Source organism: Calypte anna, chromosome 2, assembly GCF_003957555.1.
Source record: "Calypte anna isolate BGI_N300 chromosome 2, bCalAnn1_v1.p, whole genome shotgun sequence".
NCBI classification, from domain to species: domain Eukaryota; kingdom Metazoa; phylum Chordata; class Aves; order Apodiformes; family Trochilidae; genus Calypte; species Calypte anna.
In genome coordinates this window covers 25854862-26143219 of record NC_044245.1, presented here as the reverse complement: position 1 = coordinate 26143219, position 288358 = coordinate 25854862, and the positions used below count along the sequence as shown (strand labels likewise).

General features: G+C 39.6%; 7 protein-coding genes across 26 annotated transcripts; 3 read left to right on the top strand and 4 right to left on the bottom strand.

The window, feature by feature from the left end:
- Positions 1–6504: 6504 nt before the first annotated feature.
- UMAD1 (UBAP1-MVB12-associated (UMA) domain containing 1) lies at positions 6505–84128 on the bottom strand. Its single transcript, XM_030444215.1, has 4 exons — positions 83937–84128; positions 77114–77231; positions 26385–26470; positions 6505–9651 (listed from the first exon to the last, which is right to left on the bottom strand). The coding sequence occupies exons 2-4, from the start codon at positions 77193–77195 to the stop codon at positions 9394–9396; spliced, it is 426 nt and encodes a 141-aa protein (XP_030300075.1). The 5' UTR covers positions 77196–77231; positions 83937–84128; the 3' UTR covers positions 6505–9393.
- An 85-nt stretch (positions 84129–84213) lies between these two features.
- Positions 84214–88037, top strand: RPA3 (replication protein A3). Its single transcript, XM_008494165.2, has 4 exons — positions 84214–84464; positions 84854–84928; positions 86917–87025; positions 87497–88037. Exons 1-4 carry the CDS (start codon positions 84366–84368, stop codon positions 87577–87579), a joined length of 366 nt encoding a protein of 121 aa, XP_008492387.1. The 5' UTR covers positions 84214–84365; the 3' UTR covers positions 87580–88037.
- Positions 88038–91674: 3637 nt separating this feature from the next.
- On the bottom strand, positions 91675–104049 carry MIOS (meiosis regulator for oocyte development). Of its 5 annotated transcripts, none has more exons than XM_030444210.1 (11): positions 103777–104049; positions 101815–103182; positions 101493–101591; positions 100293–100550; positions 98825–98994; positions 96511–96576; positions 95781–95939; positions 94900–95052; positions 93329–93533; positions 92133–92262; positions 91675–91888 (listed from the first exon to the last, which is right to left on the bottom strand). In XM_030444210.1, exons 2-11 carry the CDS (start codon positions 103109–103111, stop codon positions 91792–91794), a joined length of 2634 nt encoding a protein of 877 aa, XP_030300070.1. In that variant the 5' UTR covers positions 103112–103182; positions 103777–104049; the 3' UTR covers positions 91675–91791. The 5 variants fall into 5 exon arrangements, with proteins under 5 accessions (XP_030300070.1, XP_030300073.1, XP_030300074.1 ...); XM_030444213.1 differs by having other exon boundaries at positions 103928–104045; XM_030444214.1 differs by having other exon boundaries at positions 101815–103185; positions 103928–103949.
- Positions 104050–120900: 16851 nt separating this feature from the next.
- On the top strand, positions 120901–175812 carry COL28A1 (collagen type XXVIII alpha 1 chain). Its single transcript, XM_030445640.1, has 33 exons — positions 120901–121021; positions 121570–122129; positions 123632–123652; positions 124265–124321; positions 125338–125391; positions 125883–125924; positions 126438–126464; positions 127545–127589; positions 130464–130508; positions 132632–132685; positions 139373–139441; positions 140268–140336; positions 141549–141617; positions 142539–142607; positions 144150–144218; positions 144917–144985; positions 145726–145794; positions 146750–146821; positions 150034–150105; positions 150733–150801; positions 154343–154411; positions 157604–157672; positions 159085–159153; positions 165404–165472; positions 166723–166791; positions 168251–168319; positions 170794–170874; positions 170965–171000; positions 171188–171224; positions 171526–172080; positions 172976–173160; positions 174972–175185; positions 175640–175812. The coding sequence occupies exons 1-33, from the start codon at positions 120901–120903 to the stop codon at positions 175810–175812; spliced, it is 3417 nt and encodes a 1138-aa protein (XP_030301500.1).
- A 14013-nt stretch (positions 175813–189825) lies between these two features.
- Positions 189826–206427, bottom strand: C1GALT1 (core 1 synthase, glycoprotein-N-acetylgalactosamine 3-beta-galactosyltransferase 1). Of its 4 annotated transcripts, none has more exons than XM_030444317.1 (4): positions 206277–206427; positions 198882–199130; positions 196588–197255; positions 189826–194329 (listed from the first exon to the last, which is right to left on the bottom strand). In XM_030444317.1, exons 2-4 carry the CDS (start codon positions 199111–199113, stop codon positions 194120–194122), a joined length of 1110 nt encoding a protein of 369 aa, XP_030300177.1. In that variant the 5' UTR covers positions 199114–199130; positions 206277–206427; the 3' UTR covers positions 189826–194119. The 4 variants fall into 4 exon arrangements, with proteins under 4 accessions (XP_030300177.1, XP_030300176.1, XP_030300179.1 ...); XM_030444316.1 differs by lacking the exon at positions 206277–206427 and adding an exon at positions 205540–205606; XM_030444319.1 differs by lacking the exon at positions 206277–206427 and adding an exon at positions 205360–205446.
- Positions 205096–239098, top strand: ASNS (asparagine synthetase (glutamine-hydrolyzing)). 12 transcript variants are annotated; one of them, XM_030444309.1, is made up of 12 exons: positions 205096–205347; positions 226117–226384; positions 228542–228779; positions 230116–230301; positions 230606–230707; positions 232540–232667; positions 233627–233753; positions 235003–235109; positions 235443–235543; positions 237007–237088; positions 237341–237496; positions 238818–239098. In XM_030444309.1, exons 2-12 carry the CDS (start codon positions 226136–226138, stop codon positions 239025–239027), a joined length of 1686 nt encoding a protein of 561 aa, XP_030300169.1. In that variant the 5' UTR covers positions 205096–205347; positions 226117–226135; the 3' UTR covers positions 239028–239098. The 12 variants fall into 12 exon arrangements, with proteins under 12 accessions (XP_030300169.1, XP_030300172.1, XP_030300167.1 ...); XM_030444312.1 differs by lacking the exon at positions 205096–205347 and adding an exon at positions 205921–206201; XM_030444307.1 differs by lacking the exon at positions 205096–205347 and adding an exon at positions 205922–206201 and having other exon boundaries at positions 226102–226384.
- Positions 239099–258968: 19870 nt separating this feature from the next.
- On the bottom strand, positions 258969–264435 carry TAC1 (tachykinin precursor 1). Of its 2 annotated transcripts, XM_008494160.1 has the most exons (5): positions 264313–264435; positions 264113–264209; positions 263490–263513; positions 261833–261886; positions 258969–259197 (listed from the first exon to the last, which is right to left on the bottom strand). In XM_008494160.1, exons 1-5 carry the CDS (start codon positions 264433–264435, stop codon positions 259148–259150), a joined length of 348 nt encoding a protein of 115 aa, XP_008492382.1. In that variant the 3' UTR covers positions 258969–259147. The 2 variants fall into 2 exon arrangements, with proteins under 2 accessions (XP_008492382.1, XP_008492383.1); XM_008494161.1 differs by lacking the exon at positions 261833–261886 and having other exon boundaries at positions 259148–259197.
- Between the last annotated feature and the right edge of the window lie 23923 nt (positions 264436–288358).

Genomic DNA, 288358 nt, shown 5'->3' with positions numbered 1-288358 from the left:
CCAAAGAGCTCCTCTTTCCTTCCTTTCCTGTGAAAAGATGGAATCTAGGATGACTGGGATTATAATTAAGGACATAAGCATGGAGGAAGCAGAGGCCATTAGACACTTAGGAAAGGCACCTTCAAGTCCATGTTGGATGTGTGGGGGTCAAAAGGTTCAAGGGAGGAAATTCTCAGACAAGAATGATCCCTCTTCTCTACTTTCCTCAAATTTTATCATCTTAATAATATAATAAACACCCTAGAAAAGACTTTGTTTGGATCACAGGAACTTAAGATCAACAGATACATACAGAGGCAAAAATAAACAGAAAGCCAAGTGTTGCTGAGTCACTGGGTCCTCAACACCATTTCTGACTGATATTACAAAGTAGATTTGCAGTATTTTTAAGAATATAAGCAAAGGATTTTCTCACTTCTGATGCCACCATTGGACAGAGGCGTTCTCTCAGCTTCTAATGCTCTGGCAATGCCCACGCTATCCCATTTGCTGAGGTGGTTTTGTGTGTTTTATGCATGGAAAAAGCCCTACACAAGAAAGCTGGGATGGGGCTTTTTACACGAGTGTGTGGTGAAAAGGCAAGGGGAAATGGTTTAAAACTTGAAAAGGGGAGATTTAGGTTAGATATTAGGAAGAAATTCTTTGATTTGAGGGTGGTGAAACACTGGAACAGATTGCCCAAGGAAGTTGTGGCTGTCCCCTCCCTGGAAGTGTTCAAGGCCAGGTTGGATGGGGCCTTGAGCAACCTGGTCTGGTGGGAGGTGTCCCTGCCCATGCAGAAGGTTGGAAATGGATGATCTTTAAGGTCCCTTCCAACCCAAACCATTCTATGATCTGTTTTAAACCCATTTGTAGAGTACATCTGAACGTTCTCTGGGAGGCTGACAAATTACTGGGTCACGATTTCCAGGCTAAAGGGATGTATCAGAAGGAAATGGTGTTTCAAAGGAGAACTTTTTCAGCATAATCTTCATAGTTTGTTTCTTTGGGAAAGCAGAATATTAGTTTGTGTATGAGCCAAAACATTTCTTTGAAGCAAGATGAGGCAGCAGGTGCCAGAAAGGCCTTGTTCAGTTAATTGCAATTTATCTAAAACCACAATAATCTACTAGCAAATTTCCAAGTGAGATTTTATCCTTCACTTAAATTATCTCATCTGCTTAAGATGGGTGTACTACTTGGCTTTTATTCCTCCTAGCTAACAATTATTTTTGTTTTGGTGCAAATAATCTTCGTGTATGTTGTTGTTGCAGTGGACATTCTAGCAACACTTTTTCTTCTCTGTGCTACAAACACAAGAATATGCAAACCACTTTAGTACCATAAAGTGATTTTATTTTTATTCACTGAGCACGTATTCTTATAAATATTTGGAGACTTGCATTGCACCAGCAGATGCTTGCAGAGCAAGCCTTACCTGACTTCTTCTTGATGTCTGTGGTGAACAGATCAGTCTTGTGCACTGCCTTGATGCTCTGAGCAATTGTGTCAGGTCTCTGTCATTGCATGGCTTTTCATTCAGGAGATAGGAAGTTGATCATGTCTGCATTGCTTTTATTCACAACATATCCATGAGCATCATCCTTTTATTTAAGGACTATCATCCTTGAGGTAGGTAGGATATGTTGTGTATCTACCTGTCTATCAGGATAGTGTGCCCAGGTAGCCAAGAAGGCCAATGGCATCCTGGCCTGTATCAGGAACAGCGTCACCAGCAGGTCCAAGGAAGTGATTCTGCCCCTGTACTCAGCCCTGGTGAAGCCACACCTCGAGTCCTGTGTCCAGTTCTGGGCCCCTCTATTCAGGAAGGATATCAAGGTCCTGGAGCAGGTCCAAAGGAGGGCAACTAAGCTGGTGAAGGGACTTAAGCAAATATCCTATGAAGAGAGGCTGAGGGAGCTGGGGCTGTTCAGCCTGGAAAAGAGGAGGCTCTGAGGAGACCTCATCACTTTCTACAGCTACCTGAAAGGAGGTTGGAGCCAGGTGGGGGTTGGTCTCTTTTCCCAGGCAACTCTCAGCAAGACAAGAAGGCACGGTCTTAAGTTGTGCCGGGGGAGGTTTAGGTTGGATATTAGAAAGAATTTCTTTACCGAAAGGGTGGTCAGGCATTGGAATGGGCTGCCCAGAGAAGTAGTGGATTCTCCATCCCTGGAGAGAGACTGGATGTGGCACTCAGTGCCATGGTCTGGTAACTGCAGCAGTAGTGGATCAAGGGTTGGACTTGATGATCTCTGAGGTCCCTTCCAACCCAGCTGATTCTATGATTCTATGATATACTCCATCCCAGAAGCGAAGCATCTGTTGAGAGCCAACTGCACGGAGCTGAGTATCCCCCAGGAGAGATCAGACTGATGTTTCTATATTCACAGGCTCAGCTGCCTTCTGAAGCAGCAACACCCACTGGAGGTGGTGAAGAGGGTTAGTTTGAGAAGACTTAGAGGTCTCAAATATGAAGGTGAACAGTTTTGGACAAAAGCTCTTATCTTGGAAAATGGCTTTATTGGTAGCAATTCTCTTAGACTTGTAAAAACCAACAGCCAGAACAATTCCCTGGCACACAAAATTGTATGGAAATAACTGCCAGAGTTATTTTGAGTGATTTTGCTAGCTAGCCTCTAAGTGAACAAAAATACACCAGCCTGTTTTGACCATTCACTCTTTTTTAGTGCTGTGCTAACATTTAAAATTTGTCTTCAATTTCATATGACATTAAGATTTAGGATAAAACTTAACACTGATTTCTACTGTAAAGGATTCTAAAGAGATGTGCAGGACAGCACTACATTTCCATTTCTCAATCAACAGCCTCTCATTTAATGCCATTTAAAAACCTGATGGCAACTTCCAGGTCTGAAGCAGTTATTTGAACTTGATCACTGAGTGTGTGCATATACTGCACGCTACATACAGTAAAGATAAAAAAGAAGTAAATTTAAGCCCCCCTATTAATCCAGTATCAATTGCCTACTCCCAAAACATGAGGTAGATTACAACATGAGTTGAACTACATCAAAGGACAGAGACTATGTTAGCCCCATATGTCCAATTTTTGCCATAATTATTCTAAGACTGATACCTAATATCTGCAAGTACTCTAATACTACTTGAAATTAAATTTGGCAGTCCTCTCTGGGATAAATTTAATGCATATGTTCTATTTTACCCTATCAGGTAGAGGGAGAAGTGTAAATATTTTTTTAGCTGAGAGACAACTGAAGAAGCATTCAAACTGCAAAAGATATAAAATTCAAATAACAACAAAAAGATCCTTTTGGTAAGATAAATACTAAGCCTTTGACAAAAGCCCTATCTAAACATGTAACAGACAAAACTGGAGTTACAGGAATCTAAAAATGTCTTTAAGAGTAGAATAAGCCAAGCAGATGCACTGGGAGTTTCTAAAAACAGCTGAAAAAGGAAATTACTGTACAGTTTCCAAAATATCACACATAGCTTAATTTATTTAAGGGAAACAGAAAAAGAGCAGATCTCTTTATACAAAGGGTGACACAGTGGTCAAACTGAAGTTTTAAAGTCTTTTTAAGTTCTAGCATGTATCAGTTGCTTTAAATAAGTAATTCCCCTCTCACCTTAAGGGTCCTTCACCTGACCCTTTGTTTTCTGAGCCCATCTGCTTCAGACTTCTTTTCCAGTGAGATTTAGATGGATGCCCACAGCTGACCTCCCAGAACAGTTACAGGAACGTTTGGACATGAGTGGCTCCTCTGCCCATAATGCTGATGATACCCACAAACAGTTGTATGAGGGATGTTTATAATTGAGGCTCATCTTCTTTTTGTTGCTTGTGAGCAGTTGCTTTTATGTTCTGTTATTGAAGTGCACATGTTGACTGACTTAAGAGGACAGCCTTGTAAATGAGATCTTTGATCTCAAGAGTTTATTTTATCTTTGCAGCAAGGAAAAGTGAATTGAATTGGCTGGCAGAACTAAGCCCTCTCTGTTCTACAGCTGCTGCATCCTTCTGTGGTCATCATAATTTCCACTTCCACCCCTAGGTACTTTCTTTTGCCACAGGATTAAAAAAAGGCTTCTCCAACATCTCATCATCACCTGTAGTACAATGCTGAAAGCTTTGCAGCTCTTAGTTTATGACACAAACAACGGAGAATGCTCAGAAGGTTTTGCTTCTGTAGAAGGGATGTATCTGACAAACCATGGAGCTGTGATACAGCAAAGCTTCTCTAGCTACCGCAATACCTCATCAGAACATAAACTTCAATAGATTATTCACAGATTTTTTTGAAGTTAAACAGTCCAGAAAGACTGCTGCAATGGATGGCTGCAGACTGAAAAAAAGTATCTGCTCTGAGATTATGAAAAATGTATGTGGTCCATAATTACTCTCCCATTATTTATGTTAATATACAGAACTGTTAGTATGAGGGAATGTTGTGCTGTCCACTACATCTACACAAAAAAAAGACACTATGGTGCCCAGTACTGATTTACTTCTGATTTGAATCACTAATGTGATAGTCACCATCTTCTTACCACCTGCACTTCATTTAGTTCCCACATATTCATTAAAGCCAGTGTTAGCCACTGCAGAAATAATGCTCAATGAAAACTGTTTTACATGTGCATCTACTCCTCCTTTAGATAAGATAGTTTTATTATGGATTTTTTCGTCTATACAACTAAAAGAAATAATGAACGTATAAAGACTCCGCCATTTCATAGTGGGCAGATGTCTGATGATTTTTAATGGCCTCAGAGTCACTGCATGTAGAAAAGCCAGGCTTAGTCAAGATCTATCCCATTCATCTTAAGGCAGAGTAGCTTACCATTAATATGTTTCAGAAAATGAAGTTTAAAACTTATTTTTTTTTTAGGAATTTCTATTGAAAGCTTAAATACATTTATAAATGGAGGAAAAGAAATCCTGCATGGAGTTGTCTTACTAGGAACTGCATGCACAGAGGTCAAAGCAGTGCATTGGATCTTACTATTTTTTAGATCATTCAGCCAGCCCAGCAGCATGTGCAAGAGAATTTGGCCTTATTTATGCATATAATGCAAAAAGAAACACCACATACCTGTACATAGAACTTGAAATTTGTGCTCCAGAACTAGACAGACAGTGAGGTGCCATGCCTAGAATATCAAATTTACCTCTTACACTCCTGGCATCTGAAAAGGATGAAATTCTGAACTGACAAAAACCTTAGTTTTGTTCTATGCTTCCAAGCTAACTGACTTTTAACTTGGAACAAGGTAGTGGTTTTTCACCCCTTCCAGTAAGCATGAATACATTTTTTTCTTTTGGATGATCGTGATTCAGACAGAAGGATGGCTAAGAAAGTATCTATGGGAACAGATCTATTTTGCAGAATGAAGCCCAGATCTCTTTTCAGAAAACAGTCTCATTTCTGTGAAAGATGTTGAAAAGAAAGAGAGACTTCTCCAGGAGACTCAAAGGACATAAATATCTAACAAAAGAACACAGTCTCAATGGAGGATACTGGGAGATCAAGGGATTTGAAAAACTTCTGGAAAGAAATCAGTCCTAATGGAATTATTTCTAACTTTGTGAGCTTGTTACAGAATGCCAAGCTTAATGCTGGTGAACTGCAACACCTGAATGAGGTGGTTTTGGGCTGAATGAGCCCAACTTAGCTGATTAAACATTCTTCCTAGAGCACTGAACAGGAGCCTACCTTTGGAATTTAAGGAAGATTTTCTGCTTCTTTGTGGCTGTAACAGACACTCTCTGGCTTCGGAAGGAAATTTGCTTAATCTGGAATTGTCCTGTGTGGAAAGGTTGCAGCTGTCTAAGAAGGGAAGGACTAACCCCTAAGAATTGCACTTCTGGTTCCTTCCTATACTCAGTAGGCTGAGCAGGGAAAACTCAAAGCAAGATGAATGCTCTTGTCACAATGAGAGTGGTGCTGGGGAGGAGAGCAGTTTCTCAAGCACAAGTTTTGTGCTATTGTTCAGAACAACCCACTCATCCTGCCCAGGAGGCTGCTCTAGTGCTTTTGTGAACATGACATATTCTCCAGCTAAAAACCCAGTGAGCTGTGTGTTATTTTGAGATTTTCTGTAATTACCACAGTGAATATATTCTTTGCCTTCTTCCTTTATTTGATCTAGGGTCAAAACCTCTCATATGGGACCACACAAGTGTATATCTGCCAGCTGCAGTACTGAAGTATCAGGGTTTGGATCATGCTTCATGGAAAATATCAGAAACTGGATCTGTAACCATCTCCTTGACTGACCTGCTGGACACAAGCACTGTCTGCTTCCACTTCTACTTTTGTCACCAGGGAATTGTCTGTAGGGACCAGCTCTCAGTCAGCATTCTGTTGGGCTGCTCTGGATACAATTATTCTTTGAGTTACCTTTAAACATGTGGGCTTTGCTCCCTTTTTTCTATGTTTAAAATTAGACTTTTTTCCAGAGCCGGTATTTACAACTTTTCCAGAGGAAATAAGAAACGTCTTGTTATGTTTGATTTATTAAGGAGTTCCACAAGGAAGCTAGCACACAGCACAGGGTATATCTCCTCCAAGGAAAATGGAGAGAGCTGCAAACAAAACTCAGAATCTCTCATGAACTGAATTGACTCTAAATAAACCATTTAATAAAGGAAAGCAGGCCTCCTAGTATGGCCACTGATGGCAGTGACAAAGCTCTTAATTTTGACATTCATAATATGGCATTTCAGTTCTGTTATCCAATTTACATTCACGTGCATAACACAGGGCAAACAGTTCTATCAAAATTCTCCTTTTTACATATAGAACACATAAAAAGAGCGGATTCCCATTTTGATATCAACATTGGTTATATTTTAATAGTATGTACATAAAAAGAAAAAACAACTAAATCCCTTAACAGGTGCTCAAATGTTTGAATGATGGTATACAGAAACACCCAGTATTTGCTGACTGTGGCAGATACACAGATATTGACACATATCCTATGCAATAATCACTTAGCAAGTGATGTTAAATGTATCTTACACAAGGAATTCACATTTTTATATGAGCTCAGACTCTTTGAAATCTCTATTTTACTGGACATTTTGTGCCATTTTCATGTTATTAGTAGGCAAATCGTAATGTCTATAAATCTTACTGATTTATAGCAGTTTAAGGGTGTTTTTTTTTCTTACCCCAGTGGGAAGAATTCACTTTTGTTGTCTGGATACCATTAGGCTTCAATCCACTTTTTATTGATGATGTCAAGCAAGGAAGAGCTTTCAGCTCCAGCCCTTGCTAAAGAGAGGGCAGTCAGAAGACACATTTTCAGTGTTCATTAATAGTACTCTTGCCAGGTGTAAATTTTACCCTTCACAGAATCTGGTTAAGGATACAGCCAAATGTTTAACCTACTATCTGTATTTGTCATCATAAGTGAATACAACCTCCTCACATCCTCCTTTGTCTCTTCTTTTCTTTTGAAAGGACAGTGTGATTTTGACAAGATGTGATTTTAGCTAAATACTCTATCTCTGAACAACAACTGAATAAAAAAAAATATTTGCCATGTTAGCTAGGAAGAAAAGAACAAGTATAGTGAGTCTGTTGGCTCTACAAGAGGGTTTTGCAGTTCTGCTTCAAGCTGAGCTGCAGAAACACTTCAGATTTTAAATGGACAATCTGAATGAAAGCAAGCTATTTACAAAATGGGTAATTCTTTAATGATTAAGCATAAAGCAATCACAATCATGAAAACTAAATTTAGTGGTTCAGTTACATGTTAACTGGAAAACTCAGCACACAAACCAGTTCTAGACAACTTGGTAAAATTAATTCTTCCTTCCAAGAGGTTTGAGTACTTCCCAGCTCACAGCTTACTTTTCTCAGTCATGGATGTCACCTAAACCATCACAAGACACCAACGCAGCACACGGAATACATCAGATGAAAGAGGGGTATATTTCCTTAGAAGAACCCCAATTTTTAAACGATACTAAAATGACTTTGAATTTCCAAGTTCAGGCTCCCATAAACTCTGAGAAGTCAAAGCTAGAGTAAATATAAGTCATGTCAAGCAATTGCTCTCACACATTGAAAATAACTCACTATTACTTAGCATTTTGTAATAGAGTGTAACACTTTCCCTGAAACAATAAGTTCAAAGCACTTACGAACACAGTTGTCAAAATATTAAATACATACATTTTTTAAAAACCTAAACCATGAATATTTAACAACCTGAGACATATTCACAATGTAATTTCTCCATTATCTACAGTATTAACCTCAAATGCTGTAAGAGGATGCAAGTCAGAAAACATACGTATTTTAAGCTATCACTGGGCATAGAAAATATATGAAAATATCCACTAACACCTAGCACAATATAAATATTCCACCCCAAGAGAAAACAAGTGTAGTTTTCTGTGTGACACAGATCATTATTCATGACAAATCATGAAGTTCCATCAAAGAGCTGTTGCTCACGCAAGAGCAGCTCTGGTTTTAGTCGGGAAAGTCACGGGCAAAGTTTGTGAGGAGGGAACACAGTGGTCTGTGAGAATGCATGTTTAGGTACTTAGCCATTTAATTTAGCTGGATAAGGAACAATGTAATGTTTTCCTGTTGTTAAACATTGCCATCTGTATCTCTGGCACACAAATTAAAAAAAGAAGGGTGTGACCATTAAAAGTAGGTGTCCTGAGATTTGCTTCTTCAGGGGGCAAAGAGGTTAAAGTGGAAAAGCTGATCTGTGTGTAAATCAGGAACACATGTGGTAATGAGAACAAACAGCAGCCAGCAGGCAGGCAGGGAGGACCTCTCAAGGCACACAATGAGATGGACAAAAATCCCATCTACTGGAAAGGGAGCAAAGCAACAGATTTTCACCTTGAAATTGGTAACTTAAGAAAATTCTATTAAGTCTTCATAATTAATTAAGTATTCACTTTTAACTCTGAGTTTTAAAGCTTGGTTTAGCTGGAAACTTGTCTGTCCAGTCATGGGAAGCAGTGTTGCTTTAGTGTTAATACTGGTTTCTATCTGTAGAAAATCAGAGGTGATCTGAAAAAAATGTGTAACAGGATCTATGTGTTTAGTATCTGAGTGAAATAATGAAACAGCACAGATGTGTAAACTTCACCTTAAAGTTATGAAATGTTTGTGTATGCAGCTTAACTACTGGAAGTAGATAGCAACAGCCAGTCTCCTACTAGGGCTGAAGCACTTTTGCTTAATTTCTTTGGGGATAAACAGAATGTTTACATTGTAAGTTAGAGTTCACTTAAAGCTAAAAATACACCACCATTGTGAATAATAATGTTCCTGACCCAATCCATCTGATACATCAGTGGCAGACCCCCAAAATTCTAAGTGGAGTAAAGTAAGTCTTGATCTTCACCTCAAGACTTGCTCCTTGACACACAGAGTAACAATAAAGAAAACATTAAGGATCACAAAGCACTGAATTTTCAAGTGTAAAGTCATACCAAAATCTTGATAAATTATCATTGATGTCGTAGGTGAGCAATCGGTCAGGAACATCACTGTGGATGCCCTGGACTGCTAACACATGTGGTGCTAGGGCAAAGGGGACATCACTCAGAAGGTCTGACATGAAAGGGCTGCTCTCCAAATTTTGGCTCCTCTCATTTGCCTCCTCTGCACTTGACCCAGTTGACTGCGATCGGTGCCCTGTATTTATCTGAAGAGAAGAGAGGAACAGAAATTAAGTAAAAAAAGTAAAGAAGAACATTACGTATCAGGCAGCTTTTTATTTAGAAACATCATGACCTACTCATATTTCAAAACAAAAAATAACTTTCAGACTTTGGTTCAGGTATATCTAAAATAGCAATTCTTAACACACACTGATATAATTCTTTGGGTCAGACTAACTTGAGCTAAGGCTAAAACAGAATAGATTCCTCTACATCATTAGTGGCATTTATCCATGTATTGTTTCTTTGCATTTTTAGAACTGATAGGGCTGGCAGGACTTTTTGCCATTAGGTCCAGGGAAAATTACTTCATAAACTCCTTTCCTAAACTCATGAAACTTCATCTTTTGTTCTCCTTGTGCCTTTTCAGAAGTTGTCCAACAAATACATGACTTTGATGATTAAAACCCCTCCTATCTCAGTTATTTCAAAGTATTACTGATGCTTTCCAATGGGAAATGGAATTGCATGGCTGGCTGGTGAGGTCTATTGGATACGGCAATATATGCATTGCCAAATAAGTGCTTTACAGAAAACCACAGTTAAAAAACTTTGAAAACCCAGCGAAATCCCCGGAAACAAAACCAACAATGAAATAAAAAAATCCTGCCATCCAGAAACAATCAATACTATTTACAGAAAATGCCAGCAGATAGGATGTTAGACCCAAGAGATTTGCAAGCTTTGATATTTGCCTACCAATACAACCTCATTAAGAGTCTATCCTTAAACTTCTAAATTATTTCTTTTGTTTAAAAAAGAAAAAGAAAAAAACATTGTTTACTCTGCCTCCAAAAATAAAATCTTACTTGTTTTACTATTAATAGCAATAAAATGCTATGCAAACTGATAGCTCTCATGTCATCTCTGTAAGATGTTTTTTATACGGACTTCTATTTTGTATAAGTACACATACAGAAAAATTCGGTAATTTTTCAGAAGTGCTTAACAAGTCAGGTCAGAGCCAAGAACTGAGGCTGTGGCTCTGTGACAGAAGGGCAGCTTGGGTGGTGGATGTGGTTTGTTTTCTAGCCTGGCTGTAAGTAACCCAGCTAAGCATTTTGCCAGGTCATAGGGGCTCCATCTCCTCAAAACACAGACTAGATTTGACTTCTTTGACTCAAACACAACCTGAGCAGTAGTGATTCCTTACACAACCCAAAATTTCATCTAATAGGACAGATAAACAAACATTAAACCTTCTTTTAAAGTGTTAACAATGAAACAGATAATCTTGCCAATCCAAGCCATATTTTTGGGTCCATATTTTTTTTTTTAGGTTAGGGAAGAAGCTTTCACATCCCCAACATACTGGGACTGAAGTGGTGTTGCATGCTCTGAAATGGGCCCTCATTTGGAAGCTTTTGTTTAGACTCAGGATGACTGAAAACCTAAAACTTAAGATAAACTTCCCAAGATCCATTACTACTGTGTTACAGGATAATGTAAAGTTTCCTAGGGTTAAGAAGTTTTATTAAAAATAATGATTGCTAGATATAACTACTGACTAGTTATGATCCAACACAAAAGGGGAACAAATGAGCTCAGAAGGATGCAAGTCAGGAAAGCACCTTCCTACTGAGCTGCTGGGGTTCACTTCCCAGTACAAATGCTATTTGATTTCCCTCCCCTTTCAGACCTTCTAGCTAATTGTTATAAACTATTTTTACAGATACCTAAACCAGTAGTCCCATCTTTGACTGTTCTTCTGGGCCACTTCAGAGCTTTCTGGAGATAGGATATGGCACTGAGTTTCTTCTCCTCTAACAATATTCTCTAAGCTATTGTAATACTGACATGTCATTTCTACATAATTCCTACACATACAGTTTACAGATCTTTTCTTCTTGTTTTTTCTTTTTCCTATCTTTCCTTTTCTCACTTCTCTATTCCTCTCAGTAGCTATCAGCTCTTCAGAAATCTACATGCAACAGCAGAGGCAAGTGTTGATAAAGAAGATTTCCTTTGTTTTTCCTTACTGATTCTGGTATCTCTAGAGGGCAAGGAAAATACGAAAGCAAGCAGAAAAAATAGGAAGATAGCTTGCATAGTTCTCATACTGCAGCTTTCCAAGCTATAAGCAAAAAACCTAACAGCACTGTTAGTTCAGGAAAAACACTAAAACCTCTTCTACTTGTCTGTTCTAATCAGCACAAAGTTGAAGATCAGCAGCTCTCACTTTATAAGGAATCTGAGCCCCTACAGCTGCTGATGGATAACACTTCAGAGGGAACTCTTCCTTCTTCTCATGGCCAAACAGGTTCAAGGTGCACATCATAACAAAATTCATAAACACCTTCTGCTACAGACATATTTCCTTGCTAAAAACATTGCCAAACAGAGCATTTATGTTCATGATATTTATCTGAAACACCCCCCCCATACTTCAAATAAATACTTACATTTTTAGCTGCTGTAAACTTGTAAACTTCCCTTAATTTCTACTTTGCACATATGTGTTACATTCCCTCTTGAAAGAACTATCCTGTGGAGCATTTATTGAGGTGCTGGTATTTGCTTGTATTACATCAGTCCCATATTGTGAAGGGGAGAGTGGAGCCACAAAGCCCCAAATCAAAATCAGCAATAATTTACATCTAAGAATCAATTAAAAAAGATCTTGAAAGACCCTTGTGCCTCCCTACATTCCCACATTCAAGGGAAAAATGATCCCTTGCTTGCTGTCCTATTCCCATAGCTCAGATGATAATAAGAAATTATAAGAAATGATGATAAGAAGAGGAATAAGAAATCCCTAGAATCTAGTGTTTATTTTGTTTGGCAAATTATACTTTTATGAACACCTGTTTATATCTTAATTGTCCCAAAAGCTGGATGAACTCATTTTACAATGCAAATTAAGACTATTGTATGGTAAAACTAACTCCAAAGAGAACAAAAAAACAAACAACCCTAAAACCAAAAAAACCCCCCAAACCAAACCAAACAAAAAACAACCTCCCCTCCCTACCCTCCCTCACAAAAAAAAAAAAACAAAAAAAAAACCAGAGAGAGCACAAAGGATCTTGGATTTTTTCCTTCCTCCAGAAACCTTACATTTGTTAGAAGGGTGCCAAATGGGCAGCCCTGGAAATTAAAACCCTTCTGCACAACAATAGAGAATGAACCAGTTTTTCTTATTTTTAAATCCCACCCCATGTTTCAAAGCAAGACTGCACTAAGAATGGATGAATTCCTTTAGAATTCCCTGCTAAACAGCATTTTGCCATATTTGATCTCTGCATCCCATCAGTGAGGTTTTTAATAGTCTATAGATTCTGATACTATTTGAATAGTCATACCAGTATCAAAAATGAAGCCCAAAAGGGCTGAGAGCAACATAGTACAGGTAAGTCTGGAACAAAGAAGAGTGTTAGGTCAGTATAACAAATGCCATAAAGTGATCTCAAATCTGGTGGTCACTGGGTCACACTCTACCCAGTCCCTCATGAGGTTTTTCAGTCACTTATGACAGCAACAATAAGAACTCACACATAACCCACTACTGCTTTTCCCAGAAAAAATTGTTATTTCCCCCTATTTTATAATATTCACATTCACTTTTTTCATTTTCAGCAAGTCACATTTTGTGTGACTGTTATTGGATTGGCTTTTGCAATGGCAAAAATACAAACCCTGGCCAATTCTTTAATGCAGTAATGCCCAAACACAGCAAAAAAACACTGGCTAAAGTTAACCTGGAAAGTTAACTGAAGAGAGGCTGCTGGAAAATTCTGTCATCTTTGCAGCTTAACTCCTTGAATATTGTGAAGCCCATCCTTTTATCTAGTACATAGTGTGTTAAATGTATATCACATAATCTACTCGGTAACAATATACAAATAGAAAAGCTCCTGAGCAATTCAGGTTGCAAAAAGTAATTTTACAATTCTGTAGTGAAATGAGGCAACCAGGTGCCACTAATTTCCAGGGAGTGGCATGAGCTTGAGGGTGAGGCTTGAGTGGAGCATGCTGAGATTTTGAGTTCCAGTGTGAGCTGAGTTTGTGTCTCAGGCCTCACCTTTTATTGGCCCCCTAATCCTGCTCATGCGCAGTGGGGGCCCACCCTAATCAGGCACAGGTGGGCTTAACACAAGCTCATGGCCACTACCTGGCAATTAGTGGCACCTGGTTGCCTCATTTCACTACACAATTCTGCCTGGCACAGTCCTTAGAGACAACCACTGCCCTTTGCTATGCAGATTTTTTTCCAAGTACCCCTGCAGTGATGTCAAATACTGACCTCATGTGCAACATCTTACCAAGCTGGACATATTTTTGTGCTTCCAAATAATGAAGATATCGTTTAAGACAGCCAAGACATAGTTCACTCATGAGCAGGAGAACACACATCAGTGAAAAGACCTTGATGAATCCAACCTGAGCACCAGTGGTGTTTATGGTGACTGTGGTGACACAATGCAGAACTGGAGACTCCCAAAGAGAGCATCAATCACCCACCCACCCACCAGAGCTGAGATCCCCCAAGCTGGTGACAGTGCAAACCCTCACACCAAGCTGGGTGATGCAATCAAAGTCAAGGTTATGAAATGTCTTCTGTTTCTGTGCATGCATTCCTCAAGCATATGTAGAACTACAAGGCCTAGAGAATTTGATACCCCCTATTAGTCACACTGGTTTCTATTTAAATGCCTAACTTATTTATCCAGAATACACAGAGCATATTCTCCAAGCATTAGCCAAACAAAGCCCTGCCAAATGCTATGACACACAATCCTGCTATGAGAAATATTAATTGAATAAACATAGAAGATCAGAAAACAATTTACATTTCACAAAACACCGGTGAGTCAAAAAAAAAAAATTAAAAAATTTAATTCAAATAAGAAAGGTGTTTTCCTCATTCTTGGTTAGCAATCTAAATGAACATGGATAGAAGACACAGTATTTAATCATAAATGATACCTGGCCACCAGATACTAATTGCACTTTGATGGCAAGGGTGTTATGTGTTATTTCAAAACTAACAGAGTATAAAATTATCCTCTGAAGTAAGTTCTTCCTTTTTTCTATATTTTTTGACTGTTTCTCAGCTGCCTTTAAAACCATCTAATTTGCTACATCTCTGTGTGCTAACAATAAAGTCTGCCAAGAGTATTATACAGAAAAACAAAAGCTTAGTATACAATGTAGTGTTAAGTTGGATTTACAGTGCTCTGTAGGAGAATCAAAGATCAATGTTAGCATTATTATAATCCAAACTATTGAAAAAGGTTTACTAAAGAAGTGATTCATTTGAAGAAATTTGTACTTTGATAATTTTTTTCTCAGAAGCAGATCCATTTTCCTTACAAAGACAGCCTTAAGAAACAAACAGGACATTCAGTCATCCAGAATATTTACTAAATATTCACCAATATCATAATTATGGCAGAGACCTAGAACACTACTGGTGATACAGAAATATTGTATTTATTTCAGTCAATTTTGTGGTATTACAGCAAAGAGTGTATCATAAGTATCATCCCAGATTTTATTTAGCATTATGTAGTTATTTCTGATATATCTAGAAATGGAAATTGTCTTAAGGGACTGCTCTTCCAATTGCATTTCAGCTGATGTTTTTAGGGTATTCACTGGGCCTTTTTATGAAATTTGTAGGAATTCTAGAGTGAGCATCTCCATTGATGACAATTTATTCCCTTTTCAAATAAGAAGAGCAGTGGCAAAGAGGAACAGAAAAGACAATTTCTGATATGAAAACAGGCTGAGAGAATTGGGGATATTCATCCTGGAGAAGAGAAGATTCCAGGGAGATCTCATAGCAGCATTCCCTACATGAAGGCCTACAGGAAAGCTGGGGTGGGGATTTTCACCAGAGAGGGTACTGAAAGGACAAGGGGTCACGGTTTTAACCTGAAAGAGGGTAGATTTAGATTATATATCAGGAAAAAATTCTTCACCATGAGGGTAGTAAGATACTGGAATAGGTTGCCTAGGGAGGTTGTTTATGCTCCTTCCCTGGAAGTGTTCAGGGCCAGGTTGGATGAGTCCTTGTGCATCCTGGTCTAGTGGGAGGTGTCCCTGCCCATGCAGGGGTTTGGATCTTGATGATCTTTAAGGTCCCTTCCAGCTCTAACAATCCTATGATTCTATGAAAAGAAGAATTACTCACAAGGTGCTCTGAATGTTTAGCATTTTATATTAAAAATTTTTAGACTAGGAGAAAAGGAGCTGTAAAACCTTGCTAGAGTGGGGGAAAGTGTACATGACATGATAGCTTTTAAAATTACAAATAAACAAACTCAAAACATCAACAACAGAACATCCTCACTCCCAACACACCAGTAAGAATGTGACCTATATCCTTACAGAACTGTAAGGAGGGAAGAGAAACTGATCCAGTCAAGGATAATACAGATGCCCCTGAGATGGTTCAGAAAAACCTCACGTGAGTCTTGAGAGCTGCTACTCTTTTGAGGCCCTCTCACAAGCTTAGGCAACATCTCCTCCAAGGACTGAATAAAAAAAGATACTTCTACTTGGGAGAACAGAAGTAGATAGAAGAAGCAGTGCTGCAGACCTTGCAGTATCTTATTGCAGAATCCAAATGGTTTCCAGTTGTTTGCTTGCTTTTTTTTTTTTTTTTTTCCCCAGTCATTTGTTTGCTTGGTTTTGCTTGCTTTTGTTAGCAGAAATGCAGTGAACAGGACTGTAATACCAGTTTAGGATTGGTGTTGCCAGTGGTCACAATAGGGCAGCCTTCCATGCTAAAGCTTCAGGCTTAGATCAAGCCCTGGGAGAGGCTTTTAGAAGCAAGAATGGCTGTCAATGGAATTCAGCCTTCCCTCTTGCTTTGGGCTTTTGTTTCCCAGCTTCTTATGGCTCTTACTCTGGAATACAGCAGTGATTTGTCTTTCTTAAAGAGCTCCTGCTACCTGTACAAATTCTGTGTGATTAGTAGACAGCATGGTTTTTCTCCATTTATCAATATTGTTGCTCAGAGTAAAACAGAACCAGATTTTAAAACAAGCATTTAAGAACAGCTTTACTGATTTGTGACATGCATTTTAGATATTCTTCTTTTTCATTTTCCTCTTTCAAGCACGTTTTTCAGCTGTTTCTTAAACTAGAACAGAATCAAGGCCAGGTTAATGTTGCTGAAATCTAAAAAGAAAAAATTCTAAGGAAAATGGTGAAAAGTACCTCTGACATTCTACAGTTTTTCATTACCATAGCAAAGCTCCCCCCATAGTATCCTGGCTTGTAAAGAACAGAAGGGCCATCCTATGTGATGTACTCTAGGTGGCCCTGCTCTGGCAGGGGGGGTTGGACTAGATGATCTTTCGAGGTCCCTTCCAACCCCTAGGATTCTGTGATTCTGTGATTCTTTGCTAATCACACATTCAGTATCAATAATGATGCACATTTGTGCATCCTTACTGGCATGAAAGCAATTAGAAAAGTGTAATCATTCAGAACCAGCTTTTTCTCTAATGTAGGAACAATTGGATATTTTAAATGCAGAATGAACTTTCTGCATTTAGTACGTGCTCCTTGCCCTATCAAAAGCTCAAACTGTTAATCTCTGCAGAGGGGAGGAATTGTGAGGTTGACATTTGAACTCTGGATATTCCAAATACTCTACAGTTGAAACATGTTAGTTTAATTATCCTAGCAAATACAAGAGATTCCTAATGAGTTTTATTTATGAAACACTTAAGGAATGTAATTCCACCATGAAAAGTACTCTCATGTACCACAAAAGACTGCATATCTGGTGCCTAGACCAACTATCTCATTTGTTCATTCTAGAGGAAAAAAAAAATGGTTTTTTTAAGTTAAAATTGTGCAGACTCAAAGCAGAGCAAGACTAAAGTCATTTAGTTTACTCAATTTTACTCAATTCCCTAGAATAACAATTGGGCACAGGAAATATTTGGTGGGGAGTTGTTGATAAATTTAGCAACTACATTGAATTTAATAAAACTAACATTGTATAATAATATTTTTATTCCCAGTTCTGGCTTTTATTTCTTTAATCCCAATTCTTACTGATTATTTCATTCAATAATTGTTTTAAGACAGACAACTATAGTTTTAAACATGGGCACCTATAATGAGAAGCTATACAACTGTGAATAAACAGCGTAAGATGCAACATGAAGACTTCAGGAAGAGAAGAAAGCAGAAATAAGAAGAAAGCAGAAAAAGATTCTAAATCTCTACTAAAAATTATGTCTTAGTTTTCCATCATAACTAAAATAATTCTACTCTTTCCTTCTATCCCAATCAATTTTAGTACTTCTGAATGTGATCACTGAAGAGCTCTACCAGCATTTATGTCCCCTCAGTAGCAGGGTTCCTTTTCTTGCTGCCTCCCTGTGCCACTCTGGAGTTCAAGGCACTGTTTTAACAGGTGAATTTTGGACATTAATTCATTTATCATTAATATTGTGATACAAATTATTTTAGAAGAGAGAGAGAGAGAGGTATGGGTCAGTAAGAAACAGTTTCTCTAGCTAGCTCCTGTTCATTCTATGCAAACCATTAATAGCAAAGATCTCATACATTATAATGGGCAACATAAACATTCAGCACGTTGTGCTTCTGACAATGCCAGGTAATGTTAACAACAATGGCAGATTATGTTTTTTTTCCTTTTTTTCTGTAGCATGTAATCTGGAAGATGAAGAAGTTCATAAAAATTAATATAGGAAGTACAAATGTGAGCCAGAAGGACTGTAATTGAAAATACACACAGCTCTAGACATCCAGCAATGCATTCTGCAGCCACAAATCAGAAGTGAAGGACAAGTCAATATACTGCAAAATGAAAAGAGAAGTCTGATAAAGGACAATAATGGATTTGCTCTGCAACTTCAACGTCATCCAAAAGCACAAGGTACTCACATTTATTTTGCAGCTACCATCATTCCTGAAGAAAATATAAAACTCAGATAACCCTGGTGTAGCCAAAGAATATAGGAAGAAATGAATTTTCTATAAAACTTTACCTTTATTGAAATAAACAATATTTAAATAATCCCTTTTTAATTTAGCAGTTCCATTTAGTTGATGCAGTTAGTAACAAGATTTGAGTTTCTTTCGAATGCTCCAAGCAAAAAACAGCCTGAATAATTTTTTTGAACCTTATGTCCTGAAAATAAGAGGAGCTTAGAAAAACTAGGTCTCTGCCTCTACGTCTACCTTTTGTTCCCAAGCCCTACTATTGTAAAAGTCTCAAGGTGGTAACCTCCTACAGCAGGAAAAAGATGACAGTTTCTCAGAGATGGAAAATGTCTGTGGAGCAGAATCTTTGAGCGAGAGGGATAATAAATACCACATTTTCTCCTTACACTACTAAGTGTATGAAAATCCAAGGACTTGAATGGGAAATGAAGCTATTGCCTCAAGAACTCAGACAAATAAATGTAAAAGATTTTTAGCAAATGTGATTTCACCAAAAAAAAAAGAAAAAAAAAAAAAAAAAAAAAAAAAAAAAAAAAGAGAGAGAAAGAAAGAAAAGACTGTCAGTAAATTTTTCAGCTAACTGGAACAACTGGGAAGAGTGGCGTAAATGACAAGTCACTGTTTGGAGAAGAAAAGGAAATTGCTCCTTGAGTAATTAAGGTAGTCAGCAACATCCATGAAATGCCTCCTGAAACATTATCATCAATGAGAGAAAAAAGGGGGATAACAATTTCCATCTAAAATAAGGGGAAAGGAAACCAAAATAATATTGGATTTAGTTTTCAGAAAAAAGCTGTTTAAGCAGAGTGAACAGAAAAGAACTAATACTGGGAACCCCAGGTGAAGCTTCCTCCAGTGATGCCTGCATGCCATGTTCTCAGAGGTGTTTCAGGAGTTTTGTTAGAAATCAAAACCCCTGGATCTTCCTAATGGTCTTTTCTCCTTAGTCTTGAAGAACATAAATGGATTCTTAGGCAGATGAGTGAATTAAAATTGCTGTACTAAGTGTTTTGTTCTGAGGTTTTTATCATGCAGCTTAAAAACCAACAACCTGGGCAAGAAAAGCATTATGTCCTGTCTATGAATTTCAAATTTTAAATTTATGAATTTTAAATTTACAGACTGAGTTGACCTCAGCATCTACTGCTCAGGCTTCTGAGATGCAGGAATAACAACACGATGACTCAAAGCAGTAAAGGACCAAATAATTAATCAATTAAACAAAAAGAAACAAATATGGGTCATCGTGTTCAGTCAAAGTGGCCTCTTTCAGCCTCCTGGTTCTCTATGGAAGGACAGTAATTGGACCTTGACAAAAAGGAAGAAGGGCACATTTTAGGTTTTAAGGTAGATTTTTTATTTTATCAAGCAGGTCTACTAATTGCATTACTACACTGGAAAAGTAATCTGAACATTTGCAATACTGTGGAAGCTAAGAAGTTTGCAAACTAATAATTTCCATTTTATAGCTGGATTTTTAAGAAGTGCTTTAGAACAAAATTTGACTATGTGCTACCCAGTGCACAGCCTTTCACAAGTCTGACACAGCTGGAGAGTAGCAAAGTTTTGGGGATTTTTTTTAAGGCAAAGGCAGAAATGACTGCAGCAGCACATTATGGTGAAAGGATCAAACCACAATGATGCAAAGGACAGAAAAACGTATTCCTGTCTTATCAATATTAGCACTTGGAACTGAAATGGGACAGCTTTTATGCTGTGCTTCCTTTCCATTACAATGAACTGCCCACTGCTATCTGTGGGTTTTGTTTGGGGTTTGTTTATTTGTTTGTTTGCTTTCCCCTAAAAGTGTCAATGAAATTAACCCAAAGACATTGTTTTCTTTACTTGGTGTATGGAATCATTATTATAAGCTGCCCTACACCAGTCTTTCAGCCACAATTTTACACTAATGCATCACATTGTAAATATCACTGCACCATCAGGCTGTATTAGCACTCAGTCTCACAAGAGATGTATGATCTACATTGCATTTTAGATCAATTTTAACATTTTATTGAAAAGCCCAGAAGGGTTGCTCCCAGAGGCAGGATGACTGCCCAATCAATTTGTTGACAGCAGTGAAGTGAACCAGCATTACTGGCTTTTAGTCCAACTCCATGTGTTTGGGCAAGAGACAGAGGATACTCAGTAGTTTTATCTGGGGATTAAGCTAGGCAGAAAATCCCAAAATTAAGAGAAAGGCTAAAAAATTTGCTCAGAATGTCTGGGCACCCAATTTGAGCATCTCTTGCTACAAACAACCATATTGAACTAAATAACTGAACGTAATTAACTGAATAAGCACACAATTAAGTCAAGAATACAGAGGCTCTGCACAAAGTAAATAGGGAATTATGAAATCTGTGCTTCTGGATACGTGTGTCTGGGTCACTATTTGGGGTCTATGTTCCTTTGCTAAAGTCCAGCTCTCAAAATGAACAGGCTGCCAATCAGGCCAGTTTTACTGTTTTCTGAACTTCTTACACTTGAGTACCTCCAACACTATTTATAGGTGCTAAACATTGAAAATCTACTATGCTTCTGTGTCCTTCTTTCCCTGCAGAAGGTGATTTTGTTTCCTGTTGCTCAAATCTCATCAATCCTGCAGCCTGACCACAGCACTGACTCTGGATTCCACAGGCAGAGCTGATGGAGGGAAGGATGCTTCAGTCCACTTGTTGTGTTTAAGTGTATTAGCTGGCCAGAGAGAGCATTCAAGTCCCACCTCAAAGGACTATAAGGCTTCCTCAGTTCTTGTAATGAAATCTCAACTGAAGTTAAAGGGTTTAAAGAGTATTTCACACTTGCAAAGTGCTACAGAAAAGTGCTTTGTAAGAGATCACTGAATTTTTGAAGATTTTTGAAAATGTATTGTTTTCTAAGTTAAGAGAGCAAGTTTGGTGACAACCACATTAATTCACATCTCTCAATTCCCACTCCCATTCCTATCTAAAAACATACTTCCCTTTAAGAAAAAAGACAATAGGTTTCTGGATATTAAGCACCCGAAATAATCCCAGCTATGTATCATGTTACACAGGTATCAAGTCTAACTATTGATTTTAGAACTGAAAAGAAAAACCTACAAGATTTTTAAATTTTACCTGTTTATGTACCTAAACCTAATATATTTACACATAGTATGTACATACACCCTTTTCTCTCCTCTGAAGCTGTCTAACTGGTGAGGGCAGACAGATGCTCATGGGTCCATCTATTCTGGAGATCTTCCTACTATGAAAAAACCTCTTAAATATTTTTGTCAATTAGCAAACAGGGGACAATAGGAACATTACAATAAAATCAAGCTTTATGAAGGAAAAATATGCTACTGCACAGTAACAGCTGCAAAATGGAACAGCTGATATTTTCTAGCTGACTGGGCTACTTACCTTCATTCTCAGTAAGAACACAACCATATACTGTGCTTTTCTTACCACATGGCAGCTCTGCTTCATAAGCAGATCTGTGGCTGCACAAGGATACCCCGAAGAACTGCCACCTATTTACTGGAGGAAGCTAAGAAAAATTATGTCTTTTGAAACCAGGAATGCTGAAAACTAAAACCCCTTCTTTAATAGAAACATTGAAACTTCACTTTTCCTGTAGCTTATGATCAGACACAATAGCTAAGTAAAACATAAGATCTTTCTTCTGATGATGCCAGTATCCAGAGAAAAGCACATGCTTGACGACCTGCTGCAGATTTATTCCAGTCCTTTCTAAGGGTGGGTCAATTTATTAAGTGATTATTGCTTACACACCCAATTAAGAAGAGAGAAAATAGGGACCAACATGATTTAAGGAGTTTATAGGTGAAAAAGAAGATCTTGGGAGCTAATATGACATATGACAAGCAATTAATCTAACCAGGTCATGACTAGAATTCTAGCTTATGAGAGCTTAAAAAAAAAAAAAAAAAGGCCAATCTAACTACCATTTTCTATAGACAGTATAGTTTGTCAAAATGGAGCAAGCTATTCACAAACATAGCCAATAATTTTGAAATATGAACCACCCTCTATAAGGCAAATTTAGTATATTTAAAATGATGCAGTAAATCTAATCCAGAACACCCTTCTCAAGTTTTTAAATATGGGACCCACTGAACCGTGAACTAAGAGTTGGCTGACTGAACAGAGACACGTTCAGTACTATTTCCTTTTCCAGTACCTTGTAAAAATTCTCCAGGCAGCCAAGTTTCAGTAACAACTGGGCAATAACAGAGCTAAAAGAACAAAATAATTTGGTTTTTTTTTTTTAAAAAAGGAGATGAAGGTAATATTATATTATTATTCATGGCCTATAATTATATCAGGTGATCTGCCTAAAAGGGTATCTTAAAACCCTATCAACTTTAGTAACACTTGCTACATACTCTGAAAGAGTAAGAAGAAAATCAAGTTCAGTTTTAATCCCACTCTTAAGATGTGCACTCACAACTTCTATTAGCTCATCCTTCATATTTTATACCTTGTAGTATTTCAAAATGACTAATATGACCCCTAGCCAGATGCCTAGGAAACTGTTTACAACTATATATTTAGAATCCTTGAATAGCAGCTTTACAGATGATCAGTTTAATGAGGATATTACCTACCAATTCAGATTAAAAGAAAAAAAAAATTAATTTATTTGGATACTCACTCAAAATGGTGCAGACCAGCACCCATATGCAGAAGAACAGATATTTGTAAATTTACTTGAGGAAATGTGATCTTGCTATCTCATCTGTTCTCAGTTTATAGCAAGTTATGCAAAGGGTACAAGAACTATAACAGAACTGTTGCAATTCATAAAGAAAACTATGTCCTGTAATGATAAGTATCACAGAAAGGTATATAATTAAGAGTGGCTATAACAACAACATATAAATTAGATAATTATGGATTAAGCAATCCTTTTGGGGATTCACTCTTGACCTAGAAAACGTATAACAAGCTCCTTAGATAAAAGGCAATAACTATGGAGTATCTCGGACTAGAAAGAAAAACAAACAAAAAAGAGAATTAAGTAAGACAAAAATCTTAATTTACAATCCAAAGACAGCCCTCATTTTTGGTATTTTATTTTTAATATATTTACTGGTAGTTTTCACATATTAAATCTGCTTTTTTCTGTTGGCTAAAGAGTGCATGCCAGATTATCAAAAAGTGTAATTTCAAATAAATGCAAGCCAATTTTTAAGGTGACAACAGGGAGATAAAAAACACCACAGCTATTACCAGAAATGTAATCTTTGTTGTTGTTTCTTACATCAATTTAATAATCCCAGGTGCCCTGGGTACCAGACATATAATAATCTTCATAAATCCTAATTCACAGCCATGCCATCTATCAAAAATATTTTTTATGTCTCCTAACAGATATACTACATAATTGCTCACAGTAGGACAAAGATACAGGGTTGCACTAATTTGTTTCATCAGTGGAATAGCTCATTATGAAAAATAATCCCGTCGCATTACAAGGGTTTCTAGCACTCTTCATATATCAAGACCAACCTTTCCATTCTGTGATTTTCTATAACCTTAAATTCCCAGTGAAATTCAGTGTAAAAACTGAATGATCTGGAAATTGTATTTTAATAACAGAAAAATCACAAATATTAAAAAAACCACACCAAACAAAACCCTGTAATATCTATTATGAAGGCGTTACAGTTAAAATTAGAAGCTTTGTATTTCAGCATCACGAAGAGCCTAATTTAAGTTCTCAGCCCTGCAGAGCACTAAGCACTTTGGCCTCAATCCAGACAAGCACTTAGATCTGCATCTGACTTTTAGTTCATGAGCCTGAAGCAACTTCATTGGGATCATCCATGCTTGATGAGGCCCAGAGCACTCATTTCATTACCCTGCTGGACAGGGCATCTCCCTAGGACTGAACTGGCATCAGGAGAGGAACCTCCCAAACCTCCACCTCTATTTGTGGAGATGGAGAGGATATCTACATTCTGTTTCCACCCTCTGCAGCAGAAGGTTAAATGAGTGGACTGAAGCTGGCCTTCTACACCCCTTCCTCCAATGAGTTTCCAAGTACCTGCAGCTCCTCTAACATCCATGCAATATCAGAACTTCTTAAAATAATGCAGACTGCAGGTACAAGAGGTTCTGTTCCATGAGGCTGGTTGCAGCAAGGTGATCTGGGGTGTAAGCTTTTATTTATGCATTTGTTTAAATAATTTCTGTGAGATTATACAAAAATCTGTAATTGAGACCTCGGTAATTGCACAGCAAACAAATTCAACAGTATGTAAGTAAATGGGAAATTCCAAACATAATAACAGCTACCAAAAAATACTCAAGAAGAAACTCTCTTCAAAACCACCAAACTCAACCTCATTTCCCTTTTGAATAAGGAAGTGATCTGTGAACAAAGTATTACTTCATTGTTCTTTAAATCACATTTCTAAAAGCACTTTCCACATTCCACAAAGTCTACACTTCTTAAACTGTAAAATACATTCTATTTAAAAATGAAGGAAGTTTCCAGCAACTGAAAGATGCATCTGAAGAATAAAAACTCTTCTGTTCAGCTCTGCATTACAAATATCTGATATTACTTTGCAGACCAACAGGTATCTTTTTAACAGACCAGCCCATATTTACAAAGTATTCTTCTTTCAATTCTAACAGCTTTATTATTTCAATTACTGTTATTATTTCAATGACATATTGAATATATAATACAACACTTCTCAATTTTTCCTAAATTGGTAGATTTCTCCCACAAATTTTAAAAATCAGACTCACTTATGCAAATAGGAATAAAATTACCCATTTCATTTCCATGACCCTCAGTTAGTCTATTTAATTTGAGAAATGGAGAACTCCTTTGAATATATGTGAAACCCAAACACACAAATCCAGACACTGGAATTAATATGCTGCATCTGCTGTACTTTAATGTTATTACAAGCCAATTCATAAAAATATTTTTTAACATAAGTCTTTTAATATAAATATTAAAATTACACTTTTATTTTCACTGTAATGTGGCTTTTTTAAAAAAACAAAACACAAAAACTTTGCTTCTTTCCTTTTACTGAAAACCTCCTCAAATCTCTACCAGTTCCTATTTTCCTGAAATTCCACAGAACAGGAAAAACCACTGATGCTACAACAACTGGCAGTTTATAATACACAGCAAGACCATTGTCTCATAGGGGAACTATGGCTGCACAGTAGGTAACCACAGCACCAGTGCATTATAGATTAAGCAAAAAAAACCCCACTATGAAAGCACTAGAAGTCCATCACTTTCTTTTTCAAATCAGTATCAGTGGCCTTGAAAATACTGCCATCTAACTACTAGGAACTCTTATTTTATGGTGTATGGCAAGGAAGGGTAAGTAGGCACTCAGCCTATGGAACACGTCCTTCTCCAGCAGGACATTCATGTGGCCTTTCAATACTTGAGAGAGACCTATAGGGAAGATGGGGACAAACTTTCTAGCATGGCCTTTTGTGACAGGACAGGGGGTAATGGTTTTAAACTAAAGGAGGGTAGATTTAGATTAGATACAAAGAAGAAATTTTTACAATGAGGGTGGTGAAACACCGGAAAAAAATTGTACAGAGGTGGTAGAAGCCCCATCCCTGGAAACAGTCAAGGTCATTGGGGCTCTGAGCAACCTGATTTAGCTGAAGATGCCCTTACTTACTGCAGAGGGGTTGGACTAGAGGACCTTTCAAGGCCTCTTCCAAGCCAAACTATTCTGTGACTCTTAAGTGAGCTGCTATGGAAGTTTTATCATATGTACAAGGAAACAGTCTCCTACCTGTGGAGGTTGGTTGTACATCGGCCTGGTCTCTGGAAATGAAGTTTTATCCTTTGACTCTCTTCTTTGATCATCAATTGTGTCACCTAGTAAAGTAAAAAAATACCTATTGAATCACCAAAATCCTTAATATTGTCTATGGAATAAGAAAAACTCTTGAGTCTTCCTAAAAATCAAATTACACAGTTCTCTGGGAAACCATGTTGCTAGATTTATCTTTTACAGATTTGAACATGAGGAAGCACAGTAACACTGAGAAGGAATAAATGTGTCAATTCACTAGAAGAGGAAATTCAGAGGAAAAAAAGAGATAAAGAAAAAAAGCAGGGCCCCTATTTTTTGCACACTCTGGAACCATTAAGCTTTAATATTGGCAAAGCATCAAACAAAGGAGAGACAGCAGTTCAAGTATCTGGTGGGAAAGCGATACGAGGTGCACTCATCCATCACATCCCAATCCCACACCAGGCTGGGAGGACACAAGCACTGCTTCCTCATTTCCCCATAACCTCATTTCCCCACAAAGGATATCTGTGCATGAGTGCTAAAAGAGGGATGCAGCCTACTGAGAGAAATTGCCTGGTATTGATTGTAGCAGGACAATGACTGCTTGGCAGGAGGCTGGGCATTAACTTCCTTCCATTCTGCAGATGTGGCTATCACTGCCCAGGATTTTACTGAGGAGACATCAGACAGTGTAGCCCAAAACCTGCAGCTGGGACATCTAAGACTGGCAGATCACAGCAATGTGCTAGAGACAGACACTCACAAAGGATGCAAGAGGAAAGATTTCACAGGATACCCCTCCCTAAAATCAGGATTTTTCACACATGCTGACTGCATGGGGGATTGTGAAGATCTAAAGAGAATGCAGTAAGATGGATGAAGATGCATCAGGCATGTAAGGGAAGAGTGCAGTCAGTCACTAGTAAAGGAACAGCTAACTGGAGTCAGTGGGATGGATCACATTGGGTGAAGTTGGGTGGATGCATAAATAGACTGCAAGCGTGACTTAAGAAACACAGGAACCGACTTTTTACTCCCTGTCTTTACATGCTGTTCCAGAGAAAGCATTCACAAGCTTTTATATGCAAAAAACAGATGACCAAATTCATGCATGATAATGCTATCCAGAATATATTTTTCTCCCGTGATTAGTTTTCCTTAAGGTGAAAAGAAATCTTTCTTTGAAATTAGGATGGAAAGATAAAAAATATAAACATATTCCAAGGAAAGGAAGAATAAGAACCATTCATTTGGAGAGAAATTAAGCTTTTTGAATTAGAACTTTGACATCCAACTCCCAGAGGTCATAAGTTCTTAAGGTCAAAATGTGGAAATACCTATATACCTAAATACCTATAGTGTTTCACAAATCAGCTTTGTAAACTGAACTTTAAGGCAGATATTATTTTGCTAACTACAACACAAGAAAAATAAATGGGAAAACCCCAACATCTTGCAGAATTTTCAGACATGCAGTCCTGCAAGGTTAAGCCATGAAACTTTGCATAGACTATTATTTAAGTTAATGAAGTTAAAACAGTCATAGGCAGTTGTACATCAAGCAGCCCAAGAAGTCCCAGCTCCACCACTTCCCAACCTTATCAAGCTTGCTATAGGTGAATCATCTTGTTTGGCCATTCTCAAATATTAATACTTTTTTCAGCTTGCCCTGGTTTCTCATTGAACTTAGTACTGACCTCTTCCCTTAACTAGAAGTCACTGTTTTTCTCCCCACTTCAGGCTGAACCTTTCAAATCCTTCTCTCTGATCTGGTTTTTCCTCTTCTCCACTGCAACCAGGCAATTTCCTCTTCTTGTCTAGCTACATGCTAGGAAGGTGGTTGAAAGTAAACACCAAATATACAGACATCCCATGACAGCACAGACTTTTGAGAGCAGGAACTAGAGCAGGAACCGATGTCTTTTTTAGCACTTCACACATTCTGGTTGATAGTTTTTAACTGGAAAAAAAAAATTAACAAAACCAACCAAAAAAAACCAATCACCCCTGCCCCTGCAAAGGACTCCAGAAAAAATCCCAAACCCAAATGTTTCCCCTTAAAAATCCTGATGTAATTAGGTATATAATAACAACTTTGCAAAACTAAGAAACTAAAGTCTGGCTCTGAAAAGGATCACAAACACATGAGCTTGGGCTACCAACTCACCACCACCACTGAACATTCACTAGAACTGAACTGCAAGTATGTTCACAGATAGGGCCAGAGGGACCATTGCAGTCGTCTAGACTAACCTCCTGTATAAACACAAGCCATGAGATTCCTTGAATTCATTTGTTTGAACCAGAGCAAGTCTAAAGTTTTATTTTAATTAAGAGATAATAGACAAAATTATTCCTTTTATTAAAAAAAAATAGATTCTGGCTTATCTATTCCTTGGTTTAAAAGCATTATGCAAAATTTTAGAAATAAAAGTCCTATATAAAAAAACCAAACCTAACATTGAAGTAATGTAACTAAAATGTCACATACTATTTAGAGACTATAAGAACTAGAAAAAAGGCCGTGCCATACAGTGTGATATAGCTTAAATATCAGCATCTTAATCTGTGATATGCAGGAAATCACTGGGAAAATTTATCAGGAAAAAAATTAATCCTGATTATTGCTGTAAAATATTCTCTGACTTTTCAATGGAAAAATATTTTCAAGTTTGAAAAGAAAGTAGACATATTTATCCTACTGTCCAGATGAACCCATGCTTCAAGTCCTGAGTCTTGGATGGCTGTTTTTAAATTATATTAAGACCCTCCCAGGCTCAAATGAGTGGTGATGCACTTAAAGATCAGACACACATTTCTCCTTTCATCCAAGTTGGTGCTGGATTTGCACCAAAATTCTCCAAGTTTCACTGGTATCTCCTTTTTCTTAGAAAAGCAGCCAGGTGTTGCACAGGAAATAAATACCCAGTACAGTTTTCACTATGTACTATGTACGTCTCTCCTCAGACCTCAGAATTTTTTATTTCTTCTGAAATCAGCAGGACCTAAGTGAACTCTCATATAGAAAAGTTCAACCACAAGTTTGGCTGCTACTCAACGAGGAAGTGGGGTTTCTATTTATACTCTTTCCTCTTCCAGCATTTTGTTATCCTCAAGCTGTGCAGCCTCTTGATTAAGAGACAATATTCAGAAGTCTATCCCACCTTCAGCTGAAAAAATTAAAACCAATTGTAAATATATTTTAAAGTCTTCTGCAGCTTAGACTGTTGTTTGTCCTGATCTGTGCAAGAATCCTGTGAGATGGTGAAGCATGTGCAAGTAGTACCCAGCTACCAAATACACACATTTTCAATTGCCACCTTCAGCTCCAAAAGACAGAAAGAATAATTTCCATAATATTTTAGGTAGTTGCTTAACTCCTTGTTGCATGTCTCATTATCTTCTTTGTCCTGTATATAAATGGCAAGAACAAAGAGTATTCTGGCTTCTACTTGGAAGCAAAAAGACAAGAAGTTTTAAGAGAGGAAAAGCAGCATCTCAAAACAGGACAGCCTGACTCTGTGGAAGCATCAAGGTTTTAATGTGGTTTCTTGCCCCTCTTTGTTGTTCATAATTTTTCCCCTCTCTCCCTGAGATAAAGAAAGGCCAGATGCACCAATTTTAAGTCACCTTGCTGTAGAACAAATTAACAGAAATTCAGGCTTCAGTCCATGGATTTTTGCAGTGTTTTGAATCTAGGCAGATACTGAAAAAGCACTGTAATTCCCTCTTCCCTCTAAATATGTGACTCCCTACAGGCTTACTCTGTGTAAAGGGCAGTATCATGGTTTTGAGCCCTCTTCTTCTCTTGGCCCCATTTAAACAAGCTCCATCAGGGCTGAAGGGTGTTTCTGCTCTGTCCTTCCTCAGCTCTGCTCATTCCTCCAGCACCCACGTCCAAGGTCTCACAGCTTCCACTTGCTTCCAGCACCACTGCAAGCTTATTGGTAAAAAAGTTCTTTTCTTTGTGCATACAGCAGACAAGCAATCAGCAACGGATGTCAGGTGGCTGTTGTTCTTCCCACTGCTACTTCCATCCTCAAGCCCCATCTATCTCAGTCACCCTGTAGCTATGGACTCTTCTTGAAAGGAAACATCTGGTACCAAAGAAGAGTGTAGAGCTGCCAGTCCAGAATATCATTCCAGCCATATCAGTCCCTTCCTGCCCAAGGACTGACCTAAGGACTGCAGTGGGGGACTCCAGTACCAGGGGACACTGATGGCAGTATTCAGAACACAAAATTGTGATGGTTTTATGAGATTAGGACAAGTAACAGAAGACAGAGGGAAAACCTTTAGAAATCTTTGCAATGAGCATGGAAGAGTTTGAGTTGGTAAGGACCTCTGAAGACTATCTGAGACCAATGTCCCCACCCCCAAATGTACTGCATACAATAATAAAAAAATATAATACATTGTAAACAATTTGACACTTCCTATTGCTGACTAACAGACTACTCAATGACCCATCTGAGTCAAATAAATCACTGCCCAGGTACTGTCTTCATTATGAGATGGGACATGAAGTGGTTCTTCTCCTTTCTTAAAGTGGGACTACCATTCTGTCTAGCTTCAGTGCTATGAAATCTCCAAGTCAGTCCTCACTAGCTCCCATGTGCACATGACCAAGACATAAGTGCCTTACAAGAGTATGTAAAGTTGGCAAAACAATGAAGTCATCGCAGTTTCAGGCCACCTCACCCTGGTTTCATATTCAAGTTTTTTTGTATCAACAGCAGTTTCATTTCAACAAGCTAATAATATCCCCTAAAAATCCAACAGATCAGCAAAAAGATTCTTCACAGCTGCAGCTTCCAGCAAAACAAGAGTTTAAGAGTTTATGCTGCATAAGGGTGAATGAGAAGGAAGTCTGTGTGTGCCCATGCTAAGGCAGAGGGCTGCATCAGGCTCAGCAGGCATAGGGTGACTCTTTGGCACCCATATATTGAGTTTCAACAGTGGTTTTGTAGCTGGGTCTTAAGGCATCCTGCAAATAAATCAGGAGCAAAACTTCCTAATACCTTCTCTAATTATCCTGATGAACCATGAGAAAAAAATTACAGAAAACTTACAGAATGAAAACCCTGAAATACTGATTTCTTTAAACTTGTAATGGGAGGGGAGTGGGGAGGAGGGAACTATAACACAGTAAATATTATTCTGAGCACTTCTGCATTTACAGAGATGAAGGAACAAGGTTCAGTCCTTTCCCAATTAAGAGAAAGGGCACATCCAACTACAGCACATGTCACTGAAGATTATGGCAGTGGCACTCCATGTTACCTTCCATTTTCATTCTGGTACCCCATCCTGCTGCAGATGATTTTAATGTAGAGTCTCCATTTTCCTAAAGAATTCTGTCAGAGTATTCTCAACCCACATCCCACTATCAAGATCACAGCAAGACCACAGACTCCCATACAGAAAAATTTTTCCTAAAATGAAAACTTTTAGAAACATGGCAATAGAGAACCAATGAGAGGATGAGACTCCTGTAGAGTTTCGGTATCTCAAACCTACATACTACTACATACATAAAGTTTGCAAAAAACTTTATATTTCTGTGCTTTCTTGCATTTCGTTCAAAGCTCTCTTGGATCCTAACAGAGAAACCTTAGAGTTTAAATCCAGCTCTACCACCAACCACTCTACTGAGGCTAAATAATTTCCACTCCTGCAACCCCCTTTTTTTTAAGAGGTGGCCAACTCTTTAAGAAAGCTGATGAATCAAAAGCTAAAGATTCATAGCAAAATGTTGATTGGAAAGAATCCCTGGAGGTCATTCTAGTCCAACCTCCAGCTTACAGTAGTGCTAACTTCAAAGTTAAACTATGCTCATCAGGTGCTTGTTCAGATAAATTCTAGAAGTCTCCAAAGATGGATATTCCAAAGCCTCTCTTGGCTCTTAGTTACATCTGTCCCTCTAGTACTTGTTACCTCCAGGTCCACAGTCACATTCAGAGAAAGCTGTAGAATTAATTCATCCATAAGCATGGATCCCCTGTGATTAAATTTTATTTTACTTTGGTTCCAACTTAGAATACTTCCACATCAAATATAATGAAACGCTGAGGATCAATCTCATTTTGTTCTTGTGGTGTGATACATCCATGCAAGTACTTTCCCTTCCATTATCCATACATACCAGACTCTTAAAGTAGCCCACAAAAACAGTGAACCCCCTCACCACAGCCTATCTTTTAGCAGATCTCACTTTTCCATTCTGCTGTTTGGAAATCCCATTCTAGAGTTCATTACCCTAGATTCTGCTGCACCTTTCTTATCTTGTTTTGCTATCAGAATGAGCAGGCAACAACACTTATCAGCTACTCAACACATCCTGAGTACTGAAGCAACAAGCAGACTACACGTAAGGGCTTATGACATGTTCAACCATTTTATAAGAAAGAAGTTGAAAAAAAAAAGAATATACACTTGTCTTGTGTGCCTTAAGTCTTCTAACTTATGTTTCTGACTTCTGAGATCATGCTTCTCTGGATGTGTGTGCCTATGCCTCATGAGAACCTCAAAACTATTCACTGCTCTTCCTTTGTTCAATTGAGACTGCTCTGTGGATCAGCCCCCAGCATCCTTAGTGTGTGTTAGCATTTTTCATGAACGTTGTCCCATTAAAAAAAAAAAAATTAAATTTGCACAACTGCCTGGAAGGCATAGATTAGATGCCACAGGCCAGTCTCTACATGCATTAAGTCGTAGTTCTTGACATTCCTAGAGAACCTTTAAATCTTCCTGTCATTCACTTAATGTGTCAGTTAAGCCACTCCTCTTCATATCAAAACAAATGCAGCCTTCCAAGCCCAAGTGAATCATACTTTTCTGGGGAAGTAAACCATTTAATCTACTTTTTGGAAAAGTTTCATAAAATGATTATCTTTCTTTTTTTAGATTCATTGTTATACATAATCATGGAGTTTTAGATTACTGTCGTGGTCATCTAGACCAGCTCAACTGTCCCACAGAGTAAGTACATTGTTTTAAAGTTGGAATAAAACATTAAGTCTTAGACATTTGGAGTAACCCTACATTAATGCAAACTATGTTAGAAAACAAATAATGCAAACTGAAGCTGATTTCCTAACGAATTAGATTTACATGACCGACCTACCATTGAGAATGAAGATTGCAATGAAGAAAAAACATTGTCAAATGTGGTTAAAACTGGCCCAAAGACAGAAGAATTGAAGATGTTTACAGACTATAACCATCTGCAGCTAGGCAGCAAAAATACCCACTGAAGGAAAAACCCATTGCTCTCTGTTCTTCTCAGCCTACTAGCAGGCCAGCTGGCAAACATTGCTGTGCTTGGTCACTTCAGGCATGTTTAAACAAGAAATAAATTTTTAATAATAAAGAAGAGAGGAAAATCCCACAGAAAAAATGTTAAGTCAATCACTCAGTTTACCTGTATTAGGGTCATGTAGATCTTTGTCCCACTAACTGCAATGGTATGTACCATGATGAGCAGATGTTTGTATACAACCTCATCCCAACAACTGACCTTCATGACTGGGCATCTGCCTACAACATTCACGTTGGCTATAAGAACTCTTTTTGTCACATCTTCTAGAAGCATCCAGAAACACCAGTTAATACTATGTGGGAAAATAATTAATGTAGAGGACAGAACACTCACTTTAAAGTTAGTTTTATGCAACATAATTACAAGACATCTTCTTGAAAGTAATCATCGTTTCCTACTTAAAATGCTGTCATCCTCTCATAGTCACGGAACACTCAATTCTGAAACAAAGTTAAACGGAATTGCTTTAAACATAAACACCACACACAGTTAAATAAATACACTGACAAAGCTTATATGTGTCTGTGTGACCTATAAGGACCAACACACATAATGCAGAATGTTAAATCACAGTATCTAAACCCCCATCAGACACGTTCTAGGTGAAGCTTACAAATAGTCTGGCTCAAAATGCTCCCTTCCCCACATTTTGTTAAAAGGTTTTCTAGACAGAAGCCTGGCAACCTTATGTCACTGTGATAATCTATATAAAGTCAATTCTGAGTGCAAAACCTCATGTTAGAAATGCAAAAGCAGCAGTGGATATACCAAATGCTTTCAGAGCCTTTCTGAGCACATCATATTTTGTTTTCCTCTAACATTTTGTGCATTTTGTGCATAACAATTACAAGTTTATAAACATATCTAAAACTGCTACACAAAGGTTCTGAATATGTATTTTTTTAAAAAGGGAAAGCTTACATCCAAAAGCAATCTTAATGAATTATTGAATAAAACAAAGTATCTTTCCCTCCAGAACACTGCAAATCCCATTGTACTGGATATAAAGGGGATAAAAAAACAACAAATAAAACAAGGTAAGTAGGCAGAACTTAACAAAAGTGAAGTACTCCCTGAAGTAAAACATAAATCCATTTAACCTGTTCTTAGAAATGGCAAAAAAAAAGTACAGTGGCTAATCTTTGGTTCAGGCCTCTCTCATGAATAACCAGCTCCACACAGATTATTAAGGGCCTACATAATTTTATTTATTTATTTAGAATACATAGGTCAATAATGTGGATTAACTAGGATTAAAGTGTTATTTTCCCATTATTTTTGTGCTTTAAGCTGGTTTAGTATTTCTAGGAACTTTATTTTAAAGCCAGCTTTGTAAAGGAAACTACACTATGGAACTCCTTGTTTACTTTTGATCTGTGTGTAATCAATATGTAAATCTTAATTTCAACATGTTATCACTAGATTGCTTGATTTTAAAGGCAAGGAGTTAAAGAGCATTAAATATTTAGACAGTTTTAGTATTTCTGGCCTTCATACATGAAAACTAAGAGGGGAGGGGGGAAAGGACAAATGAAAATTTCTGATTAGAGAAATGTAGCTCAAAAAAGTCTAAAAAACCTCCATTGTGTTAAACTATCCATTTACAAAGATACAAGGGCAACAGGTCAAAAAGCCTGGCTGGTATGGTTTTGATTGCAACTTTCAATGAAATCTCCAAACACTTGCATGTACACCAAGAAGTGATATTGACTACAAAGCAAAGACAAAAAAATTGTGCAATACTTGAAAAACAAACAACAAAATATATATATATGTATATATGCCAGGACTTATTACCATAGTCTTATAATAAAAAATGAAGAAAGGTCACAATTGGTTGTAGCTTTCAGCATCAGCTGATGATGCTGTGGAACTGTCTGAGGGTTATGGCACTTTATGCCAAGTTGTGCCTACAGCCCCTTCTGAAACCCCACACAGAAATGGTATTTCCTGAATCAAAAGCTGAAATGAAAACATTTCAGCTTGCCAAAAAAACCCTAAACAACCAACAACAAACCACCCAGGTAGGATCCCATCAGCCTCAAGAACACAAAGGCAGGTAGATAGTTTTCAGAAAAGAGCATTTCTGATTTCTTGAGATGCCAGCCACCCAATTCCCCAGAGGCCTTGGGGTGAGCTCTGGAGGGTTTCAGACTCTGCAGCCCGGGTGTCCCAGGTGAACTTCAGGACTGTGGGCACTCAAATCCATCTGCAATCACAGGGGCTACCAGATAGTTCCTGATGTTAAAGATGAAGGACCACTCTCTGTTTCAGGTTTTCAAGCTTACAAAATTCAGCAGACCTGAAGTGCAGAAGTTTCTGAATTCTCCAAAATCCAGCAGATTTTCCCAGAGGCAAAAGTAAAAAAATTTCCAGGTTCTGTGGGTCCTTACCTGTGTGCTCAACATCAAGTTCTCAGGCAGGTCCGCCCTGCACATGTAATTCTTCTGCAGAATGTTTTCATGCAATAACAGGATTAGAATAGAATAAGTATCTGTTTCAAAACACAACACACTGAAAACAGATAAGGCGACCCTACAAAAACAAACCATGCACATCTGGTAACTCCCTTCTGGCTACTGTTTGAAGAACTGTCAGTCAACCTGTAGTATGAACACTGTTACCTAAGGGTGAGTTTTCACAACAGGGCTGAGTCAGGATAAACATCTCGGGTGCTGCCAAAAGGAGCAGTCCTGCCTCTCCCCCTAGGCCTGGTGCTCCTACTGTTCCCTTTGAGGTGGCTCCCTGAAGTCTTGCAAGCCACCTGAGCTCACTAAACTGGTTAGAAGAGATAAATGCATACTCCCTTTCTTGCTGGGTTAGTTTTCTGCAAATTTAGTGAGCTGAATCCGATGTCAAATGGGCTTGCAGAGCTGGCACAAGGAGGATGGAAAGTAATCCTGCTTCCAGAAGCAAGAAGCAGGATGATCCATTCTTCAGTTAGGTGGCCCAGCTGCCCTGTGAAAACATACTTTGTCATAGCACCGCTCTTGCTTTCCATCATGAAAAAAGCAGAAGGTGGTATTTTGGATTTAAATGTGGTATCCACACTAGACATTATACAAATCAACATGCAAAGTTGTGCTAGCACTCATGTATCCAAAACATGATGAAATTCTTAAACTTGTCAAAAAAACTAAACCATTTTTTTGTATTAGGAAACACTCTTTTTTGTTATCATCAGTAGGCAGAAAGAACCTACATGTTAATATGTATTTTTACTTTTCCTCATTTCCTTACTAAGGGGTCAATAGTGCAACGAGTTTTCTGTCTTTTGCTTTCTCCTCATGAGAAACTTGTTCTCACTTTTATTTTGGCAGCCTCAGAGAATCAGTCAAGTGAACACCTGCTACACAAAGCTGAATTGCCATCTCTGGAAGCAAACACTGTAAGTCTGGATGACAGCTCTTTCATAACTTCCATGAACTAGTTTTAAGAGTTACTGTGGACTAAGTAATTTATGAAAAACCAGAAATTAAGTTAATGCAAAGAACCCAACCACGTATTTAATTTCTTGTGGGTATAGGTACAAAAAAATAGGTAAGGTCATGCAACTTTTATACATTCTGTTTAAGATGCACTTACATGAACCCTGAACATGAAGAATTTTGTGAAGATTATATTCTTTCCCATTACCAGCTATACTCCTTACCACCTCTTTTTTGAACTCAGTACTTGGAAAAAAGCAGAGAAGAACAATGTCACCCTGCTGTCTTCCTATAAAGGAAGCCAATGAATCAACCCACTCCATGCACAAAGGGCTGTGTTACCAGATACTTATTCAACTGGTTGAAAACTGGCAGATGAATTTCTAGGTCACAAAGACCTGAACTCCTGTATCTGATAGGCAGCTGCTATAGCAGATTAATGATTTTCACAAAACAAGAGAGAATTCTGTTTCCATGATGCAGTTACTGCTTTACATGTGCTCTACTTGGGAAGGTGTCCTATATTCAGAACCTGAAATCCTCACGCTGTGATCTACCCACAGTCATTATGCAGCCTAATACTCAGAAAAAACTAGAACAAAAAAACCAGCTCTAAAGGTCATGGACACAAAATGAAACTCCTTTCTTTCTCCAAAGATACTGCCTCTGAATGGAAAACAATTGATTTCCTATCTCCTTTGAGAGGAGATGAGGACCACAGGCTTAATGCCTAGAGGTTTTCAGACAAGCACTGAAGTGGGACAGGTATCACACATGGTTTCCATCAGACCAACTCAATGCTGCTGAAAAGGGTGGACCTGTCTTTCCTCTCTGCTCTGACCTGTTTGCACCTCAGCAATTGAGGCTGGCCTGGCTCCTTGGTGTCCACTCAGCTCCCTAATCTGGATGAACTGTTCCAGAGGGCTGAATTTGCTCTAAGCAGATGTGGGTCCCTAACAGGTGTCTGATTTGTATGGAGTGATGAGAACTTAAGAGGCAATCACACAGCTCACTGAATTAACGGATGTGTTTCCATCCACAGCTCCTATTTCTGTATTCTCTCTTACCTTATCTGGATCCATTATCCCTTTGAACCAACAGACCTTACTAGAACAGCACAAAATGGACCCAAAGAAAATTCACAAGATTGCAGAAAATTAAATGGCAAGAGTATAGAGTCTGAAGCAGAAGGCAGGAACTGGTCCTCCCTCAAGAGGTTCAAAAGATGAGTACAGCTACATATGGAGCTAGCCTAAGACATGGTGATTTTCTCAACTGAGTAACTATTTCTGTGTGCAGTATGATGAATTATCTTTGATCACTGTCTGGATCAAGGTGACACTGTGTGAGGCCATGCCAGCTGATAGCATCTCTCACCGCCACTAAGGAGGGGAATTCCTCTTTGAAGGTCCCTGCCTTTGCACAGACTCTGCCAAAGATCCGACTTCCTGCTTACTAACTCATCTTTTTTCTGGGAATGCAGCAAACACCAGAGCTGGAGCAAAGCAAGAGTCACTGAAGTGCAGGAAATTAGCACCTTTGCTTTTGAGTGGCAGCAAGCTGATGAAATCAGATGATCCTCTCTCACAAAACTTCTACTGGCCAAGCAACTCTTAGATGAGTAAGATCAGACACAGAAGACAATACAGAGTATTCTGCCTTTGAGGTATCCCACACTGCTTAATTTTGAAGCTTTTGTGGTTTGGTTTGCTTTTCTGCCCTGTCCCAAAGGGATTAATTAGGAATGACGACCTCAAATCCAGACAGTCTTTAACTGTCTAAACAACTTGGAGGTTGTGAGACTGTGTCTGTTGTGAGTTTTTTAAAATGTAGGTGTGGTGTACAAACACAGAATGTTTTGGGGCTAATTTACTGGGAAAGGGGAACAGCTGCAACATAGTCCCCTAAGTTAAGAAGGAGATCAGGCTGCCCATGTAGCCACTGGCTAGAAGGCTTCCCCAAAAAGTGACCAGGACGCACTGATGTTCATCACCTGCTCCATGTGCAAGGAAGCATCTTTCCATCCACTGACTAAATTGGAAGAATTGCTCCCAAATGAAGACATCTGAATTTAAACACTCCTGTAAGTGACTTGACCCATGATTTCTACACTGTCGTCCAACACAAAGAGCAGATCAAACCTGGGCTGCTGTTCTGAAAGGCTGCAATTAGAAGAAAAGCTCTGTTACACTAATAAGAGCTTCAGATAGGGAACATGAGCACGGCTCTAAGAGCATCCCAGCAACTGAAGAGATTTGGGGAGGAAGAAAATGCTCTGGGCAAAAGAGACAGTCTAACCCCCTTCTAGTTACCTGAGGTTCATCCCAAATTGTAGTCACCTTTCACATGTTTTCTTTTAGGCATTCAAACTGGTGGAACAATGTCTGCAGTGAAAGAATGAGGTGAGAACAGGGGGCTCCATCTTAATCATGGGAAGATTCAAGCTAGAAGCATAGGAGGACAGGAGCCAAAGCTCCACCTAGATTTCAGTGTATATGCTGAATGAAGGTGTAAGAAGAATTCTGAGCTTGCCCTGTTTGAGTTTGTTTGTAAATTAATAAAAAACTTCATAAAAAGTAACTGGATTACCAGGGTGTTCTGAAGCATGATTTCTGTCTGCTCATCTGCTGCTTTAATAAGTTTACAGCAAGAGTTGCTGTAAATGATGAAAATAGTGAAATGATAAAAAAATGATGAAAATATTTCTTAGAATTAGTATCTCTTTATAATTATCCCAGAATCCCAAAATAAAAGCTGAGGACAAGACACAGGAACATTGCTGTTATATCAATACCCAATCAAACCTTTTCATAACTGTCATAAGAGGACTTGAATTCAAGAAAGGGGCTCTCAGCTGCAAAGAATGCAAATAACAACATCCTTTCACCATCTTACTTCTCCTTCATGGGCGTCAGGTGAGTGTATCCAAAGCTCAAATCCCCAGCAGCACATCAGAGAACGAAGTTCTGGAAAACAACCTGCCAACCTTCTCAGTGTTCCCAGGGGTCTAGTAGGAAAACAGGATTATTTTCTTATCTCAAGCCACATGGCTAGGATTTATTTACCTGTATTAATGTGAGACCAGGCTGTTCTCATCCGAGATCCGCATTACCTACTGTCCTCCCAGCTTGCTTCCCACAAAACCAAGTGTCATTTGTGCTAATCAGTGCTAAGTGAACCAGAAAGGAGAGAATGGCAGGGATCCAGCTGACTCATTAATAGCAGTGTAACGGATTAACCCTTTTACATTGTCTCCCCACCCCCCTCAATTAGTCAGCATCAAAGGGGCTTGAGACTGCACACATCGGAAACATAAAATGGGACAAAGTGTTTGAAAACAAAGGGGAACATCTAGGAGCAACATCATATTCTGCCACAAAGACTGTTATCTTGGTATTACTTGTGAAGAGGTTGGGGTTTTTACAGAAGTTAAGCTAAACTTTAGGTAAACGGCAGCAGAAGAATAGAATATACTGTCAGAAGAGAGTGAAACTATGATTAATCCTAACAAACTTGTCATTTATAGGAAGAATATTTAGATCTGAAGCATGAAACACAACTAGCCACTGTGAGTTCAAAATTGTTATTAATTGTGACTATAAAATTACTACAAATATTAAAACTCAACTTCCCCCCCCCTTTTTTTTTTAAACATATGGGCAGAGCCCTTTCTGATTTGTGATGTGAAACTAGGTATTTTTGGTTTAGACAAACATTACTAATCAGAAAAATCCCTTCTAAAACAAACTGTCAGTTTGATGTTTTACATTATAAGAGACAGAACACTTATTTCCCCAATACTAACCTGCTTTAAAAAGTTCTCCTAAATGTGTAAGTACCATAACTCCCACCAAGGATTTATTTCTCAGTGCCTCCGGTAGCCTTGTATTCCATTTCATAAAATACAAACATCTTTAACTCTTAGATGCATTCATGAACATGTGATGTATATGCCCACAAACAGACAACCAGAAATTTAAGCAAGAGACCTGAACTCTATTTGTAAAAACTTATTTGGAACAGTGGGGCATTCATTTCTCATTATGCAGCTATGTCCACGCTTCATCAAAACTTGGGATTATTGCACTGTACTACCTGAATGTTAATGATGAAAATTTAAATCTTGTTTCATGCAATACATATAAGAACATCTCTATACACAAAATGTTTCATTGTGTAGTAAACTCTTGCTTGTATAAATGCTTTCCATCCTTTTAAAACCTCAGTTACAGTTAAGTGAACATTTTGCTTTTAAGACACCCATCCAGCATTTATATTTGCTTCACATAGTCTGTCTCAATTATACTACAGCTGTCTCACAGGGCATAGCTGGCCATCTCCATCATGAACAACCACCACAGAATCTGAAGTTCTTGATTAAAAAGCAAATGGTTTTGTGAGCCAAGCTGAAACTACTGCAGCTGCTCCATTTCACAAACCAAGAGCCATTCAGCTGCGAAGAATGGCACCGACTCGGAATTGTTCTTCCTGAGAGTTTTCACAATAAAAACAAACCACACTACTTCCAAATTTCCAAAGACTTTGGGGAAAAGAAAGAATGAAAAAAAAAAACCTAAAAGTCTTCACTATTCTGGAAAGAAGTGTTTTCTTTTTAGTCTGAGCTTTTGATTTCTACGTCAGTGTTCCTCTATGAATAAAAAAACAAAAGCAAAACCAACCCCTCCCCCCAAACATATACACACTACATGGGTTCCTGTAGATACTTTTAATGATTATCTACAGCAAGTTTGCAGAGATATTAAATAGGAACTGCAATGCTTAACTTTAAAGAAAAACAACAAAGCAAGATACTGCTAATCACTACTGTAGCGATTCAATATAATATTCAGTGACAGGGTAAAATATGAAAAATAATTAATGAATATCATTATAGCTATTATTTGTAGTATTAATATAAATTAACCTAATGATAAAAACTATAATTTCCTTAATCAGGATAAAGTATTAATCCTGATCACTTGCTCTTCAAAAGCACACATTTCTCTACAACATACAAAATAAACCATCCTCATCAGAGTGAAGCTGCACAAATTAAGCCATAATATGTACTATGGATGAAGTCCTGTTTAGTACAACTTGCAAAACACAACTTTATACCTGTCACCTTTTTTTTCTTTTTTTTTTAGGTAACCACAACAAACCTTAAGTGTCCACAATATTAAAAAAAGTAAGACAACTAAAAGGCACCCACAAAAATGCTGAAAGAGAATGTTTCTCTACTTCACTGAAACTGATTTCATTAAAATATCAGAACCAAAGCTATTACACATTTCCTACGATGTCCTAATAACAAATTTTTTTGGTGCCCAGGCTAGCATGTCTTACATCTCAGTTTACAGCTACATTTCTCACTGCAGTTTTTTAGAATTATTACAAGTAAATTTTACATATTTCTTTGATTAATGTAGTCTGAAAGTAACAATTCAGGAGAAAAAAACCTAAAACCACTGAATATCCGTTGAGTATTTCTTAAAAAAACCTCTCTATTTTAAGTAGTTGGTGGATTTGGCTTTACATGTCAAAGCACTCCATATGAATATGTTAACAAATTTGTACATTGCTTTTAAAGTTGGTTTTTTTTCAGTCTGTTCTGCAAAAAAACCCAAAAAAACCCAAAACAACAAAAACCCAAGACTCTGTGAAAGATGAAGAGAAAGTGAAAGTTTATGGACAAACGATAATTTAGAATTTCAATGGAAATCCTACTTTCACTTTGAAAACCTTGTATTTCACAGTGCAGAATTGATTTGTTTGTGGCTTTTTTTGTTTGTGGCTTGTTTGTTGTTTTGTTTGGTTTTTTTCTATAGGCAAGTTCTGACCCTAATCAAAACAAAGGTTTATGGCCTTCCCACAGATACTGTCTCAAAGTTACTGTGCCACTTCCAGGATGTTTTTTTTGGGGTATTTTGTGTGTTATTAGTAAGATAAATCAGGGGACAGTCATTAAGGGCTCAAAAGAAGCCAATAAAGAGTATATGAACTAAGGTAAAAAATCTAAGTGAGACCTCAATAGTTTTTTAAAGCAACATTTTCAAATATATTTTCTTCATACATAGGTGCTCCAAAAGGAAACTAAACTTAGACATTTAGATACCTAAAATAAAATCTAACCACAACCAATATTCATTTGTGAACCCCAAAATGCACTATGCATATACAGCAGTCATTTAGCAAGTCTGAAACTTTGTACTGGGCATCATAAAGCCACAAAGCACCTTTTCTGAAACCCCAATTATTTAAGATTGACAGGGATGCTGTGACAAAGTGCCAGGCACAACCTACAAAGTCTAGATCAAAAATAAGATCAGAATTGGAAACGAGCAGACCTAACAGTATTACAAGGTTGAGAGGAAGTGTTTGTAATCAATCCCCACTTTGTCAAAATACCCTGGCAGTAATGGAATCAACTGGATTCTTATAACCTTTGTTAGGGAGTAGATCTTGATAAATGTTTTAAACAAGCCAGATACACTGTCATTGACTCGGAAAAGCAGTAAACCCTCAAGCATTTCCATCCCACTTAGCATTATTATATTTTAAGGTTGAGTTCTGACTGAAATAATCCAGGATTTAAATGATTTAAATCACATAAACCCTTTGTTCTCAATCATCTGCACTTCCATTAATTTGAAAGTGGCATTGATGATACTGATATTTCAAAGAGTTTAATAACACCAGGTTCAAAAGCTACAACATGTTTTCCATTACAAATGCCCCCTCTAAAAGTCCTTTTCAGTGTAAACAACTGAAAGAAGGATAATTTTAAGAGGCAATAGATTTGCTTCAGTACCTCCACACTAATATTATCATTAAGTGGATATATATGGCAAAGCAACACAGTTTCTTTTCACTGGAACATTTTCCATATTGCATAATGTTGATCCTCTCATTCCCTTTTAATTGATCTCCAAGTAGGGATTGCAAAACTGAAAACTTAAGTCTAGAAATAGGCACTGTGAGTGGCCAGCTAAAGAGCTGGAAAACAAGACTGAGTGGCTGAGTCTACTGATGCACGGGGTAACAGAGCCTTGTCTGCTAGATGTGAGCCACCACCCCAGACAGGTTTCCACTTTCAGATTTCACAGACACTCACCACTGCTTGCAGTGACCTCCTTTTTCTAGCACTAGATTGGTGGCCAAGTGGCTTCTGCACTTTCGTTCATTCTTCTCACTAAATTTGCAGCATTTCAGAGAACTGGCAAGGGCTGATTTTATGACATGAACATTGTAGAGATAAGAGAAGTAAAGTAACTAGGACACAGAATCAGCAAAATACTGCCTACAAGCTCCCATTTAACTGATAAAACACTTGTTCAGTGATCAGTTTACCTTTTCAGTCTCCTCAGTCCAATGAAGCAATGCACACATGAAGCTACTGAATCTGGAAGGGCTAAATGTTTTTTAAAAATATTTATGATACAGCAGAATAACATAATACTATTGCTGCTTGGGCCTAAATAAAAGTTAAGGCAAATGGGTATCAACAGCTGGGAAAACCATGTTCCTTTCGCCTACCAGACACAGCTTAAATCAGCTTCTCATAATGGCAATATTTGTCTTTGAGGGCTGTTGTTAGTAGAATAAAAAAAGCCAGCCCTTTGATCAATACTTTCTGCCTTCTTTTGCTCTTAAATAAGATTTTCTGTGCATTTTTATCTCCCATTTCTGCCACTTCCTTTCTATGCCCTCATTACTACTTTCCATCTTTGCTCAAATACTTGCTCAACAGCAGCAGAACATCACATTTTTTTCTGCAAGTCAAAACACAGGACCCTCTGAATGGTATCTCAAACCAATTTTACAGAGTATTTACCTAAAGTAAAATGATTTTGTTTCTTACAAATGATGTAAGAAACATTTATGTCCTTGCCTGTGGTTTTAAGATGGCCATACCAAGCTAAGACCTCACTAAAGGAGCTGATCCTTCAAACTGTCTCTGTTGTAGACCTGACACTTTGGTGTGACAATTCACCTTAGGAAACAGGCAGGAAACCCCAAAGCATGCGTGCAAGTGTGGGGGACTTGTTTTCCACCAGTTTAGTGAAATGAATCAAATCACCAAGAAATCAGACAGCTGGCCAGACTGACTACAGGGAAGAAGCAGCCAACCCCTCCCTGTGACACTGAGCTGCTAAATGAACCCATCAGCCCTATCTGCACCTTATGTGGAAACCACTTGGGCAAAGCTTCACAAGATTATTCTCCCAGTATTCCAACTTACATCTCCTCTATTTCTTTTATTTTTTAAACAGAAGGATGTTATTAAGAATGACACTTGCAGCTAGCACTGGGCTGTGCCTCAGAATGGGGGTGTGTTTGAACACTGTCAGACATTTATTGTAGATAACTACAAATCAGCAATTCACTGACCTGTAAAATTCATCACTTATCACACATAATGCAACACTGTTTATTGCACTAAGTTTTTATATGCTAATATACCAATCAAAAACCACCACATATTTGGCCAGCAATTTTATATGAAATATTTGTGATGGGTATTTCCAGGATCATATATAACAGGCTGTTTTCAAATTCTTTGTCTTGCTTTGAAATTATCTGTAAGTACAATGTTTAAAATTGTTTGCAGCAGAATCTGGTGGTATTTTAAAGTTGCAATGGCTAAGTAGTAACCCCACAGAGAAAAAAAGTTGAGAGTTCTGCTGAAAATTAAGTAGGGTAATTAAAAAAAAAAAAAAAAGATCATTTTATGCACGTCAAATAGAATCCAAGCTACTTTAAAAAAAACTTCATCCTGGCATTTAGTAGAAAGTGTCACATTGTGTATACCCTAAATTTGATTTGTACCTCAAGATGCCAGCACATTTTCATTTTCAGCCTCTTACTACCAAATGTATTGGGTAATTCAGGTTCCAAAATGTTGCCACTGCTCCTCAGTATTTTATTTAATGTCCTTCTCCAGTGGGCAGAGTTCTTAAAACATTGCAGCAGGGAAAAAAAAAGAACCAAAACCAAACAAACAACCCCTGTAAACAAGCAAGCCAAAGGTAAGCCAGTAAAATTAAACATGAAATGCTGGACCTTTGCATGCTCGTATCTGACTAAAGTACCAATAGATCAAGCACATTTCTCTGTGTATGGCTGCTGGACTACACTGCTGTGCCTAATGGATACTGTGCTGCTGCACTGGCCCAGAAGCAGCCCTAAAAAAATGTCAAAAACCCCAGCAACTCAGGCATATTTATTTTACTTTTTTTGTACTCTGAGAAAGATCATTTTACTCAATTTCCAGCAAGTCCATATTCTTATTGGCAACACTCCTCTGTGGAGGCGATGCAGAGCCAAGGCGTGTGGCCCCCCCTCCTTTTTTATTCCTTTCCTCCTGTTTCTGGAATTGATTTTCATTAGCCTTCATCTCTATTTTAAATGAAGCTAGGTTTTGTTTTGTTTTGTTTTTTGGTAGGATCAGGAAGGAGAAGAGGGAAGGATTTGTTGTTTTTTTTTCCAAGTAACCAAAGGAATAATAATACCAAGTTACATTTACTTTGTAACAGGACTTTCAAAATACTAAGTAAACAAGTAAAAGGCAGCCCCATCAAACTCCACAGTATCACCAGCCAACTTAGCACAGCTAATAAAAATTTACTATCTATTTGGAACCAGCCTTTCTCAATTTCTATTCAATTCAGAACATTGCCAGGCAGATCTCCACACGCTCTGGGAAACTAAATGCTAAGTTGTACCTTCCAACAGCCCTGACATGAGATGTTTGGAAAAGCTGAGGAAAAATAAGCCAGAAATTCCAGATAATGGAACATTTCCAGATAACGTTATTTCTTCCCTTAATTGTGTTACCCTTAAAATATCCTCTCATGGGGTTTGATGCTGGTCCTATGAAAAGTAATTAACTTCAGTGATGCAAGATCAAATAACAGGAGAAAGGTTCTACTGTCCATGGACTGAAAATAAACTTGTCACAGACACACACATGATCTGATGTAAAGAATTCAACAGAGGTACACAAATTGGAGACTACTGAATTCATGTGGTCACTGAAGCTTTCCAGGGGAAATTCAAGATATTTACATAGAAGTTTTAAATATTTTATCACGCGATTTGGCTTCATGACACAAGAGTCTGCACTCCTGGATTTGTTTATAGCTACTTTCTCTCTGCATCTAATACAATGCTGCTTTGCCTCTCTGTTTATCCAACTTAGATCATTTCCATTATGCTGGTACTGAGGAAAAGGAAGGGAAGAAACATTAATCATATCCTTGCTAGCTAACTTTGAACTGCTAAATTGTGTTTTTAGCAGTTAGTCTGAATAATGATGGTTATGCCTAAGTTATCAAGCCTACAATAACATTTTATATGTTATGCACCACAACATACACACACTGTTGTGCTTTGTGTATGTGGCTGTTCTATAGAAAACAGCACAATTATATCCTGTCTTTCAAAATTCTATCAATTATTAAATCAATTATTAAAATGTAGAGATAGATTTATCTGCAAATAAATACAAAGTCAGTCTCTTCTGGGTTTTTTTTTTTTGTTTGTTTTGTTTTGTTTTTTTAATTCATGACTTATGATCTATTAATTGTCTCAGTTTTGTGACTCTTTGTATAGTTTTTATGCTGTAGAGACAGATGCTGCTGCTTTGTTAAATGCTTTGCTGTTTCCCGTTGTGAGAAATTAATTGACTGTTACTATTACAGTCCTAACAAACAGCATTTCTTCTGTGCTTTGCTAATTATGCCATGCCTGTGTTTTACATAGTATTTCACACTACATTTGGTTTCCTGCTATTTATTTTAGGGCAGCTTATTTGTAAGAATGTGCATTTATGTTCATATTATCTTGACCTAACAGACCAGATCTGATTGCTTTTTAAACCTATGTGAATAATTGGCTTGGAAACAACACACAAATACAAGTGCTGCATTTAGTGTGAATGCAAGAAAAGCTAAATTGGGGTGGCACTTTAAATAAGATCAACTTGCCAGTTGAAGTGCATGTTCTGCTTTGGGCCCAGTAACAATACAATTGACCTATCTTTTGGATAATAACAATTATTCCTACTTATCTCACTGACAAACAAGCCCAAACTGCTGAGAACCCACATAGTAGATTGGGTTAAATTTAAAATGGTGGTCAAAGAAGAGTGAAGGGGAAAACATGCAAAGCAACCTCTTAATATTCCCACACATGGTCTCAGACAGCCACCAGAATAAAATAAATCTTTCAGATCACAGAAAAATAACAAAAGACTGCAGTGGTGGTTTGCTGTAGTTGTAAAGGTCTAAGAACTCAGGCCAGGACAGAGTCTACAAGTAAATGTAATTATTAGATCAACTAGAGTAGAGAGAAATATTAAGCTTTGGGCCACGCAAGTCCTTTAAGCCCAGAACCAGAAGCAATTAAGCTTTGAAAATGGGATATGAGTGCAAAAGTCTTGTGACAAGTGCAAGTCTTATGAGGAGCAGCTGAGGGAAGTGGGGATGTTTGGTTTGAGGAAAAGAAGGTTCAGGGGAGACCTCTTATGTCCAACTCCCTGAAAGAAGGTTGTAGTGAGGTGTGGGTCAGTCTTTTCTCCCAAGTATCCAGTGACAGGATGAGAGGAAATGGCCTCAAATTGCACCTGGGGAGGTATAGATTGGATATTAGGAAAAAATTCTTCACCAAAAGGATTGTCAGGCACTGGACCAGGATGCCCAGGGAAGTGGTGGAGTTGCCATGCCCAGAAGTATTTATAATACACACAGATGTGGTACTTAGAGACATGGTTTAGTGGTGGACTTGGCAGTGCTAGATTAATGGTTGGACTTGATGGTCTTAAAGGCCTTTTCCAACTGCAATGATTCTGTGATTCTAAAATAACTTTGGAGTTGGCTACAGGCTGGCACACAGTTTGTAAGTTGTATCTGTTATCTTCTGTGACAGCCATCAAAGAAAGATCTTTGTTTTCATCTCCATCCTCCAACCCAACTCTACCTCTCATAAAAATCTGGATCCCTATCACCCCTCTTCCCACTTTTTCTTCCCAGGATGGCTTAATTTACCTACATTTTGAGCAAAAGGCTGATTCCTCCAACAAGCTAGCCCAGTTTAATGATACCCATGGTTAACAGGAGATATTACCTCTGCCTACAAAAGCCATCCCATCTAAAAGGCATTTTATCAAACAAATTATACAAAATATGTAAAATAAAGCCGAAATGAATAAAAAAAAGAAATTCTGAAAGTCAAACTGAATCACAGTTACTGAGAGATCAGGTTATCTCAGAAGCTTTTAATGTAACATTTAAGTATCTTCTCTTATACTGTGGTTTAGCAAGAGTGTCTGAACTAAAAAACAAAACAAAAAACACCCCTAGTTTTGAAACAAGAAGCAAATCCAAATAAATTTTTGCAATTTTAAGTTCAAAGACACTGAAGCAAAGAATCCACAGCATAGAGCAAAGACAATTTTTAAGCACAGAAGGCAAACCACAGTCACATCTTAAACATTCCTATCTTAAAATAGCCTGTTGTCATTAATTAGAGCTGCTAATTAGATGTGTATGGATAAACAGTTAACACAGTATAATCAAGCCTTAACTTCTGTATTTCCTGAGTTTGATTCTCAGTTCCATAACTGACACCACCTTGCCAAAATCTTGCACGTGGCATCAGCTGGAGCAGCTTAAGCAGTTCCCATCCCCATAGCTGCTGCTGACCAACCCTACAAGAACAGCCAGCAGAAGATGCTCCTCAGCTCTTTTCAAAGCAAAAAAATCTTGGGCTTATTTGACCCAGAAAATACTACACGACTTGAAGAAAAATTAATAATAATTAGTGTAACTAATTGAGTTTCCTGTACTTTGAAAAGTAGTAATGGCCTTAATATTATATTAAGGCTGATGAGAAAAAACCTTCACAGGTAACAATTCAGTCTGAAAAGGCAGTATTGTATATTTGCTAGTCTGGGGTGTGATAACTGAAAGCCCATGCAATGCACAGACCTCAAACCTTCTGCTGAGATGACTCTCAGGTTGACAAAATTGGTTTTCAACCGTGATGGCTGGCAACTGACTGCATCAGTTAATACAATAACTCCATAATTAAAACATCTCTATGCAACCCACAAAAATCTGTACTCATTACTAGTCTCTACAAGGCGTCCCTACGCATGGCACAGGCATCGATTTAGCTACAACTGTGAAGCTTTGCTCCAGATAACTTAATTACTGAATTATTGCTGATGCCAAAATCATTCTGAGCATTTTTGCCTATCCCTCATTGCTACCCTTTCCACATCAGCTCCTTGCTGACAAGACCCTGTTACTTCTATAGCTATTATTTTTCTTTTCTCATGTTCCTATGATGATACCATCAGCAGGTTTCTCTGATGAACTCCCAGGTGCCATCAGCCATGCATGAGGAAAAAAAAAATAAATCACAAAACAAAATTTGTAAGATTTTTAAAGACAATTACCAAAGTTCTGCTCCCTGGGCTGCATACACCAGTTTGCCATTTAGCAATAACCACCCTATTTAAAAAAAAAATCCTCCATAATATTTCATATTTTTTTCTTGATTTGTTCAACTTTTACCTATCTTTCATGTGACAAATTCTTGGGATAGGGACGCTTTCATAACACTGCATCATAAAAGTTGGCTACTAGACAAAACAAAGTTATTACCAAACAGGAATTACTACTATGCAATGATTCTGTTTAAATCAGAGGTGAAATATAGCTTTTATTACAAGGACTAAAGGGATGGGATGAAAAAGAGAATAAATAACTGTATCTGCAATTTTCTGAAAGCTATGTACAACGTTTTTTATCTCATTTCTAAAGTGAAAAGTGTCCTACTTTGGCCTTTAACATGTCCCTGTCCAAAGAAGAAAGTAACCCAGTTTATTACCTTCTATTTTCCTCTAATGGACTCTCTTCTTTTCAAGCTGTAGTCCTGGTACTTACACAATACAATCCTTCCCCCTTAAAACACTCAAAAAAAAAAAAACAAAACCAAACCAAAATAATGAAGTGTTTTGCTTCAGCAAGGACTTCAGAGCTAGAAAATAAGCTCAGAAAATAACCCAATGTCTCTTACTCTAATGAGTAGCCAGCAGGAGTGTTCAGGCACAGTGTAATCACTCCTCCACTATACCCAGCACTATTGCATTCAACTATAATTTAGTTTATCTACTTCTGGGAGTAATTTATTACATTCTGAGTGCTGTGGATAGGGATAGTGCCATAAATGAAGCTAAAAAAACCAAACTCTTATCAGCTGGACATCAATTTCTATTAATGAAAGTTTGGTAAATATGAAGATTTATTACTTGAGCAATGCTCCATTAGAACACTGTTTATCCAGTAAAGTGAAGGTGATTTTTCTTTCATTCTGTAGTTTCCTTCATTTGCAACTTGGACACAGTTTGAAAGTTGAACTCGTTGAAGGTTTTTTATATACATGTATTTTCAAAGTGAGGTTTAATTTTTGGCAAAATAATATGCTCTTTTATTGTGTGTCTGATCAAGAATGAAACAAAGGTGTCAGTATCTGCATAGTTTCTTTGGGTTAGTGAGCAGTGACACTAGGTGAGGAATTCTATCTGCCATGCATCTAGTCCCATGGTCTGTGAACAGAGCTTTGTGAGTGCTGGAATTCCATATTCAGGACTAGATCAAAGCCCAAAGCTTTATATTGGTCAATTAAAACTGCATATTCTGTAGGTGTTAAATAGATGTGAAGAAAAAAATCTACTTCCTCAGTTTTAAGGAGTGAATTATTTTTGCTCTGTGTTTATCAGAACCTGTGGTATAAAGAGATTTTGAATCTTCAGTTACCAGGATGTTGTAATCAACTAAATAGACAAATCAGACAATCTCTCAAAATATTACTTCTATATTTTTCAAAATAACCCTACTATCACTATAAACAGAGGTGTAACACCACGTGTAAGAATAGGGTATGAATAGACTATTGACATTAAAGAATCTGCCACATTTGTGGGATTTTAAGCAAAGATGCAAAGTACAAATACATAATTTAAAACTGCTTTGAAGAAACATGCACAAAGCTGATCCCCCACAGTAAGTTTTTTAAGTAGAAGATTAAAATGGTAATGAAAAAACTTCACTAGTAACATAGAGAAGGAATTTTCTTACACTTGAGATGGGGAGGACCCTCCCAAATAAGCACATACATACATAAATCTTACATGTGAACCAACTTTGGTTACCTTGAAATAGATTGCACAGCACTGAAGCACAGTGTAAAGACACAGTTTTCCTACATACAAGCTCCCTAATTTTTCAAGACTTGCTATGAAGCACTATGTCCTGCTTTTAAACTATTAAGGGTAGCTGCTTGAAATCTGTACAGTTACCCATCTTAGGAAAAAAAAGGTTCTGAAAGTTCAGAGTGTACTAAATCTTTACCCAGTTAGGTGATACTCTATTTCAACAATAAAATAAGAATTAAAAAATAAAAATAAAAAAAGATACTGCATGAAAACCACCATTACTAGGCCATACACAAACTGAGAATGTGAACCATAAATTAATGACTTGGGACTTTTCCATTGGTATGATTGATTTATGGGAGAAAAGTTTCTGGTTTCAGACCAATCTTTCAGCTGCTTAAAATATACTCCTTACTAAGAAACCAAGATTCATATTTGCTTTAAACTCTACCAGGAAAGAAATTTGCATCTACAGAAAATTCTGACCAAGCCTCTGATCACCTAAAAAACCCCTTAGAGACACAGAGATGTGTCATGGTCTCTACCTCCTCACAACCTGATAGATCTGAGTAACAGAAAGAAGAAATTCATTAAGAGCAGCAAGCCACAACATTAAGAGAGCCAGCTGCTGAATAACTATGTTAGTGGAATCAATGCAGTCAAGTGTTTTTTCATTTATGTTAAACATATTGTCTACCTAATTCTGAACTACAATTCTTATAACTTTTTTCTATGTTGAATCTTAAAAGTGGCCAGTTCTCAGAAAAAGAACCACTGCTGAAGACAAGACACCCTTAAGCAATATCGACTGTGAAAATGCAGACGACTGTAGTAACAATTGTATAATTACTGATTTTCTTCATTGCATGTTCATTCACAAAAAATGTAGCAAGTACACATATGCTCCATAGGTTTACCTGGAGGGTTTCTTTCACAATCAATTTAACCAACATGAAGTGCAAGCTGCAGCTGTAATCCCCTCCCTCTCTCCACCTGCATCCCCAGCCCAGCCAGCCTGCATCATCACCCTCAGGGCAGACTCTCAGCCTGTACCCTGTACCTGATCACTTCTCTGCTCCAACTTGCGTGCAGCCACACCAGTGGTGCTGGCACAGGGAATGGATGTGCCTGCCACGTTTTAGGGGATACACATACAGGCTTGCAAAAAGCAAGCGTGGGAACCACAGACTTAAAAAAAGCCACCTGCCAGCTTAGCTCAAAATACCATGCAGCACTGCAAATGTTATGGATAATAGTAAATATAAGTAAGTATAGTAAATAGCTATATATAAATTTACATAAATTGCCATATATTGTTATTTCACAAATGATGTATTGATTTTCTTTATGGACCCTCTCTACCAACCCTACAGTCCTTTTATAAAAATTTTACCATCTCATGCACAAAAGATCTTACTTAAAAAAACCACATAGCATGTCTGTCTTGTTTGCTTCATTTGAAATTAATCAGCTGAATTACTGGTTCTGCACATCGTCTTCTTGTAAAGTACCAAAAGTGTCCTTAACTGGCACACTTCAATGACAATCCCAGAACCTGTACTGGGCCACTGAAAATATTTATGTTACTGCCTACCTAAATGTTGAGCCTTTACTGCAAAAAAAACCAACCAACTAAACAAACCAAACACAAAAAGCCACCCCACATCTACAAAAAACAGCCCACTGTGGATGCATTCTGGTATATCCAGACAACAGACAGATAAGTTTAATATCATACAGAGATTGAGATTTTAATGAACTGATAAGACAGAAATCAGAATTCTCAACATTCAGTTACTTGTTTTCAAGACTACACCACAGGGATGTATATTTAAAAGCCAAAATAGATCTTAATCATATATCAGCAGACTACAATGACTCATTGAATACAAATGTCAACAAGCAATCTCAGAAAAATTTGTTTATTTTTAGAATGTTACTCAGGGTAGATGAACACAAAAGTGATAGAAAAAGATCAAGCATGAAGTTCTAAGATAGCTAAACATGTTTATCATAGGATGTAGTGAAAAACTAATGTGGTTTACCATATGAATTTACAATAAAGAAAAACCCCAAACATAAAACTCACTTATCAGGATAGACGTTTAAGAGGGAAACAATGAGTGGTAAAAGCCTAGGTTCCCCTATACCTTCCAAGTTGATAAATGTGGTCCTTCATATCAAACAAACAATAAATAATGAGACAAGATCTTTAGTGAACACACATTTAACTATTACAGATAAACTGGACAACCATTCACTAGAGCAGATTTGTGCTGCTTGTGAAAGAACATATTTCTTGAAAATGAAAAGAAAAAAAATTCAAACCTAAGAAAGAGTCTTTCAAAATATTTCACACCTGCAATTTTAGTAGCTCTCCTAAAATCAGCATCTGGACAGAAATACCATGGCAAAACTCAAATGTAAATATATCTGACAACTATTTATGGCCTATTGTATACAACTTTAACTATTTTACCTTTAAAGTTGACATCTACAGGACTTTCCAGTTAATGGAAAACTTATCACTAGGCTTCTACATTAAGTCCTGCCAAACTGGCTGATTTTTCTACACTATATTAAACAAAATGGTGAAGGAATACACAGTCCTACCTCCAACTTTGATTTTTTTGTTGTTGTTGTTAGCTACTAATATGAAACACTTTTAGACCAAGATAAAATGGAAATCACTGTAGTCTTAATGTTAACAGTGTTAATAAATCTTTAAAGAACATGACAGCACTTATGGTAAAATATTCCTAAGTATCTCCAGTCAGCTTCTATTTTGAGCACCACAGACACATCTGTAAAAATCAAGCACAGTTGTACCCTGGTATCAGATTCACACAAAAGGAGGAGACAAGTCTTTTCAATTTCTCTCACTCAAGAAAATTTCCATATTTATTACATTCAGCTATAAAATTTGTGACTTTTTTCTTTAAGGAAGTACTAAACATAACTTGAGGCAAAGTCAAAAATTTACATTATTGGCAAGTCTGAGCATCATCAGATGTTAATTTCCATTCTATTTTGGACAATTTGTTTATCTGAAGTGTGGGCCAGAACTGTTGATATAATTCCTACAGAACCAGCAGATTTCAGGTAAGCAGTTATGAAGAACAGAAGAGACAAACTGATACACTGCTGTGTAAGATACTATAGTATGCATGAGTGATATGCAGGGTATGCCACTAAAAATACTGAAAAATGAGGTGGAATTCACATAGAGGTATTTTTCGCCAATTCTTTTCTTTATTAATATATAGGAAAAGAAATGGCACATGCTAAAAATCAAATTACCTGTTCTGATCACTTGATCAGTGACAAAATGCAATATAAATAAAACCACAAAAAGTACAACCATGCTCTTTCAGTTTTGGAAGATGAAACACATAACTGAAGGAAGAAAGTTTATCATGACATTTAGGAATGACAAACTCTTAAAATTGTTTGAGCTAAATAATAAGCTTCAAGGAAAGCTCCCAACTTCAACTCAAATGCTTGTCTAAAAGTAATGGCTCCTGGGAAAACTGTATTGGTTGACAACAGATTTAAGTGAAACTATTATTAAACTAACAGGCTTAGAATGAGACTGATGCCTCAACAAGTCATTTAATAGGTCTTTCCTTGAAGATGCTCAAAAGATTCTAAGACTATAATACTATAAACAAAATTATAATTTCTCTAGCAGGCACCAGTCACAAGTTTTTAAGTTCTATTGGTCTCTTGAACCTAAAGAACCACCTCTTGTCAATATTCCTATCTGTTTCCAGAAAAAAATTAATAAGACAGTTGTCTTTGAGACCAAAGATGTGCTTATATAGTTATATGCTGAGAGACAAACTCCTTCACCAGCCCTTCTACACTGACAGGAGTCAAGGCAGGTCCAGCCCAGACAATGTAGCTCAATTACACTTCCTTTACCATCACTTTAATCAAAACTTTCAGCCATGTCATCAGCTCAGGCACAGTAAACACTGTTGCATTTTAAGAAGTATAGACCTCCCAATTCCAGAAAACCTGCTGAGTTTGGGCAAAATGAGCTGTTTGGGCTCATCCATACAGACAAACCGAGACACACTGAAGATACAACTTCAACCATTCACAAAGCCAGAGGCCATCCAGGGAGAAGGTTTAACAAATTACATGGCACGATCACAACCATCCTCTTGCCCATGGGGTTTTACTAGGGTAGAAGTAAAGCACTAAAAAATTAATAATAAAGCAGTGGCCTTGCTCTCTGTTTAAGAAACCACCTGCCCCTTGACATCTTGATTCTTACACAGAGGGCTGGCAACAAGGTTTTATACTCTCAGATGGCAAAAGGCTGACCCAGACAAACAAACCTTCTGCTGGTGTGCTCCTCTTCTTGTAAAGTCTGGTGTTCACCTCCCCCTGCTGGACTATGTACAGAGAGAGGGAACTGCTCAGCCTAGAACAGCTCCACCTAGAAATTCCCCCTATGGAAAAAACATAACTCCATCTGCCTTCCAGTTACTGGGAAACCCTCACTTCACATGCACCAAGAGGCAGAACCAGCAAGACCAACTCATGAGGGGGTTCCAAGACAGGAGTATGGCCAGGATTTGGCCAAATGGGCAGGTGTGGCTTTCTTGCTCAGGAATTCACTGAACTGAACACTACAGACTTCTCTGTGCTTACCTCCTATGGCACTGGAAAACAGACCTAGAGCTCAGGTTGTCCTTGGACAAGGTGGAATATAGCAAGGTATGGAAGAATATCCATCATTATTATAGACATATCAAATCCGGATCGATAACACACATGACAATTCCTAACAGACTTGCTTAAACTCCTCAAAAGATGCCAAAATCCCACGCTGCTCCTATTGTCCAAACGCAACAGAACACTCCATCAGTGGGAACACCTAATGACAGGGACAGAAAAGCCAACTAACCTTTCTTGGCTGATGCTAACATTAAGCTTTGGTCAGCAGAACCAACAGAAGCTCTCTGTGCCAGAACAACATCCAACCGTCAGACCAACTCAACACAATATATCAATTGTAGCAGCTCCCCCCTTTTTATACTGAGCATCCCTTTATATTACTTTGCCTCAAAACTCTATCCAAAGACTTCAGGAAATTGTTAGGCATTTTTTCTATCCTTTACTCAGCTATTTAAAAGATCTACTTTCAAAGTGTGGGTGGCACACAACAGAAATAGCAAGATACTTCTATTCTGCACCTTCTAGGCCTCCCAAATTTAGCAATGTTTCCCACAGTAGGACATGCAGCAATGCAGGCACTGTAGATGGATGACCTCCTTCAGTATCAAACCAGATCTACCTATTACACTGTTTCATGTTCACAAGTCACAGTGGTGATCAGATCAGTCTGAGGAAAAACTAAAGCTTGCCACTGTAAACATCCAGGGTGACAGCTCTCTGTTCAGCACTTGGGAATTCTTAAATACTCACATTTTACTCAAAATTAACTTCAGGGTAGTATCTGTAGGCCATATTAAATATCTTATCTCAGTGTGTCAAATATACAAAGCTGTTTAACATCCTAAAAACTTCACTTTATCATGAAGACTCTGCAAATCTTAGTGAAAGCTATCTTGGTTAACATGGAGTAAGGAGAAAAAAGATGAGTCTGCACTGAGACCAAAAACACAGATGATGATTTTTTTTTTTTTTTTTTTGAGATTTAAAAGACATTTTTGCAGCCTTATAAAGTATTCTAATTTTACCTGAGTCTGCTGATAATCAGCCGTCTTTTGTACTAGCACTTGAAGAAGGTTGAAGAACTTATTCCACCTTAATTCACTGTGGAACACAGCACATGTCCTCAATTCACTGTTGAAAAAACACCTTTCACTGCACTTGTGAAAAAGTTCTGATTTAAAAAACATACCACTAAAACTACCTAAACTACAGTTGAAAACAATCTGGAATCTATCAGCTTAAGCAAAAAATTCGGAATGCCTATATGCAGATGCATATGCACACATGCAGGCATTGTGTCAGTATTTTCTCTAACAACGTCAATTGATTTAGGGATGATGCTTGGTTTTATCAGTTAGGTTGTTCTGAGTCTATCAAGCAACACCTCTGTAGACTTGACTTCTTTCTTCTGCTATGTAGCACACTTCATCCATCTGTTCTCAGTAACCTTCAGTACAATTCCAGGTGTCAACTTGTGTGCTCAGGAATAAAGCAGTGGCATCCTATCCTCGTTTTATGGGACTTCTAAAAACTCATTTCATTTTTTTTCCTCCTTCCTTTCTTCCATTTTAAAACATGCAATCTGAAATACCAAACCATCCAGATATCTACCTAGAACAGAGATTTGCAAAAGCAAGCAACTTTCTTTTATGAAAAGATGCATCTGTGACACATCATTGGCTTATCATAGGCTTAAGTCAGCTTCTGGGATACGGTTGCTCTCAGTCAGGTTGCCTATAGCTGATTCTACTCAAATGAGTGAGTTCACCAGCAATAGGCTTTTAACTCACCTAATAAGATACTTTTAGGGACAGCAAAGTTCACAGCTTTATTTCTGCAGAGAGTCATGGTGATCAACATACATTCCATCACATTTATGTTTTTTATATCCTCCCCTGTTCCACTGTTCTTGATGTCTTGCACATAGTCTCATCTACTTTGAATCTGGGGATTCTGTAACAGGGAGGCACAGCCCTTAACATCCAGCTTTCCTATGGCTAGATGGCTTGTCATCTTCCCTTGGCATGGGCACAAATGATGGAAAACTTACTTGCCATGCAGAACAGTGAGAAACAAGTCTCTGGGAACAACCAGTGGCAATGTTTTTCCTCAGCTGGAACATGACTTCTTTGCAGCTCTTCTGAAAGTTACTTTCTCAGTCATGTAAGCCAAGTATAGACTTGACTATTTTATTTTTAAAAAGCCAAATACAGCCAAACCCCAATAAACTAAGTTTGGGGTAAAACCAGATCTTAGGAAATGATGTGAATTCCAAACAAAGGATAAAAGTAGTACCAGTCAAAAATAAAACAAACAGAAGAGTCAGTATTAGACCAGTATCACAATACTTCAGTTGTGTTTGTGGAACAAACTAAGCTACAGCTACTCCAGTATTTGCAAACGTAAACCTAATACTGTTACACCAACTACCCAACCTTGAAAGCAAAATTAGCAGTAATTTAACATGAAATTCTAAGGCCATTTCCCACTTAATAAGTCTTACAGAACAGTTACAGCAAAGGAAAATATTTTAAAGGTTGAAAAATACTTCTAAAATAAAAAGTTAGTTTTGAATGCCTTTTCAACAAGTAAGTGGTACAAGGAAAAAAAAAAAAGCTAGAGGTTTTTAATGCCTCAAGCTGTACAGAGAAAACTTCTTTAAAAAACAAAAACAAAACCAAACTTTTTCAGTTGGATGGCCTGTGTGTTTTCTTTGATATTCATTAATAACCTTTATGACCAGTGGCCTGTGTCAATTCAGCTTCAACCAAGTCCCTAAAACAGAGCTGCTAAACCAGATCAGTGCAACCAAGACTTATATTTCTATGAGCAGCCTCAGGTGTCAGCTGTTGCCCACCAGCAGCTCCAAGCCAAGTGCTCCACTGGGCTTATCACAGGGTGGCCACCATCCCACCTGCTGGCTATGTCACTTCGGACCAGCACATCCGTCCCATTCCTTGCCAAACCATTAAAGGAGAGATGTGTAGGAGAAAGGATGGGGCTGAAGGAGGATAAGGGAGGATGGCTAAGGCTAGAGTGCAGTAAAGCCAGAGGAGAGCAGGCTGTAGGGTATACGATCCTAATGGCACAACAAATTCTTGTGGTGCTTTTCCTTTTAGATGCATTATGTATTGCATGTCCTTGCAGCTTGCAAAATGCATGTTTTTCATGGCTAGTTGGAAGTGGGCAAGTCACACTAGTTTAGCAGATACTTAAAGGGAAGCTACCCTAATTGGCACTTCAGCCTTTTCTCTCCAAAATCAATATTAAGTTGGGAAGATTGGAAAATAATTTTTATCGAACTAGCTTCCAGTAGAAGGAAAAAGAAGAGGATAAAGTCTATATTTTTTCCTATTAATGCAAAAATGTACCATTTAGTTCCCAAAATAACTTTATTGTTTTAGTACAATAATATATTGCATTCTTACATCCTTCATTATTATCTTCAGTAAGTAAATTCTTTGCCTCCCTAAAAAAACAAAGAGCAAGACAATCTCACAAATTTTGGATAAGATGAGCTCTATTTTATCATTATTTTTTCAAGTATGGTAACCAGTCACCTCATAACATCAATTTTTTAAAGTATAAATATAAGTCAATTTTGATTAAATCATACAGATTTTTAAAGAGTCAGTAAGACACATGACAAAAACAAATGTGTAGAGGAAATTAAGGTATTTTCTAGAACTTTTTATAATAATCCAGTCATGCTGAACTGATTGTATTTCCTCCTATATTGAAAATGCACAGACAGCTGCATATAAAAGAAATGTCATCAACTTTCATCTCATGTACAATTAAAAAAAAAAATGCTCAGAAATTGACTAACACTAATTTCAGTTTACTAAGGGAAAGAAAACTTTACTGTGGCCAAATCTTGAAAGCAATGATTCGTATAGATAGCACATATCTCTGGGAAGCATCAATACAAGAACTCCTAAAGGTAAGGCTCATTTTCTCAAGAAGTTAATTTTCACATTGGCACTATATTTATACTAACAAAAGCACTTAGACATGAGTAAATTGTTGGTAACATGAAGTTGGTTTTTATTTCTTTAATCAAAAGAAACTATGAAGAGTAATTATAATTTTAATTTTCCCTTAAGTGTCTGGAAACTGGCCAAGAGATATCAGTTTCTGGGAGTTTTAAGAACAATTTAAGAAGCTGAATTCTGAACAGAGATAGCTAATACTTTGTATCTTGCCTTTGGTAAGTTATACTTTTTTTTCTCTCTCTCTCTATATATACTTCTACTTCATTTTGAAATTTGTTAGCTTTGAGGTCAAAAGGGCACTCTAATTTACACAGACAAATGAACCTACTAGACAGGCCACCTGAAATCAGTTAGTTCAAAGGTAAATTAAAGACATATTTGGTTGCTCTCCCATTTTCTCTCCTGTTCTAAGGCATTAACAGAAGGTTTAGTTCCAGTGTTTCCATCGTATGCAATTGCTGTTTAACATCCTAAAATTCCCCTGTGTCAAGAGAGCATGATCCTGGTATTGGAAGAATACCAGGACACAAGAATTATATGGTATTGAGTCTGGACAAGATATTCAATCTTTTTTCAGCCTTTTGCTACTATGCCTACTTGGTATTTGACTGCCTGAGGATCTACCCTGGAAGATCTTGCAGGAAAAAGCCAGGAATTGTGGAGCTCTGCTTCAGTTGATTGACTCCACATTTAGCTTTGAATCTTTCCAACTTTAATACTATACTGAATTTATCTCCAGTGCACACACTTATTTGAATTGAGGCTGTTCAGAAAATAATTCCTTGGCAATAGAAAAGCAAATGTATTATGGGTGGCTAGAAAGATTTGCAGAAAAGTTGTCAGAATGCAGAAAAGTGTCAGTAGTGTTCCATATAGATGAGTTCCATAGTCTTGTATTTCCACTGCATTCTGTAAACAGGGGGGGAAAGGAAACAACTGACCCTCCCGTGCTAAAATAGAGAATTCAAGAGGGGAGAAAGGTGACCAGACACTCAGTTTATCATAGACTCAATATAACAAAGCCTTCCCCATCCACAGTGGTGCTTATTCAAACTGAATTTATTTGATCCATCTACAAAGTTTACATCAAGATCTAAAATATTCAAACACTTCAACCATGATTATAGCACAAATTATGCTCACTGGCAAAATAATTTCAGTTTTACAAAAAAAAAAAAAAAAACAAAAACAACCCAAAACAAACCCAAACAAACCAAAACACCAAGGAACAGTATAAAATCTACCTTGAGCAAGTAGGAAAGCCATGGACATGGCCCCAAACAAAACACATCCCTACGGTTTCAAGGGAATCTACAAACTGTTCCTGAGCTGCTTCACCACATCACTTACATCATGCTTACCTTCAGTGTGTGTATCAGTATGTACAAATAAGATGCTTCCATTTTAGAAGAAAAATTACTTCATATTAGTTTGTGCCATACTAGACTGTGGGAAGTCAGAATATAGAATATAAAAAGAATATAGAAAGCTCTTCCTTTGGATATTTTTTTTATCTATCAAGTGCATATGCTGAAATTCTTCTATCTGTCTTCTGTTAATAAATACATCAGAAGCCAGGAATGCCTAAAAGGAGACAGGGTTTTAACAACCAGCAAACATAAATGCCCTTCAGGATATTCCTGCCCCTGCCTGCCTAGGATTTCGACATGTTTCTAAAGCAGTGAAGGTCTTGTTACTTACCCTGATTACCTGCAGAGTCTACTTCACAACAAGGTTTCATACACACCATCCAATTTATAATTCAGAATTCGAAATTCCAGCTAGAAACTGTTGTTTGGAAGGAAGAAAGAAGGACAAGGACCGTGCTACATTATGTTCTGACCTTCAGATGATATCTGGAGGCAATTTATATAATATTTATCTATTTGGTTATCTTAAAGACTGCACTCAGTAGCCTGATCTCTCAAAATCCATTTGTTTTTTTTTCATTTCAGCACCAGTTGTGTTGTTCTGGGTGGTTTAACAGTACTAAAAAACATCCCAGGCATACTTACAAAGTAAAATTAAAAGCTTAAGTCAAGCAGTATCCCCACAGCATACCACCTATCATCATCTCCTTGCAGCACTTCAGCCCAGCACATGTCTCAATCCTTTTAAAATGGGCAGAATACACTGGATTCCAAAAACTACCTCAACAGCCTGGTCAGACACATCAGAGCACCTTTGCTACTTTAAGTCACACAGACAACAAAATTAATTGTTGGCTGCTCTCCAGATGGCAAAGTTAATGGAGGGTATATACGAGGAAAGTCATCAATAGTAGAGTGTAAATTCAAGTTTTAAAGCAAAAGCCTCTGAGAGTGTATTTTCATTAGCACCCCATGCTAAGCCTTATCTCCAGAGTCAAGATCAAAAGTGCCTACACAGGCCCTCACCAGAAATGTCTTAGCTTCATAATTCATTCTCTGCACAAGAAGTTCCTTGACTTTAGCTACAGAATGTATGCAAACAGATGGCTTATGCTGCCAGGAATGTGCTGAAGACTTGAAGAAATGTAAACCCAGAGGATCCAGAAGTTTCACTGGGTCCAAGGGAGAGGATAGAAGAGAGAAGGGTACACAAGGTCACTCACATATCACACCTTCTGAAATAAGAACACAAGAAAGCAACACAGATTTCCTTAGCATTACCTCTGATTCATGAAATAGAGGCTAGAAAAGAAAGTGTTTCTTGCTCAGAAGTAACTATCATGAAGGTCAGTGTGTAAGACTTGCAGGTGGAAGATACCCACCAACATTAAGCAGGTTATGAACCTGTATTGCTTAACCAGTAAAAGATGATATGAGAAACTGGTGAGGGTTGGGCTTTAAACGAGAAGAAAAAAACAAAACTAAAGCAGATAGCTTTGCCTTTTTGTTTTAAAACAGGAGACTGGGAAAAAAAAGGAAAAAAAAACCCAACAAACAAAAAACAACAAAACAACCAAACACTGCAAGATAAATTAACTCAGGAGTAAGGGAGAAAGGGAGAAAGGGCACAGCAACCCTATGGCCCTACAGCTCTCATCAGCTGTAAACCCACTTCCACAGCAGAACTCTGTGCTCCAGGTTTAAAAAAAGCAATATGCAGGCAAACAGAATTTGGAAAACATTTTCTCATCTGAAGCTCTTGGTAACTTCTGGAATCTGAATGTGCTGGACGATATTTAGAATTATTTTACATAGGAGAAAATCTCATTTTTTTCACCAGCCAGTGTTGGCAGCCTTAGGCCCGTGCCCACTGGATTGCTAAGGGAGCAGAAGCTCCCAGAAGCACAGGGCATCCTCTTCCACCCAACAGCTGCACCTGCAGCACACCTCCCACCAACAAATAGGGCTTTTTAAAATAAAATTTTGACAGATGATGAATGCATTCTTGGTTGTGACAAGCTGAATATCACCCGAAAGTGCAATCCTCCATTATTTTCATTAGAGTTTCCCTCCTGCTTGCTTCTAATAGTTCCTTAACACTCCTAAAAAGGTTATTTAGTCTAATGGCAAAGACTCACAAGCACAGAATTTGACTGCTGCTTAATGCTATTTAAAATGACAAGCATATTATAGCAGACCACAACTCATTATCTTCACACAGTACGTGTATTTTGCCATCAACAAGATTAGAATGAGTACAATGCCTGGAAAGGCATACTCAAAACAATAATCTAAAAAAGCAGCTGTCTCAGAGGCCACAAAATGCATTAGGGATCTAAATTCATTAGCTCTCACTTCTGCACATGAACACGAGCATCCTGACTGGATCTGACTGGGAAGCAGCTTTCCTCCTGCCTCCTCCTGCCTCCCCCCACAACATGTTCCAGGCACAAGGGGCACCTCTTCCCTGGAAATTAAAACAGGAAAAGAGAAGACCCCACTCTTCTCCTCATCCTCTAACTGGTCTACTTAACAGGTAATGGACCCAAGGCCCTGCTCCCCATAGACTAAAGGTATTCAAGCTCCTGCCTCATACAGGGAGCCCTCCTGATCAGTTAACATTTGAATTTGCTTGGGGCATTTTTCTCTCCTTCCTTTTGAAGCCAGTTCTGGTTCACCCAAAAATGAATGTTTGCCCGGGACAGAGGTAAAACAAATCAGAAAGTCTGAGCCTGATGCCTAAGAGTTGGCAACAAGTTCTTGTCTCTTTATGTTGTTTTTTGGGGTGTTGCATTATCTTTTTTTAACCTTAAAGTCATTTTAGTTTAAGAAAAAAAACAAAAAGTACAAGCTAGGGAGTAGAGACCAATATTCCAGTCTCCCTACTCCCAGGTCACTGCAGTTCAATGATTGATGCAGTACCAGAGAAGCTCCTACATCCTGCATTATTGAAGTAAAACCACTGTGCAGCCAATATAAACACTGGAGGTCCTCCTAGCTGGACTATGTCAGATTTTGATGCTAGAAGATGTGCATCTAACTGTGCTAAACTTATGCAGAACTAGATTTGAGGTCTCCCAGTTCTTGGATGAATGCTTGAATAAGCACAAGTATATACCAAACATACTTGAAGAAGAACATGCTGTAACTTCAGCTTTTGGTTTTGAATCAATCAAGTGGACAGATGTGCTTGATGTACAGTGCCTTGATTCAGACACTTCAGCTCCAGAGCAAACCATGAATTCAAGCTGCTCCCTGCTTTTGCCAGTGGGTCATTTTAGGCAAATATACTCAAAACACATTTTGTAAACTGAATTTCAGTGATGCTTAATCCTACTTCTTGATTCACATTTTCCTAACTTTAAAACAATGTACAAGTTGGAAACTACTACTGTTTTTTTCCTGGGTCTTACCTCTGGTTCACTCCATGGCAAAGTAGGGCTAAATTGTTGTAAGAGTTGGTAAACCCAACTAAAGTCCATATTCGATTCAAGTTAGTGTATTAAATTTCAGTTTAAGCTAAGGAAAGCTCTTTGTGAATCTTTATAACAGCCTTGACATAACTTGTGGGTTTGTAAATGAAAAGACTCCCAGGGAAAAAAAAAATCTCCCACCCTAATTCTCTTTCCTAATGAAGGATGGATTGGTACGTGTACTTAATATCAATATTTTAAGGATAATATTGGCTGCCTTATGCTTAATAGCTTTGCTGATGCTTTTGTAAATCAATTATTCCTTAATCATAGCCCTCCCTTTCCTCCTGCAGGACCTAGGGATGAAATCATGCAGAATAAATTATGTAGGCAAGTCCTCACTGAAAAAATAAAATGGCAAAGAAAAAACCATAAAGTCTCATTCCCACCCCTCTCAAAAAAACCTGAAGTTTCAGACAAACAGAAAGTATAAAATTTAATCTTGTGGGTTTTAAGTTATTTCTCTTATTCACCCTGGAGAAGGAAAAGTATGACTTTAAACTCTTGAAAAACCTGCAGTATATTTCAATACAGACCTCGGAAGACAGAGATTTAGAGTGATAGAGACTAACAGCAAAAATCTTTTTTGTTGTAGCTGTTTTGTTCCAGGAAAGGTCTGGGACCTTGGATCAGCTGAAAGTTGCCCATTCAAAAGGAAAAAAATTAATATACTCTACATGTTTAATGGCAGTCATGTGCTCAAACACATCATTACTCTGCAAGAACTGAAAGACAAACAAAATGACACAACCCCCCCACCAAAACAAATAAACCTCACTATTGACAACTTAATACTACCCACTGTGAGAGCTCTATCTATAGACTGTACTTGTATTCTTATGCACAAAATACATAATCCATATTCCCTAACTACTCCTAAACACCCTGATGAAAACAAGAAAGAAATGAAGAGGCTGTACACATCTGCTGAGTGTATTTGAAATCCCACATTTATCTCAACTGCTGTGAGGGGGAAAGAAAGAGAAACACTCACACTGTAGCAATATTTCCAATTTCAGGTTTTGAATTATTTGCTGTCTATTATTATTTTTGCCCCATACAGCTTTTGTAGCAAATAATCATGTGTAAATTGAGGAAACAATATCCAGAATTAAGACTGATTATGTCCTGTGATGTACATGGTTAACTGTAATAACAGCAAAGTGCACACTAATTGGTAAAGAAACTGCACAAATGAAGCAGCCCACTTACTTCTAGGAGGTCTCTGTATTCCTTTTTATTTTTTACTATCACGTAGACAGACATCTCCATGACAATGGAAATAGCACTAGAATCATTGACTAAAATATATAAAAAGCAGAGAGTGAAGTGATCGTGGTCACAAAAAACGATTACTGTGTAATTTCTACAGCAACACGTGGTCAATGCTGTGAGCAAATACTTATTTTCAAGTGATTAAAGTGAGAATAATTTCCCCCCTTACTTGTGGGGGGAAAAAAAACATGAAAAAAATGGAGATCATTCAGTTGTGTGAGCAGAGATCAGAAAGCACATTACATTTTTAGCAACCACCTAAGATGTGTTATGGCAAAAGCAGATGAAATAGCACTGAAGTGCAAAACAATTGACTGAATAAATCATCTACAGCCTTTAACTTCTTTGGCCCTTACTGAAACATACTTAACCTAGTATATCAAGAAAGAGCAGCTAAAGAAAAACACCTTTATGCACAAGGTGACAACTCATTTTTCACTTTATAAAGAAAAGCCTTACACTTGGGTTATTATTTGACATTGAGGCTTATGACATCACTGAACTGAAAGCCTTCTGAAACACAGAGCACAACCTTCCTGTATTTCTTTATACTACCTAATTAAAAATAAACAAGATAACAAATTTTGGCAAAATAGTTTTCTTTCTTCAGCTGAAAATGTACAAAAGCATTTATTTGCCAGAGATGCAGAGGGGTGTGTGTACCAACAGCTCAGCATAACGTTTCCTTCAAAGAAAATTAGCATTGATTAACATCAGGAGAAGTCTGAATTATTCCAAGCAGACAGGCAGTGATTGCACGGGCTAATGGCTGGGGCTCTCTTTGCAAAGAATGATTTCTAAATATGCTGTAAATTGCTAAAAGAGGGACTTCAACCTGAATTTATCACTTGCCAGAATAGCAGCTCGCACTCCTGCAACACATTTTTCAACTCTTGTTTTTCAGTGAGCTGTAGCTGTAAGATCACCTGATATAGGAAAATCAGACTTGGACTAAAAATATATTGTCATTACCTTGCATAAAGCAAAGAAGTTTTAATTCTGAAAGAGGTGGCCAGCATATTCTAGCAAACAACATTTACAACCAGCACTTGAAAATCCCTTGTTTTACACATTGTTACAAAAACCAATTTGCAGTTGGATTATGAGAAAAGAAAATATTGATTGCTTAAAGAATACTACGTGGACCAATAGACTCAGGCTTTACTACTAGAGAGTCAGAACCTAGAAACTGTCAGAACCCAGGCAGCAAAAGCAAACACCCTATAATCAAAGGTTAAAAAATACTATGTTGACTATGTAAATGCACCATCAGAATGGTCATGCCCAAGAAATGCATTCATCTTTCCTGAGGATAAAGTTCTAGAGAAAAAACAAAACAAAACAAAACAAGATTTTACTATTTTCTTGTTTCATCATGTTATACTTTCATCACTATTTGCAAGAGTTAAAATCAGTAGAATCAAAACCTCTCAGGAGCAGTTTGGAGACCTGGACATGTAGAAAGTGAACATTATATATCAAGTCAGAAAGCAGTTAATATGAAAAACAGGAACACAACTCCAACCAATATTTTCTTAGAGGGCTGGCAGCAAACTGTCAGATGCATGTGTGACCTCAAAACAACCTTTTGCCAGATGCCTCTTTAGCCTCTTACAATTACATCAACTTCTAAAAAGTCTGGTAAATTTTACCATTTTCCTCCTTTGGTTATGCAAACTAAGAAGATGTGCTTTAAAAAGCAGATTGCAAATTTTTGGTTCTGTGCATTTTATCTGCTTTAAAGCCCTCAAATAAAGCTCTCTAATACAGCATCACATACTAATTTTTTCACCCTAAAACCAACACTGCTGTACAAGTTAAACAAAAAGTCTTCAGCTTCTTTCTTTTATCCTCCCTGAAGCCAGTATTCAAAACCAGGTAACTGTCTGAGACAGCTGAGAGTCACAAGGCCAAGACAATATTTAGCCAAATACTATTTTAATACTATTTTATATATATAATACTATTTAATACTATTTACCATTGTTAAGTAAATAACCTTTTCTTTTTCATAAAATGTATGTTACACATCTTATATTGCAATCAACAGAAGCCAGCACAGTTGTTCATATTATTCAGATTAAAAATAGCCTGTATGCTAACTTTTTGAGAGGCATTTCTGCAAATTTAAAAATAATCAAATTCATAGCACAAAATCTCTGTGAATGTATTTCAGGGGCTCAAGCCTTAAAAAGATTTAAAAAAAAAATGTTACCAAATTAAAAGTAAGTAGGTCATGTACACTAAAGTGCCAAAAGTACTAACATCTGATTTGTGGCCAAGAGAACTATTTCAAAAAGCTAGAAGTGTACAAGTAAATGAAGAATTGCACAGTCCTTTGTCAACAAAAACATGCTTTGATGAGGCACTAAAAAGAAAGATTGCCTGTGCTGTAGAGGATCTGAGAAAAAAAAAATTCCTTTAAGAAATATATCTCCTTATAGAGCAAAACAATGAATTTCAGTTGTTCTGTAACCCAGTTCCTTTAATCTGCATAAGAGATGCTGACTGAGTTCACTCAACCAAATCACTACTGGCTTTCAGAATACAATCAACACATGCTTTTCAACAGTATTAATATAGCATGAAGCTTGTGCTCCTAATTATTCATGTTTTTGCATTCTGTTTTTTCCCCCTGCTGTAAAATATGCAAATTTACTTCTTTGTGTTATTTAGGTCCCACATGGGCCTCAACAGATCTGTTCGGAAGGATTTACAAGCCAACATCTAGATACATGCTGTCAACATTTCAAGCTTCATTATTTTTATTAGGTTGGAATGCCGGTCTAGGTTTGATATTAGGCTTTAAAAAGCTTTTTATAAATCTCTTGAAAAACCAGAGACTAGTAAAATAGTGTACTGATAATTACTACTACTCCACTTCGTGTGTGTTTGTGTCTGCCTGAAGGGGAGAGAGAGAAAGCCCTGAACTCTGGAATAGCAGAGAAATCCCCATCTAGTGGTACTATTGAAAAACGCAGTTTGTTTTCCTGCAACATCAGTACCCAGGAGGATTTAGTTTGACTTCATCACTGAATGAAGTGAGAGCCATTACCTCCTGATGCGACCAAGGATCGGTAACAGGAGAGGGCTGTTTCTTCTTTCCCCTTCCTTTTCAGTCAGCTCTGTAGAATTCAGCGCCCAAATGAGCTACTAACAATTTGTAAGTATAAAAACCATAAAGCAGCACCTCAAGAAACAGGTTACTTAACCCTGTAACTTCTTGTGCATTGAAAGTGTTTCCTTACAGTGCCACTGGCATGGATCGGGTATTCTTTAGATAAAAAGATTTACCCGAATCTCAGATTATTACAAAGTTAGTGTTAAATATTTTTAGACTTTAACAACATAATGAAATAGCAGCTTGGCTATTTAAAAACTGCCAAGATTGGCAATACCTACACAAGCACTTTCTGCTGTATAAAAAATATGTAACACAAGCCCATTGATGCAGAAAGGACATTGAGACGCTGCTTTTTTCCAACTGGCACAAAGCCTTGTGCATTTCTTTAATGTAATAGTAGATTTTAAAACACTGCAGCAGCCTAACCTTCCTTACTAACACCACTAAAAGCTCCTTAAATATTAATGAAAAAACAATGTAGAGATTCACAGGAATCCACTACACATTACTACTGACTCCTAGAAAACAAACAGCAGCAATAACACAAGATTCTACAGATCTCTTGACACTTTTAGTCTCTGAGACTAAAACATTGCCTCATACCACAGAGAGGAAAAACAAAAAAAGGATTTGAGTTGCAGTAATAAACTAGTATGGGTGTAGTCCTTTGATCTGGGGGGGGATTAGTATATTAAATTTCCCATTCATAACATACTCAATCCTGAAGATTTTAAATTTGCAGCTTTCTCTCACAAGCAAACATTTTGAAAGAGTTCTTCAAAATACATGCAGAGGTCTGTATTACTGAGATTAATATGGAAACAATAAGGATAATGTTGTAAAACCCTTTTATATTGTGGGTAAAGTGAGGGTGTCCTCTTAATTCAAATATGCAGTTTGTCCAATTCTTCCTTCCACCATAAAAAGTACCCCAAAACCAATCTGCAACCAGAAGTTCATGGCAAAACAGAAACGGGGAAGGAACAATTTTAGGTAAAATTGTTCTTCAGAAAACCAGAAGATTTCCACAACTGAAGACTGACTTATATTGATAATTTTATTTTTCTACCTCTTCTGTACAGAATACTTCCTGATTTGTTAAGGAGGTTATTTTGCAATGTAACTGCAGGTAACAAAGAGAAACATGCAACTGGCTGTAAATCATACTTTTCCAGTCTCATAGCTGAGGATGTTCCTGCCTACAGATAAGGATGATCCATACAAAGGAATTATAGCACTGAATGAACTCAGTAATATATATACTGAACACATCAGAGGAAGGTTCAAGTATCTCATTTAAGATGAAGACAAAGTTTGAATGCCTTGCAGAGATTAGCTTAAAATAGTCATACCTGACCAAAGTTCTGATATATGAATATGTGCTATTAATTTCATCTAATACCAGTTCTACTTTCTTAATAAGAAAGAAATGTTTGCCTTATACAGTATTTCAATTAACAGGATGAAAGACACCTCATTGTCTGTGAGGTTTAAGATGCTGTTACAAGCCTGACACCTATTAATTCTGTGGATCTACTTCTTTTCAGACATCAGCATTGAAACAGAAGGTACATGTTGGTTAATTTAGCAGATCCAAGACTCAGTTAAATACTGAAAATCCTTCTCTTTATTGGGAAAGAAGTTCAAAACACTTAAAGTCTGATATCTAAGGCTATTTATGTTTTCTCCAGAGGAAAAAACCAGCCAAACCATGCTTGCTTCAGTTGTGAGAAGTGAAAAAATAGGTGTTAATCCAAATTTTACTTGCTAGTTCTAAATGGCATCCAAGGATCCAGTAAAAAGACAGCAGGGAAAAGGGAGGTTTACAGAGCAGGAGTACATCTTAAAATTCCTTCCAACCCTACTCACCTTGGCCAAAACCTCCCAGTTGTCTCTGACAGTGACTTCAGTCTGACAAGAACTGAGTGCCTGTCCTTGAAAATCTGAAAAACTACAGCAAAATCCCTGAATTTCAGAAAACAGTCTTTGGGAGACAGATGAATGTTTCCCATACATTAACAGAAATGCTCCCTACCACCTTTTAGAGATCTGCACCTGAGGCTGAGAGTAGAGCTCTGAAATAATAGCCATTGGTGAGTATTGAAAACCCATGTTAATTTTCATCTAAATAAATCAAACAGGAAGCTGTACTAAAGTCAAGGAAGAGACATAAGTTAAATATGTATACTAACCAAGTTTACCAGCACCAGCAATACAGCTGCTTCTCCAAGCCATTTACTCCATTCAAGTTTATGACACACAAAGATCCCTGAGAGAAAACAATCAAAAACTTACTCCTAAATCCATGAAACAGACTGGTCTTTGTAACACGAGTTAGAAGTACATAAAGTAGACTTCATCTGGGGTATGGTCAAAATCTCAGATCAAGTGCTCCTCAGAGGATTGTGTGGCCAACTGTGTGGATGCTGAGAGACATCCCAAGCATCCTGGCTGTCCAGCCCCAGGCACTGCCACCAGGCTCAGCAGCCCCTACCCCAGCCCCAGGGCTTTGGTTGTGCCCATGGGACATGGTGCACCCTGAGTATCTGCATAAGTGTCTGGGCAAAGAGCTACAGAAGACTCACCTCAGCTTCTCAGCTTTTGCCCAAACCACCCTGCAGGGATGCCTGTACCTGCCCTTTACCCTGATCACCCCAACCTCCTAATGTGGGGGGTCTTGGCCTCAAATCTGCTTTGTCCCTGCAGACTCATCTGGCAGTCACTGGGCTCTCAGCTTACCCTGGTCACCATCACCAGACCTGCTCTGTGTTCATTGTTCAGAAAGTGTGGGACCACATCCCTCATCAGTGAGGTCTCTGCCTGAGCCCCTGGCCTCCTGGCACCCTCCCTTGGCTGCAGGCTCACCAGTCTGGTGGAGACACCAGCACTGACTTGAGACTCCAAATTTTTCTGTTAAAGTAACTAGGACACTGCACATTAGCATCCAAAAATAAACCTGAAAACAAACTTAACATTTAGTAGTATTGTAAAGAGGGCACAGAGAACAATAATATGTGATAAATTATTTTTATTTTTTTCCAAATATGAGGGTGACGACACAGGAGCACAGGAGGCACAGGCTGCCCAGAGAAACTGTGTTCAAAGTCAGGTTGGACAGGGCTTCAAATGACATGATACACGGTCCCTGCCCATGGAAGGCAGGTTGGACTAGATCTTGGTCCCTTAAAACCCAAACCATTCTATGATCCAATGACATGTCAGTTGACTTCAAGCAAAAAACATTCACCATCCACCCAGTGAAATCATCAGCACCACGTAGATGCTTGTAGAGTTTCTGACCTTGCCAAACACACATGGGAAACAGCATTGCTGTCTTGGTTCTGTTTCAGTTCCTGAGCTTAGACTGAGATTAGGACTACCAGTGCATGCATCTTTGAGATCTGATGGGAGATTTTTAGCTGTAGGCCAAACTGAAATGCTAGAACTAACTTGTCATCTCTGTGGCTAGCAACAGTAAGAATAGATGGTAGGCTGGGTTTGATTTTATAACACAAAGGTCACAAAACATGAGAAAATCCTTAAGAACTCTTCAAAATCCCCAAACTAACTGAAAACATACTTGTTTTCTGAATCCTGCTATCCAAAATGTTAACTTTAAAAACAATTTGTGATGATCGGGCAACCCTCTGAAACATTTTTCCATATTTCTACAATTGACTCACTCATCAAAACCAATTTCATGTGTTACGTGTTTCATAAGCCTCTTTTCCCTTTTCAGAATAATAGTTCTGCTTTTTACAGAAAAAACACCACTGTTACAGCTCCCGCTACAGAGAGGATCACCAGTATCTGGAAAATAAGTGAACTGGTAGATAGATGTAAAAATGCTTTAGTCCTCAGTAGAAAATTACATTTTCTTACTATTTTCTTACTATTTATTTTGTAGAGACTGAATTACACCCCTGCACTCAGCGCTGGTGAGGCCACACCTCGAGTCCTGTATCCAGTTCTGGGCCCCTCAGTTCAGGAAGGATATCGAGGTCCTGGAGCGGGTCCAAAGGAGGGCAACCAGGCTGGTGAAGGGACTCCAGCACAAGTCCTATGAGGAAAGGCTGAGGGAGCTGGGGCTGTTCAGTCTGGAGAAGAGGCAGCTCAGGGGAGACCTCAATACTCTCTACAACTCCCTGAAAGGAGGTTGGAGCCAGGTGGGGGTTGGTCTCTTTTGCCAGACGACTTTCAACAAGACAAGAGGGCATGGTCTTAAGTTGTGCCAGGGGAGGTTTAGGTTAGATATTAGAAAGAATTTCTTTACAGAGAGGGTGATCAGGCATTGGAATGGGCTGCCCAGGGAAGTAGTGGATTCTCCATCCCTGGAGATATTTAGGAAGAGACTGGATGTGGCACTCAGTGCCATGGTCTGGTAACTGCAGCGGTAGTGGGGCAAGGGTTGGACTTGATGATCTCTGAGGTCCCTTCCAACCCAGCCAATTCTATGATTCTATGATTATTTTTTTCTTGACTTCCACACATGCAGTATTTTTCCCAAAAGCTGAAGTAGAGAATTTCTTTGAGCTACTAGCAGAATTGTATTTGTAGAATTGTATTTGTTCCTGACTGTGTTTTCATGAGTCTTCTTTCTACAAAATTATAATAGACATTCAGATAATACATAGCTATTCAGATACAAATGCACTGATATTTTATAAGCAAAAGTAGATTTTACATGTTGCAATATATAACAGAACATGGAAGGTTATTAAAAAATAGAAAACAAAAACATTATCCTCAAGATTTCACAGGGTTGATAGCTGTGGTGGAGCTTCCTCAATAATGTGATGAACCTTCTTCCCCTTTTTTCACATTCAGATGATACAAGGATATAGAAAGAAATTAAAATAATTAAACGTTGTTTGGCAGCTCACAATTAGCTACATTTTCATTAAGATGCCAGCTACTCTCACTACATTAGTGAATAGATTTCTTCCATAGTTTAATGGATGTGGCACTTGACTCTTTCTTGCTAAGTAGCAGTCAGGCTCCCAGTAATACTCCTGTCTGCCCTTAACAGTGGTGCACAGTATGAACAGTCTTGAAAGGGATTTGTGACAGACAGACTCTACTGACCACAACAGTGGAAACCAGAAACAAGAAGACCCTGAGGATATATTTTTGTCCTTCTTTCTCCAGGAAAGAAAAGCAGAGGACTCACTCCTCTATTCAGAGAGTAACAGCAAACTAGGTTTTTGTTCTTACATGCTTTCAATGAAAGACTAGGTTTAGGAACCAACTTAAAACATAAGAAATTAAATTCTCACTCCCTTCAAGAGTGTTCCCTGCCTACAGCAGGACTCACACTAATGGTCCTATAATCCTACTGAGATTTGGTAAAAGCATTTAGTTCTGGTATTCTGGAATATCTTAAAGCTAAGTTTAAAAAAGCTTAAGTAATAAAAAAGCAGATAGCAAAATAGCTAGGTGTTGTTTTTATGGGTTTTATGGGGTTTTTTGCCACTGTTCCTAGAAAACAAAAACTTCTAGATAAGTATCTACTTCAGTGCTGACCTGTAATTGTGCAACTGCATCTGTCTAGCAAGACAGGAATCTGCTCTGCTCCACTGACAAGGTTGGCAGCAATTCTTTTGCCCAGTGAAAGTCAGTTAAGATGACCTTAGTCCATTTCATTGCAGTTCACTAAATTAACTTCTGTCTGAGCAAAAAATAAAAATAAATAGAAATAAAATAATATTAATGCAAAATTTATAGTCCTTAAGTTTGTATTTAACTGATTAATTTAATATGAATTCAAATGAACAAAGCCACTAACAGCATTTCAGGAAAAAAAGAATGAAGCTAAAAGGAATACTTAATGGGGGCCTATAAGTAAGACAGGGACAAACTTTTTAGCAGGGCCTGTTGCCAAAGGACAAAGGGGTAATGGTTTTGAACAAGGAGAGGGCAGGAATTTTTTACAAGGAGGGTGGTCTCATTGAAGATCTCCCTGCTCATTGCAGGGTAATTGGATCAGATGACCTTTAAAGGTCCTTTCCAACCTAAACCATTCTATGATTCCATAAATGCAGAAGTAGAACCAGCATTGTGGGACATGAGCAATGTCTGGGCACAGAACTCTCTGCCTATTATTCCCTGCCTAATTTGTAACTCTGAATGATCTCCGGACATTTTTAGGATGACGGTGTCTCCTTTGACTCTTCCACAATGCCAGCCCTGGACTGATTTGCAGTAGCCATCAAAACCAGTGCAAATGATCAAAATCTAGTGGAAGACAACCTCTAAACATGACAGCAGAGACACAGAGGTGAAACCAGATCTAACAACTGGGGATATTTGTTTTAATGGAGAACTATTACAAAGAAAAAAAGTAAGGTCTCCTCAGAGTTCATTCTAATAGTTCATACTGTTAGCTTTTTATAATCTGAAGGCTTTCATGACTTGAAAATGCTCAATAAGAAGTCACAGTTAACTAGAGGAACACCATAATATTCCTGACAATAAGTCAGTAAATCAGAGCAGCAGAATCTGAATAATGATGATGAATGTACAAGGAGTACATTGTACTCTCTTGTACAAGGAGAAAAACATAAATTTTCAAAAGAGGAAAAAGGATCAGCTACAGACAAATTCTTTATCTACTGAATGCTTGAGCCAGCCTACAAGGCTGTGAAAGAACTTGATTAAAGCTGTGAATTTAGCCAGTTTGCAGGAAAATCTTCCTTCACAAAAATTAAGAACTCTGAACATTTTTTATCATGGCCTTTCCTTACGTTTCATTTGGTCTAAGCATCTTGAAGAAATGTTTACATTTCAAAGATGATAAGAATCACTTTATACAAAAGCACCACTTACCCACAATAACAAATCCATCTGCTTCTCTCTCTGGCACTGTAACCTTCTTTGAATCTTGATTTTTTCGGAAAAAGCTGAACATTGCCTCTTTTTTTTTTTTTTTTTGTCTTCTAAGTTGCTATCTAAAATGCAGATAAAACACAATAAATAAATATAAGAGAATAGAATTTAGTGCAAGAAGTTCACACCATGTCAAAGGCCACATATGTGGTATTACACCTTAATGTTAATTACCAGGTTGGAAATATAATGGATTTCTATGACAGAGAACCTTGCTGAGGTAGCAGTTGACTTCAATAAGAAAGGATAGAAGGCTTTTCTATAGTTATGGAGGAGAACCATTAAAAAAACAGCTTCAACCTTTCTGAAATACAGTGAAAGAAGGAAATTCCCTTCAGCATTTATCTAGCACGTTTCCATATTTTTCTGATACTTCAAATTGTTGTTTCACAAACCTTCTCATCAGAGTTAATTCTAAAGCACCTAAACTTTGAAGCCCAAGCCACAATCCCATAGAACAGGCAGCTCTATAATGCAGAAAAATACTTGAATGAAGCAAACTGTACTGATTTTCAATCTTGAGTATCTGTGCATCAATTAAAAAGACCAACCCACCCCCCCCTATAATATTAGCATAGTAGCTCTTTTCATTTTTCAAGTTTGCAGTCTCAGAGACAGCTTAACACTTGGGAGTATTTGATTAACAGTTACCACTGATTCCCTTAGAAGAAACTGTAACAAAATCATTTGTTGCAATTTTTTTCATAACAATAATTCATTAAAAAAAACAATCTTCTGAAATAGCTACAAGCTCAGAGTTCTGGACAGCCTGAAATGAACAAGGACACCAGCAGGAAAGGATTATGCTCAGTATCTCTTCTCTCTCAAGATGGAAAGATTACATAGATGGAATTCTGACAGCTTAAAAAGGACTAAATGATATTAAAAAAACCCATGAGCATCAGCCAAGATAGGCAGATAGAAACCACCATGGATACATCATGATGCATTCTTCTAAGCAAGTTCTCTATTCTAAACTTGAAGATATAGACTCAAGGAAGTTTCTCCCAAGAAAAGCTATAAGAAGAAGTCTATAAGGAAGCATCCCTCTTTTGAGGAGCAACCAACAGAACTACACAAACCATTTATTCATAAATTCAGCTTATTAAGAGGACTATACCACCACCTCCTTCCTATAAATGGCATCACTGAACTCGGCAAGTGAGAGCCTCTCCAGCCTCCTCCCTCAACAGCAGCTCTGTCAGCAGCACTGAACAGTGAGAAGAGGAAAGGGCCACCACAGCAGCAGTCACCTCCTGGAAGTGTGGTCACCTTCAGTCCCCAAGGGCTGAATTCAAACCACTGGAAAACACCAACCTATGGAGCAGCTGTTGGCCTGGCTGAAACACGCTGCGTGCTGAAGGCAGAGAGGAAGGTTTAAAGAAAGGTACATGAAGCTCTTTGCCACAAAAATACCAATATAAAAGTTGGGAAAAGTGGAACAATGTAGTTTCAAGTTTGAAGTAGAGTTTGAGGAGCAGAATCCTGATTGACTTTGTAGACACCAACATTTAAAGAAGGGACTGACAGACTGATAGCAATGTCTGATATACATCTCCAAAAGAGGAGTCCAAGCCTAGAGAAAAGACACGTACAGTGCCAAGTTTTCATAACATTATTTTACACTAATTGAACAAAGAAGCAACTTTAGAAAGTGGGAAAGCAAGGAGAGTGCTACCATGTAGTGTTTGGATTTAAAATATAAATAAAAATCCTTCACATCACAGACATTCATGGTACCATAAGCAAAGACTTCTTTTTCCCTAGCTACTAACCTGTAGCAATTAACTGCACAACCAGCACTGACTCCTCACCAGATCACCAGAACTGCCTTACCTTCTGCTGTTACAAGCAACAGAAAACCCTTCCATACTTCAGATGACAGAAAATCCTATATGAAGTTTAAACACTGGCTTTCAGGAAGAGTATATAGAAAGAACATGGCAAAAGCAGCAATGATTCAAACCGTGGGCTGGCACATCAGGCTTAAAAGACTGAGTCCTCTTGTAGGCTGGTCAGCTACTGCCAGCTTATGCTGTGGCAATGCAGTTTCTAGCAGCCACACATACTACACTAGAGTACACAAGCACAGAACAAACCATCCAGTCCTAGGTATGCAGTATCTTTTTTTTTAAAAAAAAAAAAAAGGTTACTTATCTGTTCATTATTCCTTTTTGCTTGTTCTCCTACCAGACCATGTAAAATACATCTAATTCCAGTTCTGAGAAGGTTATACAGTAGAAACTCCTAATTACCTCATTTATTTGTTACCTTCCCCCACACCCAGGCTCAACACATGGCGCCAGCAGCATATTCCTTTTTCAGCCCTTAGGGAATAAGTGTTCTCCTGCTACCAATTAAGGTTGTCAGTCCCATAGCTCAAGAGGTAAAAACCTGTGCTGTAATGCTCAAGAGTCAGGTTTCTGCTCCGATGATGTATGAAGGAGAGGCAGTTGTGGAACAGTTTAAAATGCAATTTTACCTTTATCCGAAGTACACACCAAGAAGAAGGAAAATCAACTTGATGTATAAAATCTTACAGCTAGTTTTGGTAAAGGGCCAGATTCCAGTCAGCCACTTCAGGTGCTAGAGCTACAGTTGCTCCAGTCACTGTTTTTATCTTTGAGATCTCCATTACTGTAGTGTTCAGCTCTGTCACATAGCATTCCCCTTCCCCTCTTTCTTGAACAAAATCAGTATATATATATATATATATATATATGCCAAAAAAGAGCTGTATAGGAAACCATGCATTTGTTGTCTTATAAATCCTGAATATTTAACACACCTAAATGTCACTGCTTAAAGAACAACAAAATTCATCTTTCTTACAGCCACGAGGCTTGATCTTTACTTTGTAGCTTTCAAGTTTCTGAAGTAGCTTTAACTTAATTCCACCACCACTGGTATTTCTCAAACAGAAAACAAAACAAAATCCCACCCAGCCTTTAGCTTGAAGTAGAAAACAAGCAAAGAAAATGAAAGAAAACTAAAGTTTGTATGCTGCTAAAACCACTGGTCTGACAATAAGAGAATATTATCATTAGTGATTGTGAATGTTGGGGAGGTAGTAAGGAATCCATGCTAAGAAATCACACAAATGTGGTTAGTGAAGCTGTTTCTCTCTGGGTCTTCACCCCTTAGTAAACGAAATTTGTGCTTGTGTACCTCAGGTCTGCGTAACCAATGTGGGGGAAGGAGCTCACCAACTACTACTCGTAGTATTTAGTACCTTCACCAAACACGATATTAAGCTCTACATATTGAAGAATGACTAAAAAGATATAGGAGGGGCATAGAAACAGAAAGTAGAGCTGAATATAGCAGAGCACAGGTAAAGGAAAAGCTGTAGACAGGGCTGGGACATTTGTGATATTTGGTCTCTGAAGAATTTTATCAACTGTAGTACTTCAAAAGTAAACATAAATCTCTCCAGCAATGGGAAAAGCAACCACTAAATTTTGGAATTACGTGTTAAAAACAGAACAAAGCCCCTGTCCAACAAAAAACCACAGAGTTGAATGGAAACACTCGTGTTCTTAAAGATAAGAACACAGCTGAAGCACTTGCAGAATCAAGCTGGAGTTTTACTACTTGCCGATAAGATGAGATTCCAGTTAATGAAAACTGAGAACAGTTTCTGCACCATTTTCATTTCAGAGTGAAAAATGAAATCTGAAGTCTGTGGACCAGGATGCATGGTCACACAAACTAGAGAAAAAAGCACTTAGTTGTGTTTGGGTTTTTTTTAAAGCTGTCAGCACAAATCACAGAAAATACACCCACCATTCAGAGATAGTACCACGTTCCTGCAGTAATTTCTCCTATATAGCACAGTGCTTTTCCCTTCCAGATGGGATTAATTTTATTTCTATAGGAGACCTGAAATTGAATTCACTGCCTAAAGATAAAAATCTCCCTTGGTTGCAATTCCCTTCTCCTCATGTTTCCCTCTCACCAAAAAGTGAACACAATTTTTTTCTTTCTCCAGTCTCAATTGCTGGTAGTTAAAAATAATGCTTTTGGCACCACTTCAGTCATTAGCAAAGAATAAACAGCAAACTAAAGCAATTTTGCGAGGCTGAAAAAAATAATTTGTTTTTCTGTGAGGCTCTGAGAGCATAGGTGGGTTTGGACAAAGATGAGTTACAGAGCTGCACAAAGGGGTTAATTTATTCCTTCTGCATTTTGTCAGTCTCCTTTGAGAAGAACTATGGGTGACCTTTGAGCCAAACCAATACATTACATACAATACAATTTTTCTATACATTGAAGGTCCTAGCATGTTTAGCATTACTTTTCAGCTTTTTCTTGCATGGTCACAAGTGGCAAAGGGAGAAAGGTAATTTAATATTAAAACCACCGAAGATGTAGACTAAGATAAAGAGAGGCTACCCAGGAATACAGCAAAGCACTGCCAGTAATTAGATAAAGGATGAAATTAGGTCAAAACAAGATACAACACTGACCTTAAAAAAAGAACCAGAGTAATTTCACTTCTAGCAGTTTAAGCTATGTCATCTATGAAAGGAGAAAACAGAGAGCATCAGAGCAATTCTCTCTCCCTTTTTAGCATCTGCTATGATTCACCAATAAAGCAGCAATCAGAGAAAGAACAAGATGTTTACAGCCCTGTACAACCCTGCTTATGACATGAAAACAACCAAGAATTAGAATATGCATGTCAAAAAGATTTCCCCGCGACACCAAAAGGAACAGTTTAAAAGCTTTTGGCCTAGTCTAAGTTACCATTTGAAGAATAAAGAGAAAATATGACAAATAATTTCTTTTATCTGACTTAACATTAGTTGTATTCCTTTAGTTTGTGCTTCTTGAAAGCAGAAGGAATTAAGTGTCAAGAGAAACACGAATACAAAGAAAGGATATACACATAAGACTAGCAAAGCCTTTTTTACTTACATAGGATGTGAATATTGATTTTTAAAGTTTTCATAAATGTAAGTGAATCAGAAAAGCCAAGAACCATGCAACCCAAATTACAACAGTGTAAAAACACTCAAAGATGCAGGATCACAAAAAAGCAACCACAATCGAGTCTGACAATGGAAGTATAGATGACAAAGATGAAGCCAGGGGTTCAGTAACAGTACTCAAAGCAATGCCAGCATTCAAAATCCTGAAGATAAAAAATTCTGAAATAATAATATATGTGCTTATTAGATGCAGCACTCAATAGGTTGAAACCTACTTCTTTTCCTGCAAGCAGTTGTGGTTTTGACTGCAAACCTTAGACACCAGCTAAGCATAATGCAGACATATATTTGTAACAACATAATACCAAGTGTGTTCATAACAACTGGCTCTTAAGGTGTCAGACAAATAACCCTAGAGAAGCAGGCTTGCTGCATCTTGCTCCAATCGTTACCTTTAGGAGATCTCTCCTTTAAAAATCTTGGGAGATATCCTAAGGAGATGAGTACATTCTCTAGCAAATAAACCACTGAAAAGGTGAATGACACAGTGACACTTAAGAGATGACAAGCAGCTACACTGCATCGAAGATACAACCCCACAGCATTCTTCTTCCTGACAAGATGCTGGTTCTGCAGAGCTGCAGAGATTTGCTTCCATGCCCAGCCATCACAACACCAACCCAGCCAACTAGCAAAACCTGCTTTGTGCTGGTTAGCAAGCTGAACTAACCCACAGCTAGTTAGAAGAGACAGGCAGCACACAGGGAGTGTTGGGATCACTCTTTTAGCCTGGAGTAGATATTCTTCTAAAACACAAGTCCTGGAAATGGAAAGGAAATCATGGAATGGCTGCAATTCAGAGACTATCTTGTCCAATCCCCTGCTTAAACGTGGTACTCTAGATCTGACTGCCCAGGTACTAGGTCCAGACAGCTTTTGAATATCTCCAAGAATGGAGACCCCACAACCTCCCTAGGAAACCTGTGCCACTACTCGCTCACTCTCACAGTGAACAAAGTGTTTCCTGATGTCCAGGGGGAACCTCCTGTGTTTCAGTTTGTGCCTGTTGTCTCTGGTCCTGTCACTGAGTAACACTGTCTCTGTCACTCCAGTACACCCACATCTCTCTTGCACTCAGAACTTGGACCCAACACTCCAGATGCAGCCTCAGGGGTGCTGAGCTAAGGGAAAGGATCACCTGCCTCATCCTGCTGGCAACACTCCATCTAATGCTGGCCAGGATACCATCAGCGGCCACCTTCACTGTAAGGGCAATGGGAATGAACCTCTGCACCCAAGGGACACTTGGGAAGAACACATGGAAAAAGGCAAAGCACGTAGCAAGAGCACCATATCCAGACAGGACCCCTGTCTCACATCCATCAGTAGCTCTCTCCCTGAGGACAGAGTGTAAGCTCTTCAATGGTGACATGAAACTAAACTAACAGAAAACAACACAACAGAACAAATAAATAGTTCAGTTTCAAGCTGATCACCTAGTCCAATTGCCAGGAGGCAGAAGTAACTAAAGGTCCTCCAGGGCCACCTAAAATTTAAAACATGTTGGCCAAATAAACACTTTAGGAAGTGTTTTAACGCCCAGGAAGCTCATTTCAGTGTCTGACCCCCCCCTCACAGCAAACAAATGTCCTCATGTCCACTCTAAACCCCTCCCTGGAGCAGCTTCGAACCATTCCTCTGCTGTACAGGTAGCAGGGAGATCAGCACCTCCTCTCCGCTTCCCCTCCTCAGAAATCTGTGTTGTAGATGTAACACTGAAAGCTCTACCGCCGCTCAGCCGCCTCCTCCCCAAACCAAGCAGCCCGAACCTAACCACGGTGGGTAAAACAAGAGAGGGGCAAGGCACGGGTAACGGGAGTGCTCGGCTTGGGCAGCGGTGACCTGAGGGGAGGAAAACGCCAGGGGAGGGGGGAAAATGAGGCGATTTAAGAGAAAAGGACTAAGCGACAGGGTTGGAAGGGCTCGGCTGAGCCGCGGCGCAGGCACCCACCCCGCTGTCACCCACCGCCCCATCCCGACGCCAACTCCGCCACTCACCGGCCTCCGCCTCCGCTTCCGGGTCGCGTCAGGAGAAGGGGAAGTCCCGCCCCGCATGTCCCGTTCCTCTTCCCCCCCGTTCTTCCTCCCTCCCTCCCCAAAAGGAAAATAAAAAAATTAAAAAATAAATAAATAAGTCCCTTCGTTGCCAAGGGTAACGGCGCTCCTCCCCTCTGCAAAGGGCGGGAAATCGCGCCGCCATGGGGGACATCCATGAGGTGCCGCGGCAGCGCATCGCCACCGCCCACCTGGCGCAGAACATCGGGCAGCCCGTCTGCTTCGTGGGCCGCATCGAGAAGGTCCGTGAGCTGTTGGCTGCTGCCCTTTGGGTCGAGCCTCTCGGGAGGGGAGCGGTGGGGATGGGTATGGGGAAGGAGCCGTCCTTCTGGCCCTGGATAAGGCCTTGCCCGAGCAGGGTGTGCTCCTGGCTGGGGGGACTTCGGGCGGGAGGGAGCGGGGGGAATGTCGCCTGGCATGGGTCGGCATGGAGGAGGATGGCCGGCGGGTCCGGTCGGGCCGGGGCTGGGTGGGGAGACGGCCCTAAGGGCCGGGTCTGTCGGGAGAAATCCCGCTGCGCAGTTGTGGTGGGTCTGTCGGGAGAAAATCGCTGCGCAGTAGTGGTTGAGGCACCTAAAGCTGTGGTGGCAGCAGCTGCCCTCCGAGCAGCCTGACCTGCTCTCCTCTGCAGATCCATCCTAGCGGGAAGCTCTTCGTGCTCTCGGATGGAGAAGGGAAACACACAACGGTGGAGCTGAACGAACCTGTAAGTTAAGGAATACTTTGGAAAATTTTGGCGTTACCCCTTGTAGAGCACGGGGTTTTTGTACGTTCTGCAACCTGTGCATGCCTTGCAGGGATTGTTCTCAGTCAGGAAAAAAAAAAAAGAAACCTGGTTTCTCCCATATCCACGTGTTTGGATATACTAATATCTTCCAGCTAACTTGCAGTCTTTTGATAAATGAACCGTTTTGGTCTTCAACAGTTTTCAGCTGGTGATAAGAGAAAGAATTATTTCCTTGTCAGATATCCCCGTTCGACTGTTTTGTCTTAACTCTTTTTCACAGTGTAACTTTCCTGTATTCGTTCTGTTTCCTTTCAGTTTTTCCTCCCTTACGTTACTGCCCTTATATGCCTAACAATGTTTTGTGAAGATAGTCCAAAAAATATTATATTCTGGAGTCTTTTGGGTTGACGTTTCTCTAAACTATTTAGAACACTTAGCATTTCAATAGATGCCATAGTTAGCTTGAAGCATTTTTTTTCCAAATAATGTAGTAATTTGAGCAGTTAATGCAGTGGGTCTGAGACATTCTGATAAATACATTCGAGTAAATAATGCACAGAAATACTGCTTTCTTACCATGTGCCACTATGGAATTACACACTGGCTTTTTTTTTTTTTTTTTTTTTAATAAAAAAATTTGTCATCAAAGGATTATTTTCACTGTGATGGCAAATGCTCTTGCTTAACTAACCATGTGTGTAGTCTTTCCATCTTTTTGTCTGAATGAGTTGCTAAATGCTGAGAAATTATTCCAGGAGAAATAATTGGACAGGAGGATACTCCCTGAATTTCAAGTCAGGAGTCTCACCTTACTGGTGAAAAATGCAATTTAATCTTGTAAAGAATTTTGTCTTGTGAAGCTTGCTGACTTCACAACTGTGAGAAAATGTCGTTCCTGCAAGTTCTGCCCCTACCTCTTTATTAAGCTCATTAAAAGGCTTCCTGTCTTGAGTTGTTACATCTTCAGATGTCAGCATATGACCAACAATTCCACAACTTTCCAGAACTGAGTAAACAGTCAAATTTCATAAAAACATAGCTGCAGTGTTAGGCAGTGTGCAACATGTAGTGTTACATAAGGGAGGAGAAACTGGTGCGTACAGAAAGAAACCAGGCTAGGTTCACTTCTCTGGTTTGTCTGATTAAACTCAGGAACTTCTAGATTTCCCAACCAAAATGCTTTCTAACCTTTTCCCTCCTTCATTTGCTTGTGTGTAGTTCATCCTTTCAACAGAGAAAGCCAGAATTGTGGGGAGGAGATGGAACCTATTGCTGTGTTCCAAGAAACTTGCTCTATAGTTAAGTGAGTTAGATAAAGAAAAACATTACTGAAGTAGTACTGCACTCTTAAAATTAGTATCTTAAAGAAAGAAAACATGTTCAAGGCATATGATTTGGGAGTAAAATAAAATTTTAACCATTTTTTCCCCCATTGCTCAACCAAAGGCCTGTTATTAGCAGTGTCTTTGTCTCTGAACAATTACTTACATATAACTTAAGAAATAATTTCTGATTATACCTCTTGAATCCGGAATAGTGGAACTGCTTTCTGGCATGTGTGATCCCTCCTTAGCTCTTACAGAGTTCTGTTCATTTTATCAGGTATGAATGCACTATATTAAAAATATGGATCCTTCTGCTCATTTTATTCTAGATGACTTGCTGTTCAGTAGTTAAATTACATCATTTTATACACTTAGAAACTGGTATGTTCTTTCCATTGCTTTGTGTGTGTGTATTTTAGTACTGAACTGGCTGTTAGAAATCCAAGTGTCTCAATGTTTTTGTGGGGTTTTTTGTTAGGGGGAGAGGGACAGGGATGTTCAGTAGTACTGTTTTGTGTGACATGGAGTAAAATCTGTTGTCATGAAGTGACTGTCAGTTATGAAGAGTTCCTGGCTTAAGTACTCTGCAGTTGAAACAGCAGCTAATTTAGTGATACTGCTTTCATATTTGATGTTTTCTAGCTAGATGAAGAGCTCTCAGGAGTTGTTGAAGTAGTGGGAAGAGTAACAAATCAGGCAACCATCATGTGCATGTCATATGTCCAGTTCAGAGAAGACAAAAGTCCATTTGGTAAGTAAGAATAGACATTATGACAAATCCGTTTTGTATTCTTAAGTCTTCTTCAAAAAAGGAGAGCTGCCCCATTGATTATTTTTTCTTGCAGACAAGGTCTTTCCTCAAGCTTCCAGATATTGAATAGAATGTAGAAATGGAGAGTTTCATGGGAAAAATTCAGTACAAAATATACTTTATTACTGCCAAACTGTAGGGACTGACTCAAAGCTGGAGACAGTCTAGATCATGGTCTGATTCTCCCATTCCCAGCCATGTGGTTCTTGCCTTGCACTGGATGATTGTGCACCTAGCAAGCCTAAAAAAACCCCTCCAGAATGCAAGGAGTGACAGCGTGCCTGCCCTAGGAAAACTGGATAGGATACGGGGCACTGGGAATGCTTTAAATTAAGCAGTGTTTTAATGTTCTCATTTGCTTGTGAGTGATTTAGCTTCTGCATCATAACCATTTTCTTTGTTGCCTTTCAGATCTGGAACTCTACAATGAAGCACTGAAAATTATTCATGAATTCCCTGAATACTTCCCATTCGGCACTGGGAGGAACAATTGATTTTTCTTAGTATATATTTAGAGCTCCATAGGGGACAGCAGTACCATGGCTTTCTTGCCTGACAGCATGGTAACAGTTGCATTTATTTCCAACAAATGTACTGTTATTTGTTTCAACAAATATGCTGTTTTATGTGCCACATATGGCCGGTGAAGAGTGCTATCTTTGACAATTTATGCAGCAAGAAGGAGAACACTTCTGTGGGTATCTCACTGTCTGTATAATGAGGAATATTCTTTTGCAAGACTGAACTTGCTAGAAAGTGAAATTTTTTTTTGGCATCTTGGTGGTAGAGGTTCTAGGAGACTTTATAGAAACCTTGTATGGTAAACATTTGGTGGGGTTTTAATGTAAAGACTTTTTTAAAAAATTTCATTTGCTATGATACAAATTTATGGAACATGGGGAGGTTATTTTGCATCTTGTAAATGATCTCTTCTCCAATTAAAAAGATCATACTAAATTTAACTATTTGTGTCATTATTACATATTAGAGTGTTCTTTTCAGTGATACAAGGTGACTCATGGGACTCTTAACTACAAGTACCAGGATTCAGCCAAAATGTCATAATGATTTTAACTACATAGACTTCCACACCATTCCCAGTTTTGCTATTATCCAGTATATTTGAAGCATGTAGCAAAATGCTTCCATCACTTAATGTAGCAGAATCAAAGTAAAATAAAACTTTGAAAATATTCTCTGTGAATTAATAACTAAATTTTTTCTAAGTATTTTTTGAAAAACTTGTTTATAGCAATGTTCAATAACCTTTCATACTAAGAAGTTTTAGGTTTAATTGTTAAGAGTTAGTGCTGTGTTAAGATTGCTGGCTTTATGCTATTTATAGCCACCTCCATTTTATGTCAAGGAGTTTCTTTGTTTTAAAGACTAATTTATCAAAGTTACTACTAACTGGGTGGATAATCAGATTTGCAGGTGCTCTATTTTTCTCCTGTATTTAGAAGACAGTGACAGAGTTATTGTCACTGTGAAGAACTGCTGAAGTATGAGTCAGTTTCATACAGCAAACAGGAACACAAGGTCAACATGACATATCCAGCTTTGTCCTGCTGTGCTTTTATTGCTGTATTGCTGCCTAACTGTACTCAGTAAAGTAAAAAGGCATTGTTAATAACTGCATGATTGTTTTCCTACAATGTAAGTATTCTGTACTGTGCACTTTACAAAACTGGTATTTTGTGCACATATATTGTTACAGGAAATAACATGTGCAAATAGTTCTTGGTTATCAAGAGTATCCTGGCCTAAAAGAATTCTCTGCTACCAGATGGCTATAGGTAGCACTTCACCCCCAGAGAACACCTTGGTTCTCCTCTCTTGTGTGGAAGTATTTGAGCACATCTGAGAGACAATTATTAATTTCCCCTTGTCTCAAGACTCTCCTTGTCTATTCACTCCCTTAATGATGATACCTGGCGAGGCAAGAAATATGCAACTAAATGTTGTCACTGCGTTCTTTCCATTCATCTGCTCCTCCAGACTGCATCAAGGTTTGTGACTCCTGGGCTGCACAGCTGCACTAACAAGACAGCAATGCCAGGAACTATAAAATATTCTTGATATTCAGGAAAAGTAATGCTGAGGTCATATATGCACTTACTAGGATAGCAATGTGGGACTGTACTCACAAGATGAAAGTGTTAAGAATCAGCCCTTGCAGATAATAGTAAGGGAAATAGCAGCTCTTTGGGTCACTGACCAAAGGGAGTCACCAGGGCAAACATATCATAAATACCAGAGGGATGTCACCATAACCTGGAGCTGTAATGGAAGGTGTGAATAGGAGCTGGTGGCTTCAGGAGGAGGACATGAAGGTGGGAATGGCTGGGAACCTGGGTGCTAAAAGGGGAAGTATGAATAAAACAACATAATCACAGCTGACTGAAGAAGTTCCTGTCATTGGGAGCAGGACAACCTTCTGCTCCCTCTACACGTGACTGACATCTGGGACCTATTTTCCAAACAGAAAACAGTAAATGTAAAAGTAAGCACTGCTAATGAAATGTCTGCAGCTATGTTTCTTGTTAGAAGACAAAAAAATCACCCCCCGAATCACAGCTTTATTAATTTAAATGGAAAACGGGAAAAAAAGTCAGATCCTTAAAAAAAAAAAAAAATAACACCTCTGTAAATTTTACAAACAGTGTAATTACTGGTCTGAAAGGCTGATTACTAATTACAACAGCCAAAACTGGTAATTATACTGTGCCAGAATATGCATATTCCAAAACACTTCAAAGACATGCTGATTATCAAAGTGAGTATCTAATTTAATGAAATGATAGAATCTGACATAAACAAGCATAGCCAAGTTGAAAATGTTACAAATGAGTTTTCTTTACATAAGAAAATGAGGTGTTAAGGTAGTAGTTGCATTCACCTGGACATGAAATTTATCAGGAAAATTTATTAATTGTTACTACAGAGGAATAAAAACATATCCTTGACACTTACAAAACTTGTTTTATGGAAATTAGGATTTATTGCCTGAATTTTTATAAATAGGGTATTGTAAACTAAACCCGTTTACATCTGTAATTGGGGGACATTTTGAAGACCTCTTCAACAGCAACATAAAGTGTGCAAAAACACTGGAAAGAAAAATAAATATTCCAACAAGAAAAAAAAAGTAACCCCTCCCCCATGCCTAAAAATATCAAGTACCTCTTGGATTTTAACTTAAAAATAGGATCATTGTCAATTAGGCAAAAAAAAAAAAATCAGAATAAATGTAGCAGATGTATTGCATTAATGCTAAATCTGAATATATAACCAGAGGTCCAGACTGTAATCGTGTATATCTACAGAAAACACTTCCACATTTTATCTTGTTGCAACTACACTAGAGTACTTAGAACTAATGGTATATTACAATATATTCTCTTAATACACCAATTTTCACTGTACTGGCAATATAGTACCAGTTTATTGCTATCATTCTGTTTAATACTTCATAGCACATGTTTGTTATGTAACTTATACACTGTTTCTACCAGGAAATAAGCACACACCAAGTAAACTGATGTTATTATTACACACCTTAAAACAGGTTTGGTTTTCTTCCTCTTTTTTTTTAAATTTTGTTGCCTACAAAATGAAGAACAACAATACCAGTTAGTTCCTAGCACAGCTGAACCAAGTTAATAAATAATAGTTCCAGCTGATAATATATCTAGAACTAATTGCCAATGACCTAAAATTGTGTAGCATTCTGGGAGCTGACTGGCATCCACTGATGACCAGAAGCAGGACTTCCATAGGTTGATTTCACATATCCCAGCATATTTCAGAAGTATGGGGAAATGCTGATTATCCAAAAGTCTTCAAATATTTTTATGCTCAAAACTCTGCATGTAGTTTAAAACTTAAATATTTACAAATCTCCAGACCTTGAGATTTCAGATCGTCACAGTACTGCCTTTAAAATTACTCAATCAAATGAAACCTCCTATAGTTTACCTGCACTCTGCACTGAAACAGACCCATGACTTTCCTGAGAACTCTTCTCTAAGATACAGACTTTGCTAGGAGGAAGAAACTCCAAATTCTCTAGTATTAAAATTCACATGGGCTAAGTATGTAGGTAAATTAAACAGCAATTCAAATTGCAAAGAGACTGCATGACTATTAACCAAATGTGGGAAGAAAAATAAATGGTTTTTCATGTAAAATAAAAATCTTTGGAATACAATTAACAGTGGCACTTTGAATGAACTTAAAACAAAATGATTGTTTGCATAAAAGAAAATGTGATCAAACAAGAAACGCAGGAATCCACAGCACCATTCTGCAGTCTTCTGAAGAACACTTTTCATGTATTTATTTTGATGCCCCACTTTCACTAAACAGAGCATATAAACACAGCTTTCTTTGGAAAACAAGAAAAAGGGCTGATCAGCATTATCCTGAAAACTTTATTTGAAGTTTTAGCAAACCCAAGGTGTCCACAATTCTGGGATCACTTTTCTACTGAATTGCTTCAGCCCTCTGAACAAGGACCACACACTGTATACCCAGAGGCTCGTTTCAGGAATACCCAGTTTCTACCAAGCACAGTCACACACACATCATTTTACTAATCTGACAGCAATTTATTTTTTCACAGTAAGTCACAAACGACCTTTGTCTGAAATATATGCTTGGATTAGGATGGACATCCACTAGAGAGCCCCACATTTTCACTTTATTCATGCCTGGACAGTCTCTGCTGGAATGAGATTCCCTGTTGTGTCCAGTTGCATACACTTACAAGAGCAGGCAGAAACCGGGCACTCAGTGTGATCCCTAGATAGCAATAGCAGAGAAAAGAAAGAAAGAAAAAAGGTAAGATAAAACTAACAAGAATTTTGTAATCTATACACTTTATAAAGTATGAGTAGGGACACAATATATCAGGAAAACTAAGCAGCATAGTTAAGTTTTGCATACATTCTAAACAAAACCTTATAATGATAGATACATCAAAACAGGCATGTCCTACTCAGGGCAGCATGCAGGTGAAATAAGGAAGATTTTAACATCAACTTACCTGAACCAGCTCAGCATATGCCCAGCATGTCCACCATGTCTACAGTTGTGACACCAAGTAAACCAGTTGTTGAACTGGGCTAACTTCTTGTCTTTGCTAAGATCCACTTTTTCATCTGACTTGGATCCTCCTGTGCAGAGGCAAACCCACCCCCAGAAATATGCCTGTAGCACATTATGCTTAATTTGTATTTCAGTCCCAGAAACACTACTAAAATAAATTTTAAATTAGGAACATTATGTCAATAAATGGCCTGATTTTAAAAGAGAAGTCAGTAAAATTATTACACAGATAAGAACTGGTAGAAAGCCAAAACAAGAGTTATATTGCTGAGCTGTTGTTTCACATCTTACAGACACACTAAACTTGCCTAGTAAAAAAATTTTACAGACAAAATCTTTTTCAACACTGATTTATGTGCCAGTGATTGATCTGCATTCCAGAGAATTACAGGCTTGTTTTGCAAGTGAAATGCAAAAATTTCATTTGCAAATGAAATGTTCTACTTTAGGAAAAAAATAACATACATGCATTTATTTTTTAAAAAAAAGAACAAAATCTAAGTTGTGAATTGGAGCATTTACAATATACACAGATCAGTGAAAGAATGACAAGAAATATATAAAAAGGACTGCACAGCTGCTCCTGGCTCTATACCAAGACTGACCTAAAAATATATATAAAATCAGTTTCATTTGGACCACGTACAATGCTGAGCCCAAGCCACTTAGAACCATTTTCTATTCTGTGACAGCATAACCCACACATTCTTTCATACTACCACATGCAATTCTCTTTCAGCTAAAAATCAATTCCAAGACTTCTGCAGTGTCCCTAAAATTTGTCTCAAGAAACTCATTTCCCATTTTAATGTCTTATGGCTCACCATACTGACCACCAAAACACCCGAATCTTTGAATCTTTTAATCTGCCTCACTATGGAATTTCACTGTCAGAGCCAAGCAATCATGCATACTGTCTGACACCAAAGAACTGAGACACAGGTTTCTTCATAAAATCAGATGGGATGTATACAAGTTTTCAGTTATGGTATTCCTCCCTCAGGAAGACAAGTACGAAGGTTTACAGTATGAGTATAAATATAAAGCAAAAGGTGTAACAGATGATGTTCCAACAGGAACTGCTTAATTAGGCCTAGTACTCTAGCTGGATAACTAAAATCCACTGTGTCATACCTGGACAACTGGAAACTGGTGTTCCCATATTTATCAAGCAAAGTGCACAGCGAGGAAGAGGTTTACGGCAGCCAGGACAACTGGTAACTTTTGACTTGGTTGGTGAGCCACTAACTCCATATTGGCTGAAACCTCGTCCCTGATGAGGAATAGCTGAACAGCTGTAAGAGATTGATTTCCCACAGAAGTTGCAACTCACAAACACCTAAAAAGAACAAAAGCCCATTCATTTTTTGGTTTGGTTCCACTTCGGCTACAACCATGAGTGAATCTGTTCAAGCTTGCAAACACTTCCTTACCAGATATTCTAGAGAATGCCCTGGGAAGTCAAGACTACTTGTGAAGGAATAATGTCTTAACATCTTGCCTCACAGATGAGGCACACAAACCCAAGAAGTAGACCTTAGTGATGTCCACTTACTTTGAAAGTACATAAAACATGCACAGCTGCTAAAACTTGGAAAGGTACTACTGAAGGTGATAAAAAGCTTTACCTGCAGTAATGAAGTTAAATTTACTCTGCTTCAGGAACGAGTAAATCTGGTCTCTCCCTCCTTATAGTAAATTGACCCAGTCTAGAGTGCCCAACATGAGAATTTTCCTAATAATCTTTATCTGCATATCACAGGTTGTGACTGGATAGCAAGCAGCACATATTCTTAGCTCTTCAGGGGCTATTTATGTCCATCACATAAGGAAGGAGCTGTTATTTTTAGATGATGATGCTAATGATTTTGTATATGACATTGTCATATATAGATATTACTATTGTTACTGCTTCCCACTTGGAGCAGTAGGGATGCAGTGCTCCTTAAGCTGCTGTAAGTTACGTGAATTCAAAACCAGAGTTCATTAGAAACCTTTGGGATCTCAGACTTGCAGTGCACTTCATGAGCAGATGAGAGAGCAGAAGGTGTTGCACTAAGATCAAGTGGCTAAAAATGCCACCAGTTAAGCAGACAGCATTTGGACAGGGCGTTAGTTTTTGGTTTAGCTTATGTTCAGAACTGATAACCAAAATTGCTGCTGCTCATTTGGGTTCAAGGGATTAAAAACAGGTTGGCATTTGACATTTGCTTCCATTAAAACAGAGACAACTTGAACTGGTTCTTGGTTCAATTCCTTGGTTTCTGCATCTTCACCATGAAGCAATATTCAGCTGGATGATACATCTTTACTTTTGTTTTTCAAGATGGGAGGAAAAAAAGTTCCTCCAGAAAAAGCGTTGAAAAGGTACAGTTTCTGAAACACAGCTTTAAAAAAGGTTTTAAGAAAAAAACCCCAAACACTTGAATAAAAATAATAGGAAACTGATTTCCTAGGTTAGACATGAAGTTCAGCTTAGTTTACTTTAACTCCGTACTCTCTATCAAAACAGTTAAGTCCTTTCTCAAAAATTACTTAAAACAAACAAAAATACCCCAACATGGCTACTTTTTGGGGGCAGCATTAGTTGAAATCTTTCTTTTGCACATAAATTCTCATGAAAGCCAGGGTGTGTCTTTCTAAAGAAGTACCAGGCCACTTTTCTTCTCTGGACTAAGCATACTTCATGCAAGAATGACATTTACCTGTGCCAAAGGTTTTGAACTGGGGTCCAGTTTACTCCTATGGATATCGAATTCTGCACGTTTATGCCAAAACCTCCAAGCATCTAGAAGATTCCTGTAATTCTCAATCCAGTATTGAACCCTCTCATCCTTAAGTACATCTGATGGAGAACCCTAAAGCAAGCACAAAAATATGTCAGACACACTCTAAAGATACACAATACATATTACTAACTTTTTAGAGGACCTATACAAAATACTACAAGATATGAGAAGTAATACAGTGTGATTTGTCTAGAAAGAGATTTCTAATAAACTGTACTGCAAGTTTGATGGCAGTTTGCTTCAGTGTGCCTCTCCAGCTGAAAATACCTATCCTGCCATGTCCTACTAAAAACTTGAGTCTATTAGCTGAAGGATTATAAAATTCTGTCACATACCAGAGCCTGTATCATTGTTATGATTACAAACAGAATTACACACAGTGCTGGCAAAAGCTGTAACTAAGGGCTATGACAAGTCCATCATTAAAAAAACCCCAAAAAACAATACCTACAAACAAAAAAACTGTTATCAAAATCCTGAAGCAAAAAGTGTTTTAAGCCTATTAATATACACATCAGCAGTAAGCATGGGAACAGATAATCCCAGTTCAGCTAGAGAGGATGACTTTTTTTCTTTTTTCCTCTTTTACCTACTGTCTCCTCTAGCAATCTCACACAGAAAGAGTGAAGATACATGCCTGTCACTGAATACTTCAGGTGATTCCATAAAACAGGTACAATATGGTCACAAATTCCTATGCATAATATTTTTTAGCCCATAAGATTCAATACCCCACTGCTAAAGAAACCATGCTTAGTTGTCTTCTATAAAGATTTATTTTAGAATGAAACACTAACCTGTAGCATACAATAGCTTGCTGTCTGGACATCTCCAGTCCTGTCAACATAACTCTCCATCAAGTCCACTCCATCCTTTGTCAACCCTGTTAACAGTATTCCCTCTAAATTCCCAGCATCCTTCATTTCATTTGTCAGCTTCTCAATAAACCTGTTCAGCTATATAAAAAAAAAATAATTACTTTTGCCATCTGGTATCTGTTCCTAACTCATTTATGTTGGTTTATGTCAAAATGTTCAACAGTTGCAGAACTTTAAGAGTTTTTTTGCTAACAGAATATTGTTTGCTGCATCTAACAAAGGAAAAGGTATATAGGTAGTTCCACTGTATTGACAGAATTAAAATATTACATATTCCTTGAATACTTCAGTGGATTTAAAACAATACATTCTTGCTGTAAAACCAAGCCTTAATTCAAAAGGAGGTAAATATCTGGAATTATATACTAAGAACAAGTACTCTCCAGTAAGACAATTAATGCAACAACATTTAACAAACAGGAAGGTAATCAATATTATATAATTAATATAATATAATAAGAGACAAAAATCAAGTTGAAGGTACAAACTGAAGATCAGATTATACCATACTTTATAACCGATTGACAAGAAAAAACTCAATCACTCACTGACTCTTTTCTTTCACTATTTACCCCTCCAGCCCAGTTTTTCCCACCTCTAATGAAAACCCAGCCTTACATTTTGCTTAAACATGCAAGCTCCAACTTACTTGAGCATCATTGAGGAACTTGCAAGCAAATGCCACTCTGTCTCGCACGGCAACGTTATTTTCATACTTTGGAGAGAAAAATGGGAACGTTACCATCACATGCAAGCTTCCACTTTTTCAATACATTGTTTGTAGAAGTCAGAAATTTGCAGTATTGTATACTCTGATCATGGATAAAGAAAGCATTGCAGCTTGTGGTATACACGTGGAATTAAAAACATAAAATATGTCTCTTGAATCAGCTTTTTTTTCTCTTTCCTTCATCCGCCTTGCAATTACCATGTTTACCTCAATGTATGCCTGACAGACACCTAAAAGATTACTTATCAGGTCGCCCAAAACTAGCAGGACACCAGAAAACAAAAGATAAGGATGACTCATCCCAGGAAGCCTGGAGATTTGTATGTATCAGGGCCTTATTCAATGAAGAGACCCCTCTTTCTTTTGGGGTATAAAAAACCCTAAGAAAAAAGGAAAATGCGGCTTCTTCGTCCAGACGCCCCCTCCTCTCGGCACCTCGGCTTCCAGCTACGAAAAGACACAGCAGAGGCTCGAACGACAGAGAACCAGGAGCAACTCCAGCCCCAGGCCAGGCCCCGGCGGATGGTGATAACTTCTCCTTGTTCTCTCTTCTTTTACTCTAACGACCCTCGCGTTAAGGTGATTAATTTATGCAAAGGCCTTTTTGCCAGTAAACCGGCTTTCCCTGTTTTTAAAATAAACCCTTGTAACTAATTTTAAATCCAACAGTCTTGTTATTTTTGTAAAATCACTCATCTTCTATAGGTAGTGGCTGATTAATCCTCATAATCAATATATAAAACAATACGACATGGCTGAAGAACGCCAATGTTTATTACCAGATCAGTTGTTTATACTCAGGTACAGGTATCACTTCAGAATGTGACTCTTGGAACAATGTATCCAAGCGGCAGAAAGTCTGCTACAACAGAGCTTACATTGGTGTCATTCCAGATGCAGAAACTGCAAGAGAGCTAGGGCTGGGCTACAGCTCTTCTAGCACATATAGCCAGGAGTCTTACCAAGTCATGGGGCCAAAAAAATCCAAATAAACCTTTGTTTACACTAAATCTAACTACTGTAACCACTGGATTCCTTCCTAAAAATCACAACTAAACCTTAAAAACAAATATCCAGTACATGGATTTATCACAATTACGTTGACACTCAAGGTGCAGCAATGCCATAGTACTTACTTGCTGCTTTCTAATCCTTTTTTTTGGGGTCTAACACTCAAGAAAAAAATTCTTGACTCGATTCATTCTGGTACTTAGCTGTGCCCACAGGTATTCCTCCTTGTATTTACAGAATAGAAATTGTGACTGACATCACTAAAACAAGGAGATGTGCATGGCAAAATCTTTATCATATATATTTCAACAGGTGTCCTTTAAGTGAAAATTAAAAAAACCTAAAAAATGTATAGTCTGTTTCCAACAGATCAATAAAAACAACTATAAAAATTATTATACAACATACATAGAACATGAGCAATCTCTCCGGTGTAAAAACCAAACCAAACCAAAAAACCCTCTGGTTTCTCTCCTCATGGATTCTTTCTTTATTTAATACCCTAAAAGCATCATATAATGACACCTGTGTCTTCAACAAATTTAGGACAATTACCCTGTTGCATTACAGGAGTCCTCTATTGAGCTAATAATTCCAGTTGAATCAAGTGTTCTATGATCCTGTGTGGTTCTTTAACCAAGGATGAAGTATGTTACCTCTGTAAAGGCTCAAAATCTCTCATAATTAAAGATCTTGTTTACTCTTTACATAGCAAGTTTAAAGCGATTTCAGATGTAAAACTATTGCTTACTATTACTATTGCTTACTGTTTCACCACACTGAAATTATTTTAACAAGTAGTCAAGGAAAAATAAAATGCAATTCAATGCAAATAATGCTTGATGAAAGTTTTGTGAACTGCCCTGCACTTACTCTGTTCTGTGCATTTCCATTATTAACCTCCTTATCCTTTTTTCTTCCTGCTGAAATTGTCTGGATAATGTATTTCTAGTGGCTTAATAAGTGAACCAGAATTCCTTTGTGTCAACTTCATTGGATATTTTGGTTCCTTATGCATGTTTTTATAGACTCTAACACAATGTTCAGTAATATCAGGTGTCTGTTTAGGAGGAAAAAATGGTATCTGCCAGCATCAGCAGAAAACAATACATTTTAATCTGATTAATTAATGGAGTATACAGCACTCCACCTACATGTGTGCATGTGTACAAATACGCACCTCTTACCTAAAGGAATTTTAATGTAGGAGAAATTTACTCACCAAAACACCATCGTATGAGCCAGACTCACTTGTCAGGAAAGCAAACATAGCACACAAGTAGGGATTGTTCAATTGCAGCCTTAGGGTACTGCACATTTCTCTCCAAAGTGAGTTCTTCTCATCTGTATAGCCTGACAGAGCCATTGCTACTACATTGAGGTTCAGGTCACCTGATCGATTGACAACAATCAATGAAATACTATTCAAGTTAAGGACATAATGGAATAAAGTTTAAATTGTAATTGAAAACACCAATTTGAAACACAACATTTTATCAGAATGTAAGACAAAATGCAGTAGAATTAGTGCTAGCTAAAATAAATGGGGGTACAATAGCATGTTCTAGTTTCTCAAATGCCTCTCTTCAGGTAAGCGAACAGCTCTAAAAGTCACAAGCCCACATGCACAACAGCCTGGTTCTGTTCTTTTCAGATAGTTTTGAACTTCTAAATTGCTATTGCTATTATAAAGGATTGTCATAACCATAATTTATATCCACAAAAGATTAAGAAATATGATTGTATATATAAGCCATCACTTAACAGATCTAGCCAGAGGATGACAATTGCATTTAGCAGTTACAAGTTAACAAGTTAACAAATTTTAATGATTTGGCTGAAATCATTAAAATCTTTTTAATCTAAGTATTCACTCTTTCAGAAAGTTCAATTTCATTTTTTAATTGGAACATACTGTGTCTCCACTCCTAGCCTTCCCTATGGAAAGCACACACATACTTTCCCCACACTAAATAGGGGCAGTATTAAAAATAAAATAACCTTGACAGCTCCCTTGATGTCTGACATACTCATTTTAGTGGCAAGATAGTCTTCTAAATACAGTAAGAGAACACTGATGCAAATCAGAGCTGTGGGAGCAAGAAAACGGAAGAAAAAATCCCTTCATCTCCAGGCTCCCATATCTTACCTTTTCCCTCATGCATTGCAACTGTTACCAAATATTACTTCAAAGCAAATGTTTTCTGCACACCCTGAGTATTATCCCGAGCAATCTGATCGTCCTGGCTCATTGCAGGAGGGTTTGGACTAGATGACCTTTAAAGGTCCCTTCCAATCCAAACTATTCTCCAATTCTATGATTATACATTTCAGCTATTCCCAGCTGTCACATTGGTGGAGAGTTGCATGTAGCCCAAGAGTAGCAGATCCATGAAACAACTAGCCAAGACAATAGCATTAAAATAAGTGTAACATTTTTCTGATGTATGTATCAACAGGAAATCCTGAAACATGCTATCTATTTTAACTAGACAGTAAGGTACAGATAGTCTGAGAAGCGAAAAATCAGTATTTGTCACATTGTCAGGCCTCAATGCAACCACTTCCAACAACTATTTTCTAAGACAGCAAAAATCTTTTCCATATCATGTTCCATAATTCTGTTTACAGAAAGAAATCCACCAAGGTGATCCGATGCCAAAATGAAAGATACTGAACACAATACTCACCTTTTCCTGAGGAAGCCCCTTTATTTAGAATTTGTATTGCTCGCCGTATGTCCAAGTTGAAAAGTGCTACAGCAGCAGCTCTCTCCCAGTCTCCCTCCTGCTCCAATGAATTTAAAAAAGGCTCCACATCTAAGTCTGTTCCCTTTTTTATCCATCCACAGAGCTGCAAAGCCAAGGATCTCTCCTCACTCAGATACTGGATAATATCTGCCTGTCTATCAGCTCCACTTCTGCTCTGCCTGAGGTTCTCTGTTGTTCCTAGAAATAAGAAAGAAATTAAATTATGCTTAGATTACTTTTTCAGTTGCAATCACATCACTTGGATTTCAATCATATAGTACAAAAGCTGAGTACCATATTTTAGTACTTCAAATTAACACAGATAAAAATTCTGTGGTGAGGGGCAGATACAGAAAATTATTTTGACCTCCTAAAAGTCATGCATCTGAACCTGTCAGATATGCCCCACTAAGTCTTTTTTGTTTCCTCTGCCTCCTCAGATTTTGGAGGTTCTTGTTACAGCTGACAGGAGTGATCAGTATGTTTGATCAATTTGAAAATACATAACACACAGTCAAGCACCTGCTCTACCAGTTCTCTCCTCCACATTCTAGCTTTCCCACTGCTGAAGAGCTGGTTGGGTTTTTTTGGCTCTAAGGAGCACAACTATTAATTAGATACACAGTGAACACAGAAGGAAAGATTCAAATAAGAGGTTATATAATAAAAGCTTCACAGAGCATGAGAAGCACAATGTGATGCATCAGGGGTCACTACCACTTCAGGTTACTTAAACATCATTATGTAAATGTATTTAGTACATCAGCAATGACTACAGTAAAGTGAGTTTCCTGGAAAAACACCCCTATGGGGAACTTGGAAACAACACAACAGTTAATTGGGGAGCAAGAATTTTCAGTGCCATAGTCAAAACTGTCACAGTGTTTAAAAGAGTTGAGCTGAAAATTTACCTCTGAGGATATTTTGGTTTTGTGATTACTGACTTTCCAAGAACAGTGCAAATTCTGGAGATTACTGTAATGTAAACTGTTAACTTACACCTATTAGAACACACAGACATACTTTGTTCTTGTATTTTCAAAATAGCCTCTGCCAATAATTTTTAAAGACAAGCCCATGAATGCATCACTCTGTAAACAAACTATATTGGAACTTTGATCAAAGTTGGAGCAGTCTTACCCAAAGATGACTTCACAATTGATTTAATTCCAGCATAAACTAAGGGACCTTTGTTTCCTGTAAGTTTTTGATCCATATCTTCAGTATACTGCTTCATAAGTATTTTCATGTATAGGAAGCTTAATTTTTCCCAAGTGGTCAAAATTATTATTTTTTTTAAATTTTAAAGTCACATTCTATTAACATAGGCAAAGTATTTACAGCAGTGTATATTTAAAGTGTAGTGTTATATTTAAAGACTTCCATGCATTTCATATAACTGGTTTACATAAAAAGGCATAGAGCTTCTTTAGGGTATGAACTACAGTAAAATAAAGGATATAATGCAGAGTGTACCAAAGCGATTTCAGCTGGAGATCTTCATTTCCAGCTAGGAGGTGATTTCTCCAGACTTGTTCAGTATCCAGACCATACCTTGACAGAGCTCTGAGCCGCATTTTGGTGGCTATGTCTTTTTCCAAGGAACTTGCCTTTCCTTCTTCTGTACACTCATAGAGATGTCGTCCACAAGCCCACATTAAGGATGTCACTGGACTCCAGGCCAGGGAAATTCTTTCAAAAACAGTGAAGTCAGACATAGTCCTGTTGGGAGTCACCACCACCATTCGGTTTTGGCTCGTGGGATGCCAAGCAAATGAAGCAATGTAGTTCTCACATGGCTGGACACTTCTTTCAATTATTGTGGGCTCAGTTTCATCTCCAATGGGGGTGGGAGTGTGCTGCATGTCGTACAGCCTAATGATGTTACTATCCCTTGTTAAAGTAGCTAACAGTCCAGTTCTTGTTGGGCACCAGGCGACTTTTGTTAAGGGTTTTGGTTGCTCTGTCAAGGTCAAAACTGGCTTTTCAAACTTTCTTAAATCCCATATGGCCACCTGACCTTCATAGAAGGAAGCTACACGGTCGTGGAAATAGGGATCAACCGTCACCCCTTGGACAGCCTTGGTGTTCACAAATATTTTTTGGCTGGTGTTCCTCAGATCAAAGATGGCCAGATTTCGATGCATTCCAGCTAAAAGCAGCTTCTGATCCCGTGGCAGCCAGCAAAGAGAGAGACAAGCATCGTTCTGCCCTAATTCATACAGGGGCTTGGTCACCACCAGCCCAGCTTCCTGCTCTCCTGCTGAAAGCCTCACTTTCTCCGTGGCAACCGCCGTCTCCGGGGCATATTTGGTGCTGATATCCCAGATCAACACTGAGAAATCAGCTCGGTGTTTATCCAGCCCTGCAGCGAGCCAGTTGCTATCCAGGGGGTTCCAGGCCAGGGTGTTGCACTGCCGCGCGTGCTTGGGAACGAACTCCTTGCCTATCAGATCCTTGCATTTGGAGTTGTGGTCCTGACCCAGGCTCGTCAGCACCACTCTCCCGTTGGCCTGCCCGACGGCCAGGAGGCACTCGGGATCATACTTGGGATACCAAGCCACGCATTTCATGTAGGGAGTGTCCGAGTTGATTGAGAGGAGGGTGGCTGTGGTCTCTTCAGACAGGCGCAAGGAGCCCGCCTTGGGCTCGGAGCTGACAGCAGAGTCAATGTGATACAGGCTCAGCTCCGAATCGCACACGACAAACCTGTCCACGTGGTGTGGGGCCCAGAGGATGTCAGGCTTGGAGCCACTCATGTTTGGAGGTTAATTTAGGTGGAATTTAAGCTCCCATGAGAAGATCCGGCTGATGTCCATCCGTATGGCAGCTGCTGAGAAAATTATTTGTTGAACGTTATCGAGCCCCAAACTTTCCCGTCATCCAAAATCATCTTTAAACAAACGGGAAAATAATTCCCAACAACTTTTACCACAGACACGTTCCAGGCCAAACCCTGAATCCTCTCCACAGCAGCAGGCTTTGTTGTTGCTGGGATATCCCCACTGAGGCAGAACTACCATAACCACCCACAAAATGACAGCAGGATTGCTGCGTTTGCAGCACCACACCAGTGCCACTCCGGAATCATGAGAGAAGGAGTTAAAATGAAATACGATGTGGCATGATCCGTGGGTGTGCTGCTGGTAAAGAGCCACTCCCTAAAACATGCAGAAGAAATCTTCCCTGCCTAATTGACAGGAACTAATTGACAGGAATTAGAGTCTGTCTGTTGCTTCTGAAGTCTGTTCCACGGCCTACACCGCCTCGCCTCCTGAAACGCTTGCTGCACAAATTCCATCTCTCAGTCCTCACGTTGCTCTCCTGCTCCTGACCCCACCTTCTAACCCAGCACTACCTGGTCTCTACTTACATTCGGCCCTGCCGGCGAACCCACACCCCTCTCCCCCTTCTCGGCTCCTACCTGCCCCGGGGGGCTCGGGGGCCCGGCCCGTTTCACCGCTCCCCACCCAGGGGCAGAGCCGCGGAACGAGGACGGCGCTGGGAAATAACCGGAGGGAGAGCAGGCAGGCTGGCAGGTACCTCCCCCCCCCGCCTCCGCCTCCGCCGCTCACCCGCCCCGCGGCACCTTCCGCCGCCGCCGCCACCACCGCGGCCGCCGGGAAGGCGGCGCCCGAACGGCCCCGCCGCCCCAGGAGGAAGAACGGGCGGCGCCCGAGCTCTTCCGGTTGCGGGGGCAGCGGGGAAGGAAAAGCTGCGGCACTTCCGGCGCGGGGGGGGAAAGGAATGGCGGTGGCGCTTCCGGGGCGCGGGGCCGCAGCGGCAGAGGGAGAGCGTCACAGCTTAGCACGGAGCTGTGACATCACTTCCGGCCCCGGGCCGCCGTGGGAGAGAGAGCTGTGACATCACGCCTGGCCTGTGCGGGCTACAGGGTGACGTCAGCCCTGGGGGGCTGTGACGTGTGCAGCGTGTGCCGGGCCCGGGAGGGGCTGGGGCTGGGGAAGGGCCCTGTGGGTCCTGGTGCTGGCTCCTGACTGGGCCTCAGTGGTTGCTGTGGCGTCGCTTGGTGTGGCCGGGCCCCAGGAAATGGCTGGAGGCTGCGCCAGGGGAGGGTGAGGCGGGGTTCTAGGAGATGTTTTTTCCACGGAAAGGGTTGTCGGGCATTAGGAATGGTCTGCCCAGCGCAGTGGTGGAATCGCCATCCCTGGGGGTATTCAGACAGCGTATGGAGCCGGTCTGTAAGGATGTGGGTCGGTCTTACGGGGCTGGCCAAAGGTTGGACTCGATGATCTGGAGGGTCTCCCAACCAAAGATGTTGTGTGTCATCTGTGGAAGGAAGGCTGGTGTAAAAAGTGCCAGGGGCTGGCAGTGGGGAGGATACCGTGTTTTTACACTTAGGTAAAAGTAACCACAGCTGTGAGCAACTCAGTACTGTTGTTTTGTCCTGGTTTGGGCCAGGATAAAGGTAATTTTTCTGTCTTGTACTTTTGCTTTCGGGTAAGTCTTGTAAGTAGCTGCACTTGCTGAAATTAACAGCAAGTTTCTCAGACAGTGTCTGCTCCTAGGACTGACAACACTCGATGTTTATAGTTACTGCTAGAGACTGGTGTGCAGAGCCAAGGACACTGCTCAGTTCTGAGGAACATTTTGCCCTCCAGAAGGAGTAAAAAGGTCGCACCCGCAGCCCTCCTTTGGGGAGGAACGAACAAGATAAATGGCCAAAATTGACCAAACAGAGTATTCCATCCCATACACATCATATTCAGTACAAATTTGAGGGATCACAAGGGCCAAACCCCTTCCTGCTTCTCCTTCTCCCGTCCCCGTTTGCTTCAGCATCCTGGAAGGATCCTGTCCATTCCTCTGCCTGTGGTCCTGATCCGTGCCAGCCCATATCTGTGTGTTCCTGCCTCCAGCTCCCGACTGCTGCCAACTCCAGGAGTCCAGCCTGGACTTTTCCAGGGCTGCCCTGCAGCCTCGTTGGTGATGTGAGAGTTACTGGGGAAAAGGGGGGAGGAATGTGGTTTCCATTTTCCTGTATATTTGTATATATTTAGTGATTTTTGCCTATTTATCATTACTGTTTTATTAAAGTTGTGTAGTTTAGTTTCCAACCCCTAAGTCTCTCTCCCTTATTCTCTCTCCTTTCTTTATTCGGGGGAGGGGGGAGGAGGATTAGTAGAGAATAATCTACTATTCAGTTTAATTGCTGGGCCAATGTTAAACCCTGACAGATTTACACTGAAAAATGGGACGGTTGTGAACTGAGGTGACAAAACTTCAGAAAAACCTCGTTCAGCTTGGAGTCTGCTTCTGCTTTCTTGCCATCCAAATGGCTCCCCAGAGCCCTCCCCACGCAGGAGTGGCTGCAACACCAGCAGTTCCTGGTAGCTGTAGCTCCCCAAGCTTCTGTTTTTCCTGACTGTCTCATTATCAGCAACACAGCAAGTGCACACGCTCTTGTAGATATGCAGTAACTCCAGCACTTCTGCAAGCATTAAAAGACCTGGCTATGACTGATAAGTGTGGCAAATAGGAAACTGTGTTAAATATTTTCTGGTGGGAATCTTGGGCATCTTCCTAATAAAAACCCCATGCAGCGCTACAGACTGGGGACAGAGTGGTTGGAGAGCAGCCAGGCAGAAAGGGACCTGGGAGTCTGGATTGACAGGAAGCTGAACATGAGCCAGCAGTGTGCCCAGGTGGCCAAGAAGGCCAATGGCATCCTGACCTTTATCCAGAACAGCGTGGCCAGCAGGTCCAAGGAGGTGATTCTGCCCCTATCCTCAGCCCTGGTAAGGCCACACCTCAAGTACTGTGTATAGTTCTGGGCCCCTCAGTTCAAGAAGGAGATTGAGGTCCTGGAGCAGGTCCAAAGGAGGGCAACCAGGCTGGTGAAGGGACTCGAACACAGATCCTATGAGGAGAGGCTGAGAGAGCTGGGGCTGTTCAGCCTGGAGAAGAGGAGGCTCAGGGGAGACCTCATTGCTCTCTACAACTACCTGAAAGGAGGATGGAGCCAGGTGGGGGTTGGTCTCTTTTGCCAGGCAACTCTCAGCAAGACAAGAGGGCAGGGTCTTAAATTGTGCCGGGGGAAGTTCAGATTGGATATTAGAAAGAATTTTTTCACGGAAAGGGTGATCAGACTTTGGAATGGGCTGCCTGGGGAGGTGGTGGACTCTTCGTCCCTGGAGACATTTAAAAAGCGACTCGATATGGCACTCAGTGCCATAGTCTAGTGACTGTGGCGGTAGTTGATCAAGGGTTGGACTCGATGATCTCTGAGGTCCCTTCCAACCCAGCCTATTCTATGATTCTATGAAAATTTTAATTCTTTATGGGGTAGTTTTACTTTATCTGAAAGTAACTCTGTGGCATACTGGTGCCACTGAGCTAATAGGTGTTTGCAGCCATGACACAGTTGGGATGTGTCACCTGCAAAGCCAAATGTTACAAGAACTTTTCTCTCACCAGTGTGGAATGAGAGAGTGCTGAAGGTGTGTGAACTGACTGGGAATCACAGAAATCACAGAAAATTAGGGGTTGGAAGGGACCTCAGAAGATCACTCACTCCAACCCCCCTGCCAGAGCTGGGACACCTACAGCACCTCACACAGGAGTGTGTCCAGGGGGGCTTTGAATGTTTCCAGGGAAAGAGACTCCACAACCTCCCTGGGCAGCCTGTGCCAGGAAGTTACAATTCTTCTGCAAACAAGTAAAACAAACCTAAAAACCCATGTATGTTCTGTGTGGAAAAAACCCACTTTCCAGCTGTTACCTATGAATGGAGGAAATACCTGGTGCTGGGGGGAGTTAAGTCTTGCAGATAAAGACATTATAAGGGCCTGTGACTGGGAAAACAAGGACCCAAACCAGGACAGACTGGAAATGGAAACTCAGCAATTTCTGACAGAATATCAAGTGCACATTTTCAAAAGGCAGTAATGACTGTGACAGATAACAGAGATACAGTAATCTTCTCCAGCACTCAAACTCTTTAAGCCAACTAAAATATTGTATTTGGAACTTTTATTGATACAGCGTGGGAACCACTTGCTGAAATTCTGTCAAGTAATCCAAGAGATATTCTCTCCCTCCAAGTCTTAGCAATAAATCTTCTTCAGAAGAAAAAAGTTTGTGTTTGAGAAGGAATTGAGAAGGAATTGCTAGTATTAGAGCTATACTCACCACTGAGAACACTTCATTAAGATCTGTTTTACTTTTAAGTAAGGCTTTAAATCTTCCATGCAGACATTACCACTGAACTAATGCAGTCAAAAAGAGCAAGACAAGGTTGCTACCATTTATGTGTATTATCCCAAGGGAGGGATGGGAAAGGTTGTGAGGAATGTCTGATCCCAAGGCCTGTGTTCCACCCAGGAGGGGCTCCAGCAGTTCCCTTCATGTTCAGCTCTGTTTCCAGTTAGTCCCTCACTTTGCTAAGTTCCTTTCCCTGTTCCAATCCATGTGCTTCATGACTGGGTGCTGATTACAAAGGCTTAATGTTGAGCCAAAAATCTGTAGATTTTTGTCAGGACTACAGCAAATCCATTTGTCTTTTACCTTCTTTCTCCTCCCCTAAGCTCTGTACTCTCCAAAGTATAACCTTATTCCTCCAAAACATTAAGGACACAGAGTATAATATTTAACAAAAGAAAAACACCTGGTTTTCTTTAGCCTCATTCTTGGAAATGACTGGATTGCTTTGACTAGAAATGTAGAGAGAAAGACATCTGGCATGAATACCTTGAGATTACATCTTTAAAGTTACATGAAACTATAAACAACAGAAACCAGAGTAGCAAATAGGATTGCCCAATATTTCCTAACAAAAAGGTGTGGTTCCCAGCCTGGCAGTAATCACTCAGATGTGCTCTGTACCTGCTCTCTAGATGTGTCCTTTGCTTCATCTCTGGCTGTATGTGGAGTCACATCCAAGCCTTGCAGATGCCAAACAGGAGTCTTTTTCTTTAAATTTGGGTACTCAGAAACGTGCTCAGGGGGAGAACAATTGAGGCCTTCTTACATGGTCATGTTGGATAAACTCATAATTGTAGTGAAATGAGACAACCAGGTGCCACTAATTGCCAGGGAGTGAGCATGAGCTTGTGTTAAGCCCACCTGGGCCTGATTAGGGCAGGCCCCCTGGTCCTGCTCATGCGCAGTTGGGGCCCACCCTAATTAGGCACAGGTGGGCTTGACACAAGCTCATGCTCACTCCCTGGCAGTTAGTGGCACCTGGTTGCCTCATTTCACTACACATAATTGTCTCACGTGTATCTAAGTAGAAACCAACTGAAAAATAGGTATTGTCTTCAACACTCAGATTTGTCATATGGGTCATAACTAAATCCTGTCAATGGTAATTCTGAGATTTTTTTCCTTATGTTCTATCTACTGTATCAACAACAAAATGGAAATATTTGTAAATTCCTGGAGATCAGTTGCTAAGCATGGTATTTCAATAGAAGCTCAAAGGAAAGCAAGAAGGTTTTTTTGAAAGAAAAAGTAGTCTGTGGTAACTAAGTGTGGTAACTTTCTAAAGGCACAGGAAAATCTGTGTTTGTCCTGGTGTTTTTAGCATCTCTTCAAGTATAAGGTAATTATAGGGGGAAAAAGAGTTGAAACATCAATATGGAGAGGAAACATGTAACATCTCATATGAGAAAGGCAAAATATGTCCAGCTTTTAACAAGCTTTAGGAAGACAAGGAAAATGCTCTGTAAGATAATAGGCAAGGAAAATGCTCTGTAAGATAATAGGAAATTGTTCAGGGCATGTTTTCAAGGCCACCTGACTATAAAGCAGCCAAGAAAACTACACAGAAACTCTTGGAGAAGATTATAAAACTTTTTTAGGCAAGTTGTAAAAGCTAATGATGAAAGAAGCATTTGCCATCTGTAAAGTATCAAAAACTAATTAACTAAAATGGATTATAAAGGGCAACAGAAAACTTTGTTATGAAGGAAAATGGTTCAGGGCGTTTCAACACTGAATATGGGCATGTTGTTTAAAGGGAATTTTTTTATTAAGTTAATGTTTAAGAATTAATATGAAACGTGTTTTGAATTTATTATAATACAACGGAAATACTAGAAGTAACTAAGAAATGTTAATCAACAAAAATAATTTAGTTTTGTCTCCTTTTTTATACAAAGACATTGCAAAGTCCATTTGGCCCTAAAGGGCCATGAGGACCTCAGGTAAGTGAAACATAAGGTATTGAAAAAACACTCTCACATGGTTTTCTGAGAGTTCATTGTGCATTTCAGCTGTTACTGCAGTGTTCAGTTTGTATACTGTAAAATGTCCTCTGGTCTTCCAGGGGAATTCAAAACTGACTTCTGTTTAGCTGATTTTTTATGCTGGAATCAGGCCAGGTTGAATTGCCTTTGTCTTTTAAATATTGTTATTTTGATTGTTATTTCTGTAATCTCTTCGTTTTGAGCCTTGCAGTAATGCTGCATAATGTTGCAGTCCATATTCTATTTATAGTTGACAGGCTTCTCATATCAAACAATACAACTGCTGGAAAGTAAAAGCAGATGAATATTGTACTAAACCAGAGGACTGATCCAGTGATTTATTGTAATAGGAAATAGTGGGAATGAGTTGATTACTTATGGGCATATAAATGAATATGCCATGCAATGAATCATGTAACAGGTTATATGAATGTATTTATAGACAATGACTGCTTGAAAGATCCATTATTTCATAAAGAAAAATAAATGTGTCATGAAAGAGTTATGATTTGGAGCATTTTTTCAGGTTTTGTGTTGCAACAGACTTCTGTGTAAGGTGTTGGCTTTTTAGGTCCCTTTGGTATTAACTTATTAGAGTAGAATTTATTATTTAAATAATAGAAAAAAGCTGCTAACCTTTTCAGTTAAGTTTCAGTGCAGTTCACTGCACTGCAGTGAAACATGTAAGCATCCCTACCCTGACCCATCTACATTTGTCTTTCCTGTTCAGCAAATCAGCTGATCTCAAACCTTTCAAACAGCAAAACACCTGAATTGGAGCTTCCTGGTGTGTGTCTGGGTTCCTGATCAGTTCTGTATGAACTTAAATGGTTAGGCCATCAGTTTTGCTTTGGCAAAGCAAAAATTTGCTGTGCTTATCCTTCTGGTTATTGAATTTGGGCCATCGAATGCTTCTGTCTAGTGGGGCATTTTTGTATGGTGTGTCCTGTTGTCAGACCTGCTGTTTGATTAACAGATAATAGAATCATAGAATTGGTTGGGTTGGAAGGGACCTCAGAGATCATCGAGTCCAACCCTTGAATCACCGTTGCAGTTACCAGACCATGGCACTGAGTGCCACATCCAGGCTCTTTTTAAATAGCTCCAGGGACGGAGAATCCACCACTTCAGTGGGCAGCCCATTCCAATGTCTGATCACCCTCTCCGTAAAGAAATTCTTTCTAATATCCAACCTAAACTTCTCCTGGCACAACTTAAGACCATGCCCTCTTGTCTTGTTGAAAGTCGTCTGGGAAAAGAGACCAACCCCCCCCTGGCTCCAACCTCCTTTCAGGGAGTTGTAGAGAGCGATGAGGTCTCTCCTGAGCCTTCTCCTCTTCTTCAGGCTGAACAGCCCCAGCTCCCTCAGCCTCACCTCACAGGACTTGTGCTGGAGTCCCTTCACCAGCCTGGTTGCCCTCCTTTGGACCTGCTCCAGGACCTCGATATCCTTCCTAAACTGAGGGGCCCAGAACTGAACACAGGACTCGAGGTGTGGCCTCACCAGCGCTGAGTACAGGGGCAGAATCACTTCCTTGGACCTGCTGGCCACGCTGTTCTGGATAAAGGTCAGGATGCCATTGGCCTTCTTGGCCACCTGGGCAAGATGAAGAGACAATAAACATTTTCCTGTCTTTCACAAGACTTCAGAAGTTTGTTTCTTAACATCATGTTTGAAAATTCAGAAGAAATAAGTACACATCAGTAAGTCTGGTACCCAGCACACACAGTTGCTGAGGAGTTGTGAGGAGAGTGAGGGACACTTAGGGAACATTTTTGTACTTGGAGTGAAATTTCTGAAATACAGGTTAGTTTCTCAGTGAAATATGGTCTGGTATCACAGCATCACTGAATGTTTGAGGTTGGAAGGCACCTCCAGAGGGAGATTTTCTCGTCCAACTCCTCTGCAAAAGGCAGGATCAGGTAGAGCAAGTTACTCAGGAGCTTGCCCAGTTGTTTTTTGACTGTCTCCAAGAATGAGAATCCACATCCTCCCTAGGAAACGTATTCCAGTACTTCATAACACTCTCATTAATAAAGTTTTTTTATCTTCTTTATAAATCACCTGGAGGAAAAAAAATATTTCCTTGATCCTATGTTTTTAGGATTTCAGAACCTGCTTTTCTGCAGGCCATGGAGATGTGCACTCTTAACTTTTCTCCTTTCTTTGTTACTAACTCTCTTTAAAATTGTCTGAAATAGAAATTATATGCTGAAGTACTAATTGGACAATTTCAGGTTGTGTCTGAATAACCTCTTTCTTCAGATACAAAAACCTGGAAATACTTAAATGTCACATTTTTAACAGTTTCTTTGGCAATGAGCCAGGATCTTCGGTCCTTGTTTTAGCTGCCTCTCATATTTCTTTTCTCAGAAAACAAAGGAAACACATAGTCTTTGGCTTCCTTATTAAGCATTTTCCTACTTTCACCTTTGGATTACAGTAAATAATTTCATTGGTCTTTCCAATGTTATCATAGCTTTGAAAAACTTTTATAGAAAAAAAATGATGAACCATTTTTCTTCTATCACTTCTGTTAATGTTGGCTGGTTTTGGGTTTTTTTTTTTCTCTCAACATACTGGAGAATTTGTATTAAACAAAAGCTACATTTCATGTGTTCTATATTTATAGGGTTTATTTATTTAAGCCACAAATGTGGTATAATGGCACAATTACTAGTTGTCTTAGATTTCATTCTAATATTTCTCATTTTTTAAAAGAACTTTTCCTCAGAACAGCAGCTATTTTTTTCTTAATAATACTAATCTTTAGGAACGCAGCAATTTTTTTGATAAATAAAGTAGGCCAAAAAGTGTGTAAAAATTAAGAGTAATTAAAATACAATAGTCTTATCATATAACAAAGGCAATATTGACAACCTGTGTTTTCTATTTTGTAATTCCTCCACTACTGTTGAAGTGGGACATAATGACTTTTTCACATCTGTTTCAAATCATCACCTCCTGGTGCTTTTTATAACAAAGATGAGCTTCAGTTTGTATGTTCCTAAGAGTTCTCCATAGGAAAGTGTGGGATATGAGTTTAATTAACACTTGAAATAATCTTATCACCTAACTTTGGTTTAAAGAGGAAGCTCCTCAGGTACCAGGGAATCAGCACTGTGTATATCTGACATCTTACTCATTTCTTGAGTTCTAATGATGGTCCAAATACACTATAAACATACACACCAAATACAGAAGAGGCACAAGAGAGATTCAGAGCAACTTAAACGTGACAAAATGTGTTTTGAACCAGTAAATGCTATTACTCTTAAAACAGGTACGATCAAAGTTTAATGGAAAGACAAGACTTATTTGGTGTTTGAGAGTGCAAGGGAATTTCACCATCTTAGAGATGGTTGTGTCACAGTTACTGCATCATGTGAACCATTGGCACATACACATTTTATGTCTGATCATTCCACCATACTCAGAAATCATATTTTGTTGTATTTTCATATCTCAAAATAAATGCTGGAACAGTGTTTACTTAGTGATGCTAACTCAAAAGTTTCTGAGCCTTTCAAACTCTTGGATCTTTGCTTCTGTTTTCCACACTGGTTTCCCACTTTTAGTTTTCCTGTAGCTGTCTCTACATTTGCACCTTTGTCCAATAGCAGCATCTTTAGTTTTAAATACTGCAGAATATTTATTTAGTTTTGAGGTTGTACCTAGATGATTATGATTGTCTTAACCACCATTGTGTAACAGCTGCTTTTTGTATTTCCTTGTACCTTGTAATTAATAAAGCTACAGAAACTTATACATAAAAATCAATAAATCATTAAGGATCTAATTTAGCTTGCCTTTTGGCAAATCTCATTTTAATCAGACATTCTCTGCCCTCTCAAACATTGCTTACAGGTCTAATCAGTCCCTTTTATATTCATTGTAAAATCTGCTCAATTCTAATACCATCTGTGAGAACTGCTATTTTCAGCAGTTTCTCCTTATGGATGAGGTATAAATTTACTTTTTTTGCAACTCTGCAAAATATTCCAAGTTTGTTCTATATACAAGTCTGTGAGGTTTTGGAGAATTTTTAATAATGTAGGGACTTTGTACAGTGGAAGCTTCATTTCAAGCTTCTATCCTTCTTTTAAGATCTCTGAAAATTCTTAAGAGATCAAGGTATACCAAGGTTAGTTAATTGGTTTTGATATATTAATTGGAACCAGTTTATTCCCCACATCTTTGTTATGCTTTTCCATATGTGAGTTCTATAGACTGTTTCAGATGTGCTGTTGTAGTCCTCTATGCTGTGCTGCATACCCTGACATAGTGACTTCTCTGATTTTAGGTAAGATAAAGTATGAATTACATATGGAGTTTGAAGCAGTCTATGTAAGATGCATTTATTTCTAAAAACAAGCCAAATTATATGGATTCACCTTTTTGACTGCAGAAGTTGTAAGTACAGATTGCAAGACTATTTCTCCTACTTTTTTGTACTTTTTCTGAGAAATCTCTTATTTGTAGTGATCACACTTTCATTCTTTGAGTATGCTGTGATTATCCCTTGTTTTTCTGCTATTTTTAATAAAATCCTATATGCAAATAACTATTCAAATATCACGTATTTGCAGTGTGAAAGAGGTTCTGAGAGTCTACTAGGTCCAGTTGGCCCAGTTTAGTTATTCATTAAGTGAGACACTCAAAATAATAATCCCTTTAACTAAGGAAAGTGACTATTTTTAGGCAGGAGAGCACCCTATGCCACTGCTCAGGGTTGCATTAGAATGAAAGAACTTCTCAACTTCATTTGTTCTATTAATATCAGTTTTTGTTGCTGTCCTTATTATTCACTGAGATGCATAGAAATGTAAGTGAGGGGAGCTGAAGAAAAGACAGCAAAACTTTCACTTATTTCCTTTTGAAGGTAATTTTTTTATTGATTGCAAAACTAATTATGAGAATTTTAAAACTAATCTCCTACCTTATCTTTGTACTGTTTGCAGAGTCCTGGAGGTTTTTTTAAAAAGCTTAAAAATATTTTTAATATTTAAAATATTTTTTTAATTTCTTACTATATTTAATAAAATATTCTAAAATAAAATTTGGGTGGTTTTTTTGTTTTTGGTTTTTTTGTTTTTGTTTTTGTTTTGTTTTGTTTTTTTCTGTGGAATTTCAGGTACAGGGCTGCCGGGATGTAAAGTAACTCTGGGTTGAAATAGTTACTGTTTTACTCCTTACTCTCTTTTCTTACAGTTGTAAATAATAATTTACCTTATGAGGAATATTTCTAAGGCCAGTACTACTTATGTTCTGAAGTGACACAGCCAGACTGCCATTTGAATTCTCTGAAAACCAGGAACCACACTTATTTCAGGAGATGATACTGTCTGACTGATACACTCACTCATCACTTTCAGCTCTCCTTGACTTTGTCGTGCCTGGCAGACAAACAGATCAGGTACTGGTGCTCCCAATTTGGATATCTGAAAGTAAGGAATGTCTGAAATGAGTATGAAGTTTCTCAGGATCAGATAGTAACTAAGGACTAAAAGCAGTTCATCCAGGGGATGGCATCCCTCCTTGAATCACTGTATTCTACTCATTTTATTGTCTTAGTATTTAGTTCCCACCTTGTATTACAAAGGGACAATTGTTTTGCCCAGTTGCACCATTTGGTATCTGCATTCTGACTAAACACTGAATGAGTTACCCAGTATGAAATATTATCATTTTATGCATTATCCTGTAGATACACCAGAGGGCAGGATTTAGATAGCATAAATATCTTTATAGCTTACATAAATTTAATTCAGCAACCAAGTGACCCTCACCAGAGCAGAGCAGAGCAGAGCAGAGCAGAGGGGGAGAATGCCCTCCCTAGACCTTCTGGCTACACTCTTCTCCTCCAGCCCAGGATCCCATTGGCCTTGTTGGCAATAAGGGCACACTCCTGCCTCATGGAGAATTTACTATCTATTAGGACCCTCAGATCTTTCTGTTATGATTGTTACAGCTAAAACTCATTAACGTTAACATTTTCTGTTCTATGCCAGATGGCAGTCATGTTTGCAGGTCCACAAAATGTGGCAAATCTTTGAACACATCCGGAAATCCATTCCCTCAATTCTGTTTTGGCACATAATGCTGATAAACCTTAATGACAGCTGGAAAAAGCATTCCTCTGCCCATCTTTTTCTTGGATAGATTGTTTCCACGTCGTGATCTAAGCATGCGTAAGAGTAAGAATCAGTTTGTAAACACATCCATGTGGCTTAATTTTTTACTAATAAAATGCTTAATCATCCTTGTGTCTCATCTAACAGATGCTGCCTACTGCTGCTAATTGTAATTTTTATATAGCATTAGCAGATACTTAGTGTGAAAGATTGTATTCCACTGAAACTCTTCAGTCTCTGTATAATGAAGGTAACATTTATTTAATGAAGAAAATTAACCTCAGTAGAGTTGACACTTGTTCATCCATCATCTGGTAGGAAATAATGGAAAGGTTTCTAACAAGGAGGCCTTTCTGGAGCAGCCTGCAGCTGCTGGGACAGCAAATCCTTCCTCAGTTGCCCTGGTGAAAGTGTGACAGTAGTGGTTTCACCTATGACTTTTTTCTGGTAGCAACGTGTTCCTCTGTAGTGAAATGAGGCAATGAGGTGTGATTGCCTTGTATTGGTTGCCCAGTCCTGCTCATGCTCAGTTGGGGAAGGCCTTAATTGGGCATGGGTGGGCTTGGCACAAGCTCACGCCTCTCACCTCGTAATTAGCCACATCTGATTGCCTCATTGCCTCATTTCACTACATTCCTCCAGAGCATACACAGACTGACAATTCTGTGTGGAAATGGTACTCTGTGCAGCCTCCTGGCAGATCTAGAGCTCTCCCATCAACCAGATTGCCACTGTCTCCATCTTTGCTAAGAGCTAAGACCTCACTGAGTTACTTGTATTGTCTCACCCTTTAGATAAAGTTTCATATTAAACACCTCACAGCACACGTTTATGTAGAGAAACAAGATAAACCAGGTGCCTCGAGTTGCCAAAGAGTGGGTGTGAGTCCACCTGTGCCTGGTTAGGGCAGGCCCCCTATTACCAGGGGGCCAATAAAGGTGGGACACACACCCACAGAGGAAGTTCACTCTGGTGTGAGGCATGAAAAGGTCAGCAGCTTGTCAAACCCTAGGAGCAAGAAAGGCTCTTCCCACTACACATTTATAGATTATAGGTGTTTGCAAAGGTGTGATTTCTAGGTGAATGGCTCTTAAAAAGGTATCCTACCCCTTGGATAAGAAGAAAGTGGATACCTCAGTGCTTAGCCTAGCAATATGGAAGACCTTGCTCCCAGGCTAGGTGAAGGGTGCTTCTACCAGCCTGGATGAAGGCAAAGACTTTTTTTATACTCACTGGTCAGTGATGTCCTATTTTTCTTCCTTCTACTCCCTCCCCTTCACCAAAATGTTAATGAAATTGCAGGACACGTACTCTGCATACTTAAAAGCTCAGTGTACTCTGCTGACTTAGATGTTCTTAGCACATTTGGTTGCTGTTATTTCAACGTCAAATGAAAAGCAAAGCAGGCATGGTTTCTATACAGCTTTCTACAAGGGAACTTGTAGAAAAGAGGCAGAAACGTGTGATTATCTGCACCATTGTTAATGGTAAGATTTTTGTCAAACACCACTTGCCTCAGTGTCTATGGTCTGGGAGATCAAATGCTGTGTTAACTGTCTGATTTAGGGGAAATCCCAGCTTATAATATTTTCAACTAAATTACTGCTCTGAATTTTAGAGTGTTTCTCTCTTCAGTGGATTGCTTTGTTCTTTCCCTGCTCATAACTGTTTTAACTTCAAGACTATAACAATTTTATCTAGATTTATGGAACGTGCCTTCAGGTACAGCAAATTGTTTGATAAACAATGAAACTGGTTTTCTTTGGTTCCTACATCCCCTACACTCCCATCCATAAAAGTGTAACCTCAGATTTCCTAATATTTCTATTTTTTTGCAGTGCACCCAGGTAAGAGTGGAGTCCTCTTCTGCAGCCCTTCTACTCCCTTTCTACATTACTTAAGTTCCTTGTCTTCAATCTGCTTTCCTGTCCTCACTGTTCCCACACACCTAGCATGTCTTTTCCCTTTTTTTCTGGTAAAAGTTGGCAAATGATATGTTTGGTTTGCAGCCTAGGTTCAGATTGCCAAGTTCATGAGTTCATATGGTGGAGGAAACTCAAGGTCTGACTTCTCCTTGGCATGGGTGTGCATCAGAGGATGGTGGTGGCAGATGCCACCAGGGGCTCCATTGCTTTCTTGCCTCTTGTTTCTTATTAAAGGTGCACAAACTTAGTATCTCTGTCTTAAATCTGGTAGAAAGCAACCAAACAACTCAAAGGCTGACTGCCTGAAGTTCTCTTTGGTTAGAAAAGAGTCTCTCAGGATTCTGCAGAATGGAAAAAAAATTCCCCATCTTGTTTAGTCTGCCATAGGGAAAATATCCCTCATTAATGTTAACAGATGTGGGTTTATTTGAATGTAGTATATAGGCTGCTGCAAGCATAGATTGTAGTTCATCACAGCAGGATGGTCTTTGCTACTTCTGCACTTATTGTGCCCTAGGGAATCACTAAATGGCTGTAATATTTTTAATTTGCTTTTCTAATTTAGCATATGAAGCAACCTTAATGTTACTCCTTTGATTTACAATAATTATTTTCATTTTGTTTCTCTGTTTTCCCCAAATTAAAATCTGGATTATAGCAAATCATCAACCTTTTTAATTAAATTTCTTGATCAGGGAAACTGGGAATTCTCAGAGCAGGTATTTGTACTTTAACCTGTTGTGCTCTAAACAGCTTTCTAAAGAATGTGCTAATAAAGAGATGTGTTTGTTGCAGAACAAACAAATGGCAATTGATATGCACGATATTCACTCTGTTTCTACTAAACTATCTTATTATATCTACAATATCAAAATTAAAGTTTACATATCTTATACTTTTTAATCCTTCAGATGTATCTTTCATACGAACCAAACCAAACAACAAAAAAAAGCAGAATTTGCTTACAGAGAATCCAAACCTTTAGCTTTCATATTTTTTTTGTTAGACACCGGTTCCTAAGTTTTACCCACAACTTGCCATGCTGAAAACATCTTCTGGTTAATGAGAAGTATCCGTTTCAGCATGAGACTTCCAACAGGTGCTAGAAGAAAGAGAGCTGCATTTATAAATGCAAAAAAGCAATTAGTAGAGAACATAACTGCCCTATAGCATTAGATACTGAGCCTATTTTTACTGAATATGCTTAATAGTAATGTTTCAGAGAGCAGCCACCAAGGTGATCTCAAATCTAGAAAATATATTCTGAGAACAGTAAAAGGGTGCAACCTATATGGCATTTAAGCAGATGCTTTAAAAGCTATTCAGTACAGTTAGATGGTTAATACAGATATTTAGACATTTTCAATCCTATGTTTTTGATGAAAGAAATGACCTCTGCCAAAAAACCTTCTTCAGCCAGAACCCTTTTTTAATGATACATTCTTGAAATGTGCAAATTATTAATAATTTTTTAAATCTATAACAGAAACATTTCAATGCTTAATCACATAGCAGTCCACGGATCTGGTTCATCCCAGTGATGAAGCCCAAGTCCTCCCTTCTGCAGCACCATGCAAAGGAGCTCTCCATTTCTCCTGCCACCAAGGTGCCAAGGGACATCTTGTCTGCTAGGCATTACCTGTCCAGAGGCTGCTGCACATCTGCAGAAAACTCCTTCAGAGTGTGTTGTCATTCCTTGAGACCATTGCCATACTTGATTGTCCCAGTGTTAGGTGAAAAACTGGGATGACAGCAAATTTCTGACCCCTAAGAGCAGAAAGAATTTCTCGGGAAAACACGTCAGGAACACTTTGTTTGTTTGTTTGTTTTTCTGTTGTTTTTTTTGTGTGTGTTTTTTGTTTGTTTGTTTGTTTTGTTATTGTAATTGCCAGTGCAATTACCACCTTTGAGAAATGCTCAGGGTCCTGGCAAACCTCTCAAACCATTGGGTCAGAATTCAGTATCTTGTCTAGACACTGTACTAATCTCACAGTTCTGATCCAGCCAGTGCTGCAGCATTAATATGCACAAGCTGAAGCAGTGTGCCTGGCAAAGTGATGGGTAAGGATGCAGATTGTCTAGAAGTGAGTTTTTTAATGTAAAGTTTGAGTTATTTAAATCAGGAAAACACTTGTACTCCAAAATTGCCACTGCCCCTTTAATAAAATGCCTGGATGTGCACCCAGCCCTGGCCAAGTGCCTGACTGTCTTAATTTAAACTTTGGCCAACTAAACAGCAATAATGGACCATTAAGAATCCAGATGCAAGGTAGAGCCATTTACAAGTGGATAGGCTATTTGTTTACAGATTGCTTTATTTTTCTAAACAAAACATGTTTTCCAGTGTGACTTACTGGATGTGTTTTCTACACTGACAGCTTATAGAGTCCACGATTTGCTTTTTGAATGCCTTCAAAGGTAGGAGACTTGGCTATTTCTTTTCTGTTTTAAGAGGACTGCACTGATGATTTCTGTATATGTAACTGTTGATGAACTTGTAAAGAGGATTTAGGAGAGATATTTGTATTTAACAGATTACCTTTTTTCTAATTTTTATATTTAAAATAAATTATTGTAAATTACAGGCATTTTTTGTAAATAATTTTTAGTGGAGATCAGTTTTATCTAGAAATATGTTGAATTGCTCACTTAAATGTAAAGTTCATTAGAGTATACTGTCATTGTGTTGTCTATCGAAAATATGTGACATTAATATTATGTTAATGTATTGAGTTTAATTACTAAGTTTCTTAGAAGATTGGGGTGTTCATAGTGATGCTTCAGACCTATGTAATAGATCTACATCCCCAAATATCTAGATCTTGCTTTATTCCTAACAATTATGAAACAAACTATGTTCTGTGTTTTCTATAACATTTCTGCTAATTTAGTATAACTATATTAACAAGATCCATTCATAACAATTTCTTTTGCCTTTCTTTGTTAGATATTCAAATGAATGCTAAAGACTGCACTGACTTTTTTTAAGAAGAGGGAGCACTGTGTTTTTTCTACACATATTTCTTCTCTAATAAAACAGGTTCTAATATACACGTTGAGCTGCAGTTGGGATTATATTGGCTGCTGTGCTTAAATCATCCACCCAATGACTTTTTATAATTGTTTTTTATATGTTGCCTCTAGAATTATACTTCCCACAACATGCATGCTGTATGTAAAGTAGCTGTATTTAATTATTTGCATCTGTTAATGAAGTATTCACAAGTGGTTTTTTACTTTTAATAGGAAGGAAAAGTCATCTAATTTGGGATCAAAGTCACTATGTGGAAAAAACATTTTTTCTTTTGCTTTTTATTTCTGTCTGTGACAACAAACCATACAGTATATGGGCAAAACAGGAAGAAAGGGAAGAATTCTTATTCTCTCATGGCAAAAGATGAAGGTAAAATAATATTTTTAGCATTTCTGATAAGCCATGTTTTATATCTCTGCATATTTCGAGGTAATTAGCTAGTAATTGACAACTGATGGATGCACTTGCAAAATGTGATTTATATTGCTTGTCAGGCCAGGAAGATACTGTGGTGACATTTAATTGATCATGGACTCCAGTCTGATTATCATTGACATACATTTCTCTTTTAAGATAACTGATAAGGATCCTAATATATAGTTTGAAATTTCATGTGGAAAATTTTGTAAACACAATCAACTAAGATGATGAAAGGATTCCTTTAAGACCCTAATTTGAAAGTTTTTGTCTGCAGACTGCATTTATTAATCTTCACATAAAGTAAAGTAACTTAAATTTAGTTACTTGGCTTCATTAGAATTTATTGGCATTTATAGTGAAATTTATCCTAGAATTTTTACTAGGGAGACGTTGGAGAAGCTGTTTGAGAACTGGGATAGTTGCAGAGAATTATCTGAAATCTATTGTGCAGGTGTGATTAACTGTGATTAAGATTTAACTTTCTTATTCCATTGCAGGTGATACGTGTCTCATTGATATAGTCTTCATCTTGGACAGTTCAGAAAGTGCCAAAAATCAGTTGTTTGCTTTGCAGAAGAACTTTGTTCAAGGCTTAGCTGACAGCATATTCCAGATGAAGGCAGTTAAGTCTCAGAAGTACAATGTCAAACTAGCAAGCATGCAGTTCAGCAGCACAGTCAGCATAGATAACCCCTTTGCAGTCTGGAAAAATGTGCAGAATTTTAAAGATAAAATCAGTTCTCTGGGCTTTATTGGCCATGGTACCTACTCCTATTATGCAATTTCCAACGCCACTCAGATGTTTAAAACTCAAGGTCGGAAGAGAAGTGTGAAAGTGGCTATTTTGATGACTGATGGTGAGGATCATCCAAACAGCCCTGATGTCCACAGTGTAGCCACAGCAGCCAGGAGTCTTGGAATACATTTTTTTACCATTGGCCTTTCTAAGAAAAAAGTCCAAGAAGAAAAATTGCGTCTGGTATCTGGTGATTCACCCTCTAAACCTGTCTTATGCCTGGATGATCAGAACCTGACAGCTGATGTAGCACTGGAACTGGTAAGTAACACTCGTGTTAATCTTGTCACCCATCTATCCATGGCAGATTGCGTTTGACTTTGACTTTTGGTAAATCCTGAAGGCACTGAAGAGGTTTGCAGGTGAACTAGGGCTGGAATCAGCCTTAGGTTTGCAAGTTCATGAAGATTGTGAGATCATGTGGGACATCTGCAAGGGCTGGGCTCCCATGTTGGTAGGAGAGGGGCTTAAGAATTAACTTCAACAAAGTCTGCTGAAGGCAATAAATTTTTTTTTATTTACTTGAGTTGGGTCAGGTTTCCAAAGTACTGTAAATCTGCCACTGCAGTTATTAGTTAAGGACACACAGCTCTTTGCCCTTTTAGTGCAGCTTAAAGCACACATAAGAAAAGGTAAGGAATACTGCTTAAGTAATTTCATATTTTAGAGTAAACAGAAGTTTTGCTGGGAGAGAGATGTCAGCTGGACTTGACCTGTCTCCCTTCTGAGCAATGATGTGCGAAATGTTGGAGTGGCCTAGGAAGTCTGTGGGGTTTAAAATCCTAGAAAATATTTTGAAGTACGAGAAGACTATGCAAGTAATAAATTTAGATAATTTGGAGGACAGTAATTCTTACAAAATATGACAGCTTAAATTCAGAAGTAGTCCATATAGAACGTATGTAGTATTTTTGGTAGTCTCTTAAAGATGGTAAAAAAAAAAACACAATTCAGAAACCTTAAAATGAGAAATGGAAACTAACTAATTGATAATGTGTAAAAATAAAATATTATGTTGTGCTACTAAGCCCACGGGTGGAGATGTCCCAGATACAGTAAGTGAAAAGCATTTCTGAAATAATCCCTGTTGTTGCGAGTCTGTGTTTCATATCTGTGAAGGTCTGTATTTACAAAAGAAAAATTCTTCCCTGAGATCTCACAGAATGGGGCTGTCATGAGGAATGTTTTTGTGATGTGTGTCTGCTGTGTCAGGAATCAAGACACTGGGAGCTTCCTCCTCCCAGCCCCTCTCCAAAGAGATGTGTGCTTGAACAACAGTAGCCCAGGTGCACTGCCCACTGATGGAAGGAAAGGATGTTTCCCAGCACACAGGATGTGTCTCTGAGCATATGATAATACTTTGGGAGGTAACTTGTTCTCATGCATAAGGCTGATAAAATCACTTATTCCTTCCACTATATGTTATGCTAGTAAGGCCTTCCATAGTAAGGTCTTTCACTAGAAGTTGCCTTTTATTCCCTTTGTTCATATTGTTCCTTATTATTTTGTATTTAGCTGTCCCATTACATCTCATTTGTTGTCTGATCATTATGGTTTTGCATAAAATAGGCTCCTATTCCTACTGGAGAACCTTTTTTCTTAAGAGTAGTTCCACAGACTGATCCTTGCTACAGCGAGGAAGAGATGGATGAGGGTATTCACATTCACCTTAGAAATTCTCTAAAATACAGAGAAAAAATGGTTAAATTAGTATTCTATTCAATTAAATGTGCATGAAAGTAATATTTTTCTTTTCCTTTTAGGAAACCTTGCTACAGAAGCAGGTAGGTTTTTTGAGTTTTGTGTGTTTTGATTACTCGTATTCGTACAAGATCTCCTGATTCCTGCTTCTTCTGTAGTGCAGCAGTAATCCAGGAGACTCCCTCCTTGAGTAAAGTTTCTGACCATGGATTTATTTTAACTTTTAACAATTTCATCCATCTCTGTTCTGCCTAAATCTGCAACTTCTGTTCATTAGTGGGTAGTATCAACATTAAGACAGAAAAAACTTGTACTAGAAAGGAATTGGACTGGTGCAACACTTGCAGGTTCATTAGTGGTCTCATCACAAGCAATAACAATGTAAAAATGGTCCAAAAATTATGTAACTTTCACTGTACTCTATGCTATGTACAGAGTACCTTAAACATTTGTAGTTACAGTAGTATCAGATTTATATTTTTTGTTGCTTTAAATAAATCAAGCAACTGTTTTTGATAGGGCTATACAGAAATGTAATGTTGGTCATATAAGAAATATATATATTAGAAGATCATTTATTTCCTGTTAAGCCCCTCTTATTTTCTTTAGTCTGTGAGTAGGCAAAACCAGAGTTTAAAACTTTGAAATAACACATTTGAAAAATGTTCTCCTTAATGTTTCTATTTACCTTTTAGTGTGTGTGGAAGAACTGTGCATGTGAAAAGGGAGCAAAAGGAGACAAAGGTGATTCTGTAAGTATGCATCCATTGAAAAGACTCTAAAATTTGAATTTTAATTTTTAATCATAATCACATACTACTTGATAAATAAATTTATATTCTTAGGTAATAAAACATTGTAGATAAATAGGTACTTGATTTTGAAGGCCAAATAAGAAAGTTATTCTTGAATCTTGAACCAAGAAAGGAAAGGTCCATTAGCCAGTGGTTCTACTTCCACTGGCAACTTCTGTTTCTGTAAAGGATAGATATTCAAAAAGCTGATTGTGACAGTGTATATTAAGAAAGGTCTAAACCTCTGCCTCCAACACTTGTTTTCTCTTGTTTATTCCAACACATAGCTGTTTCTTGGCTCTGGTAAAGAAGAGAGAAGGGGAGCCCATGACCTCTCTAATCCCTTCTGTATCTTTTATACACAGACAAGCAGGGTGCATCAGAGGCTTTTGACTTTCTCCCTAAACAGAAAGCAACTGGTCAACCATGTGCAGAAGGTTATGGCTCCCTGTTTCCAGCTTAAACATTAAGATCCAAGAATTTCAACTTATTTTATCCAAAATTATTAGATGTAACCTCTTACATATTCATTTTTTATGTATGCATATGCACCAAGCTTTCTAGTCCACACCTTCATGATCCTCCAAACAGTAATGGGGTAATATTTTTTTATTTGGGGCCTGCTGAACACCAAGCTGTTCTGTAAACAGTTGTTTGTTTTTATTTTTTTAAGCAGAGAATCAAATAGTGGGAGGGTAACTCTGAAAAGTGTGAAGAGGAACTTTCCTGGTTTGATTTTCAAATTCTCAGTTAGAAACGTATTTATCACAGAAGATCAATTTTAAAAAGTCCCATGTACCTTATAATAATTTTTTTTTTTAATTAGCTAAGTGAATGTAGTGTCCCATGTGCCTTACCTGAATCAGCGTGGGCTTCTGCCTAAGCTTATTCCTGGATGATTTTGGCCATCCAATCACTATCACAGATAGTGATTTCCCACTTTCCTGTAATAAAAATTTCCTGCTTTGTTTCAGGGCAGTGCTGGTAACAGAGGGGAAAAAGGTGAGCCAGGACCAAAAGGAAGCAAGGTAAAGTAAATTCAAAAAAATAAAACAAATTTATATCTCGTTTTATTCCAACCATAGAAGTGAATATAGCAAAGAAAAAAATATGCTAAAATACAATTCAAAAGGCTGGCTTTTGACATGAGCACTTTATAGTTATCTGTTTTGGAAATGAAAGAGAAAAATTTGAAACTGAACTGCTACCAAGTAACACTGCCTATCATTTCAGTTTTTGTCTAAGGGCAAGAGGTCTCAGAATCCAGCTGGAGGCTCTCCAAGCTCCATAGATCTTTCTAAAAGTACAGAAATCTCTTCAGCAGAGCAGCTTTTTCTGATGTTTGTGGCTGAGTTTTCCATGTTAATGTTCAGAATTGTGTGCCCTTGGCTGTGGGAGGAGGGAGTGTGGAAGTTTGTAAATAGGAAAAGCAATTCCTTCTTTTTAAATAGTGTTTTTGGTTTTAGTGTAAAAGTGATAAATGATACCTATTTCAGCTGTATTCCTTTGCTCCCAATAGGGTGATGCTAAAAAAGGAGATCCTGGAGAAAAAGGTGAAGAGGTATGTGACTGCTACAGTGCCAACTCCTGTCTGCTCTTTTCATCTATACTGAGAGAAAACAGTCCCACCAGATACTTAAGTACAGACAGGGGTTGCTACTGGCAAAAGGAACTTTTAAAGTTTTCTGATCTTGTGTTGACTTGCATTGGTCTGTCCCAAAGAGAGAACTGAAGATGTCATCACTAAAAACACCTAGATAGTTCTCATACAGTTTCTGGCATCTGATATTGATCAATCCAATTTAAAAGTCCCATTTAAATGGTAGTGTTTGTCTTCTCAGAAGTTGCCAAGCGGGTTGGTGTATTTACAGCTAATGTTATGAAGAAAAAAAACACATCTGCATTTGCAGAAAATTATATGTTAAATGATTCCAGAAAGGTATTTTATTGTGAATAGCTAGAATTCTGAAATAGAATCTTTTACCTTTTTTTTTCCTACTTAAATTAGCTGTATGTTATGATTTTGCTCTCCATTTTATATTTTCCTTTTTTTTTATTATTTATTTTTGAATAGGGAGCTCCTGGCTACAAGGGAGACAAGGTAAGGTTTTTATGGAGTATCAGTCTGAAAATAGATTTTCACTTCCTGACAGTGTATGTGAAAGAATGGAAAGAGGAGTATGTCTTGTCTTTTTGTCATGAGAGCTCCTAGTGCAGTCCTTAGAAGTAAATTAATCCTTTATGCAAATGTTTGCAGACTGGCTTGTTTGAATTAAAAATGAAAAGAAAAAAACAGTCAGACAATGTAACCTAACAATAAAAAGGAAAATGTCAAATACCAAAAATAAAGTTGCTGGGTGGAAAAAGAAAGTTGAGGTTTGAATAAGAGGTTAATGTGAAATGGTTACTATAAACACAAATAGATGTGACAGCCATTAGCATTCAAAAAAAACCACAAGGAAGTTTACTTTTAAAGCTGATTATACCTTGCAAAGGCTAGATTAAAAAAAAAAAAAAAATCCTACAATAGGCTTTCCAGGAAGCTGAAAAATTACACACTTGAGTGACTTACAAGATTCTGCAGCCAAAATTTACATTGCAAACTGGACCATCATAACCAGAACAGCAACAGAGATAATCCCATTTTGATTTTGCTTGGTTTGGACACTTATTTCTCTACAACAATTGGTAATAAAAGCAGCACCTCTCTGAGTTTTTGTAGTCATTAGAAACATGCTTCAGTCAATTTATTACTTTTTCAGTGAAAAATGGACTCATGCATCTACTTTTCCTATGTCTATTGATATGTTAAATCATCAGTGGAACTATTAATTCTCTTTTTGTTCCATTTGAATAGCAAGCTCACAACTGTTATTCAGGAGAATCTTAGACATCACAGTAATGAAATCAGAATATAGAGAGGCTCTCTGGAGGCAGTGCAGGGAGGGAAAAAATACAGCAAAACTTGTTAGTTATTAAATGTATTTTCCTCTTATAATGTAAAATATATGTCTTGAGAACAGCAGACCATATTTTCTACAGATCATATGTAATAGTGCCACTGTCAGGTCCTCAGAATCAACTAAACTTCTTGTGCTACTGAACTGCTTCCATAGTTTCTAATGCATGTAATCTAATCAAAACATCTTGTTTAATTGTTAACCTTTTGATTCTTATAAAGGGTGAAAGAGGAGAATGTGGATCTCCAGGAATAAAAGGGGAAAGAGTAAGTATGACTTGTATTTGAACTGTTTCACACTGATGAAGATGCATTCACTCTTCTATGTAGTCCTCCTCCTCTTTTAACCTGAAGTGCTGAAGTGATACAAGTGAATATAGATTTTTACCTGTTTTTTACACTCTGAAAGATGGAAGGACAACCTACTCCTAGGTCCCTGTGAACAGGTTTGTATGAGTATGGCAAACCACTGATTTACAGTTAGAGTTGGTGATTATTACCAACTCTATTGCCATTGATCATTCTGTTGAAGCACACTTTTTGTCTTAACATCCATACTATTCTCACCTTTATAAAAGACCAACCTGGAAAGTTTTCAGTTTCAGGAACCTGTTATTTGATGCATTGAAGGTCAGAATGAGGAAATATTAAAAGAAGCAATATTTGTCACAAAGAGAAAAGGGCATCAGACTATAATAAAAGTCTGAAGGCTGAGAAAATCTTTTGAGATGCTGGAGTTCAAAATGGAAGCAAGTGACTCATAAAAGGCTGAACTATCAATGGAAAAGGAGAAAGAGTTGCATCTCTCAGAGGAATAAGGAAAAAATCATAACTTCTTTATCCAGACAATATGTGAAAAATAGCACGAGGTTATGTGAAATGTCTACTGAGATAAAAGGAAGCTGTTCAGAAGCTGGCAAAGAACATAATCAAAGCAGCCAAGAAATCAGAATGTAGAAAACATATGCCAGGGCTGCTGGAAATTTACTTGATTCATTTCTGTTGAGGACAGTGGTGAAAAAAATGTTTGCCATCTGCAGAAGTTCAGAGATTATAGCGGATTATCAAATTCAAGAATTTAGTGAATGAATGAAAATAAGTCACTTACAGAATTCCCAGCTTCACATTTACAAATGAAGAAGGTAGAACAAAAGAATTTATTTTGTTTTAAGATGTTTTGTTGGACAAAAATTATTAGAAACAGAACATAGATGGCCAAATGTATGACAAGTATATCCAGTATTTCAAGGTGGATTTTTAATTTCAGTGATGTATTTTGAAGCATAATTGGCAGTCGTGTTCTCTGACTTGGAAATGCTGCATTTTGGACTAATTGGACTATATCCAGCAGAGGTTTTGATACTGCAAATCTGAGTTTCTTCAAAAGCTGTCCAGACTTGAAATTCAGCCATTTCATGTTCAGCTTTGAAATAAAAACTGACTCCAATTATACGTATGTATTCTACCAGAAGTGGCTAAAATCAAATCAGCTGTCCCTGGTGGCCAAGGAGCCAAAGCCAGCAAGTGGAAAATTGTTAAATAATTCTGAATGTGAATTGTTAGGAGAAGACAGTTGGTGGTGTATGGCTGAGTAGGGATCACAGTGACATAGCACAACCCCAAGCAGCGCTACAGGCTGGGCACAGAATGGTTGGAGAGCAGCCAGACAGAGAGGGACCTTGAAGTTTGGATTGACAGGAAGCTGAACATGAGCCAGCAGTGTGCCCAGGTAGCCAAGAAGGCCAATGGCATCCTGGCCTGTATCAGGAACAGCGTGGCCAGCAGGTCCCAGGAAGTGATTCTGCCCCTGTACTCAGCGCTGGTGAGGCCACACCTTGAGTCCTGTGTCCAGTTCTGGGCCCCTCAGTTCAGGAAGGAGATTGAGGTGCTGGAGCAGGTCCAAAGGAGGGCAACTGGGCTGGTGAAGGGATCCAGCACATATCCTATGAAGAGAGGCTGAGGGAGCTGGGGCTGTTCAACCTGGAGAAGAGGAGGCTTGGGGGAGACCTCCTCACTCTCTACAACTCCCTGAAAGGAGGTTGGAGCCAGGTGGGGGTTGGTCTCTTTTGCCAGGCAACTCTCAGCAAGACAAGAGGGCATGGTCTCAAGTTGTGCCGGGGGAGGTTTAGGTTGGACATTAGAAAGAATTTCTTTACCGAGAGGGTGATCAGACATTGGAATGGGCTGCCCAGGGAAGTAGTGGATTCTCCATCCCTGGAGATATTTAAAAAGAGACTGGATGTGGCACTCAGTGCCATGGTCTGGTAACTGCAGCGGTAGTGGATCAAGGGTTGGACTTGATGATCTCTGAGGTCCCTTCCAACCCAGACGATTCTATGACTCTATGATTTGTCAGGGCTAATAGAGGTTTAAAATATCACACATCTTGAAAAATGCAGCAGTCTGCTTGTGCCTCTGTGCGTGGACATGTTATTTTAAAGAGAAGAAAGAGAACGAGGAGACCAATAAACTATTTGCTAAGAGCTATTTTTCTGTTAGAAATAAATTATAACTTGAATATTGGATCAGCTGGGCTTGTAATCCCATAGAATATGCATTTTGGTGACTGAATAAAAAATTGCACAGTAGAAAGATTTGTGAACTATCTTCAGTGATGGTAACTGGTAAGAACTCATTACATGGAGAAATGACAGCTAATGAATTTTTTTAAATATGGCATTTTAAGATTTTTTTTTTAATGTGCTTTTAGAAAACATTAAAATGATTAGTGGGATTCTTCCCTGCTACTGATCAGCAATTTGAGTGAGACAGTTACCTGAAGTTATTCTGGTATAAGCATTGCAGCATTTTTTTAAGAGTTCTGTACCTAATATATTACTAGAAAGTGAATTTAGAGACCTGTAGCAAATAACAACTGGTTAATCATGTAGCTAATATGTTTAGTAGTCATACACAGTGTTTGTTGTACATAAAAGGTATTTTAACCAAATATCAAATATGGAATGTTAGATGGAGTCACTGAATACAGAATGAGACCAGCAATACTCTGGAGAATAAATTCCCTAGAAAGTGCTTCAACAGAGGCAGGAATCACTACACGTACACTGCAGTTTTCAATACATTAAAGCAGATAATTTCAATTTTCTATTAATCTGATTCTTTAATTTTACATTTCCTCAGGGTCTGGAAGGTCCTTTTGGCCCTAGGGGACCTCGGGGACCTCAGGTAAGGGAACTAAGAACTTCCAAATAAAAAGAAAACACATTATTTCTTCTTTCTATGTACAACCTATCAGCCCTGTGGAGAGCAGCACATTTGGTACATGAGTCACCAGGAGAGCAGAATCTGGCATATCTTTGTCTTTTGGAAATAATATTCAAAGAAAAAGTCTAGGCTGCTGCTCCTGCTACTTAAAGCTACTCAGAGGTGTGTGGCCCACTTGGGCTTTCCAAATGCAGTTTCTCTTACTTGTATAATCATGCCCTGCATTACCCCTACTTGATAAATTCCTCATATTACCTGGCAGCATCCACCTGTATCTTGGGAAGCCTCCTAAAATATAAGGCAGCCAGAAAGACTAAAGTTTGTTGGAGATATTAAAATCTGTAGTAGTTGTTTAAAAACCTGAGAAATTAGTCAGACAAAACCTCAGTGCTAGTAGGAGCAGAAATTGTTACCACTCTCAGATCAGTGATTATTCCTTTGTTATCTGTGCAGAAATTCAGATAGTCCTCTTTTTGCTTTTCAGTAGCTAAAGAGGGTTGTTCCTGTCTTTGTGTTTTGTACAACCTGTGTAATTTCCATTTTAAAAATGGTTCTAGATACAAAAAGGTCTGCTGTATGGAAAAGAGATATCAGATACCAGTCTCCTAGCAGATCCATAGGTACTGTGGACTGATGATGACTGCAGTTTCCTGCTCTACTGGGCCTAATTTTTGGTTATATGAAAGAAAGCATATGAAAGAAAGAGTAACAGAAACTTATGGCATGGTATTAGGAGTCATAAATGCCATTTTCAATGCTTTAAAATTAGGGTTTTCTTCTTTCCTTTTCCTTGTCAATGGACATGCAATAATGCTAGAAATATATTAATTTACTGGTTTTGCTCCACTAACTCTGTCTGGTAAACAAATAGTAAAGATGTCACCTGTGCTCCAAAAGATGACATTTATTTATTCTTGCTTATTAAAAAATGGAAGTACATGAAATCTTAAAGATTTTTGGTCAATTTTGACAGGAATTAATGAGACAAATCAGATCACCAGCAATTCACTACATAAATTCAACTCTACATGCAATGTATGTTCAGTTTTGCACACTTGGCAAAATAGCAGCTGCTCTTGCAAGTCAAGCCATCTCTAAATTCTCATACAATGACATAACCTGATTATTTTAAGGCAATTTTTTTTTTCCAATGCAACATCACCACAATTGCTCCTGCATTATCTCAGTTTTGAGCTTTAGTAGGATGGTCTACACTCAATGTACATTTGAAATGGTCATTTAAAACTAATAATCCCAACTTCTGGAAAATGTAAATAGCTGAATGTGCCACTGTTCAAGAGGACTAATCAATGGTTACAAGCTTTTAGTTTATTTAATTCTGAGCTATGAGGACTAAGCAGTTAGCATGAGAACTACAACCTACTTAAAGACCAAAAGGAAGATAGCATGTGATGAGTGTGAGAATGATTTATTTTAAGTATTTATATTAACAGATTATATTATATATTTCTGTCTTTGCACACCCTTCCTCAAGCACATACCTGACTGCTGGGACATTTGTCCATCTTACATCATGATCATAATTTTTTCCTCAGTTTATAAAAATGTGTATTTTGTAAGTCTCTTTTGGAAATGCTTTTCAAGTACTGAGATTTTAAAGAAGTGTTTTGTTTCTTTATATGAGACTGAGACACTGTGAAAATAAAGTAGAGTTTGCTTCTTTTGAAAATTGTTTGACGGAACACAATGGTTGTAGTGATGGCAGGGAGTTAAAATTATGTCAGCTCATTACTAGAGATGTAAGGAAAGCAGTTTCTGACAAGTGGAACTTAATAGGATGTGACAGCTTCATGTATGTGCTTGGGCAGAGGAGAGAATGTGAAAATATGACAAAGTCATGAGCAGGAGAAGAAAGGAATCACAGTCTTAAGATAAATAGGTGCATTTCACATGGTGTAGTAAGATATTAACAATACTCAATGTGTTGGACATTTCTCCAGATGTGACATAGAAAACTCTTGTCCTTCTGAGCTCAGCATTATACCACATTTTACTGTGCCCTGTTGAGGCCAATTTCAAAAGAAAATACATGCAAGTCATTGTATATTTTGGCTTTCATGTAGGGTATCAGCGGACCTCCAGGTGAGCCAGGCCCAAAAGGCATTCAAGGAAGTAAGGTAAGATGTAGTTGTTTATGTGTAGATGTTCTTTAGATAAAGAATGAGTTTGCAACCCAGTGTAGATTCTTTACTACCCTTTTTCTTCAGTAGTTTTTTGTTGGTGTCCTTTGCATAGCAGTGATGTACACCACCTGTTTGGTGAACCATGATGTCATTATGTTCTGAAGGCTTTGCATTGTTGGCACATCCAGCTGGTTCTCCATCTGGGTCTCTGAGAGCATTTTGTAGGACCACAAGAGAGTGCTACAAAAGACCAGCCTAGGGTCACAGCAATTAGGTTGGACTTTAAATCATTTGAATACGTCTTGGCTTCTGCCATCACTTGAGAAGTTTCTTCTGGAATAGTTTTGACTAAAATGCCTTGTGTTTACAGATTTTAAGTAGTTCTAGGTAGTGGTGATAAAATATTTAGACTGAGTCTTTAAAGTAATTTATAATTACTTGCAAAAACTCAAGACGCTCTTGAAATTGGTAGAGGTGTAATATTTGATGATGGTTAATGCTGTATTTATTTTTAAAATACATCATTTAGACTTAGTGACTACAGCTTGTGAAGCAAAATCAGTTGGATAAAGTATCTGATTAATTTTGGCAGCCTAGCTCTAGGTTTGCAAAGCCTTGGGGAGCTGCCTTATGTGAATAGAGTTTTCTTGCCCATGGGCCACCTTTGTTCAATACAGAAAGATCTTCCAGGTATCAGTTTGAACTAATGACAAAGATTTGCTCCACAGGATTATTGATAGCCTGGTTAATACAATACCATATCTAAGTTAAACAAGGTAACAAAATTCACACAAAGCAATCTGCCAAAGATGCAATATTTAAACATTTATGTTTTGTATTTCATTCGAAGATTGACAGAAATAAATTTAGATGTAGGAAATGTTTATCGTAAAAAGTTTGGAATGCTGCCATTCATCATGATTTTCTTCTTCCTGACAAGTGCTTTTTCATACTTCTAACTTCCCAAGAAAATGCTTGATTAGGAAAGCAGCTACAGAATATTTCAAAAGTGGGGAAATAAAGAGGATGATGGGTCTGAAAGAAGTTATTCATACATCTGGTGGAAAATTCATGCTTCTCTTTAACGTCAGCACAGAAAATGACAGTGATTTTTTTATCTGTCATTTCACACTGATGAGTCCAAGATACACTTACAGATACTTTTATTATACACTAAAATGTGTTTGTTGAATGTTTTTTGTCCTCTTGTGTCAGCATCTTCACACCCTTTCATGCCTGTAAAGTACGTGCAGCTCTCTCTATAATTCGTATAACTGGATATAATATTTTTGGTCTCTTGTTACACTTAGCTGCAGATTAGCATATAAACATGGAAGAAAGTTCCCTCTTTTTTCAGTTTCCAACTCTGCAACCTTCAATTTAAAGTGTCTAGTCAAGGTTTTTTTCAGGCTCAGATATCTATTATAATAAAAAACTTTTCCAGACAAGTTTAATTAATACACTTAGGTAATCATACTTAAGGTGTACAGCAGAAACATACATATATTTAGAGGTTATCTCTTGTCTATACCTAGTGCTAAAATCAACCTTTGGCATTGGGGAACTTATTTGAAATGAGTGAAAAATTTGTTAATGATCAGTACAGATAATCAGTGGTTGTCCACAGTTTAATAAATACCCATTCAACTAGTAAAGGTCAAGGCCTTTTGGTTCAGACACAAAACAGTCTTTCCATATCTTTTGTCCTACTATAGGATTATTCAATTGCTCTTTTAAAATCAGTTTTCATGACACATAATACAATATCTCTGCAAAGTGGCAGTTATTTATAACTTCCTTGGATAGAAGTCTATTCTTAGTGCAGTTCCTTATAACCGTGGCCTTTCCCTGTGAATAGTTTCTGCTTTTTGAGCAGGATCTGGTGACTTCACTGCAGTTCAGCAGAGCTAAAGGCAGTTGCATGGCATGGCATGTGACATAACACAGCACACTGTAGAAAAAAAATCCACAGAGGCTTAAGGACAACACGTAGTCACCAATATGGTTAAAGTGAAGTCGTCCATTAACAATTCACACTCACTTTATATAGAGCCCTTGTTTATACAACGATATCTTGCAGGTGGCTCGATCTTGGCCACAAATTCTATTCTCACAGAACTTCTGCTGGCTAATCATTACTCTGCTATTCTTCTTTTCTACTGCCAGCTTCCTTATTTTTTTCTCATAGCTCATCTTTCAGTAACCTTGGAACTAGGTCTCAAGACCCTTAGCTTACTCTAGCTAAAGCTAAATAGTCAGCATTGCTCACGTCTGTTTTCTTCCAGACAGTTTCCCAACAGCACACTGCCACCAGACACTTTCATTCATTGTTACTGGGCCATGTCGAGGTTTGGAAGAGGAGATTCAGTTCCTCAAACTCCTAACTCCAGATCAAGCTGAGCCTCCGGATGTTTTGGGTCTCATTTTTGAAGCCTACAGCTCAGTCATACATCTGGCCAGCTCAGTCCATCCCATCCCACACCTCTGCTGGGTGCTGCCGTGCCCTTCTCCCACTTTGCAGGGCCAGCAGCAGACACAGCTGAGGACATGTCCTCTGTGTGCTGCCTTGATGCTACTGGCTCTTGGTATCCACTAGCAGGAAAGGGATGATGTCAGTGTAACTTCAGCTCATTTATTTTGACTTATCTGAAGCAAGGCAGAGTGGAGTCCATGGAGCCCAACAAATTCCTTAAAAGAACTTTTCACACCTTACTTCTTCTGTTAGCCATATACATTTCTTATTTTCTCAGTGTGAAGTCTTACTGGCTGCACAATACTGTACTTCCATCCCTTGTTGTGATATTGCTTTCTCATATTTATCCAGTAATGAATGGAATCTCTCTCAAAGTCCCACTGCCTGCATTGATGGGCTTCCCACTGACTACAGCAGGAACACAGCCAGCCTGCTTCTATGTAGGCATCTAAGTTTAGGAGTGATCATATGGACCTGAAGCACCTCTTAAAGTCTTTCTTATGCACTTCACAGTCAGACCTTATCTTAAATAATCTCTTTAGTATACAAACAAACTTCATCACTTTACTTTCACCCTGTTTTTGAATCATGTATATGTCCAACAACCTACACCCTGCACAGAATGCAGCTCAGCACAAAAACTAAACCCAGTTTTTGCTACTAAGCAAACTTTTAAAAACTTTATTTGCATTTCTGCAAAGTTACAACATTGCAAGAACATCTCAATAGGTTCCTCACCATAAATTCAAACCTTCTTCATGAAGAGGTTGAGGCACATAAAATTTAGATTCTGGTTCTACAAAAAATGAAAATGCATGTCAAATTACCTTATATTATTATTGATTTACCCAACTAAATATATTTCCATTAAACCAAATGCTGAACTTGAATGATAACATAGAAGCTGCAGCATATTGTAAAGCAGAACAACCTTAAGAGAAGAATATTGGATAATAACAGGACATTTTGCTCAAGCACTGATACAAATTGGGAACTGGCCATTTTCATAGAATCATAGAATCATAGAATTGGCTGGGTTGGAAGGGACCTCTGAGATCATCGAGTCCAACCCTTGAACCACCGTTGCGGTTGCTAGACCATGGCACTGAGTGCCACATCCATAGAATCATAGAATCATAGAATAGGCTGGGTTGGAAGGGACCTCAGAGATCATAGAGTCCAACCCTTGATCAGCTACCGCCACAGTCACTAGACCATGGCACTGAGTGCCATATCGAGTCGCTTTTTAAATGTCTCCAGGGACGAAGAGTCCACCACCTCCCCAGGCAGTCCGTTCCAATGTCTGATCACCCTTTCCGTGAAAAAATTCTTTCTAATATCCAATCTGATATTCATCGTGTATCTCCTGCCTTCTTCAAGCAGTCAACTTGGTCCTGGTCCCCAGCCATAACCTAAGCAAAGGACTAGGATTTTTCTGGTTTTTTTCTGTTTTACTGACTTTCTGTTGCATTTGAAAAAGTTTCAATAGAAAGATGTTAAATTTACAGATGAAAAAGTGATATTGTTAAAGCTAAATTCTGTGTTGCTTTCTCTTTTCTTAGAATACAAAGAAAAAAATTCAATTCACAGCTGTGCTTTATGTTTTCTTAGATGCTTGCTTCCCTTTAATGCATTCTTCAGATTTATCATCCACCACATGCTATCTGCATTGTAATATAAAACAAAACCTTCAATCAAAGTGTACCATATGCCTCATTCAGCTATAAAACATGTAAAGAAAATGACAAAACCCCATAGGAAAAAATATTGTAGCTCTTTTAAATATCAAATTATTTAATTGAATTTGCAGAACATCAATTTATAACCCTGAATCTAAGGCAGAGACACTCAACTGTTGCTAAACAGCAGCATATAGGAGCAAGGAACTCTGCATTTGTGTTTCTTTCCATACTAAGAATGTGAGAATGGCCTAAAATATGATTTTGCTGCCTGATGCAACCATTTCCAAAAATCCAGAAGACACCATGTCACTTAGAGAAAGATTAAAGGCACCAGAAACAGAAAGCTGGCAAAGAAAAAAGCCGTGCCACTCAGGCATAACCTGTGGCCCACTCATGAAGAAGTGGGGAAAGGGAAGTGCTTAGGGTTATCATTTCAGAAGCAGCATTGGGTTTGTGTATTTAAACCCTTAGACCATGTGCTAGAACAATCCTGGAAACCATGATATATTCATGGGAAGACTGAATACATTCCCAAAAACCACTGCTATACTAAGAACCTTCCCGGAAAAATTAATTTGCATAAAAATTTTCCACGTCTGTGTAGCAAGAGGACAAGGGAAAATGGTTTAAAATTTGAAGAGGGGAGATTTAGGTTAAACATTAGGAAAAAATTCTTTCCTGTGATGGTGATGAGACACTGGCACAGGTTGCCCAGGGAAGTTTTGGCTGCCCCCTCCCTGGAAGTGTTCAAGGCCAGGCTGGATGGGGCCTTGAGCAACCTGGTCTGGTGGGAGGTGTCCCTGCCCATGCAGGGAGGTTGGAGCTGGATAATCTTTAAGGTCCCTTCCAACCCTGGCCATTCAAAAGAAATTAATTCTGACTTAAAGTTGTATGAACAGACTCATATTCAAACTTTTAAGGAAACAGTTAAATTTGAATGTAAGTATTCAAAGCAGTTATTCCAGTAAAAAACATCTTGGGATAATCCTGTAAAAAATCCATCATCGCATATTTCCCTGAGAATGTGTCCCAGAATGAACTGCTAAGGGATCCTGCTTCTTCTGATGACTTTTAAATTCTTTCCTTACTTATGTGGCAAGCTACAGCTTTCCCAGAAGACTGAAAAATCCAATTTCCCTGTAAAGAAATATACTAGGTACCTCAGCTAGAGTAGAAATACAAAACAAAAATAATACCTAATAACTAATATCTTTTAAATAAAAATATATTTACTTCCATTGCTTTTGCCAAGTTTTAGTTAAAGATAAAACCATTACATTTGTAAGATTATTTTTTCCTATAGATTAGTCATTATCTCATTATGGACTGGACTACTGTCATTGTGTTCCTTGGAGTATGTATGTGTTATTAAAAGTAATCATTTGAAAGGAAGGATCCATTTTGTTATTTTTTACTATTTTATTGGCACTAACTGGTAGTAGTCATCATTACATAACAAAACTGTTTTTTGGAGGGTTGACTGTTCCAAACTTAAAAATGTACAATTTAAATATGTGAAAATATTAATCTCAGATCAAGTGCAATTTTCCTACCCATTGCTCTAGCTGGTATTAGCTGCCACCCGAAGGCAAATCCCAGTAAGGAGAGAATAAAGAATTTGAGCAAAGTGTTAGACAAAGAAAACAATTACAAAGATGCCACTTTGAAAAACACATGTTTCCCTCTACCTGTAGAGATAATGATATTATTGCCAGCACTTCTTGATTGAAATAAATTACACATTGACTTTACCACCAAGACCATAGAAGATAAAATTTAGGCTTCCTAAGAGCCAGAAGAAGTTTGAAATATACAGTTTCCACTTTTTGCATGATGCCTGTTACAAGATGGGTCTCTCTGTTACTATTCAGACATCCTCTGCTGTCAGTGAGAAAGTGTTCAACAGAACAAAATTCCCATTGTGTAATGTTCTAATCATGATTCAGGCAAGAGCTGCTGGAAAAACACGGACTTCAGTGGGACTCCCATCTGCACTCAGGGCTGTGCATGTGTCAGCAGAGCGCTGCTCATGTGGGGAAGGAGCAACTGATTTGCACTAAGAAGCATCCCTCAGAGTTACTCTGGGAACTTCCTTGGGAAGTTCTGTCAGGGACTGTCAGAAACAGATAGAAAGCATAATGTCCATTTGGAGGAAAAAGCTGGAAGACACTTTCCAAACACAACAAAAGGAATTGGTTTATGGTTTTAGAGAGAAAAAAGCTGAGGGTATTGGATAAAGTCAGAAACAAAGATATTGCAAAGAATCAATGTATTTTTTATCTTTCACGTTGCATAAGAAATAATGACTTTATAACAATATTACCTATCCTAGTATTTAAATTGTAAGGCCAGGATATTGACCCTGCTCCTGATCTACACCATTATCCCTAACACAGGGAGGTGTTTGTTGGATTTTTGTTGTTGTTTGGCTGTTTTTTTTAGTTTTTACTTTTCAAACGTATTTCTATAGCCCTCTAAATGAGGTTCCATTTGCATAATAGTTTCTTTCCATTTTTTTTCCTCTAGGGAGAGCAAGGCCCTTTAGGTCCCTATGGTCCTCCAGGACTCCCTGGTGTCGGACAGCCAGGTCCGAAGGTCAGTATTAGTAACATACCTCTAAAAGTGCTACCTGTGGGCACTTATTTTTGGAAGGTCTCATCTGCTGTTTTATCAAACTCAGACTCCCCTAACCTAAGTGTAAAATTGATACAGTATTGACCCTAAACCATACAAAAGTCTTATGTGGCTCAGAAACTAGTAATAGGTCATGTAAAAGGAGCAACACTGGGTCATTCCAGGAGGGAAAATAGTTTAAGAAGAAGGAATGTCACTCCCAGTCTCTGTCCTACTCTGGGGAGAGATAAAAATCCTCTGTGCTCTTATCTTTGAAGCAAAGATTCCTCAGTAAACTGGAGGAATTGTGAAAATTATGACACCTTACAAACAGAAGCTACAGAAACTATGTGGCTCCTGGAGTTCCCTTGCAATCCCATACTCCACTGAAGAAAGCTTCAATTTGAGTGCCTAGATAAAGGCTATGGAGAGGATCCCTCATACCTGAGATTTCCTGCTTCATGGTTGGGTTGTACTGCAAGGAAATGTAGCCTGATCTTGCTCCCTCATCCCCGTCACCTCTCAGGTCCTGCTCTTAGCAGTTGCCCCTGTGCAAAGTGGTGTCACCCCTCTGCTGCTGGCATGAGGGCTGGAATGCCATTTAGGTCTCCAAGTATTACTCAAGAAGTACTTTAATATATTTCTAAATTCTTACTTATGCTTTTTTCTACATCAGAAGATGTTACACATTTGATTTCAGACCTTTCTGGTGATATCATTGAGTCATCTATACATAAATGTTCTTATGCTTTTCAAAAGCATTGAATTGAATTAGAACTTAACTTTCTAAAATACTCTTTTTCACAAGGGTGCTCGAGGACAAGAAGGTAAAATAGGATTCCCAGGACCTCCTGGAATTGGTGAGCCAGGATTACCTGTAAGTCAGTGATGTATGTATTGGGAAAATAATAAAATGAGTCCTAATGAGCACCATTGATTGACAGCATCTGTTTTGGCTGCTGATGCCATAAACCACCTTGCACGTAGAGTAGAGAAGAAGTTTATTCAGCTATGCCAGCCCAGTATTGATGCAGTAACTGCAAGTGACTTGCTCAGGTAGGAAGATAAAGCTATATCCAAATAAATTTTGGGTAAATAAATTGCTTGGTCCACATGAGTAGAATTACAGTATCAAATAGAAGGGCATGGAGCTATAATAAATAGCTTGTTTGAGCTACTTGTTTGAGTTGAGAATAATTTATAAAAATAATCTAAAATCAATTTTTAAGAAGATTTTAAAATCAGATGTTAAGAAGATGAAAATTCAAGAGCTGAGCCATTCTTCAAGTCCTCTGTGCAATTTGGATTGTGTCGAAAACAGACTAAAATGATATGCTTTTAAATTATATCCTTGTCTTTTGAATTACAGAGCATTAGCAAGCTTTTTGCAACATTGATTTAATGCTCTTTTTTTCCTAAAATGTATAAAGTATATGGTTTTCCTGTGTATTTCAGTAAGGTCTCAGAGACTGTTAACTAAGGAACTTGAATATGGATGGGTGCTATATTAATTCTAATGGTATTTTTGAAAATCCATTTGCAGTTGAAGACTAGTTTTCTGGAAAAAAAATTACTTTTTTGCTTAATCAAGATAATTCTTAAAAACTATTGGTTATAAATAATGAAGGATAGCTAAATTTTGTGGAGGAGTGGAAAGCATTACAAAAATAATTACTCCTGAACTTGTTTAAAACAAAATTGGCATTGTCTAATTTTGTATGTTTAACCTGCCATTTACGTTCAAATTAATAATTTTCATTATGAAAATAATGAAATTATATTGAATTTTAGATAATAAATTTCACAGTGGTTAATGTATTTGTAATAAATTAATCTACAAGTTAATTTGAGTTTTAAGAGTACATTAATTAGTTATAGGAGACATTAATTCTGTAATTCACACCATTTCAATATTAGCTTGTTTAAACTAAATCCTCCAATTAGTTGTTCCTATACTTCATTTTGATAGTCTGGGCTCAGCCAGTGTCATAACAGTTGCAAGAATTTATCCTAGAAAGTTAATAAATAATGTTCCAATAAAAAAATGAAACTGCAGATACAGACTAAATATGGTTTTCTTTTCCTACAGGGACCACGTGGCCCAGATGGTCTGCCAGGTGAGAAAGGTCCACCAGGAGAGGGAATTCAAGGCCAAAAGGTAGTTTTATGGAAATTATGTTGTATAATATTATGGGGCAAATTTGCAATACTTTTATTTAAAGGTCACTGATCATTCCACTGTTGGCTGATGGATCTTGGTCTTTTGAATCACTGTGCTCTCTGAATATCCCTCCAAGTTCAGAAGCTCTCAATCAAGATAAAAACAAAAGAGTTTTACAGTCCCTCTAACAGTAGAGAGAACTGAAATAGTGATTTTTCTTATTTGTGTGTTTAACAAGAAACCTTATTTTGGTAGCATCAATGAGACAAATTGTCTTCTGAAAAAATTCTTAGCTATTTATGTTCTGTATTGGAAGAAAACTTTCAGGAACTGTTTTCGTTCTATCAGCATTTTTGAAAAATAAAAGATGGGTCATATGAGTCTCTATGGACAGTTATTAAGAGCACTTGCTAGGTTAATATATGTGCACATTCCTTTTTTTAAAAATAAGTACAAACAAACAAAAATTAATCATTAATTCACAACTGGGCTTCCCATCAAAATCCCTCTTTTTTAATGGCCTCAAGATTCTCAAGAGCTTTGAACTACCAGGAAAAGGAGATTTTTCTTCCTTTTATGGAAAAGATGTTGCTCATGTCCCTGCAAAAGGTTCTGAATTGCTCTCTCTGGCTGATAAAAGTATTAGTGCATTTTCAAAATGTAGCTTCCTTTTTCCTACTATTTCATGTTCTCCTTTTCAAGTCTTGTCTTCAACCAGACAACGAATGCAGATGGAGCATGTTATGAATCGTAACTGAACCGCTTTTCTCTGGTACTGATGAGACCATTTACTGTTTATTTGTTTGTTTCTGAAGGAATAATTTTTCCTCATTATCCACATTGTGATGAGCAGTTTGTCTAGGATGGTGTTCTGTGTAAATTCCCTAATACAGTTACAAAACTGTCACATATTTCTAGGGTGAAAAAGGTTCTGAAGGTGTATCTGGTCCTCCTGGACTGCCAGGTCAACAAATCAAGGGTGACAAGGTGAGACACAGAGTATTTTTCTATCCATATCTATAGTTAAGTATAGTTAATTAAATTTATGATTAATTGTTCACACAGTATCACAAAATAAAAGGTATATTTTTCCTAGAATCTGAGGAGCTCTGCTACACTACTCCATGCATCTTCATGGAGCTGCAATCATCTGTACAAGCAGCTGAGCCTGTTAACTGAGAGTACTAAGGACCATTCTATGCAGCTGGGAGTATGAGGGAGGAAATTGACTTTTTTCCTCTTAAATTAATTTCAGAAATATTTGATTTACAATATTTTGAATTTTATTTAAAGTTTTGTTTTTTTTTTTAATTTGTAAAACTCTGAGTCATCTAATCTAATGGGCCTGGAACAGGCAAAGGAGCACTGTGGCTTTTGAAATTTGCTAGCTTTTTGGTGCCCAGTTCCCCAAGAAGGGGTCCAGAACAATTTTAATTCCCTTGGCCTGAAGAGATGCCAACCTGTATTTTGCACATCTCTAGAGAATGCCTGATGCAGCATGCCCAGATGTCCTACAGACCAGAAGGGATGATTCTGGGTCCTCTTGTGATTTAGTGTCACTGCCCTCTTCTTCCCCTTGTTGCATTCCTTCCCTCGTGTCCCCACAACTCCTACTCTCCTCCTTGCCCCCCACTCAGCTTCAGTGAAAGGAGAGAACAGCAATCCCACCCAAAGTTGCTGAGAGGTTCATGGATGTGGGAAGCTTAACTTGGACTTACTTATCTCACTGTCCAGTCAGGTGGCCCTCCAAAATTTTCAGTGATGTAGGTGATGTGTTCTGGTTTGTCCTGTCTGACAGACAGACACTTGGTAAGCACCTGAGATCATCTTGCTCAAGGCCTGGGTTAGAGGAAGATGATTCTCCTGTGTAGGAAGGAGTCATCATGTTCCCATGTCTTTGTAGGAAAAATGGAGCAATGGCCAGGACAGTAGGCTCTTGGGACCATTTCAGTAAATAAGTTTTTGTGGCATAAGTGAAATTAATATTTTTTTTTATTTCTAGGGACTGGTGTCACACATTCTTGACAGCTTCTTGGGTCTGTGCCACTTCCAATGCCCACATGACATATTCCTCCCCATATTCCTTCATTCCCATAATTTCCTCTGCCAGAATTCCTCTATTTGCTCCCCAAGTGGTGTACAATGCTATTACAATGCCACGTAGCAAAGATTTTTTTAAATACTCTCTAGCTCTTCCATGTACACTTGGAAGTTTTTCTTTGCATATTATGCAAGAATCTGTATTTATTTCTTTAAAAAAATATCTTTATAATTAATATCACTTTGTAAAGATAAACCATGAATCATCTGATGTTATAAAGAAGAGTTTGTAGATAGGAAGGGGTATTTTTTTTTATTAGATCTATTGCCACAGGCAGAATTTCAGGTATTCCATGCACATTTAACTCAAATAGAAGCAGCAGACTTCCAAGATTATACAGCCTGGGGACTGCTGCTCTATGTTTAAATATGTTAATCAGGCAGCATGGACTATTGCAATTTAGCTTTTGGCAATACTTTTTTGTATAGGGTGAACAAGGCCAAGTAGGACCACAGGGCCCCGCAGGACCACCAGGAATAGGCAATCCAGGAAGCCAGGTGAGTCTACATTTTGGACATGTAGTGAGCATTTGCATATAAATCTAATTTAATACTTAATCAGAACTCTAATTTAATGTGAAGACTTTAAAAATGTCAGTGTTTTTTTCTTTTTAAAAAGTATCATACTAAGACAAAGCTTCTAAATATCTGATTTGAAGGGTCTTAGAATCAAGCAAACAGAAATTTGGTCTAATGTGCATATATTTGCATAGGAGATAACTAAGATGTGTTGCTTGGGTGATGAAGTATTATAAATAAGGTTTTCACAAGTATTCACCACTTCTGAATTTCAAGCTCCTTAAAGCATGAACACAGCCTTTAACAGTCGGATACGGAAAAACTGAAGCATCCCAAAAGGCCTTTTGAGTTTTGTTTTTTTTAGAAAGAAGGTCCAAGTTCATGCTTCCACCATAGTATTGCAATGAATCAGAACTTAGATGGAGATACTGAGATATTTCCTGTTTCTTTTCTGCCTAAACAGTAATTGTCATTACATTTGGATACGTCAGTGGAATCTGCAGAATAGTCATAAAGGAAAAATAAAATAAAGACCTCAGGACTAAGCCTGAGGTCAGGAAAACAAATTGGTTTCTTTTAAAGATAAAATAAAATTGTTATTAATTGAAAGATGGACATGTGATGAATTTGAGATATGGAAGAGTGTCATGCACTAACTCCTTGGTATTGCTTTGTAGGGTATACAGGGTCCACAAGGAAACCCTGGGGCAAAAGGATCTAAAGGTTTTGGTCTGCCAGGTCCAAAGGTAATAATCCAGACATTATGTTTAAAAAAATAGCACCAGAAAGAAACAACAAGCAATGTACCTTTGTCAGTCTTTTCAAGATTATGTTTGATGAGATGAAAATATAGCTTTTTACTGCTTATAATCACAGTTGAATCTTGGAGGAAAATCCACCCATGTTATCAAGGTGTTCCCCAAATGGAGCATATGGCTTCTGCATGATCCCCTAAGATTTGTGAAGGTAGATTTTAGTTTTAGTAAGAAGAGGATACTTTTCCCAGAAAAAAGTATTTTTAAAAGCAAAATTGAAAAATTGAATTCCTATTTCTTTAACTGTTTGAGAATCACTAAAATTTTTGAGGGTAAAATTTCCTCTTAAGTAGAAGTTCTGATTTTTCTTTATTTGAGCTCGCTTTCCATCTAGTGACCTAAGAGGTTTTGATATAATATTATAAAGTGAAGAACAAAATTTATTAACACAAAAAGGAGAAAGTGGACACTTAGACTTTCTGTGTCCACTGCAGAGTTAAAATAGATGCAACCCTGCATTTTGCTGAGATTTTTAAAGAACAAAAATTTCCAGTTTAGAATTGCTTGGCTGAAAATTTGACCACTTAGAATCATGGAATATCTCCAGGTGGAAAGGACCCATAAGGATCATCAAATCCACATCTTTGTGTGAAACATTTAGTGAAATAGTGCAAGTAATGGATGAAGCTAAAGTGTGTTCCTCTGTTAAACAAAACACTTTTTTTTACTAGGGTCAACCGGGTGAACCTGGACAAAAAGGAGAACCAGGACTTCCAGGAATTGGTGTACGGGGACTGAAAGTGAGCCTGGTTTTATTTTAACTGCTCCTTACAGGGTCTTCTAATACTCTCTCTAGTTGCTGATAAATTAAGTAGAAGATATTTTGGTATAAATTGACTATAACCAAAACTGAAGACACTTCATTGAGTGATATTCACTCAACTTGACAATTTTAGCTTCTAAACTCAAAGTGCTGCACTAGACTTCCCACCTTCTCTCCTAAAATCATGACTTCAGCCACAACTTAGGCAGATTATCCCCCATCATTTCTAAGCTATTTCCAAGGCCTGTTAGAAACGTTGCAACCCCTGTTCCTCTTCAACGATATGAAAAAAACTCAGACTATGTGACTCTGGTGGTCATGCTGTCTGCATGTTAGAAGGGTAGAACACTTGATGCTTTGCTTTCACCTGACATTTTGAAGACTGTATGCTGTGTGCTTCATGATTTAAGTAGGGATTTCAAAATTTTGGGTAAAATTACATAGATATCTTAGTTTTGGTGATTTTTCCCAGGATCATGCGAGAATCACTTAGTAGGACTGGTTCCAGCTCTTTGTGGTAGATCTTAAAAGTAATGCCTAGACCAATCTGTAAAACCAACAAGGTGTTAGTCTCTGGTCAACAACTCCATTTATGTGTTTTTGACTCATTGTTCCTTAAGTCCCAGATGTTTGACTTTGCAAGTAAATCACATTTCTATCATACCGTTCTTGTGCACAGAATAACAAGCAGTATTCAATCACGTTTTTAATCATGGAATAAAAGTAAATTAATTTAATACAAAATCAAGATTTAAGAAGCAGGTGGGGAGCTTGGAAAGAAATTTACAATACTTATTTTAGATCATATGAGTAGAAAAAACAGCCTTTATGTGAGAAAAAATATTGTATAGCTGTAATTAATATTTAACACACTGTTAGATCCATTTTACAGAATAAAAAATTTATCAAAGTATTATGTGTTCTTTTTTAAGGGAGATATAGGCCTATCAGGACTCCCAGGAGAGAAAGGGGTGCAGGGAGATCCTGGGAAGTCAGGAGAAAAGGTAAGAAATTTATTTTACAACATATAATAGGTGTAGACAGATGAAAAAAACCTTTATTTTCAGGTATGCAGTGCCAGGGACTTCATCCCAGAGGAGGACATGTGCCACTACTTTTGCCAGGAAAAAGGGTCTAGCCTAGTTGAGGTACTGGCACTGGCTAACCATAGAATCATAGAATTGGCTGGGTTGGAAGGGACCTCAGAGATCATCAAGTCCAACCCTTGAACCACTACCGCTGCAGTTACCAGACCATGGCACTGAGTGCCACATCCAGTCTCTTTTTAAATATCTCCAGGGACGGAGAATCCACTACTTCCCTGGGCAGCCCATTCCAATGTCTGATCACCCTCTCCATAAAGAAATTCTTTCTAATATCCAACCTAAACTTCCCCTGGCACAACTTGAGACCATGCCCTCTTGTCTTGCTGAGAGTTGCCTGGGAAAAGAGACCAACCCCCACCTGGCTACACCCTCCTTTCAGGGAGTTGTAGAGAGTGATGAGGTCTCCCCTGAGCCTCCTCTTCTTTAGGCTGAACAGCCCCAGCTCCCTCAACCTCTCCTCATAGGATCTGTGCTTGAGTCCCTTCACCAGCCTGGTTGCCCTCCTTTGGACCCGCTCCAGGACCTCGATATCCTTCTCGATATCCTTCCTAAACTGAGGGGCCCAGAACTGGACACAGTACTCGAGGTGTGGCCTCACCAGTGCTGAGTACAGGGGCAGAATCACTTCCTTGGACCTGCTGGCCACGCTGTTCCTGATACAGGCCAGGATGCCATTGGCCTTCTTGGCTACCTGGGCACACTGCTGGCTCATGAATCTGCAACTGATTTAATTGTCCATTTTTTGTGGACTATTGACTACTGTTAAATTTCACCACCTTCCTAGAGACCTGATAGCTTGTGTCTTTAGCCTGTTTTTTTACATCCTGTTCAGGTTTTTACTGACATCAAGAGAGTATGCTCAAACTGACATGATTTAGGGCATCTAGTAGCGTGGTGACCTGTGGCTGAAATCTGTAACCTGGTACAGAAACCATTACAAACTGGTGAAACCAGGGCTTCTTTTTTTTCTTTTTTTTTTTTTTTTTCCCAAGGGAAATTCTGAGATTTTAAGGAAACTCTGCCATGTGGGGAAAAAGAAGCATAAATTTGAAATGGTGGAGTGAAATTTAGAAGGCTGCCGAGTGCCCAAAATAATTAGTTTAGAGTAAGTTAAATAGAAGGTTTTAATTTTATTCTTTCCAAATAGAATGAACTGCCAAGTGAGCACAAGTCAGAGCTTTGGCTGATTGTTGGATTTCTGCTGGGAATCCAGGCTCTTCCAAACTCTGCTACAATGCAGCTCCTTGGTGTGGGCTGCAGATGGTCAGAACTGATGAACTGAAAGTGATTCAGAGTAAGCAAAGCAGGGTTTTTTTTACTTCAGGTCTTTAATCAGAAAATATCCAAACAGCTGTAATAAACATCTATTAAGAATACAGCTTCACATTTTTTCATCTACAAGGCCAGTACTAATAGCAGCTTGAGCATACTACAACCTGAAGCAATAAGTCTTCCATTGGAAAAATAGGTAGAATTTCTTTTGCTATTTCATTATTAAAAAAAAAACCAAACCAGCTATCATATAAATTCTCAAAAATTAAGATCTCAGAGTATTAGATGTGAAACATAAGAATTAAGAGAGAATGTTGACTTACAGCTACAGGTGGTTTCTGTACTGGGCAATGTAGGGTTTTTGTCTTGCGTATCACCTTTATTCTGATGATCAACTTGGTGCTGCCACCTTCCATGTTGTATTTGTAAGTGAAATTATAAGTGAAAATGTTAGTATTTAGCTGCTATCTTGGGTATTCAGGACAGGAGAAAGAACAGGTTGATGCCTGTAGTGGGTAGCAGGGTGATGTTACAGGAGCTGTTTGCAGGGGTGAAGCTGTTCCAGACTGATGCCTGCCAGCAGCAGGCTCCAGTTCCATCAACAGCTCAAATCAGAAATGAATGTATAAAAAGTTCATTTTTTTAATTTACTTTTCACCTTTTGAATTACCTACAAAAATAGTGATACACTAATCTGAGTCCTCTTATGCATAAATATTTTGTAGATAATGTTCCTACTGATTGAATGCTTTATGGGGCTTATTTGTGATTTATTTGAAGTAATTTTTCTGGGAAATAATCACAGCTGGTTTAGCTTTTGGAATCATCTAAAATTACTGTTTCTCAGAAAATGTTTTTCTTAGAATTGATGAATCAAAACCTCTTCTGATATCTTTGCAAGCATTTCCCTTCCTTATATGAGTGTATGCATGCAGTTCTTCCTGCAAAATATTGATGCCATTGGAAATGCTACTATTTCAAATGTCTGTGAAAGTAAGGAATATGAATGTAGGAGGATGTAAGTGATTTGGGAATATAGAATACTTTTGGGTTTTTTTTTCCTGGAAAAAATCCTCACATATATTCACTGACATTTTGGGAAAAGTGTTTAGAAAAGCATTGTTTCTGATAAACCTATCAATTCAGTAAAATTAGCTACATGCAAATTAATTAAATTTTTCATCTCTGTTAGGGGGAAAAGGGAGATCAAGGTCCAAGAGGCCCAGAAGGACCACCTGGCAAAGGAGATGTAGGCCAAAAGGTATGGCTTGACAGATGCACTAGAGAAATTTTGTAAACTTTAGAAGGACATGTATTATATGAGTTCAAATTCTGACTTGATTTTTCATCCATTTCATGGTAAGTACCAACTATATTTTAAATTATGATTTTAAAGGATTTTAGAGAGAGCAATATGCTCTTTATCCTGAGCAAGTGCAGCAAAATCAGACTATATAAATACATACCTTAAAGTTAATTGGGAATTTTTGATTTCCTAAAAATCCAATATAGAATTTTCATTAAAATGAGGTGAATTATCTCAGTTTGCTGATAAGGTGAGAGAAGGAGCTAAGAGAAATAAGGTGACTAATTAGATAGCTAAATAGGAAAACCATGGAAAGATGCATTAATGGATGGACAGCTTTTATCTCCCACCTGGTTAAATTTAGGAAATTTGGGGCAGTTTCTAGAACTGACTAGGATTTCAGTTTGGATAAAGTGTCTAAGTATCTTTCTAATTATGGGTGTCATTATAATCATATTTATGGTTATTTGTCTGTGTCCCAGTTGTTAATGAATCTTTGCTGTGATTGAAAAAAACCATTTGTTTTCATCAGGGTGACCCTGGAGAAAAAGGATCCCAAGGACTGATTGGTAATAAAGGAGCACAAGGCCCAGCTGGACCAAAAGTAAGTTTGTTCCTCTAGGCCAACACTTCACTTTGTATTTTATAAAAGAATCTATGGAATTTATGTAACGCACACGTTTCTCAAGCATCTGATACCTGGAGACATAATAGACCAGAGGAAAAGCAGAAATATTTCCATCCTCTGTTCTGAGCCTAAAAGAGAAAAATAACAGGTAAACGTATAATTACAGACCTTTTAGTTATATATGAGCACTGAAAAGCTAAGTTAACATTGATTAAGTGATTTTAACCATGAGCATTTGATAACTTTTTACTTTAAAACATTAACTTTCTACTTGATCATTTTGAGAGTAGCTCTGATAAGAAGGAAATTTAAATAGTACAAGTGTTCTGGTTATTCCATTGGCTTTGTAAGCCAGAAATAAAAATTTGATTAGAGTTAAAAAAATCAAATTCATGGTTCAACCAATAGATATTTAAAACATGGAATTTGGCTCAGCTTGCACAAGATCAATACATTGATTTATGATTTATGTTTTCTCCAAATATTGTCTATTTTTTAGATAAATCTCAATGGTATATATTCTTAGATTATGAAGTATTGAAAAAAACCTTTTTGCTACTTGTGCAGAAAATGGAACTGTTTATACCTAGATTTTTGTAACAGGGTGAGCCTGGAGAGAGAGGACCACCTGGTGTCACTGGATCATCTATACAGGGACCTGCTGGACCAAAGGTGATTATCTGATAGGTGTTTGTTGGAGACCAGAAATTAGAAGATTTCTAGAGCACATTTATGTAAAAATTAAAAAAACATAAGTTCAAGAAATTGAAATTCCTTGTTGTAATAACAAAGGTGACTGGATTTTAGAAATAAGGACTGAAAAGAACAAAAAAATTCAATAGGGAACATTTGGCAGCCCTTTAACAGGGTTCTGAACTTAGAATTATCTCCTGAAGCCAATTGTTAAATGAGAAAAAAAAATCTTACTACATTTCTGTTGTGTTTTGTCCCATCGGGTTAAATTAATCAATTTAAAGTTGTGTTGGTTTGTTTTCAAATGTACTGTGTTTCTTAGACTAAAGGTTTCCTGGATGTGGCAGGATATCCCTGGAGGAATGTGTCTGTGTGTAGTGCTAATCTTCAAGTGTTTGAAGATTAAAGTTTGAATGTCACTGCCAAGTGAACAGCTGGTCTGCAGATACTACTTTAAATTCCATATCATATGTGAGATAGCTAGAGCTACATTCAACTTATTTTCTCCGTGGTGAAAATGTAGCTGAAATGAGCAGGACTTTTTCTGCTGAGTAGAATAAGTGGACTCAGCAATGGTAAAGTTAACTTTGAGGGCTTTAAAAACATTTGAAAATTTACTGCCACCCCATATTTACTTTAAAGATAAAATAATTTCTGTTTTCATAATGTTTTCAAATATGTAAGGGGTGAGTGTCAAGGAGAAGGAGTTAGGCTTTTCTCAGTGGTGACCAGTGATAGGACAAGGGGTAATGGGTGTAAATTGGAGCACAGGAGGTTCAAGTTGAATATTCGAAAAAATTTTTTTACTGTAAGGGTGACAGAGCCCTGGAACAGGCTGCCCAGGGGGGTCGTGGAGTCTCCTTCACTGGAGACATTCAAAACCCGCCTGGACACGTTCCTATGCGAAGTGCTCTAGGTGGCCCTGCTCTGGCAGGGGGGGTTGGACTAGATGATCTTTCGAGGTCCCTTCCAACCCCTAGGATTCTATGATTCTATGAACTTCAATTAATGCTTCTCAGCTTTGGTGATAATTTTCAGAGAAAGCACTAAAGTACATCCTATTGCTCTGAAGTCATTTCATCCCCATTTTTCTTCTTCCTTAAAATATTTGTGCCCCCCCCCAAGCACGTGTAAGTATTGTACATACAATGTACTTACTCATCATCCTGGCAATGGGACATCAGAGGAGGCTAAAATGTGCTTTTGATTTCTTTGTGCATGGAGAAGGAAGAAATGGACACAAAAAGCTCAGAGTTCACCTGCACTGAAAATGCAGCCACAGAGAAGAAAGAAGGGAGAGGATTATTGTAGTGCTCATATCTCTTCCCTTGGCTTTAAACCATGATAATATGTCAAAATTCATGTCAGGAGAATGTAAGTGTCATGATATAAGTAACAACCTGTACAAAGACAAGTTTCATTACACTGATCTCCCTCCTTCACATTTTCCTGGTTACTGTGACATTTTTAATACACCAGTAAGTAGGTCTAGATTGTTTATTGATACAATTCATGATGAAAAGATAAGAAGTTTGTAGACTTTATTGCTTTTTTCACTCTTTATTTATAGAATCATAGAATGTCAGGTTGGAAGGCACCTCAAGGATCATCTGGTCCAACCCTTCTAATATTATTGTTTATATGATATGTCTCAGCACCCAATCCAGCTGAGAATTAACTTTCCAAAGTGGGGGAATCCACCACTTCCCCTGGGAGACCATTCCAATGTCTGACTATCCTCATGGTGACAAATTTTCCTCTTGTGTTGAATTGAAATCTCCCCAGGAGCAACTTGTGCCCTTTGCCACTTGTCTTGTCCATGGGACTCCTTGTAAATAGGGGGTCACCATCTTTTTTGTAGCCACCCTTTAAGTATTGGAACATGATAATAAGGTCTCCCCCAAGCCTTCTCTCCTCAAGGCTGAACAAACCCCATTTTCTCAGCCTCACATCATATGGCAGGTGCTCTAGTCCTCTAGCCTTGTGGCTTTTCTCTGGACCCTATTCAGCCTGTCCACATCCTTTTTGTACAGCAGGGACCAAAACCGAATTCAGTCCTGTAGAGTATAGTTCATATTCTGTTCAGTATGGTTCATATCACTTTCTTAGCAGTCTGGCCACAATCTAAACTCCAGTGGAGTCTTCATGATTTTTTCCAAACTCTTGACTGAATTTTAGATCAGGGCTTTTATGTGCAGTGGCCAATGTGAGGAAACAAGTATTCTGGGTAATTAGAAAATGCAAGTTGATTTTTAGAAAATACACAAAACTTTATCTCTTCAGCTCCATAATAATTTCTTTGGTTAAACAAATATCTGCTATGTATCTGATAATTGCTCAATAACCGAGCAGGCTACAGCAGTCTGTTTTCTCTCTCCACCGTGGAAAGCACAATGATTACTAGCAATTATGTTCTTGGAACATTCTTGTATCTGCACAAGTGAAGCCAGACTTTATAAATTTCCAACACAGTAATTCTTCATGGGGTATTTTTTATCATTACTTCATGTCTTTTTGAATACCTCTCAAAGTATTTGATGTAGAAGTGTGAGCTTGTGAAAGGTCTTAACTCCTGGACAGCCATAGTTTTGTCCACTGGAAGTTTATTTATTTTAAGCTACACACACATTTGAGGACTAGAATTTTATTTCCCTTGACAACTCTTATGCTGTTACTCATACGAAGATAGTAACATTAGGTAGCTCTTTTCTTTCATATTCCTTTCCCATGGTTACAGCTGCTTGGTGGTTTTGATAGAGCATTTGATCTGTATTCCCTAGTGAATGTTTCCTGAAATACTGCCTGTTCTTCTCACTAGTGTTAGAAGCTGAAAAAGTTTCATTGAAAAATGAAATTTTCTTTTTAAGATCCTTATTGTAAAGTAAAACATTTGTTGCCACGGATTAATCACTGGAAGGAGTCAAATTTTGGTCTGTGAAGGGATAACATGAGGAGCTGATTGGTGTCCATGAAAGTCAATGACAGAGCAAAGATTACAAAACTGTCATAGGGAGTAATATTTGACAAAAACCTAGTTTCTTCCTGGGTCTTCAGGCTGTGGACTTAGCAATTTTGAAGTCTTGCACTATTGCATCTGTAACCTTTCTAAGCATCCTCTGTGTCACTACTTGTCTTGGAATTCCGTTTCTCTTCTTTAGTTGCTCTGGCAGTAACCAGGTTATGCAGCTTTGCTTGTGCTTGAGCAAAAGCAGGCAGAAGCCATGAGTGCATCTGACAACTGAATCTTAATGTTGATATTCAACTTTTAATTGAAAACTAAAGCTGTCAAGTCACTCATCAAGACAGAACAAGCTCTTTGACAGAGTTGTGGAAAAACAAAAGTATGAGAGAGGTCAGAATCAAGGTAGTAAAAGTTTCCTCTAGAATACTGATTCCATAATACGTAGCTCAATAACTATCACTGTCAGAAAGAATTGAATACTTGTTATTTTCTGTATAACTTTGGAAATTACAAGTGAAAATAATGAATGTGGTTTTGGGATTGTTTCTTTTTGGATAGGGGGATCCAGGACCCAAGGGGCCGCCAGGAGATGATGGACTTCCTGGAAATTCAGTAATGGGACCAACGGTAGGAGCTTTTAGACAAAAGATGGAAAACAAAGAAATGTGAGACATATGCAAAACTCTTGTGAAAATGTGGAAACCACTTGAACAACTGTTTCAGGAAAGTAACTGGCAAGTCCTTAACTTCTCCATCATTCAAGGTTAAATGTATTTTTAAAAATAAACTTACTATCTTTTCAAAGAAGAAACACAAAATAAGATTACATAACTAGTCCTGTGTACCTCACCCTTCAAACTTCCCTCAGGAAGTCTTCATTCGGAAGGTATCTCTTCAAATTCATCTCTACCTTTCAATGTCTCATGTAGCCCTTTACATTTTTAACTTCAAACCAGGAATGCAGTATAGTGAGTGGTCTGTAGCAGGATTGCTGTGCTCACTATTGGTTGACTGGCAAGATAAAACACCGGTGAAAGACGAGAAATGAAACTGAGAGTTCAGAGGTAATAGAGAGGTTGCAGTCTCTGTGGAAGTGAGAGATTAAAAATTGTCCTCTGTGGTACATGAATTGACATGAGGCTGCTTAAGGAATAAGATGAGACCATGACCTTTGTCTTGCCAGTGGAAAAGCAGAGAAAAAGGATATAGAATAATTTGCAAAGAATTAAATTTACTGGGGTTTAGCACTGTTGAACAGCGAAGTGACCCTTTCAAAAATAGTTCTCTATCTTCTCTTTTTTTAAGTGGTAATAGTAGTCCAGGATGAATGTTAGGTATGTAAAGTGGTGACTGTTTTTTATTTCTTGCATAATGCGTTACAGTTATCAGCATGGAGTTTTGTCTGATGTTTTATCACTAAATTACTCAAACCCTTAAACAGTTTTTTTTCCTCACATCCTTGGAACTGCCTTTTATTTAACTAAACAGGATAGTATGTCATTATTGGGAAAATGGCACTCACCTTTCTACAGTATTTGAGAAAAAACTGAAAAGTACAGTTTCTAGAACAGATCCCATATCTTCTACTGCAAAAACTGGACGTATTTCCTTTTCAGGGTTGTTTTTTTAAAAAATAATGTAGAAGCAGCTATCTCTATATTACTGCTTCAGAAAATTACTTTAAAAGCTGCCCTGGAAGACTGGCAGAATAGATGAATTAATTCAGCCTGCCATCAATGGCATTTGCCTTGTTGCCAGTGCACTGACAGAGTAAGTCACTGTGATTGCCTTTTCCTGACTCCACAAAACTTTGGGAAGCAGTAATCACAGAATTGCTCCTGGCCATCTCTTGTGTATTTTTGATGAAACTATTAAAAAGCAAAATGAAACCAAAATACCTGGACTAGAGAACGTTTTCTTACAGTAAATTTGGCCATGGATTTGAAGTAAGTAGATTTATAGCTGTGTTATTAATGGCAAAAGCAGCCACTTGACAAAATCCCAATACATACAAGAAGAAAATGTGTTAACATATATTTGGTATTTACAGTGGTCTGCTAAGATTAAGTGGAAACATCTGTTTGGCCATTTTTATGGTACTGGAATTAGAAGTCAAAATAGAAATGAACTCATGATCCATGTTTTCATTTCTTTTTAAAATGTTGTTAAATATTTATAAAACATTTCTAATTTCACACACAATTTAAGAACTATGGATGTTAAGAATGAGGAAGAGATAAAGCATAAATAAATGTATTTATGAATTAGAAGTACACATAGTTAAATTTTCACAGAAGTGAATCAGAATGGCATTATTGGAAAGCTAGAAAACATGAAGAAACATTTTCCAAGGCTTATGCAGCTGGAATCTGGTAGTCAGGCTGTGTTTGAAATCTTCCAGTGAAAAGTTCCCTTTAAACTGGGGAATAGGAGAGATTCACACAAGAGTGACCTACCAGGTACAGTTTTCTTCAGGCAATAAAGGATGATTACATCACTATCCCAAATTCCATCTTAAAGGGATTTCAGGGTTTTCTCTTAACCAAAACACTGAGTCTACTTTGCATTTTTTTATTCACTTGCCTCCTGACTGAAACCTGTGATGTAAGAGCCAAGGCAGCTCTTTCATTTTTCCTTGCCATGGTTAAATGGGTTAAGAAGATCTGATTGCTTGTGCTGTGGTAGAGACATTCATGGGACAGGGATTTAAACCCCAAAGTCTCTTCTGGCTGGATATCTAACTAGACCACGAGATGGTTTATTCTCTAGTCATGGACAGTGTGTTCAGACAGGGATCAGAACTGCTATAAGGACTCCATTTGTGGTTTCTTGAAGCATTATGTTATTGCCGAAGTTTCCAGGCACAATGCACTGATAAAATAGCAGGTTTTTGTTCATTTGTAGTTTATTTTTATTTCTAGCTATTTATTTGCACTGGAACAGCAAGGAAATACTTGCTATTTATATATAATTATTCTTCAGGAGATATTATCTGTATATATCTTAATATCCGACCCTCGAATACTCCACAAGAGAGTCCATTTACATTTCTTGGTTCTGTGGGACTGGGTGAAGACATTGTGGGACACTTCTCCCTGTCTGGCCAAATACATCCCGTGCTTGGGAGTGGGGTGGATGTGTGACCTACAAACATCCCTAAGGATTTCCAATGGGCAGTGCTTCCATGTGCAGATCTACAGCACAGACTGCCAGCATATCTTAAAGGAATGCCTCCTAGTAACGTCTTCTTGGTTCTGTGAATAAGAGTCTATTGCAAGCTCATTTAATTTTCCCATAAAATGTCAGGAAAATGATCATTGAAATAGGAGAAGAGGAAAAGATTGCTCTTCTGGTTGTGAAAGAAAGCATTGAGGTTTTGCAAATGTACAAATCTTTAGTGAGAGTCAGAGGAAGTCAACAGAGGGAGCAATTGTCTCCCAGTACAGAGCACTGCAGGCTAAACTAAGAGAAATTTATTTCTTGCTTTTACTTCTTTCCAATGTTGACTGCAGTTTTTCTTTGCTCTTTTTCTTTAGAGAACCAATGTGATTACCTGGGAACACAAAATGTGCAACATCTGGTATTTTAGGGCTAGGATTGTATATTTCACTATTGTTAAATTAAATGTTCAAATGTCAGGGCTTGCCCTCAAAGTCGTAAAAAAGTTTAACTTTCTAAAAGCAAATTTAACTTTGTATCAGCTGAAGACAAAGTCAATGTTCTGAACATTTCTCTAGTTGCTGGTGTAATGCCTGACTTACTATTTTATCTTTTACATATAAAATCCAATTTAAATATATAGATAAGATTTATATTTAGGGTAACCGGGGACTACCTGGGCTGCCTGGACCCCCTGGAGCAAAAGGTGATGGCCACAAGGGTGACACTGTAAGTTCAGTTTTAATTCTATACTTTGTGTTCTACAAAATAAAAATAAATTACTCTGTGATGACTCAGTAGTTAGTTACTTAAGTAAGTGCAATTAATCTTCTCTTTCACCTTTTAACTAATTTAAGTATTTCATGTATATTTTAAAGTCCTTTCCTCTCCTAGATACAGTGCCAGATCTACAGCAAGTTGGAAAAAGATATAAACTGTTCTCATTTCAGGATCATGAAAAGGATAATGTAAAATTCCATCAAAATCTTCATGGCTGCTCATACATGTTTAATCCAATCACTGCTATGAATTATTTTCCTTTCCTCTTTCCCTCCCTTTACTGTCCTTTGTTCCACATCTTAAATAACATCTCTTTGGCCAAATCTTGCAGCCTTCAGCTCTTGGTTTTTCAGCTGCTTTTTTGTACTGGGGTGTTAAATCCTCTTTTTTGAAGATTTTCACTCCCCCCTCCCCTCCCCTTTTACTTCTGATGGTTAGCTCCAGGGGGGGTTAATGACTGAGTAGTCCAGTTGCCACATTCCATTAAAAGGCCATATAACCCTAAATTTCAGTCATCCACAGCCACACAGCCATGTTTGACCAATCCTTTCACTAAAAAGACTGTTACCATCCTTCAACCACCATGTGTCTAACTTCCCTTAGCACTATTTTCTTTCTGTCTGTAATCCAGCATTTTTCCTAACCACAACTCGAAGGGCATTCCCAGGTACTCTGAGGTGGGAGCTGAATGCTTCCATAGAATTCACAGCTCAGCTTCACAGCTCCTTTCCTTCAGACTGCTCCTGGGAAGATTCTCTGGGATCAGAACTACTTCAGAGGGCATTGACTCTGAATTCCTTTGTGTAATGCCACATACCTGGGAGACATGGACAAAATTAATGTTGCTAAATCTCTGTAGCATGATGGGGCAAAGCCATCTGCCCTATGAAGGTTGGGGTTTCCTCCAGCTGTATGGACAGATGAAGGAGCTCTGGTGGATTGTATGGGAAATTCAGGAGAACACAGTATTGAATGCAAATCCACCAAAGTTTAATATGATTACACAACCCCCAGATTTAGGGGGGTTAGCTCTGGTATCCTAGGTGTGAATGGATCATGGAAGAGATGTGTATGAATCAGGGAGCAGCATCTGCTTTTTCACTGGTTTCTCTGAACTGGGAACAGCTCTGATGTTCTTAGGTGAAAAGCTGGATGTTTTTTCCCACTATCCTGGTATTCTTTTCAGATACCTGCTTCAGACTGAGGATGACTGCTCACATTGGAAATGTGAGGAGTTTGACAAAACACAGCAAAACCAAAGAGATTAATAACTGTTGCTAAGAGGATCTTCCTTGTTGAAGAATGGAAGCATTCTTCCTTTAGGACAAGTACTGACATCTTTTATTCCTCTGCTCTACCAGGGACCTCCAGGACCAGCAGGCCCCCCAGGACCAGCAGGCCCAAAAGGCATGGGAGATGCTGGACCAAAGGTACTTGTGCAATGGTAGTAGAAGCAGCTGACAAGTAGATGAGGTAGAGAAACATCTTCAAAAAGATGCATAACATTAGAATGGTGTATATATGACCAAACACTGTGATCTGATCTCCCACTTCATTCCATTTCATATGGAAGAAAAGTTTACAATAGACTTTTTCACCATGACAGATTAAACCAGTTCTTGCTTCATCCCCAGACTGGATGCAAATCTGCAGGTTTTCTATCTGTCCAAAAACCCAGTATGTTTCTAGAATCCACAAGAGTCAGAGTATTATCTAATAATTGTGCCCTTCTTTTCTCCTACAGAGGTGCAAGGGACAAAATCCCAGAGTAGTTAGGGGAAACGTTTGCTACATGGAACTAGTGAGATATTTTTTTTTAATTCTTTGAAATGGATTCCTAAGAGAAGGCTATAAACCTTCATCTAAATTTAATATTAGCTTAGAGGCAAAACCCAGTAGCAAAAAACCCCAAGCAATTAAAAGTTGATAAAAGCATTAGAAATATAGCACTGAAATACTTCCAAGTTTTTTTTCCTAAAATACAGAATAGCCAACATGCTATAAAGTTGTAAGTTGTAATTGATCTGAAGTGTTGCATTGTAACTACTATATTATAAAGAGATGGGAAAAAGATATTTAAGACTAAAATAATTCAAGATATTGCTATAAGTTATCCCAAAGAAGGGTTTGAATAATGATTTCCTTGTTACATATGTGAAATAGGAAACAGGCAGCCTGTTGCAGGAGGAAGCAAAATAAATACTGCCCAAAGAAGTTCTTTCCCAACCAGAAGGAACTTTCAACTTCAGTTCCCAGAATATGAGTATTCCCGTTTAAAATAAACAACAACAATAACCTTTTAAAACATATCCACAATAAAGGAGAAACTGAAGGATACTCATCCGTAGAGTGACCTGACCTTAGAATAATCATAGAATATCCTGACAGTGGAATCTGGGAAGCCTGGCTTTGTTCTCCTGTTCTAAATTACTGCTTGTCAATAGGAGGCATTTCACATAAAGAAATTTGAGGTCTGGCCCATGGCACAAACTACTAAAGAAATAAGAAGTAATTCAAATTATGTTATTCTTACAGAAGATACATATGGCTAAACTCATGGGATTTTTTTGTATCAGATCATATATTTTCCAAATAGAGATGTCAACTTGATGTAATACAGTCTTAAAAGACATTTTTCTTCATACTACAGTGCAACATTTCATTAAAACCCTAAGAATCTTCTATGAAATTATTAAGGCAGATACTGATTAAAATGTAATTTATGGCTACAGAATGTCTAAGGGCATCAATGTATCTGGAATTCCTCCTTGCTCCCTAAATGCATAATACTGGTTGGTAGTGTTTCCCAAAGAGAAGAAATTGGAAGGTCATGTCAAGTAACCAAATAAGTTGGTCTCCCACTGTGATGTCATGGTTGAAAAACTACAAAGCCCAGAAATATAAATCAGAATTTCAGTGAGAATATACATGTACAATATAAAGAAAATTGACTTAAAACCAAAATGGAAATAACATTGCTTTTTTTTTTTTTTTTTTTTAAGTGAAAGGAAACCACTAGACCAATTACAGTGAATTTTCTCACAGCTGTAACTTTTAAAATCAAATTTTGTGGTAAAAATGCACAAGATATACATAAACCCACCTAGGAAAATCATAGTGCCTGGCTTATATGAAAGATGAAAAATTGAGTCACAAATCCCTTCTGTTCTTAATAATCATCTATTCATGTAATTGCTGGGACAAGCAGCTCTTGGGCTGTGTAATTATCAGGAAAGTTTCAACTCAAATCAGGAATGACAGAAGTACAATATGGTTCCTAAAATGCTGTAAAGGGAAGCAGGTAAAAGCTGTAAAATGAAAGAAAAAATAGATGTAAATTAAAAGTAAATTAAAAGTTTCTTCCTTGTTTGCATAAAGTGATCTCCATCGTCACAAAAATTGCCAGAATTAGGCAGCTTGAATTAGAATTATCAACCACATGGATGCAAAGCTGTGTTTTCAGGATAGTACGACAGGGTGATACAGGTGTGATACAGCCTAAGGAGCAAGACCTCAGCATCTGCAGTCATAGAATCATAGAATTGGCTGGGTTGGAAGGGACCTCAGAGATCATCAAGTCCAACCCTTGGTGCACTACTGCTGTGGTTACCAGACCATGGCACTGAGTGCCACATCCAGTCTCTTTTTAAATAGCTCCAGGGACGGAGAATCCACTACTTCCCAGGGCAGCCCATTCCAATGTCTGATCACCCTCTCCGTAAAGAAATTCTTTCTAATATCCAACCTAAACCTCCCCTGGCACAACTTAAGACCATGCCCTCTTGTCTTGCTGAGAGTTGCCTGGGAAAAGAGACCAACCCCCACCTGGCTCCAACCTCCTTTCAGGGAATTGTAGAGAGTGATGAGGTCTCCCCTGAGCCTCCTCTTCTTCAGGCTGAGCAAGTCAGTCTGGTTCTTGCAGCCACAAGCACTTAAGAGGCTTCTCAGGTCATCTGCACGGATGTTTTAGGCTGGATTGGAAATGTGCTGCTGAAGTAAATCTCACAGTAAACCCATTTACTGTGCTTTGGGTTCTGGACAAAGAAAGAGGTCTGGCTGATGCCAGGATGCAGGAACTGGATGCCTTTCTGATGAAGCTAAAGTAGAGGATTTGGTCTGGAAGTGCTCCTGAAGTCCTTCCACCCCCAGCAGATGATGAGTCCAGAGGTGCAGACCAGGAAGGTCTCCTCAGCTTGCACACAATGTAAAAACATCAAATTAACTTCTTTTGGGCTTGTAGCACTGTTTGTTGAATGACACATAGAGTTAAAAGCTGCCTATCTAGCAGAGGTTTCTAGTATTAATAACCAGTTGTGCAGTACATTCAGAATGCACCACACCCGTGGGTTATGCAGAAGTGGCATCTTGTTCTAGGAGGAACTGCACAATCATATCTACATCAAATTTTGTATGAAAAGTTTTGCATGGATCTACAGATTTGATTGTGTTGCATCAAATCTGGCTGCTGAGACTAGTGCTTATCTGACAGTCTTGGTCAGAAAATATAAAAAATAATCAAGAGTTTAAAAAATCTGATAAAAATTTAGAGCAGAGTACACTGGAAAAATAAGACATTAAATATATAAAGATCTCTTCTTCCTTCCTGATTATGTGCTCCTGGTTGGTTATACAAAGTTTTGAATCCTTAGTCTCTACATAAATTCCTGGTAGCTAAGATGCTGCAAGGAAAAACAATTCACTTGAATTACAAAGTTCATAAAATGGACAATCTTCTGTTTTTTTTCAAATAAATTGTAAGTGCACTGTCTACCTCTCATTCTTTCCTCATGAAAAAAAAAGAAAAAAAAAATAAGAAGAACACCAACAATCTCTGCATATAAAAAAGAACATTTATTTGGTAGAAGAGACTCATAAATTTACACACCAGTTAACTTGAAATTCCTTTGAGTATCATTATATAGGAATGTTCCACTCAGCTGAATCAGAGCTCTGTTCTCCCCACTTTCAGAAATGGCTCACATATGTGCACACTGCTAGATAGGAATTTTATGTATCAGAGGTCAAATTCACATGAAAACAAAATTGGAACATGTGGGATGCATTGGATCCTGGCAGCACCTTATTTTCTGTAGCGTTAAAACAGAAGCACATAATGTCAGAATATAATAAAAAATTGATTTACAAGCACTCTTGCCAACTAGGAGGTGGGTTAGAGACATTCAAGAACAAGAGCTCAGCACTAGAAACTAAGCAGGCTTCATTCTTAGTAACTGGATAGCAGAAGGATTATTAAAACCCTTAGCATAGTCCCTAGAGCACGAACATTTGGGTTGGGTACAGTTGCAATATAAATAACTTTTGCAGCTTGGGCCTTGCCTATTTAAACTAAAATGTGGAAAGCAGAGTTGAAATGTCTTTTCATTTAGTATTTTCTTCTTACAAATACCATCCACTCACTCTCACTATGTATTGCAGTGTCTGATTTGTGTTTCATATCAAATAAACACATTTCACAGTACATGAGGTGTATATATTTAAAAGGCAAGATTTATTTCTTCAGATGACCATCAGGTTATTTAGCAAATTTCCTTGAAAAAGTGATTTGGAATAGACATTGGGATCCCATTCTTTACACTGTCTTGTCTCAGCTTTTTATTTCCTGTTGTAGTAGTGTTTTTCTAGTTCACTGTTTTGCTGCTGGTGACAAGTTTGTCTACAAGCCCAATACAGAAATTACATTAGACTTCATCAAAGAACACCACTAATCCTTCTTGAAATTAATTCACTGGAGGACAGTTTAGTGTCACACCTCAAACAGAACTGCTCTGCTTCACAACCCATAAAGTAAAATAAAAGTCTGTTTCTCTAAGCCAAGAAATATAGAAACCCTGAGGATTACTATAAAGCTCTATAAAAGGGCTTTTCAGTGAAACATCTGGTATTAACTAAGCATGTGAGGTTAAAATTCGAACCTTCACCTGCAATGACCCTGTGTGAGAATGTGTTACCCATGGGAGGAAGAGACAGATGACTTGAAGTCACCTTTACACCCTTTTAGGTCAGGGCTGGCCTAAGAGCAGGTTGTAGGAACATTGGATACTGGACCATAAGGAATCATTTACTTGTTTAGTAACCTCCTGGTCAGCTTCCATCACAGTGGCTTACAGGCTCTTTCAAAGGCCACAGCAGCTTGGGATCTCCTAAAAAAAAATGTTTATAATACAAAGTCTTATCTGTATATCCACCTTTTAGATCTGGCGTCTCTGACAGGTTTCAGGAGGAGGATGGGGAAGGAAAACTCTGGGTGTTCTGCACAACTTCTGCTTCTGAAGAATTCTCCTACAAACAGTTTAAGATTGTGTTACATTTTGTGGGGACAATATTCCTTTGATAATAGGTGGTACTAAATAGGAACATGTCTACATATGCCTAGACTGTTGGTATTTCCTTCTAATAAGATAAATGTAAGAAAATGCACTGCAGAAGGAATTGAGAAACCAGACATGTTTTAAAAGATCAGGAACAGCTGTCATTCATCTGACTGCAGAGAGTATTTTCCAGTATTTAAGACTGTAATCTTTAAGAGTTTGTAGCTAGTATTTGGAAAGAAAAAAAAAAACAAAGGCAAAAAATTCAAGGGCATTGCCTTAGGTCATCTGAAGAAAGCTGCTAGAGAGAGTAGCTCTCTGTTTAGTTCCCTTTTCCTCTAGTGTCCTTTTTAGTTCCCCTTTCCAAACTAGATGAAAACAACAAAACCCCCTCTCTGCTCAGATCTGAGGGAGAAATTCCCTCCTGACACACCCATTAAAAGCTAAGAGCATTCATGTGCCATGCCGATGGCCTGACTCAAACTGGCCAATCTCCAGTGCTTTGGAAGAAAGAGGAATTGAAAACAAATTCAGTTATATCAAGAAGAAAGTATTATAAGATCAATCTAAGCTTTTGCCTTTGGATTCAGAGTTCCCACCTCTCCAAATCCATCAAACCTGAGCATAGTTTGTGCCCTAATGTATTTACCCAAGTAGCTGATACATCAGGACTTAGATGGGAGTATCATAGACACATACAAAAACCACAAATACAAAAACCACAAACTGGAGCTCTCACTACAGCTTGAACATTGGGCATTTCATCTAAAAGCAGTCATCACAATGACTACACCCATTCCTCTCAGAAGGTAAAGGAAGTCAGAAGGAAACATTCTATCCATTGTTTCTTTCCCTTTTAATCGGTTTGATGTGTTGTTTCTTTTCGCTTGCCCCAACTCAAGAGTGATCTGTGATGTGATGTGGTGTGTGTGTCTCCTGGTAAGATTGCTCCCTCTGCAGGTGCAGCCATCGCTACAGCTGGGTCCCATACTCAGCTCCCTGCCCATCCCGGGAAATCCCTGCAGAATGGGATGGGAGAAAGGTGGTATTTCCCAATGAGCTTGCTTTTCTTTTTTTCCTGTAGCAGATGAGTTTATGATCACTCTGCCGGTGATTTTCATCACGTGGAAGTTTGCTGTAGGTTTAATATTCTTCACCTAGAGCTTAAATAATGATGGTGCTTGTATTATGGTCTTTTTTTATATATATCTATCTATAAAGTGACTGTTTATATATGTAACATTTGTTTTAGTTTTTAAACTCAGTAGCTTGTCTGAATTCTTCTTAAGTCAATGAAAGACATAAAAATTAATAGGTGATAATTTACTGACATTTCTATTACTGTTTTCAGGGAGACCTTGGAATGAGGGGCTATCCGGGGCCCCCAGGACCACGGGGAATCGGAATGGTTGGTCCCAGGGTTGGTACAATGCTATTTTGAAGCTTTTGAGTTCTTTTGTGATGCTGGCTGCTATAGACTCTGTTCTCTCAGACATAAAAATATCTTTATCGGTTATTGATTTACATCTTTGCAACTGCAAGAGAAATCAAGCACAAAAACACGGGCACTAACCATACATTACAATCAAATGGATAAGGAAAGAATAATAACTGGATAAAAATTGCATTTGCAGCTGAACTTTATGAGATTACAGCTGGATATTGAACAGAACTATCAGGCTGATAAATTAGCTCAGTGATGCATTTCTTCCGTTTGAATCTATTCCATTTTCAAGAGATTCTTTTGAGGTGGAAAATATGTTAAATGTGAATTTTATGTTTGCAATTTTTGCAAAAAAACACTAAAGTGATTTACAATTCCAAAAAGAACCTCAATATATGTTTGGATTTCTTTATTATAGGTGGATCAATTAATTCTTTTTATAAAGGCAATGAGGAGAACTATTGTGCACACTTCTCCACTTCAACTTAAGTTAAAAATTTCTATGCCTTTGCAATGGTTTCTATGATTTCCTTAGCAGAGACTAACACAAGTCTCTCCTGCCATTTTGAATAAATCTGAATGGAGAAACATTGCTATTACCAACCTGTTCTAGAGGTGCAAAGAGCACCAGGGTGTGAAGATTTTCTTCAGATGAATACCTGACTTTGCCTTGCTTTGTCTCCAAAGCACAGGGGCTTTCCCTGACTTTGACTGCATCGACACAAATCAACAGGAGCTGCTTTGGCTTTTCTCCCTTCCTCTCCCACTTTTGATTTTCTGAATGACTGGTGCTTCCAGAGACTCTGGCACCACAAGGTCTCAGCATCTCTCCATGGGGCACAAGAACTTGCTAACATCCCTGGCAGGTTTACTCATACTGGGTTTTATTGCTCTGGTCCTTTGTGCCTCCCTTGTGTGGAGGGATTATATGAAGCTGTTGTAAAAAGACATTTTCTGTGCAGGAAAATCTGGGGGAAATACCACACTGTAACATAAGTAAATTTTCAGTATTTTCAGCTTAATTGTTCCTTTGCTTTCCTGGGAACTTGCTGAGGATAATTACTAAGGCACATCCTCAGAAACCATAAACCAAAAAGAAGAATCAGAGAGGTCTTTGACATGATTTAACTTTTTGCTTTCAGTGACTTTGAGATTACTTCTGTAGTGTTACCAGGAATAAAGTTTGCCTCCTAACTCTGCTTTTTCTGCCCCTCTGACTGTCACAGGGTATGATGGGACAGAAAGGTTTGCCTGGGCCACCTGGGCCCCCTGGCGACAGCATCCAGGGAAGCAAGGTAACCCAGTTTAATGGGATCTTTGTCCAGTTTTTTCTCAAAACTGTCTCTTATGGATATGCATTGTCTGGTTTTCTCTTTGCCACTGAGTCAATGAACTCCTGCAAATAATCATTGTATAATGAAGTTTCTTGTTCATAAGGTTTGTAATATTTACTTTAACTGCTGAGTTTTCAGAGTTGGAGGCACTTGATTGCTCTCCTTTTATTCTCACTGATTTAGTCAGGCTTAAAGGATACTCCAAGGAAAACAAGGTTTTCTCTGAATGCCCTTGTAAAAGACAGTAACAAGGATCTGCCATGTCAAGATAATTCAATCAACACATACAGCAATATAAAAGAAATTAGCCAGTTTCTCACATAACTATTCATCAGGTTTTTACTCACCCAACCACAACTTTCGTCTTCACAAAGAGAACCACAAACATGGTAACATATTCTGAAAACATGACAACATATTCTGAAAACTCAAAGCTAATAAATTGCCTGTCACAAATGTGTGGAAGAAACTTATTAAAGCTGGCGGCTCTAGTGAAGAACAACCCAAGTGTTTCCTATCTGCCTTAAATCAGTGTGCTGAAAGTTGAGCATATCATTGATCCAGGGAAATACCCTGGATCAGGAGGATTGTTCAGAGCAGGTGTTCAACCATCTCCAGGAGATTTGGGCTCCAGCATGAGTAACGGGTACCTGGGAAGACAAACTCCATCACTCCAAATGTTTTCCCTTCCTCTTTCTTTCCCCAGTTTTTATTGCTGAGCATGGGATAGGGTGGGATGGGATGGGATGGGATGGGATGGGATGGGATAGGATGGCATGTCTTTACAGTTACTTGAGGTCTATGTCCCACTGTGTCCCCTCCCAGTTTCTTGTGCACCCCCAGCCTACTTGTTGGTGGAGCAGCGTGGGAAGCAGAAAAGGGCTTGATGCTGCCTGGGAACTGTTCAACAATAAATAAAACATTAGTGTGTTTTGAACACTGTTTTCAACCCAGATCCAAAACACAGCCCCATAATGGCTACTGTGAAGAAAATTAACTCTATCCCAGCCAAAATGTCTTTCCATTCACTGAAGATGAATAACTAAGTCAATCTTGCAGAGATTCTGGGTTTGTATTTCTAGAGAACCTTTGTGTGAATTCATTTTACTGCTTGTAGCCTGGTCTGAGCCTCAGTGAGGTTATTTTTGTCTATTGTCTGTTTCAGTGAAATGTCAGTATTTCATTTAATAATCACAAATAATTTTTTCACTATATACTTTATAAAGGCTTCATGTATGTTGTGAACCATACCTAATTGCTTATTCCCCATCAGACCATTTCTATGTCTGAAAATTGTGTGTTTCATTGCATAATACAAATATCTGGCATTGTGTAAGATGCAGAATGTTATAAACTGATGAAATACAGTATAGAATTTATTTTAATTTTCAATTAAGCTTTCTTTCCATATTCTGATCAGGGAGAAAAGGGAAATCAAGGTTTTCCTGGAGTAAAAGGATCAATAGGAATTGGCCTTCCTGGACCAAAGGTAAATCCTACATTTTAAGTAAGGGGGGGGGGGGAAAGGCTTTTTTTTTTTCTTCCTTTAACAGTCATTTGGTGTGACAGGTCTTTGAAGACATATAGAAGGCAAAGACATTGCCTTGTGTAGATAGCAAGGTAAGTCCCTACCTTGTTGTAAGCTTTAAAATCTGTGAAAATCTAAATTGTCATTAAGGACCAGGCTCTGGAAAAGGGTTTCAAATGTGGTTAGCAGGAACCTGAAGAATGACATCAGTCAAATTATTTTTTCTTAGATATTTTTTAGTTATTACAAAATATCCTTTTCTTTGACAGTCTTCAACCAAAAAAAAAAAAAAAAAAAAAAAAAAAAAAAAAAAAGAGAAAAAAAAGAAAAAACTGCTTTTTGACTAGTGTCTTTCAAGTGCTTTGTTTTATTTGATCCTTGTTTTTTTCTTTAAAAAAAAAGAAAAACAAAACCAAACGATTGGAGCCCAAGCTTGAGTCTTTCCACTGAGCAACTTCCTGGTTGATACAAAAACTTTAAGAATTTCCCACAGATACCTATTCCCATCCAACAAATTTTGCATAAAGAGAGTTTTCAATACTCTGGCTATTCAGTAGGGATTTTCAGATGTGCAGTTTTTGATGGGAGCAGCATAACCAAAGGAAACCAAGGTCTGTGGGATGTGGAAGCCACCTATGTGTACACACAAGTGAGAAAAGAGGCTCAGGCAGAGTAAGGGCTGGCGTCAGTGTGTGATGGAGCACAGCACCTTGCATTCACAGCATGTGCCTGGGCCAGCTAGGCAGCTCTTCTGCAATAGTTACACCATAGCTGAAACACTGATTTTATTTTGAAGGCTCTGTCTGGAAAGCCTAAGGGGGAAAAAACCCACAGCACTATTCATAGGAGAGCAGAGATGATCAGTCTCCCTAATTGTAGGAAGTTTCCCAAAGAGGAGCTCATTCCCCTCTCTGGGGACAGGCAGTACCCATCCAGAGCCATTTGCTGCCTGCACTAATGATGTTTATGGTACTTTGGCCCACTATAGCTCATACTATATAACACTTTCTCGGACTTAGCATTACTCAGGCTACTACAGCTTGAAGCATTAAGAACTATCCAGCTTTCAGCTTCCAATTTTCAGTGGTTTTAATATTCATCCTGTATCTAGACTAATCTTTGCAACCCAATGTAAATCTCTCCAAATACTCACAATTTCTCTGTTTGCTATTTGTGACACATGAAGAGGAAAGGTTTAGGTCAGTGGGAATTTCAAATAAATGCCAAATGCCAAAGAGATCACATTTTAATATATTTACATGTAAGAAAGTAGGGGTGCCACTGCAGTTAGTAGATCATTTTTAGTCTCTCTTATGAGGGACTTTAACTTTGATGAGATTAGATTGAATTAATGGGCAGATAATGGAAAGTAATACTCTTTGAAGGAAATTATGATAGAAAGGAGAATAGAAAGAGAATAGAAGGAGAATAGAAACTGTCTTGCAGAAGCTTGCTTGGTGGAGACTGGTTATCTTAATGCTGTGGAGGAGCTATGAAAAATTCTCAGATTTATACCAATTAGAATAACATCAGAATCAGACTGAGAGAGTCACAATGGTTTATAAAATTGATGGCAATCTCCGTGGTGAACACTGTAACACAGGAGGTATCTTTGTGATTTCACTATCTGGATAATAATGAGTATTATCAAAATGGACAGGAATCTAGATAAATTTCTAGGCTTTAAAGTTTCTTTTTCATTTTTAGTAACTTTAAAGTTACAAGTGAAATAAAAAGTGGTCAGAAACTTCCAAAAAAGTAAAAAACAGTCCTGCACAATCTAGTTCTGGAAGAAATGTCTTAATTCAGAACCTGAGTCTTTTGATAGTGTTTCATATTTCTGTGATGTGCGAAGTGTTGCTTAAAGTACTGTAATGTTGTAAGCCTTTCTCTTTTTTGGAAATCAAAAGGACTAGTTACTTGAAAAAAAAAAAAAAAAAGTGCAGAATTGCTTCTACACTAGGGAGGTGACAGTTCAAACATGCCTTTTCCTCTGTTCTTTGCAAGCTCCCAGTTTTTGTGTGGGTTCCATACAAAGGTGCTGGAAGTTTAAGTAGACTGGCTGGTCTGAGGCAGTCACATCTGTCCATAGGTCTGAATTAAGATAGGTCCAGTATAGACATAGTTTTTTAGAGTTCAAAAAAATCAAAGAATAGTGAGTAAATTATATATTCTTTACATTTACATAAAGATGTCTTTGACCCTCACTCCTGTATTAATGTAATTTCTCATAGAAATTTCTTAAAGATGTTTTTACAGCCCATCTTACTTTCTCTGAGATGCTGCTTTCAGATATTCTCTTCATAAAACAGACACACACAACAAAAAAGCCATTAGAAAATTTATCCTAAAAGCTCATTGAACTATAACTCCATCTCTGACTGCCAACAAAACTGGAGTTACTGACTGTGTTTAATCTGGTTGTTTTAAATTAGGGAGACTATGGAGATAAAGGTGATCCAGGGACCAAAGGTGCCAAAGGAGAGATTGGAGACCCAGGACCTCCAGGACCAAAGGTAAAGCACATTTTCATATTAATTAATTTTGCACAAAAGATAGTAGACAAATTGGGCTTTTGTTAATTGTCACACTCTATATGTTTTCAGGGAATCTGGGGGCAAAAAGGTGAACCTGGTCTTTCGGTAAGTATGAACATGAATTAGTGTCAAAGACAGGACTTTATTTTGGGAAAATATTTAAAGGTCATCTGATGTTACAGCAGGCTTTTTATGGGGCATTGCATTGGCTACATTCTTGTCAATAAGTAAATAAACAGATTTCTTTGCATAAACTGGAACGCACAGCAAATTAATTAATACTCTTTTTCAGAGAGAAGAAGTTATCAGACTTATCAATGAAATATGTGGTAAGCATTCCAGTATAGGGGAAAAAATAGTGCTATTAAAACACACTATATTTATGTTGTCTGAAGGAATTGTCCTCTGTGCTTTTGTATGTAAGGGTACCTTACATCTGAAAACAATGATGACTATGTTGCCAGAGCTATGCTGAGAGTAATCTGGCCCAGCTCTGTTTGTATTTCTCAGCATCAGTAACTCTAAATTATTTCATTAATTGAGCTTTACATGACTGTAAATCTGATAGATGAGTTCAATTAATTTTTATGAATCTGGTTTCTCATAAAATGTCTGAACTTGTTATTCTAGGTTGTGGTATCAGATGTAGAGTAACACCACTGGAACTGGTCTTTGTCATTGACAGTTCAGAAAGTGTTGGGCCAGCTAACTTCAACATTATCAAAACTTTTATGAAAACAGTCATCGACAAGGTAACAGCCAACCATGCTACAACCCGCATCGGCATGATCAACTTCAGCCATAAAGTGGAGTTGGTCTCTTCTCTGAAGCAATACACAACCAAAGAACACCTGAAAGCAGCTGTTGATAGAATGCCCTACTTAGGAGAAGGCACATACACAGCTTCTGCTATCCAAGAAGCCATCCAGTTATTCCAGGCAGCACGCCCAGCAGTCAGGAAAGTGGCTGTTGTCATCACAGACGGACAAGCTGACCCTCGGGACAAAGTCACACTGGGCACTGTAGTAAAAGTGGCCCATGCTGCTGATATTGAGATGTTTGTCATTGGGATTGTTCAAAGGAATGAGAGTCACTATGGTGATTTTCTGAAAGAAATGCAGCTGATTGCAACAGACCCTGATGAAGAACATGTTTACCTGATAGATGATTTCACGACTCTTTCAGGTAAAGGAAATGACCTTAGTGAGAAGAAACTTGAAAAAAGCATCTCATAGTTTGGCCTTTCCCATAGCAAGGCAAGGGAGCCAGCTTGTTTCTCTTCTGGATGCAGCTCAGTCTAAACTTTTCTATTCTTCTTTAGCAAAATGCAGCTTTTGCCAAATCTTTACCTCTTGCAGAAACAATAAAACACAACGAATCAGTTTTCTGAGCTGAAGTCTCTTTTGGGGCACTCCTCCTTTGGGAGAGCTTCCATCAGCCTCCCCTCACAGTTCTTTTGTGCTTTGCCATGGTTTCATCCCAGGGAGGTGCAGGTTTCCTTCCACACAACAGGTTCCACACAGGTTTCCTTCCTTGACACAACATCTCTGTCACTTTCTCTATTTCACGTAACTTCTGTCAGCTTTGGAGTCCCTCTTGCAAGCTGTTTTGTTTGGGTTTTTTTCTGAAAGCCAGAGGGAAAGCTATGCTTTCATCCTGATCCTGGGGGAAAAATGGTAGAGCAGCACACAAAGTAATGGGTTGTGATAGTACATTTTGTATTTCAAACTGAGGCCTGAAAAAAATCCTGTGGCCACAGCTGGAATCAGGAGAAAATCCAGAGGAGACCTCTAATGACCCATTTAAAAAAAGTACATTGATTTAGACTAACTGCAGCCTAGCCCTCTAGGACTAGTATATTTTTTTTATTTTTAGAATAACAAAAACTCTTAAAATCAAATAAATCAATACATGACTCTATTACTTCTCTTTTCCATTTTAATGTAACTTCAGAAGATGGTTTTCCCAACCCACTCTCATTAAAGAATTAGGGTTAACACCACACTAAAAGCTATGATGAATCATTATGACTTTTCTTGGCTACCCTTAATAAATTTCATAATGTTGTGAATTTTTTCAGCTCTTGAAAATCAACTGATCACAAAAATCTGTGAGAATGTGTCTGACCTCTACACCAGAAAATATGTTTTATCTCCATCTCCAAGTCCAGAACCTGGAATTACTACTGATGACACTAATAGTCACTCATCTAAAATGACTGATTCAGAGATTAATATGCTCCCTACAGAAGGAATCAGTTACCCAGTAAGTAAAGATTTAACAATTATCAAATACTTTTTAAAGTTATGTGTCTTTATTTGTGCATTCTTTATTTCACCATTCACTAGTCTTTTGATATGCAAATTATGTGTCATTTGCTTAGACCAAGAGATCACCTTAGTTCCCTTATTAGGTCTTTGTTATTTCCAGCCACTTTCTTAGTATTAGAGTAATATATTTGGCACCTTTACAGTCTGTCAGTAGTAACTCTCAAGGGAGTTTTTATTGCTTTGCCTAAAAATAACCAATTGCTTGCCTCTAAAATCTGTTAAATAAGCTCTTGAAATATTTGATGTATAAACCCCTGTACCTGTGTGGAATGGGTGTAGTGGACCACAATACTGGCCTTGAAATATTAATTGAAAACAGATTGGAGCTAATTATATATTAGTGATTTACTGCAGTGGAGTCAATGAATTAGCCAATATTAATCCTCTTGATTATTTTTATGTAATATAATTCATAATTAAATAGTTCAATCTGAAAATTCTGTTTAATTTCTTTGAATAAGAGCTCTCTTGATAGGTGTGAGTGATTTAGGTTTGGGGCTTGTAATGCCTCCAGACAGATCTGTGTGACACTGAGGGTTAATTTTTACATTTTGTACCATTTGCAAAAGTAAATGTAAGCCTGGATTTATAGATGCTGACCTTATAAAGAATGTGATAATGATTTCAGATAGGAGTAGTTTTAAGTGTTTAGATGCCTTACAGGTGGTTCTAGATGGCAATGGTTATAGTTAAATCTTCACAACCATTGAATTTCTCTCCGAAGCAAACACAACCTTCTTTGCAGGCCTGGAGAAGAAATGTAATATGGATCTGGTGAATATGGATTTGATTAATTGTGTGCACATTTATGTTTCACCTAAACTGCAATTTTCAGAGTCCCAAAGACTCTGAAAAGTTTTCTTAAACTGACCAGGTGTGTCAATCGTAGCCTGTAAGTGGGAAGATATTTAATGGTATTGAATTCTTTCCTGTTCTCAACAGGCATTCAATGTGCAGAATTAATGCAGTCATTTGTACTGTAATGTGCCAAGATACCTGCAAATCTTCTTGAATATACCAAAACACTAAAGAGGCAAATTTTTATAGAATAGTCTTAATTTGAAGAGCAGACTTGGCTTCTTAATGCTCTGATCAAGATAAACCCTCAAATTCTAGTGCTTAGGAGCTGGCTGTTAGCTAGAAACAGGACAATGTGGGGTTTGTCACTTGGTTGGATACAGGCAAGGACACAATCTTATTAACAGGGTGTGGTTCCCAAACAAATCTTTGGGAAAATCTAGATGTACTCAAGGGATTGCTCATCTATAAAGATCTTTGGAGGACCATAGCATGCATATGTTTGATTATTCCCACGAATAACCAGTAACCTGGTCCTCCTGACAGCCACTTTCCATTTCTTGACAGATTCAAGGTGACAAATCACTCCCAGTGAGTGTACTGGATGTTAAGCAGCACTGTTTTACCCCACAGTTCTTTCCATTTTTTATTTATATTATAGACTAAGTGATGACTGAAATTTTGCTGCAGTTGAATGAATTCAGCTTCAGTTGAATGAATTCAGCTTAGTAACTAAATCAAATGCATTACTTTGTCCTTTCACTCAGCTCTCAGTGTCAGAAAATTATGGCAATGTACTCTGTAATCACTAGAAGGAGCTCTGAATCCACTTGCTGTTCATGGTACTTTTTTCACATGTTATTTAGCAAAAGTTTCCTACAGAAATCTCTCGGCATCTGAGCCCAGACAGAATTTTAAGGTATAAGATTTTGACTCTTTTTTTTGCAGCTTAGTCCACCCCAGGCCAAACGTACTGAGCTGCCACCTGCTCAGGATCCCACTGTGACCACCTCTGCTGGCAGTGAATTAGGATTGCCTCCAAGTGATGACCTGTATAAAAGCAAACCTCAGAATCCAGCTGCCAATCCATTATTCAATGTAACTGCCACTGAAGATTACCACTTCATGGTGTTGCAAACACAGGTAGCAAAAACCCAGAAAGGTAAGCAATAAATACTCTTCTCAGATAGTGGGTAACAAGTCTGCACTAAAAAAAAAATAAATAAAAAACCAAGCAGTCCCCACTCCCTCCCCCAGAATAGTTTCTAGATTTCCTTAAATTTTGTTTTCCTGAGTTCTCTGTCTACAGACATCACACACAATGAAAGCCAGATTTTCAAACCAAGATGACAAACAACAGAGTAACAATTGCATACTTAGGTATTCAAACAGCAGCTTTACCAGGATATAGGCTGTTTCATGTCAAACTGATCCTGTATTTGTTTAGGCAACTCATTAATAGAAATGGAATTTGGCTATAAATATGAGAGAGGCATGTGTACTTCCAGGCTCTACAAGAAAGAAAAAGAAAGGTGCTCCTTTTACTGAAGGAGGCAATTCTAGGATACTGTAATTTACCCCAGAAGCCAAGCTAACTTTTACTGATACACTTTCAGATCCAAAGTGCTTAGAACCACTGAGCCAAGGGGACTGTCGGGACTACGTGGTGAAATGGTATTATGACAAGAATGGCAATTCTTGTGGCCAGTTCTGGTATGGAGGTTGCAATGGTACCAACAATAGATTTGAAACAGGAAAAGAATGTCAAGAAACCTGCATTGATGAATAAGTAAGTTGTTTCTATCAAGTCCTCCTGGAATCACCTCTTTTCCAGGCTAAAAAGATTTAGTCTATTTAAAAGTCTTCCATACTATACATACAGATCATATGGTCTTTTGTACCTTTGATCCACCCTGATATGTTTATCTGAACCATTTTGTCACAGTGAGGGTGACAAAGCACTGGCACAGGCTGCTCAGGGAGGTTGTGGAGTCTCCTTCCCTGGAGACATTCAAAGCCCACCTGGATGTGTTCCTGTGTGAGCTGCTGTAGGTGATCCTGCTCTGGCAGGGGGGTTGGATTACATGATCTTTCATGGTCCCTTCCAACCCCTCACTTTCTATGATTCTATGATTTTGAGATGGTGGGACCAGGAGTGCACTTGGTAATTATGGTCTATGCACAGTGACACTGTCAGGTTTTCCACTTTGTTCTCTATTCCTTATCTTACAGTTTGTAACATTCCATTTGATTTTTTTACCATTTACCACTACTGAGATTTGAGCTGATCTTTTCATAGATCATAATTCCAAGGCTTCATCTACAGGATGAGCTGAGAACCCATCATATTATGTTTGAATTTATCACCATTTTTCCCCTTGTGTATTATTTCACACTTATCAAAACTCTGTTTTCCACTCACAGCCTATTCAGCCAGTATCCCAAAGTACTTCTGCAGTTCATTGCGGTCACCTCCTATTCTTTACTACTTCAGAGTAAAACTGTATTGTCACCAGCTTTGTGACCTCACTTTTTACTCACTTGTTTAGATTGCTTACAACTGTATTGAGTAGCACAGATCATAGCATACACCCACCAGTGACCTCTCTCCACTGACCATTTATCCTCTTTCCTTTGTTTTTTTCTTCTCACCATGTACAATGTCAGAAACTGTCCCTTTCAAACCACTATAACTTTTCTTTGGGGAGGGACCTTACTGGAAATCCAAGCAGACTATCTAAGTGCCTTAGGTCCACGTGGTTGGTAAATGAGGCCTGGACTTCAAAGAGGCTGCTTATCAGCAGTGCATAACTGCCTTTGCAAAAGCCATTATAGCTCATCCCCAATAAATAGCATTAAATATTCTGTTTCATCTTTCAGTACAGGAAAATTCTATTGAACTGCAGCATGTGTTTTCTCTAAACATTTCAGGGAAATAAAGCAATTCCTTATTTCTTTTAGAGATGACTGCTGTTCAGAGATTTTAAAGCTGGAAGTTCATATTTATTGAGGAAGAGCTGACTGAGAAGAATCCCCAGTGATGTGTTAACATGATTGTATTCCTACCACACTCTGCTGCTTTCCCCACTACAGGATTTCACATTAAGAGGATTCCTGGATAACATGTTATCTGCAACACCATAAGCAACATCTTATAATCACACACACAAAGCTAGCTTTTCCCTCCAAATCTGTAGTAACGTGTTACATTTACATTTGGCAGTGATTCCTTTTCTAGGACTGAAACATCAAAAGTGTTTACACTTAGCATTTAATGACAAAACTCTCTTAGTCTCGTGGAAGAATAAAATATGCTCTAGTTTTAAAAAAGAATAAATGTTCCTCAAATTAGTACTCTTAATACAGCATTTAGAGACATAAATTAAGATTTCTATTGATTAGAATGCCTCATTGGAATGTATCACCATGTCTATAGGTTATGGTGGGGGAGGGGGTGTCCCCCACTAAAGCCCATTTGGATTAGCATCAATATAATCTTTTCAATTATAAAGGTAGGATTTTCATTCAGAATTACACAAAACCAGGATTCTTCATATTCTTTAAACTAGTAAGTACATTTCAATTACTCAGGGCCTCTGTTAAAAAACATTATTTCACTCTATTAGATGCTATTCTGTTAACTTTTATCCTTCCTACTTTTAGCCATAATCCTATATGAATTTATCATTAAATCTGAAATTATGAGCATTTGATTAAAATGGAGAGCAATACCTGATAGAGTCATGCATCATTATTTCTTTGCAAACAAAAAACTAGTAACTACATAACAGACACTATGGACAATTCCTGATTTGTTTGAACAATTGCTTGGGCAACTCTTTCCCCCATGTGTAAGCAAATGATAGCATTTAACTAGCAGATAAACTTGTTTGCAGCAGCCAGGATGCAAACCTAGTTCTATGGAAAGATATGCTTGAAGTACAGTTTAAAAGTTTTGAATTTAAGTGGTGCAAAAAGATCATGGAAAGAACCAAACTGCTGTTCAGGAGTAGTAAAGTCAGTGCCATTATCCTAAGAATATCAGTGTGCTGGAGACTAAAATTGAACAGATGTCCAAAACAGGAATAAACACAAAGATTCAAAATTTAAAACATACTAAAATATAATGTTAATATACTGTCAAGATTGGAAGATGTTTTGAGAGACTCTTTTTCTAGGCTTGGTCTCAAATCCAGTCTGTATCTTCAGGATTATTCAAATCTCTTCTAATCTTCCATGCATGGGCATTTGCTTTAGGAAAGGGATCAGCTGTTGGCTTCATATCCAGTTCTCCAGACAAAGAGATGTCTTGTCTGAGAAATACTGGAGATAATTAATTTGGGAATAAATTTGAAGATGTAAGTGCTGGGTTTGCAATAATATTTTCTGTAATTGTAATGCAAAACTTCCAGGTAAAGTTGACAGGCTTTAATAAGGGCAAATAGTGACACTTTCTGCTATGTAACAATTCTTAAGAAAAAATCCAATTACTCTTTAATATACAAGTAATCTTCTGAATGTGATCAAAGTAGTGTGGCCCAGAAGGCTGCTGCTTTTTTTTTATTATTTTTTTGCACTTTAATAGCAAAGAGGCAAAAATGCAGGCTATAAAACTTAAAAATTGTAAAGTTTTCAAATCAGATTATACTGAAATAAGCATCCATTTCTATGTAGGTCTTTCTGTGGAGCCCCAGACTGCAAAATCAGGATGTATGCTCTAATATTAAGAAAACCCTTGAAAGGCACACAAGTCCTTGCTGACAGGACAACTCTTCTCTACATCTGTATCAGTACTGAGTGGCAGCATTATCTGCTCACCCAGCTCTGCATCCTCAAGAGTCTCATGGGTCACTAAACTAGGAGAGGGCACCTCTTGTCCACTGCTTTATCCTTGAGTTACAAAAAACTCCCATAAAACAGCATTACTAACTGAAAGTGTTACGATTTCCACTGGCAAACAAATATTTTATTTACATCAAAGGCAAATTTTAAAAGCAAGAATGGTTTAATCATTAAATCCTTAAATCTTCTGCTAGACCAGGCCAAATGCTATAAACTGTAAAAGTAAAAAATTGCTGAGAAAGATTGAGATTTTCTTTTCTGTCTGAAGCGATCACTATAAGGTGAATTATTTTTCTGATATCCTGCAAAACAATTTGAAGACTCAAATAATTAACAAAAAAAACACTGTTCACTGTAGAATAGCAGCAGCTTTTCACTTTGAGAAACTCTACCAGAGTCTTGCTAACAACTATCAAAAGGAATCCATCTTTTTCCTTAACCCAGTTCAGTCACTTTTTGTCCCTAGGGACCATTCAGACTGTTTAATAATGCTGCCTGTTCACTGCCTGTCCTGCTGCTTGTACTCCTCCATTTCTTCTACCTCTTCAAATTTCCTTTGTGTTGCCTTAAATTGACTGAAGGTATCCAACATTTCTTGCACTGCAGTTTCCAGCATCTTTGGAAAAATGATTACCATGTTGCCTCATTTGGAAGTTGCTGTCAAAGACATTCTTTGAGGGGTAACTAAAAAAAGACTTTTCTGATAGCATGGTTGAGACCAGCTTCCACTTCTTTTAAAGAAATATTGTATGGACAGGATAGATTTATAACAGCATTCCTACTCTTTTTCTCCCTTAGCTGCCTTCTTAGGTGTTCTGGTGCCATCTGTCCATAAAGCACACCCTTCTCAAGGCTTGCAAAGGTATTTAGCTCAGGGGTACTTGATGAATTTTTTAAAAAAAGGTCTTTTATTAAAAACGTAATTCCTCTTCCTCCACCTCTCAGTGGAAGAGATGAAGTCTCCATGGGCTCCCATTGGGCTGGGAATTGTGTGAAGAGAAACTTTTCTAAAGTCTCCAGACACATGAGAGTAGGTCCAGCAGTGAAATCTTTGACATCTCCAGTTACCTACAATTATTCCTCCTGCAGCTTCTTATCAATCATCCTTTGCCATAACTTCACTCTCCTCAGATTTGTTACCTTCCCAGTGGCAGAGCTCTTGCAGCTGCTGCTGAAGATGAATCTGCAGCAGATGAAGGTTTTGAAATCTAACAGGTAAACGTAAGCAGACATCTCAACTATCAGGCTTGGTAACTAGACAAAAAAATCTAAATTATATTTAGCTACTTGATTTTTACCAAGGACAGCCTTAAATATAGGAGTCTTTACTTCCAGGAGAATTACATTATCTTTTATAAGGGACAGAATCATCTCTAAGCTTCAGAGATAAATGAAACCCAGATTTTGAGCCAAATTCTACTTAAGATTGGCTTTCTTTTTTTTCTAACCAGGAATACATATAAATGGGTAAGGCTCTAAAACATGATCCCTAAAGACTTTCTATTCTGGCTTTATAAGACTTCATAAGGCCTGTTTTAGAGCAATTTCTAAGACAAAGAACATGTGTGTTCTCCTTGTCTCACAATCTCTGGTTTCTGCAGCTGTGATGTCCCTACGTGTGGACAGGAAGGGAGAAGGGACATTTTTGCATTTTATTGTCATGGCAAAAAGGAATCTCTTGGACATCTTACACAGCTGACTGTGGGACACAAAGAAAACCATTTCTTATTGTGAAAATAAGGTAGATAAGAGCTTTGACAAGAAGAAAACTGGCAACCACAAGGCTCAATTTGTGATTAATCACCCCAAAAGAGTTTTGGATTGGCTTGAAAATTGTTGCAATCTCAGCTAATCCCAGATGCTCATGAATGTGTTTGGGCTGGTGCTCCTATTTTAGCAGTTTAAATCTATCCTGACCTTAAAAAAAAGAAAAACCAAACATGACAGGGCAGTAAACAAATGAGCAACCGTTCAAAAAAGCCCTCAGGTCCAGGATGTGCCTGGGTACATTCCCTTGAGTAGCTGAGTTGGGTAAGAGGAGCTGCAGGGGAGAGATGGTTGTGTGAAAAGCATGGATTTGGAGAGGGATTTCAGGGGTTTTGTAGGGTGGTTGCTTCCTTCTGGCCCAGGGGTGCCCCAGCCTTGCTGAGCACACAGGCAGGGGTGTGGAGAGCAGGCCCAGGGATGGAGGCTGGGGACAGTTTGATGCAGTTTTTCCATGGAAAGCAAATAGCTAGTAATTCTTCTAAATACCATCATGACATAATTGGCAATTTCATCTACTTCTTGTTTCATCCAGGACAACTCCCTGGTGCATCATGTTTTCTCCAAGGACAGCTTCCATCAGTTTTAACTATATTTGTAAATTAATAGGTAAAATATATTTCTGCTGACCAGAAAGGCTGTATTTTCCAATTAATTCAAGCATAATGAGCTTCACATATAAAACATGGTTTTGAAAATTGCTGTTTTCGTTGCAATGACCATTAGAGAACTATGATTGAGACTCCATGAGGCTGCACACTACATAACTGTGCAGATCATAACTTAACTTGAGGCACAGGGTGCCAAAATACATAAATCATCATAATAAGGAGAAAGTGTACTGACAAGGGTGGTGCTGGAGGCAGAACTGCACTCTGCCTGAAGGGAATATCACATCTGCAAGTAATGTTCAATTCTTATTCTGGATGAACCATAGAATATAGTCAACCAAAAGTCAAGGTAATCAATGGATATTCTGGAGTATGTATGTGAACTTGCATGAGCAAAAAGCATTCTCTGAGCAGGGTCCTTGAGAATTTAGTATTCATGTCAGGGTTTTTTTGGCATGCTCAGTAGTATGCTGGATTTGATTACAGTTCATAAGCTGGTTGAAACTTTACTTTTTAAGAGGAGAAAAATCACCCAACAGAAGTTCCCTTCTGTAAGTTAAAAGTTCACTCTGGAATCTAGGTTAACATGGAATCAGAATGTTATACTGGTCCCCAAGTCAAGTAGGGAAAAGAAATAGATCCGTGAAAAGAAATCCCAGCACTTTAAACAATGTAGCTCCACTACAGGGCCCCAAGGACCACAGCTTTATCCTGCAGTGCCATCAGGAGGAAAACAACAAAATGCCTCTGTAAAAAAACCCAACAAAATATCAACAGGTTTTTACAAATCATAATGAAGTAACAATTTCCAAAATGCAGCTCAGTGGACGTAGCTGGTTGAGGATGTTTAAAGCACCTCTTAACTCATCTCACAAAATTACATTTCCTACAGGCCACACACTGTAGCTACTTCTTGGGCCTCAGTCTCTTTGACAAATTTTCCACTTGTCTTACTCCTAATGTTTAAAGTGGACATCGTGGAACCAGGATGTTGAGCCAGATATTGCAGGGACAAGTTTTATGAGGCATTTACACTGAAGCAGGAACATAACTATAAAAAGAGCCCTTATGCACACTATACCGTGGTATGAAAGCCAAAGAGTAACATAACCCATAACCATTACAAATTTGCAAATCTAGCAAATTTGCATTTGGCAATAACTGTTAAACCTAGGAGCACTTTCTGGAAACCCAAGGCCCTGGGGAAGTGTAGTAGCAGCATTGATAAATGAGAGTCCCTGGCCCAAAGCTGCATCTCCGCTGCAAAGCCAGGTGGAAAACAGGACATGCTGGAAAAGAAGCTGTTACCCAGAAGTGGCCTTTACTCTCTGCCAGATTCCTCATCCCACTGATCTGATAAAAGGGCTCCAGAGCTCAGGAACTGGTGTGCAGGGAGGTGCAGGAGATCAGAGGCAGGAGGAAAGATTTGGGTGTTTGCTTTTGGATGGTGCCTTAACACACCTATCCTGACGCAAGTTGAAGAACCTTCCTACCCCTCCAGTTACCTCAAACTACCAACGCCCCAACACACCTCTTCTCTGTAAAGCTTTCTCATGTGACAGCCCTGAGGGGAAAATTATTGCACTAAATTAGATTGCTTTTGGGGGTTTTTTTTAATACATATAATCTCTACAGGGAAGTATTTTTACTTTTATGTATCTTACACTGCTCTTTGTAGCATGCAGTTGTGTAATGAGACCCTTCCAGCTTCTGAATGAGTAGCATCTATTAATCAAAGAGAGGCAATGGGAGAGAGCATCAGATCTAGAAGTTATCTGTGATAAAAAACTCATCCCATCAGGATCCTTCTTACTCTCTAGTGTAAACTGACTCATGACTTGCTAGTAGCACACCTTGGTCTCTGCCTCCATCTGCCCTCAGACTCCCTACTTCCCAGATGGGCCTCAGACAGTGGGGCAAGGATTTGCTTGGACACCTGGAGTTACTGTTTTGGATACTGCATTTCTTTAGCTGGGCTTTCTTTAACCAACTTGCTTCCTCCTCTAACATGGAACAACTGAATGTGTGAAACAACAATGAAATGCTAAGTATCAGCATAATGCTGAACTGCACAACATGGGAGTGTTTCCTGCCTTGCTGCGTTTTTTTCCTGCTCTTTATGGATTTGCTTTTGAGGAATTCAACAAGTAATTCTTAAGCACTGTGTTTAAGTTACACCCAAGTGCTGCAGGCAGCACAGGCCTCTATGAAGACGTTTTATGATTTACACATGGAAAAAACTGTTTGAGATCCAGTTCTCACATTGCCTATAATATTTTTAGCAGCAGCTACCTGCTGGCTAACAGAGATTGGAAGCTCTTGAATCAGCCAAAGGAACTGTGCCAATACCAGAGTTAACCTTGCAACTCTGCATACCAAGGAAACATGATCTCCAAGTTCAGCAAGCAACAGGCACGACTGTGGAACAGGGACAGAAAGGAACCTCTACACCCATAAAACCTGTGTGGATTAACCAAGACACAACATTGGAAGGAGGGAAAACTCAGTCTTTAGCTAGGCACCTGTGCAATGCAGCAGGAGTCCTTCCCTACATGATGGAAATTGTGCACTTTAGCTTTGAGATGAAAGAGAATAGTCCAGCTACCCTTCTGTAAAATTTACATAAGAGATATTTTGTGTAGTCCTATTTAGAATGATAAAGACAACTTCCACCAGACAGTTTCTCTGCCAGGAAAAGGAGAAAGTGGAAGCATATGAAGGATGAGATGGGCAGAACTCAGCACTGCTAGTGGTCAGGCAAGAGCTCCCTGGGCTGTGGAAGGCAGAAAAGCAGCAGCAAGGACCAGGAGGATCTGAAGGAAAAACATACTAGTGCCAAAACATCTCTCTGAGGAGCTGGCAAAAGATCTTAGGATTGTAGGGTAACTCAGGTGGGAAAAGATCACAGAATTCACCTAGTCCATCCAGGATTAGCACTCAGAGGAGTCAGGTACAAGGTTGGACTGGGTTGCACAAACCTCTATACAGCTGCATACCTGCAAATACCTTATGCAAGTGAGCCTCAACCTCAAACTTCACCACCTCGAACAGCCCAGAGCTCCTGAGGACAGTCAGGGCAGTCAGATGAAGGGCTTGGGCAGATATTAAGTAGAGAATGTGCTGCCCAGCAGCAAGAAGTTTGAAGCATTGTAGCTGTACATGGAAAATCCACCATGAAGATGCCTGCCTTTTATAAGATGCTCCAGCTCCAACAGGTGTTGGAGTTCAGTGATCCAGGCAGCAGCATAATACAAAACTGTAAAATCAAAAGGGTTTATCTTCTCTTCAATCACATTAGAATGTCCCTGCTAATACTGATAGATACATTACTGTGAGACATCCACATTCCCCATATTACCATTTTCTTGTGCTCATCTTAGAGACTTCTACAGTACACAATTTTGTATTTAGAAGTCAAAATAGTTTGTCTAGCTGGATGTATGCAGTTATGTTCTGCTTGATTGCAAAAGCCACGGGATCAGCCAACATTTTTGGTTCATTTATATGTTGCAATAGCTTTCTCACTCTCCCCTGGGCCCAGGCATCTAGCCCACAAATATATTTGACTAATAGGACAGATTAAATGCATCATTTTTCCAACTGTGATTTCATTTTTTTTCCATGTTGTTAAACATTTGTAACAGTTTCCTCATTTTAGTGATGTCAGGAGCAAGAGCAACTCATGTTCACTCCACTTTTTTGAGGTTACAAGGACTGACTTTGCTACCAGTACATATGGATCTTTGAAAAAGCTTTGCTGAAAATATACATGAAATCCACAACTCCCCCCAAAATTATTCAGCAGTACTGAAAATCTTTGCTGCAGGATTGATCAATATGGCAAAGATCAGCTCAAAACAGAGAGCCAGCATACATCTATAAGTTACTGGTTTTCAGTCACTACCACTGAAAACTTGGACAAGAACTGTTGGTCAAAGCATGATTGGCATAACTGCATTTAAAATGGGATTTTTCTGCAATTACAGTAGGATCACATAAAATAATAATGGGTCTGTGAATCTTATTCTCCTGAAGAAAGTATTAGTAGTTGTGATTAGTAAGACCCAAATGCTACTTTTGTAATGCTGGTTTTATAGCAAAAACTGAAGCATGAGACTTGTTTCACCAGGATTAGCATGAATTTATGCACATTCAGGTCTGTCTTTGATATTTGAGAAGACAATTTCTGCACTTAGAGATCATGAAGCTCACCTAAAATGAAGACATCCAACTGTAGCGGGAGGAGCCATTATTGCTCCTGAAGCTCGATGAGTCGCTGGTCTCTTCCAGGACTCCAAGCCACCACACAGCGCTTCCAGGGTAGAAGTGTAGTGGGTAGAGCCTTTCTTGCTCCAGTGGCTCGATGAGCTGCTGGCCTCTCCATGCCTCGTACCAGAGTGAGCTTGGGTCTGCCCTGTGGGTGTGTGTCCCACCTTTATTGGCCCCCTGGCTTTGCTCATGCCCAGTAGGGGCCTGTGCTAATCAGGCACAGGTGGACTCACACCCACTCACTGGCAATTCAAGGCACCTGGTTTATCTCATCTCTCTACATCCAACACACTTTGCCTAATATTTACCTGGATCAGTCAGAACAAGATGCACAGAATGCAGCTGTGGAAGCTGACAAAGGCAAAGCTTATAAAGCCCAAGCTATCTGACAGGGGGATATTTTAAAAGCAGGATGCTGTTGGTTAGCCTGGGAAATGATGCCTGGCAAATCTGGTAAACAGACACCACTTATTCTGCTAAAAAAATGTAACGTAACATTGACAAGTAGGAACAAAGGCTTCATTGTTCACACTGAAGCACTCCCAGCTTCTGAACAGGAGAGTTTGCTTTTCTAAAAGGTGTCTGAAAATTTGTTTCAGACACGGTTGCCCAACCTGTCCTTGAAACATTACCATGTGTTTCAGCTATGATTTCAACACAGTCCACAGCAAAACCTGCTTTTTTTGAATACTAAATGCTCAGACCACTGGTGCTGGTGAAGCATTCTTCTATGCCTGGAAAATATCAGACCCTCAGGTGGAATTTTCATGTGATGCACATTTAATCTCTGCAGGGTGCTCACCTGGGGTACACATCTAAGAGAGATACAGGTTTACAGCCACCTTCCCTAGTTGCAATAAAATAGCCAGAGAAGAGACATTTAACAGGGTTGTCATGCTCCCAAACTTAGAACTAGAGAGTTTGGAGGCAACATTTATAAAAAAAAATAATTACAGGTACATCTGTTTGGTCTGATTTCTACCCAGTGCACAGGATTTGACCCTAAATTAACATCTATCTTAGCTGTTATGCTTTCCATCTCCAGAGGCAGAGAGCAGGAAGACAACACTGAGGAGCACAACATTCATGTCATTTCTAGTTAAGAATACATGTGGACAGTGAAAGAGGGGGAAAAAATAGTTGTTCGAGGTTTTAAAGGAGCAGGGTACTACAGTGCATTCAGTTATGTCTTTTTAATAAGCTTGTAGACAGAGGAGGAAGATTCAAGACCTTGACTACCTGAAACAGTACAGGATCCAGAGCTGCAGGGGAATTCTGAAAACTCAGGCTAGATCTGGAAAGCAACAGCAGGAGCCTGATTTGGTTCTTCAGGTGACTGAAATTACTTACAAAGCTTCTTTCCTTGCAGTGGGTTAGCACTTTTTTCTTCCAAGGGGAAAGAAACCAGAAGAGGGCAAGAAGTTGCTGGAAACCAGGTCAGAAATCCCAAGAAGCAAACCAGCCTTTTGGACTATGGAGGTGATGGGTTCACATGTGCAGTAGTTTGGTTTTGTACCTCATTGTGCAAAAGAAAAACAGTAGATAATTACTGTAGCAACACCTAATGGACAATCAGAAAATTCACATTTCTTCTAGATGGATGTTCTACAAAGATTTGCCTCTTCTCTAAGGACATTTTTCATACACCTGTTGTACAACTGGATGGCAGTTTGAAGCCAGTCCACCTGTCTGCCCTGCCAAACTGAGAAATATTTTAAGCACCAAATGATAAGACATGGTTCCAACTCTTCCTTTGATAGTGACTCATTTAGGCTGATTTTAAAACATGGTAAGTTAGTAGAACTTTACAGAAGGCAGCAAACCATTTCACATACAGACCTGAAGTGAGGCACAGCCACCTGGAGTGTGAAAATGACAGAGATCCATCTGGCATCAAATTCTCAAAAAGCACTTTGCAGAGCAGAAGGTGAAACTATTGTCAGGAAAAAGAAAGGAAAGAAAGAGGGGGGAGGAGATAGAAATTTGTTTAAAAGACAAATCACACCTCTCACACCTCCAAAGAAGGTAACATCTTTCCATATGCCAAAAATTGACACTTTCTCATCCCCAGAGCCATCTAACACATCAGAGAAGCCCCAAGCAGCACCAGGGGGCTTCAGTACCAGCATGGACTCTAGCACCTGAGGGCTTTAACCTCCCTGAATAATACAAAGCTTACAGAAGAGCATTGTGAAGGAGGAAGGAAAGAAAGGACTGTATATTATAGCTTGCAGCTTCACCACAAAAAAGGAATAGGGGGCTGAGGGAGTCTGGAAAGAAGAATGCAAAGGAAAGTGTGTGGGTCATTGCTCAAAACCACATCAGATATGTGTGTGGGGGGGGGTTTATTGCTCAAAACCGTTTTGGGTTTTTGGGTTTTTTTCCCCTTTTACTGCCAGGACACCTAAAAGTAAGATCCCGTGATCCAGCTTTTCCCAAGTCTACATTAAACAACTTCATGTGGAACAATGAAAGTGCTCACTGCAGGGCTCTGATCTTCTCACTTATTCCTCCTATAGTTATCTATCACTACCAAATTTCTGGAACCCATACAAAGGCACTGTCAAAAAGGAGGAAAGATGCTAAACATATTGCAGTGAGAGCTGAATGACCAACATGCAGGCTGATTTCCCTGGCAGTTTAGCAGTCCCTGAGAGTAAGGTATTTACTTAAATTTCTAGTTAACACTAGAGCACAGAGAGGAACCCTAAGGAAATTTTCGAGCCAACAAAACATTCTGTTAATGAGCAGGTTGTGAGATCTAACATTCATTCTATGATCACAGAATGGTTTGGGTTGGAAAGGACTTTAAAGATCATTTAATTCCACACCCCCTGCATGGGCAGGGACACCTTCCACTAGACCAAGTTGCTCAAGGCCCCATCCAACCTGGCCTTGAACACTTCCAGGAATGGGGCAGCCACAACTTCTCTGAGCAACCCGTACTAATGTCTCACCACCTTGGAGACAGTATTTTCTTCCTAATGTCTAATGTAAATCTACTCTCTTCCAGTTAAAAGCCGTTCTCCCTTGTCCTGTCACTACATGGCCTTGTGAAGTCCCTCCCAGCCTTTCTGTAGGCCCCTTCAGGTACTGGAAGGCTTCTATGAGGTCTCCCCAGAGCCTTCTTTTCTCTAGGCTGAACAACCCCAACTCTCTCAGCTTGACTTCATAGCAGAGCACTCCACCCTCTGATCACCCTTGTGGCCCACCTCTGAACCTGCTGCATAGGCTTCATGTCCTTCTTGTGTTGGAGGCTCCAAAAGTGGAGGGCAGTACTGCAGGTAGAGTCTCATGATAGCAGAGGAGCAGAATCATCTTCCCTGACCTGCTGGCCATGCTTCTTTTGATGCAGGAGAGGATGCAGCTGGCTATCTCAGTTGCATATTAGCTCATTGTTATCTCATGTCAAGCTTCTCCTCAACCAACACCCCTTCTCCTCAGGTCAAGTCTCAGTTCATTCTCTGTCCAACCTGTCATTGTCTCTGAAACAGTTTTTCTCTAGAGTAGAAATGTAGATTTTGTTTTGCTCCGGTATTTGCATCACCCTGGAATTTGCTGGATCCAGCGTGATCCTGGCAGCTGAAAGTTGCAGCAGCATCACATAAAAACAAAACCTATGCCTGGAAACTTTACAGGAGCTTTTAACTGCTGTTCAATAGGCTGACACTCCTTAGCTAAAATATATTCTAGCTTTTGAGCAGTCAAACTGGTTGCCATACACTTCTTGTACTTTGAAATGAAGTAGCTAATTAACCCAGGTTAGCAGGGTCTACCTGGGGCAATGATACACAGCTGCACAGTGCTTGCCCCCACCATGCCCAACAACAGCTTACTCATAGGTAAGGACACTTCCCATCTGTAGAAGTATAATATTCTTTACTGATGCTTTTAAATTTGCATATATAGCAGAAAACCAGGTTAGAAAGCACAATACTTAATAGTTGATTCACTGAAAGAACACCAAATCTTTTTAGAAAAGCAGTTAGTTTGAACAGTTCTGCTCTGTCTTTGAGGTATGGGTTCCAGTCAGTTCACTCAGGACACAGTAACACTGTGGGGACACTGATAAATCAGGACAAAGCAGGAACACTTATGTGAATGTAGCACTTATGATTAATTTTGCACTAAAGGATACCATCTTCAAGGCAGTTTGCTTTTTATTCATAGCATAAATATAGTAACAGAAAACACAGCAAGCTAGAGCAGCTTTTTTACTTTCCTGTACTCACCCAAGTGTTTCTATTACAGTAAACTGTGCTGCTGTGCTACATTACAAGCATACAGGAGGGGTAAATGAAGACAGACACAAACCATGTATGACATAACTTATTTAATTCTCAACTTAATTTTGATGCTAAAAATTAGTCAAAGGCACTTCAAAGAAGGTATTTAAGAAACAAACCCTTAAGGTGATCATTCCAGACAAGTCACCATCTTACATCTGCCATTAGGGACATGACTACCTATAACTGCCAAGTGAAACATTCACAGGTTTTCAGTGGAGCATACTGTCCAGCAGCAATATTCAATTCTTCTCAAGCATTAATAACATTTGCTGAATATTTTAAATACATTATGGTAAAACAAAGCAAGTTACACTTTTGGAATTCCACAGAAGCTATTATTGACAGAAAAAGGACAAAACTGCCTTTCCAAGTGGTCCTGTATTGAGGGATTTTCATCTGTGCGTGCACTATCAACAACAGTAGCAGGTATATCAGAAAATAATCCACATTCTGCTCTCGTACCAAGATGAAACACCCTGCTCAGATAGCAAACTGTTTATAAGAGGTCTATCAGCTGCTCACTAAAATTTATGCTTCTGGAAGTACAGGAGAAAAATGGCAACATGTGAAGAAAAAGTCATCAATATACCCCCACCAAATCAAAATAAAGAAAGTGTCCTTAAAGCCAAAAGGTATTGCAAAAAGAGCTTCTGCAACAGAAGAGCTCATGTTAACACCAGCATTTAACATCATAAATAAGACCAATCCAGACTGCAAAAATGAACTGGGAGTGAAAGAAGATTAAAATTGATCGTTTTGTACAAGCAAAGATTAATACTTTCCTCTGATTAAGAACAACGACCAGAGAGTAACTTCTCGGCATTCTCATTCCTTCTCATTCCCACTAATACAAGGTTAAAACGTTACTGTTACACTGACACTCCCACACCAAAGTGCAAACTGCTCCTCAGTAATTTCAAGGAAACTAGTTAAAAATTCTCAGATTCCACTGTGGTGCCAATGGAAACTTTTAGATTTTATACAATTAAGAATCTTCTTTTAGAATCAAAGCAAAACAAACCCACAGCAATAATTGGTATAGCCTATGTCACTGTGCTTCAGAAAGGTCTATCCACCTGAAATACTATAGACCCTTTGTGCTGCAGAAATACTCAAACTCAACAGTTTCTCAAAGCACAAAGGCCTGAGAGTGAATTAACATACTGCTGGTAATAGTGTGCATGAAAATTATGCTAACTGTTCCCATTCCAACCTTGTCTTACTGAAGCTTTTGAAAGTAGTGAAATACAAACTAATTATTTCAATTATTTCAGAGGTATCAGCTTATTGTTATGGCAATGCAATTCATCAGAGAAGAACAGTTCTCTGTTATAATCACAGAATGTAAAGCTGATAATTCTTCTAGCTTGTCTGGAAGGAAAAAAAGAATTCATTGTAGTGCTGCTAGAAAGGCAAAAGAAATTGACTCAGAGGCCTAAGAGCAAGGACACTTAAAAAAAAAAACCAAAAAAAAATAAAAAAAAAAATAAAAAAAAAGAGAGAGAGAGAGAACGGATGCTTGAAAAAAAGGCTATTTTTCCAGATAGGCCACCTATTTATCACAAGGTTGCAAGTTCTTAGTCTTACTCCCTCAATAAATTGAACTTTACTTATTTCTCCCTTTCCTCTGAGGTCTTGCATGTTTTGTGGAAAGGGACATCCCTGCCTGCACTGCTAAGACCACAGCCCCGGTGGTCTTGGCACCAGATGAAAATCAGAACTGCTGCTGAGAAAAGGCTTCACCTTGAGCTCAGCAATAGCTGGGGTCTGACTGCCACCTCAGCAACCAAACTGTGTAGAACTCAAACATCTCACCAGCTGCTTCCTCTTACCCACTCAATTCTTACATAAGAGGAAATCAAAACCCCAGAGACAGGATAGTCAGAATATAAGAAAACATAAGAGAAAATTCTGTCACTTCACTGGGCAGCATGGGGTAAACACAGGACACAGATCTACAGAAAATATGCAAGATTAGTTCTGCCTGTTGCAGAAGAAAATTTTTAACTTCCCAAGGCTGAACTGAGGCAAGTGTCAATAAAGGAGAAGTACAGTAGTTGGGTTGATCATTTACATGTGCTGAATTTACAAGGATAATAACTTGGGATCTTGATTTGAGATCGTGATTTGATTTTGTAACTTCTTGAAGCATTTCAAAAAATTTTAATTTCATGTTTGAATAATGCCCACTGGAGCTACCAACATCGTATGGATTTCACAATATTACTGGTTTTGCTGCATGTGGGATAAACATTTAGCTCACAGAAGGAAGCACTTTTCAGCAAGGTACCATCCATCCTCCGGACAAGCATCCCTACAACTACAGCTGGAGACTTTTTCCTATTTTAAACAAATACTGTAATAATTTTCTACTTAAGTCAATTAACATAAAATAAAGCTCATGTCCCTTTTGGTACTTCAGAGGCAGTCTTGCTCATAAAAGACCAACAGATTTATCCCTGCAGGAACTATTTGTTCAACTAATACTGGATACGTGAACCTCACCTATAGTGAGGCAGAGCAGATGTATGTAACACTTCAACTCACCAGTAATTGCCATCATGCTGCAGAGCAATGGTCTGCAAGGACAACAGATAGACCCCAATCTCTACAAGAACTATCTTTGGAAAAAAAATCCAGTACTTTGTTAAATCCTCTTCCAGGAACATCCTGAAGGACAGCAGCAGTAAATAAGGCTGTCTGCTACCAGCATGTGCCCTTTCCAAAAGAATGACTGGAGGTAATTAGGTTATGTCCAAATTCATCAATATGATGAAGGTGAAAAGTGATAAAAAGATGAAGAAACTTCTGTTCAAGTGTGGAATAAAGACACACTACATGTGAAGCTTAACCCTATCCCCCATACTGCTATTCACTCAACTTGAAAAAGAAAAACACAAAGTTTTTACGTTAACTATATAAAACAGGCTTGACCTCTGAATACTCTTCAGTAATTAAAACACCTATTTTGTCCTATAACAAGAAAGTGTTTTCAGTTAAGAGGCAGAGATACTCAAATAACTGGAGAGAGTTAATGCACTTTGAAAAATTCCTGCGTTCAGGCTGGCTTACCTGATTAAATACACAGTTCAGCTGCATAAAGAGTGAAATAAGGTTCACTTAACACTTTGTTCTGAGAAAGGTAACAAGAAGCAGATGAAGAAGAGATTATAGAAATGGAGAAGAAAAAATATCCAGAAAAGTGAAATTAAGTACTTTAGCCAAATAAATTAGATGTGTAGAGAAGCAGTCAAATCAGCTTTACTGCAGTTTTAAAATAGGACTTGTTTGTACCTACGAAATGTTAATGAATGAGGTGAGTCCACAGTCTCAAAATACAGTGATGTGCGAACTAAATGGAAACAAACTAATTACAATGCTAGCTGAAACCAAGGTATTATAATGCCATTATAGCTTTGCTAAGATACTATTCTTTCTGGTTCATAAGGTGTTATGAAGAAGGTGTTATGGAAGAGAGATTTCTAGTTCAAAAGTATCTACCTTATGCTGAGAAATTCTGAGATGACTTTTTGTATCCATTTTACCAGTAAGGTAAGTTAATAAAAAAAAAAAAAAAACACAGGCAAATACATAAGCAGCTTGCATTACCTCAGCAATTTATACAATAGTAACTATTTCTGGGTTTACCCTTAAAATAGTGGTGATCCAACTTCATATTGTTTTGCACAAAAGAGACTTAAAAAAAAAATCATAGCGGTGAATTCCATGTCTGCAACAATTCAAAGTAATCTTTTGGGTGATCTCTGCCTACTCATAACAACAAGTCTGCCAAAGGTCTGCCATTAAGGCAAAGCAAACTTGAGGATCTTATTTTCATGCCTCTCCCTTCCTTATAGGGCAAGGTACACAAAGTAACTTCAGGATATTGAGAATACCAGAGAAAGGTGTCATGAAGTACTTGACTGTGCAGCATCCAACTTCTAATACAAGAACTGACCCAATAGAACATCTGGAAGGAAACAAGAGAACAGAAAAGGAACAGAAATACTGTATGATTATCTTTGAACCTGTTCACTATGTTCATATCCAAGTTATTCCAGATATTAGTGTAACAAACAAACCTCCAACTTCACAGCTTTAGGACCCTAAATCTTCATGAGCAGGGCTGCAGGGTCACACTATCCTGAACAGTCAGAGCCAGCACCAGACTCAGTTGTAGTCAGACAGTGACAGGAAGTACTGCCAAAGTGATTTCTGAAATAAGAATCACCATGAATAATTTCAGTCCGTAAGTTTCATGCAGGAGTTCGAGGCGAATCTTATTCACTGTACTGACTTCTTCATTTGCTTCAAAGTCCAATTAATTCTCAGAAATTTTTTGCTTTAGCTTTTGATTATCCTCCAGTGCTTCACTTTTGCTCTGCTCTTCTGGATGCTTTGCCAAATCAGGATTGTACCGATACAAATACCCATATGGGCGGAGATGGTAAATGAAATATTCCAACTGATACATAGTCACAGAATCAACGTAGTGGAATGAAACTGCTAGATCAGAACAGCATCCGGGACCCTAAAACATAAAACAAGTCAAAATAATCAGCAAGAATTGCAAAGCATGCTCTGGATGAAAAATCAGTGATGAATTCAAGCTCATACTTGACTTCATGGGGAGAAACTCACTACCAGCACTTAATGTGAGGCAATCAAAATGTATCAGACATACCTGCCAAAGCATCTTTCCAAAAGAAAGTTGGACAAAGTCTTTTGCTTCTGTAATCAAACCAGTGAAAAAAAACTAGCTGCCCTCACTCATCTCAGATTTTCTGCTTTTCCATGGTTCTTTTTTTATATTGGTATTTAAATAAACCCAAGAAGCAGCAAGCAGGTCTAAATGCATTCTGTTTATATATGAAGCAATACAGGCTTGTTTCTTGTGACAGCATTGATCTGTAGTACGTGCCCATACACCTGCGCCTGTGTTCACACATTATACAGTTTGGCAAATTTGTCAGTATCTAACATCCTACACATATTCCTACACATTTTTAAGAGCTAAAAGATCATTTCTAGCACATTTGTTCCAACTTGTATTTTCTATCTTGAATTCAGCTTAGGGAATGCATTTCTGGAAGCTAGTTGAGGCGGGGGTTGGTTCATCAGAGTTGATTGCAGAACTGCTAAGATTCCTATTCTAACTGGAACAAAGACTAAATATTTAAAGAGATTGAAGAGAATAATTGTTAGTCTTTCAACAGTTACCAAGCTTGATCAATATAGCTTGTCAATACACCAGATGAACTAGTCTTTTCTCAAACACAAATAGGATATGACAGGATCGAATCCGTCACTTACAGCTGTAACTGTGCAGAGCTCAGCCACCCGTGAACTGCAAACATAGCTAAAGCTGCTACATCCTGACACATTAAATACATTATCAGAGTTGTTTCAAGCTACAGAAACGCTCTAGTTGCTGAATACAAGTATAAAAATATATCCTTTACAATGAAAAGAAGCTACTGAAGAACTAGACTTTTTTTTCCAGCTTTACTGTCTAAAAACTCCCACATCCTACTCTTGATTTGGCTGCTATGCTGATCCTAAAGCTTACTGGAAAATAAAACCTCTAGAAGAGGCTTTAAAAAAAGCCACATCACAGATTATATAATCCTCAAAAGTTTACAATTCAGAATGGCTTCCAATAACTTTAACCACACCCTGCTCCCACCTGGTGTTTTGTTGTTTTTGTTTCCTTAAACCAGGTATTTTAGATGTGGAACACAAAGGACAATCTGAAGTTTTACAGCAAAAATGTTTCAGCTTGTAAATGCTGACATATTTCTGTTGCTGCCACAGAAGAAATTCTTAAAAATTGACTTTGCCAGCCCTCCCATTTGCCTCTACTTCTACAGAAGGTAGACAAGAGCCCCATACAACTGCAAAAGGAAATCTAATCATACTTCCTTGTCTGGGTCACACATTTATTTCAGTTCTAGGCAAAGTTTATTCTTTTGTAAACTTTTCAGTGGAATCCAACTCCATGTACGTTTTAACAACCTTCAGTAAGAAAGTGAGGGGAGGGCAGTTCCCAGAGATAGGTGACATATATTGCAGTAAATCTCCATTTGAAGGGAAAAAAACCTAGCAGCCAATACAGTCATATGTACCATTTCTCACCATCCCCTAACTTGGAAAGCTGTCAGCCAGTGTTAATCTACAGTCATGAGCAAGTCTCAAAATTAGTTCTGTTTCCACAGTTTTTATGCAAGTTTTGTTCTTGGGTGGGAGATAAAGGTGTATCAGTGCCACCTTCCCTTTCAGCAGGCTTTAATGTAACTAAGCCATACTGTCTGGGCTGGACCATACAGTGAGCACACAGCTTGGAATCAACCACCCTGGTCTCCCTTCTCACTGCACACAGAGAGGGCTGGGTGGCTGGAAGAGAAGCAAGTGATGTTGTGTGCCAGGTGAGGGGACAAAACAGAACAATAGCTTTGCAAGGAAGGTTGTAGTGGGAACACCAGGTAAGTAAGCCAAAAAGGTTTCCTCTACTTTTTTTTGCTGTCCTGAGAACACAGCAAAACAGCAATAATAATTTAAGATTCACTAGCTCATCTGTAATGTTAATTTTTTAGCACCAACCTTTAGATTTTTACATATTTTACATGCATTTTAGACATATTTCACACATCAGCACACAGGTATCCAACAACAAATTTCGTTTTCTAATATACTGAGCTACTATTAAACTGGCAATTCACACATCATACACATCCACACCAGTTGCAAGATATACTTAATAAAATGTGTACCAGGTTCCTAAGGACTTACCTCTACAGCAGGATAATAATTATAATTCCAGTACCAGAATGTTTTTGGTAGGTATCCTCTGATTAAGTGATGTTCTGGAACAAAGGGATGAAAAGTTTCTCTCCCATTCGTATCCCTAGAATCTCCTGCTTCCACATTAAGGATCTCCATGCACTTTCCTAGTGCCAGATCTTCAATAGAGGAACTGTGAGAGCATTTGTTTGTTTTAAAGGCAGTAACAAATCTCTTCAGTGCTTCTTTGCTTAGAACATACCCAGCTCCTCCACTCATGTAGCCCTGTTTGACATAAGGCTTAAACCTTCTCCCAAAGTATATGGGCTGTTCAGTACTGTATTTTGAAAGAAGCCATCTCAAATTGTCCAATATAACATAAGTATCATCATCAGCTTTCATAAACCAATCAGCATCATCAAAATAATGGTCATATACATATTGAAAAGCTTTAATAGTCTTCCAGTACAGTTGGTCTCTGCCTTCTTTGGTTTCTAGGCCCACAGTTGGGAAATCTTTGTTTTCCTCAGAGCTCATGAAAAGTATTTTATTACAACGTTGGGCCCAAGTAGCCTTAACATGCTTGGCTTTCTTTTCCAGATTTTGAGGTCCAGTCATGACCCAACACAGTATCTTCACCTTCTGATACAGTCCCTCTGCAATATTTTTATCTTCATCTAAAAAAGAGGGAAGTTCCAAAACAATATTAGACTTGATTGCAAAACAAGGAGCAATCTCTCCCCAGGCATTCTGTTTCTAGATGAGAAAATACACGCAGAGAGAGAAGAGGTGTTTGCTTCTACATGTACCAGTTAATTAAATTAATGTTAGATTTAGGAAGGAAACAAAAAGACTTCAAAACAAAGAAACTAAAACCCTTAAAGTTATTTCAATTTCACAGGATAAAGAAGAGCAGAAGTGCTGTATCAAAGCATGTATCTGGTCAGGGAAGTGTGGCTTTAGAAAACCTGGATTTGTATGCAAAAACCATTAGAAGGCAACTTCTTTATGGTGTGGGACTAATGAAATTTAAAAAACTGAATATTTTTGCCATCCACAATGAATACAGAACAGCAAGCCTCAAAAGCTAATAAGCTCTATTATTTATATTCATGTTAGCTAGCAAAGAATTTATCACCAAATCAAGTTAAACCTTCAAAAAAAATTAAAAAAAAAATCAGGTTAAATAAGTTAGGATGTCATGAAATTAGTATTACTGTTGTCCTAAAATGTATTTATTTGCAGACAATACAACAGAACAAACAGATAGAGTTGAGGTGTGTAATATCAGGCTGCCACAGCATTAACTTCTCTCAAAGAAACATTTTCACTTGACACATAGACTTTAACTTATGCAAGAAAATATACCATGGAGAATGGAATCTGCATAACTGGTCCTAATATTCCAGCTTACGCTTTAGGCAACAACAGATCAGATTTCTTTGTAACAATTTTCTATAATTACATGTGAAACACTCTCAAACTAGTCTTACAAAGGTTGCTGTTTAGATGTTTCAATAGCAAATTACTTATTAACATCTTCAAGCAAATGCCTTACAGTCTATTTTTTCAGCATCTAAACTATTCCAACTCAGATATTACAGAATCATACAATTTTCAGGGTTGGAAGGGACCTTTAAGATCATTCAGTTCCAACTCCCCTGCATAGGCAGGGGCACCTCCCACTAGATCAGGTTGCTTAGAGCCCTGTCCAACCTATCTTTAAAAACTTCTGGGGATGGGGCTATCATCTGTATTTAGAACTAACTCATTCAGTGAAATGTGTCACATTTAAAGTATGCCTGATACACTAGAGGGGTCTACCTTCTTTGAAAAAAAAAAAAAAAAAAAAAAAAAAAGTGCAAATGGCAAACAACAATCTGTGTTCAGGCTGCAACAAGTTAGAAGTGCTACAAAATTAGTTCTTAGAGCTACCAAGGAATTCATCCCCATCTACAAAGCCTGCAAACATGTCTGCTTAACAAAACCACCATTTGATGTCAATAGTTCATTTGAGAAGTTCATGCTCCAAACAAATCTGGTTACAGAAGCTGGACTAACAGTGGGCTCTAAGGAAAAAAAAAACAACCAAAACACCCACTAGTGTAATGAAAATGTAAACAAAGAACAGCAGCGTTCTGGTTTTCAGAGACCTCAGGAGAACAAAGTTATCTAGATGTAACCTGAACATGGGGCAGGTCAAAGAAAATGATTCATACAAATTCTTGGCAGTGAAGAAAGCACCATTTTGCAATGCAGGAAAAGGGGGTATATTATATAATGAGTCAGGTGTAACAAAATACCTTTATGCTGTCCTGAGTCCGCATTGAAATTCATTTGACCTTGCAGCTGTCCATTATCAGTATCTGCTGAGTGCTGGCCATGTGGATCATTGTGAAGGACTGGAGCCTCATAAGGCTGGATCTTAACCTGTTCTTCTAGAATAATGCTAAATAGAAGATAGCATACGAAAAATCCTATTGCTGATCCAAATGTGAAGGTTAGAATGTTCATCAAAGACTTGGAAGAGGCCATCTCCTGAGGGTAATACACTGTCAAAAAAAAAAAAAACAAAAACCCCAATAAGCTTAAAGCTGCTTAACACAGGAATCTGTATCTAAAACTATAGTAAGTAAAGAGCTCAGTTCTAGTTCAGATTCAGCTCCCCTGGATTTGCAAGGAAGTTTAAGTACAAGAGCAGTGCAAATATTCATATAAAATTGTACAACCATTGATAAATTTAATGCAAAAGAGCTACCATATATTCTTTATCTTAAAATTATAAAGAAGAGTCATAAATCTCAAAGGTGACTGTATATACAAACAATATTAATGGCATTTATGCAATACTTATATAAGAATGCATACATTTAACTTGCAATGCCTTCATTATAATATTGTAATATATGTTCACTTCTTTATTCTTCATCCTGAGCAATTTATGCTTTAAAATTTAGTACTCAGGTCTTTTATTCAGCTAAAAGATGATCAAAGGCTATTTACTACTCAGCTAAAAGATGATCAAAGGCTATTTACAGGTCAAGATACAATATGGTCATGAGATGTACCTAAACTCCAGGAGGAAGTATATTACAGGAATTCTTCAGCAGACGTCAAACACAGGAAGATTTTGAAGAGTTATAAAAGCAAATCTACTCTCAAAGAGCAGTTTTCCTTCCAATTTTAGGCAGTATTGAGGATAGACTTTCAGAGTAAGACAGTACCTGAATTTTCACACAGAAGCACCCATTTTAAAAACAGAGGAAGAGTAGAAGAAGAGAAGAAAACACATCAGCACCAAAGACTTCTACACATCAAAACTTTGTGTTCTAGTAATTAAAAAAACCTCTCAACTTCAGCTTCTTAACAACTCAAGGACCTGGCTGGCCATTTTTATAAAATCAAGCAAAGCCAGCACCTATGCCTGTATAAAGTGAGCATTTTACAGCCTAAGCAAGTGCAAATTTTTATATACTGAACACTTGCAAACCAATTTTGGGCTGTTGAGGCCTGAGGTCGTTTCATCTTTGGACAGGGTTGAGATATTATCCAATAAATCATGACTAAAGTACAAAAACATTGACTGTCAAACACAGTGAATTCAAGCCAGAGGCTTACAAACAAATTGATGATGATGTTATGTTCTCTCTGCTAGGATCTCTCTGCTCTGCTAGGAGCCAGACAAAACCCGATTTAGTTATTTAGGGAGCTAAAAAAAGAAAATTACAGAATGTACAGAGCATCGATGAAAACCATCGATCAGAAATGAGTTGCAGCCACCAAAACAACTCATTTAGCCTGCACTCCTCTCCTTGGCTGTGCAGAGTTCTACTGGAGTGTCCCCAAGCTGCATGAATCAGTTTGCAGCAACACACACTCCAAATATCAGCTTTCTGTTTGAGCACTCTCCTGAACAAGGAGAGAGGACAGAAAGCAGGTGTGCATATTGTTAGGCTGGGACTCCAGAAAGCATCATATTTACTGCAAGCACACAGACCTGGAGCATTGAAACAGCTCTAACATGTGATATGCTTTGCTTTTCACACTGCCAGGAAAAAGAAAGAACACTGGAAAAACAACTTGAAGCACAAAAAAACTATCAAGAAACTTTAAGGTTGTATCAAATTAATATGTTATTATGGCTGATAAGGAGCTGTATTTCTTTAATATATAAAAAACCCACAATAGGCAAATTTTTAATCATACCTTGTCTTCCCACAATTCTGTACCACATCTTAGTGGAGACTAATCATTGCCTTTAGACATCACAAAGTATAAGGTTGACTACATCATCATTTGTGACCCAGGCCTTGGAAAAAAGATTTGGTTTCCAGCTTAATTTCTATTGTCTTACAAGCTACTAACTTGGGAAGAAAATATGAGGACGTAGATTAAAGTTCTCAAAAAAAAAAAAAAAAAAGGCAGGAACCTAAAACATTTAAGGAAAATCCTATATGCCCAAGCAGTCTATGGCACTGAAAAGTATCCACTGTACTACAATTATTATTTATTTTTATACACAAAGGGAGAGAGCCAGAATAAAGCAATGACTTCCTTCAGCATATAAAAAGGGGGGAAAAATAAATATTGATGCATACACACAATATAGCTACAGCACTTCATAGAAGAGAAAGTCTACATTGTTCCACTTTTCACTGTTAAGTATTTCTTTGCTACAAAGCTATCTGCTCAAACAGCTGTTAAAATTACTCTTCCTTGAAGAGGAAAAACAGAAAACAACTTGAAAATAACTGCTGGTTATTAAAATATGGAATTATGCTAAACTAGATTCTTTAGGGAGAAAAAAGTAAAATTCAGGGTATTGGAAATGTTAAAAGAGAAAAAAGTATATTCATCATATTTGAGAATCAGAAGCTGATTTGGCAGTATTCCACAAGCAAAGAGGATTTCTGGGAGCAGACAGGGACAGATGATGAAGCTGTACTTCATATTTGTCATTAAATGTCTTTGGTTACAGTTTTCAAGCTAAAATATTCAGCTCATTGTTCTATTAAGTTTATAGCAAGAGACTGGGCCACTATATACATGTGTGTGCATCCATATCTTCATAAATTCCATTAGTAAATAGGACAGAAATCCTACTTTTTTTAAAATTATATTGATACTGAGCCTAAATATAGTCTTATCTTGCCAGCATAAGAAACTAAATGCTGTAGCATTAGACTAGAACCAGAAAATGTCTAAAAGGAAGGTCAGATCTTCTGATAAGCATCCTCACTCAGACTCTTATGACATTCTTTTCTATACAGGGATTTATTCAGGTACAAGACATGCAAAACATTTAAGTGTTCAAAGGCAGGCTGGATGAGGCTTTGAGCAACCTCATCTAGTGAAAGATGTTCCTGCCCATGGCAGGAAGGTGGACTAGACAATCTTTAAAGGTCCCTTCAAACCCAAACCACTCTGGTCCCTTCCAACACAAACTATTCAGTGATGCTATGATTCTAAGACATACAGAGAGGGAGAATCTAAGTGCAAAATCTACTAGGCCACTAAAAAGTCCCTAATTTTATTCCTATGTCTATTTTTACTTCTCTTTAATTAAAAAAGGACACTATTTAAAAAATCACCCACAACAAAAACCTAACCTTCAGTTTATGCTCCACTGCTCTACCATGGCAGCTTAAACAAGTAGAACTACTTAGATATTAATGTAGGCAACCCTATTCACATCAACCAGACCAATAAATGTTTAAAACTACTAACACGACTGTCAGTGTAGATTTGGATCCAAATTTAAGTTTTGAGAGTATACAATTTCTGCATCTTCAAAGTTACAGAGCAAGTAATTTTCCTGTGTTAGGGGCTACTGAAATTGGCAGCCTGATGGAGACAATCTATCTAGGAACCAAACCTGAATCCCCAGCCCCGCCCAGAGCACTACTCCAATTGCTGGTGCAGACCTCCTCACCCAGATACACACACAAGCAGCTCCCCACAGGCATACCATGATCCACCAGAAAATGGCCTTAGACATTATGGATTCAAACTAGAGAAGAGTAGATTTAGACTGGGAGTTAGGAAGAAGTTCTTCACTCTGAGGGTCGTGAGACACCAAGAACAGGTTGCCCAGAGAGATGGTGAAATCCCCATCCCTGGAAGTTATTAAGGCCAGGATGGACAGGGCTCTGAGCAACCTGATCTAGTGGGAGGTGTCCCTGAGTTCCAACCCTGAAAACTCCAAAATGACTCCCAGATCATAGAATCATAGAATCATAGAATTGGCTGGGTTGGAAGGGACCTCAGAGATCATCGAGTCCAACCCTTTTACCACCGTTGCGGTTGCTAGACCATGGCACTGAGTGCCACATCCAGTCTCTTTTTAAATATCTCCAGGGACGGAGAATCCACTACTTCCCTGGGCAGCCCATTCCAATGCCGGATCACTCTCTCCGTAGATCTTAATGCTTCCAGTATCTGGCTCAGATCTTCTAGACTCATATTGCCGAACTGAAGACTATGATTTCACAAGTACCTTTCCTACAACTGAAGATGCCTCAAAACCTGTCTCCCTAGTTTATTTCCCTACTCACTGGCTGGCCTGGCATGGTATCACTACCAGCCATACACCAGCATACTTGCCAATACAATCCAGATGTACTCTGGTCTCTCCAGTTACAGGTATGCCAGACACACAGACCCCTAAGACTTACGGTCTCCACTCCACTTGCTGGCATTTAGACCCTCACTCACTCCAGTTTCTCCAGTTGTCACCAGACAACAGAGGTCCCTATAACTTAAGGTACCACCCCAGATGCTGGCACTTAGACCTCAGTATGCACACATGAATATAGCAAAGTGCCCTCCTACAAGAATACATTCAGAACCAGAACTTAGTGAGACAAGAGGACAGACTGTGGTAATATGGCACAGGGCATGGCCAAACATACTGACCAACCACTTGCTTACAATTGACCAGGCTCTTTTATCCCATTTTCCTTTTCTTTCCTATATTTGTTCCTCTCCAAACCACCTTGTTACCTCCCTCTGGCTCCTTTCCTGAGCATCCGGTATTAAGTTTTGTACAATCACAAGATGCTGTTCTCCTGCATAACATCTCATAATATGTTCCATATTCTGCTGACAGTTACCCCCCTGAATCCGGTAAACTGTCCCAGTGAGCTTTCCTGTTGACTTAGCTCAGTGCCTGACACACCTGGGCAATAGGACTGAAAACTCTCCAGTGACAGATCAGGGGCTGCTTCCTCTGACAAGATTAATGGGGTCCCCCACAACCCTGCTGTGCCTCCGTGCAGTCCCCATGATGAGCCTTTTATCACATAACCTCAAATGCAGGTCTCACCCTGGTATCTGCTCCAACAAGGGTTAAGGTCACCTTCCTAATCCAAAGCAAAGTTAAGCAATCCCCATGCTATATATATGACGTTGTATCTGTATATATCTATATTTATCATGTTGTATCTCTATACATACATACATATAAAATATATAATTATATATATATTAATATATTGTAGTGGAGCTTGTCCAACCTCTACCCCTCAAAAAAAACCCACAACCACCTTTAAAAATACTACTTTTAAGGAAACTCAGACCATGTAGCTTTTTGTTTCAAGAAAAGACAAATTCAGCAATAAAAACTAAAATGCAAACACAAACCTGGGATTTTGAAAATTACATAATGCAGGACAGAACTCTATTTTTGTACACCTTTCATCCCAGTATCATTTCACAACCACTTTAAGATTTGATAAATTAACTACGAGAAATACATCTAGCCTGCACACATAGCTGGCTCTTCCTTGTATCCCCTACTTATAACAAGAGAAGGAAGCTCTGCAGCTCCAGCATGAAACAGAATGTCAATGTCCTTTACGGGATGCATAATTAGCAATGAAATTGATCCCTAATACCTCTTCTGTAACAGTTGAGAAAACATCAGAATAATGAAAATTTAAATGAAGTTCGGTGTGCAGTGCCCGGGAAATGTCTTCTGCCACCAAGTCCCATTATTTCTAGAAGTTTTACATACATATTCATATGTTTCTAAAATGAAGCTATATGTAAAAGAGTTGCATGTTCACTAATGCTGCCTGTTTCAAGGATTACTGGAGCCTACTGCAGTCTCCTATCAACTAAGCACAAACTGTAGATTTCACTTTCAAACACATTTTGGTATGTTTTGGTTGTTTGTTTTTTTTTTTTTTAGTAAAAAAATCTAATAAGAATTTCTTTCAAGAGGAACTTCTTCCATTCAAAACTCTTGGTTGCTCTACCCAGAAGTACAGACTCCAAAAGCATGGTGTCTCGGTACTGGTGGCTGGCTAACAGCGTTGAAACACGATGTGTGACAACTCACAGCACAGGTGAGAGTGAAGAGAGATCGTGGTAATCTCCCTCACTCCAAACGCTGTCACCCTCTTTCGGCAACAAGTTGCCAAGCCTGAAGCATGACTTTCTAGACCTCTACTAACCCAGCTCTTACTAAATCTTACTAAAAGGAACTGCGACGTTCATTCAGACCAGGAACTCCCCGCTCTAAGGAGCAGCAGACGGGTGACTGCGGAGCATCGAGCGATTCCCCCCCTCCAGAATGCACCTTGCTCGCTCCGCTGAGCCTCCGAGGGACGCGCCGTCTTCCAAGGAGACCCCCTCCTTCTGAGCCTCTCCTTCCTAGCCGGGCAGCCAGGCAGCCGCTGTCCCCGCAACCCCAGCTGCCGCGGGCACCCTTCTCGCCGCCGCCGGCGTAACCCCTTCCGCCGCGGCCACCCCTCCCGCCCCGTCACCGTAGGGAGGCACCTTCCTCTACGTCGCCTTCCCAGACGGGGCGATGCCTTCAGGGGCCTGCCTGCCTGCCCGCCAGCCTCCCCCCAGCGACGGCCCGGCCCGACCCGGGGCCCTCCACCGCCGCCGCCGCCTCCCCCCTCAGCGCCGCCGGACACCGCGGCCCCGCCCGCCCGTTCTCTCTCTCTCTCTCACCTCGGCGGGGACCGGGATCGCGCTCAGCCGCGCGGCGCGCGGGCAGCCGTTGGCCGCGCGCAGGGGAGGCCGCCGCCCCGCGACGCCGTTGCCGCCGGCACCATCGCGCTGCCCCGCGCTGCGCACCCCCGGGCCGGCAGGGAACGGCCCCGCCCCTCCCCGCCCCGACGCCCGCTCATTGGGCGCTGAGCGCCGGGAGGGGCGTGGTCTGTCCCGGCACGCGCGGTTAACCCTTACCCGCTGGCGGGGGGGGGCGGTGCCGCGTGGCAGCGCGCTCGGTCCCTTCACGTGCTCGCGCGCGCAACAGCCCCCGCTGCCGGCGAGGAAGGGGTGGCGGCGGCAGGAAGGAGGAACGAGGAACGGGGAGCAAACGGCGGTGGCCACTGCCGCCCCCCCTGCTCTGCTCCCGGTGCAGGAGCGGGAATCAATCGGGCTGTTCTTACCCTTCTCCGCCTGCCCTCGGGTCAGGCCGCCAGCGGAGCCCCTGCTTGTCGTGCGGGGCGGTGGGTGAAGGCGCGTGCCCCGGGCCGGAGCTGCAGCGTGAGGGCGAGTGGCAGCTCGGCTGAGGCGCTTGGCCGGGGCTTTGAGGTGTGAGAAAATGAGACGGAGATGAAAGGGAGGGGCGGGAGAACGAGGAGCGTCACCCCCTCGACCACTTCGAGGTTTGTAAGTGGCGGACACGTTCAGGAATGAAATGGCCCGGGCAGGGCAGCCCCTCCACCCTTGGGTCGCGTTACCTTGCTCTTGTCTGCCTGGGCTTGGCGAGAAGGAGCTGGGCCGTGTGGTCAGGCCGGGCTGCGGAGCGGTGCTGCCTTCCAGCCCCTCGTTCCCTTCACTTCAGCCGGTCTGGAGCCTCTGCACTTCCAAAATACCATTAGGCAACTGCAAGGGACGTTGCTAGGTAACTGAACCTTCTGAAATCATTCCTTATCTCGCTGTGCTTACGCTGCCTACCTTTTAAAAATACGTGACGTTTCTCTCCATATCTTTCCTCGGCAAAAATCTATTAAATATGAAGAGGGATTATAGGTTTAAAAGGTCTTCTACATTACAGTCTAATGGAAGAATAGCGTTTTGCAAACGGGGTAGTTAATGGAGCTTTGCAGTTAATAGCTAGTGTGTTGTGGTTTGCTTTAAAACAAAACGAAAACAAAAAAGAACCAACGAAACCAAAAGAAAATAAACAAACAAAAAACCACACAAGAAACAAAAACCCCCAAAAAACAAGAAAAAACCCGGGTGCAGTGGTACGTGCAAAAAGGTCCATGCTGAGGGCTGTCAGTGTTTCTGTAAGGTCGCTGCACACACTGCTATCGACACACTTTATCTCCTCCTACTTCAAGCCTACCTGGGGATTAATTCCAAACCAAAGTTTTGCCCCTTCGTGGCTGCTGAGCTGTTTGTTTGCATTCTGCCTCCCCTCTGTCCAAAACTATTACCCTGCTGGAAAAGTATGCTTTCTGCCTGTGTTTTTAGTTCTTTTTCTATGGACAATTGATCATTCAGGAGATGCAGGCTTTTGTACTGCTTTAAGAAGCTCCTATGGATCCAGGTCATAGTTTCTCATTCCTGCCCCATTCCCGTTTGCTGACCCCTTAAAATAAAAATTATAGGCAACTGGGTGAATAGTATCTTCTTGCACTAGTTTACTTTACTAGCAGAGGTGAGGTGAGGTGAGCACACGTATAGGGGAAAGCATAAGTGTTGGCATTAAGAAATTAAACTATAAACAATAACAAATACAATGGAAATTGGAAAGGCTGCAGAAAAAAAAAAAAAAGTCTTATAATTTCCTTTTTCACCCCCTGCCAAATCTTGGTAGGAGTTCTGTCCACCCATCATGTCCAGGGAGTGCCTTAACATTCAGGAATAGATCAAGTGAAGTTTTCAAAATGTTTCTTATTACAGGTAGTGCAGTATAACTAAGCTGAATGTAAGACTTCATTTTGCAAATGTTAAAGCCTGGTCTTTTATCATAAGAGTTCTGCTGTCAAGGTCTGTGGCCCATGTGTATGACATACATGTATATGTATGCATGAAGTGCTACATCTTTTCATACTGAGATTCACTGAGCTGTTTACACTCTGTTAGGCTAGTTTGAAGGAAAGTTTTGAAGGGAGAAAAGGTGTGATATAACAAAATTCAAACATGGCTTGCCTACTGGGGTATGCAAAGTTTGCTTTAATAAATGTGACTGGTTTGGCCACATTGTAATGGCTGTTTAAGCACTTTATGGAGATATTTACATACCACAGATACAAGCAGGGTTTCTGCAATCAGGGATAGAGGAGCAGTCTCTGACAGCTGAATGTGCAGAGCTGTACTTGCTCCAAGGGGCTGGCCTGTGTGTTTGTGGTAGCAAACACGATTCCGCCTTCTGTTATGCAGCATTGCTTTGCATAACAAAGTGCCCGTGGATGTTTGTATTCATGTTACATACATAGAATTTAAAGGGAGAAGCCATTCTCTTGCTCTGGGATCAGAGAGAAGGTGCAGGCCTCCTCTTTTGCTTGCAGGGCCAGTAGATGTGCTTGACCTCAGTCCGTTTCTAGATAAATGTGCTGCTTCTTCAGGAGACTCTCCTCTGCTAGTAAGAAAGCCCAACAGTGATGGGGGACACACTGGTACCATGGCAACAGGGCAATGAGAATCACATCACTTACCTTCTGGCATGTGTGGCTGGGAACAAATGAGAGGGACATTAATTTTTTAGTAATTTAATTTAAAAGGCAATAAATCACTTTGGTCCTTGCGTCAGTATATAGGAAAGATAGAGATCTTTCCTTGCCTTAGGAGGGCTAGCTACATTCAACAGAAAGACTGTGTCCTGTGTGCTTCCAAAAGGTGCAGGGCAAAAAGCAGGGTAGCAGGCCCTTAATCTCTTTTACTCATCGTTTGGTAGGTTTTCATGAGCTACAAGGCTGGGCATCTTGACCCCTCTGGAGAAGTCTCCAGGGTATGTAACTACCATAAAAGCTCACTCAGATCAGCTACTGCTGCCAAATGTCTTCATTTCTGTGTGCAGGAGTCTGAGAATGCAAGTTTCTAAATAAGAAAGCTGACATGAAGATAAAGTGGAAGGTAAAACACCACAGCTGTTGTGAGGCTGTGTGATTTGGCAGGTCATTGAGTATACATATAGCATTTAAATATTTAATTAGATATCTAATAAATATTGCCTTTGAAACTGATTTCCCTTTGTAAGCAGCTTTCTGCATGCTAATGGTTGACAAGGAACCAGCTTTACCAGATGAAATTCTGCATATATTCATGCATAACATGAATATTAACATTACAAATGGTCTTGATTCCGTTTATGTCATTACTTTTATGGATCATCAGCAACACCATAAAAATATGTATTCATGAGTAATTTGTACATATTTTGACTGAAAGGTGCTTTTGTGTTCTCTGTTCACTCCTATTTGGTCACTCAGACCACCAAATTAAAAGTAATGCCTTATTTGCTTGTTATAATTTTAAAAACATCCCACTAACTTGACTGTTCTGATTTAGTGAGGCCATTCTTCTCTAAAGAACCTATTACCTGTTCTTTGTCAGTTTGTCAACCATAAATTGTAGCCACAGATCAAGTACAAGTATTTTCCATGCCAACCCCTATTTTTGGAGCAGAACAAAGGCCTTTAGGAAAAAGAATGGAGTTTCAGTTTATGGCCACACCTTTTCCCACGTGACTTGGGACAGAACACAGTATTTTGGTGCTGTGGTGTCCTGGAACAGTCAGAACCATATGCAGAGCTGTAGAGCTAATTTACCTTATTTACTGTAATTTATCTGATTACAGCGTCAACTGAAGTAGATTAAGATAAGAGAGTTCTCTGCTGTGAAGTGTTTTATCTCCCCAACTTCCCAATAAGAACACCAGCTGGCTGATATGCTGATATCCTGTTTTGATACGGAACTTCATTTGGTACATTTCATGCACAAACAAGAGTGGAACTGGCATGTAATAATACACATTACTGATCTGTGAAGTTAGAAGTCCTGTCAGCACTCAAACAACGTACAGCCTCTGCACTGCTCTTTGTTAACCGGATCTGCTTGCAACAAATATTTGACATAAAACAAGTGGCTGTCAACTCACAGATTAATATTCAGTGTGTGCCCAAAACTTGGGTGGTGCATTTGGAGTGGCAGAATAAGAAGTTAATCACTGGAGCTTGCTAAAAATATAGTGTTACAAAGAACACTTGAAAACAATGTGAAGTAGAGGAGATTTGTTCATTACCAAAATTAAAGAATTGGAAATTTAGAATTTTTATTGGAAATATCAGACAAAATGTAATAAGCTATCAGTCTGGAAATTCTGCAAGAAAATCACCTTCCTCAATGTTTCTATCCTGCTTGCAGACCTGCCCCAAAGCCTACTTCAGAGTGTTCTGCACTACGTTCATATTTCTATGGATGAAACATTTCCAGGAATCATTCTTTAACATAATTACCATTTTTCAGTTTAACATAAGGTGAGGGCTGTGTTACAGACCTCAGATTTCCCTGCCATGAAATTAAGAACATTGCACCCAGTTCCAGCACCGAGGGACATGGTGAGAAGGCATCAGGAGCACCAATAGGAAAAGTCTGCTGGGATTGCTGGGAGAGCCACACTCTGGATGGAGTGAAGCCTCCATCTTGCCTGTTCTCCTCTTTGGAAATAGCTCTTGGCAAGTTACTCTGCAAACCATGCCCAGAGGTTTTATCAAGGAATGTTGCTTGGCATGGACATAAATCACACCCATGAGTGTGCTAATAATTAGCCTGCCATACCTGAATGTACTTTCTGACCCCATTTTATAGAACCAGCCTTGCACGTAGGAAAAATGCATCTCTCTCACTCTTGCTACTGATATATTTCAGTGTAGATATGTATATTTCCGTTTAGATATGTATGCACCTTAAAAGCCAGGACAAGTGCAAATATTTTCTCTGTCAAATCCTACAATAATAATAATAATAAATTCTCAAACAATAAAATCTCTATTAAAAAGAGATGCATTTCAGAACAGCTTGAGCTGCAGCCAACACTTGTGGATACATTTGTTTGGCTATCTCCTACCTGCTCCTGAGGTTCAAAATATTGTTGACAGCTGAAATGAGATTCAAAATAATGCTGCATAAAGTATCATTGTATAATTGTATTTCTGTCAGAGTTAATACAAAATTTTTGTTGGCTCGTATTTCTTTCCTTTGAAAAAAAGGCTTAATAAAAAATATTGGAATTAGTATTGGAAATTATCCTATTAAATTAGTAGAAATATCCACGATATTATCTGGCATTATCTGGCATAAGAGATGAGATAAGTGCTCAAGAAGAATTAGAAGGCAGAACTAACTCTTCTACTTTACAATAATTAATAATTAAATTCTTTTAAGTCCTTTTGAACTGATACTGCATTTTGAGTTCCTTTAGAAATTGTTGTCTTCTCTGTAGGTTTGCTTCTGCTTTTGGTGTTACTTTTTCTAATTATAATTCTATTTCATTTCTGTATAAGTAATGGGGCAAAACTATTTTCACATAGTGTCTTGTTAGACTTTTTATCTAGGGAAGGCAAGGAGAAGAGCCATTCCATTTTACTGTTTCTATGACAGCAGAAACAACAACAGAATTTTACCTCTGTACAGAAATTAGAATTAATTCCTTGGGAAATAGCAGACTTGGTACTTATAATGAAGAAACAAGGTGATCATCTGAAGGGTTAAATACTGCTTGATTTAACAGTTAGTAGGATGCCAACACATCCTGTGAAGTGAGCTGTATTTTAGTGTGTACTTCTGAGATAAAATGGGAAAAATTAATCTCATTATTAAAAGTTTTCATGTACATAATTGGCTTAGTGTACGTGGTAGTGCAGTTGTTTATTTTCTACACTGCGGTGTTGTATTTTCCATTCCAGTTATGTCATTGCAGACTTTCGTTGTATTTATTCTACATCTCTGTTTCAGTTAACAGCAATCTTAGCAGGGTGACAGTTTCTCATGTTGAGGTAACAGCTCGACCTAGTGATGGGAAAGAGCAGATGCAGTCATATGGTTTAGAATAATTTCTCAGTCTTTTATAAACCAACAAACATCTAACTTTCTTAAAAAAAAACCTCTTCATGCAGTGTTCAATAATTCTTACTCTCCTTCTTCTGTTGCTCTTAATTGCATTTAGGAAAGCATATATGTGCACTTAAGCATATTTCACTGACACTCTGGTGTCTTCCAAGCACAAATCACAAAATGAAATCCAGTGCTTTAAAAGACGAAAGCAGCACAACTAATGTCTGTCAAAAAAACTTTATTAGAATTATGTCTGGTTACTCCAGCTGAAAAATGTGTTCCAATATACTTTAAGTCTCTGTTATATATGTTCAAGCATGGATTTACCTGTTACAGCTTTATACCAGTTAACTATGTCTCTTACAGCAGGCATTAGCTGTATTCTAGATGAAAAGGGTCTTGTTTGTATTAAACAAAACATCTATTGAACTGGGCAAAATCTCACAATGGGGAAATCACAATGAAAAAGTGAACTGCAGATTGTAATTTGCAGTTAATCCTGCTATATTGACTACAACGGTTTAAATGCTAATTCAGCTGACACCTCATCTTTCTTACTATATGAAAAAAAAAAGAATTTCAATTAGTTCTACCATTACAGCTCTAAAAACTCTGGAGAATTACTCAACTTTATGATATAGAATCAGTGTCAGACAAATCATCTTTCTTATTTTGCAAGTAGTTAAAAAGAATATGTAGTAGTTCTTTGGTTTTTTGGTTTGCTTCCCACCCCTAAGAAGGGAGAATAAATTACACTGGATGCCTTCTCATTAGCCAAGAGCACTATTCAGTGTAAGTCAGCAATGTTTCACTCCTCTGTGGCCTTGGGCCTACTGACAATAGAGCCATTGGTATGCCATATGCCATGCCTGCCATGTGCACTGTACAGCCAACAGCTCTTTCAACAACCCTTTCTTGTCTGTGCTAGGGCACACGGGATAATGGAATGGCTGGGATGTTAAAAAAAAAAGATGCAGCAGTAGTGCAGAATGCTCAGTCTTTTGAGCAGGCAATAACAAATCACCTTACTTTGTTTTCTCTCTGGCTGCAGCACTAGGCATGCCTTCCTAGTACTTTCCTGAGGTTCTGAATACCCAAGCTCTAGAAAAGATTTCCTTTTAACACTTCAGTGATGTGACCTCTAACTCCAGGGTCAGAGCAAGTCTTATTTGTTTTGAAGCTTAACATAATTAAGCAGAAAGACAAGAAAAGTGATTAAATAAGAGAGAGTATAGCAACAAGAATTCCCAGTGGGAGAGACAACTACTTTTTATACCATGAGAGAAAGAATTTTGTCTAGAGGAGAAGTCTGCTTGCCGTTTAAATGTATTCTGTAATACAAACTACGAGCAAATAACAGAGGAAAAGAAGAAAAACAGGTATTTTCAAAATTACAGAAACAAATACCTCCACCAGGTCTAGAAGTTCTTTAAAAGCTGCAAGCTCAAAGCTCGCTGGCATGTGGTGCAGTCCCACTGGGTAAAAGTGAGACAGAAAATACAAACAGGAGCCTACCACTCATCAAGCTACTGATCTCCAAATAGCTTCTGAATTTGAGTTTCTCTTTTCACCTTCTTTTCTTCCATTCAGATACGGGTACTGAAGTATAGTTCTTCCTGAGATCTTGAGTGCACATGCTCAAAATTTAAGAGCACATCACAGAATGTCTTTGGTTGAAAGAGACCCTCAAGATCATCAAGTCCACCCTTTGGCCAACCCTGTAAGCTCACCACTAACCCACATTCCTATGGACAAGGTCCATATGCTGTTTAAATAACTCCAGGGATGGTGATTCTACCACTGCGCTGGGCAGTCTATTCCAATGTTTGACAACCCTTTCATTGAAAAGATGTTTCCTAAAATCCAGCCTAAACCTCCCCTGGCTTAGCCTGCATCCATTTCCTCTGGTCTGTGTTACTGTTCTCCTGGGGAAGGAAATCCAAAATAAGAAAAGGCCTTTGCTCTCTGCATACACGCATCCCTGGCATGTAACCATAAGTTTTAGATGTCAGATGTGTTATTAGAACACCTGACACTACAACTATTGCCTGGTGAACCTACATGTATCCAACAACCTTTCTATATATAAAGATAGCCAGAGTATGCAACATGTTATTTATCTCAACCCATCCAACTGGGGAGGAGGGACTGATCTCCACTTTCCCCTGATTACTGCTTACCACTGATCTCTACTAGGCTGCTTCCAGAAAGAGCATTTGCCACTTCATTTTCTGTTATTACAACACTGCTGAATCATGGAGCAATATCTGTCTGAAGTCACTCTTTCCTGGCAGAAATGAAACTGTCCACAAACTTCTTGCACCTAAAATTACATTAGATTCTTATCTTAGAGTTCATTCAAGAACAGAAGATATAAACTCATATAAGAAACAGACTTCAATACAGAAATAATTTGTAAGTGCTGACAAACCCAAACAAATCGGTAGCAGTATATCCCATTCACCTGGGCCTGTGACAGTGTGTGGAAAATTGTTATGTTGAAAATCAAGCAAAAAGTAAAAAATTCTAGCTGGAAAATACAGGATTCTCAGTGATCTATGCCAGCTTACATCATGGAGTTGAGAAAAGGAGAGTTTCAGGCATCTGGAAACTTGAACCTTACTATTCCCATGACTCCATTACTACACAAGTTAGGATTGGGAAGAAAAAAAAAAAGTACTGCCATTGCTATTCAGGATGTGTTCAAGATCAGATGTACATTGCGTGGCCCAAGGTAAAAATGGATATTGGATGCAAAGGGAGTCATAAAAGCTTAATTAAGATACATCCCTTTCCTTCGCACAGGCCAATAAGCTGATGAGAGGGCGGCACCCATCATTGCTGAGAGGGACAGAATCGGCCGCGAAGAGCTGCCCTGCCTTCTGCTGGTGGCCTCCGGTGTGGCCCATCAGCTGAGGGGGCGGCACCCAGCACTGCTGAGAGGGATAGAACGGGCTGCGAAGAGGGCAAGGAGGAGGGGCACAGTCACCTCCCAACTCTCTTGAAGGAGCAATGGTCTCCAAAAGAGCAAAACCTAGTTCTGTTAAGATGCAGGGTGTGTCCACACAGACGGAACCCCTGAAGAGGGACAGCTAGAGGGACATAGCTGTTCAGGCTTCTGTCTGTGTAGTGTCTGAGCCTTGTGTTAGCACGAGAGGACAGTGTGAGTGGGGTCTGTGTGAGATGCGAGCAGGTCAATGACTTGCTATGCCTGGTGGCAGAGTTCAAGGAGGAGGTCGAGTGACTTAGAAGTATTAGTGACAGTGAAAGGGAAATTGACTGGTGGAGTCACACTCTTTCTAACCCAAAAGAAGTCCAGAAGGAGATGGTGAAGCCCTGCCCCTCCTGCCATCCAGCAGTTGGAGCAAACCAGGTGGATGGGAGGGAATGGAAAATGTCCCTCAATGGAGAGGCAAAAGAATCCCCTCCCAATCCTCACCATCTCCCCAGGTGCCCTTAGAGAACAGATATGAGGCCCTAGACTCAGAGAATCAGGCAGAGGACAGACAAGAGGAAGATCTGTCTGGAGGGTCTCATGTTTGCCCCTGTCTACCAGACAGGTTACAACTACAGCTACAAAGAAAAAAAGAAGGGTAGTTGTAGTTGGTGACTCCCTTCTGAGAGGAACTGAGGGCCCTATATGTCGACCGGACCCATCCCACAGGGAGGTCTGCTGCCTTCCTGGGGCCTGGGTGAGGAATATTAGTAGGAGACTCCCCCAGCTAATTTGGCCCTCTGTTGGTAGTCCAGGCTGGCAGTGATGACATTAATGGAAAAAGTACTAAGACAATTAAAAAGGACTTCAAGGCATTGGGTTGTTTAGTTGATGGGTCAGGAGCACAGGTGGTGTTCGCCTCAATTCCTGCAGTAGCAGAGATGAATGAGGAGAGGAGTAGGAAAACCCATCATATCAATAGGTGGCTAAGGGATTGGTGCCACCAGCAGAACTTCAGCTTTTTTGAGCATGGGCCAAATTTTATCAAACCTAGTCTCTTCAAACCAGATGGGCTTCATCTATCTAGCAAGAGCAAAAGGACTCTAGCCTATAAGTTGTCAGAGCTGATAAGGAAAGCTTTATACTAGGTTTGAAGGGGGATGAGGTCAGAACCAGGCTCTCCAGAAAGGAGCCCAAGGATAGACAGCCCAAATTAAGAGCCAAATCAGCAGCCCAGCTGAAGTGCATGTACGTCAATGCATGCAGCATGGGCAACAAACAGGAGGAGCTGGAAGCCATCGTGCATCAGGAAAGCTCTGATGTAGTCGCTATCACAGAAACGTGGTGGGATGACTCCCATGACTGGAGTGCTGCCATGGGTGGCTACAGGCTCTTCAGATGGGACAGGCAGGGTAGGAGAGGTGGAGGGGTAGCTCTATATGTTAGAGAGTCTCTTGACTCTGTAGAAGGTGAAGTCAGTAAAATAAGGTTGAATGCCTGTGGATCAGAATCAGGGGGAAGGCCAACAAGGCAGAAATCCTGGTGGGAGTCTGTTACAGCCCACCCAATCAGGATGATGAGGGTGGTGAATTATTCTACAAGCAGTTGGCGGATGTTTCAAAATCATCAGCCCTTGTTTTCATGGGTGACTTTAACCTGCCGGATGTCTGCTGAGAACTCCACACAGCAGAGAGGAGGCAGTCTAGGAAATTCATAGAGTGTATAGAGGATAACTTCCTGCTCCAGCTGGTAAATGAGCCTACCAGGGATGGAGCCCCGCTAGACCTCCTGTTCACAAACAGAGGGGCTGGTGGGAGATGTGGTGGTTGGCGGACATCTGGGACACAGTGATCATGAAATAATAGCTCAGGGATGCAAGGAGGGCCATTGATAAAACCTCTGCGTTGGACTTCCGGAGGGCAGATTTTGGCCTATTCAGAAGACTGATTCAGAGTGTACCTTGGGAAACCCTTGAAAACAAAGGGGTTCAGGAGGGATGGTTGTACTTCAAGAAGCGAGTTTTGAAAGCACAGGAGCAGGCTGTCCTGGTGTGCTGAAAGGTGAGCTGGCGGGGAGGCTGACCGGTCTGGCTGAACAGGGAGATTTTGAAAGAAATTAGGGTAAAGGAGAGAGCCTACCAATTATGGAAAAAAGGGCTAACTACTCAAGAAGAATTTAGGAATATAGTTAGGTTGTGTAGAAAGAAAATTAGAGAGACAAAGGCACAACTTGAACTGAATCTCGCCACCCCTGTGAAGAATAACAAGAAGTCCTTCTACAGATACATCAATAGCAAAAGGGGAGGGGCAGGGAAAACCTCCATTCTCTGTTGGGCATGGGCAGGAATATAGTTATCAAAGATGAAGAAAGGCTGAGGTATTTAACACCTTCTTTGCCTCAGTTTTCAACAGTAAAACAGGTTGTCCTGAGGACATCTGGCTTCTGGAGCTTGTAGAAAGAAACAAGAATCTGAACAGCCCCCCTGTAATCCAGAAGGAAACAGTCAGTGACCTACTGAGCTGCTCGTATCCCCACATATCCATGGGACCAGATGGGATCCACCCAAGAGTGATGAGGGAGCTGGCAGAAGAGCTCGCCAAGCCTCTCTCTATCATCTACCAACAGTCCTGGCTCACTGGGGACATCCCAGATGATTGGAAGTTGGCGAATGTCACGCCAATCCACAAAAAGGGCCGGAAGGAAAACCTGGAAAACTACAGGCCCATCAACCTGACCTCAGTGCCTGGCAGGGTCATGGAACAGATCATCCTCAGTGTAATCACACAGCACCTGCAGAATGGGCAAGGGATTAGACCCAGCCAGCATGGGTTTAGGAAGGGCAGGTCCTGTCTGACCCACCTGGTGGATGAGGGGAAGGCCGTGGATGTGGTCTACCTGGACTTCAGCAAGGCCTTTGACACCGTCTCCCACAGCATCCTCCTGAATAAGCTGTCAGCCCATGGCTTGGACAGGGGCACTCTGTGCTGGGTTAGGAACTGGCTGGAGGGCCGGGCCCAGAGAGTGGTGCTGAACGGGGCTGCATCCAGTTGGCAGCCGGTCACTAGTGGTGTCCCCCAGGGATCAGTGTTGGGCCCAGTTCTGTTTAATATTTTTATAGATGATTTAGATGAGGGGATTGAGTCCATCATCAGCAAATTTGCAGATGACACTAAGCTGGGGGGGAGTGTAGATCAGCTGGAAGGCAGGAGGGCTCTGCAGAGGGACCTGGACAGGTTGGAGAGTTGGGCTGATTCCAATGGGATGAGGTTCAACATGGCCAAGTGCCGGGTCCTGCACTTTGGCCACAACAACCCCATGCAGCGCTACAGGCTGGGGACAGAGGGGTTGGAGAGCAGCCAGACAGAAAGGGACCTAGGAGTCTGGGATGACAGGAAGCTGAACATGAGCCAGCAGTGTGCCCAGGTAGCCAAGAAGGCCAATGGCATCCTGGCCTGGATCAGGAACAGCGTCACCAGCAGGTCCAAGGAAGTGATTCTGCCCCTGTACTCAGTGCTGGTGAGGCCACACCTTGAGTCCTGTGTCCAGTTCTGGGTCCCTCAGTTTAGGAAGGATATCGAGGTCCTGGAGCGGGTACAAAGGAGGGCAACTAGGCTGGTAAAGGGATCCAGCACAAGTCCTGTGAGGTGAGGCTGAGGGAACTGGAGCTGTTCAGCCTGGAGAAGAGGAGGCTCAGGGGAGACCTCATCACTCTCTACAACTCCCTGAAAGGAGGGTGTAGCCGGGGGGGGGGTTTGGTCTCTTTTCCCAGGCAGTTATGAGCAATGCTCAACTTACAGTCATGGAGCTGCAACAGTTTGCTCTGCATTGGGCTCCTTTACATGTTCTCTTTGACCTTTCATTTATTTAGTTACCTGTTGCCTTAAGAGAAACTGCATAGCCTTTCATTTAAGCTGATTAGAAACAAAACTAATCCATGTGCTTCTTAATTAATTAATCAGGAACTTCTTTACAGTGTTTTTCAGTCATTCTTAAGTGGTTTTAACCTGTGGCCAGATGGTAACTTTCAGGTACTAAGCAGATGATACAGTGAAGTAGAAAGTCTCTTGGCTACTCATCACACCAGGTATTTATGTTCAGACTGTTCTCTCCACCCTGCTAGCATCAATTTCAATTCCTCTCAACAAAAATCCAGGGAAAAGTCAGCTTTAGGGGAGTATAGTGGAGACAACAATGCTTAAAAATTCTACACATGATAAGGAAGGAGCAGGAAAGAGAAAACTGAGAGGAAAGATGACTGATAACAGAGCTATGAGACTGGTGTGTAATTACATCGAGTGCTGTCTGCAGATATGATGAAAGAAAAGTTTGGACATTGAAGAATGACACAACGTAAAGGCACTGTAACTGGGTACTTGGCAATAGTAGAGAAAAGGCTAGAGAAGGAAAGGGACAAATCAGTTACCATCTGCACTAGTCTAACTACCAAAAAGTAACACTGCCAATGCGACCCGGAGCGCGGCGAACAGGAGCAGGCAAACAGGAAGGGACGCGGCAGTTTGCGAGGCAGTTCGCGCAGGCAAAGAAAGCAGGAGTAAGCATGTGGCAGCGCGGAGCAGAGAGCAGAGAGCGGCAGCTAGCTTCCAGAGGGCAGGCACGTGGCTAGACAGGGAGCAACTAGTAGATAGATACATCATGGTCACAACGCGGACAAAAACCACAGTGAAAAAGAATGTGGGGACTCAGACGGAGCTCCCAAGCAGGCATGCAGCAGTGCAAGTCTCTAGCTGCAGTGAATGCCTGTGCCTGGCACTGGTATCAAATGGAACCGGTGACACCGAATGTGTGCGTTGTGAGCAAGTAAATGATCTCCTCAGGCAGGTGGTTAAACTGACAGAAGAGGTTGAGAGACTGAGATCCATTAGAGAATGTGAGAGGGAAATAGACTGGTGGAATCATACCCTGAGGCAGGGGCAGACGGGAGAGGTTGAGGAGATGATGGAACCCCACCCCTCCTGCCACCAGACAGAAGGAGAGGCCTTAAGAGACATGAATGAATGGAAGGAGGTCCGGCCTCGGAAGGGCAAGAAAAAATCCTCCCGACCCCCTCCTCCCTCCCAATTGCCCTTGAAGAATAGGTATGAGGCCTTGGAAATTCAGGGACATGAAAATGTAGTTACAGAGGTAGACTCACCTAGTGAACCACCTAGGACTCGTCAGTCACGCCGTGTCCTTAGGACTTCTTCAATCAAGAAGGAAAGGAGAGTAGTTGTGGTGGGTGACTCCCTTCTGAGGGGGACAGAAGGGCCCATCTGTCGACCGGACCCATCCCACAGGGAGGTCTGCTGCCTCCCTGGGGCTCGGATTAGAGATGTTAAAAGGAAACTCCCTAATCTTGTGGGTCCCTCTGATTACTATCCACTGCTGATTTTTCAGATTGGCAGTGATGAAATTATCACAAGAAATGTAAGGGCAATGAAGAGTGACTTCAGGGCCCTGGGACGGCTAGTTAGGGGGTCTGGAGCACAAGTAGTGTTTGCCTCCATCCCTCCTGTAAGAATGGGTGGGGAGGTATATAGGAAGAGTCTACAGGTCAATGAGTGGCTAAGAGACTGGTGCCAAAGACAGGGTTTTGGTTTTTTTGATCATGGGATGCTATATGAGACACCTGGCCTGGTGGTGACAGGTGGGATGCACCTGTCCCAGAGGGGGAAGAGGCTTTTGGGGCAGGACTTAGCAGGGCTCATTGAGAGAGCTTTAAACTAGATGTGAAGGGGGAAGGGGAGAAAACTGGGTCTGTTAGGGACAAACACAAGAAGAACAAACCAGGGCCCAAAGGCAGTTGGTCTAGGAAGGATTTAGTCCCACCAGTGTGCTCTGTTTGTTTCCTGAAATGTCTGTATGCTAATGCACGCAGCATGGGGAATAAGCAAGAAGAGTTAGAGGTCAGTGTACGGGCTAAGGGTTATGATCTGGTAGCGATAACAGAGACATGGTGGGATAGGTCACATGACTGGAATGTGGCCATGGATGGTTATGTACTTTTTCGGAAAGATAGGGCGGGGAAGCGAGGTGGTGGAGTTGGTCTTTATGTGAGAGAGCAACTAGAATGTGTTGAGTTTTGTGCAGGGGCTGATGAGGGGCAAGTTGAAAGTCTGTGGGTAAGAATTAAGGGGCAGGCTGGTGTGGGTGACACAGTTGTGGGGGTCTACTACAGACCTCCTGATCAAGGCGAAGAGGTTGATGAGGCCTTCTACAGGCAGCTGAAAGCAGCCTCACAACTTCAGTCCCTAGTCCTCATGGGGGATTTTAACTACCCTGATATCTGCTGGTTGACTCACACAGCCAGCCTTTCACAGTCTAGGAGGTTCCTCCAGTGCATTGATGATAACTTCTTAATGCAAATGGTGGACAAGCCGACTAGAAGAGGAGCGCTGCTGGATCTTATACTAACCAACAAGGAGGGCCTTGTCGAAGAAGTGGTGGTCAATGGCAGCCTTGGCTGCAGTGATCATGAGATGGTAGAGTTCAGGATCCTGTGTGGAAGGAACAGAATACCCAGTAGGACCAAAACCCTGGACTTCCACAGGGCAAACTTTGGCCTCCTCAATCAACTGTTAAGAGAAATCCCATGGGACAGGGTGTTAGAAGATAAAGGGGCTCAAGATAGCTGGTCAATATTCAAGGACCACTATTTGCAAGCACAGGATCAGAGCATCCCTATGGTTAGGAAATCTAGTAAGGGAGCTAGGAGACCAGCATGGTTAAAAAAGGAACTGCTGGGAAAACTTAAGTGGAAAAGGAAAATCTACAGATCATGGAAGGGGGGGCTGGTCACTTGGGAGGAATACAGGACTGTCGTCAGAGGATGTAGGGAGGCAATTAGGAAAGCTAAGGCCTCCTTGGAACTTAACCTTGCAAGTCAGGTTAAGGATAATAGAAAGGGCTTTTTCAAATACATAGCTAGTAAAACTAACGCTAGAGGCAATATTGGCCCACTAAGGGATGAGATGGGAGCCCTGGTGACAGAGGATATAAAGAAGGCAGAGGTGCTGAACGCCTTCTTTGCCTCTGTCTTTACTCCTGCAGGGTTTCCACATGAGCCCCAGATTCATTTAGCCCCAGAAGTAGTCAAGATAGATAAGGAATTTGACGTAGTAGATGAGGATTGGGTTAGGGATCAGCTGAGTAATCTGGACATCCATAAGTCGATGGGTCCAGATGGAATGCATCCAAGGGTGCTGAGGGAGCTGGCGGAGGTCATTGCTAGGCCACTCTCCATCATCTTCAGTAAGCCATCTTCATGGGTAACAGGAGAGGTGCCTGAGGACTGGAGAATAGCAGATGTCACCCCAGTCTACAAGAAGGGCAAGAAGGAGGACCCGGGTAACTATAGACCGGTCAGCCTCACCTCCATCCCTGGAAAGGTGATGGAACAACTTGTTCTTGTCACTATCTCCAGGCATATCAAGGACATGGGGGTCATCAAGAGCAGTCAGCATGGTTTTATCAAGGGTAAATCATGTTTGACTAACCTCATAGCCTTCTATGAGGAAATTACTAGGTGGATAGATGATGGTAGAGCGGTAGATGTGGTTTATCTTGATTTCAGTAAAGCATTTGACACTGTCTCTCACAGCATCCTTGTAGATAAGTTGACCAAGTATGGGTTTGGTGATCAGGTAGTGAGGTGGATCAGGAACTGGTTGAAAGGAAGGAGTCAGAGAGTTGTAGTCAATGGGGCTGAATCTGGTTGGAGGTGTGTGACTAGTGGAGTCCCTCAGGGGTCGGTACTGGGACCGGTGTTGTTCAATATCTTCATCAACGACTTGGATGAGGGTATAGAGTGTACCCTCAGCAAGTTTGCTGATGACACTAAGCTGGGAGGAGTGGCTGACACACCGGAAGGCCGTGCTGCCATTCAGAGAGACTTAGACAGGCTGGAGAGTTGGGCAGAGAGAAACATGATGAAGTTCAACAAGGGGAAGTGTAGAGTTTTGCATTTGGGGAAGAACAACACAATGTCCCAGTATAGGTTGGGGGCTGACCTGCTGGAGAGCAGTGTAGGTGAAAGAGACCTGGGGGTCCTGGTAGACAAGAGGATGACCATGAGCCAGCAATGTGCCCTTGTGGCCAAGAAGGCCAATGGCATCCTGGGGTGCATTAGAAAGGGTGTGGTTAGTAGGTCAAGAGAGGTTCTCCTCCCCCTCTATTCTGCATTGGTGAGGCCGCACCTGGAATATTGTGTCCAGTTCTGGGCCCCTCAGTTCAAGAAGGACAGGGAAGTGCTTGAAAGAGTCCAGCGCAGAGCTACTAAGATGATTAAGGGAGTGGAACATCTCCCTTATGAGGAAAGGCTGAGGGAGCTGGGTCTCTTTAGTTTGGAGAAAAGGAGACTGAGGGGTGACCTCATCAATGTTTTCAAATATGTAAGGGGTGAGTGTCAGGGAGATGGAGTTAGGCTTTTCTCAGTAGTGACCAGTGATAGGACAAGGGGTAATGGGTGTAAATTGGAGCACAGGAGGTTCAAGTTGAATATTCAAAAAAATTTTTTTACTGTAAGGGTGACAGAGCCCTGGAACAGGCTGCCCAGGGGGGTCGTGGAGTCTCCTTCACTGGAGACATTCAAAACCCGCTTGGACACGTTCCTGCACGATGTACTCTAGGTGGCCCTGCTCTGGCAGGGGGGGTTGGACTAGATGATCTTTCGAGGTCCCTTCTAACCCCTAGGATTCTATGATTCTATGATTCTATGTTTCTATGAATGCTTAAAAGCAGATTGTGTGTTGTATTTCTGCCATTAGTCCCATATATAACACTATCTACTAAACATGCAAGACATAGTAAAATCCAGCAGTCATCCCCAGTTTTCACAAGTGAGTAGTAAAGAAGAGGATAAATATGCAGCTGTTACCCAGTGCTCCCTAGGGGTGCAGACATTAATAAAGATTTAGGAGTGTTTCACTCTTCCCTGGCAATGCTTGCCCAGCTTCACCCAGGCCACTTTTTGCAAGGTGCTTCTCACCCTCCCTGCTTCAGTTTCCTCATGAAATTATTTTTATTTTAATTATTCTGTGGTTATTAAATATTAATTATTTAAGTGGTTTGTGAGTTACAAAAAAAAAGTACATTTAAATCTTTGGAAAAGTCTCTGGATTTAGTCAGATCTCTGGAAAGATAAAAGGTGTTCCCCAGCAGAGCCACCACTGTTGTGTGAGCTGTGACTCTGCCACTGCACACACTTTCACTTCACTCTTCCAGGCAGGGCAGAGCTCCTGATGCAGGCTGCCCAGAGCCTTGCCTCTGCCTAGGCTGGTTCTGCGTGCAGGTGAAGCTGTGCAGCACAGAAACCTCCTACATCTATTACTGATCAGTACTGGAGTCTTCTTATGCTTCAAGACACTTTTTTTTTTTTTTCCAAAGCCTAAAAACATCCTTTTAACAGCTTCTTAAAGGTCCTTTTAGAATTCTACACACACAGCACACTGCTGACAGCCTGCAAACCTCAGCTTTATGCACAGCACTGCAGTTTTACACCAAGCCCACTACAGCTGGCTATGAAAGTGCACTGCATGCAAATTAATACTAGTGGCTCTCTTGAAGTATGTGTACAGAGTTAAGGTTTATATTTAGCACTTTGCATCCTGGACTTCAGAGATCAATTTCACTTCCTTTAGCACCCTCAAAGGCAAAACTGTCCAGTATTAAAGTTCAGGTAGGTATCAAAATCCCTTTTTGACCGTAACATCTATTATTCAAAACAGAGTTTTGCACAGAAAAATTCTAAATCCTCCATAAATGCTTCCAAAGGTGTAAGCTGTCAAGTGCTCTCTGTTCCAAACCAAAGAAGGCAGGAGACAGCCACGCTCAGGTGCCAAACCTCATTTCATTTTATAGGATACAGCTCCGGGCAGGTTGGCAGGGACAGGATTTCTGGTGGCTGCAGTTGCCCTCACAAGCCCAGTGCTGTCCCGTGGCGGGAGCTCTTCCTCCCAGCGGGACAGGGGAGGAGGCAAGCCCCCCATGTCATGTCCTGTCCTGTTCTGTCGCGGGGTTCCCAGAGCCGAGGACACAAGCATGGGCCCCAAGGACAGGCAAGCGGTTCCCGACCAGCGTCCTCACCCTCTGAGGCACGGCCAGCGGCAGGGCGGGTAGGTGCATGATGAAACTTGGCGGCGGGTTTCAACAGCAGCAGCCGCCGGCGGGGGAGGAGCCGGCACCGGCGGGAGCCGCCTTCTTCATCACCCGCCGCGGAGGGGACAGCGGCTCTCCCTGCGCCGGCGGCCAGCAGCGGGTAAGGCAGCAGGGCGGACTGAGGCTTCTGGGCTGAAGCCGAGCAGAGCCGTGCGCGCAGCCTGCGGGGAGAGTTCCCCCCAGGACCCGGCCCTGCGCTGCTCCTCCCGGAGCCGTCGCCTGGCCGGGTGTGCCGTTCCGCGCCGCGGCTTGAGAGCGAGAGGACGGCGGATCCAGGGTACGCTGCGGCCGCCGGAGGAAGGGGCGGCCGTGCGGATGGGTGGGCATGGGGATAGCGGGATTGCGCGGAGGGAAACTGCGCCCGGTGCCTGCCGACCTCTGTTAGAAGAGCTCTGAAGACCGTGGGGGATGTGGAAACCCAGGTGGAGGGAAAGCCCTGTTCCGTGTGCTGAGGCTGAGCTCCCAGCGCCATCATTTGACCGTATTAGGAAGGTGTGACAGGAGCAGTGCTGGTGCAGTGCCCGGATTCCCCGGGTATGCCTTTTCCAGCCCCAGTCTCCCTGGAGTTGCGGGCTTTGTGGCTCTATGAACCCTGACCCCAGTTCGGGGCTGAGGCTGAGGCCCCAAGCACCGTGACTTGGGCTGTAGGGCCTCAGCACACCTTCACATGAGTTATGGTTCGGATTCAGAGAGGTACAAGGCCTAGATCTCCAGGGGCACTTGGGCTGGAAAAGACACTCCAAGGGGATTGTGGCACTGGACTAACACTGCTCCTGCCACATCTTTTTCATCTGGGCCACCCATAGTGCTGGGGGACCTCAGTCTCAGCCCAAAAAATTACCAAATGATCAGGGTTAGTGTAGGGTTCAGAGAACCACAGAGCCTGCAGCTGCAGGGAGACTGGGGCTGGAAAAGGCATGCTGAGGGAAGCATGACACTGCACCAGCACTTCTGCTCCTTTTTCACCTGGGCCATCCATGATGCTGGGGAAGTCCTGTCTAGAACTACCCTCTCACAGCTTCAAACAGCTGCCCCATGTCCTGTACTGCAGGCCTTGGTAAAAAGCCTCTCTCTCTCTTGCCTGTAAGTGCCCTTTATAAACTGAAACTGAAAGGACTGTTAGCATTTTTCTTCAACATCAACAGATGGTACTTGGATGCCCAGTAGCAATTTTTTTTTCATTTGTGCTCTGCAAAAAAACCCCAAAACATAAGCATGGTATAGCTAGAGACAAACCTAATTTCTTGCAGACCAAAGGCTATTTATCGATGTTCTATATTTTACCTCGTGTTAGTGAAGTCTACTATTCTCTTGATCAGTCTTCTTGACAGTTAAGTGATTAATAGCCTAATTCTGATATCTGTGTTTTCCAGGTATCAGCTCTGGCTTATAACATTCGTGTTTATATTGAACAGGTTCTCCCCTTTCAGATAAGTCAACAGCCTCACCATGTGTGGTATCTGGGCCCTGTTTGGGAGTGATGAGTGCCTTTCTGTCCAGTGTCTGAGTGCCATGAAGATAGCACACAGAGGTCCTGATGCATTTCGTTTTGAGAACGTCAATGGATTCACCAACTGTTGTTTTGGCTTCCACCGCCTTGCAGTTGTTGATCAGTTGTATGGCATGCAGCCTATCCGGGTGAAGAAATTCCCCTATCTGTGGCTCTGTTACAATGGAGAAATCTACAATTTCAAGCAGGTAAATGTTGTATGGGTCATATGGCATTTTATCTCTCTCTCTCTTTTTTTTTTTTTTAAATTTCAAAACTAATGGATATTCAAAAAACAGTGGAAGAAATTTAAAAAGTTATCAAATTAATTGTATTTAAAAGGAAACAGGTTCTCTTGATGAACTGTGAATCTGTGGTTGCTTAGATGGTATTAAAGATTCAGTATGTGTATCTCCAGGTTTGATCAGTTTAAAATAAAGATTAATTCTTCATTATTGCCTGGGGAGGGAATTCCTACTCTCTTTCTCCTTTTCTTCTGATTTCATAGTGCAAATGCTTTTAGGCTGTCTTTCTCTTCAGTTAGTTTGGGTCATTCTCCAAGCTGTTAGGTATTGCATTTTTCTTTCTGCATATCAATCTAGATGGGATCTGTCACTTAGGTTATATGTATAGCATGCATACTATTTATATAGAAACAAGCACTAGAATCATGTTTCCAGTAGGCCTTATGGTCCTTATGTGTCTGCAGCTTAAGTCAGATGCTTCCTGAGGCTTCTGAGAGCCAGCACTAGGCAAGGCTTTTGGGCACAAAACAAGCAGCAGCTCTGTACAAATTCCTGCAGTGTCTGAATGCCCTCAAAGTGTGTGATCCATGTGCCTCAGACTCTGGACTGAGATATCCGTGCTGTCTGTGTTATTTGTAGAAGGAAATGATTTAGATCATCCAAGTTTGGCATATAAAGCAGGTTGCAATTGTCAATTTTTCTGAATTGTGTTGAAACTGAATGTTTAAATTGAATCATAAACTCAGTGTGGTCGTGTCAGAAATGTATGAACAATCTGAGATGCCTCAGTACTTGTAATATTACATCTTTGAAGACAGAATCAGCCTGCTGTCAGCGATACCAGTAACATCACTGGAATTAGACTGAATAGACAGGAGAGTTTGTTGGGTTTCTTTTTGGTTGGTTTTTTTTGGTTGTGATTTTGGTTGTTTGTTTTGTTTGTTTGTTTTTTGTTTTTTTTTTCCCCAGAGCCCCATCTGGCTGTTTGAAATGTGAGATACACTTTGCCCTTCAGTCCTTGTGAAATGTTTTGTACCAACTTGTAATACTTGCTGTGTTTTATTCTGCTGTTGAAAGCAGTAAGAACTGCTCAAATCATACTTCACACATAGTCCTGAGGGGCCTTCATGGCAGGAATTTGTTCAGTTGCATTCATTATGTTATGTACCCTCTCTATTTATAAAGATTTTTCTTTCCAGCTTGTGGCAGAAGCCAGCATAGGAGAGGACCACTGGTGAAACAGGCAGCTTGCTTAGGGCAATGAGTTGGTCATTTTAATATTGACTCAATTTGATCCAAGGTAATACCAAAGAAGTTAAAATGCTGAAGTACTGGTTTTGTGGAGTTTTTTGGTTTTGTAGTGTTTTATTGAAACCCCTTCTTTCCCCCTTAGCTCTTAAAAGAATTTTAAGAGTAACACCACACGAACATGATGGTGTTTGGTCTGATATTTGGTCTGACTTAAGTGACAGCTGATTTCTTCCTTCCCCACCCCATCGACACAGGCAGAGTAAAAAGGTTAGTTTGATGAAGAGAGGAAGATTAGGAAGAAGGAAAAACTCTCTGCATTAAAAAAAATCAGAGGAATTGCAGTGACTGCTTAAGTAAACCAAAGTTTATTTCTGAAGTACTTTACTTGCAGAGATGTTAGCAATGTTTATGTATTTTGGGTTGGAGCTTATGTGTCATTATTATCTGATAAGAAAGTATCACCGAGTTATTTGAGACTACAAGAAAGGGTATCTTTGTTTCTGGTCCTCTATTGAACTGTTTTTTTAGAAGCCATAGTTGCCTGCTTCTGCCATTTGTCTGTAGGAGATAGATAAGCTGGTGTGTCTGGGTTTTAGGGTCCTGGGTTTGCAGTCTGACATCCTCAGATGGAAATGTATACCTGAAAACTTCCCTTAATGTGAATTGCTTAAGTCTACAGAGTCAATCTACATTGTCTGAGAGATGATCCTGGATAACATTTTGGACACAAAAGTATTATTTCCTTTTTTGCCAGAAATGTTTATATAGCTTTTGAACTGTGGTTTTACACAGAGCCTTAGTTCTTGCAAGTAAGAAGCAGTCAGTGTTTGCAAATGCTTACTGATGTTTATATTTATATTTTTTTCTTAGCTGCAAAAGCAATTTGGATTTGAATATCAAACATTAGTGGATGGTGAAGTTATTCTTCATCTTTACAACAGAGGAGGAATAGAACAAACAGCATCCATGCTAGATGGTGTATTTGCTTTCATCCTTCTGGACACTGCAAACAGAAAAGTGTTTCTGGCAAGAGATACCTATGGAGTCAGACCACTGTTTAAGGTGCTGACTGATGATGGATTTTTGGGTGTCTGTTCTGAGGCAAAAGGTAAAACCAGTTGTGTTTAGTGCCTGAATAATCTTAAATATTGTTGTCAGAGACAAAATTCTTTTTCAGGCTTTTAAGTGTGAAGAGAAAGTGAACTGTAAGTTAAGTAATAAATGAACTATATTTAGTTGTATAAGAAGTACACATCATTAAAACAAAAAACACAGACATTAAACCTCTGAGATGTTCAATTGTCCATAATATCTCTAAAATAACTTGAATGCTTTTTTTTATAATTCTTTGTGTTCTGGAATCATAGCAGTATGAAGCCCAAATTGGTTTATGTTGCCCCAAAGTTAAATGTATTTTAATTTTAAAACCCTATTGAAATTTCATGCAGCATTGGTAATTTTCTAGTGATACTTGGTGAATTTTATTTTTTTTCCCCTCTGCAATGATAGATCCACTACTATTTGATTTTCTTGTGTTGTATTTTGAATTTGTTTTTAGTAATTATCTCTAGTTTTGGCACCTGCTAAATTCCAACAGTGCCGAAAGGGATTTTATTGCCTAAAATGTGCTTTGGCTAAAACTGACTTTCACTACTACTTCTATCTTTCTCATTTCCTGTGTACCAGCTTTACTATCAGACTCCAATGTAGATTGACTTCTTTCATAGTAGTACTAAGAGCTGTACACTCTGCTTCTTGGGAAGGAAGAAGCCAAGTGAATATTTTAGGGACTGTGTAGTATAACCATTACTTGTCCCTCTCCAACAGCAATTCATTATCTCTCATGTGGAGTACCTCAAGGGGCATCCAGTAGACCAAAAGGTGCAAAACATCCTCTTTCACAAAAGGAAAGGAAATGAGGTTTGGCTACAGGTCTGATTCTTGGCATTCATTAGCAGTGGTGTAGATCAGTATGGAACTGATGAGTTATGAAATCGCTAAATTAAGCAATCGCTTTAGTGAAGTAGTTTTAATAAAATTTCTTGTTAGCTTCCCTACACTTAATTTTAAACACAAAATCAGTTATTAATTGCCATTTGAATTCCTGTAAGCATATTACACCTTGACCTGGACATCATGTGTTCATTTAGAAAAGTGCTCTTGTTAGTGCTCACAGGAATAAATTGCTACTTACCAATTAGTATAGCTTGCTGGCCTGGTTTCTCTGCTGCCTTAGCTTGAGGTGGTTCAGATCTGTATGCAACCTGCCAGAGGCAGAATTATGCTCTAGCCAGTACAAACTTTGACTCAAAGTGGTATTTTTTTCATAGCAGATTTAGGGTCTGGAGAGCTTTTTGTATATTCTTCTAGTACAGAGCCTGTTGAATGAATTTTAACCTTAATGTCCTAAGTTAATGACTTTTTTCTCCTCACTTTATCTGCAGGACTTATCAACTTAAAGCATTCAACATCCTTATGTTCTAAAGTGGAACCGTTTCTCCCGGGTCACTACGAAGTGTTGGATTTAAAGCCCTCTGGGAAAGTTACATCAGTGGAATTAGTAAAATTTCATAGCTGTAAAGATGAACCTCTGCATGCTGCGTGTGATACAGTGGAAAGTCTGCCTTCAGGTAGAACAGCAAAGTGTTTGCTATTTATTTTGATTAAAAAGTGAAAAAAAATCTAGTCTTTGAATTAAAAAATTGCATTGATCAATTTTTAAATTAAAGTGCCTTTAAAAACAAACAAACAAACCACCAAACTGGAAGAATATTAATAATATAGACACTTGAGAATTGTTGGTGTAAGAAGTCATGTACAAAGACCCTCATTATCAAAGGAAATTCAGACAAATATATTTGTTTCCTAATGGCATAATCCAGCAAAGTCTAAGTAACACGTCTTGGATTTATTTTCTTCTTTGTTTCTGTACAGGCTTTGATCTTGAAACAGTGAAAAGCAACATCCGTATCCTGTTTGAAAATGCTGTTAGAAAACGTTTGATGGCTCACAGAAGGATTGGCTGTCTTTTGTCAGGTAGGTAGCAAGAATCACAGTGATTCTGGATCTTTTCTGGGTTTTGCCCATCTTCTACTAGTTAAGGGAAGGTTTACTGGCTGTTCTGCTGTGATGTACCTGAAGTGATCTGAATCTTCATTTACTTTTTAGAGCAGAGAACAGAGAACCTGTTAGTTGGAGATAAAGTTTTCTGGTTTACAAGTGCCTTGAAAGTCTGTTGCTTTTAAAGTCTACTTCGGGTTGGGATGTTAGCTTGTTTAGACACTGGCCATTTTATCTAAGAGAAAAGAAACAGAAAATTCTTACTGAAAAAATCACCAAATATACTCTCAAATATATGAGATGTATATTTAGGTTGGTCTCTAAAAAGACAATGTGATTATTCCATACCATTTGCACAGATTGAGCATAGAAAAAAGCCTTGGCATGTTTCAGGTAGCAGGAGGAAGTTCTTACTTGTCACCTTCTTTGCTTTAGCCACCATCCTAGACTGCCTTTGATTTACCAAATGACAGGGGAACATCTGGATCAAATTTATTTGCTACAGTCTTTTTCAGGTGAGGTAATAGCTTGTGGTAGAGGAAGTTGTTCACTTACTTAGTGATCAGTGTTGTGATCTGGTGGTTAAGTGTTATAGAGGTAAGTCTTTGTAGCCATGGGACTGGTGTCTTTATTTACTGTGGTTTTGTAGCACTTTGTACTTGTAGTTAGAGTTTTGATATGCTTGCATTGAACATCAGTAATTACACTCATTTATCATGAACCTCACTAAAGGTGCATCTGAATGAGAGAGAACTGACTAAAGAGATGCTGTTGGACTATTTCCTTACTGTGGCAATGAGGGAGGTAAATGAAACAGATATGCAGAGTTGGAAGATGCCAGCCTCAGTAAAAAGCCCAGATTTCAGATACCAAATTAGAAGGCAGTCAGCAGCTCCTCAGATGCACATGCAGAATGTTTTGGTAACAAAACTAAGTAAGTGCCTGTGCTGCTGTGATACGGGAGTATTGCAGTGCTTCACATTTTTGAGCATGCTTGGAACATCACAGTTGGAGAAGTGCTTTTGTTTCCAGTCACAGAGGGAGTTCTGCAACTTCACAGTGAAAACTCAGGTTTTGATTTCCTTGATGTCTGCATGCCAAGTACTCAGTTTGATTTCTGTGCTCTCCTTTTCTCAGATTTTGCTTGTGATTTCTACAGAAAGATGTTTTTTTTACAAGGTAGCATGCCCACAATAGGGAACAGGGTGGAATGGATGCTAATGCACTCAGCTGAAAAAAGATAAGCAGGTTGTAGGAAACAGATGACTTTGCCTCATGCTTGTCAGAACTGCAGGCAGGTGTGGGAGAACAGGTGCTGTGTATTGAGACACACTTTTGATAAGCAATTGGGGAAGAGTAGAATCCTTACAGTAAACATTCTGTTCTTTTGCTTAATTATTTTTTATTCCATCAGTGAACAAATTACTTGGTTTTGTCAGTAGAGAATTAAATGTGAAGGTAAGAAGAGGAGAGAATAGTTGTAGCACTTTTATCCCATTATAGCACAGTCAAGAAGGGGTTCTGTAGGGGTACAGTGCTTTGAGAATACTTTTTGTGTATCTAAAAGAAGAATTTCCACTGATGCTTCTGACACCAAAAGTATTAGCAACTGTTACTGGAGATGTTCCAATAAAGTTGTTTGTTTCTCTTAATAAACAGAGGTGAATATGCACTTCTACAAGAAGTACCTTGGATTCACATGGTTCAGAATTGAAGCCCACTCATTAAATTCCCCTATCTAGATCCAGTGTCCTCAAGGGGAGGCAAAAAACCCAAACACCTAACCAAATAATTCATTTTCTTGACAGGGGGCTTAGATTCCAGTCTCGTTGCAGCTGTTCTTCTGAAACTGATGAAAGAAATCAACATCAATTATCCATTACAAACCTTTGCCATTGGAATGGAAAACAGTCCCGACTTGCTGGCTGCCAGAAAGGTAGAGCAAGCTTTGTTTTCTGAACTGCTGAATGCTAAGCAGTGTATATTAATAGTGCTAATTTAATGGTATGGTGTTAATAGTAGTACTGAATATTCATGTGTTGCTATGATGTAAATCAGTTTGCCATAAGTCATGGACTACAACATTTGCTGGTTAGTTAAATCTTGCAGAAGAGATAATTGAGCCTTACCTGTTTTCTTTTGCATTTGGAAGACTTTATCATAGAATCATAGAATTAGCTGGGTTGGAAGGGACCTCAGAGATCATCTAGTCCAACCCTTGACCCACTGGAGCAGTTGCTAGACCATGGCACTGAGTGCCACATCCAGTCTTTTTTTAAATGTCTCCAGGGACGGAGAATCTACCACCTCACCGGGCAGTCCATTCCATAGCCTAATCACCCTCTCCGTGAAGAAATTCTTTCTAATATCTAACCTAAACTTTCATGACACTCATTGCATTTTTGCCAGAAGGACAGTACTTAAGAGTTGTATCAATTCTGACTCTGGATTTTAGAGTAAATCTTCATGCTATTGTCCCTATGCTATCCCATTGGAATACATGTTAAATATTTTAAGTTTGTCAGTTCACAGAATTAAGAGCCTTGTACAAATGGTTTGGCCTTTAGGTATCCAGGCTGTCATGGCTTTTGAGCTGCTTTTCTCTTTAGGGCAAATATCTGGAGTATTTAAAGCCTCTACAGATTCTTTCATGCTCTGGGCAAGCACCTGGATGGTCTGTTGTAACCATGATTGAACACTGTAGTTAGGGAATCTGTGCTCCCTGTGGTGAATGTACCACTGCAAGTTAGAGGGGCTGCTGTAATATCATCTGTTCTTTGCCTAATGTCATATACTTCTCACTGTGGCAGAAGGGAGCTAGTTTTTTTCACTCAGTGTGTGTGTTTTAAAAAATGTTATAATTGAAAAGCAATTGTTGTGACCTTTTACAAACAGGTGGCAGCACACATAGGCAGTGAACATCATGAAGTAATATTTAATTGTGAAGAGGGAATTCAGGCAATAGAGGAGGTTATCTTCTCCTTGGAAACCTATGATATAACAACAATAAGAGCATCAATTGGTAAGATTTTTTTTAATAGTAATCATCACCTGAATGAAATTAAGGCAAAGTCATGTAGTCATCTGCCAGATCCTTTAGCTGTCACAGAATATGGGAATTGGGACTCCCAGGTTTTGGCTGTGATGTATCACATTGAAGCAAAAAACAGTTCTTAGTTTCAAAGAAATATTTGATCTACATGTCTAAGTTTTCTCCTCTCACAAGTGTGAACCTTGGAGGAAGGGGGAAAATTTACAGGCTGAGGTACTGGATGTTACAATAGCAAACCAGTATTAAAATTGTGCAAAGAATAGGGTAATTGTAACTGAAGCATTTCTTGCCACCCTCTAGTAACACGTGCACTCAAGCCAGGCAGGCTTCTTATAATGTGTGTTTGATTCTGAGGAAGGAAGGAAAGAAGGAAGTCTCCAGTGGCTGCTTAAGAGGGATTCTCAACCTGATAAGCATGAAAAACCCTAAGCCATGTGACCTGTGTAATGCCAGCTATGGCACGTTACCTGGTTAATCTTGTGTTGGCCTGAAACATATTAAAAAGTTAATAAGCCCAGTAGGCTACTCAGTTCTGAAAATCCAGCTCCCCAAGTGGAATTTAGTATGTGAAAATAGGACTCTGCAATGTAAAATATTTAAAGGATTTCTTTCAAAAATGAAACCAACTTCTTAATCTTTGTAATTGCTGCTTAATGTGAGAGGCAATGAACTGGGTCCTTTTCATTAGATATTCAATACTTTTGGTATAAAAGCATATTGTTTGGAAAAATGTAATGAAGAAAAGGTGTAATTCTGGTTATTAAATATATTTTTTTTAATAGAAAAAGGGCTGCTTCTAGTTCAACCCACGGTGGCAGAGAGTTAAGCAGAAACTTTACCCTGATTGTTTTTGTTCTCCAAAGCTAGGAGGTTTATTCAGGTCTGTGCTGGAATTAATCATGTGCTTAATTTCAAACTGAGTCAGAACAACTCCTCTATATTTTCCCACAGAAATCCTCCAGCATTCCCAGGAACACAGATGCACACACGTTTTTGATATTTTGAGTTCTAAGTGTAAATACATTGTTCAGATATGTTGTGTGGCCATTGATGGCTTTGAATAACAATGAGATGATATTTTAGCATATTGCAGTTGTTTGCTACAGAATAGTGTAGGAGAGAAACTTCTAAAATGCTGAATTTAAAACTGTACTAGTTGTGTATATGGGATCATACATTTATCTGTATTTTAATAATTTTATTTATTTTTCTTTTTAAGGCATGTATCTTGTCTCGAAATACATACGGAAGAAAACAGACAGTGTGGTCATTTTTTCAGGAGAAGGATCAGATGAGCTGACACAAGGATATATATATTTCCATAAGGTAAGTGTATTCCCTCTACAGAAAGCCCTTGAGCTTTTTTTTCTCCTCTTCAGCAGAAAACCTCTAAGATTTCAAGGTGTGATCTTTGAGGGTTGTCACAGCTGTGTATTTGTTGACACTTTGTCCTGAGGTGGCATTAAATCTGAGGGATTTAATTTTATCACTTAAAAACTCTTAGATTTCAGAAGTTCCAGAGACTTATTTCTTACAAGTACTCTTTGCTAGTTTTGATCACTCAGTGATCACTACAACTGAAGCACTGGACAGCAAGTACTGATTCCCTCAGTGCAGCTGTAAAATGCCTGTGGGCATTGTGCATGTGTCTGGTTGCAGGCGCCATCTCCTGAAGAAGCTGCAGAAGAGAGTGAGAGACTTCTGAAGGAGCTCTACCTGTTTGATGTGCTTCGTGCAGACAGAACTACTGCAGCACATGGGTAAGACTCATGTGATTTAAGAAGATCTTTACATTTCTGTTGCTGTTGAGGAAATTACAGCAGTTAACTTGTTACTGTTGTTACTAAATGATTCGGCATATTGTCCTGCAGGACAATCTTATTCCCACTGTCAGTATCTAAACCACTCTAAGATGTTTATGTGTCTTCAGAGTAGTTATAGCAAATGGGGTGCATCCCATACTTTTCATGATCTTTGTATCTTAATATAACTTCAGATACCACCTGCTTTGGCAGAACAGGCATTGCTGATGTTCTAGGTATGCACAGGCACTCAGGATTCCTGTGCTTTGAATGGGTGGAAAGCATGGCATGAGGGGTAGCAGTCTACAGAGCCAGCAGATCTGCTCTTCAGAGTAATCATCAATCACATTTCTTTTCTAAACACTAGTGGGCAAACTTGCTGTTTGTGAATGCTGTGGACAGCATTTAACCAAAGAAAGTTTTAGTGAATAAGCAAAGACAGTGGATTGGGGTCCTGTTTCTGAACTGTAAGAGAGAGAAGAAACGAAACACTGAATCTAATTGCATCTGCTTACAGTACCCCTTGAATAATTGCACCTGATTAGAGTAGCTCTTGATTCTGAAGTAAAAGACTGATGGGGATTTGCATGCCAAGATTAAAATGAATGTGTAGCCTGAAAGAATTTGAGCAACAGCAAACCACACTGCAAAATTTAATCTGATCTTTTGTGACTGTAGGGGCCACTGTTTTGTAAGCTGATGCAGGAAATATCTTTTGCCTGGGATTGTACTGGTCTTTATAAAAATATTACATATAAATTTATAAAAAATACTAATATGCAGAATTAAGAGAAGGCAAAGTTGTATTTGACTTTAGGTTTTTGGAGGCTTATACAAAGAGGATTCTTGAATACTATAGCAAAAGTGAAGAATGCAAAACCTACTGAAAGAGAAAGTGTGTGCATTGAGTCAGGTAGCTGGCTGGAATAAAGAGGAGTTGAGATACAGTCTGTGGATCACTTAATTGTACACTGCAGAAAAGAGCATTTATTTTTTTTTATAAGAAATCCTAGGTTGGTTCTTGGTGATATCTTTACAAATGTTGATGCAAGTCTCAGTGAGCTATTTGGTAATTTTCAGGATTTTTTTCAATGTTTTTTTCTTACACGGAACAACAGTTGCTGCAAATCCTGCAGGACTGTAGTTTTTAAATTACTGAAAGTACTAAAAGATGTCCAGCAGATGGCATCATAAATCGTAGAAATCTTTATCTGGTGTGTGCAGAACATATCCTTAACTTTTAAAATTTAATTACTTTGTTATTTAAGTGCAAATAGTCATGAGCACGCAAGTGAAATTTCATCTAAAGAAAAGCAGAAAACCTCATGTTTATGTGAAAGACAGGAAAGCTTGACTGTTAGAAAAAATTTAAGTAGGTAACTTGTTGGGTTAATTCTTTTCTATTTATTTCCCCTGTTTAGTCTTGAACTGAGAGTCCCTTTTTTGGACCATCGCTTTACTTCTTATTATTTATCTCTACCAGCTGAACTGCGAATCCCAAAGGTAGGTAAAGCTAGAGTTGGATCAAGTGTAAACTTAAGAGATTCATTTTACTTGTTCTGAGCATGACTGAATTGTTGAATCCAGTGGTTAAGTCCTCTACTTAAAGTCAAGAATGCTCTTAAATGTTTTGCTGGAACTACTGGGAACCCTTTTCTGATCAGACCTGAAAGGAAACTGTTTAAGTGAGTAAAGCCAGATCATTGTACCTATTGTTCCTGACCCTCATGAGATTTTTTGTTGTTTTGCAAGCAGAATGGAATCGAAAAATACCTTTTAAGACAGTCCTTTGAAGATTCCAATTTGCTTCCCAAAGAAATACTCTGGAGACCCAAGGAAGCTTTCAGTGATGGTATAGCATCAGTAAAGAAATCCTGGTTTTCCATTCTTCAGGACTATATTGATCAACAGGTACAAGACCATTTTTTATGTTAGGTCTACTTGATATGGATGTCTAGAAGAGGCAGCTTCCATGCTTAGTTAGGAAGATAAATCTGGGTAAAATAGTAATTTTGACCTTCATGGCAGAGGAGAGAGATAAACGGTTATCAACAGTCTTCTTTCTAGCTATCTGTGTTGGTTAAAGGCATTTGAAATCTTAAATACAAAGAAATGATAGAACCTAACAGAAATGACTGTGTAAGGAAATGAACACCATTTAAGTATCTGGATTGCAAATTGGATTGTAGGCAAACACAATTTCTGGGTTACAGAAAGCAATTGCTTCAGCTAGAAGCACTTGGGTGAACTTACTCTGCAGCTGAGTAACAGAATAATGACTTTGTAATGTCCTTTCTTGTTCATGTAATTTGTTTTTCCCACCCATGCCTAGCTAAGCCCTTTTGCTTTTTAAAGCCTCTACTTGCACTGTTAACCAGTGAAGACTTGCATCATTTTGGCTATGGACAAAGAATAATAATCTCTACTTTACAGAGGCAGTTTAATCATCAAGATGAAGGAATAACACCCAGTTCACGTGAGAGCTCTGCTATACAGAAATATGTATAGTTGAGCCTGTGAATGGGTGCTTGTCTGTCCTACCGACTGCTTGTTTCCCATTTGCTTTCTTAATATCCACAGGCAAGAAAGCAGCTGGGTCAGGCAACAGTGTTGTGCTGCCTGTACTCAGCCTGGATTGGTGTAGCAGGGGCAGATTTGTTCCATGACTGTGAGAAGTCAGAATGATGGCAGGGGAAGCTCGCTGCTTTAGAAATTGCCTCTGTGCCTCTGTTCATCCTCCCTTTCTTAGCCAACTCAGCAACAGCAGGTATCTGCCTCTGTGTCCCAGGTCTTTTGTTGCTAAGAGCTTGGTTATACAAGCAAAAGTCAACAGCTCTGTGAGCTGAAAAAAAGAACCAGGATGCTATTTACACAGAAAAAAAAACAAAACAAAAAACCCTGCTTTAAGTTGTTCTTGTTGATTCACAACAAAGAGAAGGATAGGAAAGAAGTTTGTGTGATCTTACTAACAAAGGTGATTGTAATCCCAAGAGAAATGGGCTTTGCATAGAATGCAGGGAGAAATACTAACAGCCCTGGAAATATAACTATGTATTCATAAAGGTCAGGGAAAAATTCACCTGTGAATCTTCTGCCTCTAGAATAGACTTTTATTTTTTGAACCTGTGAGCATTCAGTGGTGGGTTATTCCATGTGTCTTTAACTCACAGCAAACTGACTTGCAAAGTTAAATGTACTTGCAGCTTAACTTGAGTTTTGCTTGTGTCTGTAGGTTGATGACCTTCTGCTGGAAAAGGCAGCAGAGAAATATCCCTTCAATCCTCCTAAAACAAAAGAAAGTTATTACTACCGGCAGATCTTTGAAAAGCACTACTCAGGAAGAAGCAGCTGGTTGCCCCACTACTGGATGCCAAGATGGGTGAAAGCTACTGATCCTTCTGCTCGTACTTTGAAACATTACAAGTCAGCAGCTCAGGAATAGGCTGTTGAAATAATCTCCCAAATAGAAGTGTTGCAAGTGATTTGCTTGCACTCTGCTTTAAAAAAAAAAAACAACCAACAAATTATGCAAATGTAAAGCTTAATGGTCTCTAAGATGCATTTTGACAATGCTATTGGAAATAAAAGCTTTGTGTGGTTTGTGTACTACTGAAAATTCACCCTGCTGTACCAAACCTTTGTAATTAATGGAAAAATACTTTATGGACAAGGATCTACCTTATTTGGCAGCTCTGTTCCTTATGTGACCTTGATTGTATTAATTTGCCTTGCAGTCATTTAATATATTTGAATGTCATCTCTGTTTTGAAAATTTGAGGAAGACTAAGTTATGCAAACTGCTGCAGGCCCTCTGAGCAAAGGGGAATTTTACTCTAGCTATTTTGTGATTTGTGTTCATGGCTTTGGGATTCCGTCTATGATTCTTTTCTGATTGTCTTTCTAAGCTTTTCTTGAGAACTTTGGTCTGGTTTTCAAAAGGTATTTGGGTATTCATAGCTATGCAGAAATGCTTTCTAAGCTTATAATACTGGTGATGCTGTATGTTACTTAATTCAATGAATGGGAATCTTATTTGTTACTGTAAGGTCACCAGTTGACTGTTTTGAATCTTGTAAATATACAGCAGTCTAAAGATATTCTGACTGTTAACAAAGAGCAGAACATACAAGAGAAGCTGAGTTATGTCTTTGTTTCTAACTTAAGGGCTTAAATTTTCAAATGTATTTATTATTCTTGAAAACTGTGTGTTAACTGGGTGATTTGTATTAGTCTGATGGAAGTTGCATGACTAAGTATTTTAAGGAATTTTTCACTTACTGTGAGTTTTTCCACATGGATGATGAAAAGGTAGACCATGTTGCCACCTGTGTGGTGAACCAGTCCTTTTAACCATAGATTTTTAGTCAGGCAAAGCACCATGGAAGACAATGGGATCCAACACGTGTCTTGGAACACCAGAAGAGAAGCTTCTTCAGAAACCACAAGAACTTTAAAAAAGTTCTAAAAAACAGGTGACTACCCAGGACAACGTTATATTAACTACTGAGGCATGGGGGCTGCTTTTTTGAAGGTGATTTAAACATAAGGATGGTCAAAAAATATACATGCTTGCTGCAGACTGACTTCATTATCTTTATGCTCTTCATGAAGACAGAAGCCTGGCTTACTGTCCCCCTTGACTAGGAAACCAAAGCCAATTGTTATTTAAAAGATAAAATATAAGCAATTCTGGTTTAAAATAGTGATATAATGACTGGTTGTCTATTTATTACTCTCCCCTAATCCTGCGTTTTAATCTCCATTCCAGAAACCTTATTGAAATCTCGCAGTGGTACCATGGAGACAGAGCTGTCCAGCTGTGGACAGTAGTTCCCATATTTTGATATAAACTTGCACATTCTAGTTATTTAAGAATGTATTACAAGGTAATAAGTTCCTGCACCCCTTAAGGGCCATGTACTTGTCTCTTTTGGTTTCTTTGAAGCTATGAAGTGTATTTTGACTTGGGAGAGGAGTATAGAGTGTGTTGATTAGCTACTGATGTGTAAAGTTTAGACTTACTATTCCCAGTGAACTTCCCAAGGCTCAGATGATAAGAAAATAGCATTTGCCTAGTATAAATAGGCAATAGGCTTAAGACATTTTGGGGTCATTAATCAAATGCACTTTCTGCTGCAACATTGTCAGGTACCCAGGAAAATATACCTTATTTTTATTAAATTCCTTACATAGTAAGAAGATCCTAGACAGATGTTCCTAATTAAAACCTGTCCTGTTCATTCCTCCATGTATAGACTTGAATTCTACAATCTTTTTGGCCTCTGTGGCACTCTGTCCTTCCTTTTTTTTGGTTTGGGGTGGTTTTTTTGTTTGTTTGTTTGTTTTGTTTTTTTTAAGACAACAGCTACTCTGGATCATCTGCTAGCTGCAAACATGTTTGTATTTTGTCACAGGAGTGAACAGGATACAGGTCCAGCGTGCAACACTCTCTTGTCCAGTTTTACTTTTTGTCTTTCTGCCTTCATTCTCTTTTTCACTGGTTTTCTCCTTTTCTTTCTGCCTTTTGGAGAAAATTAAGGTGGACTATTCTGACAGCCTGAGTAGTTAGGTTTGAGTCAGTGTCAGTGAGGATGGGGAATTACAGTCAGTGGCCCACATGGAAGGGTGGAGATGGGTAACGCCTTGGCTTCCAGGACCACTGAGGGCTGGAGAAGAAACTGTAGGGTTCTTCCAAAGTGGATAAAATAGTGTGGGGATTTTGTTTTTTATTGATTTGATTTTTTTGCTTTGGATTGATGGACTTACTATGTTTTCACTGTGTTCTCCCCTTCTTTTGAGGAAGGAAAAATGGATGGTGTACCTTCCAAAGAGAGCAGTGTAGTGTATGGGACACAGGTTACTCAGTGCCACTTTTTATTGAAGTCTATCTTCTATTTTAACCTCTAGTTAATTAATTGACTGACTGTCCACATCCAAGTGTTCCTGACAGTGGCTGTTCAGAGAAGCTGCCTTGTACAAACCAGTATGTAAGAGCCAGAGACCACTTGACAGGGCTTTGTGGACTCCTAGTCTACTGGGCAGGTATTTCTGTGTAGGATGATTTGAAATCATGTGAAATGTTTGAAACTGTTTAAAATCACAGCAAAGTGTAAAAGCAGCCTATTTTACTTAAAATAGGGAGAGTCTCTTTGTGGAAGACCTTTGCTGACCATCTACAAGGTGACGCTAATTTTGACTGTCTTTGCCAAGAAAAAAAAAGGCTCCTGAAGAAACCCTCTCTATAGTGACAACTTTCCAGCTGTTAGTTGTGTGGAAATTCTTTAAATAAGGCCCTGTATGAAGCCCTGAAATAGAACAAAAGATGCCTCCAGTACCCCAGAATCCACATGATGTGTGTGTTGGTGCTGCCTCTGTAGCTTTGTCCCCTGTGCTGGGTCCGAGCAAACCCAACAGGCAGACACTTTCTCTAGTGGGCAAAAAAAAGAAAAAAAGGGTATGTCCAAGTCTGAATTCAGATCGACAGTTTTCTTCGTAGGGTGCTTTTTAAAATTTCATTTTTCCAGCCAGAAGATGGCAGCAGCTGTTAGCGTGTCTGTTCAGATGAACTCCATCCTGCTCTCCTTGTGCTGCAAGTCTGTAGCTGCACACACACTCTTGCTGGTGGCTTTTGTGAGCTTCGTGGAAGGGAATTTAATATGCATGGGATTAGAATGGGGGTTAGATGAGAAAAAAAAAAAAAAAAGCTGTTGAATTTCTTTTGCTCGCAAGATACTGTTGCAGAGCTTCTCATGCTGGTGCTGCAGCTGACAGTGGGATGTATTAGTACTGAAAGCATTCAGTATCCGATTTGAAAGTAATTAAAAAAACAGTTATGAAATTAAAAATTAGAAATGTGAGTTCTATCAGTATAAAATGCCAGCTCTAGGGAAGACAGGAGGTAATACCAGGCCAGGGAATGAAAAATGTTCATTTTGCCTCTGAAGTAGTTGAAGGGTTATTTTCTTTCTATTTTTATTATGATTAACATGGATCACAGGATTTCATAGTCATATGGAGGGAAGTCTTAGGAATGTGCATCAGGAAGGCCTAAAGACATACCTCTCTTTCTCAAAAAAAAAAAAAAGTATTTTTTTTTTTTAAATACACATTATAAAATGCAGTGCATCATATAAATTTGGTAAGATTTCCTATTTCTGTAAATAGCCAACCCAGGTGCTGTATGAGCTCTTTGTGATGATGAGCAGCTCCAAACTGCTTATACCTGAGAATCTACCCTCAAACTGTTTCAGGAACATCTCCCAGCCATCCTCAGAGGTAGAGTGACAAGGTAGAGCTGGCTGCCTGACTTCCCAAAGACAACCTGCCTCAGGCTCACTCTGATGAAAAGTCTTGTACCTTTTTTCTTTTCATGGTTCAAGGTGCTTAATTGAGAAATTTTCACTATGGAGAAGATATAATAATTGAGTCCAAAATAGTTCATTAGAGAATTATAATCCCAAGTACATAAAATGATGGGAACTGACCTAAATTCCTACACTGTAATTACCTTACAGAAGCCCGGAGGAAAGCCAACATGAGCTGGTTGCAAAAGCAGCCTCCATTTCTGCTACTCCTGAGGATAGAAGTAGTTGTCTATATTCATAAACTGTATTACTTATCTCTCACTACTGCTCTGGAAGACTGCTCTTAACACCTGGGGCAATATGTATATTAATACAAATTACTTTTGATTAAACCATTATTATTTTAGCACAAAAAGGAAGGGGGTGGTAGAAAGGAACGTTCTCTTTTTAAATATTTAAATACTCATTATACCAAAGTGATACAAATTACTGGCTGACTGACAACTTGCTAATAATAGCTTAAAAATGCAAATAGAGCTATTATCCCAATTGACACTAATTGGAACTCCTTTGGCAGCCTGGGAGGGCAGGGCAGGAAGGTTTGATTGTTTTCTTGAGTTGAATTTGGGTTAGCAAGGAAGCATAGGGAAGATGTGCCGTGGATAAACAGGTTGCTATCCTTGGACATTAGAATTCATCATATGAATTCAAGAGTATGTTCTGAAGTGCTGCCTTCTGCCCACACAGGATTTTTGGTGAGGTTTGCTGGTGCCCCCTGAGCTGGTCCTGCCCATACCTGTGTGGCACAGGCTCTGCCTGTGTTGAGTTGGTGCTCTGGGAATCCTGCAGATTCTTCTGTGTCATTTCTGAACTATTAAAAATTCCTTGCCATAAAATCCACTGAATGATAAAAAAATTCACTGCTGGTAGCCCAAAAGTCTTTGTTGCAGTGTGGCTACATGGAGCATGGGGATTTCAAACTGTATGGATGTTACTTTGGAAGGAATTTTTAATAAAGAAGCTAGTGTAGGAGGTGGCAGAGGTGCCTGAGGCTCTGTGTCCCTGGGCAGCATTTGCATTGTGTAGCAGAGAGGTCCCTTTGGCATCAGAGGCAGCCTCCCAGGTTAAGGTGAGGGAGCTGTTGTGACACCCCTGCCATGCTCTCCTGGGTGACAGACAGGCTGTTGCATCTCTGTTCCTCTCTTGCTGCATTTTTTATTTTCTTAGCAACTAGGAGCTTTTGCTGTCTGTGTTTCTCCACACTGAAAAATCCTTCCTACCCGCTCTTCCATGGAAAAAGTGGTGGTAATGCCAGGTTAGAAATCATACTGAGATCAAGGGTATGATGTGGGGCATCCGTGTGTGTACCCTCCAACTCCATATCTAGACTCTCCTACTTCTCAGCTGTGTCTCTCATAATCTCATGCAGCCTCTTCCCAGCTCATACAGCTCCCACCATGTCCCAGTGTGGTGTGGGCAGATACCTGATGTGACAGCCTGCGCTTTGCAGGAGATTAAGTTAGTAGAGGAAAACATGCTTTAACAACAAAAAAGTCATTAGGAAAGGGGATATGTGTATGTGTACTGTGGCACCCACTGTCTTTTCTGAAATAACATGTTTTATGTCATACTGTGAGGCTCAGTGAAATGCCACTCTCAGCACAGCTCTTGAGCCACCCTTATTTTTCTAGGAGGATAGGAAAAACACGCTCAACCTCTCACTCCAATGAAAACTTCCTTAGTGAGGAGGAGGAAAGCGCTGAAGCCTCTCCTGGCTCTCCAGTACAGCAGTTTCCCACCCTCACAAGGCTGCTGTGGAGAATGACCAGGAGAGTTCAGACTTTCTTCATTCCCAGCTGCACGTGGTCTCCTTTGCACTCTCCAGAGGCAGCCCTGAGGACCATGTCAGCCACCTCTAGCAAGGTTTCCTACTTTTCTGGTTTTGTCCTCACCAGTTTTGATGGTGGATCTCCCAGCTACTGATGAAAAAAAACCCTCATCATTGGAGTTTTGAGTGGGAAGGTGGACTATTTTCTCTCCTGCAGGGTAAAAACATTGGGATCTGGGACTTAAAAATGGCTTCTAAGGACAATGAGATGGGCTTCCCATCTGTCTTGAGTGGAACTCTGCAGCTGACCATATAAATTGAGTGAGCCTTGCTGTATGTCAGGAGATGCTGCTCAATTCAGTTCCTCCTGAGCTACTTTGGATGTACAGTTGTGTCTGAGTGTCCCCAAAGTCATCTGGCCGAGAGCATCATGGCAACGTGTCAGTGTGAGTGGGAACCCAAACAGGGCTTCCACTCAGGATCTGTCTGCACCAGGGAAATTAAGGGGAAAAACACTGCTGTAGTGCTATTCAGGTGAAAGAGGACTTGTAGGTCACAGTTTGGTTGGAAAAGGAAGATGAAGACTATTTTGAGTACATGTTCAGAGTGTGGAGTTGTGAGGAGGGCATGAGGGCAGAAGTCTGGATCCTGTTTGTGTAGATCTCAGGTGAGGGAGGGCATGGAACCATATCTATGCTTCCAGAAACCTACAGCCTCTCACAGGCCTGCTACTACTTGTGGTTGAATCTAAGCAAATTAATTTGGGGTGCACTCTTGTAGGATATATAATTACCAAATGAATGGGGCCATTCAAAAACCTGGGGTCCAGGACAACTTGTTAATCTTGCTCTCTCCCTACCCTCTGCCCTCCAGCTTTTATTTAAATACACATCCTTTGTCTACAAGGATGTTTGGAGACAAACTTACCTGTTTCTCTGAGCTATAATCATGCAAACCAAGATCACCTGAACTACAGTTGGGTTAAAAAATGGAAGTGTTCTGGAATAGTGTTCTGTATTAGGCCATCTCCCTTTAAGAGAGGCTTCCTTTAAAAACTGGTTGTGGAGGGGAGGGCTGAGACATGCTGTGACGTTCTTTGGTGGATTGAAAGTCTCAGCTCCACCAAGCAGGCAACATGTTTGAGAGAAAAACAACTCCTCAGAGGGCTCTGGATGCAAACAGACCCCATGCCTGGCGTGCCTACACTACTCCTGTAACACATCACTGGGTTGAGCAAATTTTTGCTTGGGGAGTTGAGCAGAGCTGAGGCCCAGAGATGCACGTTAGCAGAGTGATGACACCACCCATCTCCTCTGCTATGGCACTGTGTGCTCCAGGTGGATGTGGCACCAACAGGAGGTGAAATCCCACGAGCCCAGAAAGGGGTGTAACACAGAAAAGACAAGTCATCTTTCACCAGTGATGGAATCTGAGCCACCCATCCTGTTCTCTGGTCTGCTGACACATCCCTGAAGAGGAGGCCCTTTGCCTACCCTGAGCTTGCACTCCCCATTGGGACTGTGATTCCTTCCTAAACTGGAGTTAGTGTGGTTGGCATTGGTTGTCATATGAATGATGGGATATGTATTTCAGCTGGTAGCTGATATGCACAGGTACCTTTTATGTAGGACCTTCCTGCTTCTTTACTCCTCCTTGCCAGCACATTTGCAACTCTATTCTAGGTGCAGAGAATGAGCTGACAAAACACCCAGTACAGAACATTGGGAGCTGCTGAAGCCTCACCCTACAGTTGCACTGTTTGGCTTTCCTATTGCTGTGTTACACAGAGGTTTTTTCAATAAATTCAAGTTTGTGCAGGATTGGAATGACAGAAAATAGCACCTTCTAAGTCACTTCCTTAGCATCCCCCTTATGCTGGAATTTGGGTGTGGGGCCGTGGCAGCTGAGTACTTCGCTCATGGTGCTCTGTATCAGTGGATTTTGAGCATCTCTGGTGCTCAGGTCTGGAAGGACTTTTTTGTGGCTCTCCTTACTCTGCAGACCCAAGAAAAGTGCAATACCTAATTTGGAGCAGAGGAACTTCTGTCTCATCAAAAGACAAAGAAGAAAACAAGACCTCTGGGATGCCCTCTCCAGGGCATGACCACAAGCCTGGGAACAGGAAGGTAGCTCTGAGACCTTTCAGACTTGAGCCTTTGTGAATGCCAGGTTTGCCTATACTTATCAACTAGTTTGATCCTATTTTTTTTACTTTTTCACAGACTGTAGTTGTTTAAAGAAACTGTTTAATTTTTTTGGCAAATCAAGCTAAAAGTTACCAGAAAGCAATTACCAGAAAGTACAGTGCACTCGCTTGCTATTTTAATGTTTATTTCAGAAGGACATAGGATCAATTTAGAGGAATTTTAACTACACAAGTATTGTCCCAGAATTCTGTGTGCTTAGTCTTGTAGAGAAAATAATTGATTTTCTTTGTAAGTAACCTCAGGGTCTGAGGGATCAAGTTGGCAGATGCTGAAAAGATCCAGGCAAATGTTTCTGATGGTCAAGCTATCCATTCTAGCACAGCATTACCAGACTTCTGTGTCATGAAGTTATTTTCTAGAAAAATAATTTAATTCAAAAAACCTTATTTTGCCATTCCTTACAGAAAACATTTCTGGTTTATCTTTGGAAAAGCATTTGCCTTAAAATTATATCCAAGTGTAATGATAGAAGTAGGTTCCTCAGATGCTTCACTTAGGCAGCTAAAAATGCTCCTTTCAGACCAGCCTAGTGACTAAAAAGTAGTAATTTCTAGTGTTTCACCTCCCTTTCTCAGTGCCTGATGTCAGTAACTTCTGACATTGGTCAGGATCTTGAAGAAGGGACTTGAGAGCATCCACAGAGCAGACCCTAAATCAGGTGGGTCATGTGCCCACCAGGGTCTGTGTGGGGAAAATGAGCCTGATATAAAAGTAAAGTGAAGTTAATAATGGTGCTTATTGTATTAGGTTGAACACTGATTTTTATGGGGTGCCTCAGGTTTGGAAGAAAGCAAAAAGCTCTCCTACTTGGTGTGCAGCTGGGACTCAGAAGCAAAGAGAGTTTTGCTTTTGAGACCTTGACAAAAGGCAGCCAAAATCACTGCAAAGTTCCCCTTGCTTTTGCCATGCTTTAGGCAAGGTCCTCAGGAGAAATTTTTCTCTTTCCAGGCTTAATTCTGGTACAGAATTGTCTACCTTACTCTAACTGTGGTTAGGGTAGAAGCATCATTTTTCAGTCTAAGGTTCTGTGTAAAGATGGTAAAATACCGAGTAAGTTGAATTGCTTGTACCTTTGTTCCATATAGGCTGAAATAACATAAAATAAAATAAGTGTGATGATCTAGAAGTCTCTTGGTCTCCCTGTATCTTCTAAGTATTACTTGTGGAGGATGCTAGGTTACAGGAATCATGTTCAGACATCTCAACATGATTTATTTATTTTTAAATCACACCTCATTCACTGTCAAAGAATTAACTGTTTTTAATATAGCTCAGAGTGATTAATTTAGAGTTTTGTTCAGATATTTTTTGCTGTGATGGAAAACACAGGTAAAACAGGTGGAGCTGTCAGGCAGTTCTCCTGTCATGTTTAAAATGAAGCATGACTTATTGCCCCAGCTTGAAATAGAACAGATAAATGCAGTAAGTAGCTCTCTGTAGAAATGTAAGTGTCCTCTACACAAATGTTTTACTGAAATTGTCTATTATGGAAACTATTACTATGGTATAATTCCCTTAATCATCACAACCAAAACGGACGTTTTCTAATTTTGTTCGTTTTTCTTGATAAATACACTTCTTCAAAATGTCTTTTGCTCCGTGAGATCATGAAGAGGTATTTGCATTAATTTCCTATGCCTCTTTAGTTTTGTTGCTGTTCTCCTCTCTTAGCATGCAAATGACTGATTAGAGGCATTTCTGAGATAATGAAACAGTTTAAATATGCAAATATTTTTTCAGCGATTTTCTGGTCCTATCAAAGATCCTGAGAGGGAATGAGAGATGCCTGCGTTATTCCTGGGAATAAAAGTTGCCCTGGAACAGCAATATTTGCAGCCCCCTGACTGCAGTGATAACTCCTCCCTGCTAATTTTGCAGTGCCAAAGAACAGGTCACGGACACATCCAGCTTGTAGAAGTACGTGGGGTATGAAAAACGTCACGCAGAGTTAATTCCTTCCCATCATTGCTTGTCACCTACTGGTTGTATTTCTGTGTGCACGAGCATGCTGATGGTTGGAAAACCTTGTGGGTTTGCACAGGAGCTGTCTGACTGACTTAGGTAGTGCTGGAAGGACAGGGCTGGAGGTGATGCTTTCTGCCAGGGGCTACTGGGAAGCTGGAGCTGGCAGGAACTCACCCAGCAGATAGCCTGCTGCCAGCCTGCTGCCAAACTTTCAGGCTTCATCTCTTGGCAGATGTGTTGCTTTAATACAGATCCACAAGGTAAGGCTCAAGTTCTGAGCCCCTCAGTTTAGGAAGGATATTGAGGTCCTGGAGCAGGTCCAAATGAGGGCAACCAGGCTGGTGGAAGGACTTGAGCACAGATCCTGTGAGGAGAGGCTGAGGGAGCTGGGGGTGTTCAGCCTGGAGAAGGGGAGGCTCAGGGGAGACCTCATCGCTCTCTGAAAGGAGGTTGTAGCCAGGTGGGGGTTGGTCTCTTTTCCCAGGCAACTCTCAGCAAGACAAGAGGGCACGGTCTCAAGCTGTGCCAGGGGAGGTTTAGGTTGGACATTAGAAAGAATTTCTTTACCACGAGTGTGATCAGACATTGGAATGGGCTGCCCCAGGAAGTAGTGGATTCTCCATCCCTGGAGATATTTAAAAAGAGACTGGATGTGGCACTCAGTGCCATGGTCTGGTAACTGCAGTGGATCAAAGGTTGGACTTGATGATCTCTGAGGTCCCTTCCAACCCAGCCAATTCTATGATTTTATGATCATAAGCTTTTAAGTACAGGGTCAGAAACAGGTAGGTGGCACTCAGCACAAGTTCAAGATAAATATTTTTATCACTAGGGTGTTAATGACAGATTATTTTCTTTCTGTCTGTGAAGTACTGGCTGATGCCTGCTAAATCCTGGGATGCTCGAAGCCACTTCTGAGGGGACGGGCTGCAGAGCAGTGAGGGGGCTGGGAACAGAGTGGGCTTGGTCTCACCTCTGCCAGCCAGGCAAGAGAAATTTTCCTGTGCTTCGAAACATAAAAACGTGACTTTGTGTACAATGCTAAACTAAAAATGAAGCAAGGTATAAGACTATCTTTTTTGTTTGTTTCAAACACAAAAAAGGTGGTAGGTAATTAGCAAATTTAATTTTATATGAAATTATAATATTACCCAGCAGACAGAAATGGATGGATCCATCCAGGATACACCGTAGTGAGTTCTTTTGCCCAAGGCTAAACTGTACTCTAAATGTCAGGAATTTTTTACTGGTTTGTTTAATTGTTTTTTAGATGAGCCTGAAGGAATCAATACCAAAAACCAAAGCATAGGAAATATCAGTCATGATTTTCAATTGAGTTATCTTAAAACAATGCTCAACCACTCGAGGGTATTTTTTGTTTCCATTATAATGTTGATCTCCTTTGCTCTTAGGAGACAAAAATAGAAAAATTCATGAGTAGAGCAAGCCTTTGAAGAGATATTGATCTTTAGAAATTCCCCATCATCACCTTAAATGCTACAAGAGCTGCCTCCACTGGATCAAATGCTTAAAGCACATGTTTGGGGGTGTCATGAATATTATAGCTTTTGAGATGTGTTCAGGAGGTGCAAGGATACAAGAGGAATACATCCTCAGTGCTGCTCTGAACTGCTAAATATGTTCCTCTCTACAGTAGCTTCTGTTTCCAATTGTGGTTTTGTCAGTGAAATCTGGCTGAGAGGGAGGGGGCTGCAGCTGCCAGACTCTGATGGTGGTCTCTGGTTGAAAGTTTCCTCTTAAGAAAATATTTTGTGATATAGTATAATTCATTATACTAATTTTTAAAAATGGCTCTTTTTAATTTAGTTATCAAAATGAAAAAAAACCAAAACAGAGCCTGTGGCTTGGTTGTTCTGAATCACATGTCATGGAAATAACAGATTCAGATGAAGTTGCTAGTACAAATAGAAATAATGCCTCTCCTTTGTTTACTGGAGGTTCTGATCCTTAGCATCACCATGTAAAATAAAAGCAGAGTCAATAAAGGCTAAATAAAGAATACTTCATGACAATTCCAGCCCTCTCTTTCTGTGTCATGAAAAGGAAAAGTCCTTTACAATTCTAACAGTAGCCCAAACAGTTGAATGTTCACAACAAAAATCCTTCTGAGAAGCGTAGTCAAATTCTTTAGGAACACCCTTTGCAGTGAAGACTTTTCTTTTAAAAATTATCAAGTTAAATGTATTTTTCCTGACAAGTAAAAATTCAGTTCTGCATTCAGTTCATATGCCTCTGACAACACGGATTCCCTACCTGTCTCTAGATGTTCCTTGGAATTGTTGGACCAGCCCACCCTGGTATGCATCCCTTCTGGTTGGGGACTGTTGTAGCAGCAGCACCTCATGGCTACACTGATAAATAATAGAATAAAAGACAAATAAGGTGGTGATGGAAATCACAAGGCACTGTACCAGCTCTCGTTTGGTTGCCATTTTAAGGGCTATCTTCTGCACTGCAGAAATCATTCTCCAGAATAAAAATTTCAGTGCTCTGTAAAGTTGCAGAGAAGGGGAGTGACTAGCACAAAGTGACATTTTTCTCTCTGGAAACAGCATTTTGATGGTTTTGAGAAATCTGTGATAGAGTTCTACTGTACAAATCTGTGGAGTGCTGGCAGTGCCAGGCACTAGTCTTCTGTCTTTGAAGCATGTATTAAAACCATAAAGCTTTATTGTGCCTGGAATTTCTCCTTTCCTTCTCCTTTCTGGACAATTTCAAAGCTTTCCTCTTAACCTATTGCCTGGAAACTTCATTTCTTTTTCAGTCTAAAATATGAGACTCTCAATCACTTGACTCCAGGCCATGTTGCCTGTGGAAAACATTAGAGGAACTGAGATGTGGCAGCAGTGCCCTGGCCATCTTTCTCAAGGAGCCTTGAACAAGTTTTTGGAAGAAATAACATTAACAGTTAGAAGGTATTAGTTTTGCTTGGCAAAGGGAAAAAGGAACAGGAGGTTCTCTCTTGGCTATGTAGTTCGCCTATAAAATTTAACAATATTAAATAAATACTTTTGAAATGGGCTAGTAATATCAGATCAATACCAAACAAAGTTAGATTGAGCTTAAATCTTCCACTAACTTTTAATATATAAGGGGCTCAGCAGTTTGTGTCGAGTTCAATGGGAGGCAAAATAAATTCATAATTTCTGAATCTAGTATTGTTTTGTTTGGAAATTTTACTTTCCAGCTCTACAGCAAAGCTCTTTTTTCCACTAATAGATGTAAGCTGTCTGAGCTGGAAAGTGCTCCAGCCCAAATTCATTGTGATTCTTTTCATATTCAGTGCGATAAATCATCCCTGCAATGCAGGTAGCCGTATACTTTTGATGTAGCAATACCAACAGTGCTGATAAAACAAATGTATTCCTAGAAAACACTTGAAAATATGAGTGAATAAACTCCTTCTAGATTCTCAGATCTGAATGGAGGCAAGTGCTTCAAAACTAAGCTTTTCATATGTTCTACATCACTGATTGCCTCCATGGAAAGGAAAGGGGTGTATAATTTTGCTGACACAGTTGGGTTCATGGGACAGAGGGATGGTCTGCTTCACTGCTAGGAATTCAGCTCCTCTTCCTCCTTGGAAGCTGAAGGCTGCAGCTGGGGGGGAGTTTCTCTGATGGATGGAGAAGGGCTCTTTAACAGAGCTGGAGAGTGTCTGGAGGATGCTTCCTCTCTGCTGCTGGTACCACCAAGCTACAACCTCTCTGTCTGGGGAAGTTCATGCCATGTGACTCTTTTCAGCATATAATTGGGTAAAGAGGGAAATATTTAGTGCACTCCCACCCTCTTTTCCAGATGATTTTCAGAAAACAAGATGATTTTCAGAAACCTGCAAACAGGGCAGGAGAAGAACGAGGAGGAAGAGGAGGAGCTTTGTGACCTAAGCATGGCTGGGAGCTCCTGGAGATGCAGATGGGGCCATGCCATGAGTGTCAGCATGATCCCACAGCCCTGCTGCAAAGGGACCTGCCCAGCTCCCCAGCCCTCCTCACTTCCAGACAGCAGAGAGTTGCACTGAAACAGAATCAGATTTGCTGGGCTGCCCCAGGGATTTTAGTTTTAAATAAATGCAGCATCTGTGTTTCTGGGTGTAGCACCAGGGCCCCTTAATCCAACACAGGATTTTATCTCAAAAATGCTTCTAGAAATTCAAACAGTATGTAACATTATTTCTTCAGTTATGTGGCTTACTTGTATTAAAATAAACTCAAGTGTATGAGTACATTATATGAGCAATAAAAAACCCAGCTAAGTGCATATGCAGATTTTTTCATCTGCAAAGAGTTAACTGCAGGTATATGCAAAATATGTCTTAAAATATCTCTTTTCTATCACACTGATAACTTCATTTCTCCATTGTACCCATCATATAACTTAACAGACACAGATATAGCCTATTTTTCACACAGATATGCAGAAAATCTGTCACCATTGTTTGATTCCCTACCAGCAGGATTCTACTTTTAACTTCTGCTTTTGAACGCAGTCTTAATTCTATGCAGCCACATTTTATGTGTTCCTTCAGTAACTAATGTGTATCTTCTCCAAGCAAGATTTACTTCCAGAGGGTGTTGACTGAATTTTAATGTTTTGGTGCACTGAGTTACAAGGTGCCTATTGTTTGCTGAGTATTGTAACTGTGAAAATAAAAAGCATTTCTCTGTGCTAAAATTGAATGTCTGTGATTAAAGGTGATGTGTTAGGTGTTTTCAATACAAACTACTTCCTGTAGAAAGCAACAATAAAAATATATTGCTATATGTTGGTGCACATATGTCTTAACTTTCTTACAGCTGGGCTTCTAAAATCACAATTTAAGAAATTATTTCAGACAGGAAAAAAAGAGCTTTTTTTTTTTTCTTTTGTAATTTGCAGAGATTTTTTTGACATTTAGTCTTATGCTTGGTAGTTCTTCCTAATTTTCTTAACACTTTCAATAGCACATTGCAGAAGAGGCCAGTTTGGTCTAGGGTGTGAGTTACATGTTTAGCTCAGCCAGGGCTGTTCCTTCCAACCAAGCCACTAAGCCAGATTCCTCCCTCCAGCCTTCTGGGAGAGCATCAAGGGCCCTGACAAATGAAGAGTTTGGCTTTTTAACAGTCTGTTCACTTTCCATTTCCTCTGTGTACAGCAAATGGTGACATTATTTGATTTAGAGGTGGACATCGAGCTGTTGTACATGCTCTGCCTAACTTTCTAAAAATCAGTTTCTGAGGTGATGAGTTGCTGGTTTATTCTGACAGAAACCAGATGTCTATCAGGGATGGACCAGTGATAATTTTTAATGAATATCATAATCAATTTCATATAGCCCAGATACCTCTCCTCTTGACAAATGTTGCAGTCTGCTCTTTGCAAAAGAGAGTCTGTTTTCCCTGGAATATGTAGATATATTAGAAGACATTTGTATGCTTCCTAGCAAAAAAAAAAAAAAAACCAATTAAAAAAATCCCTATTCTTCCAGTAGTAACTATTTTCTGTAAAAGGAAGAGAGACGTTTTGGTGGTGGTGTGAGGATGTGGAGCTGCACCTGAGACTGCAGACAGCTGCACCCTGACAGTGCAGCTCCAGTGAAGGAGCTGCTTTGTGCTCTCATCCCAGTGCTCTTGGAGACAGAAGTTAATGTGGTCTGTGATACTAGGGCTAAGGCAACTGTTCAGGCTCATAATAATAAAATCTGGTCATTACTGAAGGATTTAAGTGGTATCTCTTTATGCTAAAGCAGTTAGCTAAGCCATAATGTAAGGAGATTTGGGCACAAAGTTTGTGTTTGAAGTATGCTTCTTGGTAGCTCTGAAGGAGCTGCTATTGGTGAACTCTGAATAAACAGAATTTTAAGAATGACTTTAATAATTTAGAAAAATCTCCTAGTGTTATTCTTCTCCAGCTAACAACGGCTGGGAGCTGTGTTTCCTGCAAAGATCTTCATGCCCAGACATTTCCAGAATCTTCCTTTTCTTTTGGTTAGGACCATGCTAAAAATTACCAGCCTGATGACATGAATACATCAAAGTACTTGCTCATGGCAGCTGGATGGGGAAGTGCTGCAGAGCCTGAGCTCCCCTGATGAGATGGGTATGGGGAGCCAGAGCCCCTCCCAGCTCCCTGGTTTGGAGAGGGGGCATGGGAGGAGCTACATGGACCATGGTTTGCCTCCCCAGAGCAAGTTTGGCTACATCTGGACAATGGGGGACCAGCCAGTCCCCATGAAATGGCAGAGAGATGGAGGTGATGATCCTCTGGGTCGTGACTGGGCAAGAAGGATGCTGTGACCCTGACTTCAGCATTCTCTGTCTGGGAGAAAGGGAGTGTTTGTGTGTGTGGAGGCAGTGCCTACCAGGAGAGCAGCTGCCTGACATGATGCAGATGAATGATGTATATCTAGGGGCAAAGATAAGAAAAGGGGCAGAGTGTGTTGGAGGTGGACTGGGATGTCAGACTGCTTGTAGCACTGCATTGGTGGGGACAATTTGCAGCATCACCCTGGGTATACCCTCTATGCTCACTTCCTAGAAAGATTTTGTTTCCTTTAGTTAAAGCTCACCTGCATTTCACTGGCAGATGCCCTTGCTGCAGTGTTTTCAAGTATTTTATGCAGCCTGAGGGATGCCAGGCTGTTACCATCAGACAAGAGTTAAGTCTGGGTCACAGCCATGGCTGGTTGCTACAGAAGGTGGATGGGTTTTGCAGAGACCAGAGGGGATTTGATGAAAACCTCTCCAAAGCTCTCAGTGGAGCTGGAGGTCTGGCATCACCCAGCAATCCAAGGAGTGAGTGGCCTGGGGCTGCAAGCAGTGCCATCCAACACATAAAAGCTGAAGGAGCCTCGAAAAGGAGATGAAAAACCACAGAAATTATTACAGAGTCCCTTTGAAGTACTCGATGATGTAAAAGACTACAGTGCTAAAGGCAGAAAGAAGATATAAGAATAAGAATTCCTCTTTGAATTTTAAGGATCCTGGGATGACTGTGAGGACAAATGTCGGGGCTAGGAGGGTGACAGGAGTGGAGATGGGCAGTGATGGACTGGCACAGCCCCATAGCCCTGGCAGGGCTCACCTGAATGGTCCCCACTGCTGAGATGGGAGGAGGAGCTTTTTGTGCCATTTGGAGAGTCAGCTGGGACATTTCAGGCTGTGCCTTCTGATGTCTGTTTGGGTTATTTCAAACTGGGAATGTTTGTCTTTACAAACATATAAATCAATGCCAGTTTTAATGTTATTGTTCAAAACCTAAATTAGCACAAATCTGACATTATTTAGCCACCAGAAATTAAACTGGGTTGTTTCAAATGCCAAATTAAAACCACTCATCATAGCACAAGAACACTTTGACACTGGAGGGTTGGCCTTTCCTGCTAGAGAATATGGTGATGGTGCAGTTGATGTGCTTAAGGGAAGAGATGCCAATCCAGGGGCTTGAGGAGTAGACCTGTGTGAACCTCATAAGGTTCAACAAGGCCAAGTGCAAGGTCCTGCACATGGGCTTGGGTAATGCCCGGTATGAATACAGGCTGGGGGATGAAAGCATTGAGAGCAGCTCTGCAAAGAGGGATTTGAGGGTACTGGTGGATGAAAAGTTGGACCTGAGCAGCAATGGGGTCATTCACAGCCCAGGAAGCCAATTGTATTCTGGGCAGCATCAAAAGAAGCATGGCCAGCAGACCAAGGGAGGTGATTCTCTCCCTCTGCTCCCCAGTTGTCATCAGAACCCACCTGAAGTACTGTCTTCAGTTCTGGAGAATCCAAAATAAGAAGGACATGGACCTGCTGGAGCAAGACCAGAGAAGAGTCTTGAAGGTGATCAGAGGGCTGTAGTACCTCTCCTATGAAGACAGGCTGAGAGTTGAGATTGCTTGGAATAGAAAAGAAAAAGCTCTGGAGAGACCATGTTGAGGCCTTGCAGTATATAAAGGGGACTTAAAAGAAAGATGGAGATACCTATTTTTACCAAGGCCTGTAGAGGCAGGACAAGGGGTAATGGTTTTGAACTGAAAGAAGGCAGATTTTTAACAATGAGGTTGGTAAGATGCTGGAACAGGTTGCCCAGAGCTGTGGATGCCCCATCTATGGAAGTGTTCAAGGTCAGGTTGGATGGGGCTTTCACCAGCTTGATCTAGAGGAAGATGCCCCTGTCCATGGCAAGGGTTTTGACTAGATGATCCATTCCAATCTAAACCATTCTATGATTCTACAGTTTTGCCAGAAATTTCCATCCCAGGTCTTTGCTCGGTGCTGTTCATTAATATCTGTGCTGTACTCCAAATACTTAAATCCTACTCTGCCTTGTATGCCTCTCTCTGGATGTAAATGCTTTTGCAGAGATTGCTTCCACAGGGAGATCTGTGAGATGCAGAGGCTGCAGGGAGTAAGCAGCGGGTTTTTTTCTTTCCTCTGATTGTTTCACGATTCAGCACACATGGAGCTCTGGGAACACCATGAGCCTCCAGGCTCAGGGGACAGCATTTTGGAGCATTTTCTTTCTTTTTACCCTTTGCTGAGCATTATTCAACACACATTTCTGCAGTCCTTCTGCCATGCCATTAGCCCAGCAGTCATCCTCCCTCCCTCATTGAGCTCAGTGGGAGCTGATACAGAAGTTTATTAGTCTGAAAATCAGTCCAGGCAAAAATGAAGATATGGCAGAGAGCTGAAAAAAAAACGGTGTCTCACATGTGTGTGCTGCCTGTCATCAGTCTGCCACAGTTTTCCTCCCCTGCAGCTCCCCACCTTTCTAGAGCTGCCTCCTACTTAGTTGGAAGTTGGCTCTTCTGAAGCTCGGGCAGGCTTGGGTCCTGCTCCTAACTTAGTAGGAGGAAAGTCCTACACCCTCTTGCTCTTAGTGTGTGCAGTTGTGGGGATGCCCCAAGTGAACTTAAAAATGGAGGTTGCCAAAATCACTTCTGAAGTGGAAAATAGCAACCAGTTAATCACTCTGTATTACTTATTTTGAAATCTCTTTTGTCAGGGCTGGCTGTTTTTGCCACTGGTTCCTCTGTGATGAAGGCTGCTCTGGTAGCATCAAACAGAGAACTGCAGCTTGTAGCTGGTGGAAAGAATATAGATCTCCAGATGCCTTGGCATCTGATGAGATGTATGTATCATTTTGGGACTGTCCTGGAAATATAACAACCAGACACCTTAATTAAAAAGATAATTATAGTCACATTTTTTTCTCTTATACTGCATGGATTCAAGCCAACAGGTGCTTTTACTGTGAATGAGAGAGCTAGGATTTATTAAAAGCTTGGCTTTCAAATAATAAGCCTGCAATACAGGATGAATTCCACAGCAAATTATTCCACTTAGAGCTAGGGGCTACATCAGGCCCTTTTCATTCCAGTCAACACACTTCTTAACTTTTGTCAGGCTTAGGACAGATGGAACCTTGTATGACCCAGCCCAATCCTCTGGGAATGCCTGCCTCCAGTAGCAAATTCCCCAAAGCATTCACCAAACCCAAACACCTCTAGAAAAAGGAATACATCTGTTTGGTATTTCTTTCCAGTTTCAGGCCACAGTCGTTTGGATCCCAGTCTCACTCCAGACCGACTTGGGAAATAATGCCATGACTATCACCAAATAAAGTATGTTGCAAAACCCCCAGAATATTTTTTATTTAAAATGTTACTATCATAAAATTCCAGACTGTGAAATGAAGACCTTGGATTCACATTCAAACCTTGCCCACCCACCCTCTTTAAAATATAAAGATGCGTAGTCACAAAACATAAAACATGCTGCAATGATACAAATATATTTTTTGATACTGAAATTACAGTACATTATAAACCATGAAAACAAAGTGAGGCACTAAACTGTACATCAGCTCTGTTCTGCACTAGCTGTGAAGCTGATAGATTCACTTTCGATGAACAAAATAAATATTATATCCACTCTTTTTGCAGTGAATATAACTTTACAGATCATATCAAACAATGTGCTTTGTTGTGAAACGTCAAGAGGGTCGCTGGTCCTTTCAGAACCACAATGCACCTACACAAGATGTATCACTGCCACAATACAAAAAATAATAATTTTATTGAATGGACAACTCAAAAAAATAACCCCCCAAACCAAAACAACAATAAAAAAACACAACAACAAAAAATAACCAACCAAGCCCCCATCAGTTATTATTAAATAAATAGTTATTCCATACAGTGGTTAGTGTATATTACACTGCATTGGCCATTGGAACAAATGAAGTTCAATAAATAATGCACAGGAATGTCTCATTTACGCCTCCGCTCGTAATTCTGTGCTGTGCTCCTTTCCGAGGATTCTGCAAAAAACAAAACAAAAAGACAAAACAAAACAGAAAGCCCAATGAAGCACATGGATCAGCCTGGTGTAAATCCCAGCAAATGCAGGGAAACATCAGAGACCTGCAGCCTGCTGGGTCACTGCTGGACCCCATCACAGCATTTGCACCCAAGATGAGGGATCCTGACACAGCCCTGAGCTGTTTTGATTTGGTTTTAGCCCTCAGACTACACTATCCCCCAGGAGGCTGAAGGCCTGAACAGTGCTTTCTGCCTCTCATCTATTGAGCTGCTTGAAGCACCATTAACTCAAAGGCTTTTTTATCTTCCATTTTATCTTTTATCTAACTGATGGGGTCTGAGCAGTCAGATCGATTTGTGGGTAGAAGCTTTTTGCATCTCTGTCCTGAAGAGTCAGCTCCATGCCAGGTTTAAACCTTTCCTGTCCCCAAGCCCTGCACACAGTGATACCTTTTACTAAAAATCTGCAGCAAACCTCAGACTACCCTGTGGACCAACCACAGCCTGAAACAGTCTGCTAATAAATAAATAAATACATAAAATTATAATTTAATAGCAGTAGCTCTCTTCTTGCTCCTTTAAAATGAGATGGAAACTCAGAGAGCCCTTCTTGGGCAGAGCCTGACCATAGGCTGACCCAGCTGGTCACCAGAGTCATCTTTGCTTCCACCCCAAGGAGAGGATTGCTGCCACAGAGGGATTGCCACTCCTGACAATCCTATGAGCAGCCAACCTGGGGGGATTCCACACTGCACCCTGCAGGGAGTTGGCATGTTGGGTCAGTGACAGCTTTAAATTCATCAAGACTTCAGTTTTCACCAGGATAAATACAAAAAGAGTCGAGCTTGCTTTCGCAATGGGAATTGTTAATAGCATCCTTACTGGACATGTGGCTGTTTCCTTGCTTCTGCCTGAAGTGTTCATCCAACAGACTGCACAGTCACTGGGGACACAGGCAGCATCACACCCCAGTGGTACCAAAGAGGGGGACTGAGACCCCAGCATCCTGGTACTCAGTGTGAACCCTTGCACGTTGCCAGGAGGGCTCAGAGGCTTTCTACAGAAGAAAAACAGGGCACCAAGAAAAGGTCCTGCCCAGCTGAATGGCTTTCCTTATAGAGAAGTAAGAACAGTCCTAGCACATACTCCCAAACTTGTTTTGGCTGTATGGTCCTTAGGACCTATCCTCTCCTCCAGAGGAGCAGAAGCAAATTCTCACTGTTTTCCTCTCAGTGAACAGGGCAGAGAAGCAGTCAGTACTAGTTTTATCTGTTGGGCAGGTATTAGATAGCCTGACAGGGTAAAACTTCATTATTTCCCTTTGTTACAAATACCACACAACTGCATCTGAACTATATAAGCGATGCTGAAATTAGGGCAATATATTTTTTGCCTTTTTAAAATATTTGCTGTGTTTTACATTCTCATATTAATGTAAATGTAATCCCAATGGAAACAAAGCCAACATATTACTTCCAGGCTATTTGCTTTCATATTAACAGATATATTTACAGGTATTATGCATTTAATAGCTATTGCCACCATGGATAAAACTGTAGAAAATTATTCATGATACATAGCAATTTGCAAAGTGATGCAGAGAGCAATATTACTAGTCTGAACAGGGCTTAATTGAAAATAAAAGTTACTGACAACCATAATTGCAGAATATAGATCACAGTGGGTATTCACATAATAGAAAGGTGTCAGCTAGTAATAGAACTTTTCTTCTCCATTTAACAAAACAGTGAGAACTATTTCAGAGATGTAAAGTACATATTACGTTTTGGTTTTTGGTTTTTGGAATTTTTGTTTTGTTTTTTTTTAAGATCCTATTCTGGGGATTTAACTGACACTTTGTGGTTCACAGTGAGGGATTTCCTCAGTACAGCCCTATAGTGAAGAAAAATGAGTTATTGGCAGCCTGCAGTTACCCACTGCAGGGGGGTTGCGCACATGAGGGAGGATGATTCTGCCCTATACGGATGCTTTGGGACAGTAAGACAAATTCACCGTATCCACTCAAAGCTTAAGTGATCGTTGTTGGTTTGTTTTTTGGTGGATTGTTTGGTTTGGGGATTTATTTTTTTTTTTAGGTAAAATGAAAAGCTGGAAGAGGCTAGGAATGTTTAACAAATTGACCTGCAGAATGAGGTGGTGTTAAGGGCTGATCTCTGCTCTGCCACCTTCTGCCCAAAGTTTGAGGAATAACTTCCAGACACAAAGGGGGTATCCCTTTACCTGGGGAGATGTGGATTTGGATCACAAGTTTAAATGAGCTTTACATTTTCAGTCTAATTTTTTCTTGATGTGTCAGTAAAATTTAGTTGCTTTATTTTGTTTTGTTTTCCTGTATTAGCACTTTGGGGACTGTCAGAACATGCAGCTGGGGAGGACAGGGCAGGAAGGAACGTACCCTGAGGACTTCTACCTGACCTTGCCTGCAGCTCAGACCAGCCCCGACCTAATCAAGTGGGCTCTGAATATCTTAATTAACAAAGAAAATTCTGATCTTCTGTCAGAGAACTCTGGGTCTACACTACATAAAAACTTCCATCCAATGGGAGACAACACAAAGGCAACAGAATGAATAAACTGTATATTAACAAGTACCACATTTAGTTGCATACATACCAGAATTTAAAGATCTTTTGCCCATAAGTCCAACAAAGGAGTCTGTTTTATGCCCTGAAAAAAATATATTTGGGAGTGTTTTAATAACTTTTAAATAGGCAGGCTTAAATTATAACACATTCTCACAAGAGAGGAAAATAAGACTCCAAAACTGCTCATCTCACAGACTGTTCACACCACTCTCAGGTGATGGAGAACAAATGGACGTCAGTCTGACTCATTATACTAAGCAGGGTACAAGCACAGCCCAGTTACTGGATGCCTTCTCATTAATTCAGATAGACTTTCTGTTTTGTTTTGTGGTTTTTAAAAGTATAATGAAAAAACCATGAGCAATAACATTATTATTCCTCTCCCAGTACAATTCCCATTGATTTGAACAATTGAACTACATCTGTGTGATGCACCTCTTCTGCCAGTTGGTGTCCTTTGTAATATGGAAGGAAAATCTTCCTCGCAGGTCAGGCAGAGCCTTTACAGGAGAGGAAGCCAATGGGACTCTGTCTGGACACGTCTGAGCTAGACAGTCTGGCTCTATTTTGAGAGTATTTATAAGTTCAGATATTACCTTCCTGTCCCATTACTACTCCTCAAGGCCCTGGATGTGTAGAGGATAAATTACTCCCAGTTTTGGCCTACAGAATGTATCAAATATAGTGGCTGCTATAGTTTCAGATAAGGAACAAAAACAAGGCATTCTTCTTCATCTAAGCTTACTTTTGAGGCAAACTTAGAAATTCCCCTTTGGAAAGAATTGGCTAATTCATTTACAAAGCAAGATGAATGATCCTCAGAACTCACAGGTATTAATTCAAGCTGAAGCAATGTCAGAAAGCTCTAATTTTTTACTTTAGTGAGAAAGTTATTTGGCATGAGCTTTGCATCCAACTCTTCAATTGGTCTTCCCATACATAATCCTAGTAATAAAATCTTGTCACTAATGGAACACTGGGACAATTATTGACCTCTGTGGACACAGGAGATCTCACAGAACACAAGCTAATTTTTACTTATTAAAAGTCTTCCAGCTCCTGTCTAGTCATCTTCAGATAAATTCAGAGAATAAAACTATCACTGTTCAGAACAAGGTACCACACTGCTTCTACCATCTTTGCTTCATGTTACACAGAAGCAAAGCAGGGTACACTTACTAATGGGGCAAGATATACTTGTTTATATGGCAGGAAAGTATCAATCAGTGCCTGGTGTGAGCAGGGGTCTGATTCCCACCCAGACAACCCTGAGAGCTTAGATACAGTATCTCATGTGTGATGATTCCCTTGGAATAATTCTCGGTGATTTGGGAATTTGCTGTTCTAATTTTCCCAATTTTGCCATCTTAATTGCTCCTCTCTGGGTCTGGCAGTAAGCACGCTTTGCCTATGAGAAAGGCTTACAGAATCACCCCCATGGGAAATCAGAGAGAGCTGCAACATCCACACATTAATGTGGACTGAAACCTTAAATCTTGTGGCAGCTCAGATGAGGTACAGACTCACAGTCTCACCAGAACGGTTTCAAACCCTAAACACAACATTTCTCTATCACTGGTCCTTTGCTGAACTCAGACACTTGATAACTAGTCCCCTCAAATACTCTGTTTCCTATTTGAATATCTTCTAATAATGACTTAAAATATTTTTATTTTTAAACTTACTTTTGTGAGAGATCTGGCCATATCCTGATTGGAAGAGGAAAGGAAAAAGAAGAAAAAAAAGGTGAAAGAGTCGTTTAAAAAGGATTGGCATATGCAAATGGGGCTACTGCAATGCTTTGAAGGATCAAGTACAGAAACTACCCTCATTCCATTTGTGAGAAATTAAAACAAAAATTTACAACTGCATTTCTCTTTGAAAAGACTGCAAAAACTTGCTTTAGCTACACTCACACCATTTAGATCTGTTTAGCTGCAATTTCTTAGATCAATTCTTGGGTCAGTAAACACACAGAAAAGACAGCTACAATTGTAAACACAACCAATTTCCACACTTGGATGATTCAATGACACACATGCTGAGCCACGATTTATTGTGATACTCTTTACTGGTATTCACGGGCTGAAATTGGTGTGTACTAAGCATTTCGATGTGAAGCCCCTCTTTTACAGTCGCTTAGTTTATCCGATATTAAACTTGAAAAAAAAAACCAACCCCCAAACAACTCACATTGCAACTTTCGAGGAAGATTTAATGCATTAAAACCGAGCGACAAGCAGTGTAAAGTTAGGAGAGGAAGCATGCAGAGAGGAGTGGGATGGACCGAACCTCCCGCCCCGCTCACCGGCATCCCGCTTGCCCATGAGGCCGAAGAACTGCTGGGGCCGGGGTCTCCGGGCCATCCTCTGCAGGAAGTGCTCCAGGGGCAGCGGCAGCTCCTCCTGCGGGCGACAGCGACGGCGATCAGCGGAGAACACCGCGGGCGCGGAGCCCCCGCAGGGCAGAGCCCGACAGCCTCCCCAGGTACGCACCCCCGGCTCTCACCTTCACCTGGTCGCCTTCGGACCAGTCGGACCAGTAGCTGAGGTCGTCGTTGGCACCCATCTCTTCAGCGAGCGCCTGCGCCGAGGCCAGGAGGAGCACGGCGAAAGCCAGCGGGAGTCTCATCGCCGCCTCGACGTCCTGCGGGAGGCAGAGGGTGAAGCACCGGCACCGGGAGCAGCCGCGGACACGGCGCCTGGAGGGTGCGCACACACAGCCCTGCACAAACACAAACACAAACACACACACACGCTCCCGTGCACACATGGAGGCACAGCCCTCCGCAAGTACAGACACACACACCCCCTAGTTACACACCCACAACCCCCGACCGACTGCTACCTGCACCTCTGGGTACACAGACGCCCCACACATAGGGAAACATACGCGGCGAGATGTACCCACCAGCACACGGCTTGACACAAGCGTCCCGAGGTGTCCCTCCACGCGCATACATACGGAGTTACACATAAACACACCCTCACACGCAAATGTATATATCTAAATCTTCAGACCTTCCCACATATGCACACCCGACGAGATCCACCTCACACACACCTCCAGGTGCATACACAGTTAGTTAGGAACTCATACGGACAGCTACACACCTTAGGGGCACGCACCTAGGTAGAGACACAGCTCTCCACACACACAGGGACGCGCGTGTCTGGAGGCACACACACATCCCGATGGGCACGGAGAGAGCCACACGCGTTCGGACATACAAGCATGTCCAGGCACCCACCTTGGATGCACACACGTACACACATTCGCCCCTGCACACACATACAGGCAGACACACAGAACCACGCACGCACACAGCCTCACAAACATATAGGGAAGCGCATCCTCACGCATATAGGTACACATACACAGACAGACAGACGGACAGACGGACGGACGGACAGACTCCCGTAGGCACACGCACCACCTGCAGCAGGGAGGGCGGGCGCTGCTCTCCGTGAGCATTGGCCGTCCGCGGCACCGCTCCCTACTTTATATACCTGGAGACGGGGAGGGCCGAGGCAGTCTTCTCATTTGCCTAAATGCAATTACCCCCCGGTTTTATCGTCCCAGCCCCGTGACAGCCCCCGCCCTGGCGAGTAGCCCCCGCCCCCCTCTCCCGCTCCCCGGAAGGTCCCCGGAGGTTCCCGGGGATGGGGAGCGCCGGGCTGCTCCTCCCGTCTCCCGCCCCCCACCTGCCACTGCCCTTCTGCTCTCCCGGGGCCGGCCCGGCCCTCCCCGGATCCAAGGAGCGCAGCGGCGGCGGGTGTGTGGGTATAGGGCGAGGATGTAAGGGTGCGGATTCCTCTTTTGGCTTCTTCCCCGCACCGAAGGCAGGGCTGCTGTCCGCAGAGAGCGGCACCGCCGGGGGGGAGAGCAGCGGGCAGGGGTCGGGGGGCCGGGGCACATCGAGACGCGGGGAACGAGCACGGACAGGCAGGGGAGCGGAGCCGCCTCCTCCCTCTCCAGGTTTACCTGGGGAGCTCCTGCTCTCCCCAGTTCTTCCTTCCCCCGGGGGTCTTCTGCCCTGCCCAGCTCTACCCTGCCTCCGTTCCGCTGCTGGGACAGCCCCGGCCAGCCAGGGGAGTGTGGCAGGACCAGGCGCAGGGGATGCTGGAAATCGAGGGGAGCCTCGCCGGGTGGGTGCTGCGTTTGGAGAGCCGGGCAGCCCCCGGCTGGTGTGTGCCTGCAGAGGGGCTGCCAGTGGAAGGTAGCAGGCAGGCACGTCCGGGCTGGATGCTCTGATGGGGCAAACGGCTTCACTGGGGGTAAGCCAGTCTGCAGCAGTACACCTCTGCCGTCATCCTTCCCCTATGACTGCTTTGTGTTGCTGCTGGCATTCACATCAGATAACTGCTTAGGTTATCTTCCATTTCACAAATCTTATTTCTCAAACGCCGTTTATACACAAAGCTTCTCAGTTAATCTTGGTGGTCCGTCAGCACCCGTGCTGGCATAGTGGATGGATGGTACAGCCTCCTGAACCAGGCACTCTGCACAGAGTTTCTTCTGGGAAAGAAGGGAGTGCTTGGAAGCTGGGATCAGCTCCCTGGTACAACCCCTTTGCTTGCTCCAAGGTGCTACCTCTATGCTGACCTTGGAGACAGCGGTAAACCTCCTCTCCAAAGACCATTCATTGGCTTCTAACTGTGGCTCCAAGAGGGACCTGGCACCTTGGTTGCTAAATGAAGGCAGATTAATACCAGGCTTCACTGTTAACCTGAACTGCATTTCAGGACCCAAAATATGCCCCAAAGCACAGCTAAGTATTAGCTTCTTCCTGACTCCTGAATATTTCTATGCTCTGTCTATGTGAATTTGCACATAATTAGGCAAGATTGTCACTCAATGGTCTGAGGGTCTCTGTGAAGTCAACAGAGGGTGCTTGAGAGGGTGGTTGTCTGAGAGAAAGGGTGGTTTGAATGAGCCTGGTGGGTGACTTCATGCAGCCCAAGCATACGCTGTGGACACCTCTTTTGAGACCTCTAGTGTGGGTGGTGTGAATCTCCTCAGTCTGCCTACCAACAAACTGGCACAAAATACATTGTTAGGCAACTCTGAGAACCCAAACCATCAGCTTTTCATGCTGCAGCTTTGCAGCACTCCCTTTAATGTGTGAACTTTGAGATCCTTTAAGAAAAATTGTTTTCTTGTTGGGTTGGTTTGTTTTTGTTTTTTGTTTTTATTATTATTATTATTATGCTGTTTCTATTTACTGTAACAACAACAGAACAAAAGGCCAGATATATCAAACCTGGCTTTTCAATCCTATGAGTGTTGCTGAAGCTCATGTTTTACAGAAATCTCAAGAACTCCAGCTTCCTGTGAAGTCAATTTCTGTCTTCCAGGCGTTTACAATAAGTATGATAAATTTGAATTGCAACGTCCTACCTGTGCTGTAATTCAGCATTTTATCAAAATGGATGTAATCATATCTTGACCTATGAAATTACAGGGATTTTCTTTTTCTGAGGCTAAGAGATGGAAAATTAAAAAGCAGTCCTTTTTATTCTTCAGAAATTCTAATGAATTGAAATGCTTTATCTCAGACTTATCTAATAGTTTGGGTGGGAGTGAAAAAATGACTAATAGGTCAAGCTCACTTTTCTCTTTCTCAGTTTGTAAAATAAAATGACTGCTTAATCTTCCTTTGATCTGCAGTATCCAGAGTATATACTACGAACTTTGCAGGAAGTGAGCAGATTCCCTGGCTAATGAGCAAAACTCTTTCCTAGGAATACTTTCTGAATTCAGTTTTTCATGTGGAGAGGAGGTAGAAGGTTCAAATAAGGAAGCAAGAGCTACATCTTGACCTGGAAGCAGCTGAAGCTCCTGCCTTTGTGCTGCCCAGTCCCTGCCCTAGGGAGGCACTGGAGCAAGGTAAAATGTCCTTTGTGCAAAAACAAAACCCCAAACCTCACCTTTGCAAAAAAGTGTCTCTGCCTTAGACATATTATTAGCTTAATATCTGTGAGTTACCTCATGAATAAGTATGTGAGAGAATGTGCAAGTACAATGTGTGTTGAATATCCATGCTCAGGGCTCAGATCCCACCTTCCCATCACACTTAGGCCATGGGATTTCTAACAGATATTGTGAAGAGTTTTGGACATGAAACAAGAGATCAGTAGACCCATGGTAATGCAACTATGGGTTGATTTTTCCTGTGAAAGTGACAGAAGCAGGCATTTTTTGAGTTCTTATCCAGACATTTCCTTAGGAAATCCTCAGGAACTGCATTAAAGATGCTTGTTGTGGTTAGATTCTCAACAGTAATGGAAAACTATTTGGGAAGTAATTGCCTGTGAAATATACCTCAGAGAATTGCTTTTTTCAGTGGGCTTAATGTGGTACATCCTGTGTGATGATCCTTGTGCAATGTTTATTTGAATTTTATGATGATGTGTTGGTTTCCAGTAAAGCATCCAATAGTTTAATGATAAGACACATTGGCTTCCACTCGGTTATCAAGTAATTCTTATGCCATCAACAAACAACTAATGTGCTATAGGAAAACAGCAAATTATATATGACTGTGTAAGATTTTGTGCAGAAGCAAATCTAAATTGTTTGAGTATACATAGTTTCAGACCACTTGACATAAAATAAATTTATCTGGTATTGTTCTTTATGCAATATTTATATGCTATATGTTTAAACCTAGAGCCCATGTCTCAGGTATATTTAGATCCTGCTTCATCCTTTTACAAAGGATCTACAAATAACATGGCTCCATGTTATTTTAAACATGGCTCCATGTTTATTTAAACATGTTATAAACATGGCTCCATGTTTATTTTATATAACTTAAAAAAATTAGGGATGAGATGCTGTCTACCTAAGCACAGTGATCCTGTCTGTAAATATACCAGGCCTCAGATCTGATTTCTTCCATGACAAGAATACTAGAAATGTTCTTATCCAAAGGTAAAACTTTATAAACACAGAAGAGACAATGACTGATGACCTCTTAAATTTTTCATAGGTATGTGTCTCCAGGGGAAATAGAATGATTTTGATCACAAACAGTGAGTCTTTGTAACACAATGATTGATTTTGACACTGTAAGATTATTTATTGGAAAACATCCAAGCGGCCTTTGAAAAAAAATAACAGAACTAACAACAGCATCCTGATTTTCTAATTAAGGATGGCCAGGTTAGTGAATTACTAGCTTGTATTTTAAATTTTACACCAAAATTTTCCATCTTTAATTTTTGCTTTAATGAAAGTTTACATTTTCAGAGTATATACTTGTACATATTAATGCATGAGAAACACATGCAATAATTATGCATATCTACTGTCCTGGTTTGGGCCAGGATAAAATCTACCCTTCCCATCCTCCCCTCCATCCATAAAGAGTGAGAGATTAATCTTCTACTCAAGGAGCCAGGCATTATAGGTTAAATTATATGGTGCTCACAGGCAGGCAAGAAGGGCAGCAGAGATCTGCATGCCACAGGAATGCCCTTTCCTGGGCAGCTACAGGCAGAAGAAAGGCTGATCCCACACTTATTCAGTCATCTGGTAAGAGCTGGAAATGCAATGCTGGCCTTTGGTTCCCATCTTGAAAAGAAAAGTTAATGGGTTTCCTGACTCTCTGACCATTGTCATCTTTCACACTTCCATCACTGATCTCCAAGTATCACTTGCATCTTGCCTGTAGTCAGCTTCTTTAACCCTGATCTGAGGCCTATTTTTGTACACAGTCAGTAAGACATACAGGTGGGATGTCAGAGCAGAGGAAATGCAAATAATTTTGAGGTGTTAAGACACTGAATGTAAATATATAATGTAAATGCTGCAGTCAAGGCTATGCTCCCAACCTAGCAGCTCTACAGGCAAGCAGGTGCTGGAGCAACCAACGCAGGAGAATTGGAGGAGAAAAAGCATTTCCTCTCAACCATTTGGAGGTCTCAGAGAGAAAGAAGCAAAGCTGTGCAGAATGTTTGCATTCCTCTGTTTGCAAAACCTGGGGGCAAGCTGGCAAGGAGAGAGAGAGAGAGGGTGGCTGCCTGACCACCCAGAGATGCCTGTTCTTCTACTGATCCTAAGGGCTGAGCATCTACCAAAGTCTCTGTGGCATTTCTAGAATGAAAACCTTCAAAACAAAAGTGAGAAGGTCTGGGTTTGCAGCTACTTGGAGATTCCTTACCATAACTGTCCAAAGAGTTTTCACAAGAAACATGAAAGGTACAAAATTCACTCATTTTTGTTTGAAAAACCAACAGTGGATGACATTCTAGCAATACATTTTCATAGAAAATATGGAATGGTCATTGCACCACAGAGACAGTGCCTGTCTCTTTTAACCATGAACCCATTTTTTTTCCACATTTACTGTCACCAACAGAATCATCAGGGGGAAACCACAAAATGTGACACAAAATATTTCCAGAAACTGAGGCTGATTATGAATGTCACTGATCTGAGCCTGACCAGAAAAAAAATGCAATTTGAACTCTTCTCCCAGTGCCAAAGACTCAGAGCAGCCAAGGAGCAGATGCTTCAGAATAACCAAGCTCTCTCTGGGAAGAGAACTGCTGACATCACTTTGTTCTGATGTAGAGACCCTGTTTGTCTCCTGAATACTTATTAGATTACAAATATATTTATAAATCAGTTGATTTGATTCAAACTGAACCTTCTGAGTCTGGAGCTGTCTCTCTAAGGCTTTAGTTATCCAGGCTTATTTAAGAGCTACCCCACAATGACCTGTGAGGATTAAAGGGAAGTTTTAAACTTAGTTCATTGACAGACAAAATAAAAAAGCTGACTTTTAGTCTAAACCTAGCACAGCTTCTGTAAAGCTTTTCTGTAGGAAGGACAATCTTTCCTCAGAGACCATTCAAAGACTGGCTTTGGTCTTATTACATTTGGTAGATGGATCATCAACGCTGAGCCCTGGGCTTGTTTTCCACACCTGAGCATCCATCTGATCCTGCCGCGAGGATCTCCTCATTGCTTTGGGCACAGGTCACCTCCTGCCATAGGTGGTGGTGGAGGAGGTGGAGGAGGCTGGAATGAGTGCCCAGGAGGAGGGGATGACCTGGGTTCCCAGCCATGGGAAAACACAACAGCATTTCTTGGATATATGGGAAAGCTATGGACGCATGGCTGTTCTACTTCCTCTTCTTTCTCCTTTTTTTCATTTCTGTGACTGATACAAGAGCAACCCTCAGTTCCTGGGCAGGAGGTTGGGTAGCCTAGCCTCTCCCCACTACTTCCAAACCTTCTACAGGGAGGATGAGGCTTCCTGGGTCCTTCTGTCCATCTTCCTCAGCTTCCCGGTGTTCACAACAGCAGAAAGGGATTCACGCTGCTCCTGGTTGCTACAATCTGCACTTAATTGAAATACATTCCTTACTTGGGATCAAACATTGGTGAATCATCCTCTTTTTTACTCTGTTTTAGGAACTAGATAATCTTTATGGCTATATTATCATTGAGCATTAATATTAATATTTATCTGAATATATATTAATCTTTTTCCAAGTAACAGCACATTTTAAAAATAGATTGAGAAACAAGCAGGATAAAAGATGTAGTTTCAACAAAATTTAATTGAATTTTAATATTATTAGAACTACTGTGTTTTAGTAGTTATGTTAAACACAAATCCATACCAACACCATCTTGATTATCTGCACTTGTTGCATCTCAATGTGTCTCCTTCCCCACATATTTGTAGCAGAAGTTCCCATCTTCAGAAGTCTTTGAAGTCCTCAGAAATTTTTGTTTATGACTTTTCTGTTTTTGTTTCTTACACAATTACTAGAAAACTTCATCTTGAATCGTTAATCCCTATACAAACCCCTGGGCAATGACCTGTAAAAGATAGTTGGCATTTCTGGAATGAACATCTATGAAATTAGTCTTGGATGCAGCATTGTGTATGGTGAGGTAAGAGTGAAGTGAACTGAAAGAGATTGCCCAAGGATAAAATCAGTGGTAGATCTAAGAAAAATAAATTAATAAATAAAGCAGAAAAAAGATACAGAGAAAAGGAGAAAACAGCAAGAACAGTTTTCTGTGCTGCTTCAGTAATCACCTGAAGTAAAATATCTTCCTGTGGCTTGACTGTTTTCCAGTTTTGAGTACATTCATTTTTTTTAACTCTCAAGTTCTAAACTCATGTTTGAAACAAGTTCATTAAGTAAGTTTCTTCTTGCCAAATCATTCAGCTGGAAAGATTATATAAAAAAAAAAAAAAGAAAGAAAAAAAAAAAAAAGAAGAAGAAAGAAAAATGGATTTATGGGGATCATTTGTTGCACAGAAGTTTTACAAAAGTAGCTGCCTAGCCAAAGAAGGGCTATTTGTGCTAAAATTCAAAAGTGTGTCCTAAGAGAGAGAGTGACAGAGTTGCTGGTGGATGCTATGGAAACCTTTTTCATCTGATTGCATGTGAGGTTATTTTATCTGTTTGGATTTTTGGCTCAGTGTTGCCCTTTCCCTCTCAGTCCATGCTTACTTCTGAGCAATTTTAAAATAATGCTGTTGCCATGTCTGATACATGTCTGATACAAACTCATTCTTCATCAGCAGAAAGAGGGGGAGACACCTTCTCTTAGCACATCTTGGGGGGGGGGGCACCTTCATGCACAACAAAATCAAAGATTTCTCTCCACCAACAACCCCACTGCTTGATGCAAAGTCCTTGATATGGTAGGATTCATGTTCAGATTATTTGCACCTGTCTCTTCTAGGAGTCCTTTTGATGTGCAGGATGAAAGACTTGAGAGCATTTGCAAAGGTCTGGAGGACAGAGGAGAAGCATCACACAGCCTTGAGCTGGGCTAAGGGACTCCTGGTATTTGAGATCTGTCTGTTGTGCCCTACATTGCCTTGAAAATCAGAACTCTGTAAGACCCCTCTTCATCCACCCTTCCCATATATTCACATCTCACTCTCTATAATGACTTTGCTCACAGATTCTCCCTCTGGTTAATGAAGACAAGTGATAAATAAGATGATAACCTGGGAGCATCTACATTTTTGGTAGAATCCTCACATCTACAGGGCTTGTGTTGATCTGAAATGAGATCACTGGATCAGCCTGAGACGCTTGAAAGTTGCAGCCCAATTAGCAGTTCAGCCAGCCTTAAAGGGGAAATTAATTCTTTGTAAGTCTGAGATATAAAATAAGAAGTGCTCAAGAAGGTGGTAAAATCAAGTATTTAAGGTATACCCATGAAAAACCTCACTAGGCCATCACTTGTTTAGAAACAAAAGCTTTCATCACTTCAAGGCTTCACAGAGCAGAGGACTGTCTTGCCCAAGTGTGATACCTACTTCTGCTCACCACCCAGCCATGCTCATGAAGCCATGAACATCTTAGAGCAGGCATCTCACTTTCTGCTGAATCCCTCCTTTTTCTGCTCACTTGCAGCAATAAGAGGTGGGTTTCATCTAGGTTCACAGCCTTATCCAGTTTGGGCAAATTTGTCATACTTAGCTAATCAGGAGATGTAGGAGGTGTTGTCTCAGGCTGATCATTAAGGGCTGAGACTATCAAGGCCTGTGTTCTGCCTCAGTGCCAATGCCCTCACAGATGTATGGCTGTATGTGCATGCAAATATTTTTGGTAGTCTGTACTGATGATGAATGAGCACCCTGAATGGTTTCCCAGGCAGCTGATTTTCCCAGGACACCCAGAATAATGAACTGAGACAGAACAGATGATGATGATGCCTCTGTGAGGACTCCCACATAACCTGCCAACTTGCAAGTCTGCTTGGCACCCTGCACCCACAGCTGCACATGGAGCTGGGTGCCTTGGCTCTGCACCCCACCAGCAGCACCACTTGTTTGTAGCCAATGACGTGAGGAAGAAAAGATTATGTGGAAAAACACAGATTGGGTGTTGAGGTGTTTATTTCTAAACGAAGGTACCATATTACATTCATTGCATGTATTTCGAAGTCTTCCTATATTTTGTTATAAAATTACTAAGATTTTTGTATTTTAAGAGGATTTAGGTGCTTGGAAATGGAGTTCAAACATCCAGTACACAAACAGTGAGACCACCTGGAGTAAGAAGCATAGAGCTCCCCTATCCTGTCCATCTTCAAGCTAGGCATCTCATGAGCTGGTTTGAGTTTAAAAAAATTAAAGATCAAAATTGAATTTATAATTAATTTATAATTATTTCTAATATATAATAATAATTTTATATGTAATATATATAATACATGAAAATAATTTATAATATTTATTTATTTTAATTTAAATAACTGAAATTAAAGATCAACAACCACTTTCCCAAAGGGCTGAGAGGGACTGCTGTGGTTTTTTAAAGAGTCAGGAATGGTGCCACTCATTTCATCTAATAGGAGAAGCATATTACGTGTGCATCTGCCTTAACTGCTGTTCATTCACTGGGCAGTGCATAAAAGGCAATGCATATTGCTGAGTTATTCTTAGGTTTAGAAGGGAAGGATGAAGGCATCAATCTTCAGCTAAAGCCCTGTTTATTGAAATTAGATTGAAAGGTGATGTTCTTAGCAGTGCTGGTAAGGTTCACAAGTACATCAGTACCTCCATTGCAGCATTTGTAATCCATATTGAAGTAAAATTCTGCATTAATAATATTAGGATAATATATGATTTACCACAGATGTCTGCTTTAAGGAAGTATGATGAATAAATATGTTCTAGATGAAAGCTAGAGTGGTGGACAGTTTCCTCCTCATCTCAGGATGAAGATCATTTGGCCTTTTAAAATGTTCCAATCTTTCCCCATGAATGTGCTGATATATAACTCATAAAACTAGGAAACTAGTTATAGTTCTACATTTGAACAGCTTACGTGTTAAATATATTTGGACACATCAAAGTTAAAAATATTACTCATAGATCTGAGGTTTATTGCCTCAGGACACATTAGGTATTCTGTTTTCATATGTTCTCAAATGTTTCATTAAACATTAGTAGTTTTCTCCTCTTTTTATACTTTTTTCCCTAGAAATTTCACTTTGAAAAGATGGAAAGTGATAGCCTTTGCTTTCTGAGTCAAACTCTGTACTGTATTTTTTGTGTTCACTTTTGAAAGCAAAGGTTTGTCTCTGGCAGACTGTGATTTGATTACAATTCTTTTATAAGTGTACAGCCAAGCTCTATGCACATAGCCAAGTGTACAACATGAAAAGCAAACATGAGGTGAACAAAAGCCTTTTCAATGTCGTGAAATATATTAGTTGAGGGCTAAACTAATTTTGCCATCACTATCATAATTCTACTTTAAAGCATTTTATCTCTTCTATACCATTTTTTAGAGCATAAAGGGTTTTGGTGTGAGTTTTCACAGAAGTAAATCAGTGACTAGGATAGCATCCCTACTCCAGAGCATGTGTAAGCACTACTTTAATCTTCTTGGTATCAAAACATGCATGAAATTATCTGGTACCTCTTCTCTAACAGAGCTGAGTCTGTAATTTTTTGCTGTAGTTGCACATGGAGAATGGAGCCTGTGATGCTGCAAGCAGCTCTGGGTCTTTTGTGCTCCAAGGGTCTTCACTAAATGCCAAACCCTCCATGTTGTCTCAAGACCTGTGGAAAATGAGGGGACATCTCTGCCTGAGGAGCAGAAGGAGGCAAGAACAAGATCCTTCTGATGCAGACCTGAATGCAAACAATATCTTGTGTGTCCTGGAAGTAAACACTGAAAGAATTTTTTCTGGGTTCTTGAAGGAGGAAGGTGTTGGTAAGGAGGCATAAAAATGTTATAAAACCCCTATGGATGAAACCACTTATTTAAGTTATCTTCAGATGTATGGCCAGACCTCAGGACCAGGGACTTGACTTAGATTGGTTTTGTAATGGAAAATGATATCTCATCCTTCAAGAATGTGAAAGGCACTGGAAAAGAGGAGGAAACAAGTAGAGCAAGACAGGTTAAAAGCTAAAGGCAGAACTGCAGCTCAGGTTTGTGTGCAGGAGGTGATACTTGCTTGGAGGACACAGGAAAGTTTGCCACTTGGAGAGAAGTTTTGAGAGGTGTTTCAACTTAAAATGGTTCCATGATCATTGAGTGTTCCAGTCAATCTGTTGTGTGGCATCTCTGCTGCAGATGATCCCCTTCCATGTAATGATATGCAAAAAATGGCTCAATAAAGAGATGAGGTTGTACTCTTTGTCTGTCCAAGGCTAAGAAGTGCAGCCCATGCTTGCTGTCTCTCTGATGCAAGACAAGGGCAGAACTGGTGCTGTATGAGATGTTAAAAGTCTGTGGCTTGATTTTGGCTTAACCTTCTGGCATGTCAGCAGATAAACAGTGCTTTTAACCTTTCCAGATAGAAGATGTGCCTCTTAAATGGAGCTGTGTTTGCTTGGGATAAATCAAAAGATGCTGAATGACCAGTGATCAGGGCTGCTTTGGTATGTTTGCTCAAGAGGAAAGAACTAGTGCTTGTCCAGGGCTGGTACAAGCAAGAGGGGGAAAGTTCTGGTGACTATTTCTTTGTACTGACAAAGGGAAAACAGATGATTTTGATAATTCATCACTGTCTAGTACATAGTCATTCCATTCAAGTCATAGATGGTCTGACTATAACATAATATAGCAGTAGGGTAATATAAACATAACAGATAGATGATTTTTTCACTCCCTTTCCAAAAAGGAGCTATTATATTTATAATTGCATAGAGCAAAAGTACTTTCCTGGTTTCTTCAAGACCCATTATACAAATTTCCTGCTCTGTTCTCATCCTCTTTTTCTGCATGGCTGTACTTTGCAGCTGAGCATTTAGAACTATTTTTGCTCGGCAGAGACTCCAGGGTGGGATTTGTCCTGTGACAGGACGGATGAGCTGCCTTCCTCAGGAGCCCAGAGTTTGTTCCTTGAGTCACCCTCTGATGCAAACTGTGATGTGCCACAAGATTGCCACCAGTTACTCACAACAGGAACATATTTGCATCTTTCCGTGATTCTTCTCCCACATCCTGGTGTTGGGCATTTAAGTGTTGCTGTCAGAAGATGTGCCTCAGTTATGTACCTGAACTCAGGAAGCTGCCTGCATCCCAAACCCAGTAATATAGAGATTGCCTACATGAAGGTGTTTTATAATCCTTAAATATTATACAGATACTGTTCCACAGCATTATCCTACCCCAAGTGTATGTTAATAATCTTATAGGGATCTTAATCATGATCATACCACCTATAGCACTACAACACTAGAAGGTGACTGCATCTTCAGTGTTCAAAAAAGAGAATCACAAATTCCTATTTTCAGCGAATGTTCTGTTGTTTGGCCAATTTGCCCTCAGGGCTGTAAAATAGGATTTTCACATTTCTAGAAGGTAAAGCAAGCTCAATTATATTTGAATCGGAGTAAACAGGAAAAATGAGAATTTGATTCTGTTAGTTCTGAAACCTTTATCCATCATATATTCTGCTTGTGTTTGGTAGAAACCAGTGCTTTTCAGTACATTAATATTTTACATCACTCTGTCAGAAACCCTGTTTTTAATCTAAGGATCATGTGTCTTATAAAATAACCTTACCTGTGACACTTTCACTACAGGGGTTTTTATATATTTCCCTAAAGTGCTGATGTGGACCATACAATCATTCATACAAGCAGGATCTGGTGGATATTCTCACTGGAAAGGTTTTAGTTGAATAGAGTAGGTAATAAAAGAAAAGGAAAAAAGAAAACTTTTGAAATGTTGTGCAGGTTGCCATGTTAGGTAAACCATGCACTATTATATATGAAGTGGTAGCACAATACAAAATGATACAATAGAAGCATGAAATATGTTCAAGGTTTTTTTCCACTTAAACCTCAGATGGTGAAGAAAATCAACTGATCTTCAAAGCTGTATTTGCTACCCCTAAAGATTGTTGCAGTGTCTTTGTCTCAGTGACAAGCCATGCACATTGCCTAAGTTGTCAATGTCATCAGTGCATCTCAACTCACTGCAATCACTTTTTAGCATTTTAGACCAAAGAGGGAAAAACATCCCTCTCAAATAAATCTTTTAAGAGCATATATCACAGCCAAGGTCAGGAACTGCTCAGTAGAAATGATGCCATGAGACAAAGAAAATGGACAACTGGTCCAAAACCACCTGAGCTGCTTCACCATGTCTGAAATAACAGGAAAGATAATGGTAACTCATTACAAATGCATTGAGAGTTTCTGTGTAATAAAGAAGATGCACAGAAGCACTAGGGAAGAAATATTGGATTGAAGCCATCAAATCCTATCTGGAAATGGAAATGCAGAGTGGTGTTACACTGTTGTGATAGCCTACAGTGTGCCAAATGTGCCAGTGTGTATCACGAGGTTGCTTTATTGAGGGTGGACAGTTCCATTTAAAGAGGATTTAAATCTGGGGTCAGGCAGGTCCCCCTTCCTCCACCTCTACCACTACCAAACAATCAGTCTTTTGCTTTGATTAAATTATTCTCTCCATAATAACATTTTATGTGCAGAATTTAATTCTCTTTGCCAGTTTTGGATCAGCGTTGATATTTCAAAGTAAAATAATATACAGGATAATTGATTTATTAACTAGATCATTCTCTAATTAATTCAGCATTTCTCAGCTTTTGAATTACTAAAACAATAGAAAAAAAGAAGATAAATGCTCTCATTAAATTGGTTAAAAGGCTTACTTTTCATATGTAAAATAAAAACGCTTTTATGTTAGCACGTCTGTTATCTTGTCAATGAATGGAGGATTTGCATGCCTAGTATTCCTTTCTACTCATAAAAGAACAGATCAGATGAAAAATGTGGTTTGGAATGACTAATAATTAATCACTTCAATGTAGGCTTTAGCTCAGCTTCTGAGGAAATAAAGCTTACATGATCATGATGTCTGTGTGGTTCTCCATCAGTCCTTCAGCCCAATATGGATATTTTTCAATATGAAAGTCACAATTACAACCAAGTCTGGTAAAATTATTGAACTCTAAAAGATTTTCCTTAAGTTTCAGGAAAACAGAATGCCTCTTACAACAATGGAACTGAGGTTATTCCTTTTCATTGGAGAGAAGACCACAGAATATGGCTGTGGACAATGAAGATAGGGTAGGATCTAAAGAAACAAAATTCCTGTGTTTACCTGCTCACTGAACAGCTTGGTTTTGGACCCCAGACTCCCTCCTTTATTTTGTGTTCAACAGAAACATATACAGAGCCTTTCCCATCAGGTGTGAGTTGATAATGACACGTGGGTCTTGGGGGACTCCAGGTAAGTGGCAGACAGAGGATTTCATAGTTTTTCAGGCTGTAAGAGCTACCCAAAGGAGATATGGTAACAGTCTTCTGTGGAAAGATGGGTATGGACTCTTTTTTCACCACTTCTCCCAGTACAAGAAGCAGGAGGTATTGTGGGGCAGGAGGAAAGTTCACAAGGAGGTGTGTAGCACAGGGGCAGGTTGTGGATCTCATTCACTGCAATATTGCAGAGGGTAACAGGTCTTGGGTTCATTAACAACCAGGCATGTTCTGCACTCAAAGAGGAAAACAAAATTCTCTGAGCTCAGGAAGTCCTCAAGATTTAAGTTTAGGAGGAGAAGAGGTGTTCCAAAGTGTTACTACCACTCCTCTCTGTTTGTATGATCTTCCCTATCTGCTTTAGGGCCTGGGGTGTTATTTTCCACAAAATGCCTTTCATTTATGCTATTTAGATTTTTTCTGCATGAGTTACAGTACCATACATTTACTGATAATTTTACTGCTTTCAAAAGACAGACCTCTTAAGGCTAATTTATTCACACTCAAGATAATGATATAAGAGTGCTGAGAAGTCCAGGTGTCACCCCAGATCAGCAGCTGCCCTTCCTTCTATTCATTTTTGCACCATCAGCTTCTTCTAACTGCTCAAACCCTTTTCCTGTCTTTCTAAATGACATTGTCCACTGCACACTTTTGGAGAGGTGATCATGGTACTCTGCCTTCTCAGAAAGGATGCCTGTGGTCCAGGTACCATGCAGGGAGCCTGTGGCACTTGGACCTCTTCTAAGACATGCCACCAGGAGAAAAGGCAATGATGGAAGGCTGAAGGTATTGATTAACTCTTGCCCAGATTATTTGAGCAGTTCCACAGCTTTCACCATGTGCTGCTCATTCCTGTGTCCCTCAGACTGGTCTTGGATGCACACAGGGAACGAATGTGGGAGTTGGAGGACACACCAGGAGCTGGGGTGCCACAGTGACTTCTGATGGAGCTTCAACACCTTCCACTGGAGGGTAGGTACTGGGCTGTGGTTTTTTTAAATTTTTCCTCCTTTCTTCTGTGGAAAGAGAGTGGATAGGGCTCAGTTCACCACAAATGGTGCAGCTAAATTTCCTGCATTTGCCAAAATTAAAGATAAGAGCTCTAGGAATGCTTGAGTTTCTTGAAACAGCATTGAGAGCTCAGTTGGAACTGGGAATGCCAACATCCTCCATGCACCAAAATACTGAACTGTCAGAAGGAAACAGTGCTGTTTTCTTTGAAGTTCTTTAAGATAAAATGTCACAGTACACCTGAAAACTTCAACCTGATGGCTTAAGCAATCACTGAATGTTACCCTGTGAGGTACATTAGGTGCATGTGAAGTAGCTGTCCTGACAGTTAGAAAAGAGTAAACAGAAAGATATTTTCAATTTATGAAAACAGTCTTTGGCCATGATTATAATTGCTTGAATAGTGCATATGAGAGCAGTTGGAACCTTTCTTTTTACTCTGTTTTGCCCTCATTGCTTTCCTGTCTGCAAGCAGGCTTGTGATCCCAGGGAATCGTTGAGGATGAGTCTCCTGCATCCATCCTGGTATTCAGTGATTGCCCCAAGTCCACCTAAACCATGTCCCTAAGCATCACATCTACATGTCTTTTAAATACCTCCACGGATGGTGACTCAGCCACTTCCCTGGGCAGCCTATGATAAGAACATCCCCTAGGTCAAGATGCAGCCTAATTAAATTAGCCTAATTACATTAGCAATAAGAAAGTCTTAAGCATATGAGCTAAGAGGGTTTTGGGGCTAGTCAGGTAGAGAAAAATCTTCTCTTTCTTTGGCAAATAGACATTAAAAAAATGCAACCACTTTTGTCCTGTCTCTCATAGAGAGAATTGTGCCTCCACAGAAACCTCTGTGCAAATAATGATTAATGGTCATAATATGTGGAGAGCTGTGGTAGAGATAATTGTACTAGGCAGTCAAATAAAGGTTAAATAAAATCCAGAAGCATTTTTTCAACTCTTGAAAGTGAAGCATTAACATCATCTTAATGTTAACAAAGGATGTTAGTTATGTTGGACATTCTTTCATCCAGTGTGATGTAACTTGAGATGTGATGGAGAGACTCACACTTAAAGAGATTTTTTTTCCCTGAAAGGCATTACTGGGATGTAGGGAGTGAAGAAGGTAGATGTGTTTGTGAAGATGAATTTACTGGTGTGGAGATGCAAAAGGAGAAGAACAAAACTAGCAATATTTGGAGAAGAAAAGCATTATTAGGTCAAAGAGCAACTAAGCCTTGATGGAAAAGCCAATGAGTATTACTCTGTGTACTAGAAATGAGATCCTGTATAGGAGCATTATGTAGCAATGAACATCAACAGCTTTTTTTTGGTTTTTTGGTTTTTTTTTTACAGTTTAGGTATTATGTATAGGTTTTATATACCAAAAAGCAATGCCTAGATGGTCAGTTTTTCCCTCTCACATATCTACATAGAGACAAAAGCAAACATGCACACATGAACTGTGGTAATATTGCTACTGAATGTGACAAAATATAATGCACTGATACATATTATTGATACATGATAGGCAATTGCATCTACATAAAAAGGATTTTAAACATATAGCCTATATAACATGTAAACATATAGCCTATATAGTTTTATATGCTATAGTCTATTTACTAGCCTATATACTGAACCTAAAGCCTAGACAAAACTTTTCAACTATATCTGGAGACAGAACACTAATGAACTTTTGGACATTAATCAGTATACAGTCCATGCTTTACTCTAATAGGGGCAGAAACTCATTTAAAAACTAGAAGGCTTCATCTGTTTTAGAAACTCCAGTTTATGAACTTCCAGGCAACCCAAGAAACTCTCCTCCTGGGATTAAAGATTTTTTTCACAAAAATTAATCTGGCTAAATTGACACTTCTGAAGCAGCATCATGATATTATTACGGCCTGGTTTCCACAGGGTTTTGAGACAAGAGACTCCAAATTTCATACTTGTACTTTAAAGACAAACCCTCAAAATATTCATTTTGTTAACAGGCTCTCGAAAACTGATGAAACTATTACCACTGTGCTTTTTATCCCTGGACAAAAGAAGGAAGAAAGACCCATAAAGACTTCATCTTATTTTTTTTTTTCATGCTCCTTTTCTTCTGTCAAAGTGATGTATTAATGGTACTATAGGTACAGGCTCCATTTGGGTTGCAGTCATTGTCATGTCCAAAATTATTTCTTTTTTAATAAAAATACTCTGAAAAAAATGCCATAAAGTGGAAAAGGAAGGGAAGGAATGGAAAAGACATTTTCAGTGTAATTTTATGATAGTCTGTTGCAGAAAAAGTAGGCTTTACTGGGACTGAAGTGAAGGTATGAGCCATGTCACTTAATATTCAGTACTGGAGATTTAGAAATGACTGTGTTGACCTGAGTTCTGAGATGAAAATTTAAAGGGGAAAGAAAATATCAAAGAACTGATTTCTCATTTCTGATGAATTGATGAAGGTATTTGAAGCTCCTATACTCCTTTTAATTCCCTACAAACCCTCCCCTACTCTAATTCATCTCTCTTTTTCCAAACTGATTTCTTTTGGTGGCCCATCATTCTTAAGTAATTTTTTCTACTTAATAAAAAAATAACAAACCCAAAAACCAACCCCCCCCTAAAAAAAAACCCAAAAACCAAACAGTTTAAAAGTCTGAAAGTGAGCTCTTGCTGCTCTCTTCTAGAACTTTTGGAAGACCCTGTGCCTCATTTGGTTATGCAAAATCAGTTAAAAAGGTAGAAGCTAAGGGACATCCAGTCCAACTGCTCATAATAGTAGTATTCTTACGAATATTTTTCATATCTTTAGCTTCATTGCTCCAGTGACCCTGACATGTTTTTTCTCCTGGAAATCATTCCATTTGTGTTCAACAGCATTGGAAATGTATGAAAACAGCAACAACATGACTTGCCCTGAGGATCTTTCCCTTGTAAATGTTATCAGACACTAAATAATTGGATAGGAGAGAGGTGAGAGGAGTGCTGTCTCTCACAGTTAAATGGATTTCCAAGCTCCATCCTAATCTAGCACTGCTCTCACCCATCACAACAGGATGACCATGAGCCAGCAATCTGCTCTTGTGTCCAACAAGGCCAATGGCATCCTGAATTGCATCAAGAAAAGTGTGCCAAGCAGGTAGAGGGAGGTGATCCTCCCCTTCTGTTCTGCCCTGGTGAGATCCCCATCTGGAATATGGCATCCAGTTCAGGGCTCCCAAGTTCCTGAATGGGAAGGAACTACTGGAGAGAGTCCAGTGTGCTAAAATGTGTGCTACAGTCCAGTGTGTCCAATGCTACTAAAATTATTATGGGTCTGGAGCATCTCCTGCGCAAGTAAAGGCTGAGAGGGCTGGGTCTGTTCATCCTGGAGAAGAGGAGATTGAGGAGGGATCTCATCAATGCTTATAAATATCTCAAGGGTGGGTGTCAGGAGGATGGGACCAGACTCTTCTCAGCAGTGTCCAGTGACAGGACTTGGGGCAATGTTCACAAACTGGAACACAGGAAGTTCAACCTAAACAGAAGGAAAAAATAAAACATAAAAAAAAAATGTCTACTGTAAAGGTAACAGCACACTGGAACAGGCTGCCCAGAGATGTTGTGGAGTCCTATCTTTGCAGACACTTAAAACCCATCTGGATATCTTCCTGTGTGGCCTACTGTAAGCTATTCTGTCCTAGCAGAGGGGTTGGACTCAATGATCTTTTGAGGTCTCTTCCAGCCCCTAACATTCCATGATTCTCTGATTCTGTGATAAGCTGCACAGTAAGGGCTCTGCATCAGTAGTTACACAGAACTGCCAGGGCAGATCTGATGGAGCAGCATCAGGGCTCATCAAGCACAACTTGGGCTTTAGAGGGGAAAGGGGGAATGAAGATGCTGCCCCTCCCCTCTGCATGTGGGGCAGCCCCATGTCCTAACTTTCACTTTCGCCCCAGCACTGATAAAAACCAGATAAATAGAAAACCTGAGCTGGGCACAGAGACAGCAGAAAACTTTGGGAAATTTTAAAACAACAGAAAACAAAGTTTTACAATGGGAAGCATCAGCAAAAGTTAAACAAGTGCTGCCATCTGCACTGCTTATCACTTACAGTACAAGGTGCCTGTCTGGGGCTGCCAAAGGTTCAGCAGATACATCCTTCTCTAAAGGTCTGAAATGCAGCACTGGTGGTGGGACTGAGACAGCTTTTGGCAGACAGAGCTGTGTTCAAAACTCAGAAATAGAACCACCTTGAGCATTTTGGATGGACATGTTTGTCAAAATACTGTTTTATTGTAGCAGCAGCGGAGGCTGAGGCTGTTGTTTAAACCCACAACAACACATTGAAGGGTGAAAAACTTGCTTAGAGAAGAGCACAAGTCAGAACCAAATAGACTGCCTTTTACACATCATTAATATTTATAACTTTATACCTAGAAACACCACGCACAATCAAAGCATCTCATCATCAGACTTCATTAATATTCACAACAGCAAGACAAGTAACACAGCTCATAACTGGTGTGCATTTCCAATATTCATTAATATTTACAGCCATGTAGGTGATTTGGTTAACTTATATAAGTTCCTGGTGGTAAATCATGACACTGAGGTTAACTTGCAGTGTGGCCTTGCAGGCTGAGTAGTAATGCAATATAAAAGCTTGGGTATGAATTAATAACACTATCTGCAATAACTTCCATTCTCATGGTATATAGCCTTGTAAATCAGCTTGTATTGGATAAAGATTTTTCATTTGCAGCAGAAAGACTCTTTGCAAGGTAAAACTGACTGGGAGTTGTGTGCATGGTCTACTGTGGTAGCAAGACTTGTTCCAGAAATCGTCAGCATTTTCATTTAGAATCCAGGAATACTGAGGAGATGCTACAGACCTGATTGTGTTGGTCTAGCAGAGGAATAAATTATTCTTATGGTTAATTAGTATTTGATACAAATTTTAGTGACCCACTAGAGGTCATCCCATGTATCTTTATTTAACACTTAGCTATTTAGTCTAAACTAGCTCCCAAACTCACTCCATACTCAGTGGGTGTAGCCCAGCACCTACAAAGGATGATTCCTGCCCTCTACCCAAAATCTATTAAATTCCACTGCTGAAAATCAAAGGTTCCATTTCCCAGTTGTGTGAGGGAGCTGTAAGAATGTCTAGAGGGGATCTGGGATGAAGATTTGGGAATAACCATAACCCCACCCCAAAAGTGGGTCTCTCTATCCACCATATTTTTGTCTATATGTATTTCTGACCTAAAAAAAATTCACATCTGCCTTACACGTGGGCAAACATGGTAATAAAGCAGAGGTCTTCCTAACTGTTCCAGATTAACAGAATGAATAATGGAGCTCTGTTTCGTGTTCACAAGCATCTACATTGCACCTGGGTTCTTTGTTCTGCACACAGGGGGACTTCACTCATGATTCCCAGCAATTTCAAGTCTTTTCAGAATATTTTTCAGACCTTGAATACCTTTAAATTTGTCTGAAGGATTCCTATTCCCCACCTTTTAATATTTTGAAAGAAATATTGACAGAAACCCAGGAAAAAATCATCTAATTTCAAGATACTTTTAAAAAAGCCATGGAGCACAAAAGAAACCTAGCAATAAAAAATATTGTACTGGTGCAATCTCTCTTTTTCTGAGGAGCAGATTTTGGTCTGGCACCCTAATATCACCATTTTTATCTTTTCAATTTTATGGATTGGAGAGAAGTATCTCCAATTTATATTGTTTAGAAAATACAATTCCAGTTTGGCTCCTGTGTAGTGCTGTGTTGCCTGGTCGTTCACTTGAGCAATTTCATCCTTTTTTGTGAGGACAGATCCAGCAGGAGTTAAGCTTCCAAGTTTTAGCTATTAATTTCATGCACAAAACATTTCCAGTAGTATTGATTGCCCTACAGCCTGTATATGTAAAGCCACAGCAATGAAGCTGCAGCATTTCAGAACCAGTTTGAGTGCCTAAATTCTCATGTCCTAAAACAAAGATCTGCAGCTTTTTCAGAGCAATCTGGATGGACAGGCTTCCTTTGCCAAGCTGGAGCTAAAGTGTGCTGGCATGAGCTCAGCAGAGGTGGGAAATGTTGTTAAAGGGGAAAAATGCAATTGACAGACCAGTGATGCTCTTTTTCCTGCAGGGAGACAAGATTTGCAGCAGAAATCTATTCATCTCAGTGCTCATCTTTTAGCCATGCTTACTTCAAAAATCTACCCTCCATGTTATGTGATAGGTGTTGTCAAATCCTGCAGTAGCATAAGAATGTTTAGGCTACCAGGCACTTTATGGTGCTGAAACATTAGTCTGTATAAAATTAGCTAATGATGCAGGACCCATTGGTGCTCATCTTTTTATACACTTTTGCTTTCAAACTCTTAATGTGGCAGAAACCACCCTCCCACCCACCCTTCTCCTCAGGTTTTTGAAAGCAATTTGTTTTTCTAAAAAGGGAGTCTCAGGGCATCAGCTAACCTTATAGTACAGCAAGGATTGTTCCAAGTGCCTGGTACTTAACTGGGGAAAGACAAGACCAAGGTAAGGAAAGAAGAGAAATAACATTGAAGGTTTAAATGTGAGGAACAAATGTGATCTCTCACTACAGGGCTGTTTCTTACTGAACTGAACTGAGTGGCTAAGTGTGGTGGGAATGGTAAAATACTCTGCAGTGCTGGTAGGGCATCCCTGCCCCAGCTTCAGATAGAGAAACATTTATAAAACACACATGAGAACCTCATGGGAAGGTTCAGACTTTTGTGGCTCTATTCCACAAATTAACATTTACATCAGAAAAAGGTCTCACCATCTGCTGTGGCAGCTTTAATCTCTCTCTGAGCTGCTGCTTGGCCTGAGCATCTGTCCCAAACTCCATTTTTATTGTTTAACCCTTTCATTTTTCTAGAGGAGGGAACCTCAAAGGGTGATGGAGCATTCTGAGGGTGGAATAAAAGTGAGGAGAAATGAGGTTTTTCCACAAATGATTGTTTGAAGACTTCCCAAGGCAAGTGCTAACAGCTACAAGAGTCAGTGAAATTGAGAAAAATAGGGAGGGGCAGTGGAGAACAGTGAATATTTCTGGCCACAGCTGCTTAATGGCTCTGCCCATAGGCAGCAGATAGCACTAGAGACAAATGTGAAGAATTAATCTAAGAGCAAACAAGTTACACAATGCAAACTGCATCCCTTGATAGGACAAGAGGAAGGCTCTTGGGTGTCATGATTAGTTCTAACCCTTCTAAGTACTGGGGAAATTGCATCTATTAAATGAGGCCTCAGGCACACCCATGAAGCCCTTAGGTCCTCTCACAGATCCCCACTCAGTGCCTGCATTGTGGTCTCTTCATTGCATCTCCCCAGCTGGGGCTGAGGTGAAGCATCAGGAGTGGGAGCAAAGCCTTGCAGCTGTGAAATGAACCTCTGAATGGGAAGCCTGTGCTCCAAAAAACCTTATTGGATGGCTTAATCCTATGCTGGGAGTTAGCATTGCACCACCTCTGTCCATCATGAAACTTTACGTGTGTGGAGGAGGTGGCAAGAGGAGGGCAGAGGTTTAAGGCTGTGTCACTGGCATGTTGGCTCTGCTGACATGAAGCCCCCACGTCCCTTTAGGCCAGGCTTTCACTCAGTTTCTGTTTGCTTTGCCTACCATCTCAGAGGGTAAATACACTGCAGATGTAAGGTTTTGCAAGCCTTCCAGCAGAAAGTAAAGCAAGTGGATATGTGCTTTGAGGACTGGAGTGAGAGTGACTGTGAGGGCAATGCCAGCTGTGACAGTTCAGGAGTGGATTAGTGCTTCAGGAAGAGGGAAATTGGGTTACAACCTGTTGGGATTGTAGTCTCCTTACTAGTCCAAATGTTGTGATCATGTAGCATAAAATTTGGGAAGGTGGGGGAAAAGGGAAGTTCTACTAACAAATAATTCTGAAGTATTTAATGAGCTAGAGAGGTTTTCTTGGAGGGTGATTTATCCTGTCACCTCTCCTGTATACTTTCAAATTATATCTTAGTTGTTTTTCTTGTACTTATCCCTCAATTAAAGCCTCTCTTCACTTTTGCCTTCACTTGCACATCACTTAATTTTTATTATTTACTTTTTAATTAATGAGCTGGCACTTTGTGCCTTCTCGAAACTCATTGCACTAAAAACTTTGTCCTTAACTACTGTTTCTTGGGAGCAAGAAAATTAAATTTGTTTTCTGCACACAAAATTAATTTGACTCTTTGCTTTGATTCCTCTCTTGTAATGAAGCCACTGTAGCTTAATCATTGACAGAGCAAAATTATTTTCTGGGCTCAGATACCTTTCC

Bases quoted from the DNA above. Each gene is read 5' to 3' on its own strand.
- UMAD1 (XM_030444215.1), bottom strand. From the start codon at position 77,195: ATGTTCAGCTTTTTCCGAAAAAATCAAGATTCAAAGAAGGTTACAGTG. The intron at 26,471-77,113 runs GTAAGTGGTGCT...TTACTTTACTAG, and splicing joins AGATGGATTTGTTATTGTGG to GTGACACAATTGATGATCAA. The intron at 9,652-26,384 runs GTAGGAGACTGT...TCTTCTCTTCAG, and splicing joins TGTACAACCAACCTCCACAG to ATAAATACAGGGCACCGATC.
- C1GALT1 (XM_030444317.1), bottom strand. From the start codon at position 199,113: ATGGCCTCTTCCAAGTCTTTGATGAACATTCTAACCTTCACATTTGGA. The intron at 197,256-198,881 runs GTATTTTGTTAC...CCTCTTTTTTAG, and splicing joins GGACTCAGGACAGCATAAAG to ATGAAGATAAAAATATTGCA. The intron at 194,330-196,587 runs GTAAGTCCTTAG...TTTATGTTTTAG, and splicing joins ATTATTATCCTGCTGTAGAG to GGTCCCGGATGCTGTTCTGA.
- ASNS (XM_030444309.1), top strand. From the start codon at position 226,136: ATGTGTGGTATCTGGGCCCTGTTTGGGAGTGATGAGTGCCTTTCTGTC. The intron at 235,544-237,006 runs GTAAGACTCATG...TCCCCTGTTTAG, and splicing joins AGAACTACTGCAGCACATGG to TCTTGAACTGAGAGTCCCTT. The intron at 237,089-237,340 runs GTAGGTAAAGCT...TTTTGCAAGCAG, and splicing joins CTGAACTGCGAATCCCAAAG to AATGGAATCGAAAAATACCT.
- TAC1 (XM_008494160.1), bottom strand. From the start codon at position 264,435: ATGAGACTCCCGCTGGCTTTCGCCGTGCTCCTCCTGGCCTCGGCGCAG. The intron at 263,514-264,112 runs GTGAGCGGGGCG...TCTTCCAATCAG, and splicing joins CATGGGCAAGCGGGATGCCG to GATATGGCCAGATCTCTCAC. The intron at 261,887-263,489 runs GTAAGTTTAAAA...TATTTTTTTCAG, and splicing joins TGGCCAGATCTCTCACAAAA to GGCATAAAACAGACTCCTTT.
- MIOS (XM_030444210.1), bottom strand. From the start codon at position 103,111: ATGAGTGGCTCCAAGCCTGACATCCTCTGGGCCCCACACCACGTGGAC. The intron at 101,592-101,814 runs ATATCCTTTATT...ACATGAAAATAC, and splicing joins GCTTTGGTACACTCTGCATT to TTATGAAGCAGTATACTGAA. The intron at 100,551-101,492 runs GTAAGACTGCTC...TCTTATTTCTAG, and splicing joins AATTGTGAAGTCATCTTTGG to GAACAACAGAGAACCTCAGG.
- COL28A1 (XM_030445640.1), top strand. From the start codon at position 120,901: ATGTGGAAAAAACATTTTTTCTTTTGCTTTTTATTTCTGTCTGTGACA. The intron at 144,219-144,916 runs GTGAGTCTACAT...ATTGCTTTGTAG, and splicing joins TAGGCAATCCAGGAAGCCAG to GGTATACAGGGTCCACAAGG. The intron at 166,792-168,250 runs GTAACCCAGTTT...TATTCTGATCAG, and splicing joins ACAGCATCCAGGGAAGCAAG to GGAGAAAAGGGAAATCAAGG.
- RPA3 (XM_008494165.2), top strand. From the start codon at position 84,366: ATGGGGGACATCCATGAGGTGCCGCGGCAGCGCATCGCCACCGCCCAC. The intron at 84,465-84,853 runs GTCCGTGAGCTG...TCTCCTCTGCAG, and splicing joins TCGTGGGCCGCATCGAGAAG to ATCCATCCTAGCGGGAAGCT. The intron at 84,929-86,916 runs GTAAGTTAAGGA...GATGTTTTCTAG, and splicing joins CGGTGGAGCTGAACGAACCT to CTAGATGAAGAGCTCTCAGG.